Source organism: Pyrgilauda ruficollis, unplaced genomic scaffold, assembly GCF_017590135.1.
Source record: "Pyrgilauda ruficollis isolate IOZ18807 unplaced genomic scaffold, ASM1759013v1 scaffold61, whole genome shotgun sequence".
Taxonomy (NCBI): domain Eukaryota; kingdom Metazoa; phylum Chordata; class Aves; order Passeriformes; family Passeridae; genus Pyrgilauda; species Pyrgilauda ruficollis.
In genome coordinates this window covers 1504151-1792508 of record NW_024527822.1, presented here as the reverse complement: position 1 = coordinate 1792508, position 288358 = coordinate 1504151, and the positions used below count along the sequence as shown (strand labels likewise).

Sequence of the window (288358 nt, the reverse complement as noted above, 5' to 3'; positions counted from 1 at the left end):
GAAAATATGCACCATCCCCTTAGATCATATAAACCTTCCCCTCCCATCAGTAAAAGAGCTCCCACCATGACCAATGGATTGCCACTTTGCTCAACTGCAGGTGTTCCAGTTTGAAGCAACACTCCCTGGTTTAACACTGTGCTCTCTTCAGAGCAAGCCAGAGAGTTAAAAATACCAATTTTGCAGTTCTGAAAAGGGAAAATGGAAGAAATTTTACACGATGTACTATGCACCCTAATCACAAATGTAGGGTTAAAGATGTGAATGCTTCAGTGCAAAACAGACACTTCTGCCTTTTTGAAAACTTTTAAGTATCTAAAGAGCTTGAAGGGTTTTATTTGGAAAAACCAGAAAAATCCTGCAACAGTTAGTGAAATCAATAACGAACATCAGGTATCATAGTACCTTTTCATTAGTGTATAAGCACAAGTATTTAAGAAACACTCTACACTGACAAAAAATATGTTTAATTAATAAGATATTCCTACTTCTCAGGCAGGGTCCTCTATAGTGAGACACATCTCAATTGTCAGTTTAAACTATTTGGGTATGATATTGGAAATAAGTGCTGGAAACACAGTAATGGATTGAGCATGGAAGATAAAAGACTGTGCACAGCCACGAGAATTGAACTTACTCTGCAATAAGATTGTTTTATCTGCCTGGATTCACAGGACTAGGTTAAGAGCCGGGTGGGCTTACAGGTGTTAAACTAGCCATTGGCAGGCTATCATGGCTTCTCCAAACACAGAGGAAATATTTTTCTACTTCACAGCAGGAGCTGCATGCATGAAAAATCTCAGGCAAATTGGATTTATCTGACTTTACTTTTCTTCTTCAGTGAAGATGTGGAAAGATGATGATTAAGCAAGCAGTTTGCTCCTACATTTTCATTCCAAATTGTTTCCACAGGCTCAAGTCTCAAATGACATGTGCCTTTTTTGGCTTGTCTAATGTTGGAGTAAGTAGATCTGTGCATCCCTCTCCACACTCTGAAAGACTAAAATTAGGTTTCAGGGCTTGAGATTGCCTGGATGGCTTAGATTCCACTTCAGCTTCTCTTTTGCATAGATAACTGCAGCAATGTTCTTTTCTAGGGCAGACTTGCTGCTTGGAGTTTCTAAGACTCATCACAGGACTGAAAACAAACCTTTACATTGCGTCCAAGACGGAGAAATTCATAGGAAAAGAATAAAACAGCACTTGTCTTTAGATTGTTTGGGTCTGACTGCTACAACTCCATTTAGAAAGAGGACAAAAAAGAAGCAGCCTCTCAAATTGCAACACATTTTAAACTATTTGCCCTTTGGCCTGTTGGTGGATGCTGGATGTTATGAATGCAGCCACACAGGACAGCCCTGATAAACACAGGCTGCAAGCCTGCTGATGTCTGTCTCTGCAAGACACTTAAATAGCTCTGACTTTGCTTTTCCAAAGTACTAGCATTGATGAAAGCAGATCTAAAAAGTAAAAAATAAAAAACAAACCAAAACCCAGAAAACCAAAATCAAACAAAACAACAGAAAAACCCCCAACAACCCACTCTCCCCCAATACCAATCCAACAGGGAATTTAATTTTCTCTCTTAGACATAAATAGCTTTGAATCCCTCTCTAAAGCAAAAACAAGCTGTAGGTAAAGAGTACAAAAAAGGATTCACCATTAATGAATACTGCATGAATGTACTCTCCTTTTTAAAATCCTCTCCTCCTGCCATGAGCAAGATTTTGTACTAAAAGCACCCTTATCCTGAAAACCACAAACAATGCAATATTATGAATTAGTGGATTTTTACAACTGGACTGTGAGCACTTCAACTCAAGAAATGAAAACAAATCTTTTTTAACATTAAGGCTCTTGTGCTGCTTAATGACTTAAGCCCAAACCTGCACATTAAAGCACCATGTAGAGTCCTCCCCTCTGTCAGAAGTTGTGTTCATCACTCATTCGTGTGCTTCATGTACAGGTACTGGACTATCTTGCTTCTTCAAAACTGAGTATTTGGCTCAAATTACTTCTCCAGGAAGGGAAAAGACCACCTGTAGCAGGCTAGCTGCACTCCTTCATATACTCAGCTCACAGTCCCAGGAAGCATGTTCCAGCTACAAAAAATCCCTTCTGAAACACATCTTCTGATATAGAACCTATCACTTCTTAATAGGAAGATGTTAGCAGCTTCATCACCTACATATATTATCTTATTTTAAAGACATGAAACCCCCTACTTGTGCTGAAATTGCTTCTAAGTGACAAATATGAATAATCTCCAAGGACTTTTGCCTTTTGCTTTTCAATGATTTCCTTATACTCATTGCAGTTTATTTTAATTAAATTGTAATATGCTCTGAATTTAGGTGCTTTTTTACAGAGCCCAGCACTGTTGCAGACAAGTCTGTCTGGGTTTTCTGAGCCTAGCAGTTTACATGAGAATTTATAGATAGAGACACCCCATTTGTACATCTCTCCACAATTTTTCTGAAGTACCCTTGAGCAAAAAAAGAAGAAAATTACAAAGCAAAGATCTAATTTTAAAAAAGGGTTTGGCAGAATACGCAAGGACCAAATCAGCCTCTTTGTATTAAAGCTGTCTTCAGGGAGTGATTTTTTTTTTTTTTTTTTGGTGACTGTGAATTACTGTTTTTAATATAAAACCATAATCGTGTTAGTTGTTTGCAGAAAGTAGTGGAGCTGGTGTGAGACACTGTTCCATCCAATCCAAGTCCAGAAGCCTTTTGCTCCTGCCTTGCCTTTAGAACTGGGATAACCAACCATGGAAACAGCCCAAAGCATAACACACCCCATACCTGTTCTTAAAGTGCAAGGAAAACTGGACTCATTCACATTTTGGAGGATAACTTGGATTGTGACTAAATCTACCCTGTTCGTGAAGTTAAGAGCACTTTTATAACCCCATCCAAGTGCTATTGAGTTATGCCTTTGTAATTCTTCATTAATATCATCCTGATTTTCTAATACTGAACAGAGGCCCCCAAGATACTAAACAATTTCTTCAGGGTCACACAAGATGCCTATTGCCAGCTTGGAATGGGAGCCCTGATTCACATGGATTCCAAGCGCTATGCCTTGACCTAGTTTGATCTATTGATTAACCATGCAGCTTTGTCTCTTTATCAGTCAGATGAGCAATTAAACTCTTGTCCTTGCAATGAAAGGAGCTGAATACTGTTTAAAGGCAATCAAATAATCCAAAGCTATTTGGTTATTGTTTCTGATATTTGTTCTGGAGGAGTAATGAAAACTGGAAACTCTAAAAAGAAGGTTTGAGACACCGACTCCCTCTCACTTTAGACATTGTGTCAGGCCACACATTAACACATCCAGGACTCCTGGGCAGTTATACAAAAAGCAGTTGTATGGCATTGCCAGATTTTCACTAAGAAGAAAAAACAAAACAAAAAAAAAGAGCCAGAAAGTATGCTGCATGACAAAAATTTGGACAAACAGGCTTAATTTCTTCTTGACTAGGGCATTTGGGAGAGCTCCCTGTCATGAACAGGTTTCTTTTATTTATCTGTGCTTGTTCTGCATCAAGTAAAATGCTAAAGCCAAATAACACTATTGGCAGTGATTAATATTGATTTTATTTTTATTCTAATAGCCTTGCAGTCTCAGTGGCTAAAGAAGATCTTACCTGTGCACTTGCTGTCCTGTGTATTTTTTCACAAAGCTATATAATTTCTCTATGGATGGACTTTAGACAGATTGTTTTAATTGTTGTGGGGTTCTTTGTTTATTTATTTATTAAACGTAACAGCCATTGCTGCCAGCAATCTAAAGAACAAGAAAACCTCTCAAATTTTGGAAACCCCAGGTCTGACCTGGAGAAAGGCTAATAGCTTCTACAGAAGAAGAAGCAATGGACAAGTTGACTTTCACTGTGCAAAAATGATACATCATTTCTAATTATTTTTCTCTGGCTTTTCACATCTGATACAGAACAGACCAAGGCCCTTGCAGAGAACAAGCTGAGTTCACCTAGTACTTCCATGTCTAACTTAGGGCAATAAGAGGCATCCAACCAAGAGTTATTGATTTACTCAGTTTTTTAAATTCTTTCCCAAGTTGCACAGACTATTCACTGCTTTTGGTTGCCATCTAACAATAACCAAAATGACATGTTAGCCACAAGGCTAAGCAAATGTGAAGTGATGTGAATAGCTTTTCAATTGTTCATTGTCTGAATAACTGCTTGATACAGCAGAACTGCAATTACAGCTGGAATTTTGCTCCATGTCCTTTGCCTACATTTTTGTCACCATGCCCCGTTTGATCTGAACGCTTTGAGCTCTCACACTCTGGGATTTCTGGATCCCTACTCTTAATCACTTGTAACTTCATGGAAGTCAGAAAGAATTGTGTTTGGTGGAGGGAGGGTAACTTCTGAAAGGGGGCAGGCAAGTCCACTAAAATGCGATCTGGTTGTGACCCCTTTTTGTTTTCTACTTCCATATAACTCACAAAGCTTTGTCCCAACCACTGAAAACCACCTGCCTACTTCTCAGCCATTCTCAAAGCCATCAAAAATAGCCTGCACAGCCGTGGAGAAGCCCTGGCTTTATTTTAAAGTTGAATTTGAACTAGTGGAAGACAGCTTTACAGCTGGAAATTACTGATGGAGTCCATCACTGAGACAGGCAGCAGAGAAATGTAGCTAAAAGCTCTGACTTTTGGAGTAACCCATTCTTGGTCTCTCTTTGTAGGCAGGGAAATATCAACCTATTGGACAGGATTGAGACAGGCCTCACTCCTGGAAGTATTCAAGGAAAGATTGGAAGGGGTCCTGAGCAACCTGGCAAAGTTGAATTTGAACTAGTGGAAGACAGCTTTACAGCTGGAAATTACTGATGGAGTCCATCACTGAGACAGGCAGCAGAGAAATGTAGCTAAAAGCTCTGACTTTTGGAGTAACCCATTCTTGGTCTCTCTTTGTAGGCAGGGAAATATCAACCTATTGGACAGGATTGAGACAGGCCTCACTCCTGGAAGTATTCAAGGAAAGGTTGGAAGGGGTCCTGAGCAACCTGGTCTAGTGGGTCACATTCCTCCCAGCAGGGGGATTAGAAATAGATGATTTTTAGGATCACTTCCAACCCAAACAAAGTATGATTCTATGAGACATCAAGGCCATTACATCCAGCCTGCGTTCTCACCACCTGGCCTCTGGGAAATTGCCAGATCCATCAGCTTGTGAAAGCTCTGATGGCTAAACCTCTCCAGCTGGTTTGGCTTGTGAAAAGGAAGATGGTTGAATTAAAATACCTTCTGCTGGTCACAGAATTCACAGAATGACTAGGTTGTATGAGACCTTAAAGATCATCAAGTCCAACCTCAACTAAACCATGGCACTGAGTGCCACATCCAGTCTTTTCTTCTGTTGGGTCTCTTCCAACACCAAAATAACAATACTGTGACTATTTTTCAAAATTAGTTGGACTGTTCGTGGTTTGAAACCAAATGTTTTATAGTTTCTACTGACCAAATCATGTTTTCATATATCTGATAATTTCTTCCACCAGAATTTAGCACTGGTACTGCTTTTTCACCTGCTGAGAAGGCCAGCACAACATATGGTACTTGTTGCAGTTAAGTCACCCAGCATTTTGTGAAGTTCCTCTGTAACCAAGACTTGCCTTCAGTGGAGCTTCCCAGCATCCTGAAATGCAGCAGTCTCATTAAATTACTTGCAGAATCTCCTCTACCAGGATGATGTCCTGGCAGTGACCAATAAAGCAGCAATGACTTCTTGCCTGCAGATTTTGATGCTGACGACTGGAATCGAGTCCCCTCCGCTGGGCTCGCTCCAAACCGCTCCGAAACACGAGCAGGATGAGCGGCAGTGTGCCCACATGGGGAAGAGGGAAAGTAAAGAAATCACTGAGCAGTGGCACTGCAGCACGAGGGTCAGAACACAAACGTTTACCCAAAGTCAGGAATGTTCCCTCCCTGTCAGAGAGCGGGTTCTCCACGGGCGCGGTGCCGCGTGCGGGGCCATCGTGACGGCGGGAAGCCCATCCTGTGTGACAGCCACGTCACTTCGGTGCCACATGCCTCTTTACACCTGGTCACACTTGTTGGCACAGGTGCAGAGCCAGAGGATTTGAACAGGTGAGGAAATGGAAGGGGCCAAGGGCTGGTATAAACAAGGCTGCCAAGTTGACATGCTGCATTACAGCAGGGGCTTGAGGAGTCTTTCGCTGTGTCCCAAGGATAAATGGAAAATGCATATATGCAGTGCAACTGCTGACATGGACTGCATTCACATGCCTGACTCAGACTGGCACTGGCTGTCAAGGGTAGAGGTCATCTGGCACCAAAAAAGAAGTGAGGAGCCAAAAGCAGCCAGACCTTATGCAGCCTATTTGCTTTCATACTGATGTCTAAAGAAAAGCACCCAAAAATGGATAACAATTCCCTCAAAACATCCTTCTCCTTGTATTACCTGCAGTCAGTGACAGACAACTCTGCTACAGCTGATAATTGGATCTCTGAGAGTATCCTGTGTATTTATATATGTATCCCACTATTTACTAATATTTATTATTTGTAGGACAGTAGTTTCCCACATTTCTTATTCTTTGTTAACAGTGAACAACACAGCAGCAGTGCCACTTAGACAGAGGTCATCACTATGGATTCCCGAGTTCTGCCCATTTGGGCAAACTTGAAGAAACATGACTGTCTGCAAAGTTTTTTCCCAAAATACATTATACTGGTCTTTCTTTTTTTTAATTAATTCTTCAAGCCCTAGAAGTATGTACCCCTTTAAAAATGGACAAGACAGTTGTGGGGTTGGTATTAACAAATACATTCAACTTGGTTTTTCACTGTGCGGTAAATTGCTCAATTTCTTCAAGTATCAAATTTCTCAATAAAAAATGGAAACAAAAGGAAAAAATTCCAAATATGATCTAAAAATCTGCGGGTCTAGCATACTCAAGTTGTAACAGACAAATATTTGAACTAACAATATGTCATTTACTCTCTTCTCCCTCTGAGCCTGGCAAAAGACTTTCTTACTGTGCCACCCAAAGGACTGGAAACATTAAACTAAATTAAAGCAACTTTTCTTCCTTTCTCCCCCTGGATAAACATGTTTTCATAAACTGAGCTTTCAAACACTGCTAGCCCTCACCTAATAGTAGTCCTACATATAGGATTTAGTCTGTAGATAGATTTTGCTAACATTAGGGAAAAAAGCACAAGCAAAACAAAACCCAAAGCAACAGCCTTTCAGTGCACAGGCAAAAATCTATTTCCACATATTTTATTGATATTTGTTATTATGTGCAATTTTGTTACATATGATGCTCTCTCGATATTTATATAATATGTCATTAAATACAATCATCACTCAATGATTAAAGCAGAAATTTTGGACTAGAATGCCCACCTGACCAAAGAAGTGTATTCTGCACAGTAGCTCTGTGTTATTCACCCTTGTGGGTGGAGTCTGGGACTGAGCTATAAAAATCCACATATTAAAAAATAATACTTGTAGTAAGTAAGAATGTATTTGAGGTGCCAATGTCTAAAGGCCTAAAATGAGAACCAGGTCTGATTGTGTTGAATGCTGCATAAAACACATTGCAGGAAAAACTCCATCTTTTGCAATTTTATTAGAAAAGAAGAAAAAACCTGGAAGGGAAACAGCCAGGAAAAAAAAACAAAGTGAAGACAGTCACAACGTGACACATACCAGGCAGAGGCTAAACCATGACTAGATGGAATAAAGGCAGCTGGGATTTTAAATCATCTATATTTATTAGATCATATATTGCTAAGATTACTGTCTCATGGGAAAAAGAGGTGAGAGACATAATAACGCCAGTGATGATTAAAAAAAAATCCAACTTGACATTCAGAGTCCAGGCTGAACATGCAGTTAAAATAGGAAGCTGATGTTCCCTTACATACTCAAATTCCTGCAACAGCACATTAAGAAGTTTGAGCCATCTACTCCACAGCTTCCAAAACCTCAACTTACTGTATTTTCCAGACTCTAATACTGTACCATAACAGAAATTTTAGTGCCTGTGCAAACTACAAGGTGTTCCTGCAGTGCAGCTCATCTTAAAACACTGAAGCAAGATATGTGATTTGACCATCCTTTAAGAGAAAATTCCTTCATGTCCTGAAGCACAAATAGTCTAGTTAAGGCTGTAATTTGGGACACCCCTCTGTTAATCAGAAATTTATCCCTTCTATGAATCAAAAAATAAAATCTGAAAGAAAAACTATGTTTCCTATGGGATCTCCTCCAAGCGAAATAAAAACTGCAGACAGAAAGAAAAGTCACAATTTTCCTAATTTTCTCATATTGTTGTCCTTGCTGTGGTGCAGGTATTAATTAGAGACAACCCCAGGCATTTAACTTTAAAACAGCTATAATTTAAACCTCTGCCTCTAGAAAAAACCCTAAATCTTCTAAGCCTATTTTCAGTACAAAAAAATAGGTGAAGAGATCAAATAAAAAGGACTTTTTACCTGAGATGTATGAGATGGTGTGCTTTTATGTAGAAAGAAAATTAGTTTTACTTGCAAGGTTTTAATCCATACATACATTCAAAATGTATAGCAGGAAAATTCAGTCTTCTGATATCTGATAACACATGCATATACAATGATATAACATTGTGACATATGTAACATATAATGTAACAACATGCCCAGAAAGTTCAGAATATTTACATTAAAATACTTATAATTGGCAATAAAGTTCATTTTTAAAAGATGCCACCAAAAAGCCACAAAGATAACAACACAGCTTGGTATTATTTTAATTTTGATTTAACAATGTGTAGCTCAGCACAAAATCTCATTCTGATTTCACTTCAATAGTGCAGAACTTGTCATTTAATCTTACTTCAATAAAATATGCCTGACATCAAGATCCATATACATTGCTTTCAATACTGCCTATAAACACATCTCTCTGCTTTGTTTTAAATGGAACCTCAGGGTACAAAGCAATACAACACAGAAATAATTGTGCCATTTTATGGTTGTGAAAGCCATGCAACGTTAAAAGCACAGCTCAACAAATTGGAATGATACAAACATCTTTATTACACACAACTTTAAGAGATATATACATTTTTTTAAATTCATGTGCTCATGATGAAAGAGCTAATGAAGAGATGAAAGGAAAACAGAGGTTATTTTCAGAGAATTAAAATGCTCAGCACAGCCCAGAGACAGCAATAATATGAAAATGTACGTCTAGGGACTTAGTAAATTCACCTAAACAGGCTGGCATCTGCATGAATGGAAACACAATTGCTTTTAATATCAAGCCGTCAGCCTGTTGTGTTTCATAACGACAAAGGAAATTCAAACAAGACACGAGAATCACTCCGTAATTGCAGGGGAAGCACAGGCAAATGCTGCCTCCATTTTATTCCGTGCAAAATTACCGGAGTTCGCATTGCGCGGGAGCCTTTTCCGTTCTGACACAATTCAAATGATAATTAAAAAATTAATGGTAACACCACCCCAAAAAGCCCCCTCACAACCTAAGATGGACCTTTGAACTGTCGGTAAGAGGCATTTGTTCTACACACTGCCCGTGGTGGGAAGCTCAGAGTTACTAATCCTTTTTGCCCAAGCACCTTTTCTTTGAATCATTATGTTCCTAGAGGTAAGACCAGTGCCCACAGCCCTGGAGGAAAGGGCTTAACTTAGAAAGCAGCAGCTAGAAGAGGAAGGATAACTTTGTGTGCATTGCAGCAGGCTTTTCTCCGCAAGACCCGGATTACCATTTTCATTTTTGACAGAGGATTTCCATGTCACCTTGGGCAAGGTACCTAATTACAGCCATTCATAACATGGTAACAACTATTCCCTTTCTCTTTTGCCTCCCCCAGCCATACTCTCACACAGAGGAGCACGTGTTGGATAACGCACATCCACTGCCAAGCACCACAAATCCCTTTGTCTACTTCCAACCCTAAGCATCATGTCTTCAGTCATCAACTCACTTGTGTGTGCACTCAGGGCCCATCAGGACAACTGCTGAAATATGTGCTAGAGAAACCTTTTCACTTCTTCCTGTGTTTCTGTTGATTTCGTCAGTTTTTTTTTTAATTTATTTTGGTTGAATGAGGAACGATTAAAAAAAACCCAACCAAAAAAAAAAACCCAGAAAAACACCACCATCACCAACAACAACAAAAACCATCCAAAGAGATGAAATTACAAAGAACAAATTATTCTTATGAAAATTTCTGGCGGAAATTGGCCCCTCACCACAAGACAGGCCCTGGAGCATGTCCAGAGAGGTGCAATGGAGCTGGGGAAGGGTGTGGAGAACACATCTGATAAGGAGCAGCTGAGGGTATAAGAGTTGTTTATCCTGGAGAAAAGGAGGCTCAGGGGGGACCTTTTCACTCTGACAGGAGGGTGTAGCCAGGTGGGGATCAGGCTCTGCCCCCGGGCAACCAGTGACAGACCAGAGGACATGGCCTCAAGCTGCACCAGTGGAGGTTCAGGTTGGATTTTAGGAAAAATTTCATCACTGAAAGTGTGCTGAAGCCCTGGGACAGGATTTCCAGGGAAGGGTGGATTCACCATTCCTGGAAGCATTCCACATAATGACTGGACCTGGCACTTTGCAATATGGTTTGGTGGGCATGGAGGTACCCTGTTAAAAGTATTTTTGTGCAAGCTTGGAGGCCTTTTCCAGCCTGAATGATTCTGTGATTCAGCCTCAATGTCCAATCCCCAGTCTCAGTTCTGTACTCCATTTATCAAGTAGACAATGGCAGTCCTCCCTGTGTCTCCTGGGGGTGATATGGACACACACTCACCCAGCACCACGGAGCACTGTGGGATCTTGCTTGTCTCAATACCCATCACACACACCTTTCAAGGGGAATGCTTTCCTCCCAGTGAGAGATGTTTTGTCTCATTCACTTGCTCCAGAGTATGAGCATCATATGGATGTAGTCGATTCCACTATAAAAGAGAACTACAACTTTGAAAAAATGGATCAGACACTGGTTTGATCTAAGATGACGTGCAGTCCCTCCCTGCCTTGGACTATACTTTTCTCAGACGTAAGCAAACTCCAGACTCTATCATCTTTCCTTTTCATAGCCCACTCAAGTCCAACAGATATAGTTATGTGCAAAGTGTCTGTGATTTTTAAATTTCTGACTATGCCATCATTCTTTGAAGCAAAACTGAGCTGCGTTTACATCCAGCATCCCCCACAGCTCTCATGAGTCAGTGGAACAACTCGCCCTGTATCCTCACAGATCAGATCCCATTTATCAATAATTTGTAGCCAGATACACAGAAGATCCCTTTTTCCATTATCCCACTTGGGTCAAAACTGTTCAAGAGGCATTGATCAAATGTAGATGTGATAAAAGAAGTGACGCTGTCTCTTTTACCACAATCCTCCATACTGTTTAAATTGAAATAACTCAGATTTTCCATCTTAGATTTTTTTCCAAGAGAAAGCAGCAAGAGAATCATTGTTTTGGCCTCGAGGCATTCATCAAGCCCTCTCATTTCTTTCTGGAGTTCAGCAGAGTAGCCACTTTATCTGCTGTGTGATTGGATAGGTTTTTTTTTCCCCAGGAAGATACTTCATTTTAGTGTATATGGAAGGTATATTGCACATAGAAACCAGGGGAATAGAGTAGCAAGGCACTAAATCTATCTGCTAAAGAACATTTATTCAAAGACAACCACAAGGCTCAGTCTAATTGACAATTTCTGCTTGGGGCCCACGATTAAAATACGAAGGCTGCTGCAGGTAAGAGCAGGAAAGAAGAAGAGCTGCCATTGGCAAGAGCCTGCACAAGAGCTGTCATGACCAGCAGTTATCACCAATTTGCTTTTAGCACCTCGTATTAATCAAGATGTGATGAAAAAAGGCTTCAACTCAACAGCAGGGTGGAACCCAGGGGACAAAGGTGTTAGGGAGTGCAGGAGCAGGGGTTTTGTTACAAGCATTCTCTGGAATGTCTTGGATATACTAAACATGCACGTGTAAATTGTTGGGTTTTTCGAAACACTTTAGGCACATAAAACCACACATTGCCTGTTACTGCTCTGCACAAGCTCATCAATTCAATGAGATTCTGCATAAGGATTTTCTTCCCTTTGTGTCATCTCTGTGAAAAGAAGAAACAGTAGGCAGAGGAGTTAAGAGTCTATTTCTGTTTTTGAAGAGTTCTCTGTCAATTAACCCCAACAGATGCTAACTATGCCATGCATTTGCTGTGACTCACCGAGTGAAGCATTTTCTGAACCCAGCGTTGAGGCAGCAAATATTTAATACGTTTTGAAGCCAGCAATCAGTGGAAAGGAGATGTGGTTCACTGACCACATTCATCCGAGAAAATTCAAACACTTCACTCCTGCACCGATCTCTTGCACTGCTGGAAGAGATCCTTGTGGGATACACCCACTTTCTCACGCCACCTTGGTGAGAATGGTGGTGCCCTCTCCCAGATTAATGATGCATTTTCCTGGGCATTGTTCCTGTCAAACTCTTTCTACAGGAAAATACCTGCAGCACAGGCACTAAAAATACGATCAGTCCTTCATTCCTTCATGAGTTGCATCTAGCTCACTTAAATGTTGATATCCAACCTAACTGAAAATTAATAATGGTATATATATTTACCTTTATTCTTTTCTTTTCTTTTTAAAGAAGTGAAAAACTGAGCTTTCACCAGCTGCTTAAATATTTGACAGAGTTTATGGCAGATTTTGAAAATCACACTGAACTTAATGGGGCCACTGTCTGCTCAGACACCTCTCTAAAAATCACTGTAAATCACACACACACAAAAACCCCATGTAAATTAAACCCTCCTTGTGTTCATGTCTTCATTTGACAGAATGAAATTGCAGTCAGGCATTTGGCAAATAATTACATGAATACAAATCTCTAATACAGAGACTCTCATAAAGAAAAAACAACCTGAACTAATATTGCACTGGAGTCACGACTGTGGTTACAGAGTAGTTTCACTTGACCTAATTTAAAGGGTTTTTTGTTAGACAGACATATTTATGTGCTCTAAAGCCTACCCTAGTTTAGTGGGCTCAGAGCTGATGCTGGTCTGCTTTTAATGGCAGTTTTGCTTTGAAAGTTCAATGTCTCGGGCATCACTGAGATTTGATGACCTGAAGCTGTAACAATTTGTGACTTTTATATTTTATCTTGAGAGCTCCACACGTATGAGTGGAGACCAAATGGTTCTGCTCAGTGCCTAAATTGTCTTTACAAGGCTGTTTTCCCCTGCTTGCTGTGCTAATACAGCTACTGTATGTCCAAGCTACCCTAGAGGACAATACTTATGGGTCTGTCATGTGCATTCTGCCCAGATTTGTGATTTAAAATTAATTTCAATAAATATTTGGAGAAGAAGATGGACTAAGATTGGTGAGAAATTGGGAGAAGGAGAAGAGAGACTTCCAGTCTATCTTCCCAAATGATCAGTGATGAAGACTATAGGGAGAACCTGCTGGAGGAGAAGGACCTATGCCAGGAAGAGTTTCAAAGCCCTGAGAAGATCAGATGGAAAATGATTTATTACCTTTATGTAGAAACTTCCCTGCACCCATCATCCTTTATTCCAGCTTCAGGACACAGACCAGCATTTTACACCAACTTTTCCATGTCTTCATGTCAAGCAATTTAAGAAAGTTTATAATTTCCTTTACTTTTAATAAGAGTTCACTTTTTAGGAAGTAGAGATATCCAATGTATTGGGTTTTTTTTCCTTTAAAATGGGTTGGCTGAAAAACACATGCACAAATACCTATCAAAAGACTTAAAGCATAGAAAGTTTATCTCTGTACTAACAGCTGCAACTATCTTCATTCATACACATTTTTGAGAGGAAACCAATTATGTCAGTGACTTACTCGCTTCTCTGAGGACTCTCTTCCCCCAGCTAACAACCCTTGATGGATTATTTGAGGAAAAAAAGGGGGGTTTAGTTTGAATCCAAGAGTACCCAAGAAGCTGGAAGGTGATTAAAGTGAGGTTTGAGAGTTCAAAGCAAAACATGTTATTTAATACCATATAAAATAATTTCTATTCTAAGATCTAATTAGGAATGAGTGTAATGAATCCTACCTACTCTTCACAGAGTACCATTTAATTCCAAGTGTTTCCAGCTTATTTGTGGTTTTTAGAAGTGGACTGGCATTGAAAAGTCAGCCATCTCCTCTGGAAAATACATATGATTACATTGCTGCTTACAGTCCCACAGCCTACTGTAAGCAGCATTTATGGAACTACTGTCATCCCACATCATCTCTGAGCCTGTACATCAGGTGCATGCATGTCTATCCATGACATGTTTAAATCCAGGAACCAGAATTCATTTGTGCTTTGGCAAGTGCTGCAGACCCCCACCTAAGGAGTGATGTTATACTAAGAAATGTAAATGTAAATATAAATATAAATATAAATATTATATGTTTGGATATCTGCTCATGTTTCAGCAGACTTTACAGAGAGGCAAGGAGTTACTTAGAAAGGAAGGAAATTCAGTTTTACCTTCCTTTACACCTCACATACTACACTCAGGCCACATTCACATGGTCTCCACATCCCTGGTGTGGGTCAGAGGTTATCCTGGTCCATCCTGGGCCACTGCTCACAGTTACACATCTTGGGCATCACCAGCTGAGGTCTCCAGGCACTTCCCAACATTTATCTGTGCTTATCTGCCTCAGGAAGTCCTCCACAACTTGCTTCAACTCCCAGATCTTTTCTCTTCATCTTCTTCCTTTTAGGTCTTCTTTTCCTCCTCCTTTCCCCCAAGATAATTTCTTTCCAGAAACACATCTTTTCAGCCTCCTCTTTGGAGGCCACAAATGTCTGATTTTTCAGTGGATCTTTTAGTAACCTGGTCCAGTGGAAGCAGTCCCTGCTCACAGCAGTGGCGATGGAACTGGATAAGTTTTAAGGTCCCTTCCAACCCAAACCATTCTGTGACTTTGTGAAAACAGTTTCTGTGCAGAAGGACAAGAAGTGATCAGCTTGCTAATTGATGGATCAGTGCTATCTCTATTAATTGGAATATTTAACATATTCCACTTTTTCCTTAAGTCTGGGTGTTCACAAAGAATTACAAGCAGTCTTGTAGCTGTTGCTGAGAGGAAACAACAGGCTTTAATGCTTGGCAGTTCAAAAGTTCAAATCTGGACATCCACTCCCCCACAAATCCCAATTATCTTGCTCATGTTAGCATTAATGATTATTTTTTTTTTGGCTGCAACTGTTGTCAAACATGTATTAACTCATCTCCTGCAAGTACTTCACTGCAGAGTCACATGGTTTGGAGCAGGATAATGATAAAAATCTGTTTGTATTTGACTACAACCCTTGTTTACAGATTACATGTATGTTGATAAGATTGTTGTTCTCTGCTGTTTTTATTAAGAGGTGTAAGGCAGGCATTAATCTCCTGATTTATGAGTATCAGCACTATGCATTAACTCTCCCTCTGCTAGATAACCTGTTGAGCTGCTGCTACATTTCATAAGAATCCCCACAAGGCAGCAAAGCATAACTCATAAACTAGATACATCCCTCCAAAATACCAAACACATTTAATCATGCCCACAAATATTAGCTTTAGCTTTATGTAAGCCTCAAATGAGCACACAAATCTTACTATCACTATTTGAAGTCTAAAACACTGGCAAGATTCCTAAGTAAGTCACTGTGATTTTGGAGAACACTACAAAATTCAAGCGCAGCAGTAAAACACAGCCTGCCCCAAACAAGCAAATACATTGCTCTGCCAAACCAAAGTTCGCAGGAAAGTTAAACACAGGATTAGGAACAATCGAGACTCATGGAGAAGAAATGTCAGGAGAGGTTCACAACCTTATGAAAGTTACCTCCCCAGGCTGAGGGCTGTTTCTGGTATGATATGCTTGTGTGAAACTCAATAATCAACACTCTTTGAAGTCAAGAACGGTTAAAGGTGGCCAACATCTCGAGGGAGAAGCCTTAGCAAAAAAAAGTCTTTAAAACTTCCCAAGCAGTGTTGTAATTTTGGACCGTGTAGATCATAAAAAATCCCCACAAAACCAGCGCTTAATCTCAGGATGCAGGAAAAAGGCCAGACACTCTTAGGAGCTCAAATGCCAAAAAATAAGAGCACGAAGGATTTTTAAATCACTAGCCATCACTTTTCCTGTCTCAGCGACTGCCAGTGAGCAAGAGGATCATTTGAAAACTTGGCTATAGACCCTCATTTTCATTTTGTTTCTTTTAAACAAATACTTCAGCCTAACAATCTCCAGGACAAACACAGCTAAACAAAAAAAATTCCCCACCCAAGCACTGCCTGATTATTAAGACCTTGGTTTGGCAAAGAGCTTTCTTCGACGAATAAAAGCATAAATATATTGTCTTCATACATAATCTGGGGACATGCAGCTAGAATTGATTAACTCTGGTATGGAGTCTTAAAAATAACAGGTCTTTAAAACAGCAAGCCATGAGCAGGAGAATACAAAAGAACTCGAGTTAAACTATTTTAAATGATATAAAATCTTTCCATGGAGCACACTGTCAGAAACCTTTGCAAGCTAATTTCTTCTGTGGGTGCTGGGCAGGAGTTTTATTTGGTTTCTATAGTACACATTTGAAAGGACCATGAAAATTTGGCCCAGAAATGGGACTGATGCTTTCCATTTGGAACCAGGAAACATTTATAATACACATAGCCCAGAGTGAGGGAAAGACATCACAGCTGAAGCAGAAGTGAAAGTTTGGTTAGAAGCAGATGCAGATTTTAGAAGAGTAGTTCCTATATCACTGGGAAGTCAGAAATCTTTGTGTGGTTCCTGTTTCAAAAACTCGTGATCTGACAACCATAAAAAAAATGAAGGCCTCAATGCAAGTTCTAAGATTGTGCAATAATCTTAAGGTAAAGAAAGTTCCACAATATGATTTTATATACATTTTAAAATGTATATAAATGCATATAAATGTATATACATTTATTAAATTTATATACACAAATGTATATACATTTTAAAAATTTCTGCATTTTTACCTTCTGACTGAAAAAAAACCTTATTGACCTCAAGTGTCACTGGGTACACACAATCATCTGTGCCTTTTCCCTGAGTATTTACAGTCCAGAAATCCCCATTCACATAATCATTTTCCTTGGAGCCAAGGAAATTTTTAACGATGGAAACTGACAGCACTGGATTCATTATCTGTGCTCCTAAAGATTTCCCAACACCAGGATAATGGGCAACACCATATTGCCTGGTGACACAAATATCAAACACATCATGTAGGACCTTAGGCTATTACTGCTGTTTCCCACCTCCTCCTACCACTGACAACACTGCACAGAAAATTAAAGTTCACGATTTGTATTGTTGCTCTCTCAAACAAGCAAGAATCATAATAATGAATGAAGGCTTGAGGGGAAGAAAAAAAAAAAGTAAATCCCATTTTTTTTCTAAACTTTACCAACCGTGTTTATGTAAAATGTTTTGATTCTGTTTGAAGTTAAAAGTTGTACTTTTTCCACGGGAGGGAAAGGAGGAGTGCTGAAAATCATCTATTTGCAAAGAAGGAAGGAAAAGCTGCAAATCGGCAGGAGTTTGAAGGGACAATTGAGTTAAGAATCATTCCTGCAATTTGGTTCAGTTCACCACAAGTTTAAGAGCCACTCAAAGGTTCAACTCAGGTTTTGATTTGACCCCTCAAATTTGACATTTACGGACTTAGACTGACTATTTCTGATTTCAAAATAAAAGGAACACTGTAGTCCCTTTCCACCCTGTTCAGGAATCAGATGTGTAAAGACAGTCACATAGGAATGTCAGCTTAATCCCTCCCACCTTTTTTGAACTTCTTGTTCGGCTTCTGAGATGCTTGGCAAGGAGCTGGTAATCTCAAAAGTACTAAATTGTCTTAAGCTTCCTGAAAATAGGCAGTCAGGAAAAGCAGAAAACCTCTCAGGCACAAAGCTTCAACAAGGACACTTTTAATCCTCTGTAACATCAACACCTTATCCCGACATTGTCCTCCAAAAAAACCCCTAAAGGAGACCCTCCTCCCCCAGAAAAGTCCCAAAATGAAACCCATATCAAAGCAAATGAAATAATGAAAAAGATAAAGGAAATAATAATAGTGAAAAGAAAAAGAAAAAAAAAGCTCCACTAAACAACCTTAACACTGAAAGCACCAGAAACAGCAAAAAATCCCAAAGCGGACCCCCCTGGCCCCACCAAATATGAATCTGCATCTGATTCAGCATGACACAATCCAACAAAGATACACACATTATCCCCAGAAAAAAGAAAGATTTCAAGGACTCCAGCTTTTGCAGAATAAATTTTTCATTCTTAATGTGTAAAAATAATGTGGAGAAAAAATAACTTGCAATATTAAATGAATAAACCTTGGTTGAACATACAGGTCCTTCCACACAAAAATGGAATTAAATTAATACCAAAACTATATCCAAATTATATCAAGGCTCTCTGTGACCATAATTCACAATATTTTAAGTGCACATTGAACTTCAGAAAATTTGAATTTCAACCTACAAAAGATTGTGATCTTGAAATCTTCAGTACCCTGTATTTTCTGGTCAGCCTGGTCTAATCCTTTACCTCAGAGAGAGGTCTGTGTTTAGCTTTGATCACCATCACATCAAGCTCCCAGGAATTAAATGAGAATATTGTTACATTAAAATAAAGTTGTTTATAATCAACCATGCACAAGCTGTTGGTATGGCTAGCTGCCACACAAATCAAGGTTAAAACAGAGCAGGCTTAAAGCTGAAATATAACTAATATGACATTATTCCTTCAGACATTTGGTTAGGCTGACAAATTTGTAACTCTGTAATTTACACAATGTCCCCATGACATGTGGCAGTACAGCTATTGTGTACGGAGATTTTTATCATGGGAAGGGGGAGGGAGGGAAGTCTACATTTTCCTTATGCAAATCTTTCCCATAACAATGCCAGAATACATGCTGACCTGTTAAAGTGTACAATTTTCTCATCTGAGAGTACACAAAGTTCAAACGGGGATGGATAATTATTTTAATTCAATGCAAAGTTACCCAGTGAAACTCATTGGTCCAAAAAGTGGTTAAGATCCTGTATACAATGCTGTTAAAAAAATAAGTATATTCTTTAGTAACACAAGGCTTGAAAGGTTTGCACTTTCTTTTTTTCACGCATTGCATCAATAAAGTAAATGTTGTTAGAATTCAGTAGTAGGAAGGAAAATTCAATGAGTAGGATTTTAACACTATTGTATAACAGCAATTGTCTCATTGGATCAGACAGGAGTTTGTTTTATGTGACCTTTCATCCCTAAGAGGTACAAAAAAACCTCCATGGATAGTGGTATGTTGCCAAATAAGGAAAGATTCTCCTTGACCTCAGACAGTAATTGGTCAAAACATGAGGACATATATCCTTCCCCATACATTTTAATCCTATCTGATTGTAGATGTTCTCATCACCCATAAAAATGTATTTTTTTCCCCCAATTCTCAGGATTTGGCCTTCAGAGTATGTAGTGGCACACTATCTTGTGAGCTAATTGACATGTGGGTTATTGGTTTTAAATCTTTCAAAAGATTTTTGTTTCTCCTTTGTGTTATGAAAAAATTCAAACAGCAGAAGCCTCAAGTCACCATTTCTGAGAAGCGCTGGCTATTCTGTGCAACTCTTTGCTTCTGTAATTAAACTCTCCTCAGAAGGGAGCCCTTCTGGGTCTGAAACTTTCAGTTAACTCCTGCTGGAACCCCTCGGTTCAAGCACATTTTTTACCATCTTCCTGAAGCAATTCAAAATTGGCAGCTCCTACCGAGGCCATACAAAGATACCATATATAGGTAACTGCTCTGTTCCAGATCATCACATCTTAAGGGCCTGTCATACATACTGATTATTCAGCTTCCTCCCTGCAAAGCTGATTTTATTCCAGTGCCACACGAAGCTTCCAGCTGCTGAAGAAATAAAACATGCCCAACCCTTTGCTGCAGAGCTCATTCTTCTTCCCCATCCCACTTTCACCACATAGATTTGTGCAAACTTCCTGTGTGATCTGACTGCTGGTGTGTATTATAAGAAAAAATGGAGGGAGGGGAAGAAAAAAAATAAATGCAGAACTTGTTCTTTCCTCCAGATTGTCACATTTTATGGTGTTGCAACCTGGAGCCCAATGTTGTTTCATGTCCAAATCCCAAGCTCACTGAATACATGGCTCACCTGCACCAACACAGCTTATTTTCTCCCTGTTGTTATTACATTCTCATAATAACTGCTTAAATTTAATCCATGACATGAATTGCCCATACAGGATGTACAATCAACCTTGTAATAACTTGCAGAGTTTTTAATGGGAAAACAAGGCAAAAATTAGTACAGTCAGATTAATACGGGTACACAATACATTCAAGCTGGGTTTCTCTATTTTAAAGGGCTTTTTTTTTAAGGTGCTTTATTTTTCTTGAACAGTGGCTATGATATTTTGGGGATTTTTTTTTTCTTTTTGTTTGTTTGATTGATTTGTTTTGTTGGGGTTTTTTCCCCCTTCTGGAAATTAACCATGGTCTTCTCCTAGGACTTTTGTGCTATGATGCATGCCCAGTAAACACCTGTAATTGCAACAAAAATAATTCTGGCCAAGATAATTTCTCATGTGCATGTGAAGAGGACAAAGTCATGCCTCCTGGAATTGGACCTGCAGCTTCTTCCTTGCTCATTCTTCTTTTTACCTTTATTCAACCACACAAATGTGAACAAAATTTTCTTTGCAGCAGATCAGATTTTTTTTAGTCTATTTTGTCACGGCAAGAATAATTGCCTATTTCTGTTGCTGGACACTCTGCTGTGCCTGGTTGTACAGTATCTGCAGATAAGATGCAGAAGAAAGGATGTAAATTACAATAACTGCATCCAGGCTGAGATAGAAAAATTCAGATTGTTGTTTACTATAGAAAATATTGCTAGAGAAGGTACTTTTAAGTTAGAAGACATCTTAATGAGCAACTTGCTTTTTCTCTCGAGTGTGAAAAGCTGAAACAGCTTTTAAATTCTTCTTATGAAAAAAATTGAGAGCAAAGATGAGGAGACCAAAAAGTCCACATAAAATAGTGATCTAGCCAGCTTTGGGGCATCATGTATCAAGACTCTGCAGTTACACTTAGAATACCTGTGTGCATGATGTAAGCTCTCACTAAGCACAGCTTTTAATTAATCTCATGCTAAACAGAGCAACTTGCTGCCCACAGATGTAGCTGTGACTCTCAGTGAACAGCAGGGAGATCTAAACTCAGTTAAGAGCTGTCCCAGAGCTAGATGTACAAAATCATGTTGTTCTGGTTTAAAAATAAAAACAGCTTATGCAGGAATGAGAAAACACCCAAAAAACAACAACCAAAAAATCCCCCCAAACTAACCCCAAACCCAGCCCTCTACCCCCACCACATTTATAAAAATCAGGAATGTTTCAGCTCAGATAGGTAGCAAGAAAATACTTTGCAATAAAGCATATTTGATTTCTCCTATCACTGCTTCCCAATAATTTAAAGTTCATGTGCAACTCATGTAGTTAGTTTATTCAGCTTGTCTGCAGCCTACAATGTCATGGGTTTAAGTTTGTTCATAGATTATGGTAAATTTATTAGTCTACTTGAAGGCTAACTAAAGAGCAAAGAGTTGGGTCATCTGTTTCTTTTAACAGAGGAAAAAATAGCTAGAAAATTAAAACTTAATGTAACTTTATTCCCAAGAGGTTTTTAGAGTCCAGACTTCAGATAGAGCAAAACTGGGCATCAAAAACACAGGCTGGAATTAATTAATACAGTAAGTACTTTGACCGAGACTTTTTTTCTTCTATTAGATCCAGAAACTTTATGTATAAGAAGAAGGATGTTAAGTCTTCTGCAAAACACATGGGCTTCAACTCCCAGTTACTCTAAGTCTAGATCTTGCTCAATGGAGCTTTGTCAGTTTGAGCCAGCAGGAAATCTAACCCCAAAAGTCACATAAAAGACCCTGCCAATTAATTCCTCTTGGAGTCAATAAAAGTTTACATCAGTATTTTAAACTCTTTTCTCCCCATCACCCCATTTGAGACCTTTAATACCTATCTCACCCTTCCAAGCTCGTAATTCCTCCCAGGCTACATAAATCCTTTATTTTGGCGTCTCCAGGCGAAACCTGACCCCAGTCAACAACATTTCACAACTCTTGGCAAGGTCAGTTTTTCCAGCAAGGGGGAAGTCTAAAGGCTACAGAGACCCCCCTGAGTCTCTGCAGTGCCAGAAACACCGAAGTTCTTCCCCAAGACCACACCAGGGCAGGAAGGATGCCCAGTTATGATGCGCCAAGTTGGCCAACATTCCCAGCCCCTCTAATGAACGGGCACATAGAAATTAAGGTTCAAATACCTAACAGGGATCAAGGACCCAGTAGTTCTTCAAGTAAGTTGCATGGAAATCTATGCAAACCTCACAGTAACTAGAAACAACCTCTGATTAATATGCAGTAACCCCTTGCTTGCTTTCTTAGAACAAAGATTAATTACATCCTAAGAGATCGAGATATTAAATTCATCGCAAAAATGCTTGAAGGTGATTTTAGTTACTATTTGCAAAATTAGGTAGTCTCAGCTTGAGATCTGCCAGTGCCTCCTAGTTCAGGATTAGTGTAAGAGGTAGAGTCGTGCTCGGATGACACGTGGAGATTAATTAAATTGTGGATTTATAGCCTATTCTTTGTGGAGAACAGTTATTAAGACTACATATTTTTCAGAACTGAAATGTCCACTGCTTCAAAGGCTCATTTAAGTCCTTTCTATAAGGTTAATGTTTTCTTTGGGACCTAGAAACCAAGAATCCAGTATAAAACTCAGAATCTTTAAACTAAAAACCCCTAACCTCTCCCCCCTTTAAAGCTTTTCATAGTATCTTACAAATCCTTGGGTGAACTATCCTTAATGAAATCACTCAAAAGTCATACCAAGATTTTCAACCCCAAGAAAGCTCTGGTTCCATTCATCTACTAATTTAATACATAAATGTACTCAGCCATTCAGGTATGTTAAACTGAATATCAGTCTACTACTGAAGAGTGTTGCAAAATTACCTGAACAAGTACATTAATTCTTTAACAGATAAAAAATATCTATACACTGTGTTTCTAGAAGATAACTGGCTGCAGGCAATTTAACTTGATATCTGAAGAAGAAAAAAAAACTCCAGCACAACTGACATGACAAGTTTTCCCCATAATCTGAAATCCATCCATTCCACAAAAGAGAGAGTACAACTGTGGTAATCACTGAGCCTCCCAATATTTCTGCCTTTAGAAAAACCTTCACTTTTAAAACTCAGTTGTAAAAATCAAATGAACTGCAACAAAAAAAATCAGTATCTGCAGGTCAACAGGTGTTCAGTAACAAAGTGGTCCACTAATACCAGCTTGGGATCAACTCAAGAACAAGTGTCTTGTAGTGGATTATGACAACATCCCTCTATATTCAAGGAATGCATGGACACACCCAGATGAGGAAAAAAAAAGAGGAATTTCCATCACTTGTGATGAAACATGAGGAAACACACAATCAAATTTTTTTAAAAAATCTGAGAAAGTTATATAAAAATGCAATTAATATGAGATTAGGTTTGGGGTTTTTTAATTAAGGAAAATGAGAGTATAATCAGTAGAAGCATGTTCAGCTGCTCATATAAAAAAGGTTGGATGGTAACACTTAAGTTATTGTAAGGGGTTTTTTAAGTGTCACAGAGTATTTTTCAGGAATATTAGAGCTCCTGAAGTCTGAACAGGTTTATTGGGAGACAATGATACCCATCAGACAACATCCAAAGGGAATAGTTAGAGTATTTTCCTAAGAGATGAGAAATTCATCTCTTGCACAGGTCAAGCTGTGGAAAATCTTAGCAACAAAGACTACAAATCTCTCTGGTTTCACCTTCCTTTTCTCCCTCCCTGGTATAGCATCTTGGGACTAGCAGAGGTGCAAGACATCTTTAATGAAGTTCTCTTCAAAAAAAAACCAAATCCTAACAACTCCTTGGAAAAAAAGCTGGTGAGTGCAAGGAATTTGTGTGCCTGGTCCTTGGTGTTATCTTGCAAAGGCAGAAATAACAAAGAAGGGATTTTAGTAAACAAGCAACAAATTATTTACCCTCAAAGGAATGAAATTCTATTTTCAGTTAAATCATTGTTATGAGGGCAGGTGATGAAAAGCCCAGCCCAAGGCTGAGCCCCCAGTGCTGGGGGCTTTATAGGACAGAGCTGTACATCTGTATAGCCATGAAAATCTTAACAGTCAGAGTAAATAAAACAGGTATTAACAGTTCCATTTTACCTCTGGGAACTGGGGCACACAGAGATTAACTAACATTTCCAAGCCAACACAGAAAGCCTGGGAAAAGCATGAAATTACAACCTCATCTCTCAAGGACAATGCCAGGCTGCCGCTGCCCAGGTACCTTTCCTCTGTACAGGCAACTTCCTCCTTATTTCAGTTCCACTGAGGGCAGGACTAGACAAAGCCTAAAATTTGAGTGGATAGGTTAGGAAAGACTTGCAGGAGCACATTAGGACTGCCACTGATTTAAGAGATGAAGATGAGGAAATGGTAGAGGGAAGCATCATTAAGTAATGTGTGAGGGAAAGGATGATCCTGCTTTTTCCTACTTCCTGCAACATGGATGTTGCACATCCTACCTGTGTAACTGGGTGAGAAATCACCAGTCAGGAATGAAATTCTGGGATATAATAGATGAAGAAATAACACAACCTCCATCTCCTCTCAGGAGGAGGGAAACTGAGGTCAATGGCTCAAGGTCTTAGCAGGGAATCCACTCCAAACACTTCCCACATGTCCCAAAACATGGATACAAGAAAAACTTACATGCAGAAGAACCCTTCCAGTGCATTGCTTTGTTAGCAACTGCCATCAGTGTGCCAAACCACAGAATTTCTTTGCTGACAGATGTTCTGGACTCAAAGTTAAAACTGCAAAACCAGTCAGATCAATTCAGGGAGGAAGGAACCATCAAGGAAAAGCCATAGCTGCTGGCACAAGTCCCTGAACTGCAGATCACTGGCAGAGTGTTACTGCACCTCAGTGCCACAGACTCTGGGCAGACAGCTGTGCTGCTAGTGCAGTAATTTCATATCATGTTTTAGGTGTTAGGACAATTCAAATAATTAGGCAAAGGGACATGGCAGCAGCAGTAAGTAAACCTCTTTGTGAGAGATCATTCATTTGAATTGGATGTTTAAATCCCCCATAAAGCACCTGGAAGATTTAACAACTCATGTCCAAATGAACAAGATGTAATGAGCTTGTACACAGGCTTGATATGAAAAGTGGATTGTTTTTAGCAAAACGGTGGAGAATAACCTCTTATTGAAAGGAGTGATAGTGAATTTTAATCAGGGAAAAATGAAGATGCAAGAATAAATCTGCACAGGCTTAGAGGAGGACTGGATGACTTGCTCACCCATCAGCAATGAATGCAGGAATGTGCTACATCCTAATCTGCTGTTTTCTGTTCTCTTTACTGCTTGCATCATCCCATAGATCCTGGCTTTTTAAGAGGAAAAAAAACCCCAAAAAACTAACAAAAAAACAAACCAAGAAAAGCTGTCCATATTGTCCTTGACAAAGTGCAAAGGAAACACAAATAAGAAAATATGAAACAAAAAATTTAAAATTCACACTGCAATACAGCTGGCCTTAATTTTTCATCCCAGTATTATTCACTTGAGTGACCTTAGAGTTAGACACTCAAACTGAAAGCAGAAGAATCCACACCATGTTTTGCTGCTAATGTTTAGCTTATCAGAGCTTGGCAACAGCCACCATCCCCTGGTGATTCTCATCTGTGTCACAACTTGGGACACGTGTAACCCTCACTAACACCCCTTTCAATGCCATCTCTGACACATCTGCATTTTTGGATTGGTAAACTGGAAAGCCATTTCTAAAATGTGTTTTTAGTTATTACAAGATACACACACCCTCTTTCCACACTTATTTTTTTTTTTAACCAAGCATATTGTGGCAATTATGAGGGAATTTGTATTCTCCACTGACATCTGAAATTCCATTTTCTGTATTTCATGGTGGAGATGTTGTCCAGAATTATGTCCCTGGGCCAGACTTTCAGGGCTTGTTTTCTTTTCTTTTTTGAGTACTGGATGAAGAGAACATTGTCCAGGTCCTCAGAGTAAAACACAAGTGAAATATTTTCTTTTTTAGTCCTTTTTCCAAGCATTTGTGTGTTGGGGGGTCCATGCATTAACTGGTCTGTTCAGGTACTGAACACAATACAGAATGCCTTATCTTAAGCTTTGCTCAATTTATTGTTCTGCCAAATTTTAGCTGTTGTGTCTGCTTTCCTCCCCTCCTCCCCAGTTTGAACATTTTGAAGCTATTTAACCCACCTCAGCTCCCAGGCAGTCACAGGGGTGGATGTAGGGATAGGACTATTTGCCCAAAACAGGTCATAATGCACACAATAACACAGCTGAAATTGCTCCTCCTGGGCTGATTTGCCAAGCATGAAAAACACTTTTTTTTTTCTTTTCTTTTTCTTTTTTTTTTTTTTTTTTTTCCTGAAAAGCCAAACCATTAACAGGCTGTTTGGATGGTGTGTGTGGTGGAAAAAGACATTTTGGAGAGAACATTTGAATTGGTACATCCGCCTGACACATGATGTGTGAAACAAGATGTTCCCAGCTCCACCTGCCAAGTTGGAGCGGCCGGTTCAATAGGACTTGTGAAGTTCCAATCATCTGCATGCAGAGCAGACACCAAGATTCTCTGCTTCCCAGGCTGGGGGCTGACCACTCCTCTGAGTAAAAACTCCTACTCTTTCCTTGGATTTCACCTTGAGGTTGCAAAGCCAAGTTAAAACCGACTTTTAATTTTTTAATTTTTTTTTTTTTCCTAGCAATGTGCCATGGAAAGGTCACATATTTCTTCAGACAGGAATGCAAAGGGGTACAAGGTCTTCCCTGCATAGGTAACTTATATGATTTATAGTGCTGTATTTAGCCTTGTTGGAGCCAAATTAAGGCAGAAAAGCAACAGAGTAGATGTGGCCTTGAGGAATTAATTTTTTTCTCCTTTTTGTGTCTCTCCTTGCCAGGCTACAGCTCTGCTTTTACTGCTGTAGGGGCCCAGAGCACAGGTTGCTCCAGAAACCATTGTCCAGTCACCTATAGGGAACAAAACCACATGCCAGAAGTTCTAAACAAGTATAAGAGACTTTTCTCAAATCAAGGCAGCTGATTTTGGTCTCTCTTATGCATTAGGGGGTGTCAATCCCAGCTCCCATCTCATTTTGAAGATGGTAAATGAGGTTTCTGTGTCTGCAGAGGGCTGGGCGAGCACGCTGTGTTTGCTGGGAAGGCTCTGAAGGATTTTTCTTTTCTCTTTTTTTTTGAAGGCTTGAAGTTTTGCCAATCTCTCCTGGCTCCAAGGAATACAACAGGACATGGTGCTTATTGCAGTCCCACTATGAACAGGGAGATCAGGCAGTGGTGTGCTCATGTCACAGCATAGATCTTATGCTGGGAGCTTATCCCAGAAGAGACAACAGGAGGAAAAAATAAAAATCCATGCATTCCCTTTCCAGTAACTTTGGTACTCAGATCACTCTGAATAAATCCAGTGAAAGAAAATGCACATTAAATTGTGTTTAGGGCTCTTGCACCCAGAGGAAGCTGAGACTCACCAGAAATTATTGCAGCTCTCACTGTCCCACTCCAGACAGACAAAACCAAAGAGGGAGGCCTGATGTAATATTATATACACACACATCATATTGCCATTTATTTTATACCTCTGCTAGCTGTCCCAGCTAGCAGCAAAACCCCCTGTCATGCTCCAACACAACCTCTCCCTCCTTTTAGGCTTCACCACCAGCCACAGCCTTGTTTGTTGCTATATTTTACCATTCTCTTCATTATTACTTTATTCAGAGGCCAAGGGAAATGCTTCCAGAGGGTTTGGGGAGGAGGGCACAGGAGCTGTGCTCAGCTGACATGGGGGTAACCAGCACCAAGGCTGCTCTGAGCCCCTGGGGATTATGAAGTCCCAGTGTAAATATTCCCACCTGCTGCCTCCACAGGATCTGCATCCTCCAGTCTTTTCCCAGACAATCAGGCCCCAAACTATGATGGAGTCACAGAATAAATTATGGGGGTGCAAAAAGTAAATAAAATTGAGAATTTACCAGTGTAGGACACCAGTTTAGAGCTGGTGGTGGCATTTGCTACATCAACTCATTTGAAAGAATTAGTTTGTGCACCTACAATAAAGACACAGAAATATTCCTCTATTTCTTGTAAATATTAGCTACAGGCTTCTTTGGGGACACACTAAAACCAGGAACTTCAGAGGCCTCAAACAGGTTGGAAATTGGCCCAGAGAAGAGGAACTAAAATATATAAGAAAAGTAGAAGTGGTATTGCAGTTCAGTAAGTCACAAGCCATATGAGCTATGTGATGACTTTTAGCTCTTTTTCTTTTTTCTTCCAGTGATCATTCTGCTCATATTACTACTCATATTACCTATTGCCTTTTGGCACCTCTTAACCTGCTGCACCCTGCCGTGGTGCTGCACAGTGTCACATCTGTGCAGAGCTGCTGCTCTCATCACACACAGAAAGTTCACAGAAATGTCCAGAATTAATCACATCTTTGACCTGCTCTCTGTCCATACAGCTGCAGTCTCCACATTCACACACAAAGTTGGGAAACTTCAGGCTTGCTGTAGGGGAAAAGTGCCTGGGAGATATTTCTTTACAGGTATGGAAAAGGGTTTTTTAAAAAGAAAACAGCATTCTTCGAGAGGACAACATTGTCTCTTCCTTAAATCTTCTTGACTTTCATGTCCTCTGTGCCATCCTTCAACTGCGTAAACCTGGCTTGTCTCTCAGAGCAATCAGAAAGTCTCATAGAGCTAGACAAAACTTAAAATAATTCCTAGAACAGCTCTCCTGGAGCACACAGGCTGTAAGGCAGCACGAAGGGGGCTCTGCAGAGGCACTTCGGTGGCATTCCCTGGTGGTGAGCCAAGGAGCCAGCCCGGCTCTGGTCCCTGCTGGGCTGCAGGCAGAGCCCCCAGCCCCAGTGCCACTCCCAGCCCCGCGCCTGAGTCCACACCGAACTTTTGGAGTCAAACAGAAACTCGTCATTCTGTGCTGACAGTCCCAAAAGACCTGAAAAAATGAAGTAAAATAAACTTGCAACAAGCCCCCTGTGCCAAGTCGCATGCCACAGGCAAGGGTAGAGGGTCTCAGTGCCCAGTCTGACACAGAGGCTCAGAAAATGGTCAGAGAATTTTAAACTCCTAAAATAGAAAGTTCAGTGAGGGAAAAAAACCCCTTAGTCATGTAAGTAGACTTTATATTTTGACTTTTCCTCCTTCAGTTCAGAACGCAGTAAGGTCTTTAAAAAATTGTATCAAGAATCTAAAGGATACTTCAAAATATGATTATTACATCTATGGCATAATAATATCACAATTCATAGCCCCCAGTCCCTGTAATTCACTCAAAAAATATTCAGTGCAGGCAGCTTCAAGTTTTGCAAAAAAAGCTGAGGGGTATCTATGCAACTTTACATTTAAGTGATTTTATAATTTTGCCGTCTGCACTCCCAGATGTTTCCAATGTCTTATAGAAGTTTCTGCAAACCATCTGCAAACTTTTATACGTCTACATTCTCAATAAGGCAAAACCAGGCACTTACAGCAGCCTTAAACACAGACATTTAACACTTGGATCTTCAATATCTGCAGCAAACATTAATGAGGATATTTTTTCCCCTGTATAATTTTTTGCAGTTCAAATTATAATTTTTCACTAGGCAAATTAAAAAAAAAAAAAAAACAAACACCCAAACATCAGTGCTGCAGGTAAAAAAGTAGCAACTTTTAAATGCCAAAGACATGCCCTAAGAGAGGCGACAAAGTGTGGAAGTTTCAACAACAACATGAAACAAGCACTTCAGTCTCCCTTCCTTCCCCCAAAACTATTTTTCTCTTCTTAATCAAATTTCATGCTGTTTGTTTTTGCTTCTCTGGAGTTTCCCATTCATTTCCATGCAGAGCACAACAAGGAAAGCAGAGAGTTAAAGCTGCAGTTGCAACTGGTGTGAGCCTTTACTAGTAGCTTGAATTTACAGAGCAATCTCTCCTTAAAAAGAAGTAAGAAAAAAAAAAAAATTCCTCACTGCACTGTAACACTGAGAAGTATATTTAAAAATTCTCTCTCGGGTCTCTCTAAACATCTGTTCAAAGGTTTTGCTGTATCTTAAAAGGGCTCTAATTACCAGCAACTCCTTTCTTACTTAAGCCCAGGGCTCACATTTCGATTATAACTCAAGCTCCAGTTAATTTAGGGCTAACCCCAAAATGCCTGTACCAAACAGAAGAAAACATAGGCCTACCTTAAAACTTTCCAGCTTTTCAGAGGATCCAAGTCAGAGATTATAGACACCATTGTAGGAATAACAACAATAAAATATGTATGTTAAAAACGAAAAAAAAAAATAAAATAAAAAGAAGAAAAACCACGGCAGAGAAGGCTAACCACAAAAGCAGCAAGTACTCTACTCAGTGTGGGAATGACAACAAACCCAGCACAGCTCTTCCTCCTTCTCAAGCTGATAAGCACTTGTCCCAGCTTCTCTCCACCCCCAAAATCAATCTTGTGCTATATTGCTTCACAGTCCCAGTTTCATTTCTTCACCACTACCTTTTAAAGCCCTTGTAATCTGCTCCAACTGATCAAATTTGACCTTTTTGTAGTCCACTTTATTCCAAGCACAGCCCTCAGTTAAATCTCTCTTTATTAACACCGTCCTTCTTGGCTTTCTTTTGGAGCAAACACAGCTCAAGCTCGAAGCCTCCAGTCTTTGCCAGCAATCATTTACAGATTACTGCAAGCTGCAGCCTTCTCCTTTTGGGTATTTTCTTCTACCTTTGAGGTTTGTTTTTATATTATTTTCTGAGGGTTGGTGGTGGTCTCCCTTTCCCTGTTCTGTGCAGGTTGGAGTTTGACACTTTTAAAGGAGGGACTTTCTAAAGCAACTCCTCTCCCACCCTTCCCTCCTCCCCTTGTCCCTCACCCCCATATGGAGAGACAGACACACGCATTAAAATCAGTTCACAACCTTTGGAATACAGAATAATCTTTCTCCCCCCTCTCTGTCCTTTAAATCTATTAGAACTGATAGACTTAAACACAGAAGCTGTGCTTGAAATGCACTGATCTAAAGCAAGGCTGCTATTATGGAGGAATAATAAAAAGCCTAATCATGCAAAGCCAGATGTAACCCTTTGGATGTTTGAAAGGGGTGAAGGTGTGTATATAGCTCCATTAAATCAATTTTTGGGGTTTTTTTTTTACTACTTAAAAAAAATAAATGGTGAAGCATCCTCCAGATTACTGTGGTGGTGTGAAAAGTTGTGTAACTGCTGATAGTGTGTATTTACTTAGGAAAATCGAGTTTATTGGCTTCTTTTTTGTTTCTGTAATACTTTTTGACATTGATTTTCCTCTATTTCAGTATTTCTTTTGCATTTTTTTCCTTCTAAAGGTTTTCTATTCATACTGCAAATGATAGTAACCTCTCCTTGAGCTCCACCAATTCATTAGGATTCCTGGAAATTCCCGAATTAAAATATTTATGGGGGGGAAAAAAGCAAAACAGTACCTTATGAAGTGTTCAGTCAGAACCAAACTACCCCAACTGGTAGATACTTCCACTTTGATATTTATATCACAGGCATATGCTCCTAGTTTCCCTCTGAATTTTTGTCTCTCACTCTCAAAAAAACAAAAAAAAAAAAAAAAAGGTTAAGATCAGCCCTTGTATGTTAAAAGAAGCAGTATTAGAAGCAGTATTATGGTGGTCACAGAGAGATTTGGGAGATCTGGTAGTGTGAGACACGCTCATGGAAACATAATAAGGACTATTATAAGACATAATGAATTTTAAGTCTTCCACTGCCTCCTTCTTTGGTGAGATAAAAACTTGAGTTGTGCCTAAACCATTTCAGGCTCCCTGGTCTGCTGGAGGCTGGGTTTGAGCAGACTGAGCCCCCCCTTGCCCGCTGCACAAAGGCAGCTCAGTCTTGCCCTGGCCAGAAGGTGACGCAGAGGCTTCCCACCGCCCAAAAAAAAAGGAGAATGTGCCCATTTTTCCTGCCAGACAGCAGCCAGCTGATAGCGGCCAAACAGAAACAACCAGTTTTAAATGACCCTGATACAAAATGCCTTCTTTGCTCAAAGGCCAGAGCATAGCTGACCCCTCATTTAGGAGGAACACTGAGTCACCTCCTGCCTCCTCCCTGCCCCAGCCAGGTGAAGCTCCCGGCTCAGCCGGTGGGGCCCTACCTGCTGATCGGGTTTTATCAAGTCAGGCCTCAAGTTCAGACTTTGGAATTTCACATCCTCCCCTAGGCAATGCTTCCAACAGTTTTGCTTTGTCTCAGAGGGGTGTAGCGAGGAAAAACACATCAGAGACAGCTGAAGGTGGGATTGCAGGCGCAGATCTGGGCAGGAGGGTGGAGGGCAGCTGGGGGTGACACTGAGAGATGTTCCACCTCTTGAAACCTGCGGGGCACAGGGTGTTTCTCACCTGATCCACACATATCTCTGAGCAATTCTGCACAGATAAGGCTTCTATCCAGCTCTGGAAACTTTGGGCCCTATATTTGTTTAACTACAGGAGGTGGGCAAGATGCTTGTGATGGAAAATTAAATTCAATTGTTTCCTTGTGGAACTGAGGAAACTATTTTTTTTTTTTGTCTTTTTGTCAATGTCTCTTTTATTCCTTCCAATAGTTTGTAAACCACAGTTAGAGATGTTAATCCCTTATTTTTATTTGACCCTGGGGAGGACATCAGTGGTTGCAGCACACTGCCTTTTCTCTTTCCACTCTACCCTATTGCCACATTTACTGGTTTTAGAGCTACACTCACCTATTTTCCCATGCAAACTTCTCACTTAATATTTCATATCGTGCAAACATATTGATGACCGGGGTCGAATTAAGAAAGGCTTCACGCTTAGCTTGCAAAAAAACTAAAAATCAAAATACCCTGACATCTTCTGACACATTTTCAAGCCAAGTTTGTGTCCTTGTCACATCCTCTTGCAGGTCAAGGTGAGAAAGAGGCAGATGTTTTGTCTTTATACCCCACTGCACCAATATGCTCAGTGTCTTTGTCCATTCCAAAATTCCACAACCTATGTCTATTTCAAGAATTGTATCTCTAACAAGTACATCTTATACTTTCCATAGATACATTTTTCACTTTCTTCCCACAGAAAATGCTCCATTATTTCTGCCAACATATCCACATGAAAACTATACTGCAGGAGTAAATATACTTATTCCTTTCCCTTTTGCACTTACTGTGGTTATTTCTATTTTTTAAATCTCAAAGTCTTGTGTCTGGAACAAAAGCCATATCTCCATTTTGCAGGACCTTGCTGGCATTTTGCCAGCTTTCCCTACAACACTGAGGACAGTAACTATGAGCTTTCTAAAAATAAAACTACGAGATCAAGTTTAGCACAGAGGAACTTGCAACAGGCAATGGATTTTCCAAAACAGCCTCACGTGTTTCATACAGCATGTAGCTATAGTAGGAGAAAACAAATAAAACAGAAACAGAAACTCACTGTAAAATTACTTTAACTCTTGTGCTTAGATAGCGGACTCCAGCCCAGCTTTTAGCCAAATGTTTTTTTCTGTTAGGGCTGAGGACTTTGTATTCAAAACTTTTATTTTTATGCTTTGAGTAAAGAAATTTCCTATGATCTTCACCTTGTTGCTTGTTTGCCAGGAAACCACCAGCACATCTGTGAAATATTACTTAAGCAAATTTATTACTGCTAGCCAGAAGGCAACAACCCCAAAACATTTCTCTACCTGCTGAAATCCAGCCTATTGTGGAATTTTTGTCTTTCATGCCATGACATGTTCCCCCAGTGAGAACTTATCGGTTCTCAGTTAATATGATAAAGAAGTACAAGCTTTCCAAGATTTTGAGTCATGCTAAAATAAATATATATATATATACTTTTGAAAACAGCATTCCTGTATACACACATACACAAAAGGATCTCTAAGCAATGTCATCATCCTTAGTTTAGACAGCTGTGGAGTCAAAAAAGTTCCAGATCAGCTAGCTACAAACATTTGAAGGTCAAGTACAGGACAAAGCGTTTAAAAAAGCAAAAGCAGTTATGGCTACTGAGCATTAGAAAGATGATTTTATGTCATGAGGTTCCCCCCTCCCCCCCCCCCACCCCCAGCTCTTTCTTTGCCAGAATCTTATTGGACTGAGAACTTCACAGTGTTGGGCATGATAATAAACCAAAGCATAGTAAGCAGTTTGGGTTCGTTATTTAATCTCCTTTCAAGAGTGTTATCTCACTCAAAATATTTTAGGAGCCAAGGAAGGTCTGCCAGAGCACAGCCTTTTTAGTCAGGGTGCCCAGCAGCCTGGTTATCAGGCAATAATAGATAAATAAATAACCTTCTAGCATCTTCCCAATACGTATTTTCTGTTGCTGTTTCATACAAACCAATATTAGGTTATTTGAAAGAAATCTTGGTCTTTTACCAGGAAAACCTCACTCTCCCTGGGGAGCCTGTTGTTAAACAAAAGCTCAGCTATTAAAGAGTGGCCTCCAACTTCAGGGCTGCTGTTGGGGGCTGATAAAGGCTCTTCTCCGGACTGTCTCATGCTGTCCCTCCCCATCAGCCTTGCCCCCCCACTGCCTCTCCTCCGAGTCCCTAATGCCTCGCCTTTTAAGCAATGGAGTGACTAATTGAAAATGCATTCCAATGCTTTACAAGCAGCTTTTTCTTTCCTGCTGACCAGCCAAATGTTTTAAAGTTGGCAAGATGCTGCTTTAACTTGGGAACTTGAGCACTTGTTCACGGCCTGGATGTGTGAAAAAATTCTGGCTGAATTTAATAATTCTGATGGAAAAAAAAATAAATTAAAGATCTTACTCCTAGAACTGGTGTAAGTAAGTCCAAGTATTATTATGAATATTTAAAGCTAGTCCATTCTTTCTTTGTGAAATACACAATTTGGGAGACAAGAAATTTTAAGTCCCACGTCTAAGAAATTCCCAAAGTCATGCACTGGTGCTTGTGCAGAACCAGAGGAAAAGCAGTCACAAGCAGGCATAAATCCAGCTGACAATTACTCTTTGGGAATTGGGAACTGCATCCAAAACACCCCAGAGACAGCAATCACTGTTTCACTGCAGGTCAATGGCCAACTGGGCTGGGATTCAGCACATCTTATCACACACTGTAAAGTAGAAGTTGGCTTCATCCAGCAGCTGCAGAGATTGAAGGGTTTTGTTTCCTTGCTGATTGTACAAAGCCTGCACTTTAACAGTTAATCATTAATCTTAAATTGCATAAATGTGTCTCATACTTATCGACTTCTCACTTTTACAGTCTGCAGAGACAAACTTTCAAGAGATGGTATTTTTTTTTTATTCCTGATTGTGTTTTTAATGGATTTTCAAGTACTTTCAGGTTTTGCTCATGACAACTGCTGCAATAAAAAGCCTCACGAACAAAGATGTGTTTTGTGTCTATTCACCTAGCAGAAAATCACTATTACGACATACTTCATTATGAGAGAAATGCTTTCCAGCCTCTCTGAAGAGACAGTCATCCCCAAACTCCCATCAGCCTAATTGTTTTTAAGGTGTTTGTAGTTCACTTTAAACACCATATGAGCCAAACATTTACATCCTTAGCTGAATTTCTCTTTACTGGCCAGAGGGAAGGTTTCCTCGTTCTGCAGCTCTGGCAGAGCAAGAACACTTCTGTAGTCTGAGGCAGGGCTTGCCCTTCCTCACCCAACAGAAAGAATGAAAGAGAAGAAAAGCTCCTTGTATTTGCCAGACATGTTCAAAAAGAGCTCCTTGCACACCCCAATCTGCTTCTTTCATTCCATTTGGCAGAGTCAGGGGTCAGATTTGGTGGAGAGGAGAAAAGCAGCCATTAACTGTTCCAGCACCGCAGCAGACTGAGGAGCCTAAGCTGGCACTGTCTGTCTTTTCATTTCCATTCTTTTGGTGCCAGGTCATACAGTGAGCACCAAGAGGTCCTTATGAAGCCTTGTGAAAAGGTTATTGTTCAGGCTGCCTTCATAACATAGCCCAGAAAATGAAAACTTTGGTGATGACCTTAATAAGTGCTTTGTTGTGAAGGCCATGTTTTCACACGGACCACAGCTGCATTTTTAAAGCCCCAATACCATCTCATGCAGCGCTGGAGAATAAATCTAAGGGTAATTAATTTATGCTGAATGCAAACTGTGAAATGTTTAGGAAACCATTTCCAAAGAGACAAAAGAAAATGAGTGGCTCCACATCCATATCTGTCTTTTAATAGACTCTTCAAATATTTACCTCTGGTTTTGTATCCATCACAGAAATTCAAGGAATAGGATAATTATTGGTAAGGGACTAGGTGGAGATGTTCAGTTAATTCCGGTCTCTGTCTTCTTGACATTGAGAAAACTGGTTTTTTTATCTGTGTCCTAATTTCCCATCTGGGAGGGACAGACACCACCCTAGCAATCTACAGAGCAGAACACTAGGAACTTAATAGCAGACACAGAAATTGGCAGCTTTATGAAATTCCCTCCTTTCCAAAACTGTTTTAAGTATAAATCAACTGAAATGGTGGTTCGTCGTTCAGTGTAAAAGAACATGATCTGTTGGGACAGATGGCTTCTACCACTTCAAAAATTAAAGAGTTGCTGTAGCAAAGTAAGGAACCCTGAAGCTTTAAATAAGTGATCTATACCATACCCCTTAGAAAGAAAATGATTTAAAAGCTCCAAAGTCCTAGAGGGAAATAAGGGGGGAAAAGTAGCAAAGGGGAATAATTATTCAATTAAGAAAGTGGTGAAATAAATGGTCCATTTCTGATATTCATATTTATTAAAGTACATTCAGGCACATGATTTTGAAGTGTCAAGCACAAACAATTATTTTATGCACTGAGCTTATATCTGTTAAACAGAGAGAGAGGTACAAGGTCCCTTGTGTGCTTTGCTATTGACCTAAAGATGATGACATGTGAGTAAGGAAGGAGAAAATGCTTCAGATGCCAGAGCAATCCCATACATATTTCATGTAAAGGCATGGAGGAGCACCCCTTTAGCCTGTGCCTGAACTGCACCAGCACAGCCTGAGTTTACCCTGATGCTGGTCAGGATTCAGGATTTGCTGTACTCACTAGAAATAAAACTGTTTCATTTTCCCTTCCTATTACAAAGGCTGGGAAGAGCTGACAAAACAGGAAGACAACTTTTTGCTGTAACAGCTGGCAGGAGATTTTTATAAACACAAAAACCAATTAAGTGTCCTGATTCTGGGCATGTAACTCCCCTGGAGCCTTTGTTTAAAAGTGCTTATCTGCTTGCATAGGCACAAGCATCCCAAAATCCATGTACAGGTGTGTGTGTGTATCCAAACAAAGCATCAAGAGTGCACTGAAATGAGCTGTTGCTCTCCTGAGGAAAAACCCAACATGTTATCCCTGTGAAAACAGTACTGGAGAGAGTTTCATAACAGTATTACTTCATCAATAGAAGGCTGACATTAAATTCAGTTTTAAAGGACAGCTTATCCATAGAAAAAGTTCACTCTGAAGATTCGAATTCAGGGAAAGTCAGAAAAAGCCTTTTTTTTCCTTAGGTATTGAATGCAGCAGAATACATTTATTACTTAAAGAAACTTTAATTTCTGAAAAAGCAGTACCACATTTTTTTCTTTTTTCTGAGGACCACCCATTTTAAAAAGGACCATCATCTAAACACACATATATTCATTCATTCATTCATTCCCATGTTGATGATTCCATTACTTCCTACATCTGTTCATAAAAGTCTTGTACCTTTCAAAGCACTAATAGCTATTGTAGCCCAGGTTAAATTATTTATATACAATGGGTCATAGTCACTCACATAATTTGTTTGCAGGAAACACTTTTTTTTCATTCAAAAATACTCAAAGTCTCATGCCACACTTCTCTCTCTTGCTGACCTCATTTACACAAGCCCAAGCATGTTGGTGATTTTTCTCCCAGACAGGGCCTAGGCTGTGATTCCAATAAAGCGAAGCACAGGTCCCCATGTTGAAAATAAAACATTTTTATTGCTTTCTAAACCTGGGGCATAAACATTCATTGCTTCATCTGACAAAATACAACCAATAAAGACTGCAAAAAGAGTGAGATTAATAGAAGCAGCTTTCTAGAACATTGCACTACCCTCTAGACACTGGAAGTCTTGAAAATTGCACATCGTAAAGTTTGGCCTGTAGAAGAGCAAGGAAAATTCCCTTATTTCCTCATTTGGGTGTTCAACCTAAGCAAATCCACAGGTCTCTGAAAGCTGCAGGACCTAATACAGGCTGAGTCCCCCATGTCTGGACTGGATTGGTTGCTAATAATTCATGGGGTGTCCTTGGGAAACTTCCTTCATTTCACAGGTTCCTGTAATGTCAGGCAAGCAGAGATCAGTGGATCATAAAATCATAGAATGCCTTGGGTTGGAAGAGGCATTAAAAATCATCTTATCCCACCCCCCCTGCTATGGGCAGGAAACCTTCCACCAGAACAAGTTGCTCAGAGCCCCATCCAACCTGGCCTTGGACACTTCCAGGGATGGGGCAGCCACAGCTTCTCTGGGCACCCTGTGCCAAGCCCTCACCATCCTTTTTGTAAAAAATGTCTGTCTAAGATCCAATTTATTCTACCTCTTTCAGCTTCCCATCTTACATTTCACTGCTCCCCCATCTGACAGAAATTGAGAGGACTGAACTACAAATTGTCTCTCTTGCTCAACAGCTGGGAAGGAGTTCAGTCTCTGCCTGAGGAAATCAGGAGGGGAAGATAGTGCTGCTTTTCATGGTAGATTCTTCAGATAATTTATATTTCTCTTTTAGTTTGTAGCTTGTCTTCAAATGAGAAGTTCCAGCTGTTGCTAATCATTCCTTACCCAGTAGTCTGAGAAAGCTTTTTCCTCCTGCAGAAAGAGGTGTATAGTCACTAACCAGGCTGCTTTAAATACTCCCAAGACTTTTTTTTTTCTTTTAGTAACCATCTCCTTAAGAAGTAAGCAACCTTCTTTTCAGATTATGTATGCTGAATCTAAAATTCGCGTTCATTTCATGATGTCAATTGTGAATTCAGGCTTCACATTGCCATAGATATCACAGGCTGGCACAACACTGGGCCTAACACTTCTCCCAAAACACAATCATCTAGCTGAGGCCTGTTTGGGATATTAACTGGCCTGTGTTCAACCCAGTTAACCCGTGCTCTGTGGGTCATGAACAGCCACAATCTTCCCTAGACTGCCAAGGGATGCAAAATATAAAGCCTTGAGTGCCATTTTCCCATTGAAATGCCGTAAGGGAATGGTATTTTTAAAGGAACTCCTAGGTTACATTTGTTATATTCTTATTAGTCAAATATTTTTTGGCCAAAATTTTGTATCTTTTCTTATATTTCCCCTTTTGCTGACAGACTGAGCAGCCTGTGCATATGTGGGGCAGCCCAGCTGGCTTTTTTGAACTGGCATTACCTTTACCATGGCCATGGTAAGGCAAATAAAAATTCCTCTTGAGGGCAGATTAACCCAGTCTACATATTTGAGATAATCCATTCCCAATAAATGCTTCTAGATATCTAAATTTCTACGAATTTGAAACAATTTTCATTATCATTGTGTGATAAGAGCAAATAATTCTGCTATGTTTCAAATACAAAACCAAAATATCTGTAACCCAGGATCTAGAGGAACCATTGCCCGCCTCCATCTCTCCTGATGTGCTACTGAAAATTTCCCTCTGGATAGTGATGACCTATACCAAGAGTTCATGTACAAAAGGAAGTATGAAACTACTTTAAAAGAAACTGTTTTAACAGAGTCTTCAGCCCAACATGGAGAGGCAGTGCCATTTTTTATCCTCACCTGTACATGCTGAATATTTTCCCAGCCTTGCTGAAACAAAAGCCTACTTCCCATCTGGCCACTCTCCCCCACCATCAGAGGTGAAAATGATTTTTGTGAAACCACCCAAACTGATATTCCAAACTCTTGTCTGAGCAAAATTGTCATGGGAAGCTATCCTGACCTTGGTGTCAGGACAGCTTTTGGACATCTGGAATGGAAAAACAGCACTTGAACGTTAACGTAGCACAGAATCTTTACTTTCTGCTGTAAAACCTGGCACAAGACTGGAGGAGTAGTAGCTGTAACTTCATCAGCCACCGAGTCTGGCAGAAAGGAGAGCTTTACCAAGATCAATGAAGTGTTTCGGACCAGGATTTATTCTGTAGGTCTGCTCAGAGGAGAGAAAAGGGAAGGTGCTCTCCCCTCTGCAAGTGCTGCATGTGAATTTTTGAGACCTATCATCTAAAGCTGAGGGACTAAATTCAGTGTGTATGGACACTTTCTGAAAGACTGCCAAAGGCTTCAGAAATAGGAACATAAATTGAAGGTGAACAAAACTGGAATTGAATCTATCTCTAGCAAATATAATTAAGAAAATAACCTAGTGAATGAAAAAATACATTGGACTTTTAGAAATCATGTAATTTTCAATAATACAAGAAAAGGGGTCCTAAGGCAGGAATTCCCAAATTAAATAGTGATAGAAGAACCACTTTGAAGTAAATAGTCTATCCCAGAGCCAAAGACTATTCCTGCCTTACCAGCAACAATAGCAGTATGTGGCAATAATGTTCACAGTCCCCTGAGCTCTAGCACTGCTGTTTGCTCCTGGCACACCTTCAGCTTTTCCCACTTGGTCATAGTCCTGACAGCCACCCCCTGCTCTGCCTCTGGCTTCTCTACTACAACCTGATATATTCCATAAATTTTCATTTTTGCCTATTCCTCCTCATTTTTTCTTTTTCTATCTCTTTATTTATCTAAAATTTCTGTCCATACTACTGGGATGGCACAAGCTTCCAGCCAAAGGTATCCTCTTTCCTCACTGTGGAATTATGATAATCTAATAAACCATGAATGAAGAACTGTCTATTTTCCAATCAGTTTTATTCAGGATTCTTCTCCTTTGGAAAATTATCTCTTTGAAAGCACCAGTAAGTGAATGACTAGCAGGTATGTACTCAGTTTGCTGTACTGAATGTAATCGTGTCATGATCATTCATCCTTAGGCAACACAGTCCAGGGACAAATTCATCTTTATCCAACATAATGAAGTCCAGGAGAGACTTTGTTTGCATCGAGCACAATATCATTTATGTTTGAAACTTAAAAACCCCAAACAAATCATCATCGATTATTTGCTACCAAGTGCATGGATACAGCAGCCTTGACTGAGAAAATGAAATAATTCAATCCTAGAATGAGCTGGGTTGGAAGGGACCTTAGAGATCATCAAGTACCACCCCTGCCACCCTGGACAGGGACACCTTTCAGCAGATTGCCCAGTCTCCTATCCCACCTCCCTTGAACACCTCCAGGGATGGGGTCATCTCCCATCACACCTCCATGTGTTACTGACTGGTGCTTAAGGAATAACACATCCTGGGGTTTGATTTGTGTCTCCTGCTTGAAACAGTGGAGTGGAGTGTGCTGGTTTTGGCTAAAATCAGCACAGGGGAGGCACCTTTGCATCACCACGTCGCAGCCCTGAGGGTGTGCACTCTCGGTCGTGCCAGTGCAGATGGAGGCTGTGGGCTTAGTGCTTCTCCTGCCACCCATTGTCCATGACCTTATTGATCTGCACAGATCTTCACAGCCTCTGGGCACTTCCTATTCCACTCATTCATTAATTCTACAAATTATCTCCATTTTAAGTACCCTTTTATGGCAAGTATATTTTATGTTTTGCAGGGACCCATTTTTCAGATTTCTCTTTTTGAGCAACCTGGTGTGACCTCATGGCTGTCCCAGCTTTGACTAGAGACCTTCTGAGGTCCTTTCCCACCCCAGTCATGCTGTGATCCAAAAATCCTCTCCACTCCTTTTATTTTTTTCCCCACTCCAGCCATTTTCGATTGTTTATGGGTACAGGTACCAAATCTGTTTATTCTAATCAGCAGTCTTTCAACAAGATAACCGTATCAGATTTTTAAAATATAAATTCCGAGTTCCCTTGATTTTAATTCATGGTACAGAAAGGAATTACCTCATGTAAGAAATAAGAAAATATATTTAATTGATGAGCAAGTAAAATTTTGAGTTTAGATTGCCTGGACCTTCTAACAAGCTAGTTTAAAATCCTCTTGGCTGTTCCAGCTGTGATTTGACTGAAATATGAGCTCTGTGTGTATGGTTTACCAACTGAGGGTCAGTCTGTCAGTGGGGAATGGGGGGAGACTGAGCTCCAGTACGTCTCAGCCAGGTTACATCTTTCACAAACCTGTAAATCAGGCCTTTTCCCAACATTCCTCAATCCCTGAAATGTCTGCTGTGCTGTGACTGTAGCCTGCCAGAGCCATCCTGACGTGTCCTGCCTGTCACTCTCCAGCTTGCCACATTACTGAGATAATGCGGGGGGCAACATCTGCTCCTCTGCATCCTTCCAGGGCTCAAGGAGCAAGATGTGGTGATGAGATTATTAAAAAAATAGGAAGAAAAAGGGAAAACAATGGTGCAAGGCACATGTTGGGATCTTTTGAGGATTGTGCAGCAGCTGAGGCCGGGGGATCTGGGGGATGAGTCATTTCAGGCAGACACAAACTTTCCCCAGCACTTCCCCACCTTACATGAAAGGAAAGGCAGTCGGAGCCAGACCATCTGGACAGCTCTGTGGGAGCAGAGCCTGCAGAGAGGATGGGGCCGCCCGCGATGCTGAGCTGGAAAGAAAGCAAAACAACTTGCTCTGCAGACCTTCCCCAGCTCACTCATCAGCAGCCTACTGCTGATTTACACCAACGAGCACTTGCAGCAATTAACCCTTATTGTCACTCTCCAAACGGAAAAGAAGGTCAAACCAAAGAAGAACAAAATATTATGAGAAGGGTGACATTAAATTAAATTTGTGATAGGGTTTCAGAGCCATTGCCATTGAAATCAAGGGAAATTTGCCACAGAACACACAGCACAGGTTGGAAAGTGCTGTAAGGGTTCATAGTGTCCTACTGTTGTCACAGCACTGTACTATATTCACAAAGGGTTTAGAAGTTAAATTTTAAATAGAAATTCATAGGAGAGGCAACTAAACAAGCAGGATAATATGTCACCAGAAACAGGAGATGTGCAGAGCTTGACAATTTGTATGAAAATCTCAAGACAACTTCCTCATTGATCAGATTTCTCTTGCTACACAAATCTTTCTCTGTGCAGATTACTGTGAAGCAGTCAAAATTAACATTTGTTCTTTTATTATTAGACTACAAAATTTCCAACGTTCATAGCTTCCTCAGTTATCACTTTCCATTAGCTCCATTACCCAATCTAACTATTCTTTTTCCTACAATGATTTTGGTTTGAATTACCCAGCAGTAAAACATACAATGGAAAGAAACTGGCAATGGTTGTATAGAGCTATGCTATTTATTGAGGAATGTGTGGACCTATCTCATACTAAATACAGGCTAAAAAGAGGAAAAATGGCTCAAAATTTCTGTAAATGTGACCAAATATTTGACCATACCTGTTCCCACATGAAATATATTCTCTCCCACACCCCAATATTTATTGCCTGTGAAGACTATTAAGGAAAGATTTATTCTAGTTGAATAAACTAGGCAGTAGCTAAGATAGAAACTGTTGGATAAACCTATAAATTACTCTGTTTCTAAAATGACAAAGGACCTTTCCACACAGCTTAATAAATGGTAGAATTTCTGATACACAATTCCTGTATTAAGTTATTTCAAGTCTTACATGTAAGTAAAGGACTGTTGGTTTCATCAAAACTGTGATGCGTACTTGATGACACCAGGTCTGTTAATTTTAACTTTTGACATTCAAGCTTTTTGAATTATATCAGTATAATTTTGGAAATTACAATGGAATGTGACAACCATCACTGTTTCCCTCTTATGGATTGCTGCAGAAAGTAGCTGTGTCCACCTATACCCTTCCAAGTAGATTTGGAATCTCTTAAGTTAAAAAATTAATGGTGGAAAAAATGCTATATAAATAAAGAATTATTCTAGTTACCTCTGTAGTGATCAGTACTAAAAGGGTTTTAAGGTACTAGAAAGTTTTGGAGTTTTAAAACAAAGAGAATGAAGGGGTCAGAAAAAATATTAGAAATAAGGTTTAAACTAAATGAATGTCATAAGAATGTATTTCTCAGAGAAATTATTAGTGGCTTCATATAAATTGTCTTTCCTTCTAACAGATATGTTAAGTTCTGATGTAGAGTCGGTCTCTGCTGTTCAATATATCAAGAAATAAAAGTTCAGGTATGTGTCCTGACAGAGGCAAATTTCTGTTGTCTCTAATTTGGCAGAAATATAGGAAATGTAGATATAGCATAAAAGCCTCACTGTGAAGCTGGGCACGGGTACACCTCAAATCCTAATTAGTTTATTGATTAGGTCTGTAAAGATGGTGTCCTTTTAACGAAAAGGATGTGTTATCCATCCTTTGCCCATTGTAGTGCTGTAGCAGTTCCAGCAAGTTTAGCATATAGATTTATACTCTTGTCTCTACAGTCCATTTATTAACAAGTAGCTCAGAGGATTTAGCTAACCCCCATCTGGTGACTTGAAAAGCAGAAGTGCAAAAATATCAAAGGAACAGAAATAAATATCATTTTAACTGGTCTCCATCTGGCAATTTTAATAATGGAAATGCAAAGTTGTAAAATATGCCAGCTATCCAGGCTTTGCGCAAAAAAAGAAAAATTGTACTTAAAAACATTTTACAAGTCAAGACAGGTTAGATAAGAGTTTAGCTGAGGGTCGGCAAACTTCAATATCACAGAAATCTGGGTCACAGTTTACCCTAGCATAGAAAAGCATATTTTCTCTTAAGTAATGGGACTTGCAGCACTTTCTTCTGGGTTGGAAACAACAAGGAGATTTCTAAAATAATTCCTTCTGCAACGGAGGATGTGACATTAATTTAAATTTTTTAAACAATTTTACATTCTCAAAAATGTTTTCTTTTAGGGTTTGGTAGCTGAAAGGGTTAAGGTAGCTCAGGAAGAGTCAGATGTTTGGCTCATTTGAAAGAATAAAAGAGAACAAAACCTCACTGACTACTTTTAGTTGAATCTTACAAACCAGATTTGCATACTTCATTAGGAAACTTGGATGCTGGAATCATCAGTGCTACAACATTTAATGAGATATATTTTCAAAGTCAGTCTAAAACCTTTGCACAGCAGGTTTGGAATGATCATGGTTTGCATTTTCCTTCTTTTTTTCCTTCTTCCCACTTCTCACTTTTGTTTTGTTTCACTTTGAATACTTCACAGTGTTTGTATTTTGAAAGCTGGCCTATTTTCCCTCACAAAGCAGATTCAGTTTGTGGTGTAAATGCTAAATCAGCATGTGTCAAACTTGTTAAACCTTTTTTATGCCAGGCCTTGAAGGACCTGATAAAATAAAGCTGTAAAGATATACATTTTAATAAAACATTATTCATGCACTGTTAGTCCACAAAATATTCTCATGTACTATATAGAAATGAAAAGCAGCATTTCTCTGGCCTAAAGCTAACTTTTTATTACTCCCTTGGTAATTTTTCCTTCTTTAATACTACTTTATTTATTTATTTTACAATAAGCCTTCAGAAAAGGGGTAGCATTTTTCTCAACACTTTTGCATGTGGTTTTTTTCCCCTGACCTTTTACATCATCTATAGAATAATTTAATAGGGATGTGGAAACCAGGCAGAGTGACTGCTGGAAGCAATATATGCTGATCAAAACCCAGAGAGAGCAGCTCTGTCAAGAACACAACTGTGGTTGTGTGGTTCAAGACACTGGCTTGGGAGTCACGAGATCTGGGTTTTCTTCCTTATTCTGCCTAACCTCTCTGAATGATACCAGCTCTCTGTTTGCTCAGCAGGAATGATAATATTTACATTCTCTCATTCTTTTGTCTATTAAAATGATAGTGACTTGAGAATCCTACTGTCCTTTGCAGTGCTCTGACACGGTGCGGTTATTCCAGCTGATGTTTTCAGGTACCACCATCAGGTAAAAGTGCACATGAGGCACCCAAGCATCCTGCCCTCATGTGTGACTGCACTCCTGCAGGTCTGAGGAAGAAAGCCCTGAGACAGGGAGGGCTCCAGTGCTGGCCTGTAGGCAAAGCCAAGCCTTTGTGTGCCTAAATACTGGAGCATGAGTTTTTACTTTTCATAAAATCATAGAATTATTTGGGTTGAGAGGGATCTTAAACACCGGCTGGTTTCAACCTTCCACTAGGCCACGTTGCTCAAGGCCCCATCCAAGATGGCCTTGAACACCTCCAGGGATAAAAAATCCCCAACATTTCGCAATCTGCAAGTCCTTTAAAGCACTGGAATGTCTCAAGTGTCCAGTACTGGCAGCCTAGGGTAGGCTTTCCCAAGACACTCCCTGGAAGGCACACTATATTCAGTGATGTGGAATTATCTCTTGCTCTCATTCAAGGCATCTCTTTCATTGGTCTGGTTTTCTGCTCTTTGGACCATTTTCACAGTTGTGACTCACATTTTTCTGCCAGCCATTCATTCAGCTGTATCAGTGAACAAGAACTCTGTGGTGCTCTCAAGGACATCATCAGATTTCCAGGATTTGGGAATGTACAGAGCTACAGACTTCCAAAATTTGATCCTCTGGATGTCTCCTTCAGTGACTGGTTTTCCTATAAAGAGTCCTCTGTTAGAAGAGCAGCTACCACAGAGAATTCCAGCCCCACTAGACCTAAACTTCTTTCCACACTCGCTGCTTTGGGGAAAATCAGTACAACTTCCATGGATATTTGCTTCCTTTTGTCCTTGCAGACCATGCTGCTGCTGACTGACTGAATGGCTAATAGTCAAGATTAACATCTGGATTGATAAAGACTTCTTCAGGAGGAAGTAAAGAATTTCTCTTCTGAGGCAGTAACAACCAGTTGCTGTGCAAATATCAAGGAGTGAGTATAACTGGGTTAACTACAAAATCATAGAAAACCACAGAAAACCACAAGGATTGAAGGAGATAATTATCTTTAATACAGCATGACAAAGTATAATTTTTTCTTTTATGCAAAAATGAGGTGCATGGAGCAAAAGGCAGAACTGCTGTAGGTAATGTAGTTCATCTCCTCCACTGTAGGCACTGGTAGCACAGAGCAGCTTATTCTTTCTTTTCTCCCCATGCCTGAGAGTATTTTTTCCTGTCTTGAAGGAGTCCCACTGTTCTTCCCTGCCTTCCACACCTGCTCTCTTCTTCTTTGCTGAGCTACAAAGTAAAACAATAAACATTCAAGGCACAAAAATTCACATTGTTTGGCTCCCAGTACTCAGAAACTGACAAACTGAGAAGGAAGAGAACTTTTTCTAACTGAGCCTTGAGTTCCCCCTTCAGCAGATGAACTGCTCAAATATAAAAGTTTAATCCATATTCTGTCATATTTAGAGGTGATTTGGGCTGAGGATTTCAGTGGGATTCTTGCCAAAGGAGCAGGCAAGCAAGGAGTGCTGGCTGCTTGTGCAAAAGGGAGTAGGAAACAGTCCCAGAGTTTGGGAGGTGAGTTTTGCTGCACTGGCACGCTGAGAGATTAATGCAAGCCACTTAGCATCTCCTTCCTCCCCCCTTGCTGTGCCCTAGGTTCAGGAGGAACAATGACATTTTTCTCCTTTGTGCTGATTTGAAAGCTACTGATGAAAACTGCTACTTAAGGGTTAGTTAGAAATGTACAGAGGAAATTCTCGGAGGGGAAAAAAAAAAAGAACAGTAAATATGCCTTTCAGTCCAAATGTATATGGCTTTTTTTAAGGCAGAAAAAAAAGTGCCTTTCTCAGAAAAATGATGTTTCCAGGAAAAAAAAAATAATTTTCACTTCACTATTTTTTTTTTCTCTTCCGACTGCAAGAACATGTATGGAAAATTCCTGGCAAGTTCTGAAAACAAATTAATTCCTTGTTTTGCTAAACATATATTTATACAATGCTTATACAATTCACAAGCAAATATGTTCTTAAAAGGAAAGATGGGTTGATTTACCATATCCCTGGCAGTGGAGCTGTTATTACCTTTGCTGCTGCTCAGAGAAATCTCAACAGGTCATAATGTTCCACTGTGTGTCTTAGACCTGGAGGAGCAAGGGAATTCTCATTCATTTAAAGATACTGCAGTACTGCCTCCATAAATCCACTCAATGGGACAAGATGTAGGCCTAGCTCGATGAGGCAAAGATAGTGTTTTATACCAAGTTTTCAAGCTTCATTCTAAATAGTCATTGATTTTGTGGGTATACATCAGATTTTTATGTTCTTCTGGATATCATTGTCTACAATTTCATCCTTTACTTTACAAAGAGCACCAATTGACTGGCACCCAGATTGCATCCTACAACATCCATCTACTGTGGCTTAGGATCTTGCTATAAAGCAATAAAGCACTTTTATTTCATATAAAGAATGATTTATACTGAAGTAAATGCCTTAAGTGTAACACATCCACACTGGGTAATGTTATCACAGCATATATTTCTTCTCTAAGAGTTAACCTACAATCCAACTTGCTTTGCAATGAATGTTTGCATAATGTAAAACAGCCACTTTGATACTAATAGAAATAAATGGCTGAAAGAACACAAAAAATGGAGACCTTTTGCTTACTATTTAAATGCTTTCAAATATCAGTGCTGTGTGAAATTCTAATACACTCTCTGCAACAGTCAGACAGTAAAATGGTTCAAAGATTAGAAAATCACTTAAAAATGTAATTAATACAGGAGCACAATTCTCTGTGGTTTGTAAGATATGATGCATTTAGTGTAGCAAATAAAACATAGCATAGGACAGTCATCCACACGCATTATACTTCTAATCCATTAAAATATGTACATAGATTTACTGTATTTGCCTTACAAACTTTGTATTTTCTGCTCTGGATTTTGAAGAGTGACGTTTAATTTAATTTTACAGCTTCTTCGCTGTCATTGAGGTTTTTTGGTTAATTTCTTCAGAAAATTCATAGTTTTAAGCTGACAGTAATAAACCTGGAAATTAAATATGTAGGAATATGTCCTAAAAATGTTTATCTTCTTCATGATTTGTAGTATAATGAGTAGAAAGGGACAAGAGGATGTTGTCTAGCTGAACCTTCTACTCAGTCAAGGTCAAGTTTACTTTTCCATGGACAGTGTCCTGGTTTTGGTGCCTAAATCTTCATACTGATATTTGATTAAAGGTTCAAGACTAGAAAGACGCTCTTGCTTTCAGCAGTCAGCTGTATCCTGAGCAAATCTGTGCATTGATGCTTTGAAATGATGGTGTGTTTCCTCAGGGATCTCAGCTTCTGAAGCCATTATTGTGTTTCTGTCTGCTTCATGAAAGTTTTGTCATGAGACAGTGTTGTTTTGCTCATTTCAGAGGAACTCGATTTTTAAGGATTTCAAAATTGTCAGCACTTCTGAAAGTTTGACAGTTGCCTGAAGTTACTCTGCATAAACACTAAGATGCTCCCACAGTTAATACACTAAAAGCTTCAGGTCAAGGCAAAAAATCTTTCGTGAGAAATCTAGAGCAATCTGGAACTTGCTTTATAAACCTTGTATTTCTATTTTTCAGTTCTGTGCAGTGGTCTTAATATTTTCCATACCTCTGTATTCTATAATCTAATTTCTGAGTCCAGTAAGGAAAAGAAGAACCAAAATTCTGAAAATGGTAGTTTCTACAGTTCTCCTAGCTCTTGCACAAGAGTATTGTTATGAGACCAAGGAAGATGCTATGCCCCAAAGTTAAAAAAAAAGAAATCACACTGCAGGCTTTCACAATATCAATAAAGATGAAAGCCTCCATAAACTTTATTGAATCTGAGTTTTCAGACTTTGAAGACATTTATTCAGGCCAAATAATTTTCCTAAAGAGAGTGCCTGGCCAGAGTGATGAACAATATGAAGTTGATAATTGCAAGATTAAGCCTGAAAGCACACTCAGAAGCCTAATTCCTTTTCATTGGACACCATGGAGACTTAAAAGGATAATATTTAAGACAACCGATAAGTCAGCAAAGAGGAAGAAAATTAATGATGGGAAAGAAATTAGAAAATAAATGGTGTTTGGGAAACCACAAATAATTATATATTTAGAGCTGCTCTTTGGGACTTAATATATCAGTTTTAAGAGTGTGGTGACAAAGTGCTGGGGTGTTAGTAAGGAGTGGAGTTAAAGGGGAGCAGACACAGAGTCTACATGGCAGAGCTAGTCCTGCCTGGGGAAGAGCTCCTGATCAGCAGGACCAAGGCAGCTGAGAGCCTTTGTGCTCACAGCCTTGTGCTGCTTCTGCTGCCCAACACTGTGAAAACCCTGAGGAGCTGAACCTGCTGTGAGCAGGACCTTGGGAGGACGAGGTCCCTTCTAGCCTGAATTAACACATGAACCTAGGATGCCAAGGGAAAACTGCCTTGGACATCACTGTTTGACACAAGGCTGGGAAACACATATGAGGACTAAAAGCCTTCCTAGAGTTGCACCTGAAAGAGGAACAGGAGACAGGGGCTAAGACAGACCAAAAGTGGCCACTTTTCCTCTTTCTAACCATTTAAGTGCTTTCAGACCTTAATTATAACATGCTCAATCTGACGCTAATTCTGTGTGAGCTGCTGTGGAGTGGGTGAACAGTACTTTCCATTAAGGTGTCGGGGTCAATGATATGGATAATTAGCTAGCTCTGTGGTTCAATACATTAATTTTCTCTGAAGTAGTAGTAAAACATATGTTGACTCTTGGTAACCTCGGTGTAGGTGTTGCAACCTTGTAATGGATGTGGATGCAATAACCTGCTTGAGCTTGTCTACTTGAGACGAGGTGTTTTCTTAAGTGATGATGATGAATGCTGCTCTTCTAGGGAGTCAGGGAATGTCATTAAACCAGCTAATATTTTGCTGCCCTCCCATGCAGAGCTGGTATTGCTAAAGGGCAGCAGTGCTGTCAAATCCTTATAGGCTTGAGCAGGGAATAAAGCAGAGAGAAAACAGGGTGAAAAAAGTAGATAAAGGGCCTAAGGTGAATTCAAGCCTAATACACAGTAGGTTGAGTTGTTTTGTTTGCTTGCTTTTTTCCCTTTCTCAGTAAAAGTAGTTCAATAGTTATGGGGGTTTTTTTCAGCAGCAGAACCCCCCTCAACCCTCTCCACACTCCTCAGTCACTAACAGAGTTCATTGTCTATCAATAAAAGCATTTCAGATCTCTCTAGACCTGGAGACACCAGGCAGAGTTATTAGTTCTTCTCCAGCTTATTCCAAGGTGCCAGAGTTCAAAATGAAAATGTACAGATTGCTGATAGCCATGCCAGAGCCAGGGAACTGCACAGATCCGTCCCTGCATCAGTTTCTGCAAATATATAAACACAAACCAGCACATCCAAGGATATAAAATTGAGAACAAATGCCTTTGCAAAGCATTTTTGTCTGTGACAGGCCCTTAGAAACTAGAGGGCAAATTCTCTGCTGATGTAATTAGCACAGTGTTGTTAAACTCCATGGACCTGTACCAGTTTAGAGACACATGAGATTTGACCCCATTACTTTATTTAGTGACACTTGCAGTAATTTCAAATTGTCAAGTCTGCACCACTATATTCCAACAAGTAACACCTTTAAACTCTGCTAATAACTTTTCCTCATCTAAAAGTTCTGCAAGCAATTGTCTTTCTTTTATGATAAAACCTAAACCTTGAAAGAAGATGATCTTTGAGTTTTCTGTGCAGCAGTTTATATCCCAAAGAACACCAACACAGTTTAGAGACTCTGACTCACAATCATCCACTTTGTGAGGGTGACTGCTGGTGGGAGAACAATCATTTTATTGAGATATGAAACAAATACATTTAGACAGGAAATACAAACAGTGAGGTTTCTGTCCTTGACACTCTTAGCAGATGGGAAAAGGTTCCTTCATCTTACAAATTCACAAAATTCAACAAAACCCAGCCATGCTGTGTTATATTTTGTGACTGTAGGAGAATGGCTTTCTTCTCTGATGACTTGGAAGACAACATCTGTCATGAGGAATCACTGGTGTCTTGATGCATAGAAGCATATTTTTGGCTTGTCCAGCAGGTAACACCTTGGCTGTTTCAAAAGATGCAGTAAACTCATATCTGATGCTGCATAGGCTCATCTGTACACTCATCTCCTGGGCTGCATCAAAAGTGTGACCAGCAGAGAAGGGAAGGGAACTCTCCCCCTCTGCTCTGCTCTCGTGACACCCCACCTGCAGTGCTGCATCCAGGTCTCACAACACAGGAAGGACATGGACCTGTTGGAATGAGTCCAGAGAAGGCCACGAAGAGGATCATAAGGATGGAGAGCCTCTCCTATGAAGACAGGATGGGAGAGGTGGGGCTGTTCACCCTGGAGAAGAAAAGTCTCGCTGGAGACCCCACTGCAGCAGCTTTGTACACGGGCACAAGAGTGAAAGGACAAGGGTTTGGACTGAAAGAGGGGAGGTGTAATTTAGGTGTTAGGAGGGAATTCTTTCTTGTGAGGGTGGGGAGGCACAGGTTATCCAGAGAAGCTGTGTTTGTCCCGTCCCTGGGAGTGTTCAAGGCTGGGTTGGACAGGGCTTGGAGCAAAGTGATGCAGTGGAAGGTGTCCCTGCTCATGGCGGGAGGGTTGGAACCAGATGATGTTTAAGGTCTCTTCCAGCCCAAACCATTCTGTGATTCTGTGAATCTATGCATTTCCCTGAGGAGGGGAATGTGCTACTGTTAGGTAAAACCTCTTTCTCCAAAAGAGAGTTGCTAATTTAAAAGGAGCAAAGTGGAATGGATCACGTGTCTGCAAGGGAGGAATGGCCCAGTGTAGACTCTGCTGGCTAATAATGGTACTGCGGAGATGAAAACTGTTTAACAGAATACAAACCTCTATTCTACATAGATCTGAAGCACTCTTATGGACTTAAAAACGTACTGCCTATTTGTGAGTGCTGCTGTATTGCCCTTCTGATGTACACAGTCCTGTCTCCAAGCCAAACTTCTCTAAATGGCAGGTAACCTAGAAAAAAATTCCAATTAGAGATATTCTGGGATTTAATTTCCCTTATTGCTTTGAATGGCACAAGTGGTGTTCTGTGCTTATGTGATCTTGAACTGTAAGATGAAATACACTCAGATGTAATAATGAAATATCATTATTTTTGAAAGCTTTTTAATATTCCCTACTCATCTCTAACCATTCTGGTCATTCAGTTCCTCTGTAATAGGGAAACAATACAAATTTAGGCTTCCATACTTCTGCTAAAGCATGACCCAAATTCATATAATAACACAAGTTAAACCCCAATAAAATCCTTTGACTTTACCTAAAAGCATTTTAAAGTGTTATTGCGGACTCCTTTCTTTCATGCTCAGTTTCACCACTGGGCAAGGGTAAAGAAGCCCTTCCTATGTCCTATGCACAGTGACCTAGAACTTGAAATCAGAAAATCTTAGAATATGTTGAATTGGAAGGAACTCATCAGGATAATCAAGTCCAACTCCTGACCCAGTGCAGGGCACCCCAAGAATCACACCCTAATTAAACTTCATGTGGTTGGTGATTGCTCATCTTTCTAATTTGTCAAGGTCTCCTAGTTTGCTAGCTTGCCTAGCCAACACTGTGAATAAGTATTTCAAGATATCCTTGCTATCATTTTTACTCACATAGTGCTGGCAGAAATTCCTCTGAATAATCTTTAACTGGAGAAAACGTTTCTTTCATCCTGCTTATCCATTGTGCACGTCATTAGCAGATGCATTCAGTCCATGACTCTGAATGGTGAACCTTTGTGCTCTATTGTGATAATGTATTGGAGAAATAAGGAAAAAATGCATGGATGGAACATCTAGGGGTCATTCTTTCACCCAGGCAGGATTAGCTCTCTCTGAATTTATCTTAACATATGTTTATCTAAGCCACTCTTAAGGTCTTTGGTGGAGGAGATTCAGAATCTTCTCAGACAACCTGTTTAAGTCCTTAATTGTTTTTACCACTAAAAAGTTCTTGCAATGTCTCCCTTTCTGCAATTTAGAGCACATTATTTCTTGTCACATAGAAAATGGGTACCTGTAACAATTCAATCTTCTCCCCTTTTTATGTATTTGTAGACTACTAATCTTGTCTCTACTTGGTCTTTTCTCTTGAGGGAGCAATCTCAACTCTTTGATTTCTAATAGGTCACCTTTCTACACCCCTAATCACTCTGCTCTCCCGTTACCTGATGCAAATATTTCTTGAAATGCAAACTGCAGAGGGAACACCACGCTCCAGCTACGACCTCATTCATGCCAAATAGAGCAGAAAGATTATGTCATGTATCTTACAGAGATTATTTCTGCTTGTACATCCCCTAATAGTATTTGGCCTTTCTGCAAAAGTGTCACTTTGCTGATAGTATTAATTTCAGAGATCCTCTCTTATGTTATTCTCCACCACTGCTCTTTTCCAGCAGAGCTGCTGATTAGCCAGTTGTTCCCTAAAGTCATCTTAGGTGTTTCAAACTGAATCTGCAAATTGTTGAACTCATTTGGAATTCTCACCCTCCCAACTGGTGGGGCCTCTTTTCAGTGACTTGGCATTTCCTCTCCTAATAAATGCCCTTTATTTTCTTTCATAATTCTTGAGTACAAATTTCCAACCATTTCCTTGTCCATTTTATAGGAGTTTAATCCAGCCAATGTTTTCTTTCTTATTACAATGGTGTCAGGTGAAACGTTGTCAGACACCTCACTGAAGTGGAGACTTAGAGCATCTACTGACTCTGCCCTATCTACAGACCTGTTACCCTCCCAAAGGAGGAAGTTGGTTTGCCAGTCTTTCTGACTGTGCTGGGCCTGGAGTTCATCTCCCCCCAGCTGCCCTGGCAGTGCTCTGGTGCCCAGCAGGGTGCTGGTAAAGCCCCAGTGTTTGGGAGCTGCTGGGCAGAGCTGGCACAGCACCAGCGCTGCCTCTCCAACATTCCCCCTTCACCTGCAGCCTGGGGGTGCACAAGGTCCTGTGAGGGGACACAGCCTGACCCAAACTGTCCAAAGGGACATTCCACATGATGTCTGCTCAGCAGTGAAATCTCAGACAAACAGAGGAGGAGGGAAATTCATTATTATGATACTTGTCTCCCAGATGGGCTTCCCAGGAAGTGGCTGGGCTGGTGGGAATTGGAGAATAAATATTTTGTTTTCCTTTGCTTCCATGCACAGCCTTTGATTTTGCTTTATTAAACTACCTTTCTTTTGAGCTGTGAGGGGCCTTTTTCCATCTTATTCCCCCTCCCCCCTTGTATCCTGCTGAGGAGGGGGTGACAGGGAAGTTTGGTGGGCACCTGCATCCAGCCAAGGTCAACACACCACACTGACAAATCCATGTTGGCTGTCACTCATCTTTTTGTTATCTCCTAGGGGCTTACAAATTGTTTGCTTGATTATTTGCTACTGGATTTTTCTAGGAATTGAAGTTAAGCTGACAAATCCATCCTCTTTCCCCCTTTTTAAAAAATAGTCTCAATAATTGCACTTTTCCAGTATTCTGGACATCCTCTCCCATAAGCTCTTTCAGATAACCAGTAACAGCTCTGAGATTGTCCCAACAGCTCTTTTTCTCTGATAGTGCTCACCTTGGGGTGTATTTCCTAAGGCTCAGTGGCCATGAAAATACATAACTAATATAAGCACTTATTTTACTTGTTATCTGTTTTTCTCATTTGTTCATGCTTTTAATTGCTTTGCATATTTCATTACATCAATCTCTTTAATGAAGGCAGAAGCTAAAGTGGCAGTAGACACTTGTGTTTCTGTCCATAGATTTCCCACTCAGATTGGCAGCAGAAAAAAATCTATTTTTACTCTTGAGTTCTCCAAATTTCGAACAGTTTACTCTCATGCTGGATTCTGTCTTTGACCTGGATATTTCTGATTTAGCCCATGATTACTTTGTGTTGTTTTTTTTAATAGCCTCCCATGAGGTCTCTGACAAAAGCTTTTGAAAAAACTGAACAGGTTATGTCAGTTGTGTTTTTAGTAATCTGGCGCGACGATGTTATAAACACTCATCTGCCACATTTAAATGAGGAGTTAAGGCATTTCAGGCACTGATATATTTCCATCTGATATCAAAAGGCATTTCTGATCACACAGATCTTCAAACATTTATTTATATTTACTTTTAATAAGCACCATAAAACCTGTTTCAACAAGAAGCAATTTAATTGCATCATTGCATTTGATCAGATGAGCATCCTGTTCATTATAAAGCCTACCCTATAAATAAACATAGAAAATACAAATTAAACTTCCTCGTTAAAATGCACCCAACTTAACGTCTCAATTCTTTCTTTACGTGTTGTGAACTGAATTTTTCTGTGGCATAATGTACATGCTGAAATGTTGTGATGCATATTTACATAAAAATCCCACTAATACATTGCCTGACTTGGAATGTGCCCCCATTTCAGCCATCAGCATTATTACACTGATGTAAAACACTTGCACTCCAGCAAAGCTGATGAGACAGCTGAGAACTGGAAGAGAACATAAAGCAAGAGCTCCCTTTTTCGTATAAAATAGACATTTTCATTCAGTCCAATTTTTCCAGGAATATGTCAGTCCAAATTTGCAAATTTTGAGTTATTGACATTTGTATCCCCAAAGGACTAAATAATTTTTAGCATTCTGGTGCACTTAGACCTTATCAGTTGCAAGAGTTAATATTAAAACATTTTGCATTTTCTGCTCTCTAAACTGAGTGGATTGTGTAGGAAAGCCCAAACAGCACAAATCTACTCTTTCCAATAGCTTTTAATGTGGAGTGAATACAGGAGTGGGACACTAAACTAATCAGTGGTATTGGACATTGGTGAGTAGAAACCACTGTATTAGTGCCTAAACTGAGCAGTGATCCATGTCTTCTAATTCTGGGAGATAGTTATATTAAATTGATTTGAAAATAAGTGGATAGAATCATTATGCCTACATTTATAGCTAAGCTGATGGAAATCAGATGGATTTCAGTTTTGCAATGCACCTCATAAATTGATGCTGAAAATCCCAATAGAGACCTCACTGCCTGCTTTCTGTCCACCCAATAAACTGTGATTATTGGATCATGATGGCATTTGTTCTGAGATATATTAAAATGAATTGATATAAACCTACACAAAAAAAGGATGCTGAAGCAACTTGGAGATGCAGGAAGCTGTAGAGCTTATCATCAACTGATGTGTGTTCCCAGGAAGGATTGCCATGGAGCTATGGATATCTGCTGAAAACATGGTTTCTCAAAAAGCAAATTCAAAGCCATGCAGGATTGCCTAGGATTAATTCTGGAAAATGCATTCCTTTTATAAAAATAACTTCCACAACAGAATAAAGCACTCAGAGAGTTCATGAGACAAGCAAAAAAATGGGACACAGTAAGGCATGAAGGTGTGCCCTTGTGGCAAACACAAGGTTTATTTCTGAGACATCAAGAGACACTCCTCACCAAGTGAGTCACTGGGAATACCTTACTACAAACTCCTAGGTAATGAATTAATGGGTTTATTAGGTAATTTCACCTGAATTTCTTGTCATAGAAAAGCCTACATGGTAAACATAATAATGACAATAGGTGCAAATAATAAGAAGTAAATCATTACAACAAATAAGTTTTTCCATAAGAGTCAGTGCTAAATTTTTATTGCTTGTATCAGCTTCCAACACAGGCCTATGCAATATCCAACTCACAGCTGAAGAAACAGTGATTTAATAAATAATAGAAGTGAGGTTACAGATCCACAGAAATTCAAGAGAGCCTTAAACCCCTGAAATAATAAATGTCCTACTGGCATCAATGTGACTTAGGAACTCAGTGCCCTTGGGAAAAGAAATGTCTTTAATGGATTTTTTTTTTATCTCAAGAAATATTTTCCCAAATAATACTTTGAAGCTTTTCCTCAATATGTATGGCCAGAAAAGAAGAATTTATTGAATTTTAGAACTTCTAATTTAAGCTTTGATTTATTTTAATATAAGCAATAATTAAAAATAAAAGTCTTCCAGGCAAACAGTTTTTCTGTTACTTCTAGGCAGTCAACATTCAAGTATTGTGATTGTCAAAGCAGGAGAGAAATCAATCTTTATCTCTGATAGAGGTTTCTTTTAATATAAGTGGCTATTAAAATTGTCTACACTTTCTGCCCCTATATCCATCTCCTTCTTCTGGAACGTGTGCTGCCTGTGGATGATTTAGCAGCTGTACCCTTGTCCAAATTCCTGCATTTCCTTGGGCTTAAACCTGGCAGTTCCTGTGTCCATGCAAAGAGCAGCTTCTTGGCCCAGACTCCTTCCTGCTGCTCCATATATCCAGAAACTCCTCGTATTCTTTTGGCACCATTCATATTGAAGTTGTCGGGATTCTGTAATTTTGATTCCTGTGACATCTACAGTGCTAGTGCCACATCATATATGTCAATTCATTAAGCCTGGCAAGACAATAAGTTTCCAGCTCTGGAGCTGCTGAATGACAACGGGGCTGTCCAGCTGTTTATGGTGAGGAACCCCTGAAGTAGTGTGCATACCAGAAACAGCATCGGTATGAACCAAATGTTTTCCAAATTAGCTGAAATGCTGAGCTAATCTGTCCTCTAATCCAATAAAAATATGTATTTTCAATAAGAGGACACCGAGAAACTCTTATTAGTTTAACCACATGCATCAGACAGCATCTCCCTCATTATCAGTTTGGTATAACAGACGTAAAGTCACTGGAACAGAACATGTTTACAGAATAAATATCTCCCACTTTGAAAATAAATATCTTGGCTTTGGCTCAGCATTTATTTAGCAGTGGGAAACTGCTGTCCTGTGACAGTGTTCCATTTCATTGACATTATCTCCTAATGATGTTATAAGTGGGGATAAGTTAACCTCAGAAGTTTCAGAGGTTCAATTTTCATTAGGATAAGCATCTAAAAACTTTGAAAACTTATGGACTGTTATTCCAGCTCTGATTGTTTCTCTTGTTTTCCGGTAAGTGCTTGTCTTTCTTGGTCCTAACCTCCTAAAAATCTTCCCCAGGTAATTTCTCTGTCCCTGTTTCCCACCAGAAGTTGTGGCTGGTATGGCTCTGTGAGATCCTGCACAGGTTTGCTCTGGTGAGGGCACTACATTTCCTTGACTTTTTCAGCGAAATAAATAAGATCACAAAAGTACTTTCTCTCAATAACCTTCAGTCTGAGGCCACAGCACAGCCATTTCCTGCAGCACACATGGCTGGTGACACACACAGATGGCCCAGGGTTGATGCCTTGGTTTCAGGCATTCAGCATAAACACATCATTTATGTTCCCTTTGCAACCACAGGAGGAGTCAGCTGATGCTGGAAGGGACTCGAATTTACCTGACCTTGATGGAGCTTTTCTGGAAAGGTTTTGTCCTTGTTCTCACACTTCCTTTGCAGTTAAGTTCATCTGTCCCTGGTGTTTCCAAGAATCATTTCCTTTCCTGTGAGCCTACCTAAGTAGAATCACTTTTTAAAAAAAATTTGTGGGGTTTTTTTGTTAGAATCAAGGAAGACAGCCTTGAAACTACCTGCAAGTCTGATACCTATAAACAGTGGGTTTCTCCCCCTCCCTCTAACTGATGACTTAACCTGAGTTTTTCCCCCATCATGGTACACTTACAATATATACTTACAGTGTATACTTCTGTTTTGAAGCAAATTTCAGAAGTTATATCCCAGCTGCTTCTTTTCCTCTTATTTCAAGTCTTCTTTCAAACTGCTCATTTCAAGTGTCTACATCCTAGCTAAGTTTACTCACTATTATTTTTGTCACGAATCGGAAGTAAATTATGTTTAAGCAAGACTGGTAACTTAAGGTGTCTCAGTTCTTAAGGCTCCAGCTTGTGAAATCTTACAATTGATCAGCACCTCTTATCCTGAGCAGCAAACCTATCAAAGAGTCTCAAACTGTCTACCCCAGCCAGGGGCAGAGGGAGCATTAAAAATACACGGATCTTGCAGGAAAATTAGTCTACAAAACTACTCCTTCATTTCTCCTAAAAGTTTCTGTCTTGCACAGACATTTCATTCATCAGAATGCAAGCATTAATCAAAATAAACAGCTTGTGGATGGGGCACACTGACATAATAGATGTACTTAACTCCAATTAAACCGAGCAGTGGGCACTGTAACCTCTCTCTGCCGGTGCTGCAGCAGCGCATACAAATTATGTGAGGCAGGTTTGCTGCTGACCATTCAGTACAGCCTGGGCACTTAACACCATCTCAGGGACCAGGACACCTGGGCTTTATCATTTGAAAGGGAAAATCTTAAAGAAAATGAAGGAAAATGGTTAAAATTCAATATTTAAGATCCGCAAATAAGAGTGTGTACCTTGAAAGTCGAAGACATAAGTGTTACCTTCCAATCTTTCTGATGCCTACAGATTTATAATGCTATTGCCAAGTCCTGTGATTTAAAGTGAGTAATGTAAAAACAGAAAAAAAATTGTCTTTTATTAAAACTATGAATTTTTAGGTCCATAAAACCTTGAAGAAAAGCATGAAGATGTGATTTGAGTGTGCGCTATAAATTCAAAAAACAAGGAAAAAGTGAATCTTATATTTTCTCTTTAAGTCTTAGGTTCAATAAGATGCAACAAAAAGAATAACATTATGTCTGTATATAATATAATAGATGTCCATAAGAATGAGACATTATTGGCCTGGTATATGATCTGAGCTTTGTCAAACACTGAGACCTTGCCACAGACTGATAACATCCTATTATTTTTATTGAAACAGTTATTTTTTCTATTACCTCACCTCCATCTCTCATGTTTACTGTGAAATGTGGTCTTCTTCAGCAATAAAGATTCATATACCTGTGGTTATTTTATCATTTATATGCATTTCTATCATCCCTTGTTTTAATCTCTGTTTTAGGGGCTGTTCTGTTTGCTACATGGCATTGATTTTTGAATTAAGCTCAGCAAAAAGTGTTACTACATCAACTATATCTTTGAATATTTGAATATATTTGTTTGCTTAAACATTTGCTTAGTCAGACAGCTCTAAGGATTTGTTTTAAGTACAATGCTTGCAATTGACAGATTACTTTTCTCTTGGTGGATTCTAATTGCTTGTAGCCCAGTTGGAAAATGTTATTATATAGACTGATTTTTTTTTTTAAACTAAGAATCAGTATTTTAAAAAATAAAACAGGAATTAATACTTCATAAACCAGTGTTCAATCTGCAAACCCAGTTGGAAGTAATGGAACTATACATTTAAAATTATGCCTGCAAGAGTCAGAATTTTTTGATATGTACCTCTTACCTGTAATACTTCAGATCCAGTGTTATAGCTATAATGAAATTCTTAGTTGCAATGCCCTGAAGAGCATATTGAAATAGTAATGAAAACAATAAGAACAGCAACAATATGGAACATACTCTTTTCAATAGGGGAAGAATACCAAAGGGTTTCCTGTATCTGCAGGTTTAAACCTCTCCCTTTGGTCCCATGTCGCTCTCCATATGATCTTTAATAATTTGAGTGTGGTGATTGTGAAGAGTATTAAAAAATTATTGTTACAGAGGACAAATTACAGTGTGAAAATAAGGTGATAAGGTGCTTGCAACAGCATGCAACTCTTTGCTGAGAAACCTTTGCTATTCCTCATGTTGATATTGCCTTTACAGAGGTCAGCATAACAATAGTTGCTTTGATTTTTTTAATACACACACAGTTCTGTGTAAGTACATATTGATTTCAATAATACTAGAAAATTCTGATCTTAATCAAGAGCATGCAACAGAAACAGTACAAATGACCCAGCAGTAACTAAATAAATAAACTTTACTGCTCTTTGCTATCTCAAAAATCTACATATGCGTTTCATCCCCCAATTTCAGAAACAGAGAAAACAGAGAAAGCTCCAAACAAAAATTTGCATCAAATAACAAGACAGAACACATTTAGATTCTATGTGGAAACACGCAGGAGAAAACAAACACTGTTGTCTCTGTTTCAAAAACCAACAGCTTGATTTTCCTGTAAACACTAATCACATACATATTAGGTTATTATATTGGAAGCAGAGACTCCTGGAATAGTTTATCTTGGTTGCACATTTCCTTACTTAAATAAGAAGCATTCCTTTAGGCTAACCAGAGTTGGAAATGTCAGACTCCTTTTGAATTTTAAGAGCTTTTATGGGGTGGTGGGAAGGTATGAGAAAGGTACTAAAAGTTCACAATCACTAGCAAATCTTGGGAGCTATATCACAGAGACAAACTGTATTCTTTATCCCTCTCTGTTCCATAAAATGAAGGACAAGTATTTAGTTTTTCCTGAGTTTTTTTAGCTACTGCAGAAAGTATGCTTGAGGTTGCTACAAGTATGCAGAGAAAGGGTGTCTGTCATTTATTGAGGTTTCAGTGCCAGCCTGCAGTTTTTAACAAAGGGATATGGCACCTTTCATAGACCCTGAGTCTAAATAGGAATAAAAAGGGATTTAGTGACTCTGGGACCCATAGCAACCAATGCTGAACAGCATCTGCTATATCAGGCAGCACACATGACACCTTCACCAATTCTAACCTAGCTAATGATGGATGAAGAGACAGGCAGGTGACAGTGCCATCCTCTTCCACTCTGTCACAGGGGCTACAAAGAAACTGTCATGCACAGGCAAACCTTCTGACTAATGCTCCCATTGCCTATTTGCATTTCTGATCCACACTGCTCAGATTGGTTTTACTGCATCAAAGTTACTCTGATTGCATGTTCTGCTGAAGAAACAGCAGCTGTTTCAGATCTGAAGTAATTAAAGGTGCAAAGACTTCAAGTGGAAATGTCCACTGGAGGAATGAAAGCTGAACATAGCAGGAAAAAAAAAAATCACTTCAATTTGAAATTATCATGAGTGATTGTCACCTTCAATGACTATATTTGCCCTGTTTACATTCAATCCAAATTCTTTGCTTCATCTTCTAAGGCACAGAGCATCACTAAAATCAATGAGACTGAAGGTGTTGGAGAGATATTTTTACAGGGCATGTAGTAACAGAACAAGGCAGAATGGTTTCAAACTGAAAGAGGGTATGTTTAGATTAGATTAGGAAGGAATTATTCATCATGAGGGTGGTGAAGCACTGGAAGAGGTTGCTCAGAGAAGTGGTGGGTGCACCATCCTTGGGAGTGTTCAAAGTCAGGCTGGATGGGGCTTGGAGAATCCTGGTTTAGTGGAAGGTGTCCCTGCACATCACAGGGGAGTTGGAACTGGATGATTTGAAGATCCTTTCCAACCCAAACCATTTTAGGATGATTCTATGATGGTGACATTAGGGAAGTTATTAACTTCCTGAAGGATCAGCTCTTAGGGCTGAGATAATAGCAAAGGAAAAATGCTTTTAGCTTTATCACATTGCTGACACTGTACAGGAGGTGCAGATACTATTAATTTCTCCCTGAAATACTCCCTGTTTCCTCCTCTACCTGTGGGATTTTTCATCTTCATCTGAGCCATACTTAGTGAAAGGCAAGACTCATCCTGGATCACTGTATTACAAGTCATAATCACCTATGATTCCTTGAGCAGAACATTTTGCATTTGCAAGTGAGTCATTGCTGCATTATGTTCACATCCAAAAGTGCTGCCCATGATGAAAAATCCCTTGTGCCAGGCACAAACACTAAAATAAAGCCCTTTCATTTAAATTTACAACTTGTGTGGGTAAGACAGATCAGACCTAGGAGAAAAATAGGTAAATTTAATATTGGATGAATTCCACTTTGTGCTGATGGTAGATTTTTGGATGGGGATTGTCTTCTTCAATCCAGAAAGGCCATTCTCTGTCCCTTATCTTAATGTGACTTGAGAAAAACTTGAACATTATCCTAGGTAATTAAACTACACAGAAGGAGGATATGTTGCTCTTACAATGACAATTAAATTCTTTCTGCAAGGATATTTTTCTCTGTCCAATTTTCAACCAGTTTTAGGCTTCTTTAAATCCACAGTCCCTCTTTCCTCCATTTTAATGCCATTCTATTCAAAGTCTACTGTATCAAACCAGCTTCACTTAACATATTACAAAACAGATAAACAGTTTAGATTTTTGTTCCAGAACCAACAGAAATATTCTACTTTGAAGCTGCCTTCATGAAATACCTTTATAAACTCATGGAAAATAGAGTTGCTAAGTCTCCAAGCCTGTCTCTAAAATCTTACTGCCAGATGCATTAACTTAAACACACCCAGCAACATCAGCTTTTATATTTTTTTCCACTTCCAAATCAACTTTCAGAAATTAAAGCTTCTACCCTTTGATAGTTAATTCAAAGACCTTTAAAGGCAATCTCTAAAAATGACTTCCAGTTTGACCTGAACAGAGATACTGGGATTTAGAGAGTGCAATTGATAGGATTAATACTTCTCTCTAGTAATCCATGCTAAGACAATTAAAACAGGAAAAAGTGAAAATAGAGTAAGGTGGAAGATCCAGAGAATAACCTCTTAGGCTTAGCTATAAATTATCTAACATTTTCTCTGCTATATGTTTTTCTATCCACATCTTTTCTGAACAATAGGCTAGACATAACCAACAGGCAGTTCAGTAATTTGTACCCTAAGCTATAACACATCACAGAGAGTGCAAATGGCACTCTTAGGGTACAAGAAGTGTGTGCAAGTAGCAGGCAAACAAAATTAAATGAGAGCCTTGCTGACTGGAAGGTGAGATCTGTTAGAGTCTCAAGAGCTTCCTCAGGGAGCTGCTGGGAGCTCTGTAGCTTTGGTCATTTAAATCAGAATGAACATTTTAACAGAGAATATACTTCAGGGACCCATCAGTGATATTTAAGGCATCATTTGCAATAAATCTAATACACCAGGATTTTGTAAAGCCAATATAAAGTAGCGTGTGAGAGAAACAAAGCAAAAACCACCTGGAAACAAGATTATACACATCCCATTTCAGCACTGGAAATTCATCCCTCCCTCTTCCTTCCAATAAATTTATAAAGCTGTCCTATAACTATAAGGCTGCTTTAGCCCTTGGGGATGTGCCTGCAAGACTTTGCACTGTCCCAGACCTCACCAGTAAAGGGCCTTGGTACAGCAGCAGCAAAGTTCCCATGTACTCTGGCAAAAATATAAACTAGTCACATATTTGACTGTGAAGGCTGGTCATAGGGTAATACAGGGAGTTGTAAATCTCATAATTTCTTTCATGCCTTCCTCCTTATTGTAGTAAAAGTGTGCTGAAATGTGTTCTGTGTTTTACACCTCCAGAGAGGCTCTGATATTCCTTTGGGATGAAAAAGGACCCAAATTTTGGAGGTGAATAAAACCGAGTGATCCGTGCAATCCCTGGGCAGATCACAATTAGAGACCACAGGGTTTGTGTTTTTTTCCACTGAAAGCTGAACTTTTGCCACAAAGGTTTTTTTTTTTTTTTTAAACACAGAGTCTTCTCTAAAAGAGAACAAGAGAATCTCCAAAGCCTGGGTAGGATACCATTGAGGTAAATTTGTGTACAGTTTAATTTGCTTTTAAAATAACCCAATTAGGCGTATACCACGTATGGAAATTCACACATTAGGAACAGTCCTACTGGAGCCAACAACACGACTCCCAGCATCCTGTGCCATTGGCAGCTCCTGGAGGAAGGGGACTGGTAATAGCATCTCTGTTTCCTTGGAGATCACATGCTTTGAAACTGCTCAAGCAGTATCAGAATCTTCTGCCTGTAATACCTTAATCGTTTCCATAGAAAACACTTAATATATGTTAAGATATCACATGAAGGATGAAGCCTTTAGATAACCAGTAAATAACAGGGAGTTAATAGCTCCTGCCTTTCTGGTTTCATGGGACTAAGGCTGAAGGAGAGAAAAATGGACCAAGAAGCTATTATCAGATTTTTCATATTTTATGCTTGAAAACCTTTTAATTTCAGATTTCAAAATAGTGTAGCATTTATAATTACAATCAGCAGAATATGCAGAAGATACACTATTCAAAAGAAGAAATAAAATATGTTCCTTTGAGAAACATGTCGTTATTACTCTAAGGCAAATTAATTTTATTAATATCAGATGAGAGCAAGGTTACAATTTCTTGGTTTTCTTCGGGCACTGTCATGTTGTTAAAACACCACAGAGAAATCTCTGGTGTGGAAGGAGCTTATTTTGGCTTTCCAGATTCACATCCCTGACAGAAGTTAGGTGACTCAGAGTCTCTAATCAATCAGTGTGAGCTTTCTCACGGTTCCCATGGTTGTGGGATATGGGAAACACCACGGAGTTCAAGCACTTCCTACTCATGAGAATTCCAACTCAGACATGGCTACAAACCCAACAGCTGCCCAAGGACTGCCTGCGAAATCCAAACGCCCTCTCACAAAAGGCTGCAGATGTAATTGGAGCCCAGTGTGAAAAGGGTGACTTATTCACCGCTGCCTTTTGTCTGCAGTGTTTGGAGTCACAGGCATGACCAAGGAAGATGTCCCACGGAGGCCAGCTGTCTGGATTCACGCCAAAAATTTACATTTCCTTGTGTTGCTTATGGGAGAAAGGGCTGATATAACCTGTTATGCAAAATGCACAGCACAAAGAGAGCTCATCTGAAAACAATTTATCCTGCCTTGGAGGAAAAAAGTATAATAGCAATTATTATTTATGAAGTATTAATAAATATTTTGAAAGGTTTCTATATTCTCCAGGTTATGACTGCAAAGCCTTAAAATCTATTGTCTGATTATTTTTCCCCCAGTCCAAACCTGCAAATTTTACCTAATAGGGACATGCCATTTCGCAGGAAGGCGCTCTCCATCAAAAGAAAGTCTGAAAAAAATTTTAACTGTTCTAATTAAACTCCACCAGGAATTCTTCTAAATGTCTTATAGCTGCAGAAAATTACATTAATGAACACTTGGATGCTGTAGTCCTTCTCAAACACCCTCATATGCCCTCAGCGAATAAGACAGTTTTTGTTCCGTCACTTACGCTTATGAACGTCTACAAAACTAATTCTCTGATGGTGGAAAATATGCCATGAAAATGCAATTAAAAATTGGTGATAGTTGTGGGACTTCTTTGGTCAAAGGTTAAAAACATTCTAACTCCAACTAAAAGACAAACTGGCCTCCATTATTCAGTGTCCAGTACATGGAGATAAAAATGGGAGACAACACCAGAACAGCACCCAGACTCCCATATTTAGTGTTTCACTGAGCCAAATGTGGTGTCTGCTGTTTTGTACATCTTGAAAAATATATTTTGCTTCTAATTGGATGGCACAATAGCAGACATAGAAACAAAGAATGGTTGAAGTTGGAAGGGACCTCTGGAGGTCAGGAGATGCTTGGTTCCATCCTCTATTTGCTTCCTTTTTATCTTTGAGTTTGTCTAGGAACAGCTTGTTCATCCATGCAGGGCTCCTGACATTTTTTTCTGCTTTTGCATTTGATGGCATGGAACCCTCTTTAACTTGGACGAGGAGATCCTTCAATATGAAACAGATTTCTTGGGCTCTCCTTCCCTCCAAGGCCTCATCTCCTGAGACATTTTGAGCAGATCTCTGAAGATGCTAAAGTCTATTCTCACAAAATCCATCATTGTGAGCTTCCTTTTCACCCTCCTTTCTGCTCCCAGGTTCCTGGACTCCAGCCAAGGCTGCCTTTGACTTTCATATTCGTTGTTGGTGCTTATGAGGTCCATCAGAACTCATCTTCTTGCTTGGAGGATTTTATCATCAGTGTAATCCAGGAACCTCCTGGATTGCTTATACCTGTTGTGTTGTCCCTCCAGGAGATTACTTCTCAATTTACATTTTCTCTAAATTAGGAGGGTATTTCCCTGCTAAGCAGAATCTTTCTGTGGGAGAGCTTTCAGAATGGGAAGCATGGCCCTTGCAGAAGTTTTTTTTGTCCCAGTTTTGCAAAAGCAGTACCCTGACAGTTTGGGAAAGGGCCCAGCAAAGCCAACCTCAATTAACAGGTACAAAAAATAGTCTAATCTGGGTAACACAGGAGGGATGCTATTTTTGGTCAGTTCAGTAAACAAGGTAATTTTGCCATTGTCCAAAGAACTGCAGATTATTTTCTATTTGTGCAGATAAACAGAACAATTGGAAAGTTCAAGGTGAATGCCCAATACTTTTTTTCTTTTGAGACATCTAAAAGAAAAAGTGAATGTCTCTAATTATGTCCAGAGAAGAGCAAAAGCAATTAAATATAACTCAGTTCCAGGCATGAAGTTATGTCAAACTCACAAATACCCCTGCTAGAAGTAAGCAAGGACCCCTAGACAAGCCCAGGTTAAATCAGAGTGTGATTCAGATTCACAAAAATTGTCACCTCTACTATGACTCTCTAGTGGGTCAAATAATTAATTAGGGAGGGGAAAGAAGGGTAATGATTTTCAGAAAGTAGGTGTTTCTCAGCAGTCCTGACTTCCAGCCTGTTGGACTTGCATGTAGAAAAACAAGGCATTCAGTCAAGTGCTGTTATGTAAGTGCAGCTCTTAGACAGCACTCCATATACAGTATAAATTCTGCAGGCAGAGTGTTTTAAGCACTTGGAAACAACAGAAGATGGATATGGACTCTTTCTAAATCCATATACCTTTGGAAACAGAAATAAAATGAAGTATCAGTGTAAGTAACATTAAGAGGTGAGAGGCAAGGTATAAAGGGAGAGGTAATATCTTTTATTAGAATAACTGATAGTGTCAGAAAAAACAATCTTTCCAGAACAAAAGCCCCTTCAAGCTTGTCTGTTTCTTTTCACTTCCATTAGTTTGTTTCACAAAAGACATTACTTTTTCCTGCAAGTCCCATCTCTCTTCTGTGCCCAGGCAATCACTTAAAAGAAGGTATTTCACTTTGTTTAAATGTTTCTGTATACTCAAAACTGTTTCCTGCATGATGAATAAGTGTAGTAGTTGGTATATGGAGGATTGTCATTTGAATAGGGCTGAGATTTGCCCTTTAAGGGACAATGGGAAAAAAAAGTGATGAAAATAAATTTTTAAAAAATTAATCTTTTTTAACACTAGTTTTTATGCCTCCAGGCAAACAACGATTTCCGCACAGGTTTACTCATCTTTGGAATTTTTTGATTGTTAAGGTTAGAAAACACCTCTAAGATCACCAAGTCCAACCCCTGATGCATCTCTGCCAAGCCCACCACTAAACCATGGCCAAGTGTCACATCTACATGTTTTATAAAGGTCTTCAGGGATGACGATGCCACCCCTTCACTGGGCAGCCTGTGCCAGTTCTTGGCAACTGTAGTGGTGAAGAAATTTGTCCTAATATTCAATTTAAACCTTCCCTGGCACAGCTTGAGGACATTTCTTCTTGTACTCTGGCTAGCTGCTTGAGTGCAGGGCTGCACCCCCATTCAGGGAGTTCTAGAGGGCAACAAGAAAACACCTCTAAGATCACCAAGTCCAACCCCTGATGCATCTCTGCCAAGCCCACCACTAAACCATGGCCAAGTGTCACATCTACATGTTTTATAAAGGTCTTCAGGGATGACGATGCCACCCCTTCACTGGGCAGCCTGTGCCAGTTCTTGGCAACTGTAGTGGTGAAGAAATTTGTCCTAATATTCAATTTAAACCTTCCCTGGCACAGCTTGAGGACATTTCTTCTTGTACTCTGGCTAGCTGCTTGAGTGCAGGGCTGCACCCCCATTCAGGGAGTTCTAGAGGGCAACAAAGGCCCCCCCTGAGCCTCCTTTTCCCCAGGCTGAGCCCCCTCAGCTGCTCCTCCTCAGACTCGTGCTCCAGTCCCTTCCCAGCCCCACTGCCCTTCCCGGACACTCCCCAGCCCCCCAGTGCCCTTCCTGGGCTGAGGGGCCAGAACTGAACAGGGAATTCCAGGTGTGGCTCCTCAACACTGAGGACAGGACCCCAACCACTGCCATGGTCCTGCTGGCCACACTTTTCTTTGAGGCAAAGAAGGCACAGGAAGGTGCTGCTCCTCATGAGGGAAGGCCCAAGAAACGAATGCTGAGTATCTTCCACCCAGTGACACTCAAAGCATTTTGCAGACATTAATTAATCAAATTCTGATGCCTTTTGCAGGTTTAGACAAGTGTTTTGCACCATGGTAACAGAAGTGCAGAAACCCATATTTCAGAGAATGTTATGCAAGAGTAACAGAGGACCCAAGAGCATATTCTCCTACTCATATGGATGGATCCATTTTCCTAAGTTGTGGGGAACATAAAATCAAGTTTGTCATAAGAAATGGGAAATTTTTATGTTAGTATTTTACATTCATTTATTTTAGTCAACCTTTTAACTGACTGTAATGTTTCTTAAGGTTGGGTTACAATATCAAGGCAGGCTGAAATGCTCCAATTGATGGTCACCGTGGTTGGCACACATTTCATTTGCTTTTTCATATTTATCTAGCAGATGTCCACATCTGAGCTATCACCATAGCCTCTCTCCAGACCTAAAGGTGAAGAACAGGTATTTTTAGGCTGCAGCTAAAATGAATCCATCTTCAAGATTTCTTTACAGAGGAGTTAAAATGTGGCTGAGGAGCATATTTTTCTTTGTATTCTATAAGTGTGGCAAAGAGTGGGGATGAACAGCTGAGATGCTTTCTATACACTGTAGATGCCTACACTGATCAGATGAAACCCATATTCTACTGCCAAGCTACATCAGCCCATCAAGGAATGATTTCTTCTTTAGAGCTCAATCCCTTTTCATCTGCTCTGTCTGTGGTATTCAAATGTTTTATGCACACTATGTCATCCCTCTGAAAACCTCATGAATGTTATCTTTTATTTATGCCTTCAGAATTGCTGTTGATTATATTATGGCAATGTCTTAAAGCCTTAAACAAGATCAGGGCCATCTCTGCTTGTCACTGTCCAAGCAGAGTTGCTGCCTGAAAGGCAGGCACCCAGTATTTCTGAGCTTGAGATGCGTCCCCATTTCACACTCTGGCAAGACCTAAATTTGGGTGGAAACTCCTCCCCACAGCTGCTGCCCTGGGTTCTGAAGGAAGGCGAGTTTGTGGCACAGCATGGCCTGGCCAGGACCCCAAGGTATGAGATTGCAGATAACAACCTTGGTCTGCCACAACACAGCTATGCACAGCAGCCCTAATGTGGCTGGGAATGAGACTCTGCCCAAGAGGGAAAATGAGCTAAAAGATTGGATTATGTCACCCTGGTGCTTATGAATAGGAGGAGATGAGCCACAGAGAGATTGATCACCCCACAAAGTTGTTAGAAGGGTCTAAAACAGAAGTCATCTTTTAACCTGCAAGACATTCTTCTTTGATCATGCACACATTTCATTCTTTAGTCTTAAACACCTTGCCCACAACCACAGAGCAGCTGTGAGACAAAGCTATAACCCAGGAATTATGACACAGAATTTTAGCTGAGACTCGAGTTATAAAATCTGCAAACCTGTGGGAAAAGGATCTAAAACGTATTGAATGCATTCAATTCCTGCATTTACTTTGAGAACTCTAAATGGGGAAGAAATAATCCAGTGAGTTCCTTTAAAAAATAATGGGAAAAGCCTACTCCTTTAATACGTGTTCAGAACTGTTGCATGATGTATAGTGCACAGACATGAATGACTCTTGATATTTGATTGTTTTATTACTTCCATCTGAGCTAACCTTCATTACTTAGATTTTACAAATTTAAGGACCTGCCAGTATGCTTGCCAGTTAAATAAAGGGCACATCTAAGGTCTCTGAACATCTGGTCCAAATACTTAATCATCTTGTTGCATGAAGGCTGGTATTTTTATCTCGTACCGTGGTAGGGTCTGCATAATTTTTTTTTTCACAAATTGGTATTTAAACCTCAAAACCTTTAGCTAACTACATCTGTCATTGATATTTTATTGTTTAATTTCTTTTTATAGAGCCAAATTACATCTCACCCACATACAGCTTGCACTTTACATGTCTAATTTGTCGACATGTTCTATAATGATAATTTCATTGATTTAGAAAGTGACATTATGAGCAACATATGTTCAGTTTAGCAGTAAACCTTGTTAAAGCAATAATGTTCCATTCTTCCCCCCACTCTCCCCAAATTCAAATATAACCCACATTAGGAGGCAGCTGAGTCATTTAACTGCTTTGATTCTTGTAAATATAGAAACCTGCTAGCTGTTTAGCTTTACACTTTGGCTGCATATATTTCCTACTTTGGGTTGCTAGGAAAGGACAGTGCAGAGATTAATTGTGCTACAGTACTTGGTCTAAAAGCACAATATGTGTTCATTTCAAAAAGACATTTGGAAGGCAAAATTGCTCCCCTGGAAAAAACCAAAACCAAAACCAAAAAACCCCAAAATCAAGCAGGACGTGCACATAAAAGGGATATAATTGAGGAGCATCAATTCATAGACAATAAAGAGAAGATGTCCTATTACTTTCTTTCAATTATCCTTAATATAATCATCAAGAAACAGACCTATTTTCATATTACTTGTGAAACAGCTAAGTAATGAAAAGGAATTATTTTTATAGACTCCAAAGCTAGTTGAATGCTTTGCCATCTGTACTGGTGTAGGGTCTTTCCCCAAAGTGTTTAAAACCTGATTACATTTTGATCTGTTAAAACAGAGTTTAGTGATTTCAGGATTAGTCTGAAACTTCACACTGGAATCTCAGCTCAGTTTTTGCAAAGACATTTTACAAATACTTTACAAATCATTACAAAACCCACTGAAGCCTACAATGCAATTAGCTAAAAAAGGCACAGGTCTCTTCTGAGGGATAGAAAAGGAATAATAATACACAGGAAGTCACATCTTGTTTCAATTTTGAAAAGGGAATCCACATTAAAAATAGCCAGAGAAAACAATTATTACAGTGTAGTGGCCCAAGAAGAGGTCTGAGTCAGGAGATTTGTCAACAGAGATGTTATCTCCATGTTGTGAGCACACTTGACTTCAGCAGATCACTTTTACCCAGGGGTCAAGTGTCGAGAACAGATGACAAGAGCCCTTTTCCTCTCTTGACTGTCCCACTCTCTCTGTCTCAGGTAGAAAAAAAACTCACAACAAAAAAATGTCTCTGTTCATTTTCTATACACAAATTCCCTTCAAGGGATTTTGTAAGGATCAATTTCAGAATATACTTTAGAGGTGAAAATCTCTTTACTTATTTATGAAAGCTTTTGCTGTGTGACTGTATTTTTCACTCTAAGTGGGTTGTTATTAAGTGAAAAAGGCATGACTATGCTTCATTCACCATCTGGACTAACATTGTAAGTTCTCTTCTAAGATTTTCAAATCTTTTCACATCACATTTGAATGGATTAATAACACATTTACTGGGGGGAATATTTCCCTAGATGTGGTTTTTGAAACTTTATTCTTGCTACTGAATTTTCTAATACATGAGATCATTGCACCTTGAAGTTTCTTTTTTCTTTTTTCCTTTTTCATTCACTGTCTTTCTGGTTTTCTGTCTTTTTGCTTCCCTCTCTCTCCCCCCCTCCCATTAAAGAGAAGGTTTCTAAAGAAATGTGGGGGTTTTTTTCCCCTCTAGAGGAAGGAGTACCAACTGAAATACATGCAATACCTGTGTCTATCAAGATCAATCTACAGATTCTAGAATAAATCACACATTTCTTTTCACAATTTCTCTGAAAAGAAGGATTTTGTCAGAAGTTTTTTGTCAGAATGAAGGTAATAAAACCTTTCTCCACAATGAAAAGAAGTGACTTGCATTATTTTAATACTAGGGGAGAAAAGGTGTTTTTGCTTTATGGTACTTAAACAATGCAAAAATCTCAGAGGAGATAAGGCAGACAGCGATTTTCACACTGAATATGTCAGGTTTCTAACTTGCATGGAGATGGATGAAGAGCCTTGGCCTTCATAAATTAATCTCAAATTAGTTGTCACATGCTAGCAGCTCTGGGTAAAGCATCTCCCTTTTTCCTGCATAAAAGTGATGCCTTTGAGAGCAGAACATTTTCCTCTCAGTTTACTTAATTCAGGAAAAAAAGAATGAAGTGACTTATTTGAAAGAGAAAACAGTTTCCATCTCTCTGCATTCCTATGTGTTTTAAATATTAGTCCCCAATAAGCAGGGTTAAGTCTTGCCCTGAGGCACAGTATGCTACAGGATTAGCAGCATGTTTACATCTGAAGTGCTTGTAACTTTTGGGATACACTGTTCTTTTTTATCACTGCTCTTGGCATTTTTCTCACACCGTATCACACAAGATGATGAAGTCACGTTGACTTCCTTATGTTAGCATTTATCCTCTCCCATTAACATAGAAGCAATAAAGTGCTAGAATACCAAATTTGTACCTGGTTAAAAGCTGATGATTTAATTAACCAGGTGTATCTGAAGAGTCAAAGCTAAACACAAGACAAATGTTTATTTTTTATCATATATGATAATATATGATATCCATCAGGATATTACAGAGTGATGACACAGATTTCATACATGCATGGAATAACCTGAGTTGGAAATGACCCACAAGGATCATCAGTCCAACTCCTGGCCCTGCACAGGACACCCCAAGAGTCACACCCTGTGCCTGTGAGTGCTGTTCAAATGTTTCTTGAACTCTGTCAGGGTTGGTGCTGTGGCCACTGCCCTGGGAGCTGTTCCAGTGCCCAGCCACCCTCTGGGTGAAGAGTCCTTTCCTGATATCCAGCCTAAACCTCCCCTGACAGAGCTCCAGGCCATTCCCTCGGGCCGTTTCCCTGGTCAGCACAGAGCAGAGATCAGTGCCTGCCCTTCCTCTTCCCCTCAGGAAGAAGTTGTACCTCCACTGAGATCTGTCCCCAGTCCCCTCTTCTCCAGGCTGAACAAACCAAGGGGCCTCAGCCCCTCCTCCTATGGCTCCTCCTCAAGGCCCTCCACCACCTTCATGGCCTTCCTTTGGACACTTTTTGGTACCCCTATATCCCACTTACATTGGTTTGATGGAGAGAAATCTACAGCAATGCAGAAAACTTATGGAATCACAGTGGGAAAATTGGTTCAATTTTTTTATTTTTAATCTTATATTGTACCTTTTAACAATGCTTTGGGATTTATGTGCATTCTTCTGCAGGACTCTCTTTAACCAGAGTTCTGCAAGTCTCCCACATAATCTCACATGCTGGTTTATATTGCTTGTTTAAGGCAAATGAAAAATCCTCTCTTCTGGTTTCAGCTTGAAGATCAGAAAAACTGTGAAAGCACGTTATTTTAAGAACATGTCATTTTTTGAAGGCATTGTGTCAAGCACTGTAATCCATCTGGGGTGCACAAAACCCTGCTGGAAAATCCCAGGTTTGTACAGCAGACCAAACACTGCAGTGGGAGACAGATTAACGCTGGCTGTAACAAAGCTTTTCACCCTGAGAGAACCGATTAAAACCTTGGCTTGATAATGAACAGGATACATTTCCACCTGAAACCTGTCAATGGGTTCTGTGTGAAATAAGTGGAATGCACTCAACAGGAGTTTTAGCAGACAGTTTGTCCCATTTCAAAAATGTCACAATCTAAAGAGAAAAGCAAATGGATCTAGATTCTGAGTTGTTTTCCATGCAAAGGTGTGATCTGGTAGTTCAGACTTGAAGAAAACAGTTTGAGACAACAGCTCAGCACCCAGCTCTAAATGTGTGTAGGCACTTTGTGAATTATTAGGAACTTTTTGCAGCTATAAGGATCTGGAGATATAAAGGAGACAAGGCATATGGAGAGTGCAATCTTTGTTTTGGTCAATTGGTGTATTTCTGGTCACCTTTTGTTTAGCAGCTCTCTGGTAGTGAGTAATTTAATGGTAAGGAGTAACCTTACCATTGTAAATACACTAAATCTTCTCACAGATTTACATTTTATCAAGCATAAGGGCAGCTTTATACATAAATGTTCACATTCAAATAAAACAGCTGAATTCTTCCTATCTTACATTTTATGTTTTTTCTCTTTTCGATGGGGTATGTTACTGAATACTCAGCCTTTTCCAGAATATTATGGTCACTGCTTCTATTATCCTCAGGAGATAATAGCACTTCCTCTTCTTCAAGTGGTAGATTTAAAACTCACAAGCCCCCTTGTCAGTCAGTGGAACCTCTTGTCTAAAACTCTTTCATGAAATACAGGAAAAATATTTAACTGGCTTACCCTTTATTTGCTGAAGTTGTCTAATAACAACAAAATATCCAGTCATTACCCTTTGAAGAATATGTCTAAAGCTCTCCATCACAGATCTTCAAAGTGATGGAGTGCTAGAGGGGGCTCTTGGGAGCCCCATCTTAAGAAATCCTCCTCCACCTCAAGAGTAGGTGTGAATTTTTCTGTCTCTGATGGAGTCCACCCCCTCTTTGTGTACAGCTAACTCTGTGCCAGAGAAGACTTATCCTTGGGGTTTTGAAAAATGCTTCTGAAAAGCAAATTGTTTTTGCCTTTGGAATAGCCACACCACAAAGAAGGATTTTGCTTCCTACCTTGTTTCAGAGAGCATAAGTTATTTAAGCAACATGTTTAACTGATAGGCAAAATAGTTGAGGTGCATGGATTTCATCTGTTTGGCAAGAGGTGTATTTGAATCACGGGTCTATCTCAGCTGCGAGGCTTTCTGCGTGTGCTCAAGTGTGTAGAAGACCTTCAAAAGCCTTGGCAGGACACTGGGCATAAATCTCCACCACCTTGCACTGTCCAAAAGTTTTCTGTGATAGAACTACAGTTCTAGTTCAAAGATTCATCCAGGAACTTTGCCAGTTTTTCATATGCTATATAATGAAAATACTAAAGGCTAATATCTGTACACATAACTTACATCCAAAGGTCTTGTGGCATGTAGCTTACACTGTCAGCAAAATGTGCATTGGTCAGGATTTTTTGAAGAGATTCAACCTCCTTGAAATATTTCAGACAAAGCATGTTTTCATTAAAATTTTTACTAAACAAATAAAACTTTTCCTTGAGGTTTTAGCCAAATTTTTGAGCAGTGGTTAGCTCCAATCATCCAATCTGTATGCTTTTAACTGAAAATTTGCAGTCAGATCAACTTGAAATTTGATTTACCAAGTCTTTTCAGCATTCATTTGAGAACAGATCCCATTTAGATAAGAGACTGCTAAGCAAAAATGAAGTAATTGAAGAAATGTGTAGATGTGTGAGTGTTTGCTGTTATTGCTTTCACCCTTTACCCACCCCTGGCTGGTGTGAAGAAGCACAATATGAGATGAGGATGTCTGGGTCCTTCTGCTGCAGGACTAAGTCTACCATGCACATGTGTAATTTTTCCATAGGTCGCTTAAAATAAAAAATGGAATTTCAACATGCAGCTGATGTTTCAGTATCATAACTAAAAGCAGTGCCTGGTTCTGCCTGCAGTTAGGGACATGTATTAAGTTGCAACGTCTTACAAAGAGCTTTTATTTTAAAATCCATAAGGATCATTTGATGCAAAGCATCTGTTTGCTTTTCAGCAGTGCATAACTGCAAAAAGGGACCTAAAAATTATTTTTCACTTGTCAAATCCTTTGGTCTCTTCATCCTATTGTGTCATTTGGAGCAGTTTCTCAGCTGCTCTAACCTGTCTCTTGCTGCAATAGGACCCTCATGGTAGAGAAAACTTCCATTAATTTATCTACACATCCAATTTCCATGTAATCCTTTGTCCTCCTAAATTGGGACCATTCCTTTTTCAGCCATCAAAAAGCCCTGAATGCCAAGCAGATTATCTGTGTGCTTAAAAGGAGAAGAAAAAAATCTTTATGATGTATGGGTTTAGTTTTAAAACTTTGACACAAAAGCATTGGTCAAAGCCTAGAAATAGCAGCTCTGAGATATATTTATCTATATCTATATATATCTGTATCTATATCTATATTATATCATCTACATCAATCTAAATCTATATCTATAGCTACACACACATATATTTTTGTCTTTAAGCAGTTACTAAGTGTTTCATGGTTGTGTATATAGAGCAGTTTCAACTTCCCAGTTATTTTGCTGTCAATTAACACAGATAAATTATATCAGTTGCAAGCAAACACATAATTAATATTTTAATAGTTGCCTACATTTGAGTCTGGCCCAGGCTTGCCTCAGTTCTTCTGGATGGAAGTTTTACTTTACATCATTATCAAGTGAAATGTATCAGTTTTCAGGTGATGTAGGTTATTTATCAAATTTTCCCTTTTTCTCTCTGAGAAACTACAAAAGGTTTAAAATTCAGATACAGCAGGGTGCCCTTCCACTGGAAGTGTCCAAGGCCAGGTTGGACAGGGCTTGGAGCAACTTGGGGCAGTGGAAAGTGTCCCTGCCCATGACAGAGGGATTGGAAATAGATGAAGTTTAAGGTTTCTTTCAACAAACAAACATTTTGTGATTCTGTGATCCTGTGATTCCAACAACTGTCCCATCTCCCACTTTAACAGTAGCATAATTGATTTGCTTGTCTTGCATTAATTGGTTCATTATCTGCACTTAAATACAGTTTCTAGGAAAACAGTCCTTACAGATGTCTCAATTCCTCACCCAGCCATGACAGAAATAGCACCTTTACCTCTTCCTCATGCAGTGAAAGGCTCTTTCACCCTGCAGTTTTGGAAGCATGGCTCTGCAGCTTGATTTTCCCAGCTAGGGAAGAAATAGCAATGAAGAAATCTGCTGCCTCTTATGGGAGGGAAACTTTGTCAGCAGATGAACCACAGTGAAAGGAACTGCAGAAATCAACGCTGAGATGAAAAGGAAGTTGGCTGTGTCAGCCTCTGGGCTCACCACACCACTGTACAGGACTTTGCTGATGTGCATGATGCCTGCAGGAGAGTGTGAACAGAAGCCACACCTACACCTTCAAGGAAAATCATCCTGGTATTTCTGTCCTTCTATCTGCACTCTTCCCCAGGGAAGAGTGAGCAGAAGGTTCCCACCCCAGCACTGCAAAAAGGGGAAGCTGGATATGAGTTGGGTAGGGACTCCCCAAATTAATCCAATGCAAACCGGTTTCCCTTAATACGGCTGCAAAGACATCCCCCTGGATGGAGCCAGGGATGGAGCCTTCAATTCCATGGAAATTGTTGTCAAATTTGGGAGAGGATGTTTTTGTGCAGAGAGTATCTCATAGAATCACAGAATCATGAAACAGTTTGGGTTAAAACTGACCTTAAAGATCATCCTGTTCTAATCCTTTGCCATGGGCAGGGACACCTTCCACTATCCCAGGCTGCTCCAAGCCTTGTCCAGCCTGGCCTGGGACAATTCCAGGGAGGGGCAGCCACAACTCCTCTGAGCAACCTGTGCCAGGGCCTCACCACCCTCACAGGGAAGAATTTATTTCTAATATCTCATTAAAAGCTACCATATTTCCATTTGAAGCGCTTACCTACCCATCTCCTGAGCTGGGCATGTTTTCCCTTGCCCACCCAGCTGTCTCCTAGGCTGAATCCACGTGGAAGAGCTGAAGAAGATGCAAGGACAGGTTGTCCTGCTTTCATCAGCTTTTGCTTAGATGCTACCCAGTGTTTTTTCATCCTGTTTTCCTCCTGTTTGCTGTCCATTGAAACACTCAGTGAATTTGTTTTCTATGGACAAATATACCCATTTATTATATGAATTGAATTCCTGAATTTTAAAGTAAACTGAAATGATGTCTTGAACATCAAGATGGATTTGTACTTGTAGGAGATGCTAAGAAACCTAGTGTTTTTTCGTAATACTGAAATCCCTGTGGATGTCAGGTCCTCCTGCTCAAAATACTTATATTCCTCATACATATTGTATATATCTGCAGCCATCTAAATCCTTGGATGTCTTTTGAATTAAACAGCCATTTTGCATTATAATTCATGTACATTATACTTCTTATTTGCTGTGCAAATTAAACTCTCAAACCACTGTGAGGCTCATGCCTACCAGGATATCAATGTTTTCTACATATCCCTGTGGAATGTGTTGCAAAATATTCCTCCATCTTCTAAATGAATAGGAAGAAGCACATCATAAATGATATATTTACCTGCATATCCATAAGATAGAAAGACACCATGATGTGAATTTTATCAGTGAGTGCTGTAAATCCCATAATGAAAATTGGTTATGGGCCTGCTGAAAATGGACACAGACTTAAAAGTGATTTTTTAGGCCAGTTTATTCATAAGTTGTAGACACTGTTTCATCAAAACTAGTCAGATAATTTTTTACATTCTTCCATCTTCAGTTCTTCCTCTAATAATTCCTGCTGATTTTATGAAGATCTCCCCAGAATTTCCCTGGTATTGTGCAGCCAGGGAGAGAAAGAACTTCTCCACACTACAGTGTTTGCACAGCACACTTGCTGCAATTCAGTCTTGTTTATATATTCGACATGAAGTTTAGCACCCAAACAGTCTGAAATACAGTGACAAGACTATATGCAGATCACCCAATGCTCAGACATGGGAAAGCTTTGAAGATTCACTTTGATCAGCACTTTAATACTAATGCTCATTAAAAAAATACTTCTAGCATCTGGATTAAGCAACTTCATGCATCAGAGGAGGGAGTGGTTTACAGCATTTACAGATTATGCTCTATGAAGCTAATGTAGATATTAAGAAGTATTTATGGATTTTATTTTCATAGATGGTAGATATTATTGAGTTATGACTTGGCAGGCACAGCCTGATTTTGGCATTTTTATTTTCTGTACCGCAATTTACATTTGCAGAGTGCCTAAGGTCTGAGACTGAGACCTTAATAAGTCAGGAAAAAATCAATGTGAAATGAACAGAGGCCATAAAAAGTAATGTATGAACAAGATAGATCATTAATGATATAAAATCCTGTCTAAGTAGCAAAAGGTAACTTCAAAGCACTGCAGAAACATATTTTGAAAGGCAATGTTTTGTATGTTTGACTACAATTTTCAGGAGTGATGTGCTTTTGATAAATTTCCCGACCATAATTTGATTATGTTCCCTCCTTCTCCATCCTCCAGCATGGATAAAGAAAGATTGGACTTTTCATCCCAGACTCAATGGAGTTGTAAAACCCAAAGAGGAACAGCAGCCTGTTAGGATATTTGCATCATCCAGTTATGAGTCCAGAGTGAAGAATTTATTTTCAGGGGCTTGAAACCTTATCAGCACCCACTTTTGAATAATAGAGGATAAGAATAAATAAATACAAAATATTTAGCTTCTCTTAAGATGTAAAGCAAAGAATGATTATCTGAATATCGTATTTGTGCTTACATTTCTATTTACATCTTGCATACGAGTTCCAAACCATGCAGTGCTGTTTAGGATGTGATTTGCCATTTATCTAAAAATGCTGAGGGCTGCAAATGGGAACAGTCCATCTCTTTCTCCCATTGCCAACCCAACCAGTGTGTTCCCATCACTGACCTGGTGAGCAAGGTCAGTGGGTAAATTTTAAACAAAATTCATCTTGAAAACAGTTTGGCATTGAATCCCCACTCAATACAAGCTCTAGTCAAAGAAGAGTTAGGGAATTTACTAATGATGGGACAAGAGAAAATGGTCTCAAGCTCCACCAGGGGAGGTTCAGGTTGGACATCAGGAAAAGAGTATTCACTGAAAAGGTTGCCAAACACTGGAAAGGGATGCCTTGAGAAATGGTGCAGTCACCATCCCTGGAATTATTCCAGAAGAGTCTTGATCTGGAATTTAGTGTTATGGTTTAGTAGATATGGTGGTGTTCAGCCAAAGGTTGGACTTCATCATCTTGGAGGTTTTTTCCCAACCTAAATGAATCTATGATTCTGTGACTCTGTGAATGCATGGGGAAGGGGGAACAATTCCTTTTGGTGACAAACCCAGCTTAGTTATTATATTAAAGTTATCAGGTGATAAATACCTCAATTGCCTCTTAGCTCTGCAGCGGGGCAGTTGTAGCTAAGATACAGAAATACAGCCATAGGCAGCTTCCAGTGATATGCATGAATGCAGGGGGAACATAATTTCCATTACTGTTAATTTAAAAATATGAGCCAAAAGAGTTTTCAATTTTGTCTCTGCTGTTTGATGCATAATCATGATATCCTGTTAAAAAAAATGAAACTTGCCCTTCCCTCTCCTGTAACTCAACTGCATAAACAAAACAGAAGGCAATGAAATTTGTCTCATCATTTTAGCTGCTAAAATATTTGGTGTTTCTTTAGATGTTATTGCCTCGCCTTCCTCTGTAGTCAGCAGACAGAGATAACTTCAGAAGAAAATAATTCCATGTGTATCAGACATGTGTCCTAGTGAGGGATCAGCTGTCCCTGCAGAAAGCTCATTTACTCCCCATGGTAACTTCTAGATGGTTGAAGTTACAGTAAACGAATCCAAACTGAGTGACTGTACAGGCGAGTTAATGAAGGTGTGTAAGCACAAAGTTCTGACAAACGCTCAGAGAAATACTTAAAGATTAAAGAGGCAGGTTTAAAAAATATATTAATCCTTCAGTTACAGGAGTCTTAGGTGCTATTCGTAGCAAAAGCTGTGAGAAATGTAAGAAATGTTTTATAAAGTTGATGGTGCATTTTAACAAGCTGATATCATCTGCAGATCATCAGTGTTGACAAGATTCCTAAAAAGTGTTTTCAGCTCTGTGTTTTTTTTCTTTTTTACTGAACAATTTTTTTTAATGGCTATAAAAACTTAGAAAATATCTTGTAAAGAATTAGACGCCTGCTGTTTTTAGCAAGAAAGTTCAACAAATTGGTAACTAAAGTGAAGGAACTTATACTAGAAATCAGGTACTTAAATTCTAATCAGGCTTCTTACAAACTTCATGTTTTCTATATCTTTGCTTCTGACAGTTGTAAACACCATTATCCTTTGAGGGCTGATGCAGAACCGGAATTCTATCATGCACTATATTTAAGCAAAGAAATATAATTATTTAGAGTTCATATAGACAATGCACAAATAACGTTGATGGTATCTCACCTAGATTTTTTTTTTTTAAATCCCATATTTAAGCAAAGAAATATAATTATTTAGAGTTCATATAGACAATGCACAAATAACATTATGGTATCTCACCTAGATTTTTTTTTTAAATCCGAGGTTTTCATCTCAAGTAGCAAGAATTACTCATTTAATAATTTCTAGACAGTCTGATGAAAATAAGACTTGTTATCTTGCTGATACAGTAGATGCCAGGAAAAGAAACCGTTGTGATACAAAACATAGATTCTGAGCAAGTTTCATCAATTTCAGTGAAATAAGGGAATTGTCATAAGAAGCAAAGACTGAGGCTGAGAAAATGCCATTCCTTGCTTAGGAGTGTTCTGCCTGCCATTACAAAGAAACGCAAAGGTTTTTTGGTATCCACTCTGACATGCTCATTTGTATGGAAAGTGATCAAAGGCATGACAATAAGTGAATCAAACACAGCAACTAACTAATGAACTGTGCTGGTCTAGAAGCCAAAATATCCTTAGGGGGAAAAAAGTCAACATTTAATTATAAATTAATATATCATGCTGGCTGGATGTGGTGGTGAGTCTCAGCAAAGATCCTGACACTCCGATTTCTCCTCTCATTTACACTGAATATCATCCCACCACCTGCAGCCACTCAACCTCAGGAGCTATCTCCTCAGATCTTCCAGGATTAGTGGGATATGTGGGATATACAGCTTGGAGAGTTTGTGCACAGCATCCCTCTCTGTGAGACAAGGCACCAGAGTGGATGAATTGACTAGGCAGTCTGATCCACTGTGTCAAGCCTGAGGTAATGTCTGTGTTATCATAAGACAAGAGGCTGCTGAAAATGTCTTTAATAAGGAAGTGCAGCGTAAAGTTGGCAACATGTGGTCCTTAAAAATCTGCATCATTTGATATGGAATACTATATCTATATTAGATATGGGATCTTGGATGATTTCCAAAAGGATAATTAGATCCCTACTACTGAGACAGAAGTCGCCTTCACTTCCCATCCTAAATGGTGTGGTTTAAGCAGTTCCCACAGTTTACTCTGAGTCAGTGGATGGAAAAAATTCCTTAAGTATATAACCCTTTCTGATGCATGGATTCTGTGAAGACGCTTCACCATTTCTTGATCCTGTCCAATTTTAAGGCATTTTTGCTTGTCACAGTGTCAAATAGGTATGAAAATCTTACCTGCATATGCCCCTGGATCTACCTACACATAAACATCGTGCAGATAGTTATAGGTGGTGCTCTGTTGCTGTGGTTCTGCAACACAATATCCACAATAATGGTGACAGGTTTTCCTATGAATGTAGCACTTAGTAGGGCAAATGATTCAGAAAGAAAAGCTGTTAAAATCTGAGTAACCAAGGAATACATGGCAATTTTACACCATTAAAGAAATGGCTTTCACTTTCTGTGGGAGTGATGGGTTCTTCCAGACACATGTGGGTTAGCATAACTATGGACTGACCAAAAATCCTGTCAAAACTAGAAAAGTGGACTACTTTTTAAGTTTAGCTCCTATCAGATTGGAAAAAAGAAGCAAGAGTAATAAAAGGAATACCTGAAGTGTTAGGAGCTTCTTGGCAGAATACAGGAACAGCAATGGACATATGTGGAAAGTGCCCTATTTACAAATTTGAATGGATAGATTGAGGAAAAATGCTTGTGGAAGCACATGGACCAACTCTATTTCTGTTTCAAAGCTCAGAAAGTTACTGTGCTGTTCCCTCTATGAACAGAGGGCAAGCCTTGCCCCAGGAAGGGTGGTTCCCATATAGCAACACTCAGTGAGTATCACAGAAGATATTTCTTCTTTGCTGTGTCTATTTATTGCACCAAACACAAATCAGCAGAGATGACTCCTTGTGCAATCACATTTAGAAACAGCAGAGAAGGAAGCTTCCATTAGGGCTTTTAGTGCTTTGGGCTTGGCTAGGCTTTTTTCTAGGCTTTTTCATAGATAGCTGCTACTTGCTGGCTGTCACCTCCTCATTATGCATCATGACAAGCAGCAATCAGAAAAGTTTGTTCAAAGCTGTACCCTACATCTGCAATGGGCTCTAACAAAGGGCAGCTCAGGAGGAGGGGCAGCATTCTTGCTGATATCTGTCCAAATACTCAGCCTGCCTGTGGCAGTCCCATCACATCCCACTGGCTGCATTTTTCTACACCGAAAGGTCATTGATAATTACAGAGCAGGGCCCTGCAATTTTTCATTCAGGAATTAAGTAACAATAATTGCTAAATATCACTTGGGAGAAAAAAGGGGTAGATTGAGTACATAAAGGCCATACTCAAGAAACAGAACATATCTATCAAAGGAAATAATTCTCTGAAGTTATAACTGTAGACAGTGAAAACTTAAATGCTAGGTCTGACATGAATTGGTTTCCACGAGAAGTGCAGAAGGAAGAAAACACACATGAAATGTCCTATCTTCTGCTAAAAGACAACTTTTAAACCTGGGTTTTATAGAGAGCATTTTTAACAATACCCATATGAGTGTTTGAAGAGCTTTTGGCTCACTGGGGGTCGAAGGTAATTGAGCATCTGACACTGTCTGGAATGTCCATTTATAGACAATTTAAGGATCCTATTAGAATTACTGAATTCCTGATATGTGCAATATCTTCGTGATAGAGTTTCTTTGAAGTTTTCTAGGCTGTTTTTGCACACCACCATTTTTTCCCCTGAGACATGAAATTTTAGCTTGCTTGTGTCCAATTGAAATGGCATCTCAAACTTTGCTTTCTGTTTGTTGTCATTTTGGTAGTATTTTTGTTTTTCTTGCTTGCTGCATTCCCATGCATTCAGTGCAATTCCCTTCAATTTCATACCTCCTGCAGCCTTGCCTATCACCTTTCTCTTCACACCTTCATCTTCTCTGCTACCCTGCACCCATCTTCCTCTGCCCTCCCACTTTCACTGCCATACAAATTTTAAAGCAAATTCACATAAATGCCATCACCCCATTTTCCTCTTCAAAATTCACCTTTAACATATTTACAAAAAGATTGCCACATGCTAACACAGCTAGTCAGCATGTTGACCAAAAAGCCTCATTATTTCTTCATATTTTCCCACCTAACTGCTGAGTATTTGTATTTGTGAAATGCACAGTTTCTTGGGGGCATCAAGTGTCTTTTTGTTCTCTTTGTAATTTGTTTTGTCCAGCTAACAACCTGCTTTAAATGTTCCATTTGTTTCCATTTTCTGGTGTCTTTTCCCTTCAGGTTCACATAAAATACCCCAGAAAAGCAAATTATTAGTTCTGGTTTAGGGCTGTCAGGGAGGACTCACCCACTCAAACAGGACACCCATGAGTAAAGAGTTGGATGTAATGCATTGGAATCAGTCTAACTGGAATATCTGCTTATAAAATAAGAAACAGTCCACTGGGCTACCGAATCCAATCTGCTCATCACAGGCACCCACACCATATAATCCCTTTCAAAAACTATTTAATACCCCTTCTTAAAACCTACTAGATTTCCCATTTCCTTTATTATTCTTTCTGGAACGCTGTTTCAGAATCTTACCCACCAGAGGATTAGAAAACTTATCTAATTTCCAGCCTAAATTTATTCATGGGCAATTTATAACTATTTGTTCTTGGACCAACATTGTTCTTTAGTTTAAGCAGTTTTTCTCCCTGGTGTTTACCCACCTGATAAGTTTATAGAGAGCAATCACATCCTGTCTTCGTCTGTGTTTTGCAAGGCTAAACAAGCCAAACTCTCTTTGTGTCCTCCTGCAAGGAAATGCTCTCTCCTGTGCTCGTCCTGACAGCCTGCTGGTGCCTGCCCATGTTCCTCACACAGGAGTGATCACAGCTGCATTCTCTTTTCCTAGAGAGGCCTAAACTCTATGGAAAGCGGCAAGAATAGCAGAAATCATTCTCCTCACAACCTTTTCTACACTTATATCCAACCACCCCCAATAACACCGGGATCCCTCTATAAATTTTTTACAGTCCCATAGTTCTTTCACTATTTTACCCACTTTGTCTCTTTTAGATGACCTTCCTTACAGTTTCTAGACTAATTCCACCTTTTTCCAATAGAATAATGATTTCCCATCTGGTAATAACCAGAGGAAACAGTTTAGTAAATTTCAAATTCCCCTTAACTAGACAGGTATATTGCCACTGACAATACTATATTTGTGTGGTATTTTTAATTTTCTTTTTCCTTCAGAAATTTTTTGCTATTTTCTACCAAATAGTTCCTCAACTATGATGCCACTTCAAATTTATGGTTTTCCAAAATCCATTTCTTAATCATAGGATTATCTATAACTATTTCCTCCATATATTTTACTTAACTGCCTTAACAGGTTCCTCATGTGTGATTGTACAAGTTGCTACTATTAGAGTTGTGTGTTTGTAATTATAACAAGGTGGCCTCTCAGCTGGGGATTTGTTTCTCACCTTTTCCAGCTGCAGCTATTAATTTTAAGATCACAATTTTATTCAGGAGTCTTTCTTTGCTTCTGTATTCTGTGCCTGGGATCCAAACAGATCTCAAGGTCTTGGGCATTTTGTGCTAAGCAGGAGCTTTTATAAGGAGTTTTGTCAGATTTGTTTGTCAGTTGCTCAAAATCATCAATTCAAATCCAGCTTGTAATTTCAAACTTTTCCCTTTTTAATCTTTACAATGGACAGTGTCAAAATTTGACAAATATTTCATCTGATTCACTCTTAGGAAGTGTATCTGGCACAGTCAGAATGAAGGGAAGACCCACAGATGATTAAAAAGTGCAAAAATATATCTGCTTTTTATTTATTTTATAGCTCTGCATTACTAAGTCAATACAAGAGGGACCTAATTTCTCCACTAACCTTGTCTAATGAAGATTGAAATTTAATAAACATGTAAGAAAGCTGCATCACCATGAACTAAGAGACTTCAAAATATGACATTTAGTTCATTATTTATTAACCTATCCCCCAGGAACATGACAGAGGGAATGCAGACTATCCATATTAGAAGCTGTTTCATCTCTAAGAGATAATGGAGGCCCTATTTCCTTTGCACAAGATTTATATACTAAAGAGGAAATGAAATGCAAAATTTATACCACTCGTGATTTCTTTTTTCCCATAGAAGGTAGAAAGAACATTCCCTTACAGACTGAATGTGGTTAGAGTTGTAGGCTCTAAAAGTACATGTTTATAAAAATCAGAATTTCCTATCCAGGAAAAAAATAACAAATGTATATGTGGTAAAACAAAAGCAATAGAGAAATATCCCTTTAGACATTAAAATTCTTCAGAAAATGCGCAGTTAAAAGAATGGAGACACCCAAATATGCCAAACCAACTCTATTTACCAAAATTTAGAGAATAACTGAGCTATAAAAATCACCTCCAGCCAGACATAGAAATTACACTTCTGATGCAGTATGGCTACTACATTTCTCTTCAATGTATTTAATTTTCGTTTCCTGGTTTAAAAGTAATTCAAGACTCACTCTGATGAGAATCACAACTTACTGAGAGTAACCATAAAGCAGAATAATTTTTACTCATTCTAGAATGACGGCATTTCAGCAGTGTGACCAGGGTCGGAGTCTGGTACATCCTATTAACTTCCATATCTGTAATGCTCTTTCCCAAATTACTGACTCTGTCCTGCAAACTGAGCCCAAATGGCAGCCTTTGTGCCTGATGTCAGTACCCCTAAAATCTGCAGAGTTTCAGCAAAGAGGAGAAAAGTATTTGCTGACATGTATTAGCTGCAGAGAGCAGTTCACAGCGCTAACATTTTTGGAAGCAATTCTGTGCTAAGTTGTTGCTAAGTAGACCTGGCATCCCAAACAAAATATGTCTTGCATCATTAAAAGACAAGTTCTAAAACATGAATTTGAGCCATTAGAAATGAGTTTACGTGTCCATGTGTGCTAGACTTCCTTCTTGTTACAGAGGATGATCTACAAAATAAAAACTCATTCCACTAAACTGCTTTGATTCTAAGATCTGTGAATATACCTGGCTTACTTTTTCTCATTGTCAATGAAAATGAGACAGCAAATTAAAGGTACAATTGTAAGAAAAAGTTACAAAGGCAGGACATGAATTACTTTAATACCTTACCAACTGAGCCACTGGTACTTCACAATTCATGAACAAATTTCCTATTACTACAGAGTCATGCTTTTATTGACTGGTATAAATACACCATTTGTATCTTTTTTCATCCTGCTGTGTTTCTATTTTATTGGAAGTGTCCTGTAACAGGTATAACATCAGCTCAGATTACCAAGAAATCTATAAAATAGCTTCCTGCTACTACCTTTGGTGCAGATTGAAAGAATACATTATGATCCCACTGAGTAAATGATAAAAGCTGTTACTCACAGGCAAACATGATTTATCCTCACCTGTTCAAGATTCTGAATGCACCCACTCTATTATTAAATTATGAAAACATTTCACTCACATTGATTAGGAACACAGATACATTATTAAAGAGAGGCTATTAAGAAGCATGTGTTTCAAATTTAAGTCCTGAGGTTTGTGACTCATGGCAGGACCACAAATATTTCATGCAAATGGGAGTGGACAGATACAGCTTCATAAATGTTCCATTGTGGCACCACAAATACATGGTAACATTTTTTTATTATTGATTATAAATTTGAAAATGACATTGCCTGGTTCAAATTAAGTTTTCACTCAGTGCAGCTTGTACATTAAATACAAGGAAAATTGTAAAAGAAAATTGGATTTTAAAAAATGATGATTTCTATTTCTTTAATAGAGAAGAGGTTTTTTTTCTTCCTCTGGTACACTCTTGGGTTATAAGACATCCCTTTTAAGACATCTTTCTCTTATGACTAGTTGCAGAAATAATTTCTCTGTAAAGTCGCTGAGTATTTTTTCGACACATAGGATAATTAATTAGAACCATGAAAGGTATGAACACAAACGGGGTCTATTGATCTTAGTACAAAAAATGATAGCTAAAATTGTGAAAAGCATTTAATTTTAAACAAATTGTGTTTTTAACAAAAACAACAGATCAAGACCTGAGAGGTTTGCAAACCTTACCATGGGTACCTCTTAGTCAACACCAGACTTAGCATATTTGTCCCTCTACTCACCAAATACAAAAGATACAATAATGACATTATGAAGACAATTGGACAAAGCATTTGGATTAAATCTGAGTGATATTATCTCAGAGGGGCTCAGAGCTGAAGGGTTGATAGAAAACGTCTGTAACTGTGGGTGTGTGTATATGTGTGCACATTTATTTTTTATATTAAAAAGGGAAGCATATGGAAAAATATTATGCTGAATGCTGATGCCCTGTGTGCTGAATAATTTATGTCCTCCCTGTCTTCTTCTGGTTCCCTTTGCACTAATGACTGGCGTAACGCTGATGTACATCAATTTACAACATAACAATGTAGCTTTGGATTGCTTTCAAGTCCAGATTGCTTTAAAAAGCAATAAGAATACATGGAGGCATAAGAGCTTTGCAACTAGCAGTGACAGGACTCATACCAGGCCTTGGACAAACTCTGCATTATTAGTTGTGAATTCTTTCTGGTTTTATTGAAGTTATCTTTTTAATATTGCATTAGTTTTGAAGGGTAAAATGTGAAAAATATTTTTTTGTATTTTCTTTTGCTGAAGAGCTGCTCAGAAGCTGCCTGTATTCACCGTAACTCTTTGCCTCCTACCTGGTTTGTATCTAATATCATCAAAATATTTTGTGTTCTTTCATCTAAATGCTGACTATTAAAGTCCTTGCTGGGCACTAAAAGTAGATAAAATGATGATGTTTGCAATGCCCAGTGGTGAAACTTTACAAATATCCAAGCTATCTCTGTAATTTTTATAATTATCTGATGAAGTCTAGTGACCCTTTGCCTCTCTTGATTTTTTGATATGGAATCTTCTAAATCCATTTGATGAGAATCCTGGAAGTTACATCTTAACTGCCTCTTCACAAATTCAAGATAAAAACCTTCTCTAGTTCAACCAATAAAAGAGTGAAATACTGCTCATCATTTAAAGCTCATCTTTGTTATATAAAATCCTAAAAAAGTTGATTTGTATCAACTGAGATGTATTATATTTACAATGATTTTATGGACTGTAGTAACAATTTATTGTTTCTTTGATACTGTATGAAGAGAACATAATGCTTGGAACTAACCTTAATCTCTGAAAGGGGCTGGAAGTATAATCTTGTTCATTTCAATGATGATAGGGTAGAGTGTATAGTTTATTGCTTTTAAGCTCATTTAATTCACCTGGCTTTCGGCAAAGAGGTCTTGCAAGGGGTCACAGCAAAACCATAAAAGAAGCGTGTTATTTCCAGATTGGTGATGTGAATGCCACAGCAATCCTGCACAAGACTTCTACAAAACAGGTGGTGTACTTGGATGCAAGTCATCTTTAGCAAAGTAACGTTTTTACTCCATTTAACCTATTTTCTTCTCACTCAGAAAGATGAATGTCAGATTGTGAACCTGCCACTGAAAGGAAACAAAAAAAAATGCACAGGCTTGGACAAGGCACTGTGTGTTGGTTTAAAAAGCGTTCAATCCATTAAGCACATCCTAGAGCTGAAGGCAAGGTGAAATATCCTCCCCCTTTTCCTCCTTCTGCTGTGTCCATTGTGGTTGTGTGATGCACATCTCACTTCATCACAGCCCATCCCTTGAGGACCCAGGGCAAGAGTCATTAAGGTCACTGGAGTTTTTGTTGTGCTCGGCATCGCAGGAGGACTGTGATGGAGGACTGGTAGAGGCACAAGGTATCTGAATTATTTTATGTAAAGGAAGATTAAGTGGAAGAGAAGACAGGTAACTGTCTCAGAGTAATGAACTGGCAATTCACACCTAAGGTCGATACTAAGTAGGGTGCAGAACTACAGTATTGCCTTGTTGTCATTCAGATATTTTTATATGACAGGAAAATTACACTATTTAGGCTGGGGCAGTGCAGGAGAAAATCAAGCTATCATTACTACTCTCGAGTTTTTTTATTACCCTTGGACTTGTGTGGGAGAGCAAAAATGCTCTTTCTGTGGGCTGAAAATTATTTACTGTGTGATCATTCTTTCATCATTATTTTCCCTCATGCTGGAGCAGTAGCTTAAACTGTAAAGTTTAAAAAACTATAATACTCTTTTGGTTAGGAAAATTATTGTCTCTGTTCTACCTAAAAAATTACATCAGGAGTGCAATTTTTCACATTCCACAGGGATGGCAATAAGGACTTCACTGACTTCAAAAGGAGCTTTTGGAGCCAAATATTCAGCCAATGCAAGTCTGGCAGGACACACTTAACGAAACATGGTGGTTTATCCTAGCCAAGGACCTGGCCTTTCTCAAAAGTGAATCTTTCTAGGGTTATGTAACTTGGTAAATCCAGTTATGTTTATTGCCAATGACAAAACCAAAGTATCTTTACACTACTCTATCTAAAAATCTGAACAGAAAAGAGTGACTAAAGGCAGATTTGCATACTTGAAAGAGACAGAAATCAGGATAAATATAGAGAAACTAGAAAAGTTAAGTGAAGAATCCCAGGGGTTAATGTTGAGGCCAGTGATGTGTAGCAGCTTCATTAATGGCCTGGTTAATGAGACAAAATGCACACTTAACACATTTACAGGTGTTATGGAACGGGGAGGAGTGATGGATGCACCAGTTGGTTGTGGTGCCGTTCAGAAAAACCTCAGCAGGCTGCAGAAATGGGACAACCTGGACCTCATGAAGACACTGAAAGGAAACACAGAGCCCAGCACACAGAGAGGAACAATTCCACACACCAACACATCCTGGGGTCCAAACAGATGGAAAGCAGCTTGGAAAAGAAGGACCTGTGTGTCCTGTGGGCCATCAAGCTGGCCATGAACCGATGGTGCACCCCTGTGGCAAGCCAGGCCATTGGTTTCCCCAGCTGCAGTGGGCACGTGTCCAGCAGGTCCAGGGAGGAGATCCTGTCCTCTGCTCAGCAGTAGGGACACCTCTGGAGTGCTGTGCACAGCTCTGTGCTTCCCAGAACAAGACAGACATTGACATTGACATTGGAGGAAGTCCAGCAAAAGGCCATTGAGATGCTTAAGAAATTGGAGCACCTCCTAAACAGAGAGAGGTGTAGAGAGCTGGGGTTATCCAGCCTGGAGGAAAGAAGGCTCAGGTGACTGAACAAGAAGTCAGAGACCCATATTGAAGAGCAGGAGATTCCATTAAAACTCTTTTACTGTGAGTGTCATGAAACTGGAACAGGTTGCCCAGAAAGGCTGTGGAGTGTCTGTCTTTAGGGAGAGTCAAAAACATTTCTGGGCATAATCTTGGATCATCTGCAATAACTGACTCTGTTTTGAGCAGGGGATTTAATAGTATAGAATCATAGCATGGTTTTGGATGGAAGAGACTTTGAAGGTTATTTTGTTCCAACCCCTCTGCCATGGGCAGAGACACCTTCCACTAGACCATGTTGCTCAGAGCCCCATCCAACCTGGACTTGAACAATTCCAAGTCAACTAAAAGGTATCCAGATCTCTTTCAACTTCAACTGTCCAGTGATTCTGCAACACAAAATCTTTAGTGTGAGGAAAATATGATTTAATTTTATCATCTCAGGTTTAATTCCTTCCTGATAATGTTTTATTATCTCAAAGACATTTGCATTGTAGAATGTCCAAAGCAAAATCTGCAAGAGTCATTCCGGGTTTCAAAATCCCATATACTGAAAAACAGCAACATTTGTCTTTAAAGGAGGGAGAACATAGACTTGTACAAATCTACTCTTCTGATAGACAACATCAATGACAATTTTAAAGAATTTAATGAAGTTTAGGATGACAATATCAGTTAATGTATAATTACAAACTGTAGAAAGCAGAATACTTGATACAAGCTTAATTTGTTAGAACGTTTTGCAGCCATAGAAAATTTACTAGATGTATAGTCAAATTTGGTTGAAGTTAAATTAGGCATGCATCTTGATTCTTGGTTAAATTTTTTCTGCTGCATCCTCCTAAATGTGTATAAGTAATAATAATAAAAAAGCTGGTACAAGCTGAAGCCTGCAGCTTATATCCCATTATAAATTGCACTTCAGATTTTCTAAACTAATTGTTAAATTTAGAACTAGCAATTAGCACTGCACAACATTTACCAACAGAATTAACTGTATCGCTTGCTATCAAGCTCAATTACATTTTCAAATGTCCCAGACTGGTAGCTCTGATGCATTCTAAGAAAATAAAACCTAGAAATGGGCCAACAGCAAATTGCTGTGACAAGATTCACAATATGTTCACAAATGTGTTGATTTTTTTTTTTTTCTGTTTCTGCTTTGGGTAAAAGTGTAGTCTTATGGGTTAAAAATACAATCTTACCTGAGCAGTGTGAAATTTTATTGCAGGTTGATGGAAATAAAATGTAAATAGTTACTTTATGAGAGTTCCACCACTTGAGAATTGTATGTAGCAACTTGATAGTTTTGAGGAGTCCTTATTAGCAAGTACATGAACATTGCCAGGAGATGCTACCTGGTGTTGCTTTTTAGTGTGATAGGGTATGAATCTGAGAACTTCAAAAGATATTCTCAACAAACAGCCAAGCCTACAGAGCAACTCACAGCTGGATTTCCTGCTGTGTTTACTTAGTAGAGCCAACCCTTAGGAAGCTTTTACTCTGAAACTGTATCAAGACTAAAATTCAAAGTCACTTACTCCTGATAAACCATTCAGAAGCACAGAGTTGAACTAAATTCACTTGCTTCCAAGGCAGAAGGAGTGAAAGGCTTTAAAGTTGCAATGAGATGAGCCAGTCATACTTTGATGCAATTACATCTGCTTCATTATCAGGTTCTCAGTGGGAAAGAGCTCTCTCTAAAAATATTGCTGAGGTGTGGATCCTGACAGTCACCACAGATATGACACCACTCTCACCTGCCAGATCACGGTCAACTTGTCACCCACTAACACTCCCAGGTCTTTGTCTGCAGAGCTGCTCTCTGCCAGCTCAGCTCCCAACTTGTCCTGGTACTTGGAGTTATTCCTCCCCAGGTGCATGACCCTACATTTGCCCTAGTAGGACTTGATTAGGTTTCTCTAGACCCAATTCTTCAACCTGGGAGATTGACCCCCTGATCCAGTTCCTGCTGAATGGCAGCACAGCCTTCAGGCGTATCAAACCACTCCCCCCAGTTTCATGTCACCAGCAAACTTGCTGAGGGTGTGTTCTATCCCTTCTCCAAGCCATAGGTAAACAAGTGAAATAAGACTGGAAAAGAGAAGCTAAATAAATGTTGATCTCTGGGGAATGCCACTGACTACAGATCTCCAGCTGGATTCTGCTCTGCTGATCACAACCCTCTGAGCTCTGCCATTCAGCCTCACTGTCCATTCATCCAGCCCTCATTTCCTGAGCTTACCTATGAGGATGTTATGGCAGACAGTGCTAAAATCTTGCTAAACTTGAGGCAGAAAACATACACTGCCCTCCATTGACCCACCCTGCCATGCCATCACAGAAAGCTGTCTGACAGGTCAAGCATGATTTCCTCTTGGTGAATCCCTGCTGACTACTCCTGATGATCTTCTTCTGCATGCCTGGTGATGACCTCCAGAACGACCTGTTCTATCACCTTTCCAAGGATGGAGGTAAGACTGACTGGCTGGTGTTTCCTGGATCCTCCTTGCCCGTTCTGAAGATGGGAGTAGCACTGGCCTTCCTCCAGGCATCAGGCACCTCTCCTGTTTGCCGTGACTTTCAATGATTGCAAGTGGCTTAGCAAAAAACCTCTGCCAGCTCCTTCCACACTCATGGCTGCATCCCACCAGAGCCCATGGATTTATGGGTGTTACATCTGTCTAGCTGACCTCTAACCCAGCCCTTCATGACCAAGGGGAAATCTTCCTTTCTCCAAACTTCTACCCTTGTCTCTGAGGTCTGAGACTACCAAGAGATGAGCTCATTGTCATTCTAAAGTCTTTCAATGTTAAGGACCAACATTGTCCCAGACTTGTTTATGTTTCCTTTTCATGTTCTACCATCCTTCTCCTTCTCTTGGTCATATTGGGATAGTCCCAATGCCTGTGCCTTTAAACCTGGCATTCTTCCATACCTCCATTTTCCTCCACTCCAGATCCCTATGGAAAAAGAAATCTCTACCTTCAAAGCTTTGCTATTCTCTTCCAAATTTTCTTCTGACTTAAACCCTATTCTCTCAAAATGAAAAGGAGCCTTTTGACCTTATGGGTAACATCTTTTCCCTTTCTCCTCATCTCTTTGTCCTTATACCTATGACCCAGGACTTTTCCAGGATATGAACTCTGGGAGCACATACATTTTCAAAAAGAGGGATGTGATGTAGTTTGCTAGCATTCAATCACTTAAAAGTACCCAAATGTCATGTGTACACTCCAAAGCATAATAACCCTGTTCTGAGTTCCAGAAATGCTGATGGAACCTCACGTATGATGTGCCATTTTCATATTAAAGATTTATTCAGAAGAAATGTTCTCTACAGTGTGTTTAAAATTTATTTCTGCCATTGTGTAACACAGGATTTCTCTCCTGTATTAAAATAGTCAATGAATGATGCATACAATGCAGTAAAAAACTCATTTACTGTTATTCCAAGATGTATTGATTTACATGTAGAGCTGTTCAACCCTTTTTAATTTGACCAGATGAAGAAGCTTGGAATGGCAACCTTTGGAAGATCATATGACCTAACTTCAGATGTCTCCCGTGTCAATATCTAAACCCTAACTAATTTCTGTAACCTGACTTAGTGGTTACAGGGAAAAAGACGTTATTAGAATGCAGTTCATATCTAGCAGTACATTACAGGATGTGAATCATGCCCTGAAAACAATTTTTTTTTAAATGTAAAGTGAATTGAGGATAATTGTCCCAAGAAGCCTACAATTAGCCTGACAAATCCCTCCAAAATTTTTTAAAAGAATGAGCTTACCTAAGAGGACTGTGAGTTCAAAGACAAAAAGAGAAGGTCTGTCAAGTGTTGCATCTAGACAGCACTCACAATTATTTAGGGAGCAAAATGCAAATGGGAAGTTGCAATTTTTGAAGGTTGTCAGAGATTTACTTATGTGTTTTCCTGAAATCCTAAGTAGTTACTGAAGTTAGAGGTTTAATCTCTTAGAACCATTACATAGATAAAGAAGAGAAACAGGCTTTTCCAGAAAGTGGTTTTGGCCCAGAACTTTGGTATAAAACCTAAACTTTTATAGGCGGGACCTGGAAGACCTTTTCTGTTGACTTTGTGAAGGATATTTTGGCATAACTTGACAATTGTCTCCAAATTGATGTCAAATCTGTAGACCTGAATCACACTCCTAATGTGTGTGGGATGAACATGTGTTTTTTCTTGAGTAGAGGCTGATATTAATAGGGCTTTTCCACCAGGAAATCAAATTCACATTCATTGTCTTATTTTAATCTCTTGGAGTATGGACCATGCTTTGTCAAAGTCAGGCTGTTAAGAAAGCACCTCTGTCTCCATAGTGCATAATAATATAACTGCCTTTACATTAGGGGTTATTATCTATTTTAAATTATTATTTTCAAAATATATAACAACAACAACAACAGCTATTACTATTATTATTATTACTATTACTATTACTATTACTATTACTATTACTTATTATTCCTTCTGTATTATTTTCACCAGAAACCAGAACTTCAATGGAGGATTCTGCTATAAACATGGGTGAAACCATGAAGCCCAATAAGGCTTGTAAAGCTACTTTCCTGCACTTCTACACAATATACATCAGGAATCTCAGCCTATCATCATCACAACCAGGCAGTAAACTGAATTTGAATATTGAGATTTTGTCAGAATACTTTTAAGACTTCAAAACTGCAGGCAGCAAAGAGTCTAACACATCTGTAGGGAAGATGTGACGGTTAATTACACTCTGAGTATCTTATTTCTACCTCTGAATTTGTCAAGCTTCATCTCCATTGCCTGGATCTTGTTATATACTTTTCTGCTAAATTAAAGAGTCAATGAATATCAGAAATTCTTCCCTCTGCAAGTATTAGACTCTGATCAAGTCGGTTAACTTCCCCTTATTAAGTTAAATAGCTTGAGATTCTCTCACTTTAATTACTGTACAAGCTCAGACTTTGCACTGAGTACCTGTTACAGCAATTCAAATCAATGAAAACCACTGAAAAAATATGAACTTACATGCTACAAAAATAACAATAAGAATAAAAGAAATCTTTTCTGACCATCCATCTTCTCTTTTCTGAATAGAGGAAAGACAAAATGTGTGTCACACAAGAGAAATGACAATGGTGACAATAAATGACATGGGGAACTTTACTGTGTACCCAAACTAAGGAAAGGATAATCAAAACCTAAGGAAAAGAAAGTGAAAAACTAAGGAAGAGAAGGTCAAAATGACAGGAAAACAACATAGAAAAAATAATAGTGTTTTCTGTTCTTAAATATTCTCCTCCAACTTATGACACAATTCTACACCAATGAGTAAAATTTTCTCAGAAGTGTGTATTTTGCAGAAGTAACATTACAAGGTACTAGTGTGCATAAAGGAAAAATGTAACACTGAGAAAAATTTTAATAAATGAGATTTTTTTTGATTCTATCTAATAAATACATTTTAAAAAGCTGAAAATAGTGGGATGACTAAATGAAACTCAAGTTTGATATGCCTTCAAGGTCTTCTGATGGATAGATAGATGAAACTTAGGTCAACAAACCTAAAATCAGTGCACTAATCATAATGAAATGGAACATGTCTCTGAGTTATTTAAACTAGAATAGATAAACAGATATGATTATGTAACTAATGTTGTCTTGGTACCATTAGTTATATTTTTCATAACTTTGGTTTACAAAGCAGCAATATATTTTCATGAAATCCTAAAATAAGTCCAAATAGTTTTGATTTATAATCAAACTTTGCTATGGTATAAATATTTGTGTTACATATTTTAATTTGAGTTTCATGAGTGCTTTCCTTTCAATTTGTGCCCATTATTGTTGGAGTGAGTAAAGAAGGAATGTGCCTGGGTTACCAGGAGATACTGCAAATCAGAGACAATTATGCCTGAAGAGCACATCATCACAGGGTGACGACTTTGGTGAATGCTACTAGGGCAATGGATGTCAGGTGCTGGTTTTCCAATAGCTGCATCCAGAGTCCACAAAAATTAGTGGAAAACTTTGAGAAGTGCTGATTTGTGGGTTTAGATATTGGAAATTGCCAAACAAGCCCAAACATCCAGATTCATTTAATGTCTGATATCTCACAAACCAGAATTTACAACACAGTGAGTTAGGACAGAGCAAATGACTCAAAATCCCTCAAAATTCTGAGCCAGCTGAATTTTGGCACCCATGAGCAGCATAGCAGTCATTGATGGAGTTTTTCAGTGGCTTTAGTGTGTGTTTGGAGCGCCAGCGAACTCCACATTTGAACCTGGATAACATTGGCATTATGGTAATGAGGCTCGATGAGCATCTGGGCAGCGATTTGGCTCATGGTAAAGGAAGGTTGGTAGTGAGCAGCCTCCGATGGCTGACCTCCTTTTGACATGCACATTACAAGCCATCATCACATTTGACTGTAACTAAGTGCCAGGGGCTTCCAACAAGCTGTTCTGAGGTTGTTCATTTGGAGTCCAAAATGAATAACTTTGATATGGTTCATTCCTGCAGTACCACATGTTTTCGAAGCACTAACATGATTTGTAGGAAATTTAAAACTGTGCACAGTTGATCACACAGACTGGATTTCCTCCACTCTGTCAAGTAGAATGATTTGTCCAGAGAGAAGATGTTGGACAAGGTTTGAAGGGAAGCTGCTGATGTTCAAAAGACAGACTTACAGGGTTTCATTGGTTCATTCTCTGCCAGTATTTGATTTAAGACCTTTGTATATCAAACACTGATCAGCAAAAATTGTAACATCTGGATTTAATAGTTTATATTCAAGACTGTTCTTTATTTTCCATCCCTGACACTCTTTGGTATTGTCCCTACGTGGGAAGAGCAGCAAGATTAACATAACGTGGCACTTGAAGCTCAGTTGGAAGACAACAGGAATAATCTAGATAATGCACCAAGAAGATATTTCTATATGTTTTGTGACTGGAGAAAACACACAGATGTGTGATTTTAGTTCCATAGAAAAACAAGAGCATGCTTTTTACATAAATTTTGAAGAAGATTGGAGGATATCTGACACACAATAAACTGGCTTTAAAAAGAGTCAGTATTCACCTCATTGCATTGCATTTAGAAATGCAAGGTAAATTATGCTTGGTTTAAACTACATGAAGCTGCTTCTTCATTTTGAGCTGGGATAGTAGAGAGTAATTCCAGGGGCTGCTGTAAGAAGGTGGCATAAATTCTTTAATTATATGAGTACATGACACTAGGCTTCCTAAATAGTACTAGATGTGAATATATGGGCAAATGAATCAAACTCAAAGATCACATTTGGCTTCAGATTCAGACTTTAAATATTGAACATATAGAAGTAATTCCATTAAATGTGTTCCCATCCCAGCCAAGGGAGAAGCATTTGGTAAAGTCAGTTCATCTTATGTGGGTACAATGGCCTTTTAGACACCCATAGTGGGGTGAGAAATGTATACCTAAGAGAGGAATCTTCATCTCACATTGAATCCTTACCAAAAGTTTGCCACAAAGCAGAATGCATTATTTACATTAGTGTTTTCACTGTGCACAGACAATAATAATATTATATTATTATTATTATTAATAATAATAATGGCAACAATAACAATAAAAATTCTTATGCACATTGTTAAATTGGGGAACAGATTTGTCTACCACATAAAGATTATTTGTGGGCTGTTTTCAAACAAGTTTAGCCCTGACACAGAGATAAGTTCAGTTTTTCTGTACAAAACACTGTCTGGACTGTCATGTTACCTTTGCAGTTATGTTAAGCCCAAAGAATGCAAAAATTAAATCTCTCTTTGCTGCTAATTTGGTTTTCCACTTTGGGTCCATCCTACCCGTATCTCTTACTTCTACCATATGTCCATGACCCTGAGTGAAAAAGACCTGCAGTAATAAAAATTATTATTAATAACAGTAAGCAGAGGAGAGGTTAACATCAAGAGAGATTTTGGTCAGAAACTGTGCAGCGCTGGTTTCAGCTTAAAAGAGAATAAATCTCCCATATAATAAGCTATATTAGCAACAAAAAAAAAAAAAAATCAAGTAAACATTCATAGATCATGGCTGAACTATGATAATGTAGAGTTGAGAAAATATGGTCTAGTCTGCTTAAAAATCTGGCCATGCTGCTGTGCACTCACAAGTTTCTCAAGCAGGAAATGATGGAAAGCTCCACTGATCTCAAATAACTCAATTGTTTTTCTTTTCTAATCAAATATCTTCATAGTGAGGGACCAAAAATGCATCATTCAGCATGCAATGTGGTTGTGAAAGCATGAAATATGGCACTTCACTGTTAATGTAATATTAAAGATTAAAAATGTTTATTACCTGTTATTCTTCTCTTAATTGTTTTGTGTGGAGAAAAATAGAAGTTGCTGCTTTAATGCATAAAAACTCCACAATGTGCATTCATAGCAGAGAGCAAAGTGTTGGGGCTATGAAAATTATGTAAATGATGAATTCCAGTGAAAGAACTTTCAAACCCTTAGGGTCTTCAAACAGCATTAATTCAAGAAATTAGATACAAAATTTAACTTTTTCATGCTAATAATGATTTCATAAGGAAAAACTCGTTAGTAAAGGTGACAAATATGAAGTTCTATTCAACATTTAAATTCAGGAATCTTAGTATGCGCCCCTGGGATATATTTACTCAGCCAATGACTCTGATGTTATTAAGTAATTTATTTGAGAAAGTCTCCATTCATGAGTTTACATAAGAACAATATCAGGTTTACAAAGGCTTGTGTTGTCAGTTTAGCAAATACCTAATTCACAATGACTTTTGCTTAAGATTTTCATTAGGTTGTTCAATATTGTTTGATCATTTCATGTCAGTTTCATAAGATCATAATTTTCCCTATATGAAAAGAGGAAATTAAAAGGAGAAATAAATTAAAAAGTGTGAACTAAACTTAAATTTAAATCAGCTTTGCCACAAAAGGAGGAGTACAGTGTCATCACTTGTGATTGTACTTTGCTTGGGTATAAACTATCCACACTTAGCAATTTAATGTTTTGCTGTGGTATATTTCTATGCCAGCAATACAAAAAAAATATATTGAAACATGCTGAACATATCAACATTGAAATGTTGCATTATGGTTCCATTTTTTCAGGACTGATCAGTCATGTGATGGTCTCAGTTTCTGGCAGCATTAGTTAGGGGGTTCATTAATTGGATAGGAAACAAAAAAACATCCTAAATCTCTCAATTTCTATGGCTATTTGTGCTGTAATCTATGGCCTCCAGCCAGTGTTGAGTCAATGTGCAAATGTAACTAAAAATGACAATTCCTGCAAGTCAAGGAGCAGACAGAAATAGCACAAGATATGAAAATTACGATGGTCAAAATAATCAACAGAATATTTGTCTTCCTACAGAAAATGCTGGTTCATCAATAGAGAACAATTTCCCAGGAAATGAGCTGATTTTACTCAGTTTTCTGATGAAATACAGGCAAGCCTTGAAATCTTCATTGTCTCCAGGCTAGGTCATTCACCATCACTCCTCAGAGAGCTCCCTGGTCCCCAGGCCCCTCACGGGGCTGTGCTGGAGGAGCTTTGATAGAATAAGTGTTGGAAATCACCACTGGTTACTGTTACAATCTGCCTCCATCATTTTTCTCCTCCTCAGACTCGTTCTTGCTCTCCCATCACCCTGGTTCCTGCTTTCAGGTGTCTTTCCACCCTTGCCTCTCCAACTTATTCAGGCTAAACTGGGAACACATCAGCCTTGGTGTTTCCATGTGAGAGATTCAATCTGTGCTCCAAGGCTTGTCTCTATCCCTTCATTGCACATCCTAAGACAGCTGAATCTTAAAGCACAACCTGCCTGTGTTCTAAATCTTTTGCTCTGCACCAGCATCAAACCCTGGCCTACACCTGGCCAGGAAGAAAATAATAGCCAAATAGAAGCCCACATTAGACCAATTACTAAATTTTGTCACATTTGACAGAAGTATGAAGCACCTGGAGGATCTGATTGAGACATGAAAAAGCAAAAGTCTTTTTCTGGCAACAGATCCCATGAGAAATGAAAATAGGATGTACAAATAAAACGCGGAATGACTTTCTTGTCTATTACCCACCTTTCCACCAACCTAGATGACTCTTTAATCTTTAACCTCTGTTCTTAACTGAATACATATATAATGAGAGGGAGCAGGCAGGCCAAGTTAGATTTGGTCATATTTATTAACACATAATATATGTTAATAGCGCATACTATTAATAACTGGCAGTCAGTCAGTTATAATGTGTTTGTGTGTTCTCTGGCAGAGTGGTATTCTGATATTTTAAGGACTTCTGAAAGGCAGAAAGGCTCAAATCTATATAAAAATAATATCTACTGGTAAATTGGATAGTCAGAGGATAGGAGTGGGTGCTCTAAGAGAAATCACAGGGCCCGAAAGGTAATGATCTTGGAAAGGACTTTCATGCAAAGTAGGAACTCTCAAGAGGAAATCAAAAGTCCTTATTGGAAAACTGTGAATAGAGGATATGAGAAATGATACAGAATTAGTCAGGGATTCATAAGTAAAGTAGGATGTTGAAACTATGAAGTTATTTTACTGGATCAGTACTAAGGCTCAATTTGTGTAAGGGAGAGAAGGCAGCTAGAGATGATTTCATATACAGAGAGGAGAGACAAGAGGGATTTGGCAGCATAATCTCTGAGAGAAAGTTAATAAGGGGAAGCATCTGGAAGTAAAAAAAAAAATCACTATATGCTATGCTTACAGGTAGGTTACCATTCACCAAGAAATATTACCATCCATGTGACTAGTGCTGAAAAATAAAAGCAGGAAGCAGGAAACACAGATGGAATGGGCTACTGCTTTTGTAACAAAACCCATTCACACATTTAGGAGGATTGGTTTTATTTCTCCAGAAACACCACCATCAGAAGTTTTTGTTATTAAAGCATTAGGTAAACCTGAAGTTTGCAGCATGAACAGGAGCAGAAGGACTGGTTTCATAGAAGTTATAAGAGCACAGGAAAACAATGTAATCTGCATAATGTGAGTACCTACAGGGTTTGCAGAAAGAGGTAAAGACTCATGATTCCCTTCCCTTCTTCAAGGCTAAAGATTAACTGTTCATGGGACTGGTGGTTTTTGCTGCCTTCCTACTAATATCTTTAATAGCACACATTTAAAATGAAGTCTTTTTGATGGCTCTTTAACTTGAGTTGGATGCAATGCTAGTGAGGGAAGATGTTTTCTCATATTTATAAGAGATGTCATCCTTATCCTATTCCAACTGGACTATAAAGTGCTGCTTCTCAGACTCGAGGAGGTCAGATTGATTCAAGTGCAGGAAATTGAGGAACAAGGCCTGACACGCCTCTCTTCACAACAAACCCAATAAAAAGTGCTACATTAGTATAAGACTTGAAACAGAATCAACCCCAGCAAGTAATGACCTCTCAGTCTGTAACTCGTTTAAAACCCCAAAGTAGAAGAAATAATATTTATCCATTGAATGAAATTACCAAGTATTTCACAGCAAAGTTAATCCCAAACATTGTTAGACCAGTGTCCTTTACTGGATCAACCAATTGATTGATCTGTCTATATTTATATCTATGTGTATATAAATATATACATGCTCTCCTACAAAGGGTGCTGGCGTTTCCAGTAAAGAGCACAGCATTTATTTACAGAAATATGATGTAACCTGGGTGGTTAGAGCCCGCTATTTAAGGAAACTAACTATGATTTATAGCAGCAAATAAATAAGACAAAATTTGTTTAACATACCTCAGAATTAAGTATCTCATGCATTAATTGTCTCCAAAGTCTGTTCCATTTGTTATCTAACAAGGTATGCTCCATTATTATTTCTATCCAGTTCATTGCTTCATTCTATCTGTTCTTTCAAAATTAGCTTGTCTAATCAGAAACTGCTTTGGCTGGTAGTTCATTTCACATAAAAAAGGAGGAATTCTTGTTTACTGAGAAAGTAATTGGATTATAATTTTGAAAAGAAAGAAATATAGATTGTAATAAATTATTTTGTAAAAAATACATGAGAGCGTGAAAACTAGCAAACCCAAGACAAATTAAAAGCTCTAATGAATGAAAAGGCTATAAATAGAACATGAAACTGGAAAGAATAATTCATCATTGTAACTTACCTACTCCTTGTTATTCTGCTGAAAAGAGCTGAATATCTAAGGAAAAAAGAAAAAAAAAAGTATTTATCAAATGATCAAGAAAATATTTATATTAGCTGTCACTTTTCTTCTAGCTCTTTAGCTCTTGTAAATGTAATTAAACCTTTGTTACAAAAAAGAAAAAGTAAAATTTAACTATGTATGGGAGTATACAATTCCATTTCAGTTATTTATTAAATTCTGTTGATAAGTTTACATGGTCATAGGTAGACTAAAGTTGCATGCAGGACTTTGATGCCTGCATCAGTATATATTTAAGTGACAACAAGAAAATGCAGAAATTATATTCAAAACACTGACCAGTATACTGGGGCTGTTTATAGAGCTGGTCTGTAATGTATATTTTATTGCTTATCAACATTTCAATTAATATCAAACTGTAGGACTTTTATTTATTTTTTTTTTCTTACTAGCTAAAAATATTTTGTTGGTAATCCTGCTCTTTTTTGCATGTGTGTATAAATTTTTTTTTACCTAATCCAAGCAAAACCATGAGTATTAAAGCTATGAGAAGTAATGGGCATGGACAACAAAAATTGTGTAAAGGAAAATAAAACACAAAAAATAATGTGTGAAATTGTAGCAAATAAGATTTTAGAAGTTAGAATATATATGATATGATATGATATGATATGATACTATTACATACAGTAGAAAAATTGAGTGATTGTTGTAAAATTCTGAAGTACTAGGAAAAACTTGTACTCTCAGCTCTCACCTGTTCAGCTGATTAACACCTTGAGTTCTTTCTGTTTGTAGACCTAACAAAAAATAAACAATTAAATTAAATACACTAAATTACGTGAGTTAAATTGTTATAGATTTACATTTATTTAGCCTGATTTTATTTATCTGAAAATCATTCAGGTTTTCCTTTTATTTGAATTGCATTTATGATACCAATTCAAGCTTTGATCTTAAATTGCACTTTTGGGGCCTGAAGTAATAACAATTTTGGATTACAAGGATCCAGTTCTTATCTACATACCAAACAGGTTGTTTATAGTGCAGTTTGTTCAGTGAATATACTCAAATTTAGCGCAGAGAGATTGATAAAGGTAATCAGCAAATACCATATTGGCTTAGAATAAAGATGAAAGCAAAATGCACCTGACTCAGTAAAGATAGGAGTTAAATGCCAGATTATCCACATAAGTGTGTCAGTAAGAGGAATTTCATGCATGACAGATGCTAGAATGGGCATTAAAATGGTCAGGACAAAAATCATTAAGTGCCCCAATAATGCACATTGGGCTAAAGCAAATGTAGCACCTCACAAGCAAATTCCCACCATCTTCAAAAAGTTGTTTGCATGCCCAAAGTTGGGCTTATATGTGAATGAGATAAAAACATTAAGCAGGTTATTAATGCTCACTTGAGATGTCTACTCTATATTTAGAAAGCAAAACCTTATCATGGTACCAACACCATGAAACTCAAAAGGTGTCATGAAATGACTGGATGGAATTTTATTTCTTTCAAAGAAAAATGTAGCTACAGAGGATGATAGCCATAACTCAGGTCCTTGCCCATCAAAACTGCAAGTAAAGAAAATTATTGATGTACTGAGAGGTAAGTGTTACTTTTCCTATGGTGACTGATGTGGAGCTTCATTGAAGAAAATGATATTATAGACTCACAGAATGGTTTGGGGTGGAAAGGACTATTAAAATTCACCTGCTCCAACTCCTTTGCAATGAGCAGGGACACCTTCAACTGGATCAGGTTGCTCAGAGCCCAGAGCAACCTGGCCTTGAATGTTTCCAGGGATGGCATTATCCCACTTGAGAAAAGAAGTTTTGGTACCTGAGCCAATGGCTACTTAGGAGAGCATAGGGATTGAATAGCATTTGGATATGAACAACACAGAAAAATCATTGTCTTTCAGTCAATATGAAATATTTAAAGCAGAGAATTTCCATTCATTAATCTAAATACAGAGTAGCCTTGTACCTGCTCTCCAGATTATAATCATATGAGAAAGAAGTTTGACAGTGATGTAGAGACTCTCAGGCTGCCCCAGTCATCAGCTTTAGGTTCCTGATTCAGGGCAGGGAAAGCATAATCCTACTTGAATATGCGGTCCATGAAAATCCTCAGCTAAACATTGGTGATAGGAAGTCCCAAAATGCAGGCAAAGTAAACTGTGACAAGAGTCATAAATGTTTGGAATTTTGCTGTTTGTGTTGAAGTGATCCAAGCTGAGCATGACAAAAACAAGGGTGACACTACCAAGGATTTTATTACTGAAAAAGTAATATTAACTTCAGAATTATTGGCATATGTTTTCTAGAATGTTGGCTTTTTTATATTTTTATGTTTGGGTGTGCATTGTTGTGGCTTGAAAATCTCCCCAATTAAATCTTCTGGTGTGGTGCCTGTGTGTTGTTGCCTTGATTAATTAATTGAGCCATGGACCAAAAGTCCTTTTTCCTTCTCCACTGGCTGTTCAGTTCATGCATATCCATTTCTTGTCTTTCCTATTTGCCTCCTGTCTCTCTGCTGTGCCCTTTCAACTCCTGCAGGATCCATCCCCTTCCCTGCCTGCCCACACTGAACCAGCTTCTCAAAAGGGCTCCTCGATACCATCATAATGATGGTTAAACCAAGATAAATAAAAATGCTCACAAACCATCTGTGAACAGATTCCTGTGGTGCAGTCCCAGTCTTTGACCGACTCACATCAGAAATCAGATGAGGGCATAATTTACATATTTAAAAAATTTAAATTAGATCAACTTTTTTTAAACCTGGATAATATGAGACTGAGGATTCCTTGAACAACAGCTCTACAACAAATTGATCTGTCTGCCTACTACATTCAAAAATTGATTTTCTCTTCCTGAATGGAAACATTTATTTGAAAAGAATGAATTCAATTTGTGACACACTCTGTGAGTGCTCTGCATCTGATTCTGAGGTTTTAGAATCTTTTAAATCAATAATAACACCATTTTAATTTGGCTTAATTTTGTAGGGCATGGGTACTTGTAATTTTCAAAGATTATGAGATAAGGAAGTGGTCCAGGACTAAGTCCTCTAAGTCATCTGACTTCTAGTTTGTCTGTTTTGGGCTTCTCAGACTGATCAGAAAATTCCTGGGTTTGAATCAACCTTCATAGTTCAGACAAACAGAGTCACACTTTTGCTTCGAACTGTCTGAGACCACCAGTCTGTGAAGAAAAATCATCATGTTATTATAAAACAGATACAGTCCAATAACAAATCTGAAGATTTAAACCTATAAAGCTTGGGGCTATAACCACTACCTCACCAGTGAGCTCTGTAATATCCCCATTCCCACATCTCCTTCCTCAACAATTTATTCTTGCTCCAGGTGAGCTTTAAGAAATTCTTCAGCAGCACTAAAAGCTTCATGCAGTTCAGGGACATAACAGGTTAGCTAGTCTGGGCTACAGGTATTTCAAGATAACCTCCTTGTGTTGGCACCATAGTTATTTATTGGTGCCTGAGATCCCTTTCCCTTCAAGAGTTCCTTCACAGCAACACCAGTGATACGACAAGAGGACATGGTTTCAAGCTGCACCAAGGGAGATTTGGGTTGGACATCAGGAAGAATTTCTTCACTGAAATGGTGGTCAAGCACTGGAAAGGGTTGCCCAGGGAAGTGTTGGATTCACTCTCTCCCTGGAGTGTCCAAAAAATGATGCAACATGGCACTAAGCGCCATGGCTTAGTTGACACGGTGGTGTTTGCTCAAAGGTTGGGCTTGATGATCTCAGAGATCTTTCCCAACCTTTATTCCATGACTCTAAGATGCACTATAGCATCAGCATAGTGATGATAACTCCAACTGAGATAGTCTGGTTACTTTTGGCTATCAGAGCTCACCGATTGAGAATCTTTGATTCAATTTAGTCACTCAATCACATAATTCTTAAAATTGCAGGGAAAAAATTAGGGTGGAAAGAACCTCTTGAAATCATCTGGTCCAATGCTCACATGTTGCTCCCAGTAAATGAAAGTTCTTTGATAAACTTCCACAGAATGTGACTCTAAGCCCATTTGTCACCTCTTGTAAATGCAAATTAAAATGTGTTAAACTATCCCGATGGTGATTTAAGAGTATTTGCCTCCTTTTACAAGAGCGCAGCATGCAGAAGGTCAGATTACATGGGTCAGCTGGCCAGAAGTGTGTCAGCCACGTGCAGTTCCCTGGGCACAGGCAGCAACATCAGCATGTCCACAGCCAGCACCCAGGGAGCCCAAGGATGAGTTCTCAGGCTGCACAAAAGACATTTCATACTGCTAATAATCCATAGCTAGAGGTAAAGGTTAAGTGCTGAGCATTATTGGGATACAGTCCTTTATACTTCACTTAACTAATTGAATTTGTTTAATTAACAATTTACACACCTGGAGAGAAATATAAAATCTATTGTGCTGTTTGGCATTCTGCCTAAATTGGAAATTACCTATACATCCTCTAGTCCATATTAAATGGAATTTACTTTGGACACAATTACTGTTAACAATTACATAGGGATTTTTTTTTTTTTTGAGCTCCATTTTCTAGACTGTCACTCTGGTAAATTTTTTTATCCTTACACACACCTGAAAATAAATGAAATCCAGAAAAGTTAGATGAAAGTATTTTTATTATTGATTTTAAACTGTGCTTCTCGGTGCATAACGTAAATTTTCACCCAGATACAAAAGTGAGAGACAGAAATGTGCCAGCCTATTTCACATTCGAAGCAGACACACCAGAGTCACAAAACCAGATTGTTTTGCCCGTAACTGGAAGGCTGAAGAGCAAAATCTCATTAAGATTGGTATATGGAAGGAGGTTTACAAGCCATGCATATCCATGAACAGGTTAGTTTAAATGCCTGAGAAATAGATGGCTTTTCAAATATGCGGCTGACAGTCATGGGCTCAGAAATACAAACTAAGATGAACTAAAAACTTGATACTCAGAAATGGATCTGTCTGGGAAATGGTGTTATGGAGAAATGAATCTGCATTCCAGGAAGACTGCTCCTTAAAACCAGTTCTGATCTTCCCATGATTTGGTAATGTGGGTTTATCCCTGGCATCCCGGTGGATTTGGGTCTGATGCATGAGTTCTCACACGGCACCTCTGAAAATCTGATTTGCATGAAGTAATGCTTGCCTAAGGTATTTAAAAGATTTGTCAACAGGAGGAATATTACTGCTGAAAGCATATTCAAAAGGCTTAGGCTTTCATGCAGTGCACTCTGTAAAATCACACTTGCTCATGAAAGTAAAGCACATCTTTGCAGTGGTTATTTCCAATAGCAAGTGGTTGGTGCCATTTTCAGATTTTGTTTGGTTACAATTGTCTGCTGTATATATTATTTGCCCCTCTTGCTTTCTAAACCTTCTCAATGCCAGGTAGAGGAGAGGATGGAAACAGAACTTACCCGTGATGTTTGCTGCCAGCCCTTAGGCTTCTCCTGAAACCTAGGAGGAAAACACCCCAAGGCTAGGTTCTAACAACCTTGGTTTTATAGTTTGGACTGGTATCTCATGGGTATTTATTTGATAATTCATCTGAAAAATGAAGAATCACCTTATTGAATGAATCTCTAAGCAGGTAATTGTTGGCTTGTATCCTCTGATAAGACCACATTGGTCTTGACTGGATACTGAAAACAGTGTAGATGTATGAAATCATTTATTTAGTTATTAATTCAAGGTTAGAACACTAAGAGAAAAGTCAACACAAGCTATTGCTATGAAGATATTCAGCTATCAAAATATTCTGGTTTTATACTGAATAAGTTCCTAATAAACAGCACACAGACCAAATATAGAAGAACAAAAGACAATAAATCATTGCAAATTAAGTCAATTTTTCATTAACTTTGTCATATATGAACTCAGGTATGTTAGAACTTTGCAGTCATTGCAGTGCATTCAACAAATAATACTGCAAAAATTTCCATGACTTCAATAGAATCTCTATTGTATTAGTAAGTGAACTCTCCAGTGGCCAAAATAATATCTGTAAATACCCATGAATTTTAACCCAAAATGTGGCAACCTGACATGATTAAAAGCTTTAGATTCTCAAAGAGCAACATGACTAAAGCAGGACTGTAGCTTTGAGTGGCACCTCACTGGTTTCATTTGCCAGTATTGTTATTTTCCAAGGTAATATTTGATTTAAAGAAAAATGCTTTTAAGTCCCACAGTAAGTCCTACAATGTATCCACAAGTATAAAACCCTCAAATTGCCATCATTTGTCAAATGCTAAAGCCGTACCTGAGACTATTCAGTGGCAAAGTAGGAATCTAATGATGTCAGCAGGAAGGAGGGAGGTTAGATTTATAGGGGTTTTAGAGGCAATACCACTTGTCTCTCCTGCCTTGTCCCCCTTCTGACTCCCTTTAATTCAGCACTTTGACCACAGTAATGCAGTTAAGCTTCAGTTTATGGCACAGATGCCTCATAAGTCCAGTCTCCATGATTTCATTGAAAACTCTCTCACGTTAGTAATTTGAATTGATTTTAAATTCCAAATTATTGTGAAGACATTGAAATACAGAGCTTTAATGTTAACCCAACTCTCTCCTTATGCTACTCTTTCCCTCCCAAACTGTCATGGTTTTTCCCTTGCTTACACAATAGTTGCCTTGATTTTTTTTTTTTTTTCCTGGCTATAGCTAAGGTTCAAACACAGAAAGAAGGCGTTTCTGGGTGGAAATAATAAAGAATGCAATCTGGATTTGAAATAAATTAGACATGAATGTGAACAACACTTTATGGATAAGTGATTACCTCAAACTGATGTTTTCTATTTTTGTTTACTTAATATAATTCCAAGTTATAAAATAAAAAGAGAAAAAACCCTTAGGTGGTCATTCACAGACTGTGGTCATGGGAGTATCACAGAACTGTTTTAGTCAGCATTGTCCAAGAGCTATGGACTGCCAGGTGCAAAAATCTGATCGTCCTAAATAAGCCAAGTGTTGTTTTTAGTAGTTAACTTCATTTTGTAAAAATCCTTGCTCAAGTACATTCAAGGTTTTGTCTACCATTTGTTTCAAGAGTCTGGATCAGATCCTTAAATCAGAGCCAAATGTGAATAAAAGCAGTAAATTCTTTGGCAATAAATTCTCAGTAATCTGCATTACTCAAAGATGGGACCTGCTGGAACATCTTCATAACATTCTTTTGCCTTCCTTCCCCTCATGTGCAGCATATTGCAGTAATCAATTAACATGATGGAATATTCCTGTGCTGAGACCTTCTTGTAACTCCCATATGGTCAGAATTTAATCTTAATAGCACAGGTTTTTGTTGTTTGGTTTTTATTTTGTTTTTTTTTTTTAGAAGCTGAACTCATCCTGCGCATTAGTGGTGATGGAAAAGTAAGATTTCAGAGTGATATTGTTGTTTTCAGCCTGTTGGTGTTGAGTATTTTGGAGAAGTTAGGTACCCGGACAGGGCTGAGCATTGTTCATCTGCATGTGAACCACCAAAGTGGGCAAGCAGAGATGGAGGTGCCTGTAGCAAGCTGAATTGCTGCTAGCATAGTCCAGGGTAAGGAAGCAAAAAGTACCTTTGCATGGTATCCACAGATGTTTTATTCAGTGGTGAGATGTTCAAGTCCCAGACACATACACACAAGGAAGATCCAGTTTTCTCTCTCCAGGGGCCTGGGGGCTGACCTTGGCTTTGGGCAGTACAAAGATGAGGGTCAATCAGGGAATAGAGAAGTGTGGCTCAGGGACATAGGAACAGACATAGGAACGGGGGAAGGAGCCAATGGGGTCTAGCAGCTTTTTGAGGGATGCTTCTTGTGTCTCCTAAAAACCAGGGAATGCCCCCCCAGGGTGTCCACAATTCCCCCTTTTTGATATTATTAAGAAAGCTTCTCTGAAGGATCAACTGAATCAACACAAAATGACTAAAACAATCAAAAGCACTCATAAGACAATTTTCAAAATGCAAACAATTCTGAGTCCCCAATGTCTAAACAGATTTTCTTGTGCATTAGTGACGATGGAAAAGTAAGATTTCAGAGTGATATTGTTGTTTTCAGCCTGTTGGTGTTGAATATTTGGAATATTTGGGTACTCGGACAGGACTGAGCATTGCTCATCTGCATGTAAACCACCAAAGTGGGCAAGCAGAAATGGAAGTGCCCAGTTCCATCTCTTGCACTTGAAAATGGCCTTGCTGTACCTCTTTAGAGCAAACATATATAAGCAAAGCTGTTGATCTCTTGATCTTGTTTAAATAATTTATTCTTGCCCACCTCAACACACCCTTTGTTTGCCTTTGTAACTCAAAAGACTGATTCCACTGTGACAAAGTAGGAAATTCTAGCTTATAACCTGAGTAATACCAGATAAGCCTCAGTTCATACAAAGAAAGGACAGTAGCTGATCTTGTGTCTCTTTCTGATTTTAATGGTTCTTTAGAAGAGTTTAAAAGTGTTGCAGGAAGTCATTGGAAGTTTGTCTGAGTGCACTCACAATGATTATAAAGTTGAATTCCTAGAGGATCACAGCTCTGCAACCAGTGACATCAAAGCTCCCTGACCAAATTCTTCTGTAGGAGTTGTAGAAATTGAATTTAATGCACTGAGTATACAATAACCTTGTAATAAAACTTATTACGAGCAAATTCTGATTTTTTTAAGCTTAATATCAAATTGGCCTTTCACGTTCTTTAGGTTTTTTTCTATATTGAACAAGAAAATACAACACAATGCCTACCCTTCTTTCTGAATAGATATGGGGAGGTGGAGAAATTGCTTGGTCCATGTATATTCCAGCAGAGGGTGGCAGTACACTACCACACTCCTACAGTAAAAGAAAAGTTGTGCAATAATATTTATGCCTTCTGTCTTCAAGGGAAGAATACATCCTGCAGATGAATATGTTTTGGGACATGGGAGATGGGAATTAGGCTGGGAAAGTAATCCCCAAATCACTTCAATGACCTTGCTCAATCCACTCAATCTCCATCTCTCTTTCATCTGAAATATTTTTCTTCCGTAATTGCCATCAGCTGATGACTACAAACCGTGATAAAGCTCCCGAGAATAATCGTCTACGAGAATGAATATGGATGTCTGAAAATGGGAATCTCTGCTGATTAACCGATGATACCAGAACCATTAACTTCATCACTAACAGCAGAACAGTCACCAACAGCGTCAAGCAGGATAAACTCTGGAAGGCAAAAAGGGGCACTCTGTGGCAGGAAGGTTTTCCATGGCACTATGGACATGCTAATGGTCTCCTGCCTTTCCTCAGTCCAGTTTTGATACTTTGTCAGCAGAGTAGTCTTCAAAATTTGAAATACCTTGTCAACTCTTCAGCAGAATGTGGATTTCTCTGTTACTGCCTTAGACTTCCTTTCAGTTTTTATTTTCTTAAATCCTTTTTTTTTTTTTAATAGAAAGCAGGTGGGGAATTGTTCATAGGCCAGCAAAAGAGGCAGAGTGTATTTTTTTCCTCTTGGAAAAATCTTCTGGTTGACAGAAAAAGTAGCAACTGGTGCTGCCTACTTTAAATTACTGCAGCAAAAATACTTTAACACATTGTCAAACTTCAGACCTTGGTGACTCAAGTTTCTATATTTTTTGGATGTGAAGAAATTTCAGTGTAAGAAGAAATCAGTGCATAATAGGAAGGAATACTCCTTCTTTATGCAAATAATGGAAAATTATTTGTATACAGAGCATGATTTCTTTAATGCGCTTTTATTTCCCCTCAAGAATTCAAACCAAAGGATTATGCAGGTCAAGAAGAACTTGAAGAACAAATGCCATTCATGATCAAGCTCTCAATATGGACTTACATTAGTAAAAACATTTGAATAACATTTTTATAATAGTAATCTAAGTAGCTTATGTTAACTTCTCCAGTAACCAAAGCCAAGGATAATTTTTGTGCATTCTTTCAGTAGACATTCATTATTTAAATATGTAAAATATGGAGGCAGTGTTCTGGAACTTCTTTTTATTAAGAGGAAAGAAGCTGGAAACGATGCCAGGAAATTTAGGTGAGGAATGGCATGCCCCTTCTCAAAACTAAGAGATTTTTTCGGAGAATGAAGGGAATTAAATATTTCCAGTCTAAATGGTTGTCAATAATAATTCCTTAGCTTGATCTACCTTAGTACATTTCAAAGTGTTTGAGACACTTTAGAGTAACCTTCTCACCTGTGAGTAGCTTCCTCTATAACTTCTTGTAACATGCCCAGCTATTCCTATGGGAGCTGACATGATTTTCATTAGGGTTTTTAACCAGCAATTGACAAGCATAAAGTGATGAAATATGAAAAGAAAAATAGCCAGGGTGATCAGAAGCTCAAAAACATTGTCTGGTTATCATTAAGATTACTTTATGTATCAGTTTAGGGGTCTTTGAGGGAGGGGGGAACAAGGTGTGCAGTGCTGGAGTCCTTAATGGCTCCTCTACACTATTGAACCCTACCTGGTTAATAGAAAACCTTGCAGCAAAATTTCATTGAAGAATAAACAGGACTATAGGAGAAAAAGGAATTTTTTGGAACATTCATTTTAATGAAATAAAAAAATAACTGGGAAAGAGTGAGAGTTTCTTGAGAAGAACCAGCTTGTCTCATAGCAGAATAGATTAAAAATCTGTTTCACTCATATAACTCTGAAAACCCATGATTGAAAACGCTAGCCTTGAGAAGTTACAATACATCATGAGAAAAAGGTGAGTCAACGTGTAATGTTTCAATTATAGGGTTCTCAGGAGTACACAGGTGGCATAATAAATAAGGTCATGGTCTTTCCATCAGCAGCATCCCTGGTATGTCTGCAGTTGCCTTGAATGGGAAGCAATAATATTTATGATTGTTAAAAGTCCAAAGTTCAGAGGAGATCAATCTAATATTCTGAAAGGTAAATAATGATTTGTTATGTAATGAGTACTTATGGTTTTTATACAATCTGGTCTGTGTGGTGGTCATCTGGACCATGGGGGTGATCAATATATGCAATATATTGTTAATAGTGACTTTTAAAATATCCTCCCTACATGCAATGGCATTATTATTTTAAAGATGTGGTGCAAAACACAGATTTCCCCCACCCCCACTCTTGACCTTCTTGCGACAGATCAACAAATTGAATAGGTTCCCAGTATGGTTACCCGCCAAACCTGCTAGATTTTGCCCTGACCTGAGAGTTTGTGCAGTTGATTCTATTCCCAGCTTTGTCATCATCTTTACTTGTTAGGCTATTCCCCTCATCTTTCCACCTCTGTATTCTGCCTCCACATCTTTTATTCCCCATTTTGCTTTATCTGTTTAGACAAGAGCTTCTACTGGCTCTTGTCTTTTGCTGCTGTTGTGGCTTTGGCCTGAGCCAAAACTCATATTCAGAGCCTTGAAAAGAAATTTCCATTAGGAATTAAAAATTATTCTAAGTTCAGGTGATTTCTTGATTTCTTCAGCTCATTTGCATCTGTTACTAATGGCATGCTGACCAACACAATGTAGTAACAAATGTGAAATGTGTTACTGATGTGACAGGGCATTTGCTGTCACAAAATATATTCAAGAGTGGACTGTACTCCAGTGGAATAGGAATGTGACTTTTAAGCGCCTTCCAATTAAAGAATCACCTCGAGAAAACATCTGCTTGACTAGAAAGGTAGGAACAGACTGAGAAAAGAAGTGCTAGAAAATCTTCATTTTCCATTCCTATCTCAGATTTCTTTATTTCCTAGGCACTGAGCAAATTCCAAAAGGAAAATCACCCATAGTTGTGGAGCAGCAAAACTGGCATTGAAGGAGCACAAGTTCACTTTAGGCACAAACAGCCTAACAAGGAGTTCTGCACTGGTGGTTCAAAGAGTCTGCAGGTCATTTATCCAAGGGATTCCAGACAGGAGAGGCTCAGTGTCCATGGCTATCCATGCACTGTGGTGATCTATTTTATCTTCCTTTTCTGGTTCTTCTGCCTCTGCAACTCTGATTCTAAAGTGGCAAATTCCTTGAAGTAGCACCATCTACTTTCTTGTTGGGTTCTGTAGCAAACCTCTGGAACACAGCTGCTCCTGTTCTTTAGTGGACATTGCACATAGATAAACTACTCCAGAAGGTTTGCAGTAGGACATACAACAACGTCAAGGAAAAACAACAATATCAATTCAATTCTTTAATTTTCAAAATGGTAAATACAAGATAGATAGGATTTTTAACCTCCCCATACCTAATCAATTCCTAACAAATGTAGTTGGCACATTATTTTGAGGATATTTTCAGTGTATTCAGATACATTTATCACTCAGGTTACTCATTGAATACACACAACTGATACGGATTATTACTGAGGGAGCCTTATTATCTTTGTCATTTCCTGATCTTGTGCCATAAAATTCTTAACCTTAATGTTGTATTAATGTAATTTTTTTAATTTTAAAATTTTATCCTAATTTAAAATTCAGTTGAAGAATTCTTTGGGATTTATACAGTAAGCTAATACTATTGACAGATCCAGTGTCCTTTTACCTCTAAGGCTCTTCTGTAGTGAGTTAGCAAATGAGAGGGTGCTTTTAATCATCTGTTTAAAGCTAGGAGAGTATCCTGAGAGTTAATTGCTAGGACAAAGGAAAAACAACATTATTTTGTAATCATTGATCTTCTATATCATTAAATCCAAAATATTCATAATTAGGCAGAGAACTAGACATGGTTAATACAACTGTGTGGCACTATCAGGTTTTACAGCTACTCTTCCCCTGCCTTGTCTGCTGCAGAAGGGGAGCCAGATCTTTTGTTCAATGAAAAATGCCCATCAAAACTCATAGAAAGCCAATAGAGATGGTGTTGTCCAACTTTATCTACCTGTCATTAAGATTTTTGAAAAGAGACAAAAATGTTGAATTCCCTTTGACATAGTCTAAATCATTACAGATTTGTTGACACTCACACGGCTGCTTTGGTGGCAATAGAGGAAAGTTTTCAAAGTGGTTGTCAGACAAGAGGAAGATGTATTTGTGAGTGGAAAAGACAAAAGGGAAAATAGATTTACAGAATATACAGAAAGTTGCTTTCATTTATTTTTTCCCCCTTTGTGTGTTTTTTTAACTAAGAAATGCCACATGCTCTAAAGAAATGTATGAGACAAATACAAGCAAACTGCTCATAAATTTCCATTTTTTAAAATTTCTGTTCCAGGAACACCTTCCTCATCACAGGAGTGTCAATTTCATCTGTTTGACAGCTGTGGAAATAACCTATGTATTTAACCAGCAAAAACAGAGATGGGAACATTCACATAATGAAATCTATTTTCTATTTGAATCTAAAATCTAAGTGCTGTCCCTTTAAAGGAGACCTTGCTATCTTGATAAAGAAAACTAATGACGTGGCCTTTCTGGGGCTAGTCACATAATAGCCAGGGTGACAAGGACCTCTATCACAGAATAAAGCAGAAGATAAATGAGATTTTTCTAATATCCATTTCACCCATTGTTCACAAGTGTCATGCGATACAGCTTCTATTTATCATGAGATAGTAGATACTGGACACTATTTTGTAAAGGAAACCTAAATTACAGCATTGTGTTATTAAAAGCCTGTAAATACTCTTTAGTCCTTCCCGTTCATTTTGTAACTGTGCCAAAACAAGTGGATTTTGTTTTATTATTATTATGTTTTATTTATTTAAAGGACCTAAATGACATTTCTTATATTTATACTAGATGTCCACACAGCTTTTTTAGCATTAAAATGAAAATACATCTTTCAGTCAGCTTGCCTGAAAACTAGTCCCACCTGCCCCAAGAAGAAAGGTATTTCTTCTTGGAGACTTCCTTCTCTCAGCTCTCTAGATCTCTTTACAGAATCACAGAACCACAGAATGGGTCAGGTTGGAAGGGGCCACAGTGGCTCATCTGGTCCAACCTCCTTGCCCATGCAAGCTTATCCCAGAGCACACAGCACAGGATTGTGCCCAGACAGTTCTGGAATATCTCCAGCAAGGGAGACTCCACAGCCTCTCTGGACAATCTGTTCCAGTGCTTGGTCACTGCTCAGGACTGAAGTTCTTCCTCATGCTCAGGTGGAACTTCCTGGGCATCAGTTTCTTTCTGGGCATTGATTTCTGCCCCTTGCATCTTCTTGTCCAATTGCTCAGCACCACTGAGCAGAGCCTGGATCCCTCCTCTGACACCTCACTGCAGATACTGAGAGACATGGACGAGGTCCCCTCTCAGCTGCCTCTTCTTGAACTTGAGCAGTCCAAGCTCCCTCAGCCTTTCCTTATCAGAGAGATGCTCCAGTCCCTTCATCACCTTTGTCACTCTCCACTGGACCTGTTGCAGGGACTCCACGTCTCTCTTGTCCTGAGAAGCCCAAAACTGGACAGAGCATTCCAGATGTGCCTCACCAGGGCTGACCAGAAGGGCAGGGTCACCTCCCTCAGCCTGCTGGCAATGCTTTTTCTAATGCACCTTAGGATACCATTGGCCTTGGCCACAAGGGCTCCTGAACAGCTTGCTGCCACCAGGACCCCCAGGTCAGCCCCCAGCCTGTACTGGTGCCCACGTGGAATACCTGGCTAAGATCCACTTAATTACTATAGTTACCTGACCTCCAAGATCTAAGCCTTCAAAGAGAATGTAACCTTCCATGCAAATAAAGCATATGGTGATTTCAGTCTGTGGAATTCACACCCATCAACAGTCTGAAACAGTGAGCCAGAAATCCGAGCCCCCCAGTCTTAGCTTAATCTGTGGGAGGAGCTGTACTGATACTTCAGTATCAATGATATTGTATAGACATTGATTATTTTTCTGGTGAGCAGAAGGGGCTTGGCCCACTACATTTCAAAGCGAGAACAGCACTGGAGAATGAAATGCTGAGGAAAAGAAGTTCAGAAACAAAGGATGTAGGGAGAAAGAGGTGGTGAGGTGAAAGAGCAGCCAAGAGGAAAGGTGCATAATGTGGTTATAAGAGCAGCCAAATGTAACAATTTACACTGTGCCAGATTTGCCCCTTGGTCAGAGTGACAGTGAAAAGAAGCTTCTGTGCAAAACAAGGGTGGTTTATACCCCAGTCTATTGACCCAGTTTCAAAATTTGATCTTCCCTCTCATCTGAATGGCTGTGCTTTGTCCCTGGGGCTTTTCTAAACCTCTGGCACCTTGCAGCAGGTGCTGAATTTCTTTCTTGTGCACTTTCTGTTCAAATAAATGGTTAGAAAAGCTGTGTAAGATTTTGATTGCTGTTTCAAAGCATGAAAGGGTCTGTATAATTTACAACCTTTACTCCTCTATGGTCACCTCTGGGGTGTCAGGCAGGCCAGCAAACTATCAGCCAACAGTTTTCTGCACAACTTGAGAGGAAGGGAAAAATTCTAGTCATGGATATTGGCACAAATCCACTCTCATGAAAACTCCCACTAAATCTTTAATGTCCAGGGAGAACACCTGAAAAAGCCTATGCTTAAAACACTGACTTGCAAATTGGATTCCTCAATTTAGCTACAAATTTCCATTGTGACCAAAGGAATGGTGCTTGATTTGTGTGTCTCTGCTTTTCTAGAAAGAGTATAAAGCTTTCTGTTTCCTATTTGAAGCTGCAAGCTTTGGCAGTTAGGGGTGGAAAATATTTTGCCCAAATAAAATACCTATAAAGATAATAGCAATAGCTGTCTCTCAGGCAATGCTCTTCATCTGCAGATATTAATGCACTCTGGAAAGAATCATTATCTTAATTTATAAAAGCAGAAACTGAGGCACAGGAAGGGAAAATTATATGTCCAAGGTCATGACAGGAACATCAGTCTGATCTCCCAAGCCCCTCATTTCTGTGCTTTACTATGTCCCACAGTGATGTCTTTCTGGGACACATGGAGTAATAGTGATGATAATGAGCACACAGATATCTCCTTTGAAAGGTCTCATCATATATCTGCCTGCATGCAACTCAATTTATACACCTTGGAAGGATGAAGGCTGAGTCAATATAGCATTAATGCAATACCCTGATGGCTGTTAGCTTCAAAGACATCTTTTTCATGAGAAACAAGACTTTGAAAGGAGAGCAGTCACGATACACATAAGTGCCACCTTTTAAATTATGATCAAAGTTGAAAAGTGGTGTAAAGTTGTCAAGAGACCTATATATTGGTTTATAGACTGTATTTACTAGATCTCTTGTTTCATGCATGGTGTTTCTAGCCTGCACATTCTAGTGATAGGTTAGAAGAGCATCTGTTTTTACTCTTGGGATGTGAAGTAGAACAAAGGACTGTGATGCAGTTCAGATGTTATAATGGAGAGAGGAGACTTAAATAAGTTCCTAGTGCTGACCTAGACTTACAGAGGGTCACCAGCCTGTCAGCAGTGTGAGATTCCTGACTACCTTTTGGATCTGGGCCGTAATATTGTAAACCTGGGGTGCCTTGTGCTGTCCACTGCATCAGCTTCTGTCTCTAATAGCCTTTCACTTTAAACTTCCTTTAAAACCTTTACAACTTCCCATATCCTCTTAGAATTCTTGGGTTTAGGTTAAATAAATCTGGAAAAATTTATACATTGCCATCATTACTGTTTGGGATCTTCCCAGAAGAACTAAAACTAGCCAAAGAAGTGCAATTGACATTTTTGTAGGTATTATATTGTCCTTCAGAGTGGTTTCTGTCCCTCTGGGAGCTGTGTCATCTGTGGTTTCAGTGGACAGCCTTTACTCCTTTGCTGAGGTTTTGGTGGAGACTCCCAATACAATCTTAGGCAGAGCAGAACTCCCTGAAAACTCTGCTTGTTATCTGGGTCAAATTTGATAACAAGTGGCTGTTGATGAATAACTCAAATGATTTTGCCCCTTCCCTCTCCTGATTTTCCTTGTGAGGACATCACATAAAGCAATGTCAAAAGCAGTGCAAAAAGTTAAAAGGTCTGCTTTCAACTGCTTCTCCTTTGTCCCCAAACCCTCCCATCGCTGGTGGGTGGCATCTAGATTGTTTTGGCACACATTCTGCCTGGTGAATTTATGCTAACATTTGTAAGTACCTAGATGAGTGTATTTCCACTAAATAGTTCCTAGAGAATAATGAGGTGGGAGATATTGTAGGGGTTGTCTTCAGCAGCTGGGCCTTGGAGCTCCTTAAGACTGTCCAGAAGGAGAAACAAATAGGAAGGAAGAGGTCAGAGCACTGCAGTTACAGGGAAAAGCAGGATTTGTCACTTGGCCTGTCATAAGCTGGGTAAGGAAAATCTGGGGCTGCCTTAGGAGAAGAAATTAGGAGCTGTTTAGCTTTTTTGAGGATCATTATTTAAAAGGTAGTGACCAACAGAAGGTGCTGCAAGAAAGACTGTGATTACTAATGATGCTCCAGTCTGAAAAGTCTGAGAAGCTACAGCTGGGGGATGCATCAATTAGATGGACAGTCATTAATGTTTAATATCTGAATCACAATCCCACAGGAGCAAGAACCATCCCATGTGCAGTGTATGTTTCCTTGAACTTGCCCCAATAACAAATAGATAATGTAAATAATTTTTTCTGTACATGCACACTGCAAAGTGTTCAGAAAACAGAAAAAGCTGTATTACTGCATGCTGCAAGGCTCTCAGATACTGTGTTAGATGTGGCATAACAGATGAATGGAATTGGAGTTTTCCAAGAAAAACTTCCCTGGGAAAAAAATTACAACCAACATTTTCTGCAACTTTTATCTAAGTCAGTTTGGAAGACTTTGCCATAGTCAAATATACAACACCATGAATTGAAAATTATATTAGCTCTTAAAAGAAAAATCAAGATGTTTAGGTGTTATATTTTGTTACCCAGTGAGACTTTCATAACTTTCATGCCAATCACCAAGAGACAATACAAAGAAAATAATATTTGCTTCTAGACAATACATATTTTAGTGGTTTATGACTAATTATAAACCTGGAAAGGTGCTGTATGTGACACTGCTGAAGCTTATTCATCACAACAATGTCAGAGAAAGCAATTTCTGGAAATGTAGTTTGTTATTTGGTTTGTCTTGAGTTATAAAATGGAATAGAGAACAATTTCAGACCCCCTTCAGTTTGCACAGATTTCTGCTGAACACAGAAGAAATATCATTATGATTTGCATGTGCAATACAGCCTGAAGAAGTTTCTTGGCAGGGCAAATGATCTCTAGGCTACTGCATTGGGGCTGTAATGGCATCCAAATGATCCATTTTAAAGTTACTTCTTGTATTCTCTACTCTACAGCAGGAGAACGTTGTGCAGTTTCTTCTGTCCTCACAAGGAGTTATTGGTCTTTCAGAGTGCACTATTGGTGTTATAAAACATTGCACATTGATATTTCAAGGCAAAGGAACTAGAAGGTTGCCTGGAGAATATTTAGTGTTATGTGCATGCGATACCTGTCTCCATAGGTGACTTACTGGTATCTGAACACAGGATGATGAGAACAGAGAACACAAACTGCCCTGACGGGAGGTGTCACAGGAGCTTTGTGTGTGCTGCAGTCACAGAATCTCAGCATGGCTGGGGCTGGAAGGGACCTTAGAGTTCCTCTGGTTCCAGCTTTCCTGCTGTGGACACTCCTGTGTCTCCATGGGGCATGGTGCAGGGCTTATTTCCACACACTCAGTCAATTAAAGAAATATGCACAGGAAGGGGGAAGAAATGAAACCATAATTCAGATGGAATTTTGTTTGAGATCATCATAGGTAAATTCAAAGACACGTTGCAAGATGTTTATTAGAGTGCACTAAGAGAGAAAGAGCTCTCTATGCACAGGGTTTGAGCCTGAGTGTCTTTTCAGAACTGACAAGAGAAAATAATGTTGTGTTAAAGAGGTAAACAAGCAACTCTGTTAACTCTCATGGTTTTATATCAGGTCTTGCAATATTTGGTTTTTTTTTTCCCCTAGCTTAATGACTCCAGTGACTTGAAAAGAATATCTGTTTTCATTTCTTTATGGTTGTGGGAAAAATCTTTTCTCACCTCAAGAAACTTCAAAACTGTAATATCTCAAGAACTGGGAAGGGAGCAAAAAGCCTGCAGACAAAAAGACTATTAAAATAACTTTTTGGAGTGAACTCATGATTTTTATTGCTTGGAGTCAGCAGCATGGGGAGGTATTGTGTGCTTTTTCTGTTCTAAGGAATGATTTCTCTCTGTGCTGACCTGAGTGTTTTTTTTTTAAGCTGCTATGTCTGAAGCTGCTAATAAAACATTATCCTCAGAAAACAAGTTAACATGTTTTAAAACTCCACTGCAATTACAGTCTTGGGGTTCAGCTTCTCTGAAAAATCCCTCTCATTTTGTTTTGAAGGAGTTGGGTGGGAAGCACAGTGCCAGTCTGGGCTGGCAGGGCAGGGGCTGGGATGGAACTCGTGCTGTGGTGCAGAAGGGTCTGAAGCCTCCCAGAGCAGCAGAGTCAGTGAGCCACTGTGGTCACAGGGAGAGCCCAGCAACCTGGAATCTGCTGTGCATGGCTACAGGGATGTTGTGAGGATTTAATTAACACTTGGAAAGCGTTCTGAGGTCCTCAGATGACAAGGTTTACAGAACTCCAAATGACTGTTATTATATCCCCTCTGTGTTTGTGGTGGCAGATAGCCAGCAAGAAGAAACCTTCAACCAAAACCAGGCATATTTCCCAAATCCTTTGTTATTCTAGGCTACTGTTGGGAAAAAAAAAGTGGATCTGTATCCAATTTAGTGAGTGTAAATTACAAGTGGCTTTGTTGGGATCCCTCTGTACGTTTGAGCATGATACACATAGCCAACAGCAAGCTGTCTTGCTGCCTGAGTATATACTTATTACCCAGCTAAATCAGAGAACTGGGTGAAAACTCTAATATTTGAGTAAAACCCATCTATCTGTGACACTTCTTTGATAGAGAATACCACAAACAAACCATTTCCTCCATCTGCAACTTGGCTGTTTTTGAAAACAGTGTTCATCTTGTCAGACCCCAGCATATATGCTGAAAACAAAACCCAAACAAAATAAAACCCTCTCAAAGCAATGCCTTGCATGTCACACTGGATTCTTCTCTAGAAGTTGAACAACAAGGAGCAGATCTTGACCAGGGGCCTTAAGGTTTGATATAAAACTACCCAGGTATTGTGATAATAATATTAGAACATATCTGTAATAGATGCTTCTATTCCAGATGCACCTTCATGTATATAATCCATGTGGATCCCTTGCAACTCAGGGTGTTCTGTGATTCTTTGAGTCTATTCTATCTGCACAAAGAATGGACACAAAGACTTTTCTAGCAAAAGAGCCAGCAATAAAACTGACTTCATGCACTTAGGCCTTCTTTTCAAGTGGCACAACTGCATTCACTAACCTGTGAGTTCCATAGGCAGCAGCTATTTTCAGTCCTGCCTTTTTGCAGAGCCTCAGGAGAGGGACTCAGTTAATGCATAAATATACACATATGTGGAGAGCATTAAATCCTCCTTTCCAGCGAACTTCCTCTCACAATTTATCCGGCTTAAGTGATATTGATGTGACTCATATGTTTCTATTGTGTTTTTATGCTAAAAACATTTCTACAGTGTAAACACATACAATTATATTGCAGATGACTGATTCATTGCTTTTTCCAAATTGATCTATACCACCATGCAAGGCTATTAACATAACCAAACTCTGGATCTGATTTTATTGCAGAACTCAAAGCTGCTTAAAAAAAGTAGATACAGAAATGTTAATATATTCAGCAGAAGGTATTTTAAATAAATATCTGTCAGATAGTTAAATCTGGTGTCTCTCTAGTGTTAATTATGGAGCAATCAGAAGAGGACAGGGAAAAGAATATTTATTGCAGGTTGAAAAACCAGTTATTAGGTCTGTATCACAGCAAGCCATGTGGACTTACCTTTAAAAACTGTCTTTCTTTAAAAACTGTCTTTCTGATAGATTGAGTTCTTTATAAATATTTTTCAATCCATATTTGAATTAAGGATAGTGATAAGTAGAAAGGACCTATTCAAAACCAATTAAAAGCCATGGACAGATGAAATACTCATCTAGAGCAAAGAATGCAAGCATTTGTCCAGCTTCAAAGAGAAAAATAAAATCTTTCACAGTCAACGAGAGCCCAATAACCTGAAAACTACACTTTCATACAGCCCAAACACATGAGGCATTTTGACAGCTAGTTCCCATGAGCTTCCATAGAACTTATAATTCCAAAGACATGTATGGATCCTGGCTTGATGCCTTCCAGGATGTAAAGTTACAAATGTGTTGGTTAGAACCAAAATTTTCATCTTGTGCCTAGGGAATTTTAGAGCAAATATGTCTGACTATTTAGACCTACAGCTCACACCTGCATGACCAGAACCAGATGTTGGAAATTAGCAAAGTGGCAAAGTTGTGATTCTTGTGTGAGGTTTGTGATGAACAAAACTGATAAAACTTCTCACTTGCTCAAACAAAATGGAATTTTTACTTATCAAAAGGAAGTTGTGCACAAAGGAAGGTTCAGCATTTCCTGTCCCCAAAAGTCCTGTATGCTGCCTACTTCTCCTTGTGTAAGCTTGTTATCAATTGTCCTGCACTTAGTAGGAAATCTGTGGATCAAATCAGGTGAGACACAAAAAAACAAACATTTCTGGCAGAAATTGAGGAAAAAAGGTACTGACGTAGGATTTCATTTTTGGCAGCTCTGTGATTTGCAAGAAATCAAATATTACAAATGAAGTTAATATAATTGCTGTCTTCCTAGTGCAGTCCTGGCTACTGTGAAAAGCAAAGTGCCACGTTCCTGCAGGGTTGGAAAACCCATTGATATTAACAGGAAATGAAGTCCTGTCTTTGCATCCCAGTTCTCACCAGAATGAAAGACGTGGCTACAGTGACAAATCCAGCCTCTCCCTCCTGCACATACATGTTTTTAAGACCAGAGGCATGCAGTGAAAAAGACCTCTTTTTACTTTCCCATTTCCATTACTGAAAAGTGCCATTCTTGAGTATTCTGCAGCACAAAAGTCAGAAAATCCAAAAGTACTGTATCCAAAACCATGAATATAATGCATAGAGATTTCACAGTGCATCCACACTCCAAAATGCAGTCTACTGATGCTGACAGAAAATACTACACATATAGAAATGGACCAGACTGTAGGGTGCCTGACAGCAGCAACATTTGATGATTTTGGTCTTTCTGAGCACAACTTATCCCAGCTGATACATTGGTAAGAGCTTTTCATATTGGTAATAGCAGTGTCTCTATTTCCTGCATAATTCTCTCTTCTCCAAGGTACAGGTCACATTAAAATAGACATACAGATTACTATCCAGGCTTGCTGTTCTTTTCATGTGATTTTTCTCCATATATATCACAAGCCACTGTTCTCCCATCATGAGCTAGTACTGAAGTTTGTTGCTGATGGACTTTAGAACTTTAGGGCTAGCAAAGCTCATTGTGTTAAAGACTCTTTTAAATCTGATTTTCCAGCTGTCCATTAGACAACTGACACGAGCATGCTCCTATAAAAAGTTTAATTCTCTCTCTTGGACAGAAAAGCGACTGCTAAGAAGATGCTTAGCCACTTACATTTTAAAGGACACCTCATCTGATGTGTACTTCTTCTGTGGTTAGTTGAGTCTTTGTTATTCTTTTTGTCCCATTGAAGACTCTTAGGAAATTCAGTTTTACATGAGCATATCTTACATATTGCTTGAAATTAATAGGATTGTGGATTTTAAAACCATAGGAGATCATTATGATTAACTAGTTCAAGCTCTGCCTAGTCTGAGTTCCTGCACAGCACAGGTCATACTTCATCCAGGGATTTCTGTCTGAAGTCCAGCTCTGTGTTGTTAAACTAAGATGTATGTTTTATAAGCACATCTGATCCAGATTTAAGGACTACAATAACACTTAGTAATTTGCCCCAGTAACATATCTCATTATACAGTTAAAGAATAAATGAGTTCCCCTTTATTCCTTGTTTGAACTTTTTGATTTCAGTTTGCAATCACTAGACCTTTTCCTTCCTCTGTCTGCTAGATTAAAGGCCCCTTCAAACTCAGCATAAGTACTTGTACAAACACATAGTGTGATTTAAGTTACTTGCAAATCTGCTCATTTGAGCAGCTAAACAGAAATTTCCTTTGCTACCAGTATTTAACTGGTTTCTTTAGTGCTGTGTTTTCTTTTTTCTGAGTTTTTTTTTTTTCAGAGAAAGTACTGTTTTATGGGATACAATATTGTTAATTTATTGGTTATTTTTTTTTAAGAACAGTCAGGTCAGTCGAGCAGCTTTCAGCAGAAGTGCCACAGCCACAGACAACCAAAAGAGGAATCCCTAAATTGTCTTATTCTCCCTTCTAACACTGATAATGGATGATGGCTCCAGCCAGAGGCAGGCTGGCTGTTCCAGTCACTAGGCCAGGCTGCTCCAAACCCCATCCAGCCTGTCCCTAACACTGATGACTTAAAGATCTGCTGTAGGCTCTGCACCATCCCTGCCACCCCAAGGACACCAAAGGACATCTCAAGGGACCCTGAGTGTCTTTCTAAACAAGAGAATCTTGCCTGCTCTGTCTGCGAAGTGAATTGTAGAGATCTGAGCCAGACAGTACAGGCTTTTTCTGGAGTCACTAGGGAGAAATGGGCCCCTTCACAAGATTATCCCTTTGACATAAAAAACTTGACAGTTTTGCAGAAAATTACTGACTCTTAAAAGTGTCCCTTCTTTCTGTAGACTATGCAGGGAACATGCATGATTTAGAGAAGCAATTGTTAGATACCTGATTTAAGGAACATGAACTTTGTTCTCTGGGACCCTCACTTGTGCCCTTTGAGATAAAATGACATGCTTGGGAGTAGCCCTAAGCCATTTACACAAGGTTTCTGTCCTTTCATGAAAGAAGTGGTCATGACATTAAAAGACAAACACCAGAACTGATTACCATCCAGATCTGACATACATTAAAAATTAACTGAATATTAATTTACAAGACAAAGCATGCCATAATGGGCTGTCAATATATTCAAGTTAACATGTACAACATATGACCAAAGAAAGCCACCCAGGGGATTGTGCTGCCTGAATTCCTCAATAAAATGGCAACCTTTAGATGTATTAAATATACATTCTGGGGGGGAAAAAAGAGGTAAGAATGAAAATCTATAGCTGAGAGAAATACAAGCCCAGAGGGAAAATTCAAGATCTGTTTATGTGTAATTGGGTTTTGCTTTGTGAAAATCTTGACAGCTAGAGGAGCTGCCTCATTGCATGAGACTGTTAATCACATTCAGGGATCTACATGCTGCTAACTGCATACAAAATTCCTGGAGATTTACAGCCTTTGCTCTGGTTTTACCTCATTTACACCACACATCACCCTATAGAAGTAGCTCAGCACACATGTGGGATTTAAATTTGAGAATTATCTCAATATCTTAATGACTAATCCTGAATGATGAAACTGTGAGTCCAAGCACTGTTGCACACCCTGAAGTAATTTGAGTTGTGACAGTCTGTAATTCATACTGTAAATCAATGAAGGTAGAGACATATATTTTTTTTTTAATTTGGGTTAGGCCTGTATGTATGCTGGATTAATAAAAACTAGTACAGACAGATAAAATTTTGCATTAACGTGTTAGTTATAGCAGAGCATAATTTAATAATCAGTAGTTTACAAGTGAAGTTACAGCACATCTATAAAGGGGAGGCTGCAGTCTGAGCAGAAAATCAGCAGCACTCTGAAATATCAGCATATCATGATCCTTCTGACTTTGACAGAAAAAAAATAAGAGAATATCAATGAGATATGGATTGGATACCAGTGAGCCTCATCCTTTCAGAGTCTCTCTGAGCTTCAAATTCAGTGCTGTTTGCATCTCTGTTGTCCTTTCCTATTAATATTTCCTTGCTCTGCCTTAAAGATCTTGTTCTTGCCCAATCTGATATTTTGTTCCTTAGAATACTCCGAACCTGAATAATTAGGGAGTTCTGTGGTATAGATTTGAACTCCCTCAGGCTGAGGATGTTTATCCACATTGTCCCCTTCAAAATGTTTACCCAGGGCTCATCCTTAAAGCAGCTACTCCAAACCATTAAATTAAGAGGTGTCAGAAGATACCCCCAAAAAATAACAGATAACAGGACAATAGATTTGAGGGATACTTATTTGAGGATTTCAATGTCAAATATTAACATTGCCTTATGGAACATTTGGGAATGTGAACCCTGAGAAAAAAGAAGCTGGAGAAGAGGGGAAATCAAATCCACCAAATTAGTTTGTGTACAATGTGTATGATTCATGGGGAGAGATTGATGCCTCTTAAATGTAGAGCCAGGTTCAACTTTAAATGCAAAATTCTTAGAGTTTAGAGTGTACTGAGTGAGAATGTCTTGAAGATGAAGCACTTTATGCTTATTTCTGCAAGTCACGGGCCAGAAGTCAGAGTTTATGAAGACAGCCAGTGAAAGGTGGTTAGCCAAGGGATTTCCACCTTGCCTTGGGAGCTTTTGTTCTTGCAGTAATGTAAATGGAGCAATGGAAAGGTATTCTCATCCAAAATGCTTCAGCCCTGACATAATGCAGAGATGTGAGGGACCCAGGTTATCCATTCCCAGCCTTGGGGTCTCTCTGGGCACATCAGCACAGTGCAAAACCAGAAGTTATAGCAAGGGACGTCTTCCAACACTGTACAGTAAGCATTCCTGATCATATTTGGGCAATTAAAGTCAGGTACTGAGCAAGGAGATACCTGATGAATGTGGTCTTCTTTTCTGGTAGACTCCCTGGAAATAAGGACAACTGGATCATTGAGTGGGATTTAGGTTTTTGAAGCCTTAGTTCCAGTTCAGGTGGAACTGGGATTTAGGCATTCCAGTTCACACTGTCTGCTTAGACATTAAGCTCCTCACAAGAATGACCTTCAGACCCAAAGACATCTGTCAGCATTTAGCAATTAAATAGGAAGGTCTTGGTTAAAACAGAAGGGTAAGAAAAAAATCCAGGATTCCACTCCAGATGAGAAGGAGACTTATAGGATGCTGGATGTGTATTCTGCCACACATCATCTGGCCAGCTTCAGAAATGTAATTTTTTCTTATTTCTCAGCTTCTCTGTATAGACCAAAGGAAAATTTTCATTCTTGCAAGTGTTGTGTGTAAAATATATGTATTATTCTTTAGAAATACCAACACACTAGAGAGAAGCAGCTAATATAAAACCTTGGATGAAAAGCTTTTATGCTAAACAGAACTTCAGATTAGCCCCTATGCTTAAATTTCCAAGTGTAAAAAATTGAGATAATACTCTTGCTTACAGTCTACAAGGGATTTTGAGGCCTGGAGAGGATGGCAGCTTATATAAGTATGATATATGTAATGATATTTGTAACATAAACAGAGCCCACATAAAATTTCATTAAATACTTAGAACTACACACTGTAGGTAGACAGTGCCTTAATTTCCTTGTTTGAATTTCACACCAAACTTTACAATTGGTACCAGCGCAGATTACATTATTGTTTTTCCAAAATCCATTACAAAATAATTAAAATGTGGAAAATACTTAAGCTGGACTACCCTTTAATGCAATCGGTTACTAAAATAAATCCAAAAGCTGTCATTGTGAACAAGGTTTTCAGCAATCCCTTAGCTGTGTCTGAGATACTTTCACATAGCCTTTGCTTTTTATCTCTGTTTAAAAAGTGGACACTGACATTAAAGCCTATTGCAGACAGGGGCTGAAGTGGAATCCAGTCCACTGCCTAACACAAGACCAAGAAGTAGAACAGCGTTGGTTTCATAGTTACAAGATAATATTAAAAAAAAAAAAAAAAAAAAAAAAAAAAAAAAAAACCCAAAAAAAAAAAAAAAAAAAAAAAAAAAAAACAACCCAAAAAAAAAAAATTTTTAAAAAAAAAAAAAAAAAAAAAAAAAAAGCAAACAAAACCAACAATAATGAAAAAAAAAAAAAAAGAAAACAACCTCAAACAAAATAATTTTTTATGGAATTCAGTGTTTTGAGCTCACGAAAATTGTAAAACAAAGAAAGAAGTCATAACAACTTGTCTGTATCATAAAATAAGAGCAGCAGTTTCTACCTGAATTAGTATAGTGGGAGGAAAACCATCTCTGGTTTGGGGGATTTTGTCAGTTATAGAGAGAATGGTGGGATGCAAATATCTAATGAATATATGAATAGTGTTCATATGTTGTTAGCTCTTTAACTCAATATAAACTTAACATTCAAGATGATTATATGTAGCTTTTTCTCCAAGTGAATACATCATAATTGTATGGAAAAATACCCCCAAATATAAATGGTTAGGAAAACATGAAAAAAAGAGAAGAAACATGTGTGATGTGTGAAGAATTCTGCAGATATTTTAGGACAGTGTTTGGGAAGACTGTCTTCAAAAGGTAGCCTTCCTTCCAGAAGATTAATCCCATCTCCATGCAAGAGTTTAAATGAGTTACTCTGTTGAGGTGCTTGTTGCTGTCCATTTAATTCAAAGGGAGCCCTATAGTAACATCTCTGTCAGTTTTAAAATTTGTATGAACACCTGAAAGCCTCACAGTCCTCCTCCAACTGCTCTGTTGATGTTTGATAAAGACACACAGGGCACTGAGCACATCTTGGCTTCACCACAGAGCTCAGAGGATGGAGCCGCAGTAGTTTGGGAGACATCCAACTTTGAAACTGAAAGCTGCAGAGTTGGGCAGGAATTGACCAAAAAAAGGTTTCCCAAGGAAACAAGAATTCTTGTTTGAAGGGCACAACAGACTTGACAGGAAATATGTTCTCACAAAACAAGTATAAGCAAATGTCACTCCAGAACTGTTAATAACTGGGTGGCTAAGGGATGAATCTGAGTTGTGAAAATTAAAGTTCAGATTCCTGATTTGAATTATGTACAGAGAAAAATTCCTTTTAACACCATACTGGAGTACCCTGTTACTGTCCCATGAGGACTGCCTCTATGTCTTTGAAAATCTTTACAGTCTTAGTTTAATTTTTGTTTAGAACACATAAATTTCTGGAATCTCATAACTTTTTTCCCTGAGCACTACTCCTGCTTGCTGTAACCATAACTTATCAGGCAGCCAACAAGGAAAAAAGAACCCAAACCAGTATTAAATTCTGCTGCATCTAGACAAGAAATACATACTAGGACTGATCCAAAAGCCACTTAAAAGCATGAAACATTTTATGGGGTTGGATTGTGCGCAGATAGATTTCACATATATGCATATAGTGTTATAGATATACAATATGAAAGCTACACCAATTTTTCCTGAATACTGAGATATATATCAGTCAAACAGAACAGTTCAGAATAGAAATAATGTCTTTTTTTTATATTTAAATATCTCTGCACACCTAAATGCCATTCCAACAAAAAGAGATGACATGTTTATGTACAACTATTTATGAAAAGTAGGTGCCATTTGTTTATGCCAATGAAAGACAGGGAGAAGTACATATATGAACAGGTATATAAATTCATTAAATTGCTTTTTATGTGCACATCCTCAAACGTAAATTTGCAATTTGCCAATCCATCTTCTTCCAGACTCTTTCCAATATTGCAGCAGTGGTGAGAAATCCAGAAATCATTATCCAGCCTTCAATCAGTATCTCACAGGCTGGGCTAACTTGCTTTATCTTAATAGTAAGATAGTGACTGGCAAGAGCAATAACACTGAGATAAGACTGGATTCATATCGCTCCTTGTCAACATTCTTTGCACGCTGCTCATTTTTTATTCTTGAATAGAGACCCAATCAATCCTAACTCATAAAATTACTGGTGGCAATGCCTGGAATGTTGTAGAAGCTTTAATGATATCTCAGTTTTAGAGACGTTTGGCTCTCATAACTTTTTATAGAACAGTTTGCTAAAGGATAAGCTTATTTAATTCAGACAGAGAAATATATTTCATGAGGTGCTCTCACATCACTGAAGACATGTGTGAAAGGCTGTTTGTCACTGCTGTCTTTGCTCAGTCCATTGCTAGGGTAGCACATCTGCCCTCTGTGAGATTCTGGTCTGGCAGGGAGTGAAATACTTGTTAACAGCAGTTAAAGGTGGGTCTAAGGAGATGAGAACATTTGGTTCTCATCTACTTCAGCACCCAGATCTTTAAGGATCTAAAACATCTTCAGTAAACCATTCTCCAGTCTTGCAGCATTCCAGGGCTCTACCTGAAAGCCACAATAAGTCCCAGCTCTGCCATGTTCCCTGCACCAGGCTCTGCTGCAGCTGGCTGTGGATTTCAAGGATGGTATTTACACCCTTAGGTCATGCAACAAGCCCGGTCTTTGGGTGCTGGCTGTGAACTTCATTCAGGAGCTTTTTTTTTTGTTTGTTCTGTTTTGTTTTGTTTTCTTTTATTGTCTTTTCTTTTTCTGAAGTACACATTACAACCAACCTGATAGTGCACATGTGAACAAGCCATCCATTAATGGCAGTGGACACTTGGCCAAATGCAAGGAAATGAATAATTTCACTCATTAAATAAGTGACTCAAGGAGTAGTAAAAGTAGGGACAAGAAATGACTCCCCTAAAACACAGCTCACAGTCATCATGCCTGCCTTTTTTTTTTTTCTTTTTTTTTTTTTTTAAAAAAAAAAGGGAAACTCAGTTCAGTTTACTTCAATATCTTACACTTGTTTGACATGTTGGAAATACATGATACTAACCCATAAAAAACCCACACTTCTCACGCTTCTTACAAGGATTCTGGGGAGGTAGACTGCCCTGGAAATTTTTAGGATGATGTTTTGTTTTATAAATTCACTTTGTATTTGTTAATTAAACTTCTTTTGCTTTTGGAAAAAAAAAAAAAAAGGCTTCCTGACTCTTTGGTAGAATCCAGTATTAGTCTTTTATCATTTGAAAGTTGGGTAAAATGATCTAGAAAAAAAAATGGATACAAGACTGTTTTCCTAATTAAACACTAAGACTGCATTATAGAGTCTCACACCACACTGTAAATATGAAATTAGGGATCCTAGATGAAATGTCAGAAGCTTTTTCTTATGAGTTTATATCAGCAACTTGATTATCATATTGATTCTGCATATCAATGAGATAACATCCCACAGTGTTTATTCTTCACCCAATTGCTTTCTTGAACATAATAAAATTAAATCCAATATGATATTAAATGTAAACATACAGTGATATTATATGTAAATATCCATTTAAATATCTCTCTGCTTATTGATATTCAAATTCTTTCTGCAAGTGTAACATTGCTAACTACAATAATATATTTTTCAACCTTCATCCAGAGACTGGAACTAAAAAGAGGATAATCTATTTCTATTCCTTTCCATAATAACATTGCATTATTTATGTAGAAGGAAATGAAAATAGTAAGTCTATTCTGCCTGAACTACACTTCTTAGCTGATCCCTCCTGATTGGTCTTGGAAACCAGAATGGAAAAAAGAATGTGATGCACATGCTAAGCTGGAGCTGGCCAGACTGAGCAGACAATTTTTACCCTGCCCTCCACAAATCAAGAGCTATATTTAGACTGTAAACTCCTGACCCAGGCAACCTCTTTGCTCTGTGTTTGTACTGAGACCAGTACTATGGGGTCCCATCCTTGTCACTGGACTCTTGTGTAACACAGTAAAACAACTAAAAACAACTTATTTTCTGTTCTGTAGAACTGGTGGCCTTGGTGTTGTGGGTTTGTTTTGTGCAGTGACATTGTGTGTTGGGATGTTCAGCAGTGACTCAGAATATCATCCTGTGCTGTTACAACACCATCATTACTGGTGCTGCTAGTACCCACAGGTGGGAGCCTGAATTCCATTTTTTTTGTGAAATGGTACATTTGTCCTGTTATTTCTCTGTGATATTAAGTATTCGCAGTCAGCAGCCTATGACAGCTCCCTACAAAACCTTGTGTCTTTTTTCTTTCTATGCTGATTTGGTTCAAATATCTACCCAGATTTTTCCATTACTAAAATAAAGGTAAAAAACTTCATAGACAGACTGAATGGTTACAGTTGGAAGGGACCTTAAAGTTCATCTGTTTCCAAGCCCCTGCCATGGACAAGGACACCTTCCACTACATCAGATAGCACCAACCTGGCCTTGAATGCTTCCAGCCACAGCTTAATGTTTTTAATAAAATATATATAAGCAATTGCAACCACCAAAATATTAATTTTTTTCCAGGTAGTAAGTAAAGGACAGATTTGATATTGTATTACTCCAGGACAAAGTCAACAGGTGTCAGACAATTTTTATTTTGAAGCTTTCATACTCGACAGTGCAAAGAGAATAAGGAACATTGAAAATCTCAAAAAAGCTTTCAGTTAATTAATCATTACAGGAATGTAACTGTTTAGCCAAAATACTCAAAAGGGCACTGGAAAGTTGTTCCAAATAAAGCAACTTATATCCCACTCTAAAGGACTGAATCTTCCTTACTTGAATTCCTTTCTGAGGTTTTTACTTCTTGCATGGACAATGGGAAAGCTAAAGCAATCCACCAAAATTTCACCATTCAAAACTAAGCAACGAAGCAGTTGAGTAAATTTTTATTCCATTCAGAATTGAACCGAAAGAAAACTGGTGATTTAACAAGAACTAATCACAGAGCTGGAAAAACAAAAGGTTTCTTTTTTGTGTTGTATTACAGCTTCATGCAATTACACACCTGAAATAAAAATTATGGCTATGGACTCATGTTTGGTACTTTGCCCCTTAATGCATGATATTACACTTGACTTCTCCTTTTGCAATTGTCAGTAGATAAGAACATAATTGCTTTCTTTGTCTAATCTTGCCTTTGTGCTCCAAGCTCTCCATTTTACATAAGACTATTTTCCATGTTGTAGTGGTTGATGTGTTGTTACTTTAACAGTTCTCACAGTTTACTATCACTTTCTACTTCATAACTACTGAAAATAAATTCTCTCAAATGCTTGATTTGATTGGTTATCTTAATTAAATTCTGTGAAATTGATACGTAATCTGGATATTGTTGTTAGCCCTAACACAGAGATTTTTTAGCCTGAGAGCAGTTCTTTTCTAAGAAAAATTTCCCTGTTAGAGACACTTCCTTTGTTAGAAACTGCTCCTTAAAAATGCTTGATGTTTTGTTTTAAGAGCTACTAACCTATTTGTAAGTTCATGGAAAATTATAACAAGAACTTGTCTACAGCTAATTTCCCAGCTCACATATTATATAATACAGAAACTGCTATAGAGAGTAATTATTTGATGTTACAAATTATGTAGTAAATGTTTGGCTGTTTTTTGATGTTTATCAGAAGAATTTGAGTGGTAGAGGCAAATGTGTTTGCCAAACACAGAATTAATGAAATGGGTGCTGTTTCTTAAACACCATATCTCTGAAACTTAAAGAAAAACCAAAACAAAACAACCCCAAAAAACCAACAACAACAAAAAAACCCAAAAAACAAAAAAAAATTCCCCAAAATCCCCCACCCACAAAAAACCCCAAAACCTCCCCAAAACTTCCATATAGTAGAATTTACTTTTTGTTTACTAATTTTCTATATAATTATGGATCAGTCAAGATTACCCAGATGAAAATGTATAATCTCTTAGGGTGATGAGAGGGCAGCAAGGAAAAAAGTATATCGGCATTGCTTGTGAACCATACAAGCTTAAAATTAAAAAATGTCATCTTCTATCCGCTAAGTTTGTGCTCTCGTATACCTATCAAAGGGAATTTCTAGCAAAGAATTGATCCTAAATACCTTGTCTATAAAGAAGAAGTGGAAAGGGATTTAGTTCATGGAAAGGTTTGCCTTCACATTTTGATTTCAGCAAACCAAATAACCTCAGCTTATCCCTCCACTTTCTCTGAAGAAGTCCTGACTTCCCATGAAATTGTGAGCATTATTGAAGGATTGAAACTTGATAAGGTGTGGGGCTGGGGGCATGGAGTGTTTGTCTGAGGAATATTGTGTGCTTAGAGATTCAGCTCAGGGTGTCTGTGAGATGAGGATTGCTCTAGAAAACAGCCAGAAGTTTTGTCTTCAAATCTCAACTCTTTGGACTTCTGAAAGGTTGTGAACTTTTATTTTCTCCAGTTCTGTCTCCAAAGCAGAATATTTCCTGTGTTTGAACAGATTTGAATATGCTTTTAGGACTGGCTAGACATTGATTGTGAAAGCTGTAACAAAAAATAAACCTGATTTGTATTGCACCCTTCCAGTTTTAGGAGCACTGATTAAAAATGTACTGATTTTTTTTTTGAGATCCAGCAGGCACAATTTCAAAAAACAAAAACCTGTGAATGTAGTAAGGCCATTGAGGTGCTTAGGAATATAAGCTTAAAGAAAAATATGAGAGATACCTTGTGAAAGAAAAACTATTATGTCATTTTTCAAGTTGGGAATCCAGATCACAGTAATTCCAGCACAATGCAGGAATGTTATGAATGGTTATTGATTGCTGATAATTCCTTCTGTCCCCAGTGTCTCTCTGGTGACTTCTCTACTGGTAACTCAAGACAGCCTGAACACAGACAGCACTGCACGGCTCATTTTGATACCGAGGAGCTCTGTAACCTTCCAAATTTCTAACAGGAGATGATCAGTTTAGTCATGCCTCAGAAGAACATTTTTTACAGAATGAGGATTCAGCTCCTACTGATGTTAACCCTTGCCTGAATCCTGGGAATAACATCTCAGCCTTAATGAGCAAATGCCACATGTGATAAGAAGCCTCTGATGATGAGCTGAAAAATACAGGTTATAATTGAGCAATGAGATCTAGCCGAGTGAAAGACATTTGTGGAGTGGATTGTGGATGCAGTTAATGATTCTTAGTGCTCACTGCCTGTGTTCATCATGCCATGAAGAGGCAGAGTTCACTGGCTGTCAGATGCAGAGGATGGAGAATGGAGAGATGTGGGATTTCTGCCACTGACTTGCTAAGTGAACATGTGAAATCACTTAACCCAGGATTAACAAGGCACCTGTGTGAACAGCCATTAAAATTTGGTAAATTAGTGTCATAATTTAATGCAGGGAATTACATATGAATCTACATATCTAGGCTAGGAAAAGTGGAGAGAAGAAGGCTGAAATCAGCCTGTGTGATACTGAGGGATAGGCGTAATTTTAGTGTGTGGATGAAACCCAGACACACTGAATAGATGAGACTTTAAAACACACAAGGACTGGTGTATCCATAACCAGCTGCTGTTGAAAACATGAAGAATTCCCTGTGAAGGTGGGCAGGTTGAATTGTTTTTCCTTAGGACTAGAAAACCCTAACTGGGGAAACAGCATAAATTCTAATTTCCTGGGGCGGGGTGGGGGGAAACAATGCTTTTTTAATTTTAAAGATTAGAAATATCTTAATTTGTAGCATCAGAAATTCAAAGTGGGATTTGTCTGACAAAAGGTGAGTGTTTGTCTGAGCTTGTGCTTTGGAGCTTTGAGAATCTGGGCTCCATGGGAGTCAGTGGAGATTAGGGGCAGGACTTGTCTAATGAAATGTAGCTGTCTAAAATAGGATGAGACACTTGGATGTATTGACTGTCTCTCTCTACTAAGGGAGTTTGGAGTTACTTGGTGAAATGCTGAAACCAATTTGTCTGTGTACATCCAGAAACTCCTGTGTGGCTGGATGAATTCCAGCTTGTGCAACACGCATATAGTAAAAAAAAAAAAAAAAAAGCCCAATGTTTTACATTTCTTTTCTCTTATAAATAACCCTGAAAACACTTTCAGGAGCAGCTTGTACTTTTCAATTAGTATTTACTGTATTCAGTCTGTGATACATCAGTGGGGTCCAATCACCAGTGGGTGGTCTGCCAAAAAAACAAGTTCATTTTAGGCAGAGAGATTAAGACAGTCCAGATTCTACAAGGGCATTGTAGTTTTGCACATAAACCCAGTTAAGAGCATAAATACACCCTGGAATGAGTTGCTGGAGTTTGAAACTACTCCTAGCTTTGTACAGCTATCTGTATGAAAATCTTCCCCGTAATTTCAGTTTCACAAAATCAAAAAAAAGCCTTCTATCTATTTGAACTTTCATAGCAAAAGATTGGTTTAATCTTAAAATAACTCTGTGGCCATTCATAGAAAATAATTCCATCACTTGCAATGCATTTTTAGGGATTCAGGGTCTGTGTTTGACATGTGTGGATAGTGGAGAAGTTTTGACCTTTTCTTTCTTAACCAGGGAATGTAGGAAATATTTCCTGCTATCACCTTAATTCCTGTCAAACTTTAGCCACTCCCTGGAACTAATTAAGAAATTTTGTGTAATTAGGCCTTGCTTGATGGCATGTTTCCATAGGAGATGCTCTGGTGTCTGTTGTTGATGGTTAATGGTTGTTGATGGTTAAACAGCAGGTTTCTGGGTGCCTGTAGAGCAGTGGAAGCAGTGAGAATAATTTTCAGCACCAGGACTTTGTGTTTGCCATTGCAACTCACTTCACACGTTAATGTTAGCCAGTTCTTTAAGTGAAAAGATTTAAAAGGAACATTAGAGTGAAATATGGTTTTTTCCCTCCAAATTTTCTTATTTGTAGAAATGTAAGAACTTGCTGATTGATGCCTTCCCTGCTTGGTCACTCCAGAAAAAAAATGTGTGAGGATGCTGACAGGCTGAAATGTAACACATTAAAGTGAGTACTTCTTTCTTTTGCTTTAGTTTGGAAATTTACACAGTCTGCCTAAAGTGTTCAGTTTGGAAAAGGAGTAAAATGTTTCTTTAAGGAAAACGTCATGATATAGAAGTTCTTGTTTCTGATTTACATTAGAGATTAATAAAGCTTTCTACCCTTTAACTCTTCTTCAACTGTTTGATTCCATCCTTTAAAGCAGGCTGCTGCTGTCCTGCCTATCGTGACTCCCCAGACTGGTTTGATGTGCTGCTGAGTGTTCTTGGAAAGAACTTGTAATATATCTATTTTTCAGCCAAATCAAAAGCAGTGCTAGTGGCCTTGCTAGGGATGACATTCAACTCTGGGAAACATGAAAGACCTTTTTGAGGACCAAATATTTGTCTTCCAGATAGGCTAGACAGTACTAGGAATCAGGTGTTTCTAAAGCTTCCCTGAGGGAAGTTTTTTCGGTGTTGTGACTTTGCAGAGCATTTCCATTTCAATGGACACACTGCATCCACATTTGTGACCAGGAGAAACATAGAAATGTCTCTGGGGAAGGCTGTGATCTCATGAAGGGATGTCTCAAGGAGGATTTCTGGAAGGTCAGAGGCTCTGCACGGCTCTGCACATTCCCAGGAATGCCTGGCAAATCTCTCTTTGCCTGTGGGGAGGCCTGGGAAAACAAATACTTTTACTTCCTTTGCCAGGATAAACAAACCATGGAGCTCATTGGAGGTCGAAAGAAATTGGGCAGCTTTTTACTTCCATTATGGCAGAGCACTAGTGAGGGCAAGGATTTCCTGTTATGAAGTGAGAAAACTCCCCAGGTCGTAGGTCCTGGGCTCTGTGTGAGCTGGCTGTGCTTGGGATGTGCTGCACAGGGAGCTCAAAACCTCCACTTTTTTTCTGTTTCAGTAGCTTTTCCCTGAACTGTTTGCAAATGTACACAAGCTTTTCTTTGAAGGACACTTCAGTTCCTCATTTGGCTCAGATAGAATGAGTAGATGACCTTGCAGTCCTCTCAGCTTTCAGGGTTTTCTGCTCCTCTCTTCTTTTAGCCCATTTTTGCCCTCAGTGAGATGTATCTGCCTTTTCCTAAGTTGTGTCACAGTCAAAAGGATCACCAGTAACAAAACCCCCCTTTTCTAGGAACATCTCCATTACTGCAGAAATGTGGTGTTACATTTAGATCTCACAGGCACATCCTCAGGGGTTATTTTGAGAGGTGGTGGGGCAATACCTTGTCTTGTCTCCACCATGAGTCCACACAGCACAGGATAATTGACCCTTCTCACCTGGCCATAACTGAGCAGGATTTGAGGTTTTGGACCAGCCACTGCCCTGCTTTGGTTGCCTGGCTCAATGAGTTGTTCTGGATGGCTCTTTTAGATGAAAGACTGATTTTGGTGATCTGAAGATCATCTCCATTCAGACACGAGTGATTCCACAAACCAGTTGAACAGGCAGCACAATATCTTAATGAACCAGTAAATACCAGCATGAATCACCATGAATTCTCATTAGTCACAAACTGTTAATTAGCTGTGACCTCTGTGGCACATGTACAAATATCTCTCCTAACAGACACAGAATCATAGGATCACAGAATGGTTTGGTTAGAATACACCTTAAAGTTCATCCAATTCCAACCCTCCTGACATGGACAGCAACACTTCCACTCTCTCTCAAAGCCCCATCCAACCTGGGCATCCAACCCATCCAAAGCCTCTCAAAGGTTGGTCAAAGCCCCATCCAACCTGGCCTTGAACATTTCCAGGGATAGGACAGCCACAGCTTCTCTGGACAGCTTGTTCTCTAGACTTCCAGTATCTCACCACTCCGTGAGTAAAGAATTTCTTCCTGATATCTAACCTAAATTTCTCCTCTTTTAGTGTAAACTCACTCCCCCTTGTCCTATCACTCTATGTCCTGCTGAGACTGCTTTTTGATGGAGCACCATTGATTTATGGGGTGCTCCACAAATCTCTCTCCAGGCTGGCCATGAACAGTGTGTAAAAACCAGAAGGATAACTTACCATAACCACATATTCATACGACCCTAAGCCTTCACCAGTTATCTGGCTGTTTGTTCCTATCTGGCTGTTTGTTCCTATTCTCCAAGGAAAGCAAGCGAGTCTGAAGTCAAGGCAGCAGAAGGGAACAAAATCCTTCACAGTTTGGGCTTAAATCTGTATCATTTCACAGATGTTCTGAACTGCCACCAAAATGACATCATCTAGTATCTTGTCCTACCAAGACGAGCACTTGACAGCTCAAGGCAGCACAAAAACAACTTCAGAGAGAAATGGAAAATGGGAGGCAATTTCTTTTCTCCCTTACTCATTAATTTGCAAACAGATCTCCATTAGAAAATCCCAAAGCTTAAGATGTCCTCAGCTCTCCCAAATATTGCTTACATTTATTATTATTACTACCCTAGTTATTCTTGTTAGTTTAACACCATATCTAAACATCCCAAGTTGATTTTGAAGGGAGTGTGGATGGAAATGTGAGGGGTTTATTTATTTTTAATAAGGATAAGCTCAGGCATTAGAAACCTACTCTGTTTTCCCAGTTTTCGTATCAGTCCCCAAGCATGCTTCTACCACCATCTTACAAACTCAGACTGACACAGAGCTGATAAATTGACAGAAAGTATCAAATGTCAGCTAGGGCTCTGATTCCCTCTGGAGGCTCTTGGGAACAAAGTATGAACAGATTGTTCATGCCAGAATACCTCATTATTTTAAGCAAATTGACTTTCTTATTGACTACAATGAAAGGTTGTACACTACTTATAATTACCAGTTCTACTTAATTTTCTTTTGTAAAAAGGTCTGTACTCTCTACTTGACAGTATTATTTTGATTAACCTACTTTTTGCCCCAAGAGGCCATTTAATATTTAAAAAAGAATGGCTTGATTGTACAGATGTATAGCACATGCACACGATTATTGTTATAATCACCCATATCTAATCCGAATGGTGAAGTGCATTACACTACATTTTGCAATGAACTATGAGATTTTGTAGTGCTGGTGAGGTTAACAGCAGTATACACATTAAAAAAAAAAAAAAAAATAAGTCCTGCAACTGCAGGAACACAAAGCGCAATCTACCAGAAAATACAATGGTGTGATGTGAAGCAAGAAGATTAGAGGATGTGTTTCACACCCCTTGATTTCAGTTCGTGACTATTTTATGATCACTCTATTTGGCTGATATTTTATTGCTAATAATAATATCATATATTAATTTTTACATTCTTCTTGCTACCATTTTCAAATCCAACTTTCTCCCACCTCTAGTTTCAAAATGACAGAGTAATATGAACTGATTACAGTTTGGCCTGGTCAGATATAGTCAAGGTAATTGCTGGAAACAGCTTCTTGGCTCTTTGAGATATGAGAGAGGCACTGAAAAGAACCTGCTGATGCAGAAACATCTACCTGGAATGAGGGCCAGTGAAATGTCACTTGCAATCCCATTAGAGTGATCCTGGTTGACTACCTCACACTGCCCTAAAGGAAGCATTTTCTCTCCACACTAGTTCATTGAAAAATAGGGGAAAAAATTATGACTGGTTCAATAAAAATGAGGCTGTCAAGGGTCTAAAGCCAAACATTGTACTCTCTTGCGTTCATAATTTTTTTTCTTCTAGATTTTTCTTTCCTTGTATTCTCACAAAGCAGTGTGACTCCTTGCTGGCATTAGAGTCCAGTTCTGATTCTATTTTAAATTGATATTTCAAGCCAAGAAATTCAAACCCAAGCTTTAATATTTTCCACATATCAATTCTCCCTTGACACATTAACAAGTCTCTGTGAAATGCTGTTTTATTTTGACACATGGCTTCATAAAAGTGACCTCTTCCTATTCAGATATTGGCCCTTCCTATGTTTATCCTGTTGACAGGAAAAAGTCTTGATATGATTAGAGGAATAAAATCAAAAGTGAAGACCAAATTAGAATGTATTTTCATCATTAAAAGGTAAAATTCTGCTTGCAGGATCTTTATTGCTGGTAATGAGGCAAGAAGTAAGAAGAACCCTGCTTGGTTTTCAGATTGCAGTCTGTGTTGGCAAGAGGGGGAAGAGAAAATAAGACTCTTTTCACTCATGAGCAGAGAAAATTGGATCTGGAGTCCATCGGGAAAAGATATATAGGAACCTACAATGTCATTTTGCTGTCACTTTTCAGACAACAAGCACTTTTGGGGAGCTCCAGTCAGAGTTTGAAGGAATGATCCAATAATCCACGTGCACTCCTAGGGTTGTTGTGCTAGGGAGTGAGTGACTGCAATTAAAATGACCCTCAGATGCTTCAGAATAAGATTTCAGAGGTTTATAGTGAGAAGACTTAAAAATGTTCAGCTGCTTTTCCTGCTGCAGAATGATCAGCTACCTCTAGAGAAATGAAAAAAGACAGGCACAGGGCTCTCATTGAGAAGACAGGGATCTGTAGCTATTGCACTGGGACAGACATTATTTTTCATATATTTTCAGACACTGGGAAAGTCATTATTTTTCTGTAATTGTTTTGTCACAAATTTCTAAAAGCAAAACTTAGGGAAATAATTGTCTCCTAGTAATTTTTCATGAAAAAGACATAAAATGATAAGTATTGCACTTTCACACACTCTATGTGTTTGATTTAACTTATGCAATCAGCAAATAGAAAATCTTTGGGGGTGATGCAAATCTTCTGGTATTTAGTTGTAACACCACAAACATGGGGATTATATGGGCAAGCAGGGCAAGATTCAAACCAAGCTGTAGAAAACTAAATTGGGTTGTGGGTAGAACTTATATTCTGGGGTGCTGTACTTCAATGACTGTCTAAATGCCATTCCTTGTGAAAAGTTATTTTGCTGAGGTGATTTCTGAACAACTTGTATTTCTTCTTTTTGACCAGACTAGAAATATCATGCACAGTTATTTGTGGGCCATCTGCTGCCTGAATTCTAAGTAAACTAATGAGACAATTTCTCATCTGCTTGAGTTGCCCATGTTGGTAGGTCCAAGAAAAATGTATTTAACTCACTTTGACATAAGGGAATCCCTCATTAAAAAATTTTAAAAATGCTATATTTAGATAATTTAACTTGTAGAGTTGATTTTACAACTTTTTTTACAATTTGGTGATCCCTTAATCAATACAGTTGAAAGAATCTGGGGAGAAATTCAGTTTACCTGACAGTAGACAAAGACTAAGTTCCTTAAAAATAGGTTTCTAGTGCCACCTGATGCATCCTTGAGGATCTGAGTTGTGCCAGGAGACTGGTATACATAAGACAAAATATATGATCCCTGGAGCTTTCTGGAACAGTGTCTGGAGGATATGCTGGATGACTGAGTCCTTCCCAAATAGCACCAGAAAATGTCCTATTTGTGAGCACTGAGGTTGCATCCCACATCTCCAAAGACTAGAGTGGAAGCTGAGGCACCCAGCTACAGTCTGACTTGTAGATTTTGGCATTTAGAAGTCTTGATCTGAGCTGAATTCTGCCTGCCTTCCCAGGGTTGTGAAGCTCTGTAATTCCAAATGAAATGAGATGCTTATTTGCATCTTTTAAATGCTGGTGGGTTTTTTTGGAAAAAAAGGAAGAGTTCAGTCACATCCATTTGGCTATGGCAGGTCTGGTAGGAGCCTGGAATGTACCTGGTGGGGATTGTAAGCTTGGGAGCAGGCAGCAACATGCAGTGTATGGAAAAGTCTCTGCTGAAAATGTCCAAAATCCTACATGTTACTCTGAGTTTTATAGTGTAACTGCAAAATGTCACTTTACTAATGCTAAAATATATTCTGCAATTGCAGTTATGTTCTAAAAAATATATAAGTATATAAAGTAAGTGTATAAAAGCAAGTGTTCCTTATTGAATGTACAAGAATTTATTGTCATCTAGGGTGCCATACCACTTAGATCTCATAAGTATCTCTGTGCTGACTTATATATGAATATACAGGGGTGTGACTGTGTACCCAAAAACAGAGAGGTGCATGTGTAGTAGGTTTAACTGTACACAAGAATTATTATGAGTTATGAAAAACTAACCTAAAAAGAAGCATCTCTGCAGAGGCATAATGGAGCAGTAATAAATCAGCTCAGGGCAGCTCACTGTGCTTGTATGTTGCTTTTTCAGGGAGGCTCCTCTGCTCTTTGCGCTTAAAATGTTAACGGGGGAGTGAGGCTTTTACTACATCTGTGCTCCAAAATGTGTGCATGGAGATGCAGTTACATAACTCAGCAGCTCCAGGAGGGTCTGGGCATTCAGGCTCTAACAGATCTATCTGAGCTGTCCTACCCTTGTGCCTGTGTTATGCCCACACTGCTAGTTTCAGAGAGTTTTTCAAGTTTGAAAAAAAAAACAACCCTGTTAAAAAGGCTTATTAACCTACTTGTGCAAGAAAGATTGGAGAAAACTTTTTGTGATGCCCACACTGCTAGTTTCAGAGAGTTTATGTTAAAAAAAAAAAAAACAACTGTTAAAAAGACTTATTAACCACCTTGTGCAAGAAAGATTGAAGGAAACTTTTTGTGGGGGCATGTAATGATAGGACAAGGGGGAATAGCTTTAAACAGAAAGAGAGCAGGTTTAGGTTAGATATCAGGAAGAAATACCTTACTGTGAGGGTGGTGAGGCCCTGGAAGAGATTGGCCAGAGAAGCTGTGGATGCCCCATCCCTGGTAATGTTCAAGGCCAGGCTGGTTTGGGATTTGAGCAGCCTGAGATAGTGGGAGGTATCCCTGCCCATGTCAGGGGGTTGGAATTCAATGGTCTTTAAGGTTTCGTCCAACCCAAACCATTCTCTGATTCTGTGAGTCCATAATTCATATGGAATTTACACGGAATCTCTTTCACGAACATCCAGCTGTAAATGCACTGTACATGCAGAAAACGGGATTCTGTTTTGTCTGACATTACTGATGGTAGAAGCAGGCACGCTGCTGGCTTTTGGTGTGTCAAATCCTTGCTGTGCTCTTCAAGCCACGTGTGTCTCACCAAGTTACCCATGCTGGCTTGTCATAGCAGCTCAGCCTGCACAGAAAGACATGGCCTCAGCAGAAGAAAATTAAGGTCATTTCCATCACTGAGCATTGAGAGTGGTAGCAGGAATAACAGCAGAGCGTATACCTTCGTTCCTGGGATGTTGTTCTGCCCACAGGGATGTGGACTATTTAACTTACTTTCCAAAATGGCCAATAGACAGTAACAACTTCTGACTGACTCATAGCTCTTGAGGTCCAAGTATCAGTTTATCGGGTAGTCTGCTTCCTCATGCATTCATAAAGATGGTATATTTTAAGTGACTTAAAAATACTTTAAATATAAAGGTATTTTTTACCTTTTAAAAATTTTTTTAATTTTTTTTTTCCTTCCAATGGCATCTGCGTCTTTTCAGAGACAGTAAATCTGGGGGCATCCCAGGATTTGGAAATGTTGCAATTCCCTTTGCAATGAAAGCATTTCACAGTACACAAAAAGCCTACTATGCCATAATGGCATTTTATTATGTGTACAAACATTGTCTTGAGGACTGCCTTTGTTCACCTATTTTTATGTGCTACTTTGTGACCTTGCTTTCTGACCAGCTCAGGAGGTGGACTGGGAGAGTTGAATAAAATGTAGTCCACGAAAAGGAAATATATGGTGAAAAAATTCTCTTCAGGATCTGTGTAACTGGGAGTTCTGTGAGATGGTCAGAGAAAATTAGGCTCAGAAACAGTGTATTTCTGATAGGAAACAATGCACTTCCACACTCTAACAAACTTTTCTAACTTAGGTTTTGTTGTCTCCTTCTTTCCAGCTCAGTAACTGAGGCATCTGATTTTCACTTTGAAAGCAAAAATTCCTAGATTCAAATTCCAGATGAGCTGGCTCCATCGCAGCTGTCTTGGAGGCATTTAAATACCACATAGAAAAGTGCACTGTAAAATCCAGATGCTCCCTCTGAGTATTTGCAGGAGGTGCCCCTCATGATCTCCAGAGCAAAGTTCCACCAGAACGACACAGTATCTGACCAGGGCTCCTCCTGTCCTACACACCAAATATCTGTAATTAAGAGTTAATCATATTCTCTGCCCCAGCCATTCCCTGCCTCTGCTTCAATTCTTGGGCTTCAGAAATGTCCACTATGGATTCTGAACTTGTTTCACTCCTCCTTCTTTTTGTCATTTTATGCGATTCATCTGCTGGCTCAATCACAGATTAACTAGCACAAATCAATGAAAAAGATTTCAATCTTAATTGCCACTAATTCGTAATGGACTAATTAACTGAACATACTGTATCCTGCAAAGCTTCTGTCCTTTGTTCTGCGGTTTTACTGTGCCATGTTTAATTGATTCTGGTAGCAGCCTATAATGGACTGCAAGAGCTCTCTTCATAAAATAATAAAATAGAAAGAAATTGTAAAGAGGACTGACTGAATTGCATATGAAAAAAGGCACGTTTCCAGCAGCTGGATGGAAATGTATCTTGTAAATTTTACCTTGGCTCGTAAAGCAAACACCTTTTACAACAATCTGCTCTGCCACCCCCTCCTCCACAAAGCCAGCAGATAAGATTTATTGGGGACATGTAAGAAATAGAGAAGGATACATTTAAATTGCTCTGAACTAAACTGTGATCCTAATAGCAGTGGTATAAACGCAGACAATTGCCTGAAAGATGTCCCAGCATCATCAAAGGTACATAATGTTGGTGCCTGAGCACATGCCTGCTCCTGTTACAGAAAAACCTGAGGAATTATTCATTCTTCTGAACATTGCATCAGTAGAAGGATAAATGATATTTTATTAAGGCACTGTGATTTATTAGACCATTCAGACTCCTTCACTGCTTGTTTTTACAGATTTTAGACAGCTCACTAAACTCTGCCTATAACTGGGTAAAGTTAGTTGTCACTCAACACTGCTTTTTCTTTTGCCATTTGGTTGATACTTCACCCTCCTTAGCTGAGGTTTCACAAGATCTTGAAGATATTTTTCTTTTTTTTTACCAGTTTACATGAAATGCTATGCTCCAAGCTCCTTATTCTTTCCTATGTGTCACATTTCTTTTTACACATCTGCAGAACTGTAATTTAATTTGTGTAATTAAAAAAAAAATATTTTTTCAAAACTCGGCTCACTTCAGAAATCTGAGATATGGTGCAAAAGCAGCCCTGGTAGAGCTGAAGTATATTGAATTATTCTGGTGAAACATGGGCTGGAGGTGCCCATGATGGGGTAAGAAAATCTTATACAGGCTTTTCAGCTGGAGAAAATGTACCATGGAAAGACACAAATGAATCAGACAGAAAAAAAAAAGATAATGAGCTATTAGAGCTGTTGAAAGGGAAATCCAATTGACTGTCATCTTTATACAAATTGTGAGAGTCAGGCTTGAAGTTACAGTGAAGAGATCTGAGAGAGCAGAGATAATACTGCTAAAGTGCAGGGTTTTTTGGTGCTTTTCAGCAGAGCCTTGTCCCATGTGTTAAATTACAGCCCTGTCCTACTTTCCCATTGAACAGCACCACGGAGATGCATTTTCATTTACTTGTTCCTTTGTGGAGTGTGGCATCCACTTCGTACAGAGATGCAAATAAATATAAAAAGTGCAGGGAAATAGTGAACCTGAATCTCTGTGCCTTGTTTTGAGCTGAGACCCTCTCCTTTCAAGCTCTGCTCCCTTTCTCTGCATGCCTTCTACCTTGTCATATTCAGATCATGCCTCATTTAGCTGAATTACTCAGGTCACCTTAGATTAATTATGCAATTTGGCACTGATGCTGCTGATCTACCCCTATCTGAGTGCTGTGTCAAAGAAGTCATAATATAAGCAGGATTTAAGAAGATATCTGCTACCAAACAAGAACACAGACTAGGAAATCTGATATTTGCTATCACCTTGTTTCTTATGATGAATTAGTGGATGTACTGAAATAATAATCCTGTGCATGTGCAATTTTGCTTTCCACTTTCCAAACCCCATCCCTTCAATTCAAACTCCCATCCTCATTAATTTTCAGTGTGTGGTGCTGAGATTCAACTGAAAAGAGATCCCAAATATTTGCATAGAAACCTCTGCTGTCACAAAAAGTCTTTGAATAAGAGAAATCAATGTTATTTAAAATATTATCTTCTTTTGTAGGCACTGCAAGTTAACCTGTCCCCAGAAATCCTAATCCAGCAACACATTTAAGCATCTACTTGCTTTAATCAGCTGCAGCAGTGAATAGGATCCTTGAAATGCTTAAATTTCAGCATATACTTAAGTTTCATGCTCAGTTAAATTCCTGGTGTATTATGTCAATGCTAAAGAGTGTCACAGCTTAGAAAATCACAATCATATTAAAGCTGGATTCTTTCTTTTGCTTGCTTTTTTATTGTATGTTTAATATGTAACATTAATATTTATAAGCATATGGAAGGTATATTTACAACACTTCCCTGTAAATAAGATGCTTGGAATTATTATACCGTTTCTGGGTTTTATTTTTCTTCATCATTTTATGGTGTCTTTTTCTGTATTCAAATTTTTTTTCCTGAACTTTTCCACTTTAGGTTTAACATTCCTTAAATACACTGAAAGAAGCAGCATCATTATTTCTTTTCTTGTTTTGAGCTGTTCTCTCTGTTTGTTTCCATTGACTTATTTCACTTTTTTCTTTAGTCTTTTCAATTCAGTGTTTTCTACACCTTTGGCTTTTATTCAGGTTTTCTTTTACTTTCTCTTTTTCATATCTTTCACAGGTTTTTTTCTAGTTCTGTTGCCTTGCCTGGATTCTTATGTTCATCAATAGTGGCAAATAATTAGCAAACAATGTGGCATTTTATTTGGCAGAGACCACCAGTAGAGTCCATTCCTTCAACATTTCTGACAGGGAGGGTTTAGAAAGTGGAATGCAAAGATCAGTGTGCCCAAAAGATATTTTTCAATGTCAGACTTCTGTAAACGTCTACATATCTAGAGGAGTAAGCATTTTAATTTCAAAGCAGAATCTTTACCCAAAAAGAAATAGAAATTACCTACTAGTACATTTAATACCTGGGGAATGCTTTGGAAACATTAGAAACCTGCATCCATTGGTTTTACCCTTTGCTGCTTGGAGATGAAACTAGGAATGTTAAAAGTCTTAGAGTATCAACGATCCAAAAAGAGCCTAAAAACACCCAGTGTGGTGAAGTTTATTTCTCATTTAAACCTCTAACACCTGAAGGCTATTTTATTAGGCTCTGAGGGAAAAAGAACCATTTTAAGGTTGTTTAATAGAAGTTTTTGATGCTTATTCTGTCATCTTAAAACCAAGGAGGAGGAAGGGGATTTTTACTACGCTTCACACTAGTAGTGATTGGAAATATTTTGGACAAAGTTAAAAAAAAAAAAAAAGAAATTAGATGTGTCAGTCCAGATGCAGCCCCCTGTGAGGCTCCTGTGGTGCTGGTTTAGCTGTGAGGCAGGATAGCACTTAAAGCCAGACACTGTGGAGATATGAGGCCCTCGCTCCGGGGCGAGTCTTCCTGGGTGATTTGCCCTAAAACCAGGGACTTTATGAAATCTCTGCTGCAGTCCTGTAAATCCCATATCCTTGTAGAAATGCATGTAGCCAGGCTGCCAATTTCAATGCCTCTTGAGAGCTTCTACTCTGCAGAAAATTCTGGCATAAAACATTTTCAGACAGATTCAGTCTTTTTTTTTTTTTTTCCAAAAGAATAAAGATTTTCCCACAAATTGGAAGCATTGACTTTTGTCTAAATTGTCCTTAACACCACCCATTTGGAATCATATTAAAAAATAATAGGAGCAGCAGATTGTTCTCATGCTATTATTAAGTATAAGATGATAATTATGTATATTCCCAGGATAAAAAAAAGCAAACCTCTTATGTTCCAGTCCTGACCCTCCCTTTAATATGTCACATTACCCAGATTAAATTGTATAACCTCTCTGTCCCTTAGATTAGCCTTATGCAAGACTATGGAATGCCATGCTTTGAAATATTTTTCATTATTTAATGATGAAAGTATGATTCTAATGCTTAAAATTTGTCTTTTTTATTTTTTTTTTAACAAGAAAAAGTGAGTAAGGTGGGGGAGGGATTTTTTTTAAATTGGCATGTCAAGTCGTTCAGTGGACTCCTAACCTGAAATGCTGGCTCTCTAAAGGGATCACTAGCTGCTGCAGCAAGCCTAATTAAAGCAAATATTGAATCAGACAAGTTTTACATGGATGTATAGTATATTGGTTTTTGGTTATTCAATGAGAAGTTCGGCTAACCTTGTTTTCACTGACCTGTAAGAAAAAAAAAAAATTATTCCCTTTAGGCTTACTATAGTGAAATCTTATAATTCCTCATTTCTACACAGATATACCCTCCTCTTCCCTGAGAAACCCTTGTAATTTGTGTAGACAAAGGTGCCTTTCAAATTTTGCATTGAAAAAAGAAATACAAGAAATAAGAAAAAAAATCCCTCTTACTTAAAAAATATCTTGGGTTCTATTTATGATTCTGCATATGCCCAGCACAGCTATAAATGTTTTGACCACAAATTCTGTGTAAACTATGTCTTGAGTTAAAGTCTGTCTTGTGATAAGACCTGGGGCTTAGTCTGCCTGGCAGCTGAGGATAATCAAAGCCTTGCTTTGGATAGAATCAGAGAAACAATCTATATTTTGTCACTGATGCTTCAGTGCAAATAAGCAAGTAGGACATGGAGGCAATGGTATCTTTTCATTTTAGAGGGTCTGCTATAGAGCTGCCTGACACGTCGTTTAACATCCATTCCAGAATGCAGCACCCTCTGCTTAACACTGAACGCTCATTTCTGCCTGAATCTTTCTGAATTCTTCCTTCAGCCAGAGCCCAACCTGTATCCCATGGTTCTGGGCAAATGGAGAGTGCAGGTGTCCCTCCTGAATGGACTTTTTCCTTCAGAGCCTTATGCACACCAAACAAAATAAAATGTCAGAGGTACAAGGCAATCATTTTATCTAAAGCCACCCACTCCTCTTTTGTTTTCTTGAGAACATTGTGCGCTTTTTATTTTACATCCTCCTCTTCAGATCTGCAGATGTGAAACTTTAAATGCAGGGTATTAAAAAAAAAAAAAAAAACAACATGAAAATTACAGAGCTTTGCAGTCAAGCACTATGTGTCTGCAATTCTACAAGAGAAGAGCAGAGATAATTTTACATTTTACTTACAGACATCTATGTGGTAAAAAGAAAAATAATAACCTTTTCCACAAAAAAAGTCAAAGATTGCTATCTGCGTTTAATACCAAATACTAGAAAATGAAAAGTGCGTTAGTTCCTATGAAATAGATAAGCCCTTAAAATGAAGCTCTAAAGGGACATTTCTATGAATAGAGAAAACTGTAAACAGAATATCAGAAAATGCTTCTGAGCTGCAAAGGTAGACACAAGAAATGATACAATGTGAACTCTAAACTTGTCAGAAATGGGTACTGTATTGGAAAACCAGCCAGAGGAACAATCCATAAGAAAATCCTCTAAAACCTAAGAAGAGTCCCCTCCGTGTCTAATTCTACAGTTATCTGATAAAAAACCTGGTACATTGCACCCTGCCATCACACCTTGCTCTTTTTGAGTTTAATAATAGATTGCAGTTAAAACTGTGCCTGCAAAACTCACTTTTTCTTCAATGGGCCAGAAATTCTCCCTCTGATACAAAAGTATTCCTGGTATAGGATATATTTGGCCTTGTATCTAACGTACTCAGAAATAAAAATTAGTAGCTTTCCTTTCTGTAAATGTCAGGTTTATTATAAGTTTAATATATTATTATTATTAATTGGTTTCCAATAGCACTCAGAAATCCCAGCAGAGACTGAAACACAAAGACAGAGATATTCTTTGTCCCAGAGATCTGAAAGGACAGTGATAAAAAGGGAAACAAAGAAAGAGATTTGTCTAAGACTGAAATCAGTGAATGGTCTTGGCTGGGTCCTTAGGCATCCTGATCCCCATGGATTTTCTGCAAACCACCACTTTTTTGTAGAAGTGTTTTATGGCACCAAACTGTGAAGCACAGACACTGGAGTGAAGCCTGGAGTTCTGAAGAATAAATGTATTCAGAGTTCAGGGAAGATAAGAGTTACATTTATATGCATTCAAAGGCAGATGGACCAGAACTACATTTATTTTAACTCCCACATTAATTTAGATTGACATAAAAATATGGAATATACAACACCTCAGGAATAATTGACATCTTTACCTGTATGTTTAGCATGAAGAATAACTGATTGTGTAGCTTTTCCATGGAAAAATAAACTGATTTGCTCTCAAAATGGGCCAGTGCTGCACGGGGTGATGAGGCGCAGATTTCCCAGAGAAGCTGTGGATGCCCCATCCGTGGAATTGCTCAAGGCCAGGCTGGATGGGGCTCTGAAACCATTTGTGCCTGGAGTGCTGCTGATTTTAAGAAGGTGATGAGCTTTCTGGTGGGTATAAAGGGAGCCTATGGTGACTTTGCTGTAGTCAGCCACTTCACAGAGACTGGAATGAAATTTCACTGAAGATGAAATATCACATTTTGTACATGGGGCTGAGTCAAGCTAGAGAACCTTTGGAAGAATAAGGAAATATGGCTTATGACAAATGCATGAAAGAAACTAAAAACCTTTTGTGGGAGCAGTAGTGGTCTTCAGATACCAAAATTACTGCTCCAGTGTGAAGGTGAGGATTCTATTCCTCAGGCCAGTGCTGGAAAGTATTAGAAATGAGTTTCAGTCAAAGCAAAGACATTTGGGGATAAAAAACCTAAACAAACCCTCATTTCAGCTGTGGGTAGGGAAACATTGAGCAGACTGTCTGGGACACTGTGATGACTCCATCTCTGCAAATCTATGAGAAGACCTTAAACAAGCATCTGTCAGGACTAATACATCTGCTGTTGATGCCTCTCAGGGCAGGGGATAGATGAGATAGCCTCTGAGATCCCTCCCAACCATATGAGGCTATGACACAGAAATGAATAATTCACTTTTTATATTTGCAGAGATGTGAAAATAAATAATAACTGAAAGTCTAATCTTAGCAAAACTCAGAAGACTAAGGAAAACACATATAAATCATTGGTATTAAAATAATTTACACTGCATTGCAAAGGTGCTTAGCACCTAGACAGTTAGGCAGCTTTTCATAATGCCTCAACTGCAATTCAAATGTCAGGTGAAAACAGACTTGCCAAGTCTACCAACCAACAATTCTGAGATTTTCTAGGTGAATTGCCATATGAATTTTGAAAAATAGAGCAAGTAAGGAGGAGAAATAGTCCCTCCTATCTTGTAAGGTGTCAGATCTTTGACTGTACATGATCCATCATTGTGACAAAGACAACATTCGATTAATTTACAGTCAGTTTTATTGCTGAACCTACTTACTGCATATTCTGTGCTACAATTTAGCATAGCCAGGCACCCACACATAGGGAAGAAATGGATATTTGAAGTATCTCTCCCCCAAAATAGCCCCACGATAGTTACCAGCATCAGTACTATTTACTCTGGGAGCACGCACTTGAACAAAATAAGGGCTGCCTACAGCAGATTAAAAACAGATTAAAAACATTTGTTTTAAAAAGGTTAAACTGCATATGAATAATTTATTCAAAATGCTCTATGTAATTAGCAATACAGGAATTATTTGGTAATAACTAAACCATTACTGTGCACTTTCTGCATGAGCATAACAGCCTCTACTGCCTGTCTGTGAAAGTGGTATAAGAACTCAGCAGCAGTTTCTCAGATAACTGCTTTTGCACAAGCACTTTTGGTGCTGCTGAAGCTATTTTGGCTCAATTAACAGCACCAGGTGCCCTATAAAAGAATATTATTTTTAATTGGTTTTAATGCTTCTTTCACTGATTGGTAGGAGTTCAAACCCTGTCCTGAAGGGTTGGAGCTACAATTCTTGTGCCTAAAGCTTTACATTTACCTTTCTTGGAGTGATGCCTAAATAATGCATCTCTTTTGCTGGCATATCCACATTTATCTCAGGTTCTGAAATGCTTTTAGTCATCATTTAAAAGCTTCTTTCTGTGATGGACATCACCCTTAGGTTTATAAGGCTTTTATTGTGGCACCCCATTAGAGCTATTTGTTCTTTTATTCACCTTCATTCAGTGCATATGTGGGTGAAAGGGCTGACACAGACATTTGGCTTGTTTTGAGTGCTCCCATCTGTGATTCACAGGGTGTACAGAAGATCAGGGAGGTGAGGGGAGAGTAAGGACAAAGAATGGTCTGAAATCTTGGACAGAAATTTCTCAAGAAACGGCAAATGGCAAAAGCTGAACTAAGTTACAAGAGAAATTCTTCCTTAAACATTTTCACATAAAGCTTCTGATTTCAGAAGCACAGACCGTTTTTGGTTCCTCAAATGTCACTGGATGATGAAGACAGAAATTTCCAGAGTTTTTTCCATCTCCAGTTTAGGCTTTATCAAACTTGACTGAACCTGTTTGTCTCAACACCATTGCCATCCTTTATTATTTGGGTGCATATGATGGAGTGTTGGGGAAAGTTCCCCAGAATTCTTAATCTGTGGACATACATCAATATCTAGCTCTGGATGTTTTACTTCAAAGGAAACTTGTCTGGTGTAGTCTGTGGTTTGGAGATGTCAGAATATTGTCCAACAAGGCATTTAAAGCTCTCTGCTTTTTGGTGTAGTGGTCTAAACCCTAACATTCATCTGCCAAAGGGAGAAATCTGATTTAAGGGAGTGTGTGGATGAAAGGGGAAGGCAGGAAGGGGATGATGCAACATGCAGCATATAAAGAAATGAGAGGTGCACATTAAACCCCAGCCAGATGAACACTGGACTTATGGCTGGACAAAAGCATAGGACAGAGAAGATACAGACAACAGGGTTTTACTGTCTAACTGTGGTAAAACTGCCCTGATGGGCAGGTTCTTAAAAGGCCAGGTTCTTAACAGCTTCTCTGATTTTGATGTAGTGTAGCATAGAGGATTAGGCATTGGTATGAGATGAAGAAAAAAACTCCTTCTGGATCAGTCCAAATGGAGACCAAAACTTGAATTTTCACTTAAGAATCACAGCATGGCCTGGGTTGGAAAGGATGTTAAGCATTGTCTAGTTCCCCCTGTCATGGACACCTTCCACTATCCCAGGTTGCTCCAAGCCCCATCCAACCAGGCCTTGAACATCTCCAGGGATGGGGCAGCCACAACTTATCTGGGCAACATGTGCCAGGGCCTCACGTCCCTCACAGAAAAGGATTTTGTCATAATATCCAACCTAAATCTACTCTCTTTCAGTTTGAATCCGTTCCCCCTTGTCCTGTCACTTCACGCTCTTGTAAATAGTCTTTCTCCACCTTTCTTGCAGGTTGCCTTCAGGTCACAGTTAAGTCTCTTTCCCAGGCTCAACAATCTTTCCAGCCCTTTAACACAGATGTGATGACAGCAACACAAGGATCAGTTCTCTACTAAGATGCCATAAACTAGAAGTGTCCATATAGACACTTGTGAGCAGCTATGAACTGTACTTTACTCTTCCATTGTCTGTAAACTGAACAGTTTTGGTCCTTGCTGTTTGTTTATTTTTAACTCCTCCTAAAACTTATTTAATGAAAACTTTATGTATACATCTCTGTGAAGGTTTAGGATCAATTAGACTGTGCATTTTGTCAAAAAAATTCTAAGCAGACTTATTTATGAGCTTCTTTGCTATCACCCATTACTCACTGTTGAGAAAGCCTGAAGAACACTTTGCAGATATCTGAGTTTTGCTGTTTGTATGCTAAGCTGAAACCATGTACCAAATTTTCAAAAGTAATGAGTATACAAGTCCTGCTGATTCCAGATGGTGGAAGAACTTTGTTGGTCTATGGAAGTGAAGGATATAATGAACCACAGAACATCCCAAAAGGAGGCATTGATGAACATTACTGGAATTACCTTTCTTGTTCTCCTTTCTAAAATTCATACCCATGCTGCTCCTCTTGAAGGGACATGTATTGATGAGCCTAAACTTGTAAAGAACTGCAGACAACTATAATAAAGGAGGAGCAGGGAAGACACCTCCCTTGGAAATGTGCTCTGTTGCTCTGCATTGCATCTTGCTGTCAGCTTTACATTTCAGAACTGAGCATGAGACCTCAAGCATGGCCACTAAACCAAATTTGAGTAAAAATTCATATTACAGTGGTGCTGCTAGCAGGAAATCCCTATTAAGGATGTCCAATTTTGCTCCAATGTACATCCCCTATGCTTTAGTGTGTTGCAGTCTCTGTTATTTCCCTCTGTGTGTCTGTAGGCCTGCTAAGATTCATTATGTTTAAATATTCCATTGACACTGCATTGGAAAAAAAAAACCCCAACTCTGCAAGCATGTTGAATGCACATGAAAATTTCTCCTAAAAGAAATCAGAGAAATTTTCTTTTTTTGCAATATATTGTACGTAAAGCAGATCCTGATGCTGCTTTTCATGTTTCATGGGGTTTTTGATAGCATCTAATTTGCCTGTACTATCTACAGCTTCAATAATAAAATACTCTTCAAATTACAAATGAAAAAACAACAGAGAACTAAGCTGTATGTTTGAGATAGTGATGAATTCTATAAATTCAGTCCCTTTGGTACTTTCAGAGAGATGCAATGAAGAAAAAAAAACTTTAAAAAATAAATGTCGTGTTCACAGACTACTTGTCATCACCTCTTCAGATCATCTTAGCTTTTTGGCTTGTGAGGTAAATTTAATTTATTATGTGGAAAGGAGACTTTTGGAAAGAACTTAGGCCTCATTTCCTCCCTGTGGCCACTGCTGTCTGGGGTCTTGAGCATTTTTTCTGTCTTCGGGAGTTCTGTCATGTGGTGAGGGAATGAAAAGCACATTCATAGCCCTTTGCAAAATTCAGTTCTTTGCATTGGTTGCATCTGCCTTAGAGATAGATTTCAGGACCATGTCATAAATATAATGGTGTATGTGTATGTATCTCCCTTAAATTGCCTCATTATATGTCTCACCTCAGCACACCTCAGCTGGAATCACTTTCTGAATTCTGTGCTAAAAAGAGTTTTTTTCAGATAATATACTCATAGTTACATGAATAAAAATTATAAAGGTAGATTTTGGAGAATTACCACATGTAGTCTGTGGTTACAATATTAGGTATTAATATTCATAGTTACATGAATAAAAATTATAAAGGTAGATTTTGGAGAATTACCACATGTAGTCTATGGTTAAAATGTTAGGTATTAATATTAAAAAAAAAAAAATCCTTCCTGCTAAGTATTCAGTATAAGAAAAATGAAAACTTGTCTAATACATGTCATATCTGAGTGATGTTAGAACTCTCTCTACTGAGAAGCATCTCAGAAGTACTAAGTGAAACTGTAATTTCTTGCATTGTACTACATCTAAGAAACTTATGTTTCCCAACTTTTGTCACATTACATAGATACGAATGCACATTGTATATATTTTTGTTTAAGAATCAGCGGGTTTTTCCAGTATAAAATTAATAAAATAATCTCTAGTTCAAGACTTGTAGCAAGATGTCAACATCTAAGATCCAGCTTTTTACTCAGAGCACAAAACTTCAAACCTAAGTGATAATGGATTGACTTCTAACAAGCATCCATTAATTACCCTGTTCTCAATATTAAAGCAGTCACAGTGACAAACCCCCCAGACTACAATGCTTCATCATGCAAGAGCATCTCACTCTTTGCTTACAACTTCCCCTCGTACCGTTCGTTTTCCCACTGTTCCACCAGAAACTCTGTTTTGGTAACAGCTTGTTGAGAGAACTCTGTGTTTTCCCAGTATGTACTTGAAGAAGATTAATGAGTCTTACTAACATGCCAAGTCAATCTGTTCCCTGCTGTCAATCACCTCCCATAGAACAAGGATGTCTGTTTCACTGGCTATATTTTCATACAGATACCCTGCAAAATTTTAATTAAAACACTAACCACAACCCATCACGAAATACACTCCAGAACACTATTTAAGAAATAATTGGATGTGTATTAGATAAGCCATTTTATGAAGAACTTTTCCTCTAAAGGGTGAGTGAAGACAAAGGGAAGAATAGACAATATGAACAGTTTGACAGTGATTCTTATGATTTAATTTTGATTTCTGCTGTTGGAAGGTTCAGCCTGTTTTAAAAAAGTGGTATCTACTTGCAACATCCCGCTTGACTATTGTCCAAGAATAAATAATTTACATTGAAAAAAAAATACAATATTGCTCTTAGCTTGGCAGTTGGAAGAGGGGGGTGGAGGAGAAGAAATTTTGTAAATAGGGAAAGGAGATGATTTGTTTTGCAAGACTGACTTTTTATGACAGCAGGCAATAAGGTATCAGTCTATATACTACTATATCAATGTTTCAAGAAAGAAATTAAGAAGCAGTGTGGGAATTTCTCATTCTCTTGTATTCTGTAGAGTTCCAGTGTGTGCTATTATTGTTGCAAGTTAAAAGCTCTGGAGTGGCATAGTGCTACCTACCCTACATTACATAAAATCTGAAAAAGTGTAGCCTTCAAGTCTGAAAGAGCTAAATTTGCCATATTCCAGATTAACTATGAGTGATGCAGAGCACGGATGAATTAACCAGCACAATCAGAGCTGACACAGTGGAGGGAATTGTCCTTTGAAAAGGCAGTTTTGGGAGCCAGGGGAAGCCTAAGGGGAAGTCAGTAATGTTTGGGGAAAAAAAAGTGAAGGAGTGGAGCAGAAGCAAAGAGGAAAAAAAAAGATGAAAGTTCATTTGTGAAAGACTGAGGACCACTTAAAGAGGACAAACTCCTGAAAGTCTAAAACCCCTTTCTGCTTTCATTACTCAAGTTTTGCAGTGATTAAGAGCTATCCTCATAACATGAAATTAAAAAAAAAAATGTAAGATGTAAAAATATGTAGAGATATATGTGTATATTTCTAGAACAGATTGTTAACAGCAGTAATTTCTCTTGTCCACTGAAATAAGTCAGTTTCTAATCTGTTTTCTAGTTAGCAAAGAGGTTCAAATGGTATGAAAATTCAGAAAGGCCCAGAAAAACATAAAGAGTTAAGGAACTGCACACACTTTTAACACTGAAACACATTTTTTTTTTTTTGTAAACAGTAAATGTTGGTCAATTGCCTAATATGAGAATATTAAGAACAAATAATTATTATAGTTGTAGAGGTATTACATCGTTGAGGGAAAAAAAGCAGCAGTCACATGGCTTGTTGCAGAGAAATACATGTTTTCCTCACACATCACAGTCATTGGAAGAGGAGATGACTATTCCCATCTTTTGTCGTGGTTGGAGACACAACCCAAAATATTGGAAAATGTTTCAGTGAACAAAATTCCTGCAGGGTCATGGAGCTTTGTCCCCTGCCACTATGGCTGCAGGTAGTATCTCTGGGACTGTCCAGCACTTATACATTTCTTTTCTGGCTTTTTTTGTCCTACATCTGTAGGCCAAGAACTTCTGATAGATCCAGGCTGTTGTCAGCTGACTTTACTAGGTGGATTCCCAAAGTCCTTTTGGATGCAGTTTCTTATTTCAGTCCTCTAGTTTTCTTGATGTTTCTCTGCTAGATTATCTGCTTTTGGTCCACTTGAGCAAGTTGAATTTGTTTGGAATTTGAATGATGAAAGTGTCCTGTATCAATGTCTCTCCTTTCTATATATCTGTAGAAAAGGAAAAAAAAAAAACCAAAAAACAAAACAACCATGCAATTCATTTGCATGATTAGGAGGGCAGAAGACATTACACCACATCAATATGCAAAGAGGGACTACTGAGGTTTTAAGTAGTTAATGGTCCCAAGCAAGTTGGGTGGGGACATCAATTCCCGAAATGATCATGGGAAGTTTTAGGACAAAAGGGAACATGCTGTTGCTGCAGTTGTCATGCCCAGAGTGCCACACAATCTGGTCCTTCGGCAAAATCTACATGCTTCTCATTCTTGTTCCCTTGACAAGAACGTACTCACCAAAGCCATCTCTTGGGCTTTGGAAGAGGCCTATCTGTGCCTGGAGAGGTCTGGGAGGATTATGTCTTGGGTGATGCCACCAGGTCTTTGTTTGGAAGTGGGATGAACCAGAGGTGTGTTGAGAATCCCTTGATGAGGTGGCCCCAGGACTTCTGTTGGACACTCAGCTCTGCCTTGCTGGCAGGAGTCTGTGGACACTGAAGCATTCCGTGGTCATTGGCCATCCAAACTTCTTGTGAAAATCATCTTAAAAAGCAAAAGAGTATCTCACAGCCCGAGTTGGCTGAGTCCTTTCTCTAAAGGTAAATCTTCACCTTCTCTTTTTGAATTAAGCACTGTTCTGTTGACAGAAGCCTCAGCCTGAGTCTGGCTTCTCAAAGTAATGTTTAGCTTTCCATAGTTTTTCCATTGGTCTTCTCAGACAGAAACCCACTCCATGGTTCCACATAATGGCCAACTTCAGTCCTTCCCCATGACCTTCTGCTGCTGCAGCATGAGTGCAGAGTTTCTTCATAAGGGGTCTGCTGAAAGAAAATATTCTTGGGACTGACAGAGCAAGAGAAGTTTCTACAATGCTGTTACATCTGCAGGAGGTGTAAAGACAGAACCTGAGTGTAACGACACCACCATAAAGAACTTTTCCTCCCAATTTGCCTGCCTGGAACACTGTGGGCTCAATATGGAAAATAAGCAACTTGGGAATCTGGGGACTGCTGAGCAAATTGAAACCTAAGTGTGTGTGATGGCTTTGACATGATTTGTGTCACTTGGGGGCCTGGTGGCATGTGAACATGGGGAATAACTGAGGGTTGTGTCCATAGGGAATAAGATAGAGTTGTCTCTTCAGATGTTCCATGCATTGGGGATGCAGAACAGGGGGTTACTGAGGGAAACCTTGGAAGGAGCTGCAGAGTCCAGAGTGCTCTGCTGAATCCAGCAAGGGAGCAGATTGTTTCCTCTGAGGTTCCCAGGATTTCTTGGACTTCTCTTCAGGATTATAGTTCCCTTTTTCCATTTAGTATTAGCAGTAAAAACTTCTCTTGTTGAGTGTAGAATGACATTGCAAGAGTTTATTGACTAAGTCTACATATGCATTTCTTCCCTCAAATTTCCAATGGGATATCATGAGAAAAGATTTACAAATCACATATTCACAAATTCACAGACTATTCTGATTTGGTCTTTTTTTTTTTTTCTTATTTTTGGTGCTTTGAACTGGGGTTTTTTACCGACAAAACCAAAAAATATTCTTATTGATAACAATGCCTGAGGCACAGACCATTGGAAGTACCATATACATTAATAAGGACTTTGATAGTTTAATTTAAGTATTGAATAACTGCAGATGCCCAACATATGCTACATGTTTGTGTTGAACAGTTTGGTTAGGATATGTCTGGATATCTGGTATGTGAGTTTTATGTATAAACTGCTCTTTAAATTGTTGATTATATCCTTAGGCAAGTTCTAGTGAATTAATAGGACTTGTCGATTGGTAAAAAATAATCATAAATCCAAGTTTGAATGGTGCTGTCATCTTTAAGATTTACCTTAAAGGTGGCAAGTTTTAAGTGAGCAAGTTAAAACACATAAAGTATAATATGAAAAAACTGACAAATCTAAATTATCGTTAAATCACTCCTCAGATAATTAATCCACATTTATGGTCACACTTTTCAACAACATCAAGGGAAGGCCAGATATTTCCCAGCCATACAAAAGGTTATAAAAAAAAATATCCACCTCTCGTTCCCAAACTGGTTCTCATTCCTCATGGAAGACACTTTTTTATAACCAAGAGAGATCAATACCTTGATTTATCTGAATAACACATTTAAGCAAGTCAAAAACCTCTGCGATAGAAGTTAATGAGGACTGGCTGTCCAGGGGATTTTTAACAATCCATTTTTCTTTAGTGAGGTGAGAGAGGTTCTGCTTAATTCCAGCTTTTCCCTCTCTGTCCTGTAACAGAAGAAGCATATTAAATTGACCCAGAATTACCTATTCTACTAAAAAAAAAAAAAAGGACAGGAAAAAAGCCAGATATGTTCTCTATTTGCCTCACTGCCTGATAAACAAGAGAAAAACAACTCAGATGTGCCAGGTGCAAACTTACTGCTGCTTTTCTGTGAAATTTAAAGACGAGACTTCAGGAAAGGCCATTCAATAAATATCTGCTGTATCTAATCAGAGCAATCTGAATGCTGGAACTAGCTTTGCATGTCTGCAATGGGACAAATCAGATACCTGCTTATAGCACTCCAGAGTTCCCAGCACTTGGGCTCTAAAAGTCATAATCAAAATGTTTCATGAGGTGTAACTTGCACAACTTAATAATTAAAGAAACGTTTCAGACTCTGTGCACGTGCTCCAGCAGGAATGGTGCCACTCAGAAATAAATTGCATGTCTGCTTAAGATGCTTCCCCAGCAGTATTAGAATCTGTCCAGTAAAATGATACGAACTTAATTTGCCATAGTACTAATTTACATTGCCATTAATGAGAACACAAGTTTTAAATCACAGACATGGAAGTACTATTGTGCATCCAGCTTATTTCGACTCCACTCAGGGTGATAAGGCATTCTCTAGACAATTGTAATTATGAGTAATTTGTAAAAGTAATAAGAACTGCTTTTTATTACAGGCAATAAAAATCAATTCTTCATTCAATTATCTTTCCTGGCTATGATATGATAGCTGCCCTGAGTGAGTGCAGCAGAAAAAAAAAAAGCTGAGCTAAGTCCTAAGGAAAATAACTATTAAAGAAAAAGAAAATAGTGCTGCTTTAAAAAAAATCTAAGAATATTTAATCTCCATTTTGACTTCTTGTCACAAAAACATGATAATAAATGCCTGACAATAGTGCTATAATTCTTTTTCCTTGAGACACCAAATTCACATATATTGACATTATTTTAAACATAGGACCAATTTCATTGATTCAGTAGGATAATTCTTGTAGTTAAGAGGCAGCAAAAGTATAAGTCTTCATAGAATCAGAATGGTAGTGAAGGAAGCATTTTAGATGTAATTAGATTTCATGCAGTAAAACTTGTTGAATTAGAAGTTAAACAATAGCTCCAATTTCAGGAGGAATTAGAGCTTAAAATCGCAAATACCTTCTATTTAATAATACACAGGGATTTAGGCAGGAATGTTTTTCACACAGGAATGTATCTGGGGAAAAATCCCTCTTTTTGCTTTGTATTTTTCTTTTTAATTTCAAACTTTTGAATCAGAGGTGTCTGGAAACAAAATCAAACCAGTGCTTTTGCATAAAAATCCCATTTAATAAAATAATTTTGTATATTTAGAATAATTTTTTCATAAATTTTTGGTTTCAGGGCAATTGAAACTGAGAAAAAAAGAGTGTCAGATTTCCTTTTGAAGGTGGGACCTGATTTTGTTTATTATAAATTCCTCATCTGCCAGAAGTTTGAGATTTTCATGGAAGTGATCAACTGGGTCTCCAGTGCAGGAAGATTTGAGGATGGGTCACTTTACCCCAATAACTTTTCTCTCCCTTTTTAATAAGGAAATGACAAGGTACATTTGTTTGAATTTTTATCTGGAATATTAGAAATGAAAAAAAGACTGTTTAATGGGCAAACTAATCCAGGATTTTATGAATCCAAAAGGTTTTTGGAGAGTTCATTTTTTACCACCTCTCTAACAAAACACATCTCTGCTCAGACAGCAGTGAATGTCAGCTTCAGTCAGGAGCCATTTCTGGAGCACTTCATTAAAAGAAATCCATATAAAATACATGGTCTGGGTCATCTTTTCCTCAGTCTTTCTCAAATCTTCAACTGCTTACTTGTAGTGCATCTTCTTCTTTTAAATTGTATTTTTAAAATTTGCCTCCTTCTCTTGAGTTCTGTATGTTACCTACATAGAAGGGATCAGTAAGAAATTTTCTGATTAATATTTATAAAAAATCTTGTTTGTGAATATTTCGGAAGAGTGAGTTTTATGATGTCATGGCAACCTCAAGTTTGTAGTAAAATTTTCAGATCCTTCTCTGAAAAGACCTTTGTTAATTGGCAACCTGTACCTATAGCAACAGAAATACACTTCCTTCAGTTACATTTTTCAAGGAAGTTTTTCTAGGGAAATCTCCAAGCACAGCTTTTTGAGGAACATTCAGTTTGTAAGTAAACAAGGAAATTGGAGTAAACTGGAATACAAATTTGCTGCCATCAGTCGATTGTTCTTGAGTCCCTTCAATTGTTCCCAAAATTCTGATTTTAATCAGATAAATTTGGAGTTACACACCCACAAGACAACAACATGAACTATTTCAGAGTAAAATGCTAGAGTGAATATACTATTTTCAAAGCATGATCTGTCCAGCTCTGGTGTCAACAGCAGGCCAAGCTCTCCTGCCTTCAGAAGTGATTCTGAAGAGAGCACTGACACAACCTAACCCCAAAAACTCTCCAGTGCAAATTTGCTGCCGTAAAAATGGGTGCTCATTATACTGGCAAGATCCACTTTTAATATTGGCAGGTGTAATGAAATCTCCCTCTGCATCACCGTTCCTGAGCTGTACCATCCTTGTTATTGCACTCCTGAAACTCTCTTAAGTAGAGAACTCAGCATTTGCATAAATTCCCTGAAGATCTATGAAGAAAATGTTCCAAGGCCCTCGGGGGCTAAGTCTGTCTGGTGAAGTATATGAATAAATCTGTCAGTTTTGAATCATTAGGAATGGATGGCTTTAGGGTTGATTTTAAATGGGTGCCAGTATATCTCAGGGTTTTCGTAAAGACAGAGGATGGGCAGGAGAAGCTTATATTATTCTCCTTGTTTGGGTAGGGTTAATGAGAGTGTTACCAGGAATTGTGTGGGAGTTATGGAATCAGAAAATCACAGAATCATTTAGGTTGAAAAAGACCTTTAAGATCATCAAATCCAGCCATTAACCCAACACTGCCAAGTCACCACTAAACCACGTCCCTAAACATCACATCTACAAAGTAAGTAATTTGTAAATACAAGTTAATCATATTAACACAGAAAAATAGACACTCAAGCAGCATCTGCTGAATGTCATAGCATTTTTTCTTATTTTGTTGCAAGCAGACTAGGTGGCATAAATCATTCCTGGCTCTGTTTGCATTTTTATTCTTTCCCTGTAAATTAAAGACAAATTATATAGGTGGATAGAAGGCAGCATTTTAAAGCACTGAATTTATAGGTATGTATTTTCTCAAGTGCATATGTTTTGGTGTTGCTATTGGGAATATGGAATATTGGTAGCATTCTCATGAAAGTAAATAATTTACCTTCTCTTACAAGCCTGAACTTTCAGACTGAATTACATAGATTATGGCCAAAAGATCTCTCAGTCCCTAAGGTAAGGAAGGATGGTCTTGTACCATCAGTCACAGATTTGAATGTGCTGTGTCTGGCTCTTCCTATGATTCTGTGTGTGATCTTATGTACATTTAGGTGAACAGCTTCAAAAAAGTCAAAGTTGCTTGACTGCTGTAGGGTTCACAAAACAAAAGTAGCAAAATGTCCCTCATGTGTGCTGACTTAGCTGCTCCAAGATGCTTAAACCAGCAGAGCTAAACACAGAAATACAATTACAATGTGATCTGAAAGGCAAAAGACTGGGGGCAAGGAAAAATCCTTTGTCTTCCCCGGCTTTCTCTGACACTGAGGAAGACCTTGCTGTTCCTTGCCTTCAAAATCTTTGTCTCAGACTCAATTTATTGGGGCAGTGATACTTAAATGAGGCTTTCCAGCAAGTCGTCTCCAGGATGTCCTCTCCAGGCTGCCCCAGAAGGGCCAGTTTGCCACTGAGCTGTGCAGGGAGGTGAGGAAGCTCCCAGTGTGATACCCCAGGGAATGTAGTGTGAAACTGCATTCTATAAGGATGGGCTCCTATATACCCAAACACATATGTAATTAAGAAAAACAAAAACCAAAAAACGAAAACAAAGCAAAATAAAACCAAAAAAACCCCCAAAAACCAAAAAAACCCAACAAAAACCAAACAAGTTCTGAGCTTTAGAAACAAGGGAGAGCACATAGATTGCCTGTGGAATTGTGCATTCATATTTTGTATGAGCAAATAACATTGAGACCTTGTCCAAGAATAAGAGTGCAGATCCTCTGTTGTGTAATTAGGTGGTCAGATATTCTAGATTTTCTAGAATATTCCCTACCCGCTTACATGCAGCACTCAGAATCATGGACATGACCCAACTTGGCTTCTAAGAGAAATCCCATCCTGCTTCACACAATCAGCTCTTACAGTGATGTGTCCATTAAAAATGCTTCAAGGTGCTAATCCAGAGCAATCTTTTCCCTTTTGACAATTGTTAGAGAAAGAAAAAGTACAGTTCCTTGGTAACTACACAAATCTGCTGAAATCAGATATTTCCCTTTCCTATTACTGCCACACTGAAGATTCCATATTCTTTAGGGAAACCTCAAGAGGCAGCAAACTAGTTTTGAACTATTGCCATCACCTCTCTTAGCTGCCTAGATAACATTGCAAACTGGGATATTTTTGTTGTTTAAAATACATAAAAATAATAAAAAAATCACAAGTGCAGAAAAACCGAGAACAATTTAGAGATGACTGCAGTAACATTAAGAACTCTGGGCTTATCCAGCTTTTCCTGAGGATCACAAATAGACTCAACTGTGATAAGAAGTTTAAAAAGAATATTTTATGTATATTCTGTAATCTGTTTATTAGATGTCTCATTTTGAATAAAGTAAATTTATTATAAATTAATAATTTAATACTTAATTTAATAGTTTCTGTGTCTATTTTTTTTTCTATCCCATTAAATGGAGATTTCTATTAGGCAGATAGATTGTTAATTGTGTTCTGACATTTTTGTTTCATCCAGTTTTTCAAGTAGTTCTTTGCAGCTATGAATTTCCATGAAAAGCAGGCTCCAGTGGAAAAACGTCAATTCTTCTTAAATATGGCATTCTGAAAATAATATCCCCTTTTCTTTCTTTTCCTTGAAATTATACTAATGCAGGTTTCCTTCAGAAACGAGCCTGGCCTCCTGCCAAAGTATCTGAGAGAAGCTCACATCATCTGTGGCTCTGGGAAACCCCAGCTCATCGAGGTGTTCAGACTCTCTCCTCTGCTTCAGCACAATTTGGGCACGTGGGCTGCTTCAGCAACAGGGAACGAACGTGGAGTAACTCCAGGTTTTATGAGGTTATGCACTTCCCAGAAAATGGGATACAACCTACAAATGCTCCCCAGATAGTAGAAGGACTGTGGGATAGAAGATGAGAAAGTAGTAAAGGATTGAGGAAGGCAAGAAATTTCATTTGACCCAGACAAGACAGCATTCATAGACTTGTCTCATTCTCGGCTGGAAAGCCCTGAATTTTCCCCATTATTTTGTCTTCTGTTACTACACTGAGTGGTACCTTTCAGCTTTTCTGGAGTTCTGGAAATACCAAAGTGAGCCTCAAGGCCCACAGCTCTGGGGTATCTCAGGCTCACAGAATCCCTCAGATTCTCCATATGGTTGTGCGAGAAGGCCTGGACTGCCTTATTTCTAGTCCATTGTTTGATTTTAGGCAAATATATACTGAGCCTACATTTAGTTTTTAAGGATATTTCTCCTTAAAGAAGGAAAAAAAAAAAAAAGAAAAAAAAGGAAAAGGGAAATGGAAAAACAAGCCAGGCACTGGTGACTGATTAATTTTCTTTTGACACATTGTTTGCCTAATGCTTTATTGGAATAGTATAACATTTGCATGAACAAGAAATCCACAGACATGGGCTTTTAATAATCAAACTCCTAACTTAAGTGTCATAGCAGTGTTTGGGTGATTAATGAAAGGTGTTTATAGCACCACTTATTCTGTTTCATTTCAGCAACTGTGCAAAACTCCTTACAGGGTGTATGACATGCTGCTCTCTTTATAGAGCAGTCTCCATATGTTCATTAAGGTGGAAAAAAATACGGAAGCTTAATGCAGGTGTCAGCTGAAACCTGCAGAGGATCACTGCTTCATTGGTTTGTGCTTTCTTCTTTGATTTGCAATTAACATATTTCAGGACTTCAGACATGTTTTGCCTGTTGTCTCTGGGGTACCATCGTTCCCTTTGTGTGGTTTGATTTCTTTCTTCCTTTTTATTTTTGCTTTTTAAGTATTACATTTTTACTGACACAAAGAAAGATATCAGAGGGCAGAAAATATTCTTCTGCATCTACCTGCCACAGGATTGCATATTAGGATATTTGTTTCTTGCCTACTTTTTTTTTTTTTTTTAAATCACACAGTTGTCTTAATGCTGAGGACCTTGAAATCCCATGGGAAGACCATCTTAAATAAGGAATCAAAACAATTCAGGCTTCTCATCACAACTGTGAATTGAAAAATAAGCACACACCATGTTCACTCCCCTAACTGAGACACTTTCTGGAGTCTGTATTTAATGATGAAATGCAGCAGGTTTTTACATTTGTGTGGTAGGTAATGAGCTGCATTATGTGGGACTGAACTACTGCAGCCATCCCAAGAGAATCCAGTATGGCAAAGTTTCAGAAAATTTCTGTCTGCACTTCCTCCCTCTTGCCTTCTGCCTTCTGTTGCCTCCTCCTCTCTTGGCCACCTTTGCTGTGTTGCAGCAAAGGAGTGAGCAATATTAATTTGGTGGGGCTTCTGCCCTGACTTGCAAGGTTAAGAATGAGAGAAAACAACTTAAAAAACATCTTCTGTGGAGGACTCAAATTTCTTATCCTCATGAGAGTGGGTGGTGTGAAAGGCTGATGTCTGGGCAGAGCTATCACAGGTCATTCTTTCTGTCCTCAAGCTGGCCAGAAATCCAGATGAGAAACTGCTTTTGCATATTGGCAACCTTGTGCTGGTATTTGAAAGGAGGCAGGTGTCATGCTTAGCATTTGCATGTTCAGAAGTAGTGCTCCTACTCAGAGGGGGAAGTTAGTCACCCAAAATCCTGGGGAGAGGGGGAAAACTGGTTACATTTACAGGAGCCAATGTACTGACCAAAAAACATGGAAACAGGGAGATAAGGATAGGTGCCATGGGTGAGTGAAGACATTTTTTCAGGATTCAGTGTTATCTCACAGACTTTCTACATCCCATGCTGTTTATGCCAGTATAAATGTCAGTACAGTAAAAGGATGCATCATCCATTTCTTGGACATGATAATATCAGCAGGGCTCATTTCTGTGTTCTTCACATGGCTTCCTTTTGAAGGTGCCTGCCTCAGATTTTTAATATCAGTTTCATCTATAAATATGGGACTGCATTACACACTCTCTTGTGTATACATGTCCTTTAATTCTTTTACCATTCAGCTGAATTAATTCTTATGATCAAGCAAGGAATCATAAGAATTGTCCTCTTGTTTTCACTCTCAGGTCATTTCCTAGTATAATCTTAGATCTCCTGAATTAATTCTTATGATCAAGCAAGGAATCATAAGAATTGTCCTCTTTTTTTTCACTCTCAGGCTATTTCCTAGTATAATCTTAGATCTTCCTTAAAATATTAAAGAAACTGACACTTGTTAGACAAATGATGAGCTACCCCTTTCTGAAACACTCCTTTTTTATCTTCTAACTGTAAGCTGATTTAAGTGCTGAAGCTTCTAAGGTGCTAAATTTGCCTTGACCATTACTGTTATTGCTGAGGAGGTAAGAATGTTTGAAAACATTCATAGAGAGGAAAAATTAACATTTTTTTTTTAAATGGAGAAACTTGCTATGTTTTAGGTTGCATGCAAATTGAATGGATGAGCCATATATGTTAGAATTCAGTATTCTTATGTTGAACCTGATATTTGTTTTTATGGGGCATTTTGCAGAAGTCCCATACTGTAAAAAAACTGCTGTGGCTGCCATGACATGGACATAAAAGTGTGAGGATATTCATTATTCCAGATGTTTTTATACCTGATGTATAAGATCCTCCCCAATAAAATTATTAGGCTCCCTGTCATAGTTCAGGTAAGAGGTCTGCATGGTAACAGCTGAGATTGCATTAGACTGGTGTATCTGTGCAAAGTTGCTTGTTGTCAAAAGGGCCTAGGTACAAATTTTGGGAATTTTTTTCATCCAGAGAGAGTCCAGCCCATGAAACAAAAGATATCTGAGCCTGGGTATTTTCTTCTTCTCAGCTTATCAGCAACAAATTTTGGAAATGATAGATACATATATGACATAAAATGCTAAAGAATGAACAGAGCTCATTTTCCTCTTGAGGATCTTTCAAACCAGGAATTTCAAGAATAGCTTGATAAAAATGTATAGATTCATTATTGGATCTCTAATGTGTTGCTGTCCCTCTAATTGTTGTTTATGTTTATTTTCATCTAATTTTCCATTTGAAAATATTTGACTGATTCTGTGCTCAAATCTTTCCATTTTCTTCTGTCTGGCTAGGTAAGGAAAGTGGGAATGGACATGGAGATAAAAAACCCTGCAATTTTGTTTTTAGGCTATCTTTCCTTTGGGGAAGAACTTGTTGGTGAATGACATCTGCTGTTACAACAGCTCAAAAATACAGAATATTTCTTTACATAACAACGTCTTAAAAAGATGTCAGAAATGTTATTTGCAGGGAGCAGTGTAAGCCTGGGTGCGTTCAGCTGTCTGTATTACACTTTTCCTCTTTAAAAACAGTATTTAAACACACAGTGGCTAGAGTAATTTATGAAGTAAACCCTGAAAAATTCTAAATCAGGATTAGTGTCTATTAACTCTATTAAGTTCTATTTGGCAGTCAACCAAAGTGTCAACTGAGCTCACATTCCTCTTTATCCAGTAACTAATACTGGAAAAGCCACATGCACAATATCAAGTGAAAAAAGGTGTCCAGGGTAATGTTGCAACTATCAGGCCAAATTCTCTGCTGGCATAACTCACAGTATTTCCAAGCCAGATCTTTCAGAACAACCCGCCTGTCTCGAATTAATTTTTTGTATTCACTTTTTAATAAGCAACTTTCCAAGCGACGAGGGTTTTTTAGCTGCGTGACTCCTATTAAAGTCAATAGGAGTCATGTGGCTAAAACCCTATGTGATGCTTGAATTTATTGGAAATTGGTATCTGCTGCTGAGAGCACTTCTATTGTTTGGTTTTCCTGCCCAGTCATCACTTTTTGCCTGGCCATGTAGCCCCTTGTGCTCCTACTTGCTGGAATCTCCATGCTTAACCTTTCTATTCCTTCCCCAAAATCCTTTCACACTAAAAATAAAAGTGCCTCCTCTGTGGAATCATTAGTGCCTCATGCCCTTTTGTTTGGATTTTCTGTGCACGGCCTCTTTGTTTGGCCTGGCTGTTGCTGAACTTTGCTGTTGGCTGCTCTGAATCGTTGCATTGTTCGTGCAATCACTGACGTTTGCACGATCCTGCAGGATCTGGGTGGATGAAAGGTGCTCTGCACAGAAAAGCCTGGCTCCTTTCTATTTCATTCTGAAATGATAGGGGTTAAAATACCTCCAAGTGGGTCTGATATCACTGCTTTACTGAAAAAATAGTTTCTAGCAGGTGTTACCAATTATTACCTGGGAATTTCTTGCTTCCCCAAAATGATGTTATTCAGCTGGAAATATGTTTCACTGCAGTTTCTCTGAGGAGTTTTAATCAGTGTGAATGTGGGCTGCAAAACCAACCCTTAGAGCATTGTTGTAGGATTTACTCAACAATAACTGAAAGCAGTGTACATTTTGTTGAAAATACCAAACCAACTTTTTCCTTGGTTCCCTATACATTTTATATGGACATGCATATGGACAGTGCTCTAATTTGTATATTTGTCATAGAATCATAGAACGGTTTGGGTTAGAAAGGACCCTAGAGGTCATCAAGTTCCAACCCCCCTGCCATGGGCAGGGACACCTTCTACCAGACCCAAACAAACCATTCTGTGATTCTGTTCTGTGGTTCAGTAATGAAGGTTTATTCTTCTCCAAAAAGTGTCTCTGAACATGTGAGATTCAAAAAAAAAGAAAGAAAGGCAATCTACTAGAGTTTAAGAACAGTTTTAAGGACACTGTATAGGAAAATTGCTAGTGATTGAATCTGAGTGTTTTACAGCTGTACAATAAAGGGTAGAAGCAGCTGTCCAGTATTCTAAAGAGAAAGTGTAATTGAGATTCCTTCAGGTACTATATTAAAAAAAAAACCAAACTTAGGCAGCATTACTCAAGCAACTTGCCAGCCAGTTGACTAAAGAAAGATGAAGATTATCTTCAAGAAAGGTCTTGAAGAGCAATGGAGCACTGAATGAATACAGAACTCTTTTTGGGACAGTTATTGCTGAAAATCTCATATTTTAACATGGATGCACTATATGAGAAAATGCACAGTGTTTCCCTGTAAGAAAAATTTGCATTTTTTCAAGGTATTATAGACTGAAAAAGTCCTTAAAATATATTCTTTTTATTCATTGTGGGGCTTTAATGTTTGTCTAGGGATCCCAGATCTTCAGAAGTTTATTTGTCTATCAGAGGTGCAGCTCTTGTGGTGCAAATGTCACTCCTTGAACATCCTTCTTTGCCCTCATTATTTGGGAGTGTGCTAAGATAAAAGGAGTCCTTTTCTCTTATGCCTCTTTCCTTCCCAGTCTTGCTTCTCTTACAACCAGAATAATGTGAGTTAGTGGCAAGTGCTGTGACCATATTTCAGGGTTTACCCTGAAAAAAATAGATTCATGTTCTTAATACATTTTCTTGGTAAGGCTGCTGCTGGCCAAGTGAAATTGCAAGTGTGTTTCCATTTGACAGGGTTTGGAATGACCTTTGCTCATTTTCCACAGGATTTTCTGTGGAACATTTACCGTAGCCATGTTTATCAAAGTAGTTTTTTCAGATTTTCCACTTTTTTGAAGTCCAGTGTTTGCCCTGAGAAATACTTTGTTAGTAAACACAAGACACCAGAAACTATCAAAGATAATTTTGTAAGATAAACACATGGAGCAAAAGAGCTGATAGTAATATTAACATTTTGTAAAGGAAGACTGGATCAGAGATGTGTTTTTGAGAACAAATTAAGAAACTTTTCATTAAGAAAAATATTTTATCTGATGTAAATCTGACCTGAGCTAAATTTGAACTGCTCTGGAGAAAGCAAAAATCTGTGCCTATGGGACAGTCAAACTAAGCAATCCCCCAGATAAAAGATTTAGCACAAAGTCAGTTTTAAACTAAAGAAGACCAGCACTTTAATCTTTTTGCTTGATTTCCCTTTCAAACACAGTCATCCATTTAGTTCCCTGCTGTCCTCATGAAGAATTTCCTCACGATGAAATCAGGGTTCGGAGATTTATTATGCAACGAGCAGAGCAGGTTCAAGCTGATAAAAGCTTCCTGGGTGAGTGAAGGATGCTTAATGCTAGGAAAGATACTCTTTTAATGTGAGGTTCTTGACCATTTATTACATAAAAATGTTAATCTGATAGTGTTTTTAATCTGCTTGTTATCAGCAGCGGCTGCTTGGTGTTAAAGACAAGATAAAAGGCAGAGCTGAAGAAGCAGATTTGGGGAGCACTCGCTCGGTTAACATGCTGGATGCAACACACCTGCCTCCCATTTATCTGCTCTTCCAGAGCGAGGAGGAGAGGGATTAGGGCTGAGATAAGGCACAGCTTGGTGGGCTGATTGGGCAGCGGAGTGCGCGCGCTGAAAGGACACTGCGCCACAGATAAGCTGCGATAAATGTTGGGACAGTCATTTCCCAGCAAGCTCTGCAGAGCAGAGGATTTGCTTTACATGCCATTTCGAGGGGTTCTCCGAAAGCAGAATATTTAATCCTTCCTTGCCCCTCCACATCTCACTCCTCACAAGACCTGCAGAATTTATGAAGTCAAACTTCCTGCAGATTTTCCATCCGTGTTGTGCCCTGGGCTTGTTCCAGCTAATGTATGGGCTGGTCCTCTCCATGAAATCTTGGCAGGCAAGAGACACTGTGATTAGTCCTGCCTTTTGTGCGTGCAAAACCAATTGCTGGTGTAAAATATAGAGTAGCTGTCAAACTGGGATGAAGTCTCTCATGGTTTCAGGAGTTATTGGTGGCCTGGAGGACAAGCACTGTAATAATATAAACCTTGTATTCTGAGAAGACCAAAATAAAGGTTATCTCTGTCTACAAGACAAAAATACAAACTTTTTCTTGCAGGATTTGGCTCAGCAGTTAACTTTTCATATTTGAGTTGACACAAATGTCTGCAATCAGTCAAGTAGCTGGATAGCAAAGAGCTTGCCCATTTCAGAATATGTGGGGGATTAAAATCATTGACCCTAGGATGAAGCTATGACCAGTCCAAGCTTTTCTTGCCTGAGGAGACTCATTTCCCGCAATGAATCCCGCATATTTCCCACAATCTAGTAGACTACCATAGCAACCAGCCACATTTTTATGTTGGGATGATCTGATTTTTACCCAAAAGAGATATTTACAGTTATCATTTCTGTTGAAATCAATAAAAAAATTCTTCTTTGGCAATGCAAACCCACACTGCTGAGAATCTTCCAGCAATATTGTGGGCTGATGGCAAGTTCACACAGCATTTGGTCTGAAAGGGTACAGCCTGTGCAGGCACAAGCACACTGTGTTACTGTGACTTCAGCAGCAGCCATGGATGCACAAGCTGGGTGCATCCAGGAGCAACCTACACATTAGGCAAATAAAGCATTTGAAATGACTTTGAAGTGAACAGGCTGAGCTCTGCACGTGCTTTGGTGTAGCATGGATGTGAACTGGTCAGTCACAGAAGAATGGGTAGAGCTGGATGGATGCTGTGCACGTGCTGCCCAACGTCTCCAACTCAATGGATTACCAGAAATCCTGAATCACACCTTGTAGTCAAGTAGGATTTCTCTATCTTCAAGCAGTCTTGTCTAGTGGAAGTTGTCCCTGCCCATGGCAGGTGGGTTGCAACAAGATGACATTTGAAGTCCCTTCCAAACCAAACTGTTCTAGGATTTTATCCACATATGCTAAACCCAAGAGAGACACATATTAACAATCCTAAATCATAGGCATTTATGTTTATGAGGGAAACAATGGTTAGACTGAACAAAACTCCCAAAGGCAGAAAAAAACAAATGAAAAATCAAGTGCTTGTTGTTGCTTAGCCAGACATTCACTTGCTGATCCACTCAACTGCATTTAAAAATGAGTGTGTGCTGGGGAGGTATGTAACCAATGTCCAGAACGCCCAAAGTTCTACATTTCCCCCAAAATAAATATTAGCAGAAGGGTTCACCAAAGGAGTTGGGCAATACCCTGGTGTTAAGACTGTTTAAATTAGGGTTTTCTCTTGAATTCAAATCTGGAAGCTACTTGCTCAAGCACCAGATAGAGAAGCCTCCATTGATGCTGCTTCTAGGTTGAGAACTTCAATGCTTTCTCCACACCAGCTGAGGAACCACGTGTCTAGACAGGACGTGATCACGGCTAAACCGAGTTGATTTGAAGACTTAAAGTCTTGCCCTATTAATTTAACCTTGGGAAACCAAAAAAGTTTCTAATGGTCATAGCACAGAGCTTCCCAGAGTGCAAGGAGTATTTTGACAATGCTCTCAGGCACGTGTTGTGACTCTTGGGCTTATCCTGTGCAGGGCTAGGAGTTGGACTGATGATCCTCATGGGTCCCTTCCAACTCAGGATATTCTATGATTCTGTGTTTCTACCACAGGTACAAACCTCTGGTCTCAGGCAGAGGACTAACAAGATTGATGATTACAAAACAAACTGGAAAATGTCCAATACTGACGTCCCACAGATGATCTCAACTAAGTCTATATTCCCTCCCCAGGCAGTTATCTGAATAAAGAGACTACCAGGCACTAAATGGGTTAAAATTTCTGGGGCAGCAGAAGTACTTTGTGTGACAGAAGCTTTGGTCCCTCTGAGGTAATGGAGGCTGTTAGCAGATGGATCCCAGCTGATCTCTAGTGGTGGGATCCAGGGAGGAGAGAAGAAGCAGAAAAGCAGACACAAAGCCCATGGCTTTATGCATCAAGTCTTACATCCAAAAGCAGATTGGAAGTCTGTGCAAGCTGCAGTGAATTGGAGTAACGTGCATTGTTCGCCACTTCTGCTAAGTAAGCAATCAATATATTTACTCCCTGGATGTAATACAATTTTGCTGTTGTGACAGTGCTACTTCTACTACTCTGTGAAGAAAAATGAGTCCATGGAGTCTGTGATCCCTATCTGGTCAGAGCCTCCACTCTCTGGAAGATATTTTTAAAGATAACCAAAAAATAAAAAAGAACATTTGCACTGCACCAAAGCCAAGAAATTCAGACACACAATGGAATTCAATGGCAAGTGATTAGCCCAACCTATTTTACTGAGATACTGCCAAGTCATCTGGATGGTTTCAGCAGCCATGCATCACTTCTGCAACCCTTACATGTAGCAGACAGAGTTTCCAGTGGGTTCAGATGAGATTCAGCTTTTTGCTTCATATGGTTTTTAAAGGAAAATCTTGTCAGGTTTTTGTTGTTGCTTGTTTGTAGTTTTGTTTTCATTTTTGCTGTTCATGCTTATTCAGGTATCTGGCTGTATTTGAATGTCCTGAATGCAAATTTATCTACTCACAGAGCTCAGGCTCAGGCTAATCAGCAGACAGCAGTCACAAGATACTCTTCTATCTCATTAGCAATGGAGAAAGGAAAGAAGAAAGGAAGGTGGGAGTCATGAGGAATGGACTTACAGCTAGAAATGAAAAGTAATCATGGTGATGAGACATGTTTTTGCAAACCTACATCTTGGAAAGGAATTTTCTGCATCTGCTGTAGGATACTATTGGAAGATGAGAGAAAGAAAAGAGGAGAATCTCTTTCCTGGGAATCTCTTTAAGGACTTCGTAAAATCATGGCAAAACCAGCCTAAAGAAATAATCTACTTTTTTTACCATTTCAGTTTGTTGTTGGGAGATTAATGAGAGGAGTTTGAAGCAGAAGATTAATGTGGTCTATTCTTATAACCTGCTCCCCTCCTCATAAATCTCCCATTATTACATACGCACTAAGCAGCATGTTGCTTCACCTTCTCTGAGACATGAGTCCACCAACAGATCTCTTTCATTTGCTCCCCTGTACTTCCCAGAAGTCAATACTTAAATAATACCTACACCTCTCCCAACTGATATCCTCTTCTCCTCTGGCAACACCTCACCACTACTAATGAACAAAGAGACCAAGAAAGGAAAAAAAAGATAGACTCATGGAACTATCAGGATCAACTCCTGAGAGTACAGATATTTAAATACAGTGTGGAAATCAACTGAAATTGTACAAAATTAATAAGTTTGATTTTTGCTTCTCTCTCACTGGTAAGTTTTGTACTTCATTTTCTCTCTTTTGTCTTTGGAGGGACAGATTCACTGTTTTTTCATTCACAATCTCTTGCTCTAAAGGAGTCCATGAGGTAATGTCACAGATGGCCACCACCACCTCAGCTGTCAAAGGGAAAGCTCCCATAAGAGGAAGAATTGACAGCCCAGGTGGACTCTCATGTGCTTGAACTTCAACACTGCAATTATAGCCCAAATACAGAGGAGAACAGACACATTTCTCTATACACCTCACCACTGCATTCCCACAGCGTGCCTGGGAGAAGAAGAAATCATAGCTGCATTTTGATGTTATACAAAGATAAAGAACCAGCTAGATGAAGTGATTTATTTAGGGTCACTCAGAACATCTCTAGTTGAATCAGAAACAGAGCTTCAGTACCTGGAGCCCTGTTCCAGTTAACAGTTGTATCTGCCCAGGTGACAGACTACACTTTCACTTCACAGAATAACAAAATCAACTCTCCTGAATACACCCTGTTAGAAATGTTGTCCCCTGTAGCAAGATTGCAAGAGATTCACAAGCCTCCTACGTGCACAGAGACCAGAACAACCCTGCCAAATGCTGTCCTAAATTATTCTTGTGTAAAATTCATTGGGTACAAAACAGGAATAGTAGAAAAGGCGGAAGGAGATGAGCTGTTCTTGAAAGTTTTTTCTTATTATGCAAACGCAGAGTCCAAAGATTTTCCAGGGAATTGTTGTGTTAAATAGCCACAGTTGTAAATGGTGAATTCATAAATGAATACAAATGTGTAGCTGTCATAACTGGCAGATGACACTTCCTGAAGGATAAGCTTGTACTCTTCCCCAGCGAAGGCGGCATGCAAGAGTTTCATCTCCTGAGACTTCTAATGTACAAATTCTTTGGCAATTCTTCCTAAGGCGGAACTGTTTTTAATTTAGAAGACGTCAACCTACTTGTACTACTGGGAGAAATTAATAAGCCAAGGATGCAGGTTGGCTGTACTGTAATACTGAGTAGATATGTCTCCATTAATTGCAGGATTGCCTGTGCTCACTTAAAAGCTGTTCTGTCTCAGAGCTTGATCATGTTGCCTGTGCTCAGATAAAATTCCCTTGAGCTTCTAACACCTTTCCTGCTGCTGACCCCTCAGGGGTGGGTTTGTTTCATGTCTGCATGCTTCACATGCTGAGCCATATATTTCTTCTCTCTGTATAGCACAGATATGAATATAGATAACCATATGTCCTCTAATACTAAGCTGTGTTTCCCTAATCTGTCCTAGACATTTAGAAAGGCAATTAAAGCAAAAAAACCATCTAAAAGCCATATTCAAGTGACCTGGGTTATAAACAAATCTTTGGATTTATATTTTCACCTGATTGCTATAACCAGGTGAAAATATAACCATGGGGTGTCACTAAAACCAACTTTCTCCTCTGAACAGGTGTGGGCACTTCATATTGCCTGAATACAGCCTTGATAAATGGGGTAGAGTAAGTCTATGACAAACAAACAAACAAACAAACCTCCCCCACAAAAAGAAAAGAAAAAAGAAAGAAAAGAGGAGATGTTTAAGTTCACATTTCACCTCTCAGCCTGGTACTTTTCTACCAATTTATGACCCTTCTCCACCTGAACTCTTCCAAAGGCTCTGTGCAGGAGAGAGGGGGCATTTACTGGAGTTATCAACTCATCCTTCAAGTTGGAGGAAACCCCTGGTCTAAAGGACTGAGTGCAGGGTTTAAGCTTGCAGATATTCTGGCAGATTTACAATGTGTGCGTGTACATGAGGATAACCAAAGTCCTTCAGTTTTCCCTATCCACTTCTCTGCATGATTATTCCACCCCAGCAAGCAATCTATTGTCTGCTGGACTGACTTATGCACCACATTTAGTAACTCTATTCATGCTACTAAGTGAATGATGCTCTCTAAATACCAGACATATATTATGTACAATTAACTTCCTAAATCTGTTAGGGTAACAAAAACTTGCCAGAATTAATGCTGTGCTCCCTACACATAACCTATGTAAATGTTCCTAAATGAAATAAAATTAAAAAAAAAATAGAAAAGATAAAAAGAAGAAGCTTTCATTCTTCTGTGAAATTCTGTACAGTTCAACACACTCCCAGGCAGTGGGTAGCTTTTTCATTGATTTCTTTTTTTTTTTTTTTTCTGAATAGGGATGAAGTCTTCCCTTGTGTACAAAAGGAGAAGATATTAAATTTTGAATGGAGCTATATTTAAGAACAGAATTCAGAAGGTGCACTAACACCAGAAATTCACCAAGAGTTTTGTTTAGAAGGTGATCCTCTACTAACCTGAGTATTCTTGAGAATAGTTTAAGCAAATGGAAAACACATTATATTAAATTGCAATCAGCTCATTTAGTCTTATTTGAATATTTGTTTTTACTGAGCTTGATTTGGGATTTCTAGTCAGGTTTTGACCTTAGATAGCATAAAACGCTGTCAATGAAACTTCCCCAGATTCCTACTAACATCAATAAAATAAATTTTCACATGTTTGCTTGGCTTTTCTTCTGGCCATTGGAAAACTCTGCATAAATGTTGGCAGCTTTTCATGGGAACAGTGTTATAACATAACCTTTTCACATATTACAAAACAACCCAAATAAACCACCTTTACAGAATTTCTTTCTTTATGGTAGAAGTTGTCTAAAGGATGTGCAATCAATACTTTGCAAAAAATGAACTCTTTGAAAAAAAGGACTAACCTTTCAGGTCTGCAATTATTTGAGTAACAGAGGAAATTTCACACCCCTAAGCAGGAGCTTGCCATTGACTTACAATTATATCCTTTTAGAGTGTGGTCTAGTATTTGAGATGACACCAGACCAAGACTCAGATGTTTCACTGAATTATTTATGACCTGGGACAGATACACCTGCTCTCCCTGCCTTTCTCACTTCTCACTCTTTGTATGTCACTCTTTTTCAATGGGACCTGTTAAGGTAGAGATTTCTTTCTTTATGTGCAAGACCAAGAACCAAGAAGCCCTGGCTTTAAGCAGGAATTCTAAAAAAGGAACATCAACAATAAACAACATCCACTACACAGTGCAAATGGCTGCAAAATGGTACATAGAAAAACAATGTGGAAAAAATTAATTTGAGATATTTAAGGTTCAGAAAATTTGATGATTCAGTCTAATTGGGTGCATTAAACAAACTATATTCAAGGGATATGCTCCTGGCATGCTGTAAAAGCCTTTCCCCCCCCTTTTTTAAAATGAGAAATCTGGTTAATTAAATTTACTTCCTAAACAGCCTGTATTACAACAGTAGAAAATGACAGATGTCTTTCATAAAATTAGTCATATTGTGGTAATTTTCCCCTCTCTCCCAAACATTGTGTGATTATGGGCATATCTTCTCCTGTTAGAAAGCTATCTGTCATAATTGGTAACGAGTACCGTGCAGAAATGTTGTGAAAGAAAAGGTGTTCTGCGTGAAATGTAGAAAAGTTTTCCTGTGACAGATTTTCTCATTGCCACTTTATTCTGTGGGCTGCTAGCTGCTTGCAGAAAACTGCATAATTTTAAAGGCTTATACTTATAAAGGCCAATCATGTATTAATTCATTTGGTATTCATTGAGAGACCTTTAATCATGATGGATTAATTTATTATAAATGCAGATATAATATGTTATTTCATAATATCACTACTGTAATTTAGCAATTAAACAGTCTGTTATTATTTCAATCACTGCCCAGATCTGGATCATGATACAGTGTTTTGCTCCACGGTGAATTATTTTGTATTACATATAGGACAATGGATTTTTTGGAGTGTAAACCTCTGGGAAAGCAGAAATATATAAGGCTCTGATATTCTGCTTTGTCTCTGAGATGATTAATCTGAAATACTTGGAGCCAGCAAGTCAGAAGCTTGCAGTGATTACAGGTCTGATCCAAAGCTGGCTGAAGTCAATGATGCACTCAGCACCTTGGACCCTTTTGTGAGTGAGTGGGGTGTAAATACTTATCAGGAGAAGGATGTAGAGAGGCCAAAAATCAGGCAGGTGCACCAATTAAATGCAATCTGAGCTAACAAGCAGAAATGGTCAGATACTACAAAATTTAACCTGTTGTTTGAAAATTTAACCTGTTGTTTTTTTGAAAGCTGAGCAAGTGCTGACCTGTATTCCTGTTTCACTAGACAGAAAAATAGGGAGCTTCCCAAAGGACCTGGGATGAGGCCATTTAACCTCCATCCTTAAACTGCATTCTTTCACAGTTCTTATGCCTTCTGATGCTTTCAACTCAGAAGAAGAATTGGTGCACATTCATGCTGATCCAATTTTACCAGTGTCAGATGTTTAAATGTTACTGTGACCCACCTGGAAAGGCCCTGAGGAGATTTTGGATCACAAGAATAATTTCCTTATTACAGATGTGCAGACTATGGTGCTTGGAAAAGAAATACCTTGCTTTGGTACCTATAATACATGTGGAAGGATAAGAGGTAGAATTTCTGGAAAATTATTTTCAACCATTTCCTTTCATTCTAACAATTTGGCCTCATTTTTTTTGTCCAGCATGTGCTGTTTTCATGTTGGAATTGACATCATAGCAGCATACAACTGATTGAACTGCACCAACTGCCAAAAATTCTAAAGCTTTCTTCTTTTCTTTTCTTTTCTTTTCTTTTCTTTTCTTTTCTTTTCTTTTCTTTTGCTTTTTGCTTTTCTTTTTTTTTCCTCTCTCTTTCTCTTTCTCTTTCTCTTTCTCTTTCTCTTTCTCTTTCTCTTTCTCTTTCTCTTTCTCTTTCTCTTTCCTCTCTCTTTTTGTGGTAGAAGTTGCCAAGTCTGTACCTCTGGCTGGACACTGGAGAACAAATTGATCTGTTACCTTGAGCTCATTTTTTAACCTCCCTTTATTGGCATTTAAGTAACTGATTCTTCTCCATCATTGTTAGCTGTCTTTTCTCCTGCCTGTCAAGAGCTTGCTAAATTAAGATTCACAGCCCAGGATAGTTTTCATATGAACCCAAAAGAAGTCAATATGTTTACTTAGATAAATGGTTATTTTACAAGGTAGTGTAAAATGCATAATTTTCTATGGTATATAAAGCCACAAATCACAATCCATCATGAGTGACTCATTTAATCTCTGATGTATCAATGGATGCCTTCTTCAAAGAGCAATCTGGAATAAGTGGCTCACATTGGGAGATCTGGAAAAAAGCTGCACAGGGAGCAAGTGAGGAGACCAGAATCAAAATGATGGTAGTGTATCCTTTGTCATAAGGCAGAGATCACAAAATCCTGTTAAAGCCTCCAGTGTATCACTCTCCCTTTCCAGGATTCACGCCCTCAAAAGCACTTTATGCTGCTTTTCCTTCTCATATTTGGACTGGATTGCAGAGCTATCTGCAACCGGAGATGAGGAGCATTTTTACAGGCTAACAAATCTACTAGAACCAATGGTTTTAATCTCTCCTTGGCTACAGAATCAAAGCCAAGTTCTTTGCAGGTGCAAATGGGATCTGCTCCACTGCCTTAGGTGGAGTTTCACTCATTTACACCATTAAAGAATTTGGCACTGAGGATGTTGAGATCAAAAGGTTCCATTTGGCAAGGAGATGTGCAGAAGAGAATCTGTCTGGGGAAATATTCTGAGAAGACTTATCTATCCTGTGAAAGGAGAACCTACCTCTCCCCGGAGCAGTCTGGTATTGACAAATCCAAATTATATTAAATTTTGGGATATCTCCTCTGACCCTGCTAATTCTAAACTGGGCAGTTTGGAAAGTCTGCCAAAACCCAGCAGAAGGAAAGCACATTGGTGTGCTCCTCTATGTGCATTTTTACATTATCCGATCATATGCACATTTTATGCTTTTATTTTTCCCCTGACATAACAATTACTGGTGGTCTGTATTGTTCATTTAATAAAATGAGGTTTGGAACATACCCTGCCATAGCTGCTTGCACGACCCACACAAAAAGAAGTATCATTACTAGATATGTCTGCATGGTGCCACTACTCCATTGCCAGAAGCAAATTTTACCTAATTTGGAGTTCTTGCACATGCAACAAAACCTTTGCCATTATTGTTTCAGAGAGAACTAAGAAAGATCTGTTTATTTGTTAACAATAATTTTGGGAAATACAGGAAGCAGTGAAATATAAAGACTAATTTAGAAAAAAATTATCAAAACTAACATTTAAAGTGAGTAGAATAACAGAATCCCCAGTCCCTCACCTGCTCTTGCTCTGGTAAATATATGCAGCTTTTCCAAAAGGACAGCATTGGTGTATTTACACTTTTATATCTTTGGATGCTTGTTCAGAATCCAATTTGCTCCTGGACAAGGGCATATTGATGAGTACCTGGAGTGTTTATTTGGATGGACGTGCTTGCTCTGAAAGCCAGCTCCACTCCAGCAGCCCTTATCCCTTCTCAATGGCTCTGTACCAACAGCCAGCCTTCTTTCCTCTAAGGAGGGCACAATACTTGTCTCAGCCTACACTCTTTCAGGTAGCAGGAGGATTCTACACCAGGTTGGATCAGGTGTTTGTCCAAGTCCTGTGTCCATCAGTGGAACTTAGTGGATGCCTAGAGCAGGCTGTAAGAGCAAGCCAAGCTTACAGTACTTTCCCATCTTCCCAAACTTCCTGGCTGAAGGATGCTCTGTAGATACATCAACACACTGAGTTTTTATTACACAGGTTAGGATACACTTTTATACCTGAAAGCATCCTCTTAATCTGTACAGACACCTGCCAGCAATTATTCCCACCTCTTCTCTTCAGGTCCCCTCTAACAGGGTGGGTAAATTCTGATACTGCACCTGAAGTTCAAATCAGGGTCTGTGAGTATTCTGGGGAGAACTTTCCCTTTGATCTGTGTTTCTGCTAGTTATGACTACACTGATATAAAGATGCAGACCAGGAGCGTGACCTAAGGACCATTTCCTGACCCTTCACAGACTTTTAGTCAATAGCCTGCTCCCCTGCAGAGCTTTGGGTTGTGCCAAATGTCACTCTCTAAAACATCCCAAGTTTTGGGCTGGGGGACAGCAGACAGGGTGAATACTGGCAGTTCTGCCTGTGGCTGGGGGAGTGTGTGGGTGGACTTGAGCTGCACCAGCTCAACAGCATGTGGGGCTACAGGATGGTCCTTGGCTGTGTTCTTCCTAGGACTGACTGACTTCCTTGGCTGTGTTCTTCCTAGAACCCTAAAGATTTGTCCACAACATATTCACCAGCAGCAACATGAACCACTAGCACCACCAGGACTTTCAAAATAAATTTTATCACCTTCCTAAATACAAGTTTTCTTGCTCTGGCAAATTAATTTTAAGACAATGAATAAAGCTGCATAAAGAGAAGTGGAGGCATGGAGGATCTTTCAAGATGGTCCCAAACTAGTTTTGCAGCATGTGAAAATTAATTCCTTTTGAAGTGTTTCCTGTCCTGCTCCAATGTCATTTATTCTGTCCTAATGTATTTTGTGAAAGTCAAGCAGAGAAATACATTTATATAAGACAAACCACTAGTAAGGGTCATAGACTTCCATTTTTATTTTAATAAAATCTTTGAAGACTAACTCATACAATTTGTGAATCACACTTCATGAGAAAGACTTCCCAGAGGTTTTTAATAATTTGAGGTATGAAGCTGACTGGAAATATCAGAAAAAAACCCTGCTTCTATGTGCTCACTCTTGTATTCAACCAAAGATAAGTAGCTATATGACAAAAGCATATTCTTATACTAATGGGAGATAAGAACATAAAGAAATTTAAACTATGACAATGTTTTTCTGGTTAATGGTGCTCAGATTGTCTTCGTATACAGAAGGGGTTGATTATCCTAGTCTAAATTCTACAGATTTTTCTTAGATAAACACACCAGCTGATGATATTTCTATCTTTTTCCAAAATAAGGTATCTGTGCAGTAAATTAGGAAAAGTCCTGAAAGACAGGAAAAATGTAGCTGAAGAAAAGGAGTATTAGTATTGCCTTCCAGAGCATCACTTTTTTGGCTTATTTGAAGTCAGAGTTCTTGATTCTGCTACACAGAAGCAGCAGCTGGATGATTGTATGTCAGCAGTTAGAACTGGGGAATGTCTCATACAGAGGCACAGTATAGAACATTAGAGATGTCTAAATGCTCATATTCTTCATTATATCTGTTACTACCTGTCTGCACAAAACTTTGAACTGCTGCATCCTTGGAAGCAGGTTTTAAACCTTTTAAACCAAAACAGGGTGCTTTGCTGCAAGAATGAAGTTAACCTCTACTACCTCCTTAGGGAATATGGTTATCCCTGGTGTAGGAATTCCTGCCTGAAATGATTTTGTCTGTGTGGTGTTAAAAAGTTGTATGTGTTGAATCAGTAACTTCTATCATCCTCAATGATTAGTGAGGCTCTAGAGGCTATTATTTGCCCATTCTGGGGCAGATGCTCACCAGACTTCAATGGATCACTCTGATTTATATCAGCAGAAGTTTTGGCATGCTTATGTGAGGGGAACTGAAGTTGTTCTCAAGAAAACTGAAAATGAGCACTAATGTAAAAACCCCTACATTTTAACGTAGTTCTATTGTGGGTATAAATATGTTTGTGTGCCCAAAAAAAAAGATAGTTGTTGGGTTTATTAAAGTGTGCCTATTTTTCCAATGTTTATTCATAATTAATTTGCTAACAAAGATTTCAGCTGTGGTGCAGTCTTTATCCTACCATAACAGGAGCTCCTGGCTTCATAACTTCACTGGAGCAACCCACATGATGAATGTGAGCTGAAGAATAGAAGCCAAATCCTTCTAGGCTCTGCATATTTGTGCTTGCCAGAAAAATTATGGCCAGCCGAAGGAGCAGGAGATGGAAAGTAGCCACCTCTGCTTTGGCACTTCTCAGAGCCCACTGAGGCCACTGTGCAAGCCTTTGTACTTGGACCTACATAAGTACCTTCTGAAGCTGGATACTGGAATTGGGGTGCAGCAGGGACTGCTTATTTATGAGTTACTTAGCAGTCTCTGATGCAGCAGTTGCCATAAGGCATAGCCTCAGTGCAGCTTATTCATACTCCTGGCAAAAGTTATCCTCCTGGGAAGTGGTGTTGCTGGCCAGAAAACAAGAATACTTTACTGCTTCTCTCACAGAGTGTGAGTATATTCACTCTGGGGGCAGTTTTAGCATTTGGCTCTGTGCCTGGACATCATTACTATTGGGCACTGGCACTGCACACAGCCAAGCTGACCAGAGCCTGTGCTGAAAAGATTACATTCTCCCAAACCAATATTTTCAATTTGGCCCTCATGCTTCTGACAGCAGGAAACTTTTGGAAACACCACAGGTTGTGTTTGCTGTAAGCACCATTACCTGAAAAAATCCTGGTGAATACCTGGATTCATGAAAACAAGAGGATGCAGAAATTATGCAGTCCTCTCTAGTGAGGCGGGATGAGCTGAAGTGGAGCAGTTAATATGTGCTCCACATGGCACAAAAGCTCAAACCACATTTAAGCAGCTCTTCTAAAAAAGCACCTGGTTAAAAAGTTTGGGATAAACCACCAGAACTTACTTTAAATACAGGGGAGAATATTTTCCTACTTATACTGCAGCTTTACCTTTTATAAACTCAAAAATATCATCCTATCTAGAATTGGGACTGACAACAGACAGCAGCACCACGTGTGAGCGTACCCTGAATCTGAAAGGGGAGGGAGCTTTGAGTTTCAACATGCAAGTACTCCTATTCATGTCACAACTGCAGTTAAGTGCTTTGTTATATCTGGGCATAAAGGAATATAAAACAGCTAAAAAAAAATCTGAATATCACTGTACTTATGGCATCTCATGTTGCTGGATTTCTAGAAACTGTATTTGTTAGTTTTCTGGGCAGAGGCCACTGACTGGAAAAAAATGTGATGATACTCCAGCAACAAAACATTTTCTTACTTGCTGAGATTAAAACATTTCTGTGGTTGCAGTGGCTTCTGTGGGACTATTCCCATACCATAATCTTAAGCACATAATTAAGGGCTTTACTGGATCAGTGCCTGAAAAACCAATGCTGATTTCTATTGAATGCACATTATGTTAGGGACCATTTGTAAGCTCATTAAAATGAACAGAAAGGATCCAGCAGATGCTGGGCCAAGCCTGGTCTCAGGACTTTCATCAGAGAAACAACGTTGTCTCTTGTTTACACTTCCACGGGTCACTGAGTTCCCAGACTTTGAGCCATTGATTACATCGTATTATCAATTAAGTTAGAGATTTGCCATCAGCTGAAATGGGTACAGGGTAAAACATAAGGAAAGAAACAGCAGAATCATGTTCAGTTTGTGATTCTGGGTATTGGGTACTTAAAAATAAATGAAAAAATCAGGCATGCTCATGAATTCATGCACACAGAATAGCCTCTGCTTTAGTGCACTGCGTGTGCTATGCAATGTGTTTGGGAATGGGCATTGCATTTCTGTGGAACAACATTGGACTTTCACCCTCCCCTCCCCTCAATCCCCAGACTCATAAATCCTGCATTCGTCTCACCTGTAGCTACAATAAAGCCATTCTCAATGGTATTAACATCTGCTGTGGTCATTCTTCTGGGGTGAGAAAGGCAGAACATTTTCATTGCTCGTTCATTTGTGAACACTAGTTAAGTAAAGCTGTCACTTGTGTCCAATTATGGGGGAGTATTTTATAGCACAGTCACCTTCCTAAAGCTAAACTGACACGGCCAAGCCCCATTTTATAGGCATCCTTAAATTCTTCCAAGCCATATTTAAAATCCTTATGCTCAGAGATGGCAGGTGCCATGTGTTTTCACAGCTACATTAACAAATGCAATTTTGTGGCAACTTGACCACGCCAGTGAAGCAGTAAATTTCTGTAATCTCTGTGGTTAAGAATTTCACACAGGACTTTGCTGGGAATGTGTAAAGCCCGTTAGTACAGGAGCACGATGAAGATAAAATTAAAATACCTTTACAGTAAAAGCCAAAAAAAAAGAGTGAAGACTGGGGATTTTTTTTTTTTTTTTTGCTTCTAGAGCAATGAAACGTGTCAGAGGAAAATGCTGAAAGAGAAAAAAGTAGCTTCACTGAGCTCACCCAGCCTACTCTCCTTCTCAAATGACTGCCACCAGTTTAGGTGAGAAGAGGTAATTTGGCTTACACAAATGTTAACACAGGCTTATCCTAAAGCATAACTGGGATGCAAAACTTTATAAATATCTTTTCCAAACCCTTGCACCTTGTTACAGTACACATGTTGTCCTCAAAAATGTTTCTGCAGGCTTAGGGGGATGGTAGCCAAAACCTCCTGAGCACGTGCAGGGTGCGTTGGTGCTTCTGCACACCAGCACAGCTGTTTCACTCAGATTCTGCATTTTCCAGCATGAGCTCTGTTATTGGAGCTGAGACATCTTGGTGCTACTCAGGATAGCCCAAGACCTCCCCAGCTTCAGTACCTCAGCCACTGTGAGGGCTGGGAGAATAATTCACCACTCCCAGAAGCAGAGGGTCTGTGCAGCATCACTGGATCATTGACTTAACCCGCTTTGGAAAGGGATCTGTGCTGAAAAATGGGGCTGTACCACTTTCCCTTCTCCTGAACATTTCACCCGACTCCTCAGGGCTCCAGAGTGACTCTGAGGGATACCACAGCCAGAGAAGAGTTTTATACACCCAGACCCAGAAATTAGTTTCTGATCTCCAACAGATCCTGAGACAGATGTTAGATTTTGCAAGAAGGTATCTCAATTACCAGCAGAAAGCAGATGAAAACCAGCAGTGGAATCCTGTAAAAATTCATACACTTTTTTTTTTTTTGACCTGTAAGTCATTTCAGCAGATATTTCCCAGATTTCCTATAAAATCATGTGAGCTATAGATTTTTTTTTTCTTTAAAAAAGAAAGATGTGATTCCAGCATAATCACCTCACTCCAGGGATTGGATCTCTTGGAAAGTAAAGAAAACAAACTGCTCAGAATGCAATACTAGCCAGGGAGGGAATTGCATTATGGATTGCTCACAGACTCCTTCAGCAGGTTTTACCACAGGGTTTGGGCAAAACTCGTAAAGAGCACAGATCAAACAAGAAAACATCTTTGAATGCCTATAGTTTGTTGTGAGACAGAAGTACTCTGAAAGATACACTTAGCAGCTCACTCAATCTCTTAAGACTTCACACAAGCACGCAGGGCTGGGAGATCAGCTCACTCACTTCTGCACGCTGTGTGGCTGCACTGAAACCAAAAAGGCTATTCACAGAGTGGCCCTTTGAAGTCAGTGGACTTTTGTCATTGATTTTGAGAGGCCCAGGATTTCATTCGCAGTGTGTAAGGTTAAGCATGTGTATAAGTCCTTGCAGGATCAAGGCTTAAATGTGTAAACCTGTTCAGCAAGAGTACCCAGCCTTTAATGTCCTGTGAATGTGGTCTCTTACTTTGTGACACTGGATAGGCAGCCTTTGCTCTTGAGTGCAAAAGCTTCATTTAGTATGCACATGTCCTTCATAAATCAGGGACTTAGAGTGCAAGGAAAGAAAGGTGTTGGTAGAGCCGCGAGCTGCTTGTTAACGGAGCGCCTATGGAAACCATCAACTGCAACAGATTGATTAAGAGCCACTATTAATTGATAATTCTATCTCTTGTTATCCAAAATGCTATCCACGGGCCTTCTGGACTGCTCACTGTGTTAGTAGCTGGTACAGAGTTTATATATTAATCATTGGAAACAGAAATGTGTCAGAGACCCAATCCTGCGTTCAGCGCTCTCTTATTATGTGAGCAGTTCGAGTGCACACATTTTCTGCTGGCTTCAAAATCTGGCCACTCCCATTGTCTGAATAAAGACTATTTCTGCAAATATTTCAGAGCTCAAGTTCAGAATAGAGCTACCTCAACCATGTGTGATGATCATAGGATCATTAAGGTTGGAAATACCTCCATGATCATCAAGCCCAACCTTCCTTGATTGAATATCACCATGTTGAGAAGTGGATCAACAACTGAGTGGGCAATCAACCATTTTATGCTTAAATGAATGGCAAAATCCAGTTTCTCTGACTTAAACCAAGCCTACAGTTAATCTTTAAGATGTTGAAGGTTACTTAAGTGAAGAGAGGAATGAATCTTAAAGGGAGACCACATTTGTCTAATGGTAGAATATGTTCCTATTGCTGAATGTCTCACCTATCCAGTGGGGTTTTATGTGTCCAACAGCCATACTATGAGTTTATATCACAGAATCACAGAATATTCTGAGTTGGAAGGGACCCACAAATATCATCAAATTTGTGGCCCATACAGGGATTGAACCCACAACCTTGATATTACTAACACCATGCTCTGATATACATATTAATATACATTTATGTGCTGACACATTTAAATGCTTAAATTAACTAGATTTTCCTTGAATGATGCTGGTTTTGGTGATCCTTGTGCATCATTTCCTCTAGACCTTGCAAGCAAGGCTGATCTGATGCTGCGTCCCTCAGACCCTTTTAACCCTCTGCTCAGGTGGGCTGTGACCCATCAGCATCACCCACAGCCCTTCATGTCACATACCACGGACTTGGACATGAAAACAATTGCATGGGGCCAGCACAGGGCCAAGAGGACACAAAAAACCCCTCCACAGATGGCCAGGTGGGCTGAAGGTGTGAGGTACCTTTGGGAAATGGAGGCTGCTCTGCAGAACACAATTTTTGCACTCTTAACACAGCTTTAGCTGTAAAAATGTAGGAAGACAAAGTATCAGTCTGAAAGCTTTCAAATGAACAAAGAGTCCTCTGGATAAGAAAATTTACATCAGGAATATCAACTCATTATAATACTGGCGCCTAAAATAGGTAGACTTCATTACACTCATGGAGTTTCCTGAGTTTGAGATTTTTATAGCATTGCAGCATGACTTTTAAATGCCACTGGCCTACTAAGTAGAACAAATAAACCAATCACAGCACCTCCTTTCACTAGATCAGTTCAACTTAATAAAATTAACCACGAGGAACAAGATTAATTAGATATTAAACACATTGCCTGGAATGCACTTGTGATAGCTTCCCTCCAGCAGCCCTGGAGGACTCATGGTGAATGTGAGTGACATTTTGTCAGTGATGTATGGATGTGCCTATGCAATCCAGTCCCAGCTGCACTAGGATAAGCCTTGTTTGAAGTCCACTACCAGGTATATGAGGCTTGATAAGTCAATAGTTTTTCAACATATGTAATTTATGGAGTTTTAAATCCTCTGTTTTCATGAAGTAGTTACAGGAGATGTCTAAAGTTGAGAAAATTTGACGAGGAGAGCAAATTAAATGGTTTGAATTTTGAATATGATGTCTTTCCATGGGATTGTAGGAAAACAGATGCCTAAAAAGCACCTGACAGTTTCCTCTGACTGTAATGAGACATAGAAGTGGCACACTCACCTATAGGTATCCACATTATAGGCATCTAAATTTGGATGAGATGAATCCTATCTCTGGTGCCCAAATGTCATGGACAGAGAGCAATCAACTCTATGGGTAACACAGAGGCAGTTGGAGGTTCCAGACTGAGAAGGAAAATAAAAAAACAAAAATATATGTGCAGAGCTTTTGAGTTGCTCCCACTTTGTCGTCATCCCCAAGGAAGATGACAACCTACATGTGAGTAGGAAAGACATGGCTTCAAGAACTCACAGCACACCAGGGCAGGAACTGAGTAGTCAGACCATGGGACATGCAAAGAAACCCCAGAAAGGCTTTGGGTGATGATAATTATGGTCTAAAAATGAACTCTCTGGGCTTCAAGTTCTCTTTTCACTTTGTTTCCTTCTTGCCATTATTTTACTGTTTACCTTAGTAGCTAAAATACTTATTTATATTCTTAACTCCTATCTAGTGACCTGATAAATACTGTGATCTCTATTGCCTTGGGGGTAATGACAGTCCTTAGGAGGTTTTAGATTATTTTTAGGGTTCTCTACACTCTGCACAGGGTTAGGGGCCCCAAGGACTCTGCAGTGAGCCATGTGCACATCACAAGGAGATGAAGGACATGTGACTGGCTGCCAGAGTTGTGGGAGAAGTGTGTTTAGGCAAGGGGCAGCCCAATATATTATCAATCAGGTAGTGGGGGAGGATCAGAGACCTGGGGTCACTCTAAGCCTATGTACAGGGTTCTTGCAAGGGTGGTTCTTGCTGAAAAAACCATGGCTAATATGTTAAATCAAATGGAAGCAGAGCAAGCCCCTTACAATGACATAAATCATTTGCAGTTAGAAGAGAAATCTAAGAGTCTTTTACTCCTAAAATGAAATGAAAGAATCTGCAGTGATTAAAATCTAAAAATTTTACCAAGATTCTGTCACACTTGAATTGAGCTCACCAGAAATGCAACTCTAATGAATAATCTCTTTCAGGGAAGGAGGTGCTACAACATTCTTTATTTATTTTTCAGAGTCCTGAGAAAAATCTGGGAATTTGGCTTCTCCCAGGAGAAAGCAACTGATGAAATCCCATCATTATTTCCCATGGCAAGTCTGTGATTTACCTTAATTTTACCTGCTGTGTGCAACTCAGAGACTTGCAGTGACTTTATATGGAAAATGTTAGAGATGTGGAAGAAATACAGAATTATGCCAGCTTTTTGCTGTAAATGAAATTCACAGTTATATTATCAAAGTTTCTAATTATAAAATTTCTTTAATATTTTATTAGTAGGAGGGGAGGGAAGATGCTAAAACTTATGGTATTTCACAAGTAAGATTATGGGTTGATTTCTGATTGGTTGACAGGACCCTAATAATAAACCTCATAATTTTATACTACATTCCTCTAGTGATGATAGAAATTCTTTGTTCATAATAGCACCATTTCTATTCAGGAATCTTGTTAACAGTTGTAAACTCAGATTATCATTTTTATTAGCCTAGTGTTTTCTTATTTCTCTGTTACTGACAGGAAATTACAGCAAGTTTTCTGGCTTGCGTTTCTTTTTTTGTTACAATGAAAGCAGTTGCATTCAACTAGAAATTTCCAGACACTGAATAGAGGACAGCATTGCTAGAAGCCAACAGCAATTTAAAGTGAAAAGATTAATTAAAAATATATATATATTTGAAGGCTACATTCAAAGGGGATGTAGACTGGTAGATTGGGTTAGGGTAATTGGTTTTTAAGGTATATGTACAGATATCATCATTTTTGTATTTTAAGAATTTAGGAAACCATTCTTGCCACAAAACTCATCATCTAAACTCAGCTGTGCTATGTTTTCATATTGCCTCATAACAGTAATTTTGACATCACCTGTGTGACCGAAGACCCCTGGCTAACCTCAGGCTCTCCTCCCTGCAGCCTCACCCATGGCTGAGATGCCCACCATGGACAGTGGGAACTAACCACCATGGACTTCTCATGACTTTGGCTGATTAGGAAGCTCAGATGAGAGTATTGGTAGCTGTTTCACCCCATTAGGCCACTTGAGCATTGCAAAAGCACTGTTTCTAGGAGAATGTGAGACTATAAATGCATAATTTACTGACAACAGCCTACAGTTTATTCATATTACATCAGATACGCTTCTAACTGTCAGTTGATACTGAGTGAATAAAAACTTATTTCCATAACAAGAACACTGAATTCAACCCTTTTCTTCTCTGGTTATAAATGGATGGGAGTTTAGGATTACAAGGGACAAAGCCTAATTTTCTGGGCCTCGCAGACCTTGATGTTGGTGTGGGGGAAGGCAAGTTTTCAGGGCAAAAGCAAGATGTGGGATCTCCAACGCCCTCATTTCACAAGCCAACAGCATTTTCTGCACAAGCAAAGTAAACCTTCAGAAAAGTACTGCACCGCTTGAAACTGAGACTGAAATAGGGAGTGCTGAACTTCTGCAAGTGCAGCACCCTTAACCCTCTGCCCTAACAAAGTTTCTGTGAGAGGGTGTGATTTTCCATATGGCACTGGCACATCCTCTCCCCCTCTCCATCGACACGGAAAGGACTCTGTTCTCCATCCCACTGCTCCTCCTCTCCACCCTTCTTGCACAACTTCTCTCATGCTATCACATTATGCATTTTGCAAAACAGACCTTTGAGTCTGGAAAGTCTAATGCATCAATGTGCCGATTATTAGTTTCAGGATACCTCTTTAAATAAAATTAAGGAAAAGAGCTTTCAAGGAGATAGAGGACTAAATCATGCTGGTTTCCTAACTCTATTCAGTTTCTCCTAAAATCCCCATCCTATGTTCAAAAAGTTTTCATCAGCATGACCACAAAACAGCAACTAAGTGTAAGAATAGTGCTTATTCTGAATACTACAGTAAAATCTACAGGATCCAGCCTTAAGTGCACCAAAAATTAATTGCAGTTGAGAAAACAGAGATAGTTCAGCAATCATAAGATCCAGTCCTGCCAGTACTCAGCAATTTTCTCTTAAATACAGGACAAGCTCAGCCTTCCTGTTGATTTCAGTAGATGTTGTAGCATTCAATACCTGGCAGAATTACATTCAGAAAGCCTGAGAAAAACACACCATCTTTTAAGATTTGCAAGCTTGAACACAAAACAAAACACATCTCATTTGCTAAAAAAATAAAATGATAACGTGCTAGTACCTGAAAAACACTACAAAGGAGATCTTGGAAATCAGTGTATTGCAATGTGTATAGCACAGATCTGATTGTATCTGGCAGGCTGGTATTCATAGGAGCTGATCCACAGCATCAAACTCATTCTTTACAAAAGCCATGCCTTTTATTTCATCTCAAAGTTTGTCAGCTTCTTGCAATTAGCTACTACAATGGTGTGACAAGGTATGGAGTGGAACACCCCTTCCCCCCTTCTCCAGAGGGAAAATGCAAGGGACAGCAAGAACTTTACCCAGCATTGTCAACAATAAATCCTGGAGAAACTGACCCCACTTGATGAAAGCGGAAAAAAATATTTATTTATTTAAAAAAAAAGTTTCAATGTTGCACTTCCCTACATAGCAAACAGCTGAACAGGCAGGATGATACCCAAGACCATCTCCTCCACCCCCATCTCCACCCCCCTGTCATATCAGTGCTTTAGGCAATGTTGAGAGGGAAAAAAAAATCACAAACACAACCCCCCCAACTCAAGTATCTGCTCTGATAGGAGCATGGAACAGTAACCAAAAAACAATCAAGTCCTCATTGTCATAGTGCGACAATCACAGCATCTCTTCTGTTGAGCAAATAGTCAGTTCATAGAGAGAAAAGCATCATGAGGACAGGCACGAAAGCTGTTATTCCCCATTTTAAGTAATAGGAGAAGGTCACATATCAAGCCGTTGCACCTTTTCATTACCTCCTAACCCTCCACAGCAGGGGAACCACACTTATGACTGCGTTAGATATACAAAAGCTTTTCTGCTCCAAAAAAGGAAAAGAAAAGATGAGGAAAGGAAAAAAAAATAAATTAAATTCATCTTACCAGCACGTTACAGCACCAACTTGCTTGAAGGAACGTTGCCTTTACAGGTTTCTCTTTTAATTATCCTGGAAGCAGAAGGGGGAAAAAAAAGAAGACGACGAAGCAGGGTTGTTAAATTAGTGTGTGCTCGAATCTTTTCAGTTTGTCGCAGAGTAGAAAAATACCAAAAAAAAAAAAAAAAAAGAAAAGAGAGAAAAAAAAGGAAAGGGCACTCAAAGAAAGAAAAAAAGCAAAAGAAAGCTCAGTAATTTAAATTTGCTGTCAGTTCAGGCAGCATCGCTCTGTCCCGCCCCTCTTCCCACTGGGTTCTACTACCTGCAGGGCTGCAACTGACAGCTACTGTGCAAACAAAAAAAAAGGCAAAAAGCATGCTGGGACCATGCTGTCTGCTGTCTGAGTCTCTCTCCACTTCTGATGACTGAAAATCATTAGTGAAAAGGTTCTGTTGTTGTTTGCTGAGATTTTTAAGTTAGGTTCTTTGCATGAAATGTAATTTATTTTTAATTGATGCGGCGCGGCACGTGACAGAAACTGGTGGTTGCGTTTCTCAGCTCTCCTCAGAATGGAAACTAACCTGAACAGATTGATTTTAATAGTATGGTATACGGAGAATATACACAGACATTTACTGTGTTGCACTTTGCAGGGATGCAGTCAACCCTCCCCATAGCACCTTGGACAAAAATTGTTATCTGAACAGAAAGTCAGGAAAATATTTCAATGGAAAGCAGTAAAAACGCTGGCGCTCCAAAAAGTTGCCAGCATTTTTTTTTTTTTTGCTCTGCTTTTAAGTTTTCCTTCTAAACTTTTTCAAATCATTTTTGAGAACAAAAAGTAAGAGCACTCAGAGGCATAATGAGCAACCAGCACAATACTCGTGTGAAAAGGATGAACTAATAATCCCAGTACATAAAAAGCTGACTTTATCCTGATGTTTGAAACCATTTTTGACAGTCTATGCTCCTGACTATTAGCAGACTGCATACATCATATGACTGTGAACTATTTGATGAAAACTAACAAGAAAAGCAAGTACAAAAGCTATAAATGCCATTTTAATAACTATTTTAATTGTTGTTAACAGGCTTGTAATAACAGGGGTGAAATCATCCTCTCAAAACAAAAATAAGCATAATATATAACTTTTAAATATAAATGTATTCACCAAAATACGTTTCCCTCCTAATTACAAAATAAAATTAAAAGAGTGAAATAATGATTTTCCTTAATACTTTAGTAGTAATTGCTTGGATCATGCCACAGTAAATATGCAACATTTGTATTCAGTTATTGCTCTACTTATGTGTGTAACCATAACATAAAAAAGCTGAAATGTTTAAACTTAATTGAATTAATCTCAGTTTTTACTCAAAGTTTGGACTGGGAGAGATGCATGCATGCTGAACTTGCCTACCAGAGACAATTGGCTCCTAAGCAGATTTTTAAAATCCCTGCAGAAACAACCTTCACTAGCCAAGGTGGATCCCATAAGGTGATTCCTACTACCAGGAGTTGCACAACAGGGCTCAAGGTGTAGGGTCTGCCCTACAGCCTTCTAAGGCTGCTGCTCATGAGCATCCAGCCATGATAAACAGGTACCACTGTCAAATTTAAAGTTATTTTTCTTCTCTGTTAAGTCTCCAGACCCTTTTAACAGGGGATGACCTGAAGCCATTTCTACTGTTGGCAGAAATCTCCTGCCATTCCTCCTGACATGAAGAATAAATTGCAATGGCCAAGAACCACCTATTTGCAAAGTTCACCAGGATCTCACAGCAGACTTGGGTTGTCTGCAAAAAACTTTTGCCATCCCCTGTGAATTCAGTACCAGCACAGAGGAAAAAAGACAGCATAGAGAGTTATATTCAAAATTTAAATAAAAATACATAACGACAGTGAATATAATTCAGAAGAGGGGCAACAGTAGATTCACCAAGTAGTAAGAGCAGAAATACAGCTTTTTTCCACTATAATTTGATCTCCTTTACACTTGTGTGGCTATGAACACCTATTTCTGTGCTTGTAAACAATGTTAGTATAAGTTTTCATCCAGGTTTGTTGTCTCCTGCTGCCCTGTCCTTTGTTTCAGCCGAAAAGCTTTCCTTCTTTTGTTCCTTGTTAAGAAATAAACATGGAAAAATGTTAAAAAAACAAGTGTTCTTGACGATTTGACAGCATTTAATCCTTATTTTGGTATCATCATGCACATGTACACACGCACATGATTAATTCCAAAATTCCATTAAATACAACCAACTTATTATCCTTCTATGTCTCCCTGCAAAAGGCAAGGGGGGTACTGTTTTTATTGCACTTGGCATTTTAAGCAAGGTCCTCAGACCTTCAAAAGAGAAATAATTGAACTTCACCTTTAAAGGAATAAAGTAGTGCACTAAATAACAAAAACCTAAAAAAGCTGGATTTAGCAAGGAGATGCCTTCAAGGCAGAAATTTGACTAATTGGTTGAGAAAACTCACAAAAGCTCATAAATTTAAACATTTATAGAAACACCTCACTTATGGTATTAAGTTGAAATAAAAATAGTGGTAAAACAAGCCATTAATATCAACCTTTTCTCTTGTAATGTAGGACATGAGAAAACAGGAGCAGATGCTGAGGTGTTTAGAAGTTGGTGGAAGTCTCATTCATTTTAGGGTTTTAGTAATGCTGTATGCTAAAATTAACCATTCAGTGTCTTTGTTAATATCTAATTTTGATAAAGGGTCATAGGCTTAGACTGCAGAAGTAAATTAGGTACTCTCCAGAAAAAATCAACACCCAGAGGGTACAGTTCATAGAACCTGGAACAGCTTATGCTGGAATAGGAAAGATAATTTTTTTTTTTTATTCGTGGTTCCATAGTCAGTTTTTAACGAATCAGTCATGTTAGAGAATCAGTAATTAACAGAGGTTTCCTGCTATATAATGCAATAGAAAGTATCTAATTAACCTTTGTATCCTCTACAAAACGCCATCAAATGAAGCATTTTCTGGTGTTGTTTTAGTAAGGAACATTTTTGTCTTTAACTTCAGTGGAGCTATTTGATAGTTTGTTTTTGTTTTGTTGTTGTTTGTTTTATTGGTTTTTTCCCCACGTTTTGATGTCATTGATCATCAAAGATCAGCTCCTAAAAACACAGAAACCATTTTGTAAATTTAAATTATTTAAAAAAACCCCAATATCCAAAACAAAAAAATCCACCAAACCTTTGAACCCCTTTTAGCACTATGACTGCTATACTGTGATAGGAAAAGGGTTGAGGAAGAAGTTTTAGTATGAGATTAGTTCCAGTATTAAAAACAAGTCTTGTAAATTAAAAATACCAAACGAGACCAAAAAGATCCTTTCCTTCTCTAGTAAACTCTTTGTAGCCAGATCTATGCAAGTGGCTTCACTCAAATAAATAAATAAATCCCTGTGTCTTCCTGCTCACTCAGCTCTGCTGAAATCCTTCACCTCTGTAAAGGGAATTTTGAGGTGTGAATTACACAGCTGAGAGAGATAAATGTAATTTTGTGTAAACTCCATTCTTAGAGGGAGACTTGGGAATAAACATGGGCCATACAGCTAGCTAGGATTTTCAACATGGGGTAGTTGCACATCTTAAGGTTTACAACTTATATTAATTATGCCAAAGTAATGCCCAGCCTCCACTGACTTCACATACCGTATTTCTTTGTGTACAGGCTAAACCCTCTCTCACACTAATTGATTTCTCCTGCAGCTTTAAATTGAAGGTGGTTTTCTCATACATTTAATTGCTTTCCGCTGCAGCTTGCAAGGAAAAGGTAGTTGAAGGTGGCTTCTAAACAAAGATATACTGTAATTAAAAGCTCTTTTAAAGAGAGCTTTTCTGTACAGCACCTGCTGTTAATGGAGTACTTTGTGTACAGTTCTGTGGGGTCTTTGAATGCAGTGCATTATTTCAGAAGAAGTGTGTTGTCGGAGGATTCCTACATCTGATGTGGTGACCTATATATGTTAATCACTGATGCTGGGGAAAGGAAAAACAGGAGACTTCTCCCTTCCCCAGACAAATCCAGCCCATAAAAATGGTTTGGTAAAGTGGAAAGTATGGTTTTAAACTTCTGATTGTGTTGTGGATAACCATCACTCAATTTTATTTTTTTTTCCCAGCTGAAAAAACCACCTTGCTACAATTTCCATTAAGAGATCATGATTCTATAGCACTTAGTTTTGCTTACCAAAATTTCTTCTGCAGGAAGATAAGATTCTGCAGTTTATGTGATTTAATAAATGACAGTTACACATCTTAGTCCTTCCCTGTTGCCTTGCCTTGGGTTGAATTCATTTTTCATACCTGTGTTTCTGTCCCCTTGGTACATCCTGCTGTCTTGCAATCAATGGCAGCTGACTTAAAAAAGAAATCTCTATGGAGTTTAATGCTTTGATAAATTAATCCATCCTTGTGTGTTAGCCTTCCAAATGTTCATTTCTCTGGAATAGTTTGTGGTGTGAAAGTAAAGCCCTAAGACAAGAAAGACAGACAGATGCTGTGTATAAATTCCTGCTGTTTTCACAGAAGAAATAATGTGGAAAACAAGGGTGCCAACTTATTCAGAATGTGTTTTGGGGTTTGCTTTGATGTTTGGTTTCAATCAATGGGTGGTAACTGATGATTCAATGGAAATAATAGCTAAGCAGAGAAAGAAAATTGCTCAGCAATTTTGTAATGTTGCAATAACAGCCTTGGCTCCAAGGTGAAAGGGGATGTTTTCCACGGTGGTGTAAATAGGAAAAAGAGAAGAGATAACCACACTCTCATTACCAACATTAAGTTCAGGTGTTCATAACTGACTCCTGTATTTTCTTCTTTACAGCCTCTGAGCAGAAAAGGACTCTTTAAAGGGCTCAGGAGTTATTTGGATATTTCTCATTGTTATAGACTGGGTAAAAAAAAAAAAATAATGGAAAAGGCATGTGCTGGGGCCATACTGAGGTGGTCAACACCAAAATTATACAGGAGCTGCTTATCATGTATTTAGGAAATGCCACAATAAATCAGACAGCAATGGGCCCTAAATATTTTATCCGAAGTCACCAAAAATGCATATTTTAAATTTTTTCGGATATGTATCTCTATATACTTCCATCAAGTTCTCCCCAGAAGAACAGCTTCCAGACTCATTCAAGTGTATTTTCATAATGCACACTAATGAATAATTCATTCTTGCACCAGCACTGACCTATTGTTATTCATTGAGACTGCACAGAACGGCTCCCAATGTTCAGAGTCCGATGCCTTCTGATGCCCATCTATCTGTACCTCCTCCAACTGAAAAAACTTGTCAGTTCAGGCACTACATGTTGCCTAAATACACTTTTCTCCAATGTTCCAGCAACCTATTAACAAAGCAGTTGCACCTGCTTTAACCAGACCTTTATTAGTCTGTAATCTCAGGGTCTCTAGCCCTTTAGGATTATGAAGTTTATTCCCTGGCAAGCATCAATCCATCCTCTCAGACGCTAAATTAATGTCCAAGAATGTGATCACTTTGATGGGACCAGCTGTTTCTTCTGCTGCCGAAGCACTCCGAAGGCTTTGGCAGCTGCCCTAAATGTGCTCAGCAGATCCTGACGTGTGCGGTCGGAGTGCCTGCTCCGCAGAAAGGCGTCCACTGACCCTCACATCTGACTCGTGTGTCTGCACCTTATTGAGAGGATCTGGGAGCAATCCGAGAGGAATTCAGGAAGTGGAGGCTGTCAGCTCCTGAATGAACACTTTTTAGATTTTGAGCTTAAAACTTAAGAGGTGAGAAATATGCAAATATGCAGGCAAAGACAAAATTTGGTATTTGTTGAACCTGCCTGTAAAGTCTTCTTTATCTTTTGCAATCTTTACAAGAGGATCAAGGAATATCAGACCAGTCAGAGAGGTATTATTTGCAAGGCTAGGAACAGTGCTTGTCAAAGTTTCATGACGTTTCCTTTTATATAGTCCTGTTTTCAGCTGCTTATGACTTTTTATTACACTACATTCTGGGATTAATTTTTTTCTCTGCTTTTCTTTTGCCTTTGATTGCTGGAAATCTTCAATCAAATCAGCCCAGTTCCAGTGAACAACCAAGCCAGGACAAAAGCATCCTGAGCTGACAGTTGCATTTTCTTTCAGGAGGTTTTTAAAGATTGTGTTTCTCACAAGATTTAAGCAGGGACTTGAAATTTGTCCATGGGGTGGCATTTATGTCAGGGACAACAAAAAAAAAATACATTCATAAGATTATAAAAATGGGGGCTCTTCTGAAGAAAATAGCAACAGGACGGACCAACTACCACATAGTTAAGTGATGGTACAGCATGACTGGAATTACTGGATGTCCCCTAATTCCACACTGGAATTCCACAGTAATTCCACATTTCCATGATGGAACTGCTCAAGACCAAGTTGGATGAGGTTTTGAGCAACGTGGTCTAGTGGAAAGTAGCTGCCTGTAGCAGCAGGGTTTGAATTGGATGATTTTTAAGGTCATTTCCAATCCAAACTGTTCTATGATTCTCTGATATGGATTTTTGCAATGCCCCTTGGTCTCAAGACTGACACCTGCTTCATTCACCCCTGTGGATATGGCCATGAGCACTTAAACTGTTCTCAGAGACTCTCTGAAACTGAAAACAAGAGAAGCAAGGATAGAATGGAGGCAATATATTAGGAGAGCAAATCTGGAAGTGTATTCAGATGGGCAGAAGGAGATAGGAGGAAAAAATGCCTGGAAAAAGAGAACTAAAAAGGAGATGGTTCTGCAGAGGAGAATGGGTTGATTATGGAGGATTTCTTGCCTGGAAGTAAGTCATGAGCAGTCAGTCAGAGGGATTGGTTCAGACATGGAGTTGAACTGTCAGAAATAGGCTGGATGGATAAAGAGAAGTTGTGCATTGAAGGACACGTGATAATGTAGCACTGGACACCACAGTTTCAGAGGAAGGAATGAATCACTACAGGGATCTTAACTCTAGTTTCTCCTAACTTTTTGAAGCACTCAGTTTCTATAAACAGTTACATTCTTGGATAGCTTTTTTCTTTGCTAGAAACTTTACAGATTCTTAATGTTCTCTCTGGTTTGAGGTCCTTGGTGTTATTGAAAATACAAGTTAATTATAATAAAAGAAAACATAATAATCAGCCAAATCCCATTAAACTCTTAACTAGTTTCTGTGCCTGCTACTTACGTGGTCCTCTGTGCCTCTTCTGACAGCAGAGCTTTGCCTTGAAGGGCAAGAACATCCCATCTGTTGAGCTCTGAGGGTGTAAATGCTCCTAAAAAGGAAAATATTTGTCTCTTTGGTGTATATGAGAGGCTGGAAGACCCAGCGTTGCCTGCACTGGAAATGGATAATCTCCATCTCCCTCATGGCTAGCTGTGCACAAATTGTGTCATCTCGTACACAAAGGGCAGATCCGATTGGGGCATATGTTATCATATAGCTGCAGTCACACAGAGGCCCTCAACATGAATGCCATTAAAATGTGAAACGCTCATAGATTATTTTAGGCTTCACAGAGAGCCATAACAGCTACTGCAATAAATTAGAGCAGTTGCCAGGCACTTGTGTATCAGTGCACCCTAGCTGTCACTTCACAGGCTGCAGTGTCTCTGCTGTGCTGCTGTGCCACCGGCACCTTCCTGGGGCCACAGCTCACACGAGTGGCTCCCTGCAGGAATTGTCTTCCAGAGATGCTCCCGTGGTCTCCTGCTCAGCACTGGGGAGACACACAGAGAGGCAAAATATGTGCCAAACCCCAAGTGCTTCTCTGAGCAGCCTGTATTTTTAAACGTCACAAAGTTCCAGCCTAACTCCCATCCCAGATCCCTTCGCTGTCTGATGAGGCAGAATGGGATTTTCCTGATTTTCCTGAGAACCAGTGATCAATTTGCCTCATGCCTGTACCATCAGAAGTCCCTTCCCCTTTTATATGACATTTAATGACCATTTGCTATGAAGCAGAAAGAAGAAAGACCTTCAGCACAGATATTTCCATGTGCAACTGCACTACTGGTCTATAGCTCATTTTTTATGTTGCCTGTGCAAGACTAGGGATTTCTATGTTGAATTTAACATAAGTAATGAAACACATGGATTTTGATTTTAGTCAAACCTGCTTTGGTTTTAAAAGCAGCAAGTGATTTTTGTTTTCACTGGATTTGTTGCAATTCAATTGTTGAGTTTAGGTAATTCAATTAGTTATTACAGCACTGAGGATAGGTTTTTTTTTTTTTAATTTGGCCTTACAAATGAAAGTCAGTAATCATTCTTAAGTGTTGTACATAAAATAGGAATCTCTCACTGAAATGGTTTAACCTGGATTTGTCAGAGGGGAAAAAACCCAGCATGTAAATCAGGTGTAAATTTTGATCAATCTGAAAATTTTTATTTACTGGTAAATTCGTCTGGATGGTGAAATATTTAATAAAAATTATCAATTCAGAATTAAGATAATTTAGAAACAAATATCACTTGTTTGATTTAAAAATATGTGAAATATAAAATGCAATATCAGTATGTATATGATATTCCATTATATAAAATCTCTTTTGGATACAGAAGATTTTGCACATTGTCAGCAGTTTTTGTAAATGTATAGTACTATATCCATATTATCAACATGTAAGGAAAGCCTTAAAGATATTAAATAACTTTTCTATAGAGGCAAAGAAAGGGACAGGAAAAGGATGGATCTCTGAACACAAAGCACATTTCCTTGGAATGCACTACTACTGTAGAGGTGGAGCTGTAAATAACAAAGTCATCAGGTAGGGCTGATCTTCAGTCATATGCAGTGATCACTAATATTAGTTAGATTAATGTGACTTTACCAAAAAATGCCTTATATGAATGAAAGCACTGGAGAGATCCCCTTCAGGAGACTGGATGAGTTTGAAACAAAACTTTACTAGAAATTGTGTTTTTTCTAATGGGAAAGCTCCAGTCAGTAGGAAATAACACAAGAGACAAGTGAGAAAGATTTGCTGTACTATGTAGTTTTATTTCCAATTTTACCAAAGTTTATTACTGCACAGCTCTAAAATTGCCTGCTCCTTCCTTCAAATTCTAAAGATAATGTTTTCTCTACATGTGGCTGCTACACTGACTGCTAGATCTTGATTCTGATCTCTCTAAATTCATCTTATTCTCTTTGGCCAACTACAATGGAAGTACTAGTAAAAAAGGGAAATATGTGTTTCTGGAGGGACGTGCCCACTTTCACATCACTTATTCAAGCTCTCTTTTACAAGACTTATTCAACAACTTCTTTATTGTGCCCTTAGAAAACAATTATCCCTGAAGGGCAGGGGAAAAAAAAAGTCTTTTCTCCTTGTACTTTACCCTCTGGTTCTGAGCTGCTTTCATTTAGAGATGCTCTGCCAGATATTGCCACGCACAGAACTCCAACGTTTCATCTTGTTTTATGACACTCATGAATTTTGCCTAAGTCTTTAACTCAACAATATTTTTTTCTTTCTGCTTCACACTGCAAATTTATCTCTAACTTAAAAGTTTTCTCTCACCTCAGATCTCTTTCAATAACTCTGCATTTCAGGCTCTTTTTACTTTCCTCACTTTGCTAGTCAACATTAATTATTTTTTCTCTGGTGGGATTAGCTTGCAATTTTCTAGGCTAAAAACAATTTTGCTTTAAGCCCAGATTCCTAACCTATTCAGGTCCTCTTCCATTATTTCACTGGGGTTGACAACCTTTACTGATTCTAGTACCATCTGCAACTTTCATTAGTATTCTGTTAGCTCTTTTCCCCTGGACCAAAATGAAGACATTAGGGCCTGACCTGACTCCTGCAGTATCTGCTAGATACCTCCCAGCAACTTTCAACTTTGTTTTTCACTACCAATCATTTAGAACCCTGTAGACAGATTTCAATGTAAGTGACAAGAAAAAGATGAGTGGGTGGAGAAACAGTGAAGGCCTTGACTCCCTGTAAGCCCTGCCCAGCAATAGCAAAGACATCCTTGAATTATCAACACTATTTCCAGCACAAATCCAAATCACACCCCCATTCCAGCTACTATGAAGAAAACTAATTCTACCTCAGCCAAACTCAGCACAGCTCTTATAAAATTCCTCTGAAATGTCACATACTCCTGCTTGTTTACAGTATCTGTAAATATTGTTTTAGTAGATAACCATAGTTGAAGGCTCATTTGCCTTTTTCTGTTGTAGAATGAGGTCTGGGAGTACCTGGACTTCTATCTTTGAAAGAACCTCAGTTGGAAGGGGGTTGCTGAATGCTTCTTGAGGAGCTGAGCCTTCTTCCAGGAGGCAGGGCAAGAAATTGCCAGTGGTCCGTGTTCTATTGCCCTTTGGCTACACCTGAAAAATCTTGATTGTCCTGACAGGAGAAGGAGTGAGGCATGGTAGGGGGCAACTGAGCTGTGGTACACTGTAATGTGAAATCCTCAAAGGAATCCCCAACATTTCCATAAGTCTTTTCAGTAGTCCTGTAGTCCTGTGGATCTGTGTATTCCTCAAAATTATTGGGAGGCCCAACTCTTCCTTTTTAGGGAGTTTACTGATGCTCACACACAAGGACCAAGGGTATACACACCAGGGACAAACCCCAGGCAAGGTGGATTACCTACAGCTCTAGATCAGACCAGCATGTTCTGGAAGCTTGCTGCTGCTGGAAGGTGACCTTCCAGCTTTCCAGAAATCTCTTGCTTCTCAGCACCTCCTCATTTTGCACTTTCAGGACACTGCAGGAAGATGGAATGGCTCATGGATGATTTCAGCCCATGTGTCTCACATAGAAAACTACTTTGGAAATGGTACAAAGCCATCTGTATTGGCTTGGGCTGGAATGTTCAGGTTTCTGTCATGGAGAAGATGAAAGGTTAGCCTCAGTCTTTACCACAGCCTAGACTGGCTTTATATTTTTAGATGTTTAAGTCAGTGTGAAACAAGAAGTTTCCCTCTCAAAACAGAGCTTTGATCTGAAAGGTTGTTTTGGTGCTCTGGTCGGGTACAGGGAGGGCTAATACACCATGGCATCAGCCTCCTGCCGAGAACTCCTCTTCATGCTCCTCATAATACCAGACCAGCTGGACCATGCTGCTGACTCCCTCAAGAGCAGCTTTAGTGGAAGAGAGATAATAAATGCTAAACCCACAGCCTAATGGATGTTATCTCACTGATCCCTGAGCAGGAATACAGGCTTAGAATCACAGTAGCATCAACTTCAGCCTTGCTACGTGTAAAAGGTCAGAGTGCAGGTGGCTCTTGCAGAGATGGAGAAAGCAGATAATCTACTTAGAAACTTCCCTGTGTTACAGGCTGCTTGGCTAATAGTCAGGATTACTTTTTAATGTCACACTGGGATGTGTACCTGGTGGCTGTACAGACCAAAGAAATAGGGTAGTCTCTACATGGCTGTAGATGCTGCAGTAGGAGAGCATTCTTCTCCTGTCTCATGCAGGGACATCATCAAACCATGGCTTGGCTTGATGGACCTGTGAGGCACCTGCTCACTGAGCCACCTGGAGAAGTTCAGTGTCCTGGTATCCCAAACGCGGGTTCCTGTGTTTCAGAGCCATCCTGGATAACTGAGGAAAGTGTCTTTGCATCAGGAGGAGCCTTGGGAGGCTTCTAGGTGACCCAAGGGTGTAAGTGAGGAGTGCTGCCCTCTGAGTGCTGGCTGAGGAAAGAGCAAGTTCACTGTTCACAGCCCCTGTGAGTGAGGGGAGCAATGGTGCTCCTCCTAGAAAATGGAAATATTTCCTTATATGCATCAGAAATACTGTATTGGATACACAGTGAAACACATCCTTTCTCCTGCTCAGAACAGGCTCACATCCTAAATCCCACCTCTCCCCTTTCAAAGGAAAAGAAGGAGTTTCCCTACTCACACTATGAATTTCATACCAGGCACTCTTGCTGTTTCCCTGGCTATAAGTGAACTCCAAGTCAAAGGCTTGTAGGGTATGCCTGTCTTGGGCTGACCCCTTTAGAGACTGCCATCCAAAATGAAGGCAAATCAAGCCTTACACTAATAGCTTAGAGACTTTGTACCGAGAGGAAAACCCAAATGCAGAAAAAAAAAAATCCCTCTGCAATGTTAACTGACCATAGCATTGATGGATCTCTCTCAGCAAAATATAGAATTGTTACCCATACTATCAGTATTTTTACAAATATTAATTAGAAAAAGGTGTGAAGTCCACAAGAAAAAATTCCTTAAAATATAACAGTGAGTGGTTTGTTTAAAACAGAACATATTAAAAGGTGAGCTGAACAACCTGTCATTAATATACCATTTAACCTATTTAATTTCTAAATTAAATTAAAATACTTTCACAAATTTCACTTTTAAATAACTCACTTTAAACTCTCACTTTGACTTATTTCTGGGTGTATAACTAAGTCTCTTCTGAAGACTTAGGCATACTGAGAACAAATGTGACATGTTTTAGCAACAAGTTCTTCACCAGCAAAAAGCAATACAAGAATCTGCAACATTTGTGGTGAGAGTGGCTTGGTTGATGCAGGAGCAGAGGAGGGACACAACAATCATCTGGCTGGAGCATCTCTCCTATGAGGAGAAGCTGAAAAAGCTGGGGTTATTCATCCTAGAGAAGAGAACATTCCAGAAGACTTTGTTGCAGCCTTTCAGCACTTCAAAGGGGTTTGTAAGAGCTGGTGGTTTGTAGCAAAATGGTGATGATGGTGATGGTGACCTAGCTGGTGATTTGTCACCAGATGGTGACAAATCTTTTAGCTAGGCCTGTAGTGAAAAGAGAAGGGATAATGGCATTAAGTGAAAAGAAGTTAGATTCAGACTAGACATAAGGAAGAAATTGCTTACAATGAGGGGGGTAACACAGGCACAGGTCACCCAGGGGAGCTGTGGCTGCCCCATCCCTGGAAGGGTCCAAGGCCAGGCTGGACAGGGCTCTGAGCAAGCTGGGATAGTGGAAGGTATCCCTTTAATGGTCACTTCCAACCCCAATTATTTGGTGATTCTATGATAATATAGTCCATTACCTCAAAAATGGAGCTCTTACAGTAATGTGGGTTTTCTTTTGTAAATAATGATTTTGATCAGTTTCCAAAAATCCACAGTTTTAAGAGACTCTACTAGTTCTTTTCCCAGGAATCTATTCCTAAACATGTCAAAGCTAAATTTATCACCATTGTAACCCAGTGTGACTGGGAGAATTACACTGGAGGGTGATCAGGGTTCTGTGCATTTAACAGCATTTCAGGAAACTACACTTTGGAGAGGCAGCCCTGGGGTTTTTTCATGACAGTCTTTTTTTTTTTTTTTAAATTCTCTTTCTTTACATTGTGGAAATGATGAGGAAATTACTTCTGTGTTATTATGCAAAACCTTATTTGTCAATCTCTTTAAAAAATCAGGAAATATTTGAGAAAGCTAGGGAGGAAGTTCATACCAGCTTTAGCTAATCTGCAGAAAATCCGGCCTACATGACTCCTGTGTCACTGCTGCTCCTTTCATCTATTCTTTATAAGGAATCTATTGAACTTTAATTAATATGAAAAATTCAGGTTTTCATCTGATTTAAATGTGACTGACTTCATGCTGCTACTAAAAGTGGAACAAAGTCCAAGTGTGGTGAAAACAATGCTGAATATCTGGATTCAGGAGAGAATCTCAGAGCCCACAGAAAGTGTAATCTTACAGATCTGTAATGCTGTGTAACAGATAAGTAGAGGAATGCTAGAAAGTCATTTATATAGATCTCTGTGATAAGGATAAGAGAGTGACACATGAAATATCTATATTATCCTTAGCCTGGAAAGTTTTCTGAAAGCTAATCTCACTCTTTCTAGTCAGGTTGCAGCTTGTTGGAGGCCAGGATATGAATTAATGCTGTCTGAGTTCAAAATAGAGAAGAGACATTCCCTGGAATACAATGAAATACCTCTATCCTCCTTTGAGGATGAGCAGCATGGGGACTCTTTAGGGTCTGAAATGTAGGAAGAATAAAATGCTGGTGCCTGCATTTCAAAGTGCTGAAGAATCTATATTTTGATTTAACCTGTTTTCAAAGCAAACCCCAAAATCTGGAATGAGATACATAAGCCATGTAAAAATCAGAGTGATCCACAGAAAAATACTGAACAATAGAATGATCTCTTTAGAAATTAGACATTTTAATCAGGTCTGCAGTCATGTGTCTGTGTCTCCACAGAGATCCTGCTTGAAAATCAGAACTGATAAATGCTGTCCTGTTTTTTTTTTTCCTCCAGATGGATAAGCACCTCATATTTTATTCCCTTTCCAATCTGTATAGATTTGAATTGTCATTTAAAAGTGATAGCTTTCAAAAGTGTTCAACAACATAAAAATACACTCAAAACTCTCATGAGGATGACATCTCCAAGTGAGATTTAATCTCAGACTGTAGAACTCAGGAGGCACAGCTCCCCCAGCTTTCACACCCCATGTGGGGCAGGACTGTCACCTCACAGGAAGTCCTGGCTGCTATGGAGACACAGGTGGAATGATGTAAATTTGGATCCAGCTACCCAGGAGAGCCACCCACCTCCAGATTGCAATGAAGAGAGAAACACCTGCATCAAAAGGCAGAATTATTTGCTTGGATACCCGTTGGTTTCTTCCTGTATTAAGTTCCACATATCTGTTTCTACAAGGTGAGCTGCTGTTGTGGTTGGCTGAAGCCAGGGAGAAATGTGTGTAAAAGCAATAAATAAAGACTGGTGCTTAAAGTGAGTAACTAAAATCTATCTCTAAGCATTGCTTGAACTCCACAGGTGTGTATAATTTTGGTGGAAAGAGAGCAGTGCTAAGATCAAATGAACTGAATCCTCAAGGTGCATTTCTGTCTATTGACTGTATGAACCTCTGGAGTGATTTACGTGGTTTAGTGGTGGACTTGGCAGTGCTGGGTCAATGCTTGGACTTCATGACCTTAAAAGTTGTATACAATCTAAAAATTCAATTATTCTAATTGGTCTTGTCATATTAGCAGTAACTCCTGCAGCACTGTGATAGTTTCTTCTTGAGCTGCAGGACCTGTTTCCTTGAAATAGAGCAGGGGGGAAAAAAGGGAAAAAAAGGTTTATTTTCTTGACCTTCTTGCTAAATTCTTCAATCATAATAGGAGTTATTAAAGCAACATCTTCAGCCTATTTACAATACAAAGAGCTAATTCTTGATATAAATTTTTGGGTCCACGATTAATATTTTCTAGACAAACAATATCACTTCAGCAGGGTTTGAGCATATTTTAAACAAAGTACCTTTTAGTACCTGCAAAATGCTTTCCTAGACCTTTACTGATTGAAACAAGGCTGAAACCTTCTCCCAGAGCCCTGAGATTTCAGCAGGGAGGGAAAGGTTAATAATGCTCACCTAAAGCTAATGCTCAGCTTTAGTCCAGTATCATGCTAAAGCCAAGAGATTTTGGGACTCAGCAATTCATCCTCTGATTGCCCACTTGGAGCAAAATGTTATGAGGCATTGGCATTTCTTTTTGTAGCAAAATCAACACTAAAGCTCCGTCATATTTGAACCTGAGTTTGACCAAGGATTCTAAAAAAATAACCGCATGCTGAATTAAAACTATAGGAATATATATGTTATAATTCCAGCACCTTACAGGATGGCAAGCAGAATAATGAAAACCTTGGTGTCACTGAGCAACTTCAGGAAGTTTTCTGCACCCAAAGGTCTTAAGTCTAAAAATTTGATAAGAAAATATCAGTGTCTGAGGGTTTAACACACTTGATTAATCTCTGCCATTTTTTTCTAAATATTATTTTACATGTTTTAAATATTGTCCAGTCCATATTTTGCATTATTTTGAATATTATTTTACATGTTTTAAATATTGTCCAGTCCATATTTTGAAATAATTCTCATTATTTTTCAACATTTGTGCCTTAAATGCTGCCAATAGAGCAAGAGCCATTCTAAAAGTTCCTTCTCTCCAAAACCTGAATAAAAAGCACATGTTTACATAGTGGCTGACATGGTGGAAACAGATTTAGAAATTTTGGAAGTTTTCTGTGGGTTTTTTTTCTCCCACAACAAAAAGGGAAATTTCAAGGTGGAGCTACTGACAAATTAATTTGCAATATTTATCAAATACATTCCCAAAATTGAGCAAAGCTAATATTTTGTTACTCTCAGGAAGGTATTAAAAAAACCTTGAAAACTATTATTGGAATGAAATAAGACATTCAGTCACAAGATATTTGTTTCAAGTGTCCCGCAAAAACTGTCAGCATAAAGAAAATCCAAGCAAACATACAAATAAACATTGAAGTCTTAACTAAGGTGTCCCCTCTAAGCCTTTTCATTGTGGATGGGAAATATCTATTCCAGTTTAAACAATTTTAAAAGCTGTTGTGAAGATGCTTCTCTGTTATAGTGTCATGGAGCAAAATTTTTCTTTTTACAACAGTTTAATCACAGTATTATAAAATATTTTACAACCAATGGAACTACATTGTGTTTGACTAGGCTAAAGAAAATCACTGTTCTACTTGAAACTGAAACCAAGCAGGTAAAATCAGATAAAGATTTTCTCACACAGGTGTTGCTTTTAGGTGATTTTTGTTGAATGAGGATTTTATCCATTCTGCTTTTATAAGAGGAGATGCAGGAGACTTCTTTCCAGATTTTCCTGCTGGAGCAAAAGGAACAGGCATTTTGAAGTTATTTTAGTGTAAAAAGGAAGGCAGGATGTGCAACTGAAACAGGCAGAAATTCTGGGAGAGGTGAAATGGTTGTGGGTGTTATGACAGAAGGTGACAGTGGCAGAGATGATTCTTTGCAGCCTTGTAAATGATGATTCAGGATGCTCTGTGGAAAAGCTCTCCTGCATAAATGGCCTGTGGATCGTCTGTGGTGTGTATCAGGTTTGGGTACACAACAACTCAAAGGATAAATCCAAAGCCATCTGTGGATAATGTAAGGAGGCAGTTCTCCAGTTCTTCAGTGCACTTCTATGGTTCTCCTGATAAACAATGCAAAGTGAGATAAATGGTCCTGTTAGACCACTTCTAAAGACACAAAACTGCCCTTCTCTCTGTTTGGAAATTGAAGAAGTTGCTTTAAGGTCTCCTTAAAGTATCACAGGTTATGTGTGACAGACCCTACAGTGCAGGGGGGGTGGTGGTTAACTGGCAGCAGCAGGATCCCTTCACATTGTCTAAGAGCCATAGGTCCGGGAAATAAGTGCTAACTGAGGATTTTGAAAGTATTTGAGACAAAACTTCATTGCATTTGCATTGCACTGCAGCTAGGTATCATCGTATTTCCATGCTGTGTGTTGCTGGTCACACAGCTCTCAATACAGTGCCTCCAGTTTTATCAAGGAGGTGAAAAACTGTGTCTGATTTTCTGGTGTCAGATTATTGTCCACCTCAGTGTTATACTGAAGGGCTCTTGCCAAAGGTGGTGCCCCTCACTAAACAAAGAGAGATCTCAGCATAAATTGGTTTGGAAGGTACAATATTGCCTGGCAGGCCAGCAGGAGAGCAAGGATTATAACAAGCAGCTCTGTTCCCCCACTTATGAGAGTATTTTTTTCCCTGAGTGTGTAACTGAATGAGATATCTGCAAGTACAGCACAAGGCTGGCTGTTGTCTTGCCAGGTCCTTTAGGATTGTTTCTTTTATTTGAAAACTATGCCTCCATACATTGCAAATGATGGATGCCCATGAATGCTATGTTTTGTAAATTTATTTAATTCGCCTCTTGTTACTGAAAGCATAGAAGGGCTTCAGCAAAAACAAAACATCTGTGGTCCTTGACAGAGTGACTTAAAAAGAAAGATTAAAGCTTTAAAGGATGAAACACGTAAGAGAATTAATTGAAACAGGTGGTTGCAGCTAAATGGTACTGTTCGAACTTTAGCATTTCATGGATCAGTAGGAAATTTTACCTGACTACAGTTTTAGACATGCTTCAGAAGGCACAACCAGGGGCTTTAGTGGTAAGGCTTTGCTGAAATTTAGAAACCTGTTCATACTCTGCTGGTATTTGAGCTGGCAATAAAGGAAAGAGTCAGACCGCACTGTTTAGAAACAGAAATTACACAAAACCTCCTTGCACTATATAATTGTGTTCATTGCCATGTACTTTAGCTAATTTATCTCTGTAGTTCTGAATTTAGACTTTCTTCATCCATCTTGCTGTCTAAACAATGAGGTATTTCCTTGCATGCACTAAAGGCACAGAGCAAAACCTGATTTTTGCTGTTTATAACAACAGGTTTGAAAATGAAGTTTAATAGATTTATGAAGGGCATCATTTTACAGGGCCACCTAAATCCATAAGGGACTGTTTTTAATGATGAACTCTTCTGTTCTCTTTCTATTACTACAAGGACAGTGAACAGGATACAGCTCCTGTTCATTTGGCTTCCAGCATCACTCAGTGTCTCTGCACTTGAACAATCAGAAGGGAAACATTAAACAAGTTGCAAGTTATAAAGTCATCAATTATGATATATAAAGTAGACTTAAAAAATAGCACAAGACAAGATATTTAAAAATGTTTAATGTTGTTGGTTACTGTGAGGTGTATCTTCCTTTTGTGTGTCGACCTTGATTTACTAAGAGCAAATATTTATTATTACAGATCTCTCCAGGGCTGGAAAACTAGGAACAAGCAATCAAAACTGAATGGTCATTTTTGTAGTCTTTCCTGGAGCTCAGGGTGTTCATAGAATTGTAGAAGGACTTGGGTTGGAAGGGACCTTAAAAATCCCCTAGTTCCAACCCCCTTGCATGGGCAAGGATGCCTTACACTAGACCAGGTTGTTCAGAATCCCAGCCAACCTGGCCTTGAATACTTCCAGGGTTGGAGCATCCACAAATTCTCTGGGCAACCTGTGCCAGGGCCTCACAACCCTTTGAGTAAAAAGTTTTCTCTTAATGACCAATCTAAATATCTTTTATTTGAAAACCATTGCCCCTTTTCCTATTACCATCTGTCTCTGCAAAATTACAACTACTAAAGAGACACATCCAGTCCTGCAACTGTGTGTGACAAACTATTAATGGCAGGAAGAAGAAGAAGAAAAAGAAAATATTCAACGTTAAAAACCATGTTCTAAGCCAAGTTCCCCACCCTGGATGCCTTTGAACATAGATGAGCTTTGCAGCTTCCTCAGTTATCCCCAGGTTGGGGTGAGGGCCAGAGCTCAGGCACCAAGGGAGGTTCTCAGGCTGCAGAAGCTGGATCAGATCCCTCATTTCTGGTGGGGAGGAGCAGTGCTTGGGAGTAGGCTTTAAAAGGTCAAGCCAACAGCAAAGGTTAAGTCCAGTGTCTTTCTGACAATCTGAGAAGCAAAAGCCTGTGTGAGCAGATAGGCCTTCAGCATTCCTTGCAAAGCTGGCTCCTTAGCCGACATAAATCTGCCAAGCTGGGCAGATGTCAGCGGGGTTATTTGTCAGCTGAGTGCTGGTCCCCTATGAGCAGCAAACTGCTTTGCTGAGCAGGAAGAAGAAAGGAGTTCACTGCCTGAATTGTGCTAAAAATACACCAGATTTAACCCCTTCCCACCAAAACCCAGAGGCAGTTGGATCAGGCTGAGCAGATCTCCAGCAAGTACAACGCACACAGGGAGGCACTGAAAGGAGATTAGGATCCAAGCCACAGCGAGGCTCACACAGCTGTGCAAAACTCGAACAGGACCAGAAAGGAACTGGAAGCAGCTGTGAGGAGAGGCTGAAAAGGCTCCCTGGAAGATGTATGGATGTGTCAGCAGGCAGGATCAGGTAACAGATGTGGTTTGCAAGGCGCTCTGCTGCAAGGCTGATCAAGCCCACACACTTAGAGCAGCTGAGTGGGACGGGTCTTTGGAGTCAACCCGAAAAGGAGCCGCTGCCGAGAGGAGGCTGCTGTGTCAGACAGGTGCTGAACAAGGAGACTTTGTGTGCTTTGCCAACAGGCACAAGGAGAGGCTTTATCCTGGAATCACAGCACTCATTTGCAGGAGGGCGAAGTTCAAATTCAGCCGTGGCACTTTCTGAATTTTAAATACGCCGACGCAAGTCTTGTGCTGTTTCAGCACCAATAATGACATAAGAATTATTTATGAGGTAACAGGATGGACAACACAAAATCCAGCTGAAAACATAAACTAGGCCAAGGGTTTTGACTTTCTCTGTGGTCATACTGATAAATAAGCCTTTATAAATAACTGAACCAGCAGCTGTCTTCCCAGTTATTAATTGGCACCTATACAGCTGATGGCCTTGCGTAAGATCTTTTTTTCAAAGAGAATGCAAAATTCAATGGAAAATGATATTTTGGGTGCACTTAAGGTGTTCTTTCATGGTGTATAAGGTTGCTTTAATCCATTTGAGGAGCTGGCTAACTTTAAAAGTACTGTTAAAGGAGGACTGACATATATTACAATGGGTCAATTCCAAAATTTGCTGATCCAAACAAAACCTATTGTTACTAGATCTACAAAAGGCAAATTAAACAGAAAATAAATGCAAATTAATCTAAGGAAAGAAAACTACACCTAATTTGGCTCTATATTTTTTTAAGCTAATTGAGAGATGTGGTCCAAGCTTGTAAGGAAATACTCAAAATGCCATTTTAGAAAATGCTAACTGTGTAATTGAATAATATAGAATTCAACATGCTTGTGCTCATGGAGAAACCTAGAAAAAGCATGTGACCCTGTGTGCTGAACAGAACAGAAATACATTATTTTCTAAGAAAACTCTCAAGGACTGACAGCAAACTTTTTGTGGTGCCAAATACACAATGTATATTACTGGCCCCATGAGATATAAAAGTGTAAGTTATCCCCAGAATACATCCAGTAGCTCCAGCTGGTCTTATTCTGCCCTGAATACTACCCTTCAAGGATTTCACAGTGACAGCAACACAAAAAGTATTTTTGGAACTTCTCGTTTTTTATTTTATTAAAATACTCAGAAATATATTTGATTCTTCTAAGAGGTTTTCACTTCACCCAGAAACAAATGAAATCTACAAAATTAGATAGTGTAATATTTTTTGTTGAATACAGTAAGATCATGCAGGGGTTCTAGAGCCCCACAAAACAAAACAAAACAAAAAGATATCTCTATTGTTTGCAAGGGAAGTTGGGTCAAGTTCTTATCAATTGCCATTTCTTGGCAGTGCAATGTGACATAGATAAAGGTAGCCCAGTCCTGCAAAGTGCTTGTGAGACTGAATGTCAAGTGATTATATTTTTGGTAGGTGGTTTTCAAATATGAATTGTCTGCTTTTGCTTTTGCCTGTGTTAGCTGTGTTCAAGATTAAAGTAGAGAAAAACAAAACCAAACCAAAGCAAAGCAACAAGTGAGATGGGTAGTGGAGATATAGGACATAAAAGTATATAAGTTTGAGGTCTTTCAAAGACTCTAACACCACAAATCCACAAATCTATAGATAGTGACTTAGTGAGAATAAGATATCCATGAATCTATGAAAAGTTTTCCTTTTTTTTTTTTTTTTTTTTTCCTCCTGAGGCCTCAGCAGTTTGGGAAATACTCAACACAGGACACTTAGAAGTCAGAATTCAAAAATGTTTTTAAATGTTTTTACATCAGCTGAGAGGACAGCTGGAAGTTAGGGACTGAGATATTGAAAATAAATTACAACCTGTCTCCCCTAAATGGTGGGAGTACCAAAGACTGCCCAGTCTCTCCTAGGACATTTCGGATGGACTTCTGAGCTCCATGCTAACACAAATTGTCACCTCTGCTCATAATCCTAATTAATTCCAAGGGGGAATGCTTGGTTGTTGGCAAGATTGAGTCTTCCCCCTCAAATGCACCATGGATGAATTACATGCAAGAGAGAGTTCCCATCCTGCACAGATACCTCTATTTGAATTGACACTGAGCTGCTTCCTCAGGCAGGAATTCCTGGAATTAAGGTGCAATATGTGCATGCACCATCGCATTCATCCGCACAAATATGTGGTTACACCTTGCTTGACACCAACTTACATTTCCAAGCTTTATGATTGCAAGCCTTGTTCAGGAATGAAGTTTTTTTATGGTTATCCAGACTGCAGCATATGTTAACAAGGATCTGAGGTAATAATTATAAAACTTATTCTATCTTTATGTCTTTAGTTTCAAAGCAAGGCAGAAATATGTGATTCAAATTGTTGTATTTAAAGGATGTCTGTTAGTATTACTTGTACCTATTCCTTGTGCTTTCTTAATGCTGGAATTGTCACATTGCTGTGGTAATCAGGTTCGTTAGTGGAGGATTCACCCTAATTAGTGTGAAATTCTTGTGTAATATTGGCTTTCTCAAAATTATCATCACTCTTAGCAAGTTCCTTGGTTACCCCCACTGTTGGTGGAGGGAGGCACCTCCAGGAGATAATTCATCCTGGTGGCTTGGATGGTGTTATGTTTCAAAGATAAATTCTCTGTGTTCTCTGAGCAGAATTAGAAGGTGTTAGAGGTGAGAGAGTGTCTTTTCTTCCTCCAAGCAGGAGTCTCTGCACTACCTGACCTGTGATTTGCTTGGCATTATAAAGGCCAAAATAATCAAGTCCATGCATCAAAGACCTTTTGAGTCAAAAGCTCTGTGCTTATGAGTCATTAGAGCCCTAGGATCAATGACAAGCGTGGTTTCACAGAGAATAGGCATCACAACAACCAGATTTAGGGCCCTATGCCTAAAATTAGGCATCCTGTTTTGAAAATGTTGGTTTTAGCCTCTAGTTTCCAGTTTAATCACCTATTTAATACTTCCCATGCCTACCTCAAAGAAATGCTGTGAGATTTAATTAATTTTTGTGAGGATCTTTGAGATCTTCAGATAAGAGGCACTATACTATGTAAGTGCCAAGTATTACTACCTTACTGAAGAGACTTATCACAGAAAAGGTTAAGGTCAATTAACATTTTCTTGCCATTTATGCATATATTTTCAGATCACAAACCGAAACTGGTGTCAATTTAGTTAATTTCTCTTGTATTCATTTTCAAATGAGTTATTGATAATTGATATAAGAGATCATCAAAATGGCAATAAATTGTGCCCTCCTTATAAGCTTCTAACACCCTATGGTTTTAGCCTGCTTTGTTTTAACTGAAATGTGAGGGTTTCAATTAGACATTATAATTAAAAAGTTTGAGGATCAAATTATGCATCTTTTAAAAAATGGCTCAGGCAAGCACTAAAACCTCTAAACTAAAACCCAACACAAAACCTCTCTATGAGTCCTTGGAAAAGTAGGCAATGCTTCCATGGGGTTTTGAGTATCAAATCTACAGTTTAATTGAAGCAGCAAAAAGGTTTGGTTTTTTTTTTCTTTTCCCCACAAAAACTGTTGTTTTACTAGATATCTCAAAAAGGGACATTTAACTGATGAAGTTTAAAGAAATCTCTTCTGAAAATCATATTTCAATAATTTCTTAAGGACATAAATATTCTCACATGCATTACTGCAATCTTAAAGGAATTACATTAAAATTTTTCAGAGAATGTCAAGACTCTCAAATCCTAAAAAATATTTTTCAGGATTTGGGTAATTTTTAGAGAAAAATGCTGTGAGGATCAAGTTGAGAGACATGTAGATCAAACTGTAAATCCCTTCCTTTGCACATGGAATATTACAATTAAAACTATTCAATCTTGCCATCATGTAGTTGAGATATTGCTTTACATTCTGGCCATTAAGGCTGCTTGAGTTAAAAAAATAGAAAAAAAAATAAAGCTTAGTCAAGAACATTTTCATAAATAAACAATAAACACAGTTAATCACTGTGCTGCTTCTAGAGGGGTCATGTTATTGGAGTATTCAATAAGCCAGGTGTTTTTCAAAAATACTTTTGAATCCTGAAGGTATTGAGCATAAATGTTTAAACAGATATATATTTGCTGTTTTCTAATTTAGTACTATACTATTCATTCACTCAATTTGCAAAAATATTTTGGGAAACTCTCACAAGAACTGGGTGGCTAGTCACACCTGGATTTTCTTTAAATCATTCTCTTTCTTCTTAAATTGTATTATAATCTCAGAGGGTGCAAATATTAGTTTTGTTACTGATTTTGTGAGAGCAGGTGCTAATATTTTGTTGCTATTAGAAAGATGATTGAAGTTGTGATTTACTTATGCAACTCACAGAATCACAGAATCACAAAATAAGCTGGGTTGGAAGGGACCCACAAAGATCACCAGGTCCTGCAGAGGACACCCCAAGAGTGACACCCTGTGCCTGAGAGCATTGTCCAAACACTTCTGGAACTCTGCCAGGTTTGGTGACCACTGCCCTGGGGAGCCTCTTCCAGTGCCCAGCCACCCTCTGGGTGAAAAACCTTTTTCTAATATCCAACCTAAACCTCCTCTGACACAACTTCAGGCCATTCCCTGGGTCCTTTCCCTGGTCACCATAGGGCAGGGATCAGTGACTGTCCCTCCTCTTCCTCACACAAGGAAGTTGTAACTGGCTCTCCCCTCAATCTCCTCTTTTCCAGGCTGAACACACCAAGTGCCCTTGGCCTCTTCTCCTTTGGCTTGTCCTCAAGGCTCTTCACTGTCTTTGGTGCCCTCCTTTGGATGCTCTCTAATAGTTTAATAGCTTTCTTTTATTGTGGTGACCAGAACTGCACACGGGACTCGAGGTGAGGCCTCTCCAGCACAGAGTAGGGTGGGAGAGAAGAGCTAAGCCTTAAGCAGGTGGGGTTTGCTCATAGAATAGAGGAACTAGAAAAAAAAATCTTTATTTATCTTTAAAAAACTGAGGAGGAATGTCAAGGACTAAGAGATAAATCATACAGAGAAGGAAAAGTTATTTAGTCCTGTAAAATGCTGAGATTCCCATATCTTCATTAGCTTCACTGGAGAAAAGTTGTGAACCTTGAAGTAAAAAAACCCTGAATTTTATATTAGTACTTAATCAGCTCCAGAATAATTGATGTAATAAATAATGTTGAAATCACTTGTATAATAATTCCTTAATGATGCTCTTTTGCTGACAGCCATGCAGATGGAGGCAGGCGAAAACTTCAGCTCATGCACACTGACCCCCTGTACATCAGGAAACATTTTATTGTGCCTAAATTGAACCCAACTGGAATTTATCTGACTACCACAAAGACATCTGTGCTTGACATGAAGACACCAGGGTCAGAGGAACCAACACTTCCACTGGTAATTTGTTCCACTGTTTAATCCCTTTCTCTGTTTACAGCAGGTAGTCACTTTGCACTTCGATTTGGCTTGGTTCATCATTGCTCTTATACAGCTCCCTCTGCTAGATGAAACAGACATTTAAAACCTCTGGTTTTCTTCTTCTGGATGTGCTTATCACATCACCTCTCAATCCCCCTTCAAGCCAGGGCTGTGCATGTGGAGTTGCTCCAAGGGAAGAGGATGGAGTTAATCGAGAGAGAACAGCCATTCTCAAACGAACCTGGGAAGCTGTCTTAGGAAAAAAAACATATCACCTCTAGAAGAAATTACCTTCAGTGGGAAACCAAGTAATATTGTACTGGTGAAAGCAGATTTCCCCACCTCTAGAAGAAATTACTTTCAGTGGGAAACCAAGTAATATTGTACTGGTGAAAGTAGATTTCCCTGGGTTTGAGGAGTTGTGTCCTGCAGCCACAACATTTTCTCAGGGCAAGAAAATTCATATGGGACACATACATGTGTGGACTTAAACAAAAGAAATCCTGTAACCCCTTTGATTAAGGAAATGAAAGCTGTTGTTTTCTAGCATTTAAGTAAGTTTTGTAAATTCACCTTCTAAAAAATAATATATATATATATATATATATATATATAAACCCAACAAGAGCAAGCAAGATTATTTGGCTACAAATGCCACATAAATATTTGGTATCAATATTTTGCTTCTTCTTAAAGATTTGCAATTGTCCTTCTGGCCCAATAACTCACTGTGACTTTATACTGAGTTCCTGTTACACTGCAGTACTATAAAATTTCAGGGTTAGTGGTTTACCAGGATGCAATCCCCAATTCTGTAATATCCCTCATATTAACATGTTCAGCTAAATATACAGATGAAAATATCTGGTTTTCTTTGAATGGACCCTGCTTGTCAGATTGCTCTGCAGAAAATCCTTGTCACTATCGTTATCTATCTTTCTGTCAATAATTACCTATTTTTTGGCAGCTGTATCATGTTTACTTTTCCATCACTATGGAAACACTCAATTTTCTCATCCCTAATATAGATTCCTGCAGAATCCTACTAGAAATGCTTTCACAGAGTGAAATGATTTCTGTAAGCATTTTTTCTGATGTCCATTTAATCTTCAATGTTTAAAGGATTTTGTGTGACGCTATTCTTTTATCACAGTATTACTTGGTACTTTTCAAAAGAATAAGCCTGTGGGTATTTATAGACCCATATATTATGGACTTTGTCAGAGTTGGGGCACCAGAGTGCAAAAGAGCTGCTCAGACTCTTATTCAGGATTGTGGCATCACAAACCAACACCTTCCTTTTTCTTTAGCTCTGTGAATTTTTTTTTTTCTTTTCTAAAATAGGATGTAAAATTTAAATGCCTCTTTTCTTCCTAATCGTAATAGAGAACCAAACTGCTCAAACTGAATCTTGCTTTGGAGACATTTCTGTTGATGTTCCAAATTCCAGAGTTCTTCAAACGCAGTATGTTCTTTGAAATCTACTTCAGCTGAGGTGCTTTGTTGGAGATGTTTCAGTTTAGGCTCCAAATGAACTTTCTGCTCCAAATGCATGGCCAGGGCTGACTCAGCAGCTCTCACTTTCCAAAAGAAGGAATTCTCACTTTTCTCATTTTTCCACCTCCCCGTGCCAGCTCTCAGCCACATGCTCCAGCTGTTTTTCACACACCAGCTCTGACATTTGTCTGAGTTCTTGATGAGTCATTTCACCCATTAAAGCAGAAGAAAATGAACCCAGCAAAAGAGTGAATAAATTCAAGTTAAGTTTTTGCAAGCTAAATTAGCTCACAAAGGGTCAGATAAACTCTGCAGATAGAAAGAAATGGCTTGAAATTAAAGGAGCTGGGAAAGGGGAGGAGAAGCTAAGGGAGGGAGGATCAATACTGTCTTTTTAAGTAACAGAAATATGTTGGGTTGACTTAGATGACCATTCTGCCTGCAGCTTTTGACAGCAACTTCCACAACTCTATTGGACTGAAGATTTACACACTGCCTAAACCCATCTGAAGAATTATATGAAACAGGTGTTGTAAATCTCCTTGTGAGGTCATTTTAGGCACTGTAAAACTTAACTTGCATAACAAAAATAATATGTTTCATCTCTTATTATCCATACCAAACTCACAGTCTCATCAAAGATGACATTCAAATTTGTAAAAGTTGTTTATTTGCATCAGTTAGTGCTGGCTGATATTTCATTGTTTGGATTTACATCCACTTAATTCCTATATATTTTTTATATATTTTCCACTCAGTTCATGACAATCCTGAAGTTTACCAGATGATTCCTTGCATCCTCTCTGAGTATAATCACATTACTATCTTTTTCAGTCTTCAGGTTTTTCTGACATTCCAGGATCCATTAAGAATATGTTGTTAACTGAAAAGCAATGCAATTAATATTTCATAAAATAAATGTAATGTGTGAGTTGTCTGTTGATAGAAAAAGTAATATATATTAGGTGTTGTGTTATGTACTCTTCAGATATTAATGAATTAAGAAAAGTTTCATCTTCCTCAAACTGAATCTCCTACTCCATCATAATATATCTCATTTCCCTAAATGAGTGCCTATTCTTCTGAATGAATTCCAGCCAGGTTTTAAGACCTTGAAAACTTTATCCCTGGGGAAAACACAAAAAAAAAAACACCTTTAAAACATTCTCACAACTGAGAGGAAATGGCATTTCTCTTGCGTTTCCATGGGATGAAAAGAGTAGTGCTGAAATCAGAATATCTCTGGTTATTACTGTATATCTTAGAGAAATGGTTGTACTTTTAAGGAAGAATTATGCTGTCTTAGTTATATAAAGGACTAAGAAAACTCTTACAACAAAGGAAAAACTGAGACCAAACATTAGACCATGAGTATTCCTGTATTGCACAATGTTTCCAAATTAAGTCATATAACAGCACGATGAACTGTTCAGGTCATCGATTTCCTGTACATTCTTGTTAGGATACTGTAATAGGTGGTCAGAAAGACTCAAAACAAACAAAAAAAAAAGAAAAAGAAAAAGAAAGCAACAGAAATAACTGAAAAGTGTTCTAATAATTGCAGTGGCCCAATGAGCTACAGACCACTTTAATCTCCCTGTTCCTTTCAGAGATTCATTACTTTGGGCTATTAGTAAAAAATGTGTGCAAACAAGACTGTATTTTTTTTTAAAGATCATACAGCATAATTTTGAATGACCAGCAGCAGGAAAGCTGGTTATAATAATTTGCAAGCCATAATTCTCTGCAAAAGAACAGCTATATTTAAATTCAGTGACTTAACCAAGAATATCAGTTTCAAAGGCAAGAAAGTAGAAAGAGTATCCTTATAGTCCTTGGAGGACTTCAAGCATCACTTCTAAGCCCGCTCTCCCTTTCTACCTTCTATCATAGTATAGGAATTCCACAATGATTTATAAAAGGAAGATTTTCAAAGGCACAAATGGGAGTGAGGTGTCCGATTTCCATTGACTCAGGCACCCAACTCCCATTTGTATTTTAAGAAAATCCTCCCTTAGAGACATGAAATATAAAGTAGTAAAGTAACTTGTGTTTTAAGGCCAGGAACATTTGCCTTAATTTTTTACATAGAGTTCCATTTTGGTTTCTTTTGATTTGATATCAAAGTCAATAGAATTCTGCATTTTAAAAGAGGAAGACTGGATGATCTAATATCTTTGACATTGCTGGTTTCTGTGGTTTTCTCATGCACACAGTGGGATGTTAAATATGAAACTAAGTAATTTAAAGACAATTCCCCCCTTTCAGCCTGTCCTCTTATTTTTTCTTTCTAAAACAAATGTATAGTTTAAAAGGAATATAAAACAAACCAGCTGACACACTTTGGAGTCAATGGAAGGAAACAATGGGCAGTAGGAGAATAGACAACTTGACCAAAAATTAAATGAAAACAACACTCTTATCTAATGTATTTTTTAATGTATTTTATAATGTATTTTACATTTTAGAATGTATTTTATAATGTAATGTATTTTTTGTTGTTGTTCTTGCTGGATTTTTATTTTTGCAAGAAAGAAAATGTGCTAAAATTATTTTGGTTTGAATTAAATACCTAATTTTTAATTTAAAAATTCTAATTTGCATTACCCATTTTTTTACCAAAACACATGCACTTCAGAATTTCGTAGAAAATGGAAAATGAAAAGGTACAATAAAGTATTTTTACCAGTTCCCCTCCTCTTTTTAAGGAATTCTGCTAAATAAAGTCAACTGTAATATGTCTAGGTGCAGAGATGGGTTTCAGCAGTTCACAAAGCAGTTCACAAAGCAGTTCACAAAGTCAAAGGAGGTGCAAAAATTATACTTTTTGTCTGAGATGTGTATTTGTTAACAATTAGCACATCAAAGTTCCACTATATTAGTTCCACTAATAGTATTTTCAGACTAGGTCTCATATTCAACTTTTTTTTTTTTTTTTTGTAATATTTTTTCTCCTGCAAAACTGCTGAACAGGATGACAAAACAAAAATTATGCAAAGTATTGGTGCCCTTCTTATTTCTCTATGACAGAGTGATTTTACACCCACATTTCTCTCTCCTAGTCACCCTGCATCCATTCACAGGATCAGGTGGAAAGGACTTCTGGAGGATGTCTTGTGGTTCAAGCAGGGTCACCAAGACTGTTGCCTGGGACAACACCCAGATTCCATTGAAATATCCTCAAGGATAGGGATTTCACCACTTCTCTGGTCACCCCTCTTGCCTGATCAGATTCATGAATGGCCCCACTTTGAAAGGTACCAGAGGCCTCCTTGTTAGGTGGCACCAGGACACAATTCAGGTGATAAATCTTTCTAAAGGTCATGCCATGTAGGAAATATGGACAAAATCACACCTTGTGTTCTCCTCTCCCTGCACAGTCCTTCCATAATACTCCAACAAGTTTATACCTCCCTCATGGCTCTTGTGCATGTTCAAAGCTTACAGCTCATACCATAACACTCTCTGGTGCACTGTCACGTTTGCTTCCTTATTTCAGGAGTTCAGAACTGAAAAAACCCAACATCTCAAACCTTTCACAAATGAATAAATAATAAATCTTAAGGGCACAGATACGCCCCTTTTCCCAGAATGACAGCCAGACAAAGAAGGTTGTGGAGGTGGACAGGCTTGGCATGTGGTCCATGTGGCTGTGGGGTGCTGGAGTGAGAGCCAGAAGTTGGTTCCAGGACAAGGTTACTTAACCATGTCCATACAGAAAGCAGAAGGTTTATGATCTAACTGAACTCACTTGCAGGTGTAATTCTCCACCCAAAAAATGCCTGGTCTTTGCTTGACCAAACTTAATGTATAATCCTTCATGCTGTTTTCTTTTCCTTCTGTCAAAGAATGCAGGAAGGACACTTTTGACAATAGAGCAACCTGAGTCATCCCTACAATGAAGGAAATTCAAGTGGAGGAAGTGGGTGCAAGAAGTTTTACTGGTTGAATCAATTGTATCTTCAGTTCAACAACTGTGATTAATTTGTGTGGGTCTAAAAAAGGAAGGGAACCCACTCAGGGAGTGAGGAAGTGTCAGGATAATGCACAAATCTGCCTTCAGAGTACTCTTGATGTTTAGAAATGCTGCATAGACATGCAGTTATCTCTTCTCCTTGGTTTCTCTAAGGGATGCAGAGTCTACATTTCATCAATATTAGGACATTTCCATAAAAGAAGACGCTAAACAAAATGCAGCTGCTGTGTTTGACAAAGGTGTGTTTTAGCTTTGAAATATTAAAGAAACAATTCTATTTGCCATCCAGAAGCCCACTGAGTTTTAAAGGAGACTGAGCACCAAATAGTATGTCTTACTGCCTCTTTTGTAGGGAATAAAAGTGCCATGGGTTAGAAACTTGCTTTAATTCAGGGAGAGGGAGGCATCAACAAGAACAAGATCAAGACAAGAAATCCCAGTGCAAAGGTCGAAAGTCCTGAACATGAGGGAATAAACCATTACATTCAGAAGTACATTTTAAAAGGAGAAAACATGCTAACAATCTGCCCCAAAACAATTTGAAATCAATAAGTGTGTCAGACAAAGGACGGAATAGAAGTCATGCTGTTTTATATATTACATTAAAACAGCAACAAAATCTTAAATTTTTATCCTTTTATAGAACAATACAGAAATTGATTTTTTTTTTTGGTAAGGAAAGAAATAAAAGAGAAAAAGAAAAAAAAAATGAAAGAGAAATACCCCACCAGCTGTTTCCTGGCCAAGGAAACCACAGGGGCTCTTGCTCTGTACTACAGGAAATGTCCAACTTCCCAGGGCAGTTTAAGTCCCCTGCAGCCTGCAGTGTCAGCAGAGTTGGTCATTTACAAATCAGTGGGGTTTTGTTAGATGTTTGTTTGTCTTTAAATGAACCCACCCGCCTTGTGGCTGGATTGTTTGAGCTATAAACAGAGGAGAAGTGCATCAAATTCTTTCAGAGTGAAACAAAAAAATATGGGTAGTGGGAAGGGCTAGAAAGAAGGTGCAGGTCAGCTCTTTGACACTGAAAGATGAAGATTGGGAAATACTCTGTTTATTTTTTTATGCTATAGAATGTGGAGTAAGCAAACCTCCAAAAAAGCATTCCTCACCCACCCCCTGTAAGGCCATGTTCAGATGATGGGAACTCTAGGAACCTGATCTTCCTTTGCTGCCCTTCTTCCTTTCATATTAATGAGTTTGGACCCCTAAGGGTAATTTTGTTGAGTCTGTTAAAAATATAGGTATTTGAATTCTTACAGAGTGAGCATGGTACCATCTATATGCCCAATAGTTTTAAATGCTACCAAAAAAATTCTTTTTTACCAAGACTATGAGTCCTGCTGGTCAATCCTGCTCTTTCTGCTTGTTTATATAAACCAGAGCCCTCCTTTCTGTTCATTTCACATTTCTTGCCTTTCAATTTCACCGTGCCTTCTAGTTGAGTTTGTAAAGTTGCCACTAAGGACCCTTGCTCTAAGTCTTTCCGTGGGAAGACAACAGGAATTTTTCACAGAATTCACACTCTTTTCCCACTGCAACATATCCTGACAGATGTGTTAGTTACCACAGCAACAATTAAGACTAGCTTTTTCCTTTTCTTTTAATAATAAGAACAAACAGCAGCTCCTGAAATATTTTCTGATAAATTTGTGTCTCAGATTTAAATTATGCAATGTAAAGATCTTCTTGATGATATGCTTTTGCTAATATTTAAAAGAGTAGAAGATAAGGTGTTGGGTGATTTGGATGATCTGTAATTTTTTGTTTTCCCTCTTATTGGGGCTTACATGACATTGGCCTGTTTCTGCTGATGTAAAGTAGGAGACCTAGAAAGGGAGTGGGCTAGTCCTATATCCACAAATAAAAAACAAAACAAAAAAAAATTAGCCCTTCAGTGAAATTACTCAGAGAATTTAAATGACAGCCAGATACTCAAGAGCTGTTCTCTGGGTTGGAAACAATATAGGGAACATTGAATGCATCCCAAACTTCATCTCTCCCCACAACCATCTTTAGAAGTCTTCATGCTGTAAAGTTCTTGAACCACACATCAGTGACAGCAAATGCAAATTTGGATCATTACGTTGGTGTCTGTGAAGTTACTATACCACTGCAAGTAGGAGAATTGAAAGGTAGTTGTAGTAAAAGTTATTGTTCTGGAAAGAAAAAATGGTGATCAATTAAGAGGGAATAATTGAAAAAGGGAAGACTATGAGCTGAATCAAGAAACCAGACATGGATGAAAAACTTCTACAGGAGTGCAAATACTGAGCAACTCCACTCAGGTCACAGATCATGAACTCAAGTGTTCAGAAAATGTGTCAGAGTCTTAGGGACACGGTTTAGTGCTGGATCTAGCAGTGTTTGGCTAATGTTTGGACTTGACAATCTTAGAGGTCTTTTCCAACCTGAATGGTTCTGACTCAGAGTGGGTGTAAGGGAAGCAGGGAAAGCTCCAGTCCTACCATGTCCCAGTTACTCCAGCAGTGATTGCAGAAATATCTACAGCCTGGTTCCTCCTGCCTGTTCCTCTGGTTGCTTTACGCTGTGTACAGGCACTCAGGGGGTCCCATTTGACAGGGTTTACCTCATTAATTTCAGCCAAAATCAAAGTTTATGGCCATCCCTCCCATCCCCAGTTTAAGGCTCTCCCCCAGCAGTTTGGCAAAACATTGTGGGAAATGTGAAATAGGTCTTGTCTTTTGCCAGCACAACTCATTCATCAAAGAAGTAGTCCAGGCACTGCACCTAAATAAAAACTTGTTTTCAATTCCTCATTCTGCTGCTTTGCTTAGAAAGAAAGAGTGACTCGGTTAAACTCTTTCTTGCCTTGCATCAACAACCACCAAGTAATTGTATATAGATAATCTTGTGAGCTCCTGCATAAATGGAAATATCAATCTGTATTGGGATTGTGATGGAGAAGTATAGTCATTAATTAGATGCCACAATTCTTTAGTGCCAGGAAGAACAAGCCATTACTGAATTTGAAGTGATCCTCATATTTCCTGCAATAACACTGTGTGGCTGGAAAACTCAGCTTGTATCCAACTAATAGTCCCTGAAATGAAACTACATATTTTTTAACCTTTCCAAAACACACTCGCTAACATACTCTAATGCTTGAGAGTATTTAAGGTCACCTGAAACAGCAGCCTTTACATTTAAAACAGATGTGCCCATATACAGCTGTGAAGGAATGTACTGCTTTGGGTTTTGTGCAACAAGCACCGGCTCTTTCCAGCTCTTTGCCATTTTGACACTTACACACAGGACTGCTTTGCAGTGGGATATTTAGTATGTATTCATAAAGATGATTAAAAAAATTACTTTATGCACAGCTGTCTGCAAAGGCTCGTGCAGAAAGATAACCATCCTAACTAAACTCGTTATCCTTTGCAGTCTCAGTTCCTCCATTTCCTTGCTTATTTGCACTGGATCAAGGTATTTACCAAAACTGAATGCCAATGGCAGCCTGAACTTGCCAGTTCATCACTACTGGATCAGCTGTGCTCTGCAGTGAGAGGTGGAGAAGAATTACTCCCCAGCCTTTTGTTGCCCATGTGCTGTGCTAAGCTGAGGTTAAGTAGGCACTTGGCTTCTCCTATAGTGTGTGCCTGAACTCAGGTTTTGAGTAGCCACAGCAGAGACATGCAGAGGAAAACCAAGTTAGAATCCAAGCCTTCACAGAATCATAGAGTATTCTGATATTGAAGGGACCCACAAGGATCATTGGGTCCAACTCACACCATCTCCCTGAAAGCATTGTCCAAACACTTCTTAGGTTCTTCAGGTTTGTGCTCTGGCCACTTCCCCAGGGAGGCTGTTCCAGTGCCTAAACACCCTGTGGGAAAAGAATGTGTTTCTAATATCCAGCCTAAACCTTCCCTGACAGTTTCATGCCATTGCATCGGGTCCTGTCACTGGTCACTAGAGTGAAAAGATCAGTGCCTGACCCTCTTCTTCCCCAGATGAGGAAGCCTCTTGGAATTATAATCCACCACATACTGAAATTTCCCAACCATAGTAGAGAGTCCTGGTCTTCTGTTTCTTTAACATAACAAGAGGACATATAAAAATCTTTCCAAAATAATGTTGACACCACAATTTTATACAGGCTTGATGAAAGACCAATCCTGCCCATTCCAGGTGTGCTTTGTGGAGGAAAGGAGCAATGTGTGGGCCTTGGGAGGCCCGAGCTTGGTAGAGCTGTATTGCCATGAAGGCAGTCTCTGAACAAGCACAGATATCCCTTCCTTTTCTGGTTAAAACTGGCATCATAAATCAGAGAACAAGAACAGAGCGCAGAGAAGAGTTGTAGCACAGTGCTGGTGACATTGGGAGTATGTTGGTTTTCTCTTATCTGTCTATAGTACAAAAGATTTGGTCTCTTGAAGAACAAGATGATTTAAAATATCATTAGTGAACCAGGCTCAGCTCCATGTGCTGGTGAAGTTCACACCCCAACCACTGCAGGAGGTCAGAGTGGTTTTTCAAAACATTTTCCTGGCTATAAGAGCCAGACATTCATTGACCAATGGAGTAATTTCCTCATGCAGTGGATTTTAGAGGGGCTTCTCCTCCCACCTGAACATCTGTGAGTCCATCCAGCTCCTGTGTGTGTGTGTGTGTGTGTGTGTGTGTGTGTGTGTGTGATGATAGCAACCCAAAAACTCACACTGGTACTCAGAGGGATGGAATCTTCTCTGGAAATGCATAGAAAAGCTCAGGATGGCTATTTGCAGACTCAAAAGGAAAGAAGAGATCCACACAAAAAACTTAGGAAGAATTATTCTTCAAGGCACTTTACACTGCAAAATATAGCAAAGTAAGTCCTGTGAGAGTTGCCTGGGGTGCCAAGTCTGCCTAAGACAAAAGGTCAGTCATGAAAACTGGAAAATTCATGACTTTCACACAACCTCTGGCATCCAATTGAGCTATATATCCAAAATCTACAGTTTGAACAGAACTTTAATATCTTGGATAGGATATTCTGGCTCTTTTATGCCAAATCAGTTTTCTTTCTGCTAAAATTTGCAACATCAAAACCTGGTTTTGGTTGCTTTATAAATGCGAGAGGAACTAATGTTTCATTTAAAGTTAACTAAATCTTTTTGGACTTCTGTGTGCACAGATTTTGGGCTTAACCCATGGAAATGAAGATAAGAGTAGCAGAAAAAAAAAGCAAAATGAAATAGGTTGGGATACAGGGACAAAGAAAATGAAATGAAATATTTGTTAACTGATTCTTAAAAGCTCTTAAGAAAAGTTAGGTAAAATCTTAAGAAAGAAACAGCAAAGGCAGGACAGCAAATCAAGGAAAGCAAAGCAGCAGGAGAAACAGAGACTAGGCATCACTTTTTCTTTGTCAAGCTATTACTGTCTCTCTGTGGCAGAAGGACTGGAAGAATAAAAGTAAATGTCAGATCAGTTATGCTGATTTCTGTCTACTGCAGGTATTTTTCTGATCTTCATTACCATAGTACCATAACACTTTCTCATCAAACTATTTATCCTCACGACACCTCTCTGAGGAAGGGCACTGCTATTATTCCTATCATACAGCTGGAGTGAGCTTGGGTAATGGAGCATATTCTTAGCTGGCATAAATTGTCACAGCTCCATTAACTCTGGTGTGAGAGGACTTCATGGAGTTTAGGATCTGCCACTAAATTAATCTTCCTTTGCCCTGGAAGCCAGGGGAAGAGAGAGGCAGCAAGCCCTCAGGTTTTCCAAGCCCTTAACTACCTCTCTGCCCAGAAGACCATCCTGCCTCTGTTTGGATAATCTGTGATCTTTGGGCCAAGCCCTGCTGGCTTTATTCTTGCAAGAAAAGTCAATGAAGTTTACGTGGAATTATTCACATAACGTCTGCAGGACAGAGCTCGTTAGGTGGCATGGATTGTGCACTGCAGAAAGGCTGAAACTGTGGGAACACCCCACACTCTCTGGTGTATCTGACTTTGGAGAATTACAGGAACGGAACATGGAACTGTCAAGCGACAGTGCAGGGTGGAAAACAGAAGGAGCCCAGAGAAGTGTGCAAACACACAGGGATTCTGAGGTGGAATTAAAGCCCAACGTAGCAAGAAAGTTTGAATAAAAGCCACACAAATAATTTACTTTCCTCAAGCCTAATTCAAACAAATCAACAAGACAAGAAAATTGAAAGGGGAAAGACAGTGAGCTGTGTTTCTCACAATACAGGTGTCTCAACTCTAATGAGTCTACAGGATTTGAGCTGGTATCATGAATATCACCAGGGGTGATTATAGCTTGTAAAAGTAGACCAGAGTGAGAGACGTGCCTGTGTGTGTCTTGGGCTGTAATTAAAGCCATAAGCCATCAGCAGCAAAGAGGCCAGCTGCAGCAATTCAAACCTTTCCTACCCTAGCATTAAAAATAGATTGTGGCATAATAATAATAAAAAAAATGCCTACTCAAAATAATTCCAATAAAAAAAAATTTGCACATCTGATTACTATAATTGATTTCTCTTCTAGATATGAATAAATGACCCAGGCTAAATGCCAGTTCCTTGCAAAGAATTTCATTTAAGCTTCAGTGAATTGAAAGGCTCAACCAGACTCAACATTTCCAACTTCCTAGCAAGTAGCAGAAAATCTACCTGACAGTTGCCATGGAAACACGAACAGGAAGAGCTAACCACCAGCCTATAAATCCACAGAGAAACCTTTCTTAATTGGAAGGCCTTTAACCCACACATTTTTCTCATAGCTGCAGAGCTTATTTCTAAAGAGATTATTAAATTCCTCAATTGACTTATGAAGGATGCTTCCCACTATATTACTGTGCTCTGGGTTGCTCATTCTTTATATCTGTTTCCAAAATTACAAAGCAGAGCTAGGATGATAAAAGTTAACACAGATGTTTCAATGAAAAATCCATATGATGTTCTGAAAATAACTTCAGTGGTAATGTTCTGCTAAAAAAAAAAATAACCGACCAACCAAAAAAACCAAACAAACAACACACCAGAAAACCCACCATAAAAATAATAAATTCAAGAATTGACATGGCATTAAAGAGATGAGACATCCCAACATTCTCTGCTTTGAGTTCTAGGAAAGATTTTTTTAAATGGAAGAATTTCAGTGGGAAATATAACTGAAACTATGTGAGGAATCATTGCTTAAGTCTATGAATGTTAATTATACAAATGCCCACACACAACCACACACATTATCACACTATCAAATATATGTGAAAATAAGCTAATCTTAAAGAAAATATGAACAGAGTTGCTCATCCTTATGTCATTTCCTTCAGCATTTTGAAAATTCCATCTATATTTTGGCAGAGAAATCACACATTAGGTAGTTTCTGTGCCTTGGCTTTCTGCAATGCCATTCTCCTATCTAGGGTTGGCTGAACTTTTTGAAAGGCTGGCAGCTACTTTGGGGCTGAGACTGTTACCTCTTTTCTAAGAAATTCAGCAGCCTCATGTAGTTAAATGCATTTCTCTTCTCCCATCTCTTCTAACCAGAGAGACAATAATCAGCTACAGGCTCAGAAAATCTTATTTGGTAGAGTATTAATAGATAGTAAAATATTTGTTTTGTTGGTTAAGTGGAAACACTCCTCTTTTTCCCTGCATTATGCCACATTTCAATATTTTTATTCCTCATCTCCAGATTCTAAGGACAATAGGAAAAAAAATGTACTATGCACCAAGAACTTATTCCTAGTTCAGTCAATTGGAGTACAATTGTGTCCTGCTGATTTTAATGGAATTAGGATTCTGCTCAGTTTGTACTTAGAAATAGATAGAAAGAGGGGAGAAGAGAGATGGAGAAAAGCCTTTTTTGCCATATTTTTTTTTCTTTTAAGCCTGCCTGGATTTTGGATTAAATATTTAACCCTTGTGCCTCCAGTATCATGCATCTCTTTGAGAAACTGAGGCATTCTAGGGCAGGTGGGGCAGCAGCCACAGATGCTCTTCCAAGGTTACTCTGATGCCAAAAATACTGGTGCAGCAGTGTGGAATGGGATCCAGCACCATGCCAGGGTGAGAGCCACATGCTCATCACCTCCACCATCCTCTGGCTCCTTCTGCAAACAGAATTACACTTTGAAGCCGGAAATTCTGGAAGGTCCTATTGATGGGAACACCAGAAGAAGGAAGTGAGGCCAGGACTGGAATAAACCTATTGCCATTTACCAGCTGGGTGGAACCAACTTTCAATGTGATTTATTTAATCTGGGTGACCCTCATGTCACTCCTACATGCAACATCTGGTAGCAACATCTGGTACCAACATCCTTGTGCAAGCCCCCAGTTTTAAGGGGAGTCCCTTTACCCAAGGGACATTTATGCTCTTATATTTTTGAGCCTTTATAGGGTATGTCAGCAACTATATAGGGGAGAAACCTGGATGTTTCAAATGAGGTTAAAACAACTATGGACTCTCCTTTCCTATGCCTTCTGTGGTAGTTTTAGAAGAAAATATGAGTTATCCAGAAATCATCCAGGGAATTCCAAGGCTGGTTGTTACTGGGCAGAAAAGACTCTCCCACAATGAGGATTAGATAAGAGATACACAGATTACTTAACAGTCAGAGGGCAAAACACTTCCACTAGAGTGCTTCCACTCCTCCTTATCAAATCACCTCAGTTTTAACTTGCCTTGTCTTCGTCCTTGTACCATTTCCTAGCCCTGAGCCTCTCTTGAATCAGTACAGCCACAATATTTGCCAGCTGTGTGCATAGTAAGCAAATGGCCAAATGGGTCTGCTTCATGGAAAAAAAATGCCACATATTTTCAGGCATGCAAGGTTTGGAATGCATTTTTTATGTTACAAAAGATTAAAACATGACTCTGCTTCCCTACCTGCCCTAAATGAAACTGAACGTTCACACAATGTTACCGCACTACTTGCATGAATGGGACTGACTGAATTTCATTTCTTAGTGCCAAGTAACACTGTGTAAATACTTTGGAGTAAATTAACATAATGAACACTGTATTCTGCTGCCTGAATGATTGTTTTCCTCCCCTCCCCATATCGCTGTTATTATTAGAATTGTTGTATGACTGAGAGAATCTCTTGAGGGACAAGCTAGCTTTGCTTAACAACTGCTTCTCCAAGTCCATCAGGCTGGCAACTGCAAGCCTATGATTAGCTTAATAAAAGTTAAGGGAAAATTATAAAGTGAATGGAAAATACTAAAGGTGCTGTGAAACAAAACCATAATTGGGTAGCAATACTCCAGTGATGACAGCTAGAAAGCATCTGCTCCCTGCAGCATCCTAAAGTGCTTGCAAAGTCTGCAGAATCCTACAGAAAAATCCACAGTCATGTAGTCTCCATGCCTACAGGGATTTGAAATACCCTGGAGAGTTTTTAAGGGATTTTTAAAGTGACTTAACTTTTATATTTATCCATTTTTTTTTCCCCCTAGCTGTCTGTCTTGTTTTCAAATCTGGGTGGTGTGTTCAGCAGATTGCTGTTTTCTATTGCTCTCTGTACACCTGTCTGCTACCATGGAGGATACAGGGACTCTATAAAGAAGACAAGATTTCTGTTCCAAAGAGCTTGTGCTCAAAGGTCCAAACTCTGAGGCCATCTGATACCCTGGAAGTGTTTTTCCTTTCTGTGCAAGCAATGGACTTGAGGGAACAGCATGAAGCTCTGTCAGGGGAGGTTTATGTTGGGTATTAGAAAAAAGGTTTTTCATCCAGAGGATGGCTGGGCAATGGAACAGCCTCCCCAGGGCAGTGGTCACAGCACTGAGCCTGACAGAGTTCAAGAAGTGCTATGTCAACACTCTCAGGTTGACCTTTGCAGGCCCAGACTTTGATGATCCTTGTGGGTCCCTTCCGACTGAAGATATTCTATGATTCTATTATATTTCTTAGGCTATTTCCCAGCCACAAACTCCAATTAATTCTTTATCTTGCACATGTTATTGAGAGAAAATTATGTCCATACACTCCTTTTGACCACATATGGTTACTTGGCTTACATCCACATCTGCAGCACTTGTGCTGTCAAGATCTCTAGATTGTTTTAAGAACTTTTAGCTCACCAGCCAACGTATGGTGGTAATCTCCATTTTGGCCCAGATGAGTAAGGAAGTCCAGGCAGCTTCATTTTTTCTCTGTTAATCTGAGAAATAAAAACCCTGTGTTGGATGCTGTTTCATGGCAGGGAATGAAATTTCAGTGTTTGCTTTCCTTTTCTTCATCAACACTGAGCTTCTAGCAGAAATCCCATCAAAGCAAAGGAACGTGGTGCATATAAAACAAAGGAAGCCATAGCCTTGGAGGTCTTAAATTCATCTCAGAACCCATCACTGAATTATCTGAGAGAGGAATTCCACTCATTCTCGGGACTGGGCAGTTTTTGAGTTCTGGATTGCAGGTGCATTGGCCATTAGCACTCAGGAAGTGATGGGAATGGGTCAGGCTACAATGGCTGAGCTGTGTAAGAGGATTATTAACTCTCCTTAAATCTTCACCTGGCAGTAATTATTTCAGTCCTACAATATTTCTGCTGGAAAGAGAAGCAGAGGAGCACCTCCTGTCCCTCCTTCTTCACTGCCCTGGGTGTCTGCAGAATTGTTCCTCTCACATATTGTCACTCCTCTCTGCTGATGTGCTCAGCAGTTTTTTCCCCTGTCTTATCACAGAGTCACTGCCACCATCACTGATGGGCTCAGCCTTGGCCAGTGTTGAGTCCCACTGAGGTTGGCTCTGTCAGACACGAGGTAAACTTCTGGCAGCTTCTCAAAAGCCACCCTTTTAACCCCTCTGCTACCAAACCTTTCCCAAACAAACCTAGTGCAACAGTCTAGACTTTCATCCTGCCCTCCAGGAAAAAATCTTCAACAGGAAGGAAATTTTCCCTGTTATTTCAAGCTGAGATTCAATTGCATTTGTATATTTCAAAAGCACTAAGTACATGGACTAGAGTTAATAATTTTTCCTATAAATAAGAACATGGGAAAGATTTACAGTGGCAATTTTAAAAAAAATCATAAATAAAAAGATGAAAAAATAATGTGATATACATAGAAGCAATTGTTTATGATACTTATGTTTTGTTTCCTGCTATTAAATATTTGGCTGGATCTCTATCACTTCTTGCACAGAAAAGGTTGTTATCTACTAGCACTAATTATAATTTCTTTTTCCAGGCTAATATTTGAATTAGAGTCTCAGATATTCACTTTTTTATTACCTGACAGGTGACTTCCACAATAAGTTTACATTTCTCTCTCTTGTCCTCAAATACAGTTCAGCTGTGTTTGATATTTTCGGTGCCATTTAATACCTTCTGCTGCTAATTCCTACAAAATATGTAAAATACTTCCAGATTCTGTCTTTAAATATTTCTCTTCCATAAACAAGGTCAGGCACAAGGCTCCAGGAAAAAAAGGAGCAAGGAGGCAGACTGATTTTTCAAGGCTGAAATTTTTATAATCGCAGAATAATTGGCGTTGAAAGGAACCTTTAAAGGTCACCCAGTTCAACCCTCCTGTAATGAGCAGGGTCATCTGCTGGACCAGGTTGTCCAGAGTCCCACCCAACCTGACCTTGAATGTGTCCAGAGGAGAGGAATACACCACCTCTCTGGGCAGCCTGTCACCATCATTACAGTGGAAAATTTCTTCCTTATGTCTAGTCTGAATTGACCCTGTTTTGGTTTAAAACCATTACCCCTTTAGTCCTTTGCTAAAAGTTTTGTCCCAGTTTTTCTTTTTTGTCTGCTTGAAGCCCTGAAAAGCTGTTCTAAGGTCTCACTGGAAGTTTCTCTTCTCCAGGCTGGAAAACCTCAGTTATCCCATTTTTTTCCTCATAGGAGAGGTGTTCCAGACCTCTGATCACTGTTGTGTCTCTCCTCTGGACCTGCTCAGGTTCAGAGTAGAGTAAAGAGTAGGATAGTTTGGTTCACAAAAGGATCATTTAAGAGCTGATACTATAAAGAAACTTGAGATATTAATGAGAATATAGTCACTCAAGGGAGGGCAGATGGACTATGAGAAGATAAATTTTGGAGATTAGTAATCACTTCATGTGAGAACATTTACATTTAGTGAAATGCACTAAAACCAGCATGTACAAGAGAATAAGAGGAATGCTGAACATTTTCTTACAAATATACAAAATATGCTCCTGGCCTGTGGGATGCCACAATCTGTATATATATATATATCTTCAACAAAAGGATGGAAAACTGCAATTTGCTCCTGTTGGAGCTCTGTAGCATTCTTCCATTTTACTCACAGCTTTCTGAATGCTTTCAAGTGATCTGTCTAAGGAAATCAATGGCTATTGACAAGTTCTACAATTACATTTACAAGCCAAGATTCTTAGCCCTCTGACACTTCTTTAAGTGATTACATACCTTCTAACCTCTTTTGCTAATGATCACCAATGTATGGATCTGAGCCAAAAATCAAATTGTGTCAAAAACACCCACTTGCCTTCTGCACAACAGTGCTGTGACTTGGGATCTTTGCACTGTCACAGCAACAGAAGAGCTGATGGGTGGAAAATGCAGCTGATCATCACAAATCTTTCTTCCAAATTCATGCTAAGTTTGCCATGTGGGTTTGGCAGGGATGATGGAGTTTGAACCGGGTTCACAGGTCAGTTTTAAAACAGGATGGTCAGTCTTTTTGTCTGATAGATCTCTCTGTGGCTGGAATAAATACCAATGAGGAAGGAACACAATATACAGATTAAATCTTTTCACACATTTCCTGCCACTTAGAATGTAGCCTGAAGCACCAGAGCTGTGTTCCTTTGGCATTGCTATCTCAGCTGTCCTCAGTGGAGCCGTTTGTGTTGTATGAAACTCTTAAATATTTTCTTAAACAATGAAAAATAAGACATTTGCTGCTTGATTAGGATACTGAACCAGGACTTGGGACAAAGGTCACAGTGTTTATTTCATTAAATGTTTAAATTTCAGAGATGAAATGAAACCTTTCAGTAGTCCTTTTACTATCTGAAGGGAGCCTACAAGAGAACTGTAGAGGGACTTTTTACAAGGACTTTTTACTTGTAGTATTGACAGGATGAGGGGGAATGTCTTTAAATGGAAAGAGCGAAGGTTTAGATCAGATTGGGAGGAAATTATTCCCTGTGAAGGACGTGAGGCCCTGGCAGCTTGCCCAGAGAAGCTGTGAATGTCCCGTCCCTGGAAGTGTCCAAGGCCATGTTGGACAAGGCTTGGAGTAACCTGGGGTAGTGGAAGGTGTCCCTGCCCATGGCTGGAGGACAGGATGATCTTTAAGGTCTGTTCCAACCATTCTATGACTCTATAAATCTATGTTTCTATGAAAAAATTCAGCAGATCCATGCCCAGTACATTAAAGTCAATGGCTGGGTCACAGTCTGCTGGTGAAGTTGGAGTGAAAACCCACATGGAGAATTGGGAGAGGATACCCTGACAGCTGCCAAAAGTGGCAGAGAGGCCACTCTGCCTTTGGGTAGCAGAATCATGGTACAACTGTTGTCTGCTTTGTCAATCGAGTTTGTCAAATTAGATGATATAATTTATTGGGAAGAAAGAATCTGAAAAAATAATTTGGGGCTCCATGAACTTTAAAAAACAGTCTGTACTTCTGGTAAACTTTATATTCATTCATAGGGGAAAAAAATATGCTTGCAATATCAATTTATGTTTTATTGACAAGTATTCCAAAACCTCTTTCAAAATATGTGCATGAAAAATCTATTCCTGCATGGCCCTTAGGTGAAGTGACTTTTCTACTGATCACTGTCCTTCTGAGACTCATTACCTTCACCTAAATCCAACAGAAATACACTAAACTGCAAATGCCTCAGCTCTGAGTCAGTGGAAAGAGTGAAGCCTGTGCAACAGATGATCAGAGAAGCACAAATATCCTGAGTACCTGGCAGCATCTGCTACCAGAAACAGTTCCTGCACCCCCTAACAACTGCTACTAAAGCCCTTTCTGCTTAGTAACTCTAACTACCTGACAGCATCTCTTGCTCTGTGTGCAGACTGCTGATTCCATTTGCCATAAATGAAGATATTGTGTAGGAGGAAAAATAAATTGTTACATGCTTTTGGGTTTCATTAGATTTTCTTTTCTCTCCTACATGAAGGCTTTTGTAAAATTCCAGAGGAAGTGATTTTTTTTTTAATATTATTTTAAATATAAACAATTACTTCAAACAGATACTGAATATTCAAAATAGAATGCCATACAGTTTCATGAAGCTGGAGGATTACTAAGCTGCATTGGAAACTTCCTCCACAACAACCAGTATGTGCTGCCAATAAATCACAGGTGTCCAGAGTCCATAAACAGGTGAAAGAAATAAAATGTGACATGTTTGATAGCTTTGAGGTGTGCAAACCTAAGCGTGTGTGCCTGCACACTCGGCAAGGCTACTTGTCTTTTCAGAGATGTGCAAGGCAGAAACAAAATCCACCCCTGCCATAAAGCTGAAAAGAACCTCAGTGTTATAAAGGAGGCTCTGTGGACTCTGCAACTAAGCTCTCAATCTTTCACAAATGTGTATTTTGTGCTCTCTTTTCCTTCAGTTGGTGAAGGGAACAACAAGGGAAAAGTGATAAAGAGGTAAGGGGGGTTAGCAGCCTGCTCTGACACTTGACAACCCAGTGAGTGGAGGGAGATGCAAAAGGGGAAGAATTTGGGGCAAAGCTATTCTCCATTTTAAGTGAAAAAAATTATATTGCCTGAGTATTTGAAATGTCACTGTTTCAATAAAATTTTTTTCATCTTATGCTATCTGATCAAAGGTGAAGACCACCTCAAGTGCAAGTTAAATGTTAATGCTTTTTCTTTTCATACACTGGCTTTCTGAACATTTACAGAGCAGCTGTGTTTCTTTGCATTCCAATGATATGTTGAGCCATTTCAAAAGAAAACAAAATCAATTAAGAACTTCACATTCTGGTTTAGATTGGTCTATTTTAAATGCTGCATGCTGTGGCCAGGGTGAAGAGCAGATGGGTCACACTCCCTGTGAGTCTATAATTTGCTGTCTTATCTCCAGAGTAGGGCATGTACTTTTTTCCATGAAAACTCCAATTTGTCTCTGTTTTGGCGGAAATCCTTTTTTGCAGATTGGATGTGAGGCTTTGTGTCACCTTGTTCTTCTTTAGATGTATTACCTCTAATCAAAATTTTCAATTCTGTTCACCTCTTGTATTTACTTCTTTCACACTTTCCTGTTGCATCCCCATTTTAAGAGTCAGTTTGGAGCATCCCACTAAAGTGTTAGCTCACAGTTAATCTCAGGTTTATCTTGAGATTCACTCCCAGTTCCTCAGAGATGATTTTTTTCATGGATTAGACTCACACCACCTTTAGCTCGAGTTGTTTTTAATTTACTTACTAACATATCCTCCTGGTCAAGTATATTCTACCTCATGACAAGAAACCTTTAGCTCGAGTTGTTTTTAATTTACTTACTAACATATCCTGGTCAAGTATATTCTACCCCATGACAAGAAAAAAAAAACAAATAAACAAACACTCATAAATTCTTTGAAACAAGTTAAAGAGGCTGTTTTTTTCACTGCTTCTTAATGGGTCTTTCATATGCCCTCTGAAAAACTTTGGCTCACGACCTTGCTGGATTTAACACGGATGCACAGACTAGCTGGAAATGGGAGATTAACATTCAGCTTGGGGAAAACTCTGACACAGATCTGAGTTCCTAAGGCTTCTTTTTCTGTACTGAACACTCTCCTGTAAATCTGGATAGCCAACACTACATGCTGGCCCCTCTCTGTTAGAGACACCAAGTCACACCACCCTTTGGTCTATCTGGACCCTACTGGGTCCAGAGTTTCTCAAGAAGTTTATGCAAATTAAACAACAAAACATAGCCATTTTACTGTTTTATTTTTTCTGGTTTTGTGCTACTTTTTTTTTTGTTTATTTATTTATTCCCATTATATCACATAATATTTTCCATTACTCCTGTTGCAAGGCTGTGTAATGAACCAACATGCAGCACACAGAGAAAGGTCTTTGCCAGATTTCCAAGACACGTCTGTTGGGAACTTTGTTTTTTGCTGTGTACATGGACAGTAAATATGACTGTTCCTTTGGTATGGAAATCATCTTCAGGCTGTACCATCAATATTCATTAGATATCACACCAATTAACAAACTGTGAATAATTGGGAACTAAACATGAATGCATGAAGGACCATGATCACCCAGGTAGTGACTAATAGGGACTTGTTTGAAGTAATCACACACAGATTTCATTTTAATATGGTTTATTTGTTTGTTTTATTTTTTTTTTTAATTTTCCAGTAAGTTGTCTCAATGTTAATTAAACAATTTAGCCCATATTAAATTTTTTTAGAAAAGTGTAATTGTTTTAAAAAGCTGTGTTTAATCACAAGAATAGGTTATTTAATCAATAACAAAATGCTTGATTTTGCTAGCATCATACTCTGTATGTAACATGATGTTCTAAGTACCTTTTATACATTTCAATATAATCAAAATGATGCTTTATATTTCAAAGAGTTGCTCATCTACTTGGATGACACTGTAAAAAGAAAAAGCATGAAAATTACTAAACAAACCTAAAACCCTCCAAAAATTCCTTACCTGCATTATTTCTTTGTATTTTAATTTCACATCAGCATCATCTTTGAAATTCAAGGTGAAAGAAGGCAAAGAGCATGAAAAGCTGTCTCTTGTGGCTTTTTTCGAACTTTGAGGAGAGTCCAGATCTAAATTGGACCCAAGAATCATCAATTTTGATACCAGAAAGTTGACCAGCCTCAAATGATGTCACAATTTTTAGGAGTCCCAGCTGATGCTCAGCACAGTTCAGAATGTAACAAGGTTAAACGAGGCAGTTTTGTGCTTTTTGTTTTGATTATTTCCCACAGAATTACCAGCAAAGAACGAGACCTGATATGCTGGGATCTTTCTCTAAATAAATACTCAGATATAGCAGTGATTTATCATATTTATTTAACTAATCAGTATTTCCCATTCTTACTAGCTTGACATTTAAGCAAAGCACAAGTCCCTATGCCTCACATTTTTACCATGAGTCATTCAAATTATTTTTAATGGCACAACAGTTTGAATCAAAAAGCTTTGTGAGATGCAGTCTATAAGGAGGGCTGCTTTTTTCCCCTCTTTATTCTGTTTTTTTTTTTTTCTTTTTAATTATGGTTTATATTTTACAACTTCAGAGTAGATCCTTTTTTTCTTTAGATTTTTTTAATATTATATTTTCAATTCTGTATTGTATGTAATATTATATACTGTACTTTCAATATATTTATGTTTTATCACTTTTATTTTCGTATTATGTCCTGTATTGTATATCTCATTTAATTTCAACCCCTCATTTAATTTAATTTAATTATCTTATTTTGGATTTTGGAGTGGGTTATTTGCTTTTTTTTTTTTTTTCCAGCTGCAGTGATTCAAAGAAGTTCCCCTGAAAAGACAGAGTTCTTCCAGTTACAACATGGTCAAATAATGATGTTTCATCTGTTCCACTTTTGGAAAGCAGGAACATAGAGGTGCCTGCTTTTCCAAAATATCATAATGTTTGATTTTTTTCAAATGAGCTTTGCAATAGCTCCCAACAATCATTTTTTTTAATAGTTTCACTTGCTAAGACTTTGTGGTCAGAGATATATAGCTGATACTGAAAAAAATCCAGAGCGTTCACCTGGCCCTTATAGTGCACCTCCCTACCAGCACTGGCTTTAGTAGAACATAACTAAGCCAGAACAAATAGGCAAACTTCATAAATTTGGGGAATATTGCCTTCCTAAGAAAAAGGAAGCCTTGAGAAGAGATTTGAAACTGAATGTAGAAGAATCCCTTTGAAGTTTTTTGTTTTTTTTTTTTACCGAATCTAATGAGTCAGATGTGTATTTATACTTCATGAGGCCGCATTTGAATTATCAGGTAGTGTCCAGCAGCACAGTTCCAGAGTTCCAGAGCTGCAAGGAAGGACTGCTGGAAAATGTAGATCCAGACTTGGGGAAGAAGCTGGCAGGATGTGCCAAGCTGCAGAAATTATCAGGGCAGGATGAAATGTTAAATGGGGAAGCAAATTGCAACTACTCCTGACAGATTCACCAGCAGGAGAGGATGCTGGGAAGCAGGAGGTCACAGCAAAGTGAGGGGTTTGGAAGAGATGCTGTAGAATAAACAGCAAGAAAATGTCAAAGAAAAGCAGCTGCTTGAGGAATGGGAGCATGTACAGACAACGACAACAGCCAGCATTCAGAAATGAATGCTGTTTTGCAGGAGTTTTCAGCCCTGAGTAGCAGGGACAAGCAGAACATCTCACGACTCGGTGCCCAGGAGAGCAGGCAGTGACAGGGTTTGCAGGGACAGGCAGCACCTTTCAACAGGCCAGCACAGACAGACACAAAAACAGACAAGTTCTTGTACTCCCAGACCTTCTTCCAGGGGACAGAGCTGGCAGTGACGTGGAGTTCTGCATGGGGCTTGGCTGAAGAATGCTGAAGCAAAGAAATTATTTTTTCATTAAAAAATAATGAAATGCTTATAAATTATAGACAAAACATAGATCACTTAGGAAAAAAAGTGAATGGGAAATGTAAATACATAGAGGAAAGACAAATATAATTTAGAATGCATAGCATGAAACTAATTCTGAGTAAAGAATTACGTGATCTGAAGTTTATCTTTAACTGGAACTGATCAAGTCTGTTATAGTTACAGGAATAAAAAGGCAATATTTGGTTTAAAAACATGTTTAGCCTAGGTTTGATTCAGAGAGTGTACAGACCGAAGAAACCTAGAAAATGTAATAATGCAAATATAAGAAACAATTATCCAGTCTCAGAAATAATAGAGAATAAATTTGCAGGGACTGCAGCAAAGTATGAGGCATTGCAGGAAACCTTCAAGGCTATCAGTGTAAGATGGGATGGGAATTACAAAATATCTCCACTGCATCTTTTTCATTTAAATGAGAACTTTCTGTAGCTGATGATGTAGTGCTTAGAGGTACTGGCTCCCAGACTGCAAATTATGATAACCTGACGTGATTCATGATTGCAGAGAGGTGTTGAGGAAAAAAATGATATGTTGAATTCTGGATTGCTGGGGTTAGTGATTGATGGCTCATCCCTACAAACATGCAGGAGTAACATCCCTACAAAAACATGAAGGAATCCAGGGGCAACAGGGCAGGGGGAGGAAAGCCAGTGCTTCACTCAGAGAAAGGATGTCCTGCTCTGGTTCCTCCTGGGGCTGTCCCCAGAGGAAATCACCTCCATGGACTGGAGAGGACACCCATGGTGGGCCAACAGCTTCTGGATCACCTTGCAGACTGGCAGGATCATGGAACTCATGATCCAAGTCAAGGGATGGGATACTTGGGCTCATGCAGGATGGAAAACGGCATTTAAATAATCAATTGCTATTCCCACTAAGATGAGTTTGTATTACTGAGGATTTTAACGTGAAATTAAGTCACAGGCAGAATTAGAAACATATTTAACCAACAAGGTATTACAGAACTCTCAATAACTGGGATGGTCTGCAGCTTCATAGAACTTGAAAGCATGAGAGAATTATGCGTCCCAAAGTGATATGAGCCATCCACATATACTTGTGAAATTGTCTGGAAAAAAAAAAGTTATGTTTAGAGTGTTTCTAATTAAAATTTTGATACCTCAAAGAGACACAAAATCTGTCCTTAAAAACTTAGCCTTTAGAAACTGCAGTGAAAAGTTATTTTGTTAAAAAGGAAAAGAAAAGAAAAAAAGAAAAAAAAGCATAGTTCTTCCTGGTTTCTCTCATCCTGCAGCAGAAGACTGAGCAGATCTTTTAAATACACTCAAAACCACTGGTAAAAGAGTACACTGAACCTGTACTGTTGCCAGCTTTGATGCCTTTGGGATGCATCTGGCATGCAGAGCGGTGTTGCCAGGTTTTGGCAGGGCAATTTCTCCTTACTCTCACAAAATACTTGAGCCATCAGCTCTCCCTCTCCTGCCCTGAAGGAAAGTGCCAGGACATGAGCCAAGTCCAGGTTATGTAAGGGGGAACCTGCAGAGAGGAAAAAAAATGATTGTGAAGAGCCGCTAAATATCAACGAGCAATGATGGAGAGAGAGGCAGAATTGATTCTCAGGAGCCTGGCCAGTATCACTCCTGACAGACTTAGTGGCAACTGCTTGGTTTGTGCTATAATAAACTGGATCCCTGAATTAAAACTTGCCCAGAGAAGCTGTGACTGCCCCATCCCTGGAAATGTTCAAGGCCAGGTTGGATGGGCTTGGAGCAACCTGGATAGTGGAAGGTGTTCCTGCCCATGGCAAGGGGGGCTGGAAGGAGATGACCTTAAAGGTCCCTTCAAATCCAAACCATTCTGTGCTTCCATGAAAAACAACAGAAGAAGAAGAAATGGAGAACAGATGTGAGGTGGTAACACAAAGAAAAACTAATAAATAAACAAGCAAAAAACTTACGGTGTTATAAATATCGCCTAAAATCATGATCCTAAGAAACTTTTATCACATGCAGGCCATTTTTTTACCCTGAAGGTGATGTAAGTTACTTCTTCCTGGGAATGCTGAGCTTTAATATAATTTGAAAATAGACCTCCTAAATAGGAAAAAATTATAATCTAAGTGTCTTGGAAAACAGGGTTTGGTCACCAGTTTGGCAAGTTGGTGGCTCTCCTGAGCCAGACTTCATTTTGGCATTTTCAAAGGAAAGAAATGTGAAAAGCTATGACAAAAAGGTCTGAAGGCCAGCACCATGAGGGTGGTGGAAATTTTTTAACAGTGGGGTAAGAAATGGCAATATTTAAAGCAAGGCACTTATGAGCAGATGGATGAGGGGAGAGGAGCCCTGAAACAGTAAATGAGCAAAGATAGGCACTAAAATGGACAAAATCAGTGCTCTGCTCATTTTTTCAGTGTGAAGGTGAAACAAAGATGCTATGAAGTAGTTGAACAGGCCACTGGCCTTTGGCTGCTCTGTGCTTCACATAAAATAGAGAGAAAACAGTGACAGGACTTGGCTTATTACATGTTGTAATAGCTCAGAATTTTCCAAGCTGCAGAAGACCAAGCATTCATTAGTCTTATTTTCATTCCTTCAAGTCCTTCCTTTGGTGTCTTTTTCCTCTCACAGAGATTAAATAGACCAGAAACCAGAACAGCCATCCAAGCCCTGCTCTCATCCCACTCATGAGTGGCACATGCAGCCAAACCACAACTGCTCTGTGGATCTTCACCTGAGGTGAAACCTTTGAAGACTGAAGTTATCACATCAAAACTGCAGCTATTTTCTCTCTCTGGACACCCTCTCATGCTACTGCCACTCAGCTCCACCCTCTCCCCCTAAAAGGCTCAAAAAAAGGAGGAGGAAGAACCTGTCATTTCTAGAAAACTTGGCAGAAATGTTAAAGTGGGGGAAGGGGAATTCTGGCAGCTCCAGCGCCTCCCATTTCCATCCCTCCCACTTTTGTGTTCCTCTCCCAGCCTGTCAGATCACACAGGAGACAACAATAAAGAAGAAGGAGTTTTCCACCCTCCATGGCACCTTCCCTGTCACCATTACAGGAAGAGGTTATTAGAGTGAGAAATCATGCAAACCCAAAAGGGGAAACTGTAGGGAGAAGTTAAATAACCTGTTGTCCAGAGGAGAAAAGAAAATAGATAAAATCACAACATAGAACAAAAAAAGACTCAAGCAGGGAAGAGCTTACAAATCAGAGGCTTCACGAACAATGAAATCTATAAAGGAATATAAAAATACACTCTGCATTTCTAGTCCTGTTTTATTTCACCCTGCTTTGAAGACTGTAACTAATTTAGTGAGTTACTGAGCACCTCTGCCTTCACTTTTTTTCCACTGCAAAGTAAGAATTAGTGGTGGAGGGAGGAAAGATAATGAACTCATCTAAATGGATATTGTGATACTGTGCCTTGATTTTAATGGATACAGATATGTTAATGAATAAAATGACCTAAAATCTTGCATGTGGGTGGATCACATAGAAGCATAGAATCATTAGGGTTGGAAAAAACTTCGAGGATGATCAATTCTAAGCATCAAACCAACACTGCCAAGTCCAGCACTAAACTATGTCCCCAGGTGCCACATCTACACATCTTTTAAATCCCGCTAAGGATCCTGGCTCCACCATCTCCCCAGGCAACCTGTTTCACTGCTTAACAACCCTTGTCATGAACAAAGTTTTCCTAATATCCAATCTAAACCTACCCTGGCACAATCTGAGGGCATTTCCTCTTGTCCTGCCACTTGTTACCTGCGAGAAGAGGACGGTCCCCACCTCACTACAACCTTCCTTCAGGGAGTTGTTGAGAGCAATAAGGTCCCTCTGGAGCTTCTTTAGTCCTTTTGTCTCCAGGTTAAAATCCCTCAGCTTCCACAGCTTCTTCTTATCAGACTTCTTCTCCTAATCATTGATAAGATTAAATTTTCCACACCCCCCCAAACAGGAAGGTCACATCCAGATTTAATTTTTAGATCTGTCTCTGAGCTGTGGGCATGGGCATAGTGTCAGTACCACTTGGCATGACTCAAAAGCTGGTCAATTGTACCTGTACAGTGGCAGGGATGGTTATTCGTCAGCCTTTGAGCTTGTGCCACAGCCTTGCTTTATTTACTAGTGCTCAGGTGGCTGATAAGGACAGCAATGAGAGCACAGTAGCAAAGGTTGACTAATACACACCAAAATATGGAAATGGAAATTAGGAAGAAACAGAAACTCAGAGGGTTTAAGAGAAGTCATAGTGGCCTGGTGTGTCTGAATTACAAAACAATAAGAAGTTGCAGAGCCAGTAGTCCAAAATCCCTAAGGCACATGTAGTTGAAGATGTAGGAATTACTTTCAGAAAGTAACCATAAAAATGGTTCAACTTACTACAAACTTGTAAGTTCTGTCTGTGCAGTATAAAAAATTGAAACAAATCTCAAAAGGAAAAAAAATAATTCAGAAAACAATTATATGGAGTAAAGTTAAATTTGGGGTGCCAAATGTAGTTCTCACTGGAACAACCTGATTGTTTTTCATTTATTTAAAAATCCCAAACTACTCTGATTCCCTCAGCAAAGGAACATGAACCATATAAAAGTTAAAGCTGAAGGATACACCAGGAAGCTGGTAGTGAAGAAGGAGAACTGTGGGGTTGCCCAGAGACCATTTAGCAACAGGCACTCCTGGGACTGGAAATATTCAGTCTGAAGGAAGGCTGAGAAGGGAGCCTTAAGAGCAATTCTAATTGATACTTTCACTAGCAATCCTGGCATAGAAAGTGAGTGCATCAATAAAGCTCACTGATGACACAGAGAGGGTCAGAGCATCTGCAAGGAGCAACTGGGTGAGCATGAAAACCCGAGTAATAGCAATTTAATGAAATTCAGTAGTATAGAGTGCAAGGTAATGCATCTGGGGGCCAACAGCAAAAATTCTTCCAGAAATACCGTGTTCAGTTGGAAACGACCAATGGAAGTTGGTGTGGTGATACAAACAAATACTACTCAAATGTTATGCTATGGAACAAGGCCCTGCTGAGACAGGAGACACTGCTCTTATATCTCAAAAGGAAAAAATCCAGTCTTCCAGTGAGAGGAGCAGTGTGGACACCTGAGGAAATTAGGTCTGGGAAAAGCTTCCTGAGTAACCATAACCTGTCGTTAATTATTCTGGGATTAGCTATTTCATACTCAAACTATTTTAATTGGAGTTAGTATTGTAAAAATGCTTCAGAAACCACATAAATATCTAAATAAAATCTAACATGGTTTGGTTTTGGGAAGCTCTGTTTCCTACTCAACTCATAAAATACTCAACAGGTCTTGACAGGCTCTAGTCTTAGCCCTGTCCCACTTATAGGTGTGCCGGGCTGCTTTGGATAAGTTGGTTATGGTTTTGTATTTCTGAAGAGGAGATGATGGTATTTTTTACCTGTATATTTAGAGATTCACTGTTAAGTATGGCTTCTTAGTTTGTCAGAACTGCAAGCATCTCAGTTATCTGTAGGGAATGTGCTGTACTCTTTAAAACGATTAATTTCTTGAAGTTATTCCTCACCTGGCAGTCAAGGTACTTCCCTGGAACTTGTCCATATCTATCCAGGCAAATAAAACAGGGTTAAAAATGACTTTCAGTCCTCCTGTAACCTATAAAATTCTCCATCTTGTGGTTTTGGTCCTGGGCTAATTAACCCTCTCCCAGTCATTGAACTTTCCCAGCAGTAGAAGGGACCCTTTATGAAAGGAACCCAGCCCCATGGGCAGTTCTGGTAGCAATCACTCCATGTGGTGGGCTGAAAAATATGTGTGGTAAGAATGCGAGGCATATAAAAGGTCTTGGCAGCAAAAAATGTTCCCGGGGCTGTTATATTGAGTTATATAGATACCACCACAGTGTCCAGGGGCTGGCACTGCAGATGTCCTGGTTGTCCTGAGGATGAACCTGAAATCCTCACCTATGTTTCCTCAAACCACCCTGGGCTGGAGGAGTGGTGGATGAAAGCTCAGGTGTTAGATCCATAGGAATCTAAATATATTGACTGCGTTGTCACATGCAAGAGAAATCACATGCCAAAAGAAACCTTTAAAAAAGTAGTGAAAACCAGGAAAAATGAACGTGACAGATATCAAAAGACTCCACTATTCTTTAAGCAGGAGGGGTAGATTTTAATGCCAGGCCTCAAGCAAGAGACTGCTTGCCTAATTACCAGAGAAAGTGAAAGCAGCTGCTGCTAAAGACTCCAAGTTAGAGGCAAATGGTGAACTGAGGCATGGAGAAGTTAAGTGGTTTGCCTTAGGCCATGGAGGGAAGTGGTGTCAGACCCAAGATTAAAAATCACAAGTTTTTCTCATCCATCTCCAAGCTCAGATCACTAAAGTGTACCATCTGGACATGCGTAGATAAGTATTTGGGTCTGTCTATCATTCCTATCCATCTTTAAAATAAACTTATATCCTCTTACAGTTTCATATAATGTCCAGGAAAATGCTATTTTATTTAAATGTAGTTTCTTGCACACCTAATATTTCAGAAAAATAATTAATGGTTAATGTGGTGCCACAGCCACTGGAAAAATTATGTTCCAGCAAGTAAGGATTTGTGGTTTTTTTGAACCATAAAACAAAAGCTTTTTAGTGCAAAATGATAGAGAAATAGATACAAGTTACCTTCAGCTTGTTACTGAAGTAGTATTTTTTGAAAGATGGGGAAGAAGTGAAGTGAGATAGGAAACTTTTGTACTGCAGTAATTTAGCAAAGAGCAGCAACAAAAACAGCCTCTACAAACACAGTAGAGAAGAGCAGCACAAAATAAACTCCGAGTAATGCTACCTCAAAACACTCTCCAGAGCTGCTTAACATTTTTATTTCCATTACCAATGTTGAGGCCTTTGTGGTTCTAAACGAACAAGATAAATAAACTCACAATGAAAAAGATCTAAAGCTATCTTTGGACCCAGCTACTCAACCTTTTTGTTTTAGTTTTTCTTGAAAGTGACACATGCTGACCTCCTGGACCCCTTGGCAGCCTTTTGCTATTCAACATTTATCAGAACTCTTTCTTTGCCAAAACCTACAGATATGATTTTTCTTATTTAAAGTCCTTTCTTTATGGCTTACATTCTACTAGGGCATGGCAAAAGCCTTTGAAGACAAATCAATTCTTATGGAAGGGGAGATGTTTGGATATTCCATTTAGATTAGCAAGGGATAAGATCTGTTTACTTTCTCCATGAAACTTTGGGGTCCAAAGGAAACCAAATCAAGTTTTAAAAATAGCATGTTACCATCAAAATAATTTGATTATTGTAATTCAGGTTCTCTCATTATGTAAATCTGCTACAGACCTATTCTCATCTAAAGCATGTGCCAGTTTTGGCTGGGGTAGAGTTAATTTCCTTCACAGTGGCTGGTATGGGGCTACATTTTGCATTTGTGCTGAGCACAGGTCTGATACTACAGAGATGTTTTTGCTGTTGCTGAGCAGGGCTTTCAAGTGGCTGCATGGGGCTTGGCTGCTGGCTGGGGTTAAGCCAGGCAGGTTCTTATGCAGAACACACCACTGTAGAGCTTGAAAATTGTCTGTGAGTGTTGAACACAGCATCACTTAGATGTGACATATTGATGGCTGATGTCAGGATCTCCCCAAGCCAGAAAAATAGCCGGTGACAGCCTGGCAAATGCAGCAACAAAACCATCTCCCTGAAAAGGAGGGGAGGATGCAGCTGGCAAAACCAGTGAGTTTTTGCAGTTCCCCATTATTTTATGTGACAGGTGGATTTTTGGCTATCTGCTCTGGGTAATAAAGGCACAGTAGCTCTACATGGATTGCTCATTTGGGCACATGTACGCACACCTGCAAGCACACAGGCACACCACCTTTGATAAATGCAGGTACATAAACCCCAGTTCCAGGATGAAATCTCAGTGCAGCAAAACGTTTCAGCATTTACTCAAATCCCATTGCAGTATAAAGCTGTTGTTTAAGAAAATTCCAAAATTGTGGCTAGTACCATTATCACTGCAGTCAGTCTTCCTATTGATTTCAATAAGCTTAAGGTTGGTCCCTTGATACCAATATTCTGGATCTACGTCCAGAGATGGCATTGCAAAAACAAAGCCTAAGAATTTCTTCTCTCCCACAGTCCTCAAGAGATAAGTTCAGCTAATCACTGGATCAGAAACAGCAACACACAATTTTTCTCTTAATAAATTCAATGAACTGAAGCATTTTGTGAGTCAGAAAAGTGGTGTGAGAAAAAAAACAAAGCACCATCCCCATATATTTATATATATACAAACACACACATAAATATACACACATATATACTCTTCATCCTCTAAGCAGAACATTCTTCAAACTGTTAAAATAATTTATAAAATTGCCCTCATTGTTCCAGCATTTTACCGCCTTGCAAATTATTATTTTCTGTGTTGGGGAAAATATGAAAAGGCAAACCCAAGACAAACATTTTACTGTTTATACTTTAACTGGCTTGGTTTAAAATGGATTTACTTTGCACATTGTTTGAGCACTTAGAATATTTGTAATGCTGTAAAGGTGCTCAGTGACAGAAAAATGATGCATAGCTGCCTGCCTGTGACAACATTTTAGTAATTCTTTGAGGCATCAGAACAGGTTTTAACTCTACATCCTGCAGCAACAGTCCCTGAGAGGGTATTTACAGTGTAGATACCTAAATTAGGAGATTCGTATACTGTGGCTCTCTTTATACTGACTGAGGTGAGAAAACCTCCTCCAGAGAGCAGTTCTGAGGAGAAGCAGAGTTTAAGTGCCCTGAATGTGCTAGCAAAATCATTCCCAGCAAAAGAATTAGAGAATATTCAGAATTGCAGTACTTATTTAAAGGTTTGGAGTTTGGAACTGAAGAACACAAAGGTGAGAACAAACTTTGTCCTTATTACTGCACTGAATCTCTTTTTCTCTTGAGAATGTCACATAGTCTTTACTGACTGCGTGGAACACTGACAATCTTAGTTTTTAAGCAAGTTCTTTTAAGGACTAAATATTTTCTGTGAAGTGTTTTGTAAAGTTAAAGTGCTGAAGCGTAGTTAGTCTGAAAAGCTTTGTGTTTCAAGTGAAATGTCTCAGTCTTAGAGCATCCACTCCAAAATGACAAAGGACAGAACTGAAGTTGCCTGGCTGTCATTTGAACCTCCACCTGCAACATGTGACATGATGCTGCTGCTTTGTCTGAGGTTTCATCTTTCCTCAGATAAAGTACTTGTCCATCGCCCACTGCCAGCAGCATACCAATACATTTTGAGGATCATGACTCCTTTTTTACGAGGGAAAATTATGCTTTTGTCCAACAGCATGTGTTTGGGAGTGGTACAAATGTTGTTAGCTTGGAAATTCAGAAAATCTTGCTGCAGCACACACAGAAATCAAGACATTTCCCAAAAGTGCATCTCAGGACTGTGAGCTCATTGCCAGCTTATACAGAGTTCTATAAATAAAAAATAAACTTAGCACAATTTTTTTCCTACTTATATCTACAAAAAGAAAATCAGAAATTTATGAATGACAAGAAGAAAAATAGTGAGCATGTGAAGGAGGTTATGAAACAATGTCAGTTGAGCAATGTCCTGAGACCCACCAAAATCCAAGTCCCAAAGTTATAAGCATCTTGTAATGTTTAGTCCATATCTCTACAAATTGACTAATTTTGCTTTGTATGTGGAGGTTGACATGTGGTAATAATTTACATGTGTAAATATTTCTGATATATAAATGAGAAAAACACAGTGAAATAAGGATAAAAGTCTAAATAAAGAGAAACACCCATAAATCACACATTTAAGTAAAAAAAAAAAGAACCCAAACAGCCCAATACAGAAAAAGCCACCTGATGAACATACACAATAGAAGGAATGACTGAATATATTACTAAATGAAAAGCATGTCAAAATGCATTAGAATGTGTTGCAAAATCAAGTATGCATCCCTTTGAACCATATTTCAGCATCTGCAACTGTGTAATGTGGTAAATGACATATATCACCTGCTGATTGAAACACATCACCTGGTGAAATAACAATCAGTCTGTGCGTCTGAAACGCAACTCTTCTCCTAATAAATTAAATGCAGAGCAAGCTAAAGCTGATGCAGCAGTTACCGAATTATGCACGGTGAGAACTGAACTCATTTTACCAGCTACTGAATCTGAAACCTAAAGAGCTGAAACTGCTACAGCCCATCAGACACATCAGCTTTCTGGGAAGTGTCAGTCATAGGGGCAGGTTGAAGCCGCTGTCAGAAAATGTTTAGGTCAACAATGCTCTCTGTAACAGCCATTTGCTTCAGCTGATGGCAAAGGTTCAGGATCAGGGCATGACTGCCAAGATCCCAAACATCTGGAGTTTGATATTCAAGCCTGAGTGTTAACTGTAGAGGGAGAGGTGTTGAAAGGCCCATTTAAACACATTTTAGTTTAATGGAGCAGGGGAGAGCAGCCTATTGTATTTTTTAACTCGTTGAAGATGGGTGAGTTGAAAAGTGGTGGGATGGACAGCAGTGTGGTTTTCATTTTTTTAAAAAATAGAGGCTCATTCAGCAGTACAAATAACATTTGTGTCAGTCACATGCAAACTTCTTTATGCATCTTGTGGAATGGATACAAATATATAAATGAATATGCATATGTACAGATATATACATGTATATATGGGAGAGCAAAAAGCCTCATTTGGTTTTGTTCTCCAAACATCATGGAAAACTGTGATGTTTCACAACATCAAAATGAATTCAAATCAGCTTTCCACTTGGGTTTCACACCTTTTCAGGCAATCTGGTCCAGCTTCACCCACACAATGAAGAATTTGTTCCTATTATCCAATCTAAATTTGCCCTATTTCAGTTTCGATCCATTGTCCTTGTCCTATCACCACATGCCCTTGTAAACAGTCCCTCTCCAACTTTCTTGCAGACCTCCTCCAGGTACTGAAAAGCTACAATAAGGTCACCCCAGAGTCTTCTCTTCTCCAGGCTGAGCAATCCCAATCCTCTCAGCCTTTCTGTATAAAATTCTGTGGACAGATTCATTCTTGATGCCACTCAGTGGCCAGTTTTGTTGAACTTTTACTTAATTGTTCATTTTTACTTGTTGAAAGTATTTTTTTTTTAATGTATGTGCAAATAATTGGTTATTTGAGCCAATTGACTCAGGGTGGTTTTCCTCCCTCTGACAACAAATGCTGATTTAAGGAGTGAGCTAAATGTAAGTCAGAATCTATCAGGAAAATTCTCTGAAGTCATTGACGACTTAACTCATCAATAAGGCTGAAAAATATCAGAGTTATCACTGTCTGAAAGACAAATTCCTGGAACCCAAATGACATAGAAATGATGCTCCAACAAAAGTCCAAGGTGTCTGTGTCACAAGTCTACACAGGTCTGTCTCCAAGGCTTTTAATTAAGATTAATATTGTACATTTCATTAAAGTAAATTAAGACTAATTCCAGTGAAGTGGGGGATGCTGAAGGGAAGTGATAACCTTGAATTAATTTACCTTTAAGAAAAGACCTGGGGAGGAAAACAAGGTTGCTTGATTCCATTGAGTAAGAATGGCATGCTTTAAAGGAGTTTTGTTTTTCTGGAATTCACGTAAGAGTCTAATCAGACTTCTGGTTTCTGTCACATTAACCTAAAATTCACAGGATAAAAACCACCTTGTCCTGTCTATACTTCTGATGAAACACAACTTGGAAAGAAGTTGATCCTTTTAGAAGCACGGAGATGATTCCTTTATGGGTCATGGCTCCAGCACAGGGTAATGGCAAAGTGTTCCCTCCCTTCCAAATCCTCAGCACCAGCCTGGGAATGTTCAGGACTGGCAAAACCCCTATGAGGCTCTATGTGACAGCAGGAGGCGTTTCCAACAGCTTGGCAAATAAAGCATGAGTCACATTCCCCTTGTGACTTTGCTCTGGTTTAATTATTTCTCTATTTCTGCAGTAAAAATTTGAAGGGACAAATAATGGCAGGTTCCAGATGCTACCAATTTTCAGGAATGGTATTTGGGTTTTGAAGTAGCTAAGCAAAGTCCCACAACGATATCTGATGGAATGTCTCTGAAATACCGGATTTCAGGCTCATTTTAGGCACACCCCACCCACTGGCCTGGTGGCTGGGAGAGAAGAAGCTGTGAAAGAGACTGTGATCCTCTGAGTCTCAATCTGCCTCATGGTCTTCTTCTCACCCACAGAAAATGCACCATGCACACCACCCTCAGCTTCTCCCACGGCTTCAGCTCTGCTCCTCTGGGGGTGGATGGAGGTGGGAGAACGGGAAACAGGCGTGACCCATTTCTCTGTTCCCTTATCAAGGATGTAGAAAACGGGCAGGAGGAGAGAAGAAATGGGTTTTGTTCAGCAAAGTGAAATACCACTCAGACAAGGAGGAAGGTCTGATTTTGGTTGTGTCTTCCTGACTGGGGCATATCCAGCACCTTCCAGGGCTGAACCCAGAGGGAGAACCACGATTTAAGAAAATCAAATGAGTGAGAAGGATTATACATTTCCATTTAGCTGCGAGCTAGACACATCCTCGGCAACACAGAAAGGGATTTACAACTTTTAACGAGCAGCACTCTGTAAAAATAAAATTACTTCAAGCACAGCATTAAAGCTTTTCTCAGAAAATCTCTAATGTAAATTTTATATGGAGCACACTACTGTACTTGCATTTGTTATTTGAATTTGTTATTTTATTAAAAAGCAGAGCCTAATAAGGATTGCCTAGTTTCAGGGAAAAAGGGAATGGGATTAAATATGAAATAACAGTTGATTCAGGATTCCTACCCACTCAGGAGGTTTCAGAAATGTTCTGTCATTTTCTAGAGATTTATATATTAAAAGTGTCTGCCCCATCATAATCACTTAACATGCTTTAAAAAGCACATAAACACACAGGGGGTTTCATTATGGCATATGGGAGAGAGATTTTTCTCAGCATTGGTCCAATTTTACTCACATTATTGTCAAATGCTAAATGTCCCATGGACATCAGGGGGAGCCGAGCCTTTTGAAAAAAAGCTGTGCTTTATAAAAAGCATAAAGCAAGCAATCTGCAGGAAATATAGATTTCCAGTAAGCTAGGGACCAGGTCTAGACTCAAACAAATACTATCAGAAGATATCTCCAGTTAGGAGAATTTTTTTTCGGTGGCAAAAAGGAGAAAAAGTTCAGATGGAGAGTTTGTGGTCCCAAGATAGATCCAGGAAATTTTTTCCTTTCAATGGCCATAATTTTGAAGAGATTGTGCCTGTTCTTTATCACCCCTCTTATTCTTCCTTCAGTTTCTCTCTTCTCACACCCACACAGAGAACTTCTAAATCTCAGCACGAGCCTGATAATATCTTCTCCTCTTTAATGTATGTTTCTGTGGAAGGGAGAATCAGCAGCTATTAGCAGCTTGCGACTGAATGCTGCATGAGGCTCTCTTTGTAGTATCCAATTGCACAGGAAAACACAATTTAACAGACAATCACTGCAGCAGCCATGCTGAATGTACAGAAGAGACACCATCCCAGTCAGTGGTGGGTGAGAGACCATCAGGTTCAAGGCTCAAGGTTTCCTTACTGGCAGAGGTAGTTGGAAGCAGAGGAAAACACTGGGCCCATGGCTTAGGTATGTGAAATAATTTTTTTTGCTGAAATTAGATTTCACTCCCATGTCACATAAGGGTTTAATATGTTTCATCAAGCTTTTGGCACCACCATAGTGAAATTCCATTTTATGGCTCGAAAATCCCATTGTCTCCCCTGACCTCCTGCACAAAGGTCCAGCGAAGGGTCTGGAGCACCAGTCCTGTGAGGAGCAGCTGAGTGAGCTGGGGCTGTTCACCCTGGAGAAAAAGAGGCTCAGGGCTCACTTTATTGCCCTCTACAGCTCCCTTACAGGAGGCTGTAGCCAGGAGGGGATCAATCTCCTTTCCCAGGTAACAAAGGACAGGGCAAGAGGAAATGGACTCAAATTGCACAAGGGGGGGTTTAGGTTGGATACTAGGAAAAATTTCTTCATGGAAAGGGTTATCAAGCACTGGAACAGGCTGCCCAGGGAGGTAGTGGAGTCGCCACCCCCTGAGGTATTTAAGAGATCTGTAGGTGTTGGGGACATGTTTTAGGGGTGGATTTGGTAGTGCTGGGTTAATGGTTGCACTCAATGATCTCAGCAGTCTCTTCCAACTTAAATGGTTCTGTGATTCTATAGCACAAAATGATGCACAGTAATTCCTGTGTTAAGGCTGACAGATGACTTCTGGCTGAGCTAGATGTCTTTCAGAAAGATAGTGATGTCTGATTTCAAAGTCTTCAAAGGGAGGTAAAACCAGGATTTTCATATGAAGTAATTCTGATGGTTTACAGTTGTTACTGTTAAAATCCTACCCTACTGTTTTCATTTGAATTTGCCTTTCTTCCATTCCTAGTTTTGGAATTTTGCTGTGCCTTTAGTATTAGATTAAGCCACCACTTACAAACCATGCAGCCAGAGCTCTCACTACAGCACTCGTGTTTGAATCAGTTTTTGTTGCCTTCTCTGCAACAACAAAACTTTTTATCTGGAATTTGGGCAACATTTACTTCTGCCATTGTAATCCAAACTTTCCTGTCAGTAGCAAGCCTTTTAAAAATGAAGTGTTTGGTCCTTTTCTGCTCTTCACTGAATGTCAAAAAACAGATACAGCATGAGGGGGTTCTGCTTAAGTTCACACAGAGAGCATTCAGGCTCAGAAAGGAAACCCACAGTTGCATGCAAATAGACTGCAATTTATGTTGGGAATCTGAAATCTGATTATACAAGGAACTAAAGGAAAATGCCTGGCTCCTTTATTTTTCTAAAAATTACTAAAAGCAATTAAAAATGTGCCCTGGTTGTGCATTTAGCATTTGGATGCAAATTATTTCATTCCTGCTTCTTAGAGTGAGCATAAATAAGACAAAAAACTTACTGGAGGTAAGCACACCAGTGGAAATATGAGCATTACCCTGGTGCAAATAATTTGGGTGATGCTAGGTTTAGGTACAGATGCAGAGGAAATAACGATGATACCAGTATTGGGTTTGATCCATAACACATTTCAAAGTGAAATCCAGGCCATCAAGAGTTAGATTGTTAATTTACTGACAGAAATGGACTATTTCAGTTTGACTCAAGGGGTTTTACACCTAACCTATAATGTCTAATATAATGGTGAATGTTACTTATTGGTTACCCAACTTGTTTTGAAATCATCTACTTTCCTTCAGTACAGTTCTACTAAGGATTTTATTGTATTTAAGAATAATAAAATGGCTTGTTTGCATTTGGTGATATTTTCAGATACAGGAACCTGGAAATTCACTACTTTTTGAGATCCTTTCTCATTTGTAGGAAAATAAATTATATTTCTTCCTCACACAAGTGCTACATGGATGGTTTTGAGATACTAAGATATTACAGTAGCCCCAGTCTTGGAAGTGTGAGAGAATATGGAGTCATCCAGCACAGCAATCCTTGAAAATGAAATAAATTGTCATTTATTATGTTTTTCCCAATAACATCTGGACATGGTGATAAGGGATCCACTATGTGATGAGCAGTAGGCAGTGTAATGGAAAAACTGCCCACCCTTCTATGAGGTTTGTTTCCTGGATTTAGAGATGAAAGACAACTGGTGGATTTAGAAAATGTGGAAAAGTAGAAAAACAACAAAATGTTCATGTAAACATGGTAAGTAGGGATCACAGCCAAAGCTGCAGAAAGCTATTTTTGAGCTCATTTGGGACACTTACACTCCGTGCCTCCCACATCTCTGTGGTGCTTTTGGTGCACTGCCTACAACAGAAACAGGAGCATGATGGCCAGGTGAGGTGTGTGTGTGCCTGGTTTGCTGTGCTAAATGGCATGCAGGTTTTGGCAGGTGTTTGCAGAGGGCAATTCAGACATTTACAAGTCTGAATTGAAGGTGCTGCTGTGCTGACTTGATGTGTCCCACCAGATGTGCCACGGGCCTGGTGTGCCAACGAGGTTAAGAAGATTTTATACGAAAACTTTGTTATCTGCCTGTGGGCCATGGAGCAACAGTGGGTGTGTTTGCAAAAGAATGTGTGGCCTTTCCATTTCAGCAAATATTCCTTGTAGATACGAGTTTGTTCAGACCAGTTCAGAAAATAAAACTTCATGGAAAAAGAAAAAAAAGTTGAGAGTCATAAAGGCAAGTGCTGTTACTTGTGGGATATAGATGACTTGAAAAGTTTTGTTCCATTGGGAAAAAAATAAAAATAACACAAAAAGCCCATTCCACAATATCAGTACCAAGCAGTGCTTGTTTTCCTCTAATTTTCAAGTGGGTTTTGTTTTAAATTCAGTAGAGCTATAGACCAAGAGGCTTTGACATCCGATTGAAATGCACCATGCACAAAGGTTAAAGGACCCTTCCTGGTGAAATGCTCAAGAGCCCTTCAACTGCTGCTTCCTTGACTTGTATTTCCTACTTAATACACCCCGTCTTACTACTGCTTACTCTGTATCCATCTGGACTTAGCATCATGCACGTTCTATTCCTGCCCTTTTACGTGGCTCTGCTTGATAAATCTTCAGAACCAGCAGGCTGGGAGAGTGAAAGTGCAGCCACGAGCTGCTGAGAGTAAATGGCAGTGGATAGCACTTTGGGCTGGGGCAGTGAGAGTTCACTGTAACTGAGCATAAATTGACAGAAAGGTGTTGGCAGTTTACCATTGCTACGATAGCTGCTATAAAAGTATGTTTCTGGGTGCAAGAAACACTTAATGAAATGCCCTGACCTGTGTTATGTGGGAGGTTGGATTAGATAAATGTAACAATGCTCTAAGAATTAGTCTATGAACTATGGATATTGCCATGAAAAAACCTTATGAGCATAAATGGAGAATGCTAACATCCCCCAGAATGAGCAATAAAAAGCAGGCTATAAATCTCTTTAGCACTCTGTTCTATTATCTAACTTAACCACCATCTGTTACATTCAATATATTTCTTAGCTTCAGGTTTCTGCAATCAGTCTTGGATTTGTGATGCGTTTCCCAATTTGGTGAAATAAAAATGGATTGGCCCAAATGAGAAACAGCATATAAGACTACTAATTATCAACAATCTATATTTCAGCATCAGATTTGCTGGGGCAATTTCTTCTCTCTACTGCTCTCATTCATGGCAGCAATGCAGAGAGAAATTATATTTAAGGAGTTTATCTTTACCAGTAACAAAATTTTCCTGATTGTAATGAAGGTACTTGTTGAATATTGATATAAAATAGCACTCTATTTTTCTTCACTGCAATTATGGAAATGACTAAATTTAGGGGGAAAGTAGAGTCTCTCTGAAGGTTTCATTAATGTCTGAATATTATACAAAAAAGTTTGTATCTCTTCTAAAAGAAACCTTCAATACCTGGAATATAGAGGATGGTGGTGAAATTAAATTAATTCCTCTGCTAACCCAGCAAGTGTATTGATAATGTACTGCATGATTATTTGAAATGTCATTATTAAAAAGAATTTTATTAAGGTTTTATACTGCCATCTAGTATCTAAGCACCTCCCTCATATATTCAAGGTTAATAGAGAAATGCCTCTTTGGGATTTTTGGAGTATCAGTCTCTTGGTTTCTGGAGAGAGGAATAACTCGATTTAATTCAAGTGAGTAAGATAGAATATGAGAACTTTTCTTACCATTTTCTTAACGCTGCAATCTGCATTGACACTCTTTTGCTATAAGACTTTTAAAATCAGGGGCCACATCCTTCCATGTGCTATGGAAGTGAATTTTTTTCATCTTTCAGGATCAAGCCCTAATATGATTGGATTAAACTCCTGTGATTCTGATGGGAGTTGAAAGACTCCTTGATATCACCAGTCTGGGAAAAACTAAATGACAAATGGCATTTTTCCAAGGAATGGGTGTTAAAGTGGGTAAAATCAGTAAAGTGAAGGGACTCCACTTCTAACGGTGCAATTTCTTAAACCTTCATTGTCATAATAAGAAACAAAAGTCTTCATTTTATTCCTAGTTTACATTCAGACCTCCTGAACTTAAAGCAAACAGTGAGTGGTGAAACTTTCCTGGCCATATTACGAGGCTGGCTAGTCAGTGCCTATTACATTGTAAGAGGCTCTGCTGATGTGCCTCTCAGTTTTACCCAGTCACACACCTACCATCTGACACTGTGCAATTAGCCTGCTCTTCTAGGGCCTGCCAGAAACAGCAATAACACCGCATCAGAGGAAGATCATTATCCAAGGCACCTCGCAGACACTAAATATGCACAGTTCTGCTGCATTTGCAGCCCGCGAAGGATGAAGGCACCAATAACTGTGAGGTGTTCAGCCATTCATTTGCATAGTTTCAGGGAAAGCCTGGCCTGTCAGGACTTCCCACTAGCAGGCATGAAAGAAAGAATAAAAATATAAATTCACCAATGTTTTAGGCCTTTTTTTTTTTTTTTTTTTTTTTTTTTACCCTGTCTCCACAGAAGTGGTGAATTAGTTCATTTGTTTGGGCCAAGTGAAATATTCAGTATCAGCAGAGCGTGGCTGGGTTCCCTCAGTGTGAGTCAGTGTTATTCAGACCCTGGGCTGTGTTTTAAATGCCTGTCCTTTCACATAAAAGACACAAACCTTCCTTTAGTGCTCACTTTGCCAGGAATACTGCAGGTGAGAAACGGGAGCCCAGTGAGGAGGATGTGCCCTCGGATGCTGCAGGATGAGCAGGGCTAGTGCCCAGCTCCCAAACCTGTTTTTAGGAGGCTCCTATGATGGCTCAGGGGGCTTTACCCCCATGTTCACTGCAGTGCAAATAGCAGCCTGGAGCTTTTGTTCCCCAGTTTATTCAATGTTTCTTTTCCAGACTGCCCAGACTCAAAGATTACCAGCCTGAGGATCTCAACGCTGCAGAAAAAAATCCTCTTTGTGCTTCCAGACCCCCATGTACTCTGCAGTGTACATACCTTTGATTTCCATGATCGCAGAACACAAAACGAGGACAAAAAAATCCCTGAAAAAATTGCTGCAGACTAAAATATCAACACAATTTCCCACTTGTTTAGCAAGGACCATGGGCTGTTTTACCTGAGAAAATCCTGGCTGCAATCAGCCCTGGCGTATTCCTTGGGGGTCCTTGCTACCCCTGTGATGGAAACTGGAGTCTCTTAAGAACATTTCTTTGTTGTGCTGAGGATAAAAAAAAAGCCAGAAGCTGAGGATTATAGATCCATTTTACAGCAATTGTTAATCTGACTTTCATTAACAGTTAAAAATCATGCAGGGGGAATATATGAAAATTACTGCTTTCCAAGTAGATCTGTTAATTATTATTAGTCAGTATACTTATTAGGTACCGATGGAAACTTGGCACTCAATAGGTACCTATTAAACTATGTTAGAGAACATCATATTAATGTTTAATATAAAAACTGCCTGAATCATCTGTTCTTTTAACACTGGGCCATATCTTCAGCGGGCATGAATCAGTCCAACACCAGCAAGAGAGCTGGTCAGTTTGTACAGCCTAGGATCTGGTTTAACATTTGCTACATGAAAAACAGGATGACATTTCTTTTAACTTTTCACAGAAATTTGGAGTTTGCTCCCTTTTTTGTTGCCCATCTGGCAGAATTGTAATTAACAGAATTTAGAGCCACGACACTGAATCTGTTAGACAGTCACACAATCAGGCGAATTTGCAGTGTAATTAATAGATGCAGGGGACATGATCTGCTTAAGATCACAAGGTTTTGGATGCAGTAGCAGCTTAGATAATTCAGGCTGTGCTGCCTTGTTTCTAAATAACACCCTGTTTTAAATAGGACATCCTCCCATGTGTTCTTTACACTTAAATCCACGGCTGTGTCAGGGCAAAAAATTCAATGTGATCAGCATCCTTCAGCCTGCTCTTATGACCAAACTTAGCATTCTGGTTCATGACAATGTAGACAAGCTCTTGCAGCTCAAACAGGAATAGCCTGAGAAGTTATTGCCTCTGAGTTCCCACCCTTCAGCTGGAATGTGCACTTGCACATCCAGTTTGCTTAGTGTAAAAGTATGAGGCCCAGAGAAGCTGTGGCTGCCCCATCCCTGGAAGTGTTCAAGGCCAGGCTGAATGGGGGTCTGAGCAACCTGGTCTAGTGGAAAGTGTCCCTGCCCATGGCAGGGGATTGGATTTAGATTATCTTTAAGGTTTGCTCCAATCCAAGCCATTCTACTATAAATCATCCTCCATTTCTGCACTTCGTTTGGAAGTGCAGTAATTACCACCTGCTGAGAGCTAGTTTTGTTAATTGGGACAATGTTGCCATAAATCACTTCAGATCAACTTTAAGAGCTTGCCTTCCTGCCCTAAAATTCTGACTCCAAAGGCAAGCTGTTCCCCTTTAAGGATTTAGGCCATATTAACTCAATGAGACGTAAATACCCATAATTTTGCAGCTCAGTTCAGGCTTTCTGACCTTGCTTATATTTCATGTGATGAATTTCTAAATGATTAGCTACAGAGACACAGATATGCAATGAACAGATGTGTAAGAGGATGCTGTGATTCTATGAGCATAGCATAATTACAGAAAACCTCTCAACCCTCTTAAAAATAATCATCATATAAGTGGTTTCCTCTTAAAATCAAATGTTTTGAGAATATATATATGTACTAGATATATGAATATATATATATACATATATATATATGTGAAAAGGCTGTAAAGACACCAAATCTTTTCTCTACCCAGAGTCTCAACTTCAATTTCAAATCCCTCCTTTCTAAAGTGTTCACTTTTTGCTTTGCTAGTAGCTGAATGTCAGTTTGAGTTGGTCAAATAGCAGGCGCAGCACAAGCAGGAAATTGTTTTAGGAAGGCTGGGCTTGAATCCTGCTCTCTCCTGAGCTTCCCATCTCCCTGAGTCTGGAAGCAGAGTGCTTCCTGCACAGGATGGCACAGCACCAGGCTTAAACCTTAGACAGGGGGCATGAACAGTGATCTGTAAGAAAATCAGGTACTTGACACAGTAATTTTGGCAGCACTGTGGCAGAAATGGTACAAGCAAGGAAGGATCATTCTTTGACTTAAATAAAAGAGCTTTCAAAATATTTCTTCCAGAAAAGTAAATAATTGTTTAAATATCATGCTGGTGCCACAATTCTAAATTATCATTGTCTTTAAACAATTTTAACACATGTGGATCAACTCAGGATGTTTCCAGGATGATGCTCAGTTTGAGAGTTGTGGTTTGGAAACCTCAGTCTTCATTGTCCCTTCAGTGGACAGCTGTTATTATATGCTGAACTCATGTTGTCTCTAGTTTTGTCCTCAGGAGGCTGTAATTCCACTGAGAAGGAAATTCAACTCATGTTCTTATAGGAAAAATTCAGAGGAACAAGAAGGCAAAGCAGCCATGTGCCAGCTTCAAACACCACCAGTTTAGCACAATTAAATGCAACTGTGCTTTGGGAACACCAAGCATTTATTTATATAAGGAAAGCAATGATTTTCTCTAAATCAGTAAATTAAAAAGTCATCATGGATGATTCCATCAGTTAAAAACTGTACACAGTAAAACCAGTTTTACAGTGTAAAACTTTATGAAAGGCTTCTTTTATGAGGGGCAATAAAATATTCAGTTTTCACCAAAAAAAAAATATCTTATGGGCTCTTTGAGGAGCAGCCTCCTTTATCTCAGCCTCCCAAGATGGACTGGACTAGCAGAATTAAGAGTCACTCTGTGGCCCTGTCTGATGTGTTGTGTCTGGGTTACACATCTACTTGAATCCTGTTGGGCATCTGATGTTACACTCTTACAAATGGCTGAGGCAAAGCAGAAAGGGGAAAGCTGCCTCTTGGCTTTGCTCTGGCTCCAAACTCAAGGGGAAGTTGGGCTCTTCAAGGAAAATAAGAGCTCAAAAGAGGGTGAGAAAGGCTTATTAATACAGGGAGAAGGCACAGACTGAGAGGCTGTTTAAGTGTTGCCTACTGGGAAAAAGAAGGTGCCACACCATCATATCAAGACTTTTGTAGGGAAGGGAGAAAAGACTTCTTGGGGACCCAGAAGGAACAGGCTAGGATCTGCTGCAGCTCAGCTGCTAAAGAGCCTGAAACCAAGAACCTTTTCCACAGGAGGAGTTTTCTTTACAGGAGAGAGAAAAGAAATCACACAGCTTAGTTTCTGTTGTAGAAAACAACACAAAAAACATGTTTCAGGGCATACAGAACCTTCTGGTGATTGTGGGAAAGCACTCTCAAGGAAAGAGTCAAGCCTCTGTCTGAATCAATGTCCTGGCACAGTGGAAATTCTTTGCTGCTTTTATGCCTTAGCACTTCCATCTGCAGGAAGGGAATTTATCAGCTGCACAAGACTGCTGCAAATAGAATTAATTGATGTTTGTACAGTTGCAAGGGCAGTGTTTTATTGTTGCTTATTTGTTTATCCATCAACCCATGTTACTCTTTCATCTCAGTAATAATACTCTACAAAGAGTAGATTTTTTCAAATAGGATAAAATCAGGGCATTGAGCATAAGAACGCTCTACTTACATGTACTGACCATGGGAGGAATGTTTCCAGACATTTCCATTAAAAAGTTAAGGAAAAAGAAAAAAACAAACCAAAACACTATGAAACACAGTTTGGACCTTAGTCATACTGACATATTTTTTATTTTCACTTAAATTCCTCTTAATTAAAAAAAAATGGCATGAAATTAATACAGATAAAAATCATGGGAAAGAACAGAGTAGTGACCTCCTGAAGGAAAAGGAAATGGCCCTGGTCACTGTCAGTGGGGTATATTTCTCCTGACTATGTTGTCTGCATGTTCAGTGCCCAACCTTCATTAACTGTCTACACCATTTCTAAAGGAAATGATCACTGGGCTCATTTCCTTTAGACATGCTTTGTTTTGGGAGGTCCTTGAGACAGAGCTCTGGATCAAAAGGATAAGTTGCTCCTAGTATTTAGTAATGAGTTTTCATTTGAGCCACACAGATCTGTATCTGTAGGCAAACTCAAAGGGGAAATGCTGCTCCCTCTCCCAGTGTTGTGTTGGACAGCAGCAGCATCCTGAGGTCACTGTGAGTCGTGGATTGTCCTGCAATCCCACAGGAACAGGCAGTGTTTGTAAGCTACCTGAATTCAGCCCAAATTTCCAGCATGTTTAATAACACGTATAATTCTGTCTCAGGAGCACAGGAGCCTTCAGATTGCTTCTGGAGTCAGCCAGCTCAAAAGCCATGCAGGAGTCAATACAGGAATTTGATTTCTCATAGTTTTTCTTATACTTTCTTTATATTTTTAGGTTTTTAAAAACTTCTGCAATTTTGAAGGGTTTTTGTTGCCCTTTGTTTGCCTGCTTGGTTTTGGTTTAGTTTTGTTGTTTTGGGCTCCTTTTCTCTGTAGTTTCTAGAACTGATCAGTATGTTTCAGTGGAGTTTGCAACCGTTCAATAGAAGAAATGCCTCTCTATACATATTCTGTATTTCATAGAGGCATGTAATACATGGATTGTACTAATATTTAACTACAACCAGGGTTTCTGCATAGATGACAGTCTGTTGTGCTCCCAGCTTCCAGCTACTGGATTGTGTAGAAGCTTCATTTTCTTTGTCACACATCTGTGTCCTTTCTGCCTGCACTGTTTGCTTCTGACCGATCAATCAAGCAAACAAGGTTGCTTTGTTTTCTCTGTACCCCTGCCCAACCATTAAATGCTTTGCAATTCAATTATTTTGTATTAAAACTTGTAATGTATTGTATTAATAACTGTAATACAATTACAGTTCTGAGTCAAAGTCAATTAATGCCTATGTGACTGTCACTGGTCCACCTGCACCATGAGTAAGAATTGAGATCCAGATCCTTAAAGGGTCTGGTAAGAAGGACATACCTTTTATGGGTTTATATCTGTTTATTTTTATTAGCCTTCTAGTACCTAAAATAGGCCTAAAAAATGCTGGAGAGTGACTTTTTGCAGGATCATGTAGTGATAGGACAAGGGGAATGGCTTTAAACTCAAAGAAAGGAGATTAATTTTAGGTATTAAGAATAAAGTCTTTACTGTGAGGGTGGTGAGGCACAGGTTGCCCAGAGAAGCTGTGGATGCCCTAATCCTGGAATAGTTCAATCCCAGGTTGGATGGGACTTGGAGCAACCTGTTCTAATGGAAGCTGTCCCTGCCCACAGCAGGAGGCTGGAACTAGCTATCTTTCAGAACCCTTCCAACCCAAGCCAAGCCATTCTGCACTTCCATGGTTGATGAGATTAAATCTGAAAAAGACATTTCAGCTTCTTAATTCAAGCTTCAGTTCATGGTCCCCAAACAGGCTTTAATTACTTTGTAGTTTTAAGATTTGGAGTATTCATTTTAGACTCGACCTCTTCTAATGGCTTATGGAAACTTAGAAACACTACCAGTTTGTAAGTCATAATGGGAAAAGGGCTGCTGTTTGATTGTGGATTTGTTTATTTTTATTATTTCTAATCATTAGCATTTAATCCTCTGTCACTATCAAACTATACTTCTTTCCACTGATGTCAGGTGCTTGAGGCTGTCTCACAACCCATAGTGCCAGGAGTACCAGCAACAGGGCATCATTCTTGTCCCTCAGAAAGAGCTGAAAAAAATGTGCAGATAGTCGCTGGCAGTAGATTCAGAGCCTGTATTTTGTTCCCAACTGATAATAAACATCAACATAAAAATTAATAAAAAATAATTAATAATAATTAATAATAATAATAAAATAAAATAATAAAAATCAACAATGTCACCTATTACTTTTAAGATTGACTTTACACACAGTACTTACACTCGTAAACCAACACTGCTTCTTCCTTATTCTTGTGTTGAGGATTCCCTCTGAAACCTCAAACTCTCTTCGTTTGGAAGATACAGCCACAAGATCTGACAGAAGCACTACTGAGGACAATATAGTGGTTCTTTTCCTTTTAGATTTGATCTTAGGAAAACAATGCACATTACACCAATGCAAAAATAGCATTCTTCTGAGAACATTATTGGGTTTTTTCCCCTGAAAATGCACAAGTGTACCAGAAATTTCTAGGTTTTCACATTTCAGCATACAGGTCATAATGTATACAGTAAAGATAAAATTGCAGGAGGAAATCAATTCTGTTATCATTTTAAACGTATGGTTCACTACAAGTAAACATATGTTTCTCTTTCTCCTTTTTTGTGCACTGTAATGAAGTTTTAGGTAATAAAATGTGTTGCCTGAAGATAAGAAGTACTATCTAAAACACATTTCTGTCAATTAAATTGTCTTCTATTACTTCCATTGAACCACTAGCGGACTTCTGATTCGACTGATTTTTAAGAATACTGAAGAACACAAGTCATTTGAATTGGAATGCTCATTGCTAATTTATGGTGTTTAACCATAATGGAGATAGAACATAATACTTGGGAAATTGCTTTTTATTATGAATGAGTTCTAGCATTTAACTTTTGCTTTTTTATAAAGCTATATCTGCCAGAGAACTTTCAATTTTAACTTGTACTGTTTGTCTTCTTATTTAGTGTTTTGTCCCAGTAATTAACTATAAAATTTGCAATGAAATAAGGCTGAGGAACTATCCTCCCATACATTCAACTGTCTTTAATGACCCCATTGAGATAATCCAATACTTAAATGCCAATGAAGCTGAGATGTTTTAAAGGTTATAATGAACTAGCACTTATTTCAATGCACACTATGGTGAACAAGTGTCCTTGCAAATGTGTAGCTCATATAACATTTTTGCCATAAGAGGAATAGCTTATGAGAATTAAGTGCCATGGGCATTTAACACTGTGCCATATGAACATTCCCAGGCAGTGCAAGTAACATAAACACATTTTTACTCTAGGTTTAAATTCTCCTCTGTCTCCTGTCAATAACTTTCTGAAGCCTCAAAGGATTTGTTGTGTTTTTACATTGGTGTGCTAGAGGAAGGAGTGATTTCAGTCTTTGGCTCCCTGCATGCTGCTCTGGAGAGCACATGAAAACCTTCACACCCCAAAAACTGAAAGTGATAGTGTGGGTGAATGGCTGTCTGGCAAAGAGGACTTTCTTTTGAAGGTAGTGGCACTGCTCACATGATTTCTAGTTGTATGAGACTGTTGGTAAAACCAGATTAATCTCACTAACTTTTAGTTTTCTGGAAGTTACACAATTCATCTCTTCTAACTGTATAATTCTGTTTAAAAAGAGTCTAGATACAACCTAATCATTGTCATCAGTGAAATACTTCCAATATTTCAATCTTTCTGTATCTGAGAGAGGCTGTGGACTCCCCATCCCTGGAAGTATTCAAGGCCAGACTGGAGGGGACTCTGAGTAACCTGGTCTAGAGGAAGGTGTGCCTGCACATGGGAGGAAATTTGAACTGGATGAGCTTCAAGGTCCCTTCCAACCCAAGACATTCTATGACTCCATGGTCTACACTAGGAAGAGAGAAATCAAAAGTTCTTGTCCTTTCTATTGGCTTGTATAAAGGAAATCCACACAGTCACCTCAGGTGAGGACACCTGCATCGGAGCTGTGTGTTTCCTCAGGCAAAGCCCATCCTTAATGTCTGCTCCAAATTGTAGCCTGAGCTTTTTTTATATCAGACAGGAGAATTAAATTTACACAGGGCTTGTTTGGGGATTAATACCAATTGAAGTTGAGGATGAATCACCTTTGGAACTGCCTTTTTTAAATCATCTAAAGGAGGAGCCTAGATAGCTGCCTTAGACTGGATACTTTTTAGATAACTATAATTAAATGAAATGAATCTCAGCCTAGAGTACATCACCTACAGACTCAGCATGCAATGTGCATTTCATGTTTCTGTTGGTGACAGCAGGTTGCCTAAAGATCAGAAATATACAATTCTTTCCCTGCCCTGATTTTGCCTGTTACAGTAAAAAAATGGGCAGAGGAGGAAGGAAGAGAGGTGGCAGCAGGCGGGAGAATAAGCAGTAAAGATATAAAATTGCTCAGGTCTACTGTGACCACCCCCAGTTGCAGTACAATTGCAGCCTGAGGACTGCAACAAAAGCTGTGAATAGTTGCTCTGTCTCTGTGGTAGCAGATGGTGGGGATTGTGGTTCTCTCAAGTGCTGATGGCTTCCCTTGAGCAACACCTTTTAATTTTTTTTTTTATGTTACAGAAATCTGACATGTATTTTAAGCGTGCAAAAATGTAACCTTCCTTTCAGCTTCAAAGGAAAGGGGCAGTGGGATCACCTCATTATCTTGTGTGAATATGACTGGAGGAGATATTTGCTAAATGTATATATATATATATATGTAACAAGTGAACACTTGCTTATATATTCTTTCTCCTTTCTGCTCCCCCTCATTATTCTCTCTGTGCTTTAAAAATAAAGAAGAATGCAGAAAGAAAATATCTTTTGTGTTACTCAGGCTCTCATCATAGATATACAGAAAAAAAAAAGTGAAACTAAATTTATCTGGGATGTGACATTAACACTAAAATCTTTACAAATCCTTACTGGTACATATAGAAGAAGAGGGATTTTTAAAAAGCTTATTAAAAATAAAATAGTGCATGCTTAGAATTTATGCATCTCCAAATAAATGGACATGTCTAGTTTTCAGAAGACAGAGGACTGTCTGTTTTCCATTGGAAACTGAGACTGCTTAAGGCTTCTCAGTTTAGCCCCTTTAGGGCTTCTCTATTTGTACATGTAAAAACCAAAACAGTGGAGCTCACTAGGAAAATCAGGAATGTCTAGAGAAAATGTTCATATTAGAGATTCAACTAATCTAAAATGTTAGCAGCCCACAGGATGTGACAGCTTATGTAAGTAGGGAGTCTTTCCTTTAATCTTTGTGAAATCAACACTTTGAAGGCAGTTTAATCAAGATATTGCAAGAGCACTGTTTCAGGAGTGAATGTAAATTAAAATTTTTCCAAAAAGAAAAAAATATGAGAAGAACTTGTTGCAAGCTTAGATTGTAGACAACTATTAAAAAATTATCACTCAAGCTATAAAAGTTTATATTTATCTTTTCAGAAGTCATTAACTGGATAGTAGTAACATTGAATTTTAAAAAAAAATCGCTGAAGGCAACATGAAGGAATGAAATAGGATGCAAAAAAGAAACTTTTTTGTTCTCTTTGCTACTGACAGAGTTATATAAGAGATGACACAGTATTATTTCACTTCCACAAGTTTATGCACTCTTTCCTATGAACTACACTAACAGGGCTGAGAGATGATACAGCATCGAGACAGGCACTGTGTGATCACATCTGCTTCCTCTTCTCACCCCTCAATATCTGTTTCCTTCCCTTTTTTCCCCCTGAAATCCTCAAGGAACTTGTTTAGGGGCATGGTCTCAAGAGATAATGGTCTTGCCATAATGGATGACTTTTTAAAATAAAAATAATGTAACCTGCTTGATTCCTCCCATTGCAAACCCCACCTTTCTAAGAACAGTGAGAACTGAGAGTGAGAGACATTGAGGTATCCAAACTTCTTCTCTTTTCAATGCTATAGCTGAAATGGGAGTCTGAGTAAAGGTGGCAAGGAATCAGAAAAACTGCTAGGTTAATCTCCCAAGGGCTGACAAGATCCTGAAAGGTGTGGCAGGAAGAGTGGACCTTGAGTTCAGCAGTGCAACTGTGACTTCTGCAGTACTCAAGCTTTTGTCTTTCCTTCAATTCATGGGCAACTGTGAGTCTAGAAATCTGCAGGATAGAAAGCCTGGAATCACAGCTTTCTAGACAAAATTGTGGGATAGGGATATTTTCACAACAAGCTACTAAATCAACATTTTCTGGAGAAAAGTTGCTGCTTTCAGCTATCAACATTTATTAGTAGGAATAAGGAGAGAAACAACAGAAGACCATTGGAGGATGCAATTGTTTAGAACAATTCTTGAGCCCATCTTGAAGCTCAAAAGATTTTCACACACTTTTGGCCTAAAAGTTTGAGTTCTACAATGTGTCTGGAATGAAGATAAAAGTTTTCACTCTTATTAGGTTAGCTGCACCAAAATTAATGGCAAATGTATGCTAGCACGTAACATGAAGGCCAGACAGGCTTTGGTCACCCTTTCTTTGTGTACATGCATTTCCTGTCTCCTTCTGAAATTTTAAATACTATCAGTAAATCTGAAACTATCTTCCTACTGCTTTCTTCAAGTACACAACAAGGAATTTTCACTGGCCTAGACTGCATTACCATTCTGAGACGCTCTTTATCACTTCCTTTGTGTTACTCTGTTTACTCTTGGTGCTTTGAGCTACTTTTAATTAATTATATTGAATCCAGAAGTAATAATATAGTTTGGTGAAAATGCAGTCATAAAACAATCTCATACTTTTCCTGTTTTATTCAGAATTTAGTCAATAAATAACCATGTGCCCTTTGGGTCATGAAGTTATATGCGATCATGGTACTTTACTCTCACAGTTTCTACAGCTCACAACAGACTCCAAATTCTTAATTTAAAACAAAATCATGCTCACATAGCTTGGGGAAATATCCTTTCTAACAATGAAAATTGAGGATATTAAAATATTGATTAGATTATAGCTCAGAGATACATATTGCATAAACTTTCCAAAGGGTGTCTGTGTAGAAACTGGAACATCAGTCATCACTCTGTACTCAGGATGTCAAGCTCATCTCAGTGTCTGTAGCCATCCAACTGTGTGCATGTCTAGATCTGAACTCTATGGTCCAGTATGCACCTGATCTTCTTTTATAATCGTAGAGAGAACAGGTACTTAAAATACATGTTTCATCTGTTTTATTAGGGATGCCTATCTCAGGATGAGTTAAGAGCCCATTTCCCTCCCAGGTCTCTGAGTCAAAAAAACCTCCACCTAGTTCAGGTACAGACAATTACTTTGTAGACAGTTAAAATTAGGTGAGTGAAAACTGCCTGAGGTGCTAAAAGCATGAATGAATTTTCCTTTACAGCCACTGTTCTTCAGGAGAAAAATTGTTATCTCTGGCGTGGAATAATATTAAGTTTCATGCATGGAGAACACAGATATAAAGAATTAAAGATTCAGTTCCAGAGATACTGAGGTTCTGATACTCTAGTTTATGTGAATGAAAATCCCATGGGAAAGTGCTTCACAGAGATTTCTGGGACATCTAAGATCTGAATGTCCAGACACAGATAACAACTAAACTAAAGCCTTCCCTTGACCTCTTGCTCCACAGCTCACTACATTTCAGCAATATGTTGCAAGGTGTGATGATCAGAAGGGAACTAAAACTGTGTAGAAGTAAATGTTAAAGGAAAACATGAAGAACTAATCTTAATTTTTCCATGTTCAGTGCTAAAGTTAGTTCTTGAAATTGAGGAATATGATCTTGAAATTGCAATTAATGGTTCTATGAAAAAAATAGTGGTTAATGATAGTCAAAAAGTTAATTGCAAAAGTAATTATGAATTATTAGGAAAACAATTTAAAAGCAATAAAAAAGCAATAAAATAAAACCCCACCATGAAGCACAGTGGAATCACCCTTCATACAACATGCAGTAAATAGCTTCACTGTGTGTGCTCGATTCATAAATTTGAAATGGTTCACAAATTTTGATTGGATATCTCAGGGACAGAGTATTCTTTCTTTCTTTTATGGAAAAAACTTAAAGGATGAAGACTGCCACATGAAAATGCATGATGTTACATGGAAAATTAATTTGTGTATTAATATAATCTAATATAATCTTGCTAGTCCTACTCTAAATTTCTCCTAGAACATCAAGAAAATACTGGTGAAAATAGTAATTATTGGCAGACACTGTTCAGTGTTGCATTTAACCAATATTCTGAGAACCATTCACTTGCATGTGTATTAACACTGGGTGTAGTTTTTAAAGTCTTCCAGTGTTAGGGTTCATCATTCTCTTTTCTTTAGTTTTAAGTATTTTTTCATTTTGGATTATTCTAAGGAAAGAGTGCAAGATTTTCAGATATTGTAAATTTATACAACTTTGTAGGATTCATTTGCCATGAGACTACTGACTCTACTGAGAATCTGGCTGGATATTTATATTAATTTTTTTTTATTTTTTCAAACTTTTTTTTTTATTCTTGCCTGTAAACAAGACGTTTTTTGTAAAGAAAATGATCTTTTTTCCTTGTCCAGTTTCAAAAGACTGTTTTATCTTAGAGTGCTTTTTTACTAAGATGAGAGAAACATGTATCAGATCACAGGGATCCTCTAAGTAGTTTTTATGTCAGCCACAGCTGCAGCTTTACTGTGCTGCTGTTTGGGTACCCCAAATGAAAAAGAAGAACACAGTCCCCAAAATCAATGAAGAAGGAGCAATCACTTCTGGTTACTGACACTTTAAAACCCATGAGTTCTCTGCTGAACTCTGAAGATTTTTTTCTCAGCAGAGAATGAGATAATAGATCTAGACACTGCTTTGGTGGGTCTTCTCCTTTATGCAGGCCAAAGATATTTCAGATATTTTTCATTTTTGAGCCTCCTTCCTGTAGGTCAATGCTTTCCTGGCCCCAGGGCTGTGTCAGACTGTGGGGTTCACTCTAAAGCAGATGCATAGCTGAGTTTCCTCCAGCAACAACCAGGCTGAAAGAGCAGGATGGAAATGGAAATATTTGCTAAAATATACTCACGTGGAGTCAGCTGGGAACCCACATATGAGTTCCTGCAGTGGTGCATGTTCTCATCTGAACAAGGATCTCCTGTGGCCCAGTTGTGGATAACACATAAAACTGTGGAGTGCTCACTGCACTCATGTCACACCCTGCCAGAGGAATAGCTCAGCACTGAATCTTTTTATTTCTATTAAATGTTCAGAGTTAAACCTAATATTTTTGGTACCATTTCATTTTATGCAGTAGCCATAAAAATTTCATCATTTCATACTTACGTGCTAATGGTTGGTAATACTGCATATAGCTGTAAAAATAAAATGAAATAACACCTAATCCACAAATTGGATGAACGATAATCACATTTTAATATTACAAAATACCTCAGTACAGGGAAGATATTAGGTATTTGTCCAGATTTAAGTAGGTTTTTACGATATATTAAAAATATGCAGATGTAAGAGTGAATTAGAGAGATCAGAATAAAGAACAAGACATAAATATCTGTATTTATCCAAAAACTACAATGAATAAGAAAAACTAAAATATAAAGTTAAATGTGAGTTTAACTGAGCTGGATTTTAGTAATTCTGTCTTCTTGGTGTCGTCATTACAGGTATGGGCAGGATGCTGTTACTTCCTCCTGAAGCTGTTTCTTCAAGCCCAGCTCCCCCAGCATCTTCTGAAGGTCAATCACCCCAGTTCCTGCTCTCGCCCACTCAGTGGTGACCTACCACTGAATTCATGTCAATTTTTACCAATGCTTTTCTATTTTGGTGTCCCAGGGCTAGATGCACAATTGTAGCTGTCGGCTAGTGGCTGCTGATTAGGGAGGAATATTGCTTTTCTCCAACTCCCGGCTCTGCTCCTGCACCAGCAATCCAGAACACTTTGCTAGCAGCGTGTGCTGATGTTTCTTATTAAGTTATTTGTCCACCAGCACCTCCAAGTCCTTTTCAGCAGAGCTGCTCCCCAGCTGTCCAGTGATGATTCATATAACACGAAGAATTTTCCATTTTTCCCTCTGTTGAAAGTCATTAAGTTCCTGTTGGCCCTGTCCTACAACCTCTCTAGATCCCTCAGTGGCACCATTGCCACGGAGCCCAATGACTGGTCCCCAGTGGTGCCTCAGAACGTTTGTGAAATTGACTGAACAAAAATAAAATAGCTACATAGCATTTCACATCTTTCCACACAAAGCGTCAGTTTTTTACCGTAGCAAAAAGTCCTATAGATTCCCTGGGTCTGAAATTTTGCATTTTGGTTCAAGCCCTCTTAGCTCACTAGCTGAGATTGCCACAAAAGCAGTATATAGTGACTCAGTGTAACTCAAGAAATATATCATTCACTGCACCAAAAAAAGGAAAGAAGTTCCAAGAAAAAACACTTGGATCCTCTCCTGCAGCCACTGCTGAAGCGAACAGTGAATAAAAGAGAAGAAAACAAAGCATCACAAAGGAAAAATCAGCTCCTCTTATGTCTTCATCATAGCTGACTAAAGTTGGATTTCAAAGTATTTTTCAAGCTGTTTGGATACACATCAACTTGTAAGGGTAAAGGGAAGAAAAAAGGAAAGGAAAGCTCACTAGCTTTTCAGCCCTGAGCGCCAGTGAATTATATTTTTTCCCCATGTTTCCTTGCAAGCTTGCTCTCTCTTTTTTAGTGCAGTTTTATTTATGTGGCAAAGTATTAGCTCAGCAGTAAGCTAACAGCCACATGGTGTTATGAGAGGACGCATTTGACTTTTCTGCTGAAACATGATATTCTCCATGAAGCAATAGTTTGTACAGATGAAATAATGGTTCCTGGGAGAGCAAATGTCTCAGGGGGCTGGAATGTGCAATTGGGCTTTCATTTTCTACCTCAGCACTTTGCATGTCAGCCAGATTAGTAGTGACCTGAAATTCCCATCTCACACCGTAGCAGTTCCTTGTGCTTTGCTGTTTTTAAGGGAGCACTGGGAATGGGCTGCTGCTTCTCATTTGGGGAACAGAAGGAGAAATCAAACCATTTCCCCTCTTATATAATATAATATCATAGAATTATAAAGTCAGAATTGCTATGGTGGGAGAAGTCCTCTAAGATTATTATTGAGTCTGCCACTCCTTGGACTTGGCCACCCAGCCATTTTTTCTCACCTTGCGGAGAGTACACCCATCCAAGAGGTTCTGCTACAGCACAAATAAAAGCTTTTCTAAAACCCTTAGTTTAAACCCTTGAGTCCCTGAGGAGAATGTCTGAATGCTCCCATGAGGCATTTGGGCTGTTCTCCTGCAGAGCAATATCATGACCATGGGATAATCAGATGCTTCACCCTCCAGTTTCATAATTCCCTGTCATGTGCTAGACTAGGCCATGAAATAAGTTTGAAAAAGGAAGCTTAAGGTCATTCATGAAGTTAGTAGCTGAACATGATGTTTTTCATGAAAAATGAACATGACGAACAATGATGATGAACATGATGTTCAACCACAGTTGAATAAGTGATAACTCCTGAGTCCTGCAAAGAGCTTTTACTAAAATTCCTGTATAAACCTAACAGCAACTGGACCATTCAAAACCATCCATCTGTCTGGACTGTCCATGTGTGGCTTGTAGTGGCTTGAGCTTTTTTACAGAGGATACATGGAAAAGTGCTCTAAAAAATGTTGAGAGGAAGTGCCTGTAACCTGTGTGTAACCTCACTGTCGGGTGGCCTGTTTGCCAACTGTACTACAGAGAGGGATTTTAGGCTTAGACTCACGGTGTTCTTGTTATATTTAGCTGCAACAGGAGCTTAAATTTAGTTATCCAGTGGGGAAACATTTGGTCTAAGGTCCTTTTGTAATCCATGGAGAGAGAGAGAAGTGTTCTGGAGCATGTGTCTTAATCTAAAATAAGTGTTCACAATAAGAAGGTTCATTTGCCTTTTGGAAGCAGTTATTCCTTTCCATTTCCTAAAGAAAGACTGTAGACAACTGGCACAGACAAAACAAAAAAACTTTTTGGTTAGTTTATATGGGATGAGATTAGATGAAACTCACCCATAACTTCTCCAAACTTGCATTGTGTTCTTAAGCTCCCTTTTGCTTTACAGAGCCATCCCAAAAATAATTCAAGGCAGACTGGTGTTTCACAAACAATGTTAACCTGTCTCAATTGTAGCATTTTTGAACCTCTGTAATGGAAAGGAAATCCATTAGACAAATATAATTCATAGGGCAAAAGAAAAATATCAGAATTTTGCAAAGCAAGATGGAATAAAAAGGGCCATGGAACCTAAGGTGATTTTCAGTACCTTTGAATATCCAGAACTCATTGCTACAGCATTGATTTTTTTTCAGAGTAAGACACATCTACCTCCCTGCTACACATCTTTCTGCATAACAGCCTTTTGCTCCAAGAGCTGTGTGTCTAAGTCACAGAACAGGCAGCTGCATTTTTGGTTGAGGAATTCAATCCTTACTGAGTGTGTCTTGAGTTTCCCAAGCTTTTGGGAATAAAGAAACACCAGTAACAGTGTGAGAATGTGGAATATTCCTGCAGTAATTGGCAGCCTGAAGCAGTTTCTAAGTAGGTGTTTATTCCCCTGTGCTGTGGGAAAGAACACAATTTCTAAAGGTAAGGTGCCCCATATAATAGTGCTTCAGTTAAGTCTTGCTAAGCAAAAATCAAACTTTCTGATTGCCTTCTCAAGGTCTTTCTAAACTTTCATTTTCACAGGTTTTCTTTTCATACCATGCACTTTTTTCTCTTGACTCAGTATAAATTTTTCTCAGTATAAAATTTGCCTGGTAGATATAGAGGATACATCTTAGAAAAGGATTTTGAAATTGGGGAGAAGAAGAATTGTAAAGATTTTATGCTCTTCCCATCTCTCAGTACCTTTTCCTGTGCCACCTCTCAGAGGGAATCACCCCTCAGCCTGATGATGAAATGTCTCCTTAGCATCCAGATGATGTCTTCTGTTTGATAAACAGTTGGGGACTTGGATAAGAGAACAACTTAAAGCAGGCATGGCAGAAATAGCAGCAGACAGATCCAATTTCTCCGAGGATGCTTGAATACCTGGTTATAATAGAGCTAAATTTTATCTGTTGTAGTGTCCTGATATGTGTATTGACTTGTTTTCCTTTGTGCCAAAAACTTTCATAGTGTCTTCATTATCAGAGCTCGTGGAACAAGGCAACAGTTGTTTGAACTCAATCTGTGTCTTTGAATTTGACAGGCACGAGAGGACAATTGCATGAGGCTGTTCTTCAATTTTAAGTGGCAGTAGGTATGTTCAGACTGTCTGTGTGATCTGGATCAGAACCAAGGGCTTTGTGATTTTCTGTCCAAAGCTGTCACTGCATTTAGAGAAATCTAAATGTGTTGCAAAGACATTCAAAGTGATTAACAATACCCACAAGTAAGTGATAAAAGTCATTCCACTTGGGCTTCCTATCTGCCCCTGAGGTAATAGCTGCAGGAACAGGCTGCTGACTGAGCTGAAAAGGCAGTAGATTCTCAGTTTATTCTGGCAGTGAGACAGAAGGAGTAAAATTCCTCACTGTCTCCTTGTTCCTCGATTTTCTACCATTATGAAGAGTCATTTTCAGCAGGATCAAAAAGTCCTTCTTCCTGATGTGTCCCACATCCTATTATGGTCTTTTTGATGTGAGAAATAAGAGCTCTTCACCCTCCAGGTGGATATATATATATATATATATATATATATATCTTCCAATTTTTGGTTATTTACCTTTGCTGGGGACACAGGTCTCATTTTGGCTACTGTTTTCTTCCTCACCAAGATTCAGATCTGCTCTTTTTGGCATTTTTCCTTAGAAAGGGTTTAGCCAGCATGCATCCCTGCCAGATGAAAAGTCCTGTGTATTCAATACATCAATAAAGAGAAAGAGATTTAATCTAGATGGTTTAAATCGTCCTTCAGCAATTCTTGCCTTCCTGAGGCAATAACTGGAGGTAGATATTTGACATAATCAATCCTGTGGCCACCTGCTTCTCTTCATAGGCCATCACAGAGCATCCATAGATCTGAAAATAAGGTCTTGGACTGCTCCCTTCAGGACTATGCACCTAAAATTCCACTGTCTGTCAATCTCAGGTAAGTGACAGCAAAAATATTAGATCTTATTCTATGTCATATCCTACAGCCCTAGATTTTGAGGCTGGAGGGACACCCATGAACTTCAAACCAAACCAACAGGAACCTTGTCAACATAATCCAAAACTCCCCATGTTGCATGGTGATAATTTCTGTCTTTCAAAAAGCTGTAATTTTATTATTTCCTGTAAAAAAGAGGGCACTGGAGGTTTTCAACATTTAAGATTCCCTTGCCTCCCCAGTTTGTCTTGTCATTGTTAAATCTTATCTCCACTTCTTTGTTTCCACTAGTCTTTTTAAAGAATCATAATTGGTACAATTATTCTTGCTATGAGAATAATTAGCTAAAGCTTTTTGACACATTAAATGGGGAACATTGCATTTTAAGCAGCAGACACTGAAACACAGAAACAATACTGCTTTGAATAGGACCATAGAGAAGAGGCTCAGGTGAAACAATTGCTAATTTTAGCAATATGAACTTTATACCTTTATAGGAGAAAATTAACCTCACAGTAGGTTTTGGCTATGAAATAGAAAAAGCACTTTGGCCTCCTTTTAAAATAAACCTTTGATATTTTCAGTGATGGGAGATGTTTGCAGAGCGAATCAACACATGATGCGTCCAAAAGAGCCTCGCTCTTAAAAGAAGAGGGTGTTTGATTCCTCTCCTGTGTGGCTAAGTAAAATACCACTTAATGCAAAAAACATTTTCCAGCAACTCTTACATTTTAGATAGAATCTCTCAACAGAGAGCTGGGCAAAATCACACTCAGAAAAAAACAAAACAAACAACAACAAACCAACAAAAAACTCCAAACAAACAAACAAAAAACCCTCAAAAAAACCCTAACGAAACAAAAAAAAAAAGTGATTGAATTTTAAGTACTCCAGCATTGAAAACTCTGTTCCATGTTTAGCAAAACTGATTATAAGGAACAGGTACACAAAGTTGTCTTTATGATAATTGAGTGCTGTCAGGTAAGCCTTGGTACCTGCTTAAACATCCCTACTGAATGTTATGAGAATTTACATTACCTTTGGCAAGACTATTTTGAGACAGTCACTTGTTCACCTTCCTGAGGTATTTCAGTTTTCCAAAAAAGCCACTAGAAAATCTGTAGGCCTGACAAGGATGATTGTTATGGTGATGAACTGGCTTAGAAATCATCCTGTTAACAACATGGATGTGATGGGCTTTTTTTTAGTTAAAAAAGAGATTGAAAATGTGATAATTCTATTTAAAAAGGAAGTTTTAACTGTTTGCTAGAACTGATTTTGGCCAGCAATGAGTTTCAATGTTGTTATATAACCCAGTGGTTGATCACAGTAAGTAGATGATGATGTAAGTTTGATGGAACTAATTACTATCAACTTACATAACTGTCACCTTCATAAATTGGAAAATAACATTAAGGAATTATTAATACCCAGCATTGTTATGTCTAAAAAATAAACTAAAAGTGGCTTAATGAACGGAGTTATTATTTTTACAGGTTTTCCTAGATTATTTCTTCCAGGAAATGTTTCACTAAAGAAAAAAGAAAAATAACTTTGATTTTAGCAATAAAGAACACTGGGTTAATTTCTACTTAAATAATTCTCTGACTTCTATACTGACATGTGAAGCAAACTAAGTAAAGCTAAGAGGCGTTACTCAGACCCTCATTAAATGGAAAGCTAATATGGGCTTAAATATAGACCGTGGGATTTGAATTCCCAAAATGTGCTTAAAACAGCTTCAGCCATGGGTTAGGACTTAAAAAAACTGAATTCACTGCTTGCCATCCTGGTTTATTCAGCTATGCATTGCGGTACCTCAGCAGCCCAGGCAGGAAACACGTCCTTGGGGAACAAGAGACTCAGGGCTGCTTTTTTCATCTAAATGTTTAGCAGAAAAGAAATCCAGCTTCTTGCCCTGAACTATTCATATAGTAATTAAAAGAAGAATATCAGTCAGTTTGAAGAGCATTATAGGACTGAGAAATATTTGATCAGTTCCTGGAATTGCTGCATCTGTTCTGCAAACTTGAGCAGATTATTTGATTCTTTGTGTTGTAATGACTGTAAGTGTAACTGGGGGCAAATCTTGTTTTAGTCCCAAGTAAGATTACATATCCCCAAAGCAAATCTTCAAATCTTCACTCATCACAGCTAATTGTGTTGTAAATTCTATAGTGCAAGGATTAATTATTATGATGTTCTTTTCATCTGGCATGTTGGGCCATAACTGTGCTACCAGAATATAAACAAAGTACAGCAAAATCGCAGATGCTTTAGATCCCCAGAAGAAGACTAAAATTTTAGCAAATGTTCTTGGTTCTTGATTCTTAATTGTACTTCACTTGGCCACTTGGTTTTTTTTTGCCAGGATATTTACTACTACCATAACTCTCTTCAATTTTGCATAAATTTTATAATTGTTAATTATCTCAGAGATTTTGCACCCACTGATGATTTGTCCTCAAAGAAATGTGCAGTTTACTTCTGACTGAATGCCCAGTTGATTGCCCTTCTAAACTAGAGATTTCCAGAACCTGTGCTGTATCATTAAGAGGACACTCAGTTTCAGAATATGACTGAACTGCCTTGCCTTTTTCTTTCTTTGGAAGGTGTGTTCAGGTTCTCCCCTGTTAGAGATGCGTTTCAACTTCTGTCACTATTTTGACATTTTGATGCATCGCTGGGGAATGCTGAAATAGGTGGTTTGACACCGGTGTCACAACCTTCCATCTTTGCGTGAAAGCATCTATTACTGTATTTCCACATCTAACCACAATCTAGACACTCATGACAAACCACAACAGTCATGTTAGCCCAAGTGAAGGAGAGAAAAAGAAAACCTTCACAGCTCAGTGGAAAATCACCTTCACTGTGCTAAAGGAAGATGTGAGTGCTGATGTTCCACAGAGTCCCTTGGAACAAAAGCAACTCTCCACACTAAAGGACAGCGACACCTGATGTGAAGGAAAAAAAAAAAAAAAAAAAAAAAAAGAGTGACATTTTTGGGTACATGGGGAAAAAGAACTGTAGGAAGAATGGCTGTGCACTACAGCAGGTTGGATGGGTTTATGGAATCTCTATTCTTGGACATTTTCATAACTCATCTGGAAAATATTCCAGTCAACTTTATCTAGTGTCAAAATGAACTCTCTCCATTGGGCAATGGGGTTGGAGTAGATGAGGCACAGTCTGCCTAAAGTACTGTATTATTTCAAGATTTGTTCTGCCTGCCTCTCCTTTCAGGACAGAGGGCACTTCCATGACTGTCTTTGACTGAGTGTCTAGCTTTTAGATGATTAGACTACATGAGATAAATCACATTCTAAGGCTGAGGGAACTTGGAAGAATGTAAGGGAAATGTGAGAATTAATGCTACAAAACAGACACTGTTCAGCTGCCATGATAGGAATGTACGTGTTCATACATGGCAGAGGCCACCAGGAAAGACAAAATTCAGAAATTACATGTAGAGAATATGCACTGTGATCTCTGGCACCAACCACACTGGAATTAAGTAACAGGAAAAAGTGTGATGAAAAATTATTTTCCTTGGTATCAGAAGGCTTGTATCAAAGCCAGCTTCTATAGCAGGTGAGATGCACCCTCTTGGCAGAATTGAGTCTTCCTGGTGAAAAAATAATTTATTTCTATCTTAAGGAAAGGATGTTACTTTGAAATCAGTTCAGTTTATTTTCTCCTTATAAAAGCAGGAGAGAGACA

General features: G+C 38.8%; 1 protein-coding gene and 1 long non-coding RNA gene across 4 annotated transcripts in view; both read right to left on the bottom strand.

Annotated features, from left to right (window-relative positions):
* Nucleotides 1–30854, bottom strand: part of CELF2 (CUGBP Elav-like family member 2) — a 376204-nt gene extending 345350 nt beyond the window's left edge. For 2 of the 3 annotated variants that reach the window (XM_041483783.1, XM_041483782.1), the window contains exon 1: nucleotides 30502–30854. In XM_041483783.1, coding sequence (XP_041339717.1) covers nucleotides 30502–30554 — 53 coding nt within the window. In that variant the 5' untranslated portion in view covers nucleotides 30555–30854. The remainder of the gene's footprint in view (nucleotides 1–30501) is intronic. The other variant, XM_041483785.1, reaches the window with a different exon arrangement.
* Nucleotides 30855–47235: 16381 nt separating this feature from the next.
* Nucleotides 47236–199084, bottom strand: LOC121362358. The gene is made up of 3 exons (XR_005956499.1): nucleotides 198782–199084; nucleotides 105461–105496; nucleotides 47236–47487 (listed from the first exon to the last, which is right to left on the bottom strand). It is a non-coding gene; the product is annotated as an uncharacterized LOC121362358 (long non-coding RNA).
* Between the last annotated feature and the right edge of the window lie 89274 nt (nucleotides 199085–288358).